Source organism: Nesoenas mayeri, assembly GCF_963082525.1.
Source record: "Nesoenas mayeri genome assembly, chromosome: 1".
Classification (NCBI taxonomy): domain Eukaryota; kingdom Metazoa; phylum Chordata; class Aves; order Columbiformes; family Columbidae; genus Nesoenas; species Nesoenas mayeri.
This window is the reverse complement of record NC_137541.1, coordinates 172,406,796-172,695,153: the sequence shown is the minus strand read 5'-3', so window position 1 is coordinate 172,695,153 and position 288,358 is coordinate 172,406,796. Positions and strand designations below refer to the sequence as shown.

Here is a 288,358-nt window from a genome sequence, read left to right as displayed (position 1 = left end):
TTGAACAACCTAGTCTAGTGGAAGGTGTCCTTGTCCATGGCAAGGCAGTTGGAACTAGATTTTTTTTTTTTTTTTTTTTGGTTTGTCTTTCTTTATTCAGATGGATACTTAGGGACTGACCCTAACAATAAAAACTGAGTTGTAGAAGACACTGGATACCTCAGCCTTTTCTGTGCTATTTGAAACTATCCTGCCAGCCCTGTTGAGCAGAGGACCTACGTCTTCCAAGTACCTCCATTTAATTTCTGAGTGGATTTAAAATAGGATAGGATAGGATAGGATAGGATAGGATAGGATAGGATAGGATAGGATAGGATAGGATAGGAAGAACAGAGTAGAGTAGAGTAGAGTAGAATAGAATAGAATAGAATAGAATAGAATAGAATAGAATATTAGGTTACAGTTGGAAGGGACATAAAATGATCATCTAGTCCAACTGCCTGACCACTTCAGGCTGACCAAAAGTCAAAACATGTTCTTAAGAACATTGTCCAAATGATACTGACAGTCTTGGTTCATTGACCACCTCTCTAGTAAGCCTGTTCCAGTGTTTGACCACCCTCTTGCTAAATTAATGCTTCCTAATGTCCAGCCTAAACCTTTCCTGATGCAGCTTTGAACTATTTCCACATATCCTATCAGCACCTCTCTTCCCATGCACCCTCTTTAAGAAGCTGTAGAGAGCAATGTGGTCACCCCTCAGCCTCCTTTTCTCCAAACTAGACAAACCCAAAGTCCTTAGTCACCCCTCATATGACATGTATTCCAGACCTTTCACCAGCTTTGTTGCTCTCCTCTGGATGTAGTTAAGGACCTTCACATTCTTCTCAAATTGTGGAGCTCAGAACTGTACACAGTATGCAAGGTGAGACTGAACTAATGCTGAATACAGTGGTGTAACAATCTCTTTCAACCAGCTGGTTATACTGTCTTTGATGCACCCCAGGATGCAGTTTGACCTCTTAGTTGCCAGGACAAACTTCTGACTCATATTGAGCTGTCAACCACCACACCCATTTATTCTTGAACAGCATCTGTTCCATGATCAGGTACTGCTTAAACACAGTCTCATGGACTAGCAGGCAGCAAATGCTATAACATGGGGCTTTTTTGAACTAGAGATGTGCTAAGCTATGTAATATACTTCCAGCCAGACCTACATGAATATAGTCATGTCTCCAAATGGTCTTACTTGCTGTTGTATATGTTTTAAAAGGTACATTTGTCCACAGAGAAAAACAGAAAATAATTGGACTTTGTTTGGAAATCTGTTCTTCCCAAATGGCATGACAGAAACAGAAATCTTGTCAATGAAATCCTTACTCAGGATTTATTTTCTCCAATACATGTTAGAAAGAAAACTCAGAACTTATGCTATGAAAACACTGCAAGTACTTTATTTGAATGAACAGGACACTAGCATGTATTAATAGTAGTATGGCTTTCTTTGAGTGTTTGGTTCATCCACCAGATGTCAGCACATACTTGCAAAATCGTCTAAACTGTGCCACAGAGATGTGTCTAATACAATTCTGATCCTTCTGATATATAATGCAGAAGTGCAAAGTTGCATGTCACTGATGGTGCTGCCAAAAAATGTAAAATAGTGCCAAAAAAAATCCTTATACTTCACAAATGACAGACAAAAATAAGATACAATTTTGATTTTGCATTGTTCTATATCTAGCACGTATTTGTCTACTACAATAACTAGTTAAAATACTCTTTTTATTTGTGAAAACAGAAAACAAGAAGCAGAGAACTACATCATAGACTGTGACCATTCAGATTCTTAAATATGAGAGATGATGGAAAATTGAGAGATCTAGACTTCTTCAGTCTTAATAAAATAAGGCTAAGGAATAATTTTATTGCTGTCTTCAAATATATCGTAAGTTGGTATAGTGTAGAAGGAGCCAGACTATCCTCAGACAAGCACAGCTATAGGAGGTAGGACAATGAGTACAAGTTGCAATAAGGAAAATTTTGATTTGACATCAGGAAAAAAAAATCAAACCCAAACCACCATGACCCACAGAAGAAAGTAATCCAACACTGAAATGGGTCACTCAAAAGCTTGAAGAATCTGTCTTCAGAGATATTAAAAAAATCAACTGAACAATATCATAAACAACCTCATCAAAATTCAAAGTCAGATCCACCTTTGAAGTGGGTTTAATAGCGTTTGGACCACATAATCTCCGGATGTTCTCTCTAACTTAAATTGTTCTCTGGTTTTTTCAGTAACATTTCAGAAATAGGATACATTAAGACATATAAGATGTCATGAGGCTCCAGTCTACTGGCAGGTGTTGTTGTTTGTTCTGGTATGGTTTGGTTTGGTTTGGTTTAGTTTGGTTTGGTTTGGTTTGGTTTGGTTTGGTTTGGTTTGGTTTTGGTTTTGGTTCGTGGTTTTTGGTTTGTTGTTGTTATTTGTTTGTTTTAAAGATAGGTTATAAAAATAAGCAAATGAGCCTCCTGCCTATCACACTCAGATATTTCTTTCCTCTCAGGCAAGTTGGCAGCTTTACTGAGATGCCTCAGTGATTTTCTGCATTTCTTTGTATGAGGTGTCTCCATATACAAAAATCAGTATCAGGTAAACTCTTCTTAGTGACAGTGTAGCTTTTGAAATGTAATCATTTGGTTATGTTTCATTATAAAATTGACAGTTTTATTTCACTGTACAGCATTAAATAGCCACAGAAATCCAGTAATTTTTACCTATGACTTCAGTTAGGAAGTTGTTTAAATACATAGTTTCCTTGTTTTGAGTATAAACTGAAACTTCACAAAAACACAAACAAACAAACAGAAGCCTAAAGTTGCTATCTGTCTTAAATAAACAGATATTTTCACTGAATGTAATGAGAACAATTAAAAAACTGTAATAAGACTTTAATAGGAATGTTTCTATGGATATTTAATGATGATCAATACATTTTGTACTGAAAATCTTTGAAAGTCTTACAGAATATTTTTTTCAAGTTACTCTTAAAATTCTTCAGATAAAAATTAAAATTCTGAGTATGTAACTGATTTCCCATAATTTCCCTAATTTTGTGAATGATGAATTCCTGACATTTTCAATATTTCTTACAATACATCATGTACAAATTAATTATTTATGATGGCTTTGAAAACTTTTGTTATGTGGCCCAAGAAGTTTGGCAAGAACATTACTATTGGTTTTGATTTGCCTTTTATTTCTTTTCCTGCATGATTGTTCTATGTCATTTTTACAAGAAAGCACTATTTTACCCATAGGATTTATCAGTGCTTTATATGACCTGAAACCAGATAAAGGCTATCAGATACACAATCCTTAACTGAAATGTGAGAGAGACCTTAATTATTTTCTTTTAGAAATAAATGGAAACTGCATTTTTTTTTTCTAAAACAATAATGATTTTTTTATTATTATTATTTTTATTCATAGAAGACATATACTCTTTTCTGATGGTGATCCCTGGAGGCACAAAACAATCTCCATAGAGGCAGTTGCAGTATTGCCCACTACTGATTTTCTCCACAGAGGAAAAGAACTGCTCAGCGTAGCAGTCAAAATGTTTAATAGTGGCATAGAACAGAGTGTGTTGTACTCTGGGGATATATTGATTCAAAGTCTAACAGCTTTTGTTTGCAAGCCTTAGGCAAAAATTAGAGGTATTAGGATAGTGTCCTGACAAAACTGGAGCCTGCTTCCCCACAGGGATGGGTCCCCACTGGTTCAGTATGAGATGACAACCATTCTATCTCATTTATCACATTGTTCTGATTCTCTGGATTCCAGCTAAAGTCAGTTGGCTGATTTTTGGCAGTCAGAAGCAGCAGACTTGAGTGTTCATGTATTCTGTTTGAGGGGGGAATTTTTTTTTTACTACTCCACAGTTCTCATCGCTTTCAGCATCAGGATAATTGAAATCCCATATGATTAGTTCTCCAGCCATTTCACCGTCTCTGCTTATCTGCATACACAATTCATAGTCTATTTCCTTGTTTTGCCCTGGAGATATAATAGGTTTTGTTTGAAGCGCCTCTAAAAATCTGCCTGTCTTTTACTTCAGTCCAGTTTGCTGTTAGAGTTTCCAAGAATGTTCTGCTACATAATGAGGCTTTCATTTACTTTTTATTATTTTATAAATATAATCACATCTACAATACTTTTATTTGCTACCAGAAAATACATTAATTAAAGAATTTTACAGCAATTGTGAAGACAAACATATGAACTGTGAAGTACAGTTTAAGACCCAGGAACACTTCTTGGTTTTTAGATACACCTTGTACCACAAAGGTACAACCTATGTGTGTTTACCAGTAATTAAAAACAAATATATGCATTTCTTAGCACTTATGTGAAAAGAATTAGACTCAATAAAATAGGCAGTCTAATCAAAGCATTAAAATTTTATTAATTCATTGTGAGAGTGTAGCAGTTGCACATCCCCTTGAGATCCAAAGCCTTCAATGGGGCAGTTGATGACTCTTTTAGCACCTTTTGTGCCCCACTGTGCCTGTGCCCACATACACACCTAGGGTGGTGCTGAAAGTCACATTGTCCCCACCTAGGAACAGGGTAACTTCACCTCCCCCCAGCTGGGTGGCAAAAAGGGTGGAATTCTCAGCTGATTGACAATGTCCTCAACAAAAGAGGTGCTGAGAGGAATGGAGAAGCTTCTGGACCATGTCGTACACCCACAGCCAGGTGCCCTTTGAGTGGTCATCTCCGAGCAGCTGCTCTGTGAACTGGAGGCCTCCCCTTAGACTGGGACACGGTCTAAGGAGACTTCCTGCGACTGGTTGTGCCTAATCTGATTGTGGTTATTTTTCTCTACAGGATATATCCTTGAATGAGTCCTTGCCTAACCCTTGAATGAGTCCTTGCCTAACCCAGGCAAGTGATTATTTCTTCTGGGTACCCTTGAGGAGTCAGTCCCATCTCTTTCTCTCTCATTCTCCCGAATTCTTACTGAAGTTATTCTGTGTGACTCATGACAAAGTATTTTCTTCCAGGAAAAAAAAAAACAAAAAAACAAAAAAAAGAAAAATATTGACATTTTGAGTTCAGTTATGAAAATACATAAACATATTATAGAATTCTTTTATAAGCTCTAGATGCACTATGCATTTACCTTATGCAGATTAGATTAATCAAAGTGTTTCACATATGTATAATGCAGAAAATGCTTCTTCCATTCAGAATTCCCTTTTGTCCACATTTTTGTAGAGTTTAATAGCTTTTTCATGAAGAAATCCCATCAATTGTATTGTGTGACTCAGAATTAAGACTACCTTCTCTGTACTGTAAAACTACTTGTTTTAATATAAACTAAATTAAACTCAGTTCCAGGCAAACTTAAATCTTTGCATATTTATGAGGGCTCAAACTGTATAGAAAAAAGTTTCAACCTGGTTGTTTCCTATATTTTAAGTACCTCAAGACAGCAGATAAGGCATATGTTGGCAGTACATAGTGAGCATGCTGCAGGACAAAAGCATGGCAGTTTCCTGGCACCGCTTGTGGCTCTTTCTGTGATTTTTTTTTTTTTCAACAACTTTTGCAAAATCAGTTTTCAAATCTCAATTCAGGGTTAGCTAAGAATTGAGCTTGGGTTTCTCCTAAGTCTATCAGTGAAAAAGACATTTGAAAGCTGAGAAACCATTTCTTGAAAAACTCTGCAGAATTAATTAGATGGACTTGTGTAATGGGAGGGATTGAGGGTTGGTGTGAGAGATTATGCTTAGTCTTAGGACAGTATTGGGGGAAAAATGATGCTGTTTTACAATACAACATGCTCATTGACATTCTAGCTGTATAACAGCATAATAACTGGAGCATTTGCTTACAAAACAAAATACCTGCTTTCAGGTCTTCCAAGCAGGCAAATTGATCATAATTACAACCAAAGTTAAGGTCTTCCCAAACACCAGTGTGTCCTCCAAAGCGTCACTGAGTTGTTTCATTTATTTGCTCTGATTTCCTTCAGGCTATGTTATATCAAGTATTAATCAAAAACCTGGAATCACTAAACAGAGAGGAAAAAAAGTGTGAGGTCACTATTACTGATGCTAGCAACAGCTTGTCAAAAGGACATTTAAAAGTTCACTGGTTTCATTTTCATTTTTAGATCCATGAAAACAGCTCCAAGACTGTCCTTGTTTACTGTTTCTCATTGAAATGATTTTATAACTATTGTTCTATTTCACATCTTGTTTCAGGAGAATTGCAAAGAATGGAGAGGGTTAAATGGAAACATTCAAGTAACATTCATACTACACAGAAAATGGAGAAAGAAAAGATAGATAGATAGATAGATAGATAGATAGATAGATAGATAGAAAGAAAGAAAGAAAGAACGGACCAAAACACATATATGATGAAGGACAGGAGATAAATAATGCTCATTCTGGAAAAAATACAGCAAAGACTTAGATTTGACAATGATATATATGCATGTAGATCTCTAAGTTCACATGTGGGTCTATTGATTTAATTGACACATTACACAAATGCAGGAATACCTGTTCGGGTATATCTGGGACCATTGCAACCTATTAATGCAAAATAATATTCAAAACCTAAAGTGATAAAACTAAAATAGAGCTACTTATATGTTTAGCTAACTCCACCTATCAGTGCTTCGATTGATCATGAATCCTAATAACAATACCCACACACAACTATTTGCTGTGTATCTTGTCTACTAACACTTCTTTTTCATTCTTCTTCTTCACTGAAGCATCAGAACTGGTTTTCACCTAACAGATTTTCTTTCAATAAAGTGTCCACTGTTTCAGACCTGTAAAAATATTCCTTTGATGCTGTGTAATAAGTAAAATGAAAAGTGAAACTAAAAGAAATAGCTATCAATTTCCAATGAATCACACAAAAAGCTTATAAACACTGTTTTAGTTTATTTAAATACGATTCTTTCCTGAGCAATTCTGTTCAGACGGGTCTAAAGATATGGAGTTCCAATCATTTCATTATCAGGTAAGTATAGACAGTTTGGAAGATAAGTGCATAAGGTTGGAGAGATCACTTACAGAGGAATTATTTCAAAGTTATATATCTGGGATAAATAAGAAACAACATTTTAGCATCTTGAGTGAGAAGATAGTGGCAATTAAGATAATAATAATAATAAAAAAACCTCTCAGTGATTTATAGAAACAACAAATATCAGGCTAAACTTAATAAAAACTTCCTTGCAATAAGCTCTCACAGCCACTACAGTCTCCTGTGAGAAATAAAGAGAGTTATTTCTCTAGAACATTTAAAACTAAATCAGGCAAAACTCTGTTGAAAACACGACAAGGAGCAATTATGAATCACCAGACTGATGAACCATATGACATAATACATCTTTTCCCCTAGATAAATTATATGATTCTGGTACTTAAATTATGTTCTTCCTCACCTCTAAGCAGAAATCTTCCTTGCAATGAGTGCTTTGTTCACAATGAAGATGTCAATCATTTTTGTCTGAAATGGCAGCTTTTCTCATGAAACCACATTCTTTCATTTATGTGTTTGGACTTCACTGCAAATGTTTTTTATCAATCTATTAATTTTGCAAGGCTCAGCAGAGAAGAATTCACAATGCTGCATCATACACGTATTCAATAGCCCTCCATGTCAAGTATATTGTTTGACAATCATACCTGTAAAAAAAGCAAAATATTAAAGCTTAGTCCATTTAAATGACAATTACATTTATTTTTGTTTGTCTCTTTGAACATTCTACTAAATCGTGAAACAGATACTAGTAATTTATATAATTTTGTGATGATTTGAAATCATATAAGCAAAACTTTCATAACAGCAATCTTATTTCTTTTGTTCTCACAAAATCTTTATAATATGCTGCTAATTATTAATTTCAAGTAAGTTTCAGTTTTTAGTAAAACAGCAAAAGTCCTTCAGAAACTGAACTTTAGATAGATTGAGAACAACAGATCAGTGTTTGTTCGCTCCAACCAAAAACTGAGTCCATTTTTCTGACCTTTCATTTCATAGATAACTTCTAAACATTAAGACAGCTGACCAAATTATATCTTTCTGGATATAAATTAATATTTCATGACCTTAAATATATTCAGTGAATATTCTACATTTAAATCAGTTGTTCTTTGCTTCCTTTAGAGTTACTAAGTAGGAAGGAGCTATTTTTGTATGTGATTCATTTAATCTACTTTAGGATCAAAATAATAATATTTAATAATAATATTTAGATCTTTTGGCTATTAAATCTCAAAAACATGCATTAGGAGTCTATACTATAGGAGTCTATAGAATCACAGACAGGAAAGGACCTCAGGATGTCTGTTGTCCAACCTCCTGCTCACTACAGGTCAGCTGTGAGATCTGACAGTGTTTCTCAGGACTTTATCCAGTTAAATTTAGAAAACCTCCAAGGCTGGGTATTGTACAGTGTCTCTGTGCAACTTATTCCACTGCCTGACTATCCTCATGATTAAAGAAAAAAAAAAACTCCTCATATCTAGTGTGAGACTTTCATCTAAATTTATGCCCTTTGTGACTCATCATCTTGCTGTACACTGCTGTGAAGGTCCTAGATCTGTCTTCTCAGTAGCTTCCCTATAGGTAATGGGAAGCTGCTGTTAGGTCCCCATACAGTGGTGTCTTCTGCAAGCTGAACCAGTCCCCCTCCCTCAGATTCTTCTCACAGCTTCAGCCTTGACCTTCCTGGTCTCCCTCTGATGAACTTGCTCCATCCACTTCAGCAATGTCTTTTCTGTAGTGGGGGGCCCAAAACTAGTTGCAGTGTTCTAGATGTGGTTCAATGAGTGCTGAGCAGGGGGATAATCCCTTCCTTTGATCTGCTGCTTGTGGTCTTGTTAATACAGCCCTGCATGCTGTTGGCCATCTCAGCTGCCAGGCCATGCTAATGGCCAACATTTGTCTCACTCTCACACAAGGGTTCCAAAAGCCTTTTCCACAGAGTAGCTGCCCAGATGATCTTTCCATGGATTGTATCGTGGCCAGGGAATCTTCTTTCCCTAGTTCAGGACTTTGCTTTTGTCCTTGTTGAATTTCATTGCGTAACTAGATAGAAAAATATTGTGGAAGATTGTGTTGAAAATCTTGCTTTTCAAATGATATCTTCTTCTGTCCTGTAATGCACAAATCCAGTCTTTTTGCCTTAGAAGGCAATCAGTTTGGTCAGACTTATGCTTGACAAATCCATACAAATTGTTCTCAGCCATTATCTTCTTCATGTGCTCCAAAGTGTGTTTGAAGAGGATTTGCTCCATGATTTTTCCATGAAACAAAATGAAACTACAAACAACGGAGTAAGAATATGCAGGGAAGTAGAAATACCTCCTGTATAGATCATATTGACTGAAGGTCACCTCTGCACAGAGCATATATATTTATCTAACCTGGCTTTAGGTATGTCTGACTAAGATATCTCACATCTAATTCTGATTTAGTAATCTTTACAGCCAAGGCCTAGAAATAGAAACTCCAGACAGTTATTTTCTCTACGATGCCTCCAGAGGTTTCTATTGCTCTCCATTGAATATAAAAGGACCTTATGTTTCCTTTGTAAGGCATCTGGAGTGGGATTTATCTCATAAATTGTCAAATGTATGGTCAATGAAAATTTTAGAAATTGGTATGACTGTCCTGATGTAGGGTTATATAGACATTTAAGATGCCCTAGGGTATCTGAGATATCCATAACCACCTGTAACACAGGACTTAGTGAAGTTATTTTTGTATTCATGTCCTTCTCAACTGGTAGTTGAAGGCCAGACAGGATACCCCAAGGCATCTCAACTAACACTAGATAACTGTGTGGAAACTGAAATGAGCCACTAGTCAACAGTTAAGGGGTCCAGAGAGTCAGTAACTTAATCTAAAATGTAGAAATGTATATGCAGACACTGACATTTAAGTTTCTAAAATCTGAAGCTGCATCTAACCCTTAAGTTTCTCATGCCAAAGTTGATGCAGATGTATCTCAACTACAGATTTCCCCAGGGCCATTTACATCCTACATCAACCTTCTGCATTTCTGACTACAACGTAGCATTGAAGAAACACCATAAAATGTTCATCTTGAGATAAAGCTCTTCCCCTTACTTAGCTCTCATGCAAAGGACCAAATTGGGATGTACCTGGAGCCACCTCATGAGGAAAACCATCATAATTTGAAATTCAAAAAAGGAAGGTGTCATATGTCTAATGGCATGCTCATTTTGTAACAATGCATAAAATTTTATAGGTATTTTTTGCAAAATACTATTTTTATTTGTACTTACTTGACTTCAGTGATGAGTGTAAATGTGCCCACATTTATAATACTAATATAAACTGCAGTGCTCTATGGAAACTTAAATAGAAAAAGTGCACTCATTCTATATGAACAACTTGTAACTCAGTGTGATGCATAATTGTTTTGAAAAATAAATAGTTTATCTGCTAAAATACAAGAAAGAAAATAAATGTTTTAGCAGAAGTTAAGTTTCAATTAGAAATGATTTGTTATTAAAATAATTTTTAAAATAAACAACATTAGTGATATTACAGGCATAAAAGCACTTTAAACAGAGTATGTTAAAATCTGTAACATTTTTTAATGTACATTGGAAATTAGATTGTTACCATCATAGAAGAAATAATAGTAATGGGGCAAAAAAGGTGAAGCATGAGGGAGGGAATCACATGAGGTCCTTGATTTTACAAAGTCATGATATATTAAGAACCCTACACTTTCCTGAATACCTGGATTTGTAAGCTACATCTTTTCAATAAATAAAATGTTCCAGGGTCTAATCTCCAAGTTGTAGGTCAAATGGCACAGAGTGGCTCAAATCTATACATTTAAACTCACTTCTACGTATATCTTTTATTACATCCTGCTAATAGTTCCAGGTCTTTGTAGCCACCTAAACTGAGTTGAATCATCATCTGAGTGCCAGCTGTCAAGGAAGAGCCACACAGTGCTAGAGAAATGCAGCATGGATGACTTTAGGTCTGGTCTCAGTTATGTTCCCTGACACTGTTTAGTCTATTAGTATAAATATAATTCCTCAGCTCTCTGAGATTCCAGTATATTGATTTGGAGAAAAGAATATCAGTAGAACAAAATCAAGAATAGTTACAATTCATAGGAAATTTTTTACATCTGGGAGGTTTATTCTGATTCAGAATGAAAAATATTTTTTTTTGTAACACGGTACAATCCTCCACACAAGAGGAAAACTGTTGTCTGTATTGCTTTCAGAAACATTCCAGGTACATTCACTACAAGAAAGCTCGTCTGGATCAAGGTTCAGCATTGGAGTTTAAAGGCATTCTTCAGTACTAATTCTAGCAGAAAAAAAAAAAACCAAAAACCAAAAACCAAAAACATTATAAATTTACACTTTACAGAGTACTGAATTTCAGGTCAATTAATAGAACTACTCTCTGAACTTTAGAGGGAATCCAATCTATTTGAAATTTCAGATTTCAGATTTTCATGTCATTTTAAAATCACTGGATGATGGCAAGTATTAGTAGATACTCAGTCAAGGATGGTGGACTGATACAGAAAATGTATATTTCATACACAAAAATGTATATCTGTTGATGGATAGTTTCATATTGCAGCAATCTAACTCATCATACTTGCAGGATGTCATCTTATGGGATACCAGAGGTAATGGTTCAAGATGCAACTGTGAACCTTGTCAAGTCAACACAAGAAATAGTCACCACTGGAGCCCAAATTTAATGCTTAAATGGTGCATGTATTTTGTATTAGCAAGTAATTGTTCAATTTCTAAAGTCTCTCAGTTTATGGTTTTTTTTGTCCTTGTTCTCTGACTCACGCATTGCAGTCAGAAATGCTGTTCTCATTGCCCTTCATGAATGTCAGGTTACCTCTGTAGCAGAACTGTTTGGTCTTTCCTCTTAAAAGATGCCAGGAAGTTGGAGACTAGATTGTAACAGGAACTAATCCAATAGGAGTATGTGTAGAACTGGAAAAATAGCAAGCATTCCTCCAGTTGTCTTCTTAATCGCAGTACCACTAAAATTCTCATCTGTCCTTCCAGAACATTTTTCTGCATGTAGCACACATCTTTGATGGATGAAAACAGAAATGCTTTTATTTGGAAACAATCTTTTGCTATCTTGAGTGCGTTATAAAAAAAAAGAAGAACTCTCCATGAAACAAGTCTTAGGCCTGAGAAACATCCTGGCAGGTCCAGCAAAGACCCAGAATTTCATAGCAGTTTCAATTTGGTTACCAGAGAACTGGACAGGAATTTGACAATCATGTAGAGCTGCTTTCCGCTAATGCATTCAAGTGTAGACCCAACCAATGCTGCTCAAAATCTAATCAAAGAAAACAGAAACAACATCTTTTTTTTTCTTTTTTTTTTTTTTTCTTATATAGATAATGTAAATTGTGGAGTAGTGAAGAACTCTTTGTGACACACAAAATGTATTCCAGAAAGTAGTGGGATTTAAAAAGTTATACAATGCAGATACAGCCAATATATTCCCAAGATGTTATAGAGGATGTGAGCACTTTTTTCTTTCCCCCTTGACTTAAAAAAAAAAAAGGCAAAAAAATATTTGGCAACATATTTTCAAGTTTATTGAAGACAGCAGAATCAATAAATCATAGGACATACTGAACAGAGGAGATTTATGAATCAGCATTACTTAGGCCATGGTGGTTTAGAAAGTGTGTTGATATGACTAATATGGAAGGAAACTTATTCTCAGAACAGTATCAATCTTTATGAATTTACCTCAATGTCATGCAAGATATCAATTTATTCTGAATCTTACCTTCAGCGAGCCTGAGTCATATCTATGACAAACAGTATAGAAGGCAGTTCTCCTATAGTCCAGATCTCTCTGAAGGAGTTAGTGAGCTTGTTGAAGAAAATAAGGCATGATAGAGTGAAATGGAAAACTGTTCTCAAATTACTAGTAAAAAGACTAGACATAAATTTACAGGAGTAGATGGCAAGCTTCACAGTGGAAGACATTCACCAGTGGAATCCTGTGAGGATGTCTGTGTGCATCCTTGCTAAAAATGGATACATTTGGCAAAATATGTGAATGTTGTCATTTATGACCTGGAAAGGGGCCATAAATGACAAAATTTATATATTTTGCCAAATAGTAAAGAGATATTGAAGGACCTTATACTCTCAATTCATCAGAAAATAAAATGGAGGCAATTTTTTTTAAGATAATTCTGAAACTGTTCACATGGAAAAATACAATCCTGTTTTCCTAAACACACAGTGAGGAGTTCTGAATAGGCTTTTACCACTGAAAAATAACTTTTTCAATTTAAAAATATCTGATTTTATGAATATGCTATCTCTATATTCAAGGCTGACAAAAAAAAAAAACAAACAAAGGACACAGAATGTTTGGAAAAGAATAACAAACGCAGTAGAATAAATATTGTTGGCCTACTGTGTGAAACATATGTCTATGTTAGTGTATACTATAGTGCATGCAGTTCTGATCCCCCATCTCAAATAGGATCCAGAGATACGAAAAAGAGTATAAAGAGTAGCAAAGATGAAAACAGATTGGAAATGGGTTCTGTGAAAGCAACAATTAAATAGAATAGAACTCTTAACCCTGAGCAGAGACAACAAATGTGAAATCCATAAAAGCCTAAAGAAGATGTTGTCATTCATTTTCAGGTTATAAAAAGTTAGTTTTTATTCTCACTGAAATACATTACCATTTGTGGTGCATAATAACAATATCCTCATCTTTTTAACTAAGAAGAACAAAAAATTCTTATTATATATACTACTTTTCCTGACATTTGTTTGGGATTTATTTTTGTAATATAGTACAGCATAGTCCCACTAAACATTTTTTGGTTTTTTTTGTAAACTTGGTTTGCTAAGAAAAAAAAATGCACTGCACTGTCTGGTATAATTATGTGCTTATATTCTACATAAATCTGATAAGAATTAGTTTGATATAATTCCTTTATTAAGCAGTCATGGTCCTATCACCTTCAAAAAAGCTTTCTGCTTTTCTTACACTACAAAAAATTAGGCTTGCTTTGTCTGTTCACTGACTATTCAGCCCTAAAAAAAGGTTTTACTAATAACTTGCTTGAACCAAGAAGTCAAAGATCCTTTTTTTTCTGCTTTGCATAAGATATGCTTCAAATGACAATTTATATGACTGTGCCATGGGTCTGGGTTTTTTCGTCTGTGTACATTTTTTAAAAAACATGACACCAAACATTTAAAATATTTACTAAATTAAAGTTTAATTTGACTTAGTGTACCAATTTGTAAAACTATAAAGAATTGACCCTGAGATTCAGACTCAGCGTGTGAAGAGCCAAGCACTATTCTGGGGGGCTGGAGGGAGTATGTGGGTGTGCTAGCAAAATCAGATACAGTAGAATTAGTCACTAGTGGCATGAACTACCAAAGAAATCAAAAGAGAAAACATAAAAATCTTAGGGCAAGAGATACAACACATGAAAAATATTTTGAGAGAGCTTTTGTACTCACTTCAAACTGAATAAAAAGTTCTATAAATACATGTTTCAGATTACTTTTTAGAGATGTATATAACTAATTTGAAATAAAAGAGAGATAAAGCCTTTTGCCTTGAAATATCCTCTAATCTGGTGAATTTGTGTGCACTTTTGAGCTTCTATGCTTGGGAACAGCTGCATCTTGATACAATCCCAGTTTGAGACATAGCAACTACCTCCTTATGCACAACTTAATTTATATTGAGAAGAAAAAGGCCCAAAAGTGAAGACTGTAAAGAGATACATACATTAATAAAGTCAGATGCTTTATCTGGACAACTGAAAGACTGCAACCTCAAAGTAGTTTATGAAATATATATCCATTCTCAAGCTTATTTAAAATACAAATTTTCTAAGGGAAAGTGGATTTGCTGCATCAGTAAATATTTTTTTCTTCTGTTTACTTCCTAATCACTTGGACTGTTCTTTTGAAGATAATTGTACTGCTTAAGGATTTTCTTTCCTGAAGAGTTACTGTGTATAAACACTTTGAGCTAGCTATGTGTCAGACAGTCTTGCTGTGGCAAGCAACGCAGAATGACTAAATTCTTTACAGAGTATTTCAAAATTTTCCTCCATACAAATTCAAGAATGTTGTATCTTGCACGCACTTAATTTCATATTTCTGTCAGGTGAGATGCACCACGGATATAGGTACTTTAGTGTTCACACAGGAGATTTATGCAGGGCAGAAGAGAGTTTCTATCTGACCCCACACTATGGGGGACATAAGTGTTTCTCATTAAATAGTCCTCCAAAGTGGTTCTCATGCTGAAAACATAAAAAGAATTCTGGTGTATTTTTTGCTATTGAAAGCACATTTGGAAGTTATAATGAGTCATTATCCTCCACTTGGAAAAAAGCTTGGCTTGAGTTCACAAAGCTTTTATCTTATGTGTCTTTACACAGAGCTCATTATTCCAACAAAATACAAAAAAGCACAAAATAATTTTCTTTGTAAAGGTCTTCTCTATTAGAAAATGGAATAGAACTTCAATTAAAAAAAAAAAAAAAAAAGACTGTATTTTTTTTTAGATTGATAACAAATTGACTATTTTATCATGGACATTTTTCTTTTGGTTCCTGTAAAAGACTATTCACAAAAATGGTAGCACAAAGCAAACTTCAGAAGTTACCTAAATAATAACAACATTAAAAAAAATCTAATAGAACTAATTTGTATTTTACTTGTTTGACTAAGAAAAAAAAATATGTAGAAGATTATTTTATAGAGAGAACCATTATAAAACGTTCTGCTGATTTATGATAGGTCTGATCTTTGTGTTCTTGCTATAATTATTTTTGACAATTTAATATCTTTTTCACTTCCTTTTGAAACTGCAGTCTTAAACAACTCACTGAAAAAAGGAACTCTGCTAGATCATGCTATCACAACAGGAAATATTACTGTTACACACCGAAATGCAAAACAAGAAATGCTTATAGCTTGTAGTGTTCTGGGAGGTTACATTAGATAATACCAAGAGTAACAGCATGATCCTTTGGTTATTTGGTTATTAAAAAGCATACCTGCATGTTGGCTAGAAATTTGATATGATTTTAGTTTCCAAGTTCTGATTTTGGTTCTTTCAAAATATATAAAATCATACTGGGAGATGACAAATTCAATTTAATCTGTATAATCCTTTAATTTACATCATCCCAGTTCTATGCCTCTCTCTGTTTTTCTTTTCACTTTCTAATTATGCAAGTTTGGAATTAAAATTGGCTATGTTGACACAATAAAAAAGGCTTAGCCTTTGTCAAAAAATAGCAAAGTTTTCAAGTTGTTACTAGCCAAAAGAGCGAGTAATATCACCAAGCATTCATACATTTCTAAGAAAGCCAAGAAAAGGCTGCAAAAGCAAATGAATCATTTAACAGTAGCACTTAATGTACCACTTTGGCATTCTTTAAAATGAATCCATTCCCCATACACTTTCACATTCTGATGGCTTTACAGATTGTTCAACAGTATATGTACAAAAAAAGCTGTACCTAAAGCAATCATTCACTAACAGCTGCCTTTTGGTAGCCCTTTGATTAATTAATAAAAAATGCATGAACCTTTCTCAAGTGTATTAGAATAGTTAAGGACATAGTCCATGTCTTCATAACTAAAGACATAGTAGATAGACCCCTGGTCTTCTGGTCAGAAAAAAATGTAAAATTTCTTGTGTCTGCATTTGTCAGTTAAGGTCCACCAGGGGGACTGGCCACATTTAACTACAAAGAACTTTCCCAAAGACTCTCTGTACCCTGAGAAACAATCAACATTTATTCAGTATTTTTTCAGCTGGGTACCTGTAAAAATGAGGGGATTATGTCACAACTATTTAGGATATTATTATCATTCCAAAGATGTACATAACACATCCTAAAGTGACTTTTGAGAGCATGTAGTGATTCCTAAGGTTGCCTAGCTTGCTAATCTTTAGGATAAAGAGAATATCTTGAGGCTAATTTATCCATACTGTTTATATGGGGAGTGCTCATGGAGTAATCTTTCTTGAGAACTGCAATGGTGTTGTGTCTTAAAGGTAACATGTTGCTTTAGTCCGAGGGACAGCTTTGGACTAAATAAGTATTCACTGCAGCTGATCAGGACATAAGAACCCAAGATCAGACTGTAGATTCATGCTATCTGATGGTATAGATGCACTCAGATTTATTATATGAAATGCTCAAGTACTAAGAAATAGAGGAATGTTATCAATTTCCGTTAAACAGTATGAAATAATATATAATTTCAGCTAAATTATTTTTAAGACTATTATTTTTACTATGTTATATTTTTCTGTAGTTTTCCAATCTTTAGGTTTCACTGTACAGGAGGATGGTTTCAAAGTATCCTGAGACTAACCAGTGGGTTTCACAATTTAGGTCTGAAAACAGAATTGCTATTCTAATTTCAGCATTGTGTTAAGAAATCTCAGCAAAAAACTACGTGACCTTATATTATGAAATTACAGTTTGCTTTTTAAATGTGCTATGTGAATTTTAAGAAACTTTTACATTGCAAGCTTAGGCATTATTTAGCATTTTAACTATGTCACTATTTCTTCTGACAATACCATATTAAAATTTTAAATAGCCAAGTTTGTTTTGTTTTGTTTTTCCTTCTTTTTGCTTAAATAAACAGCCATAGGGAATTTCAGGAAGACTCATCATTATCACCTTCATCTAGCAAAGTAAAATCATTACTCACCACAGCAGGAGGTGGAGAGCAGGAAAACTTCTGAAGGTTCCCCCTAAAAAGATGACAAACATTCAGCATGCCTTGCAGTCACTTAATCAATTACAGGGCTAGCAACGTTACAAAATGTATTTTGAAAACAGAGAAATAGGTATCTCAGAAATACATGGTGGAAAACATAGTGTTTGAACATGGTCTGATTTTCTCCTCAGCTGAAAAATCATACCTCAAACTCACATATGTGAAAATTATGCCCTTTTTTTGAATTTTAGATCAGCCTGCCTATTATAGATAACATCTGTAAAAGTAGCACAGCACATAAGCAGCACTCAATACAGCCCTCAGAGTGATTGTAAGGTATACATCAATATTTACTTACCTAGTTCTTTTGTGCACATTTTTTGACATGACAAGAACTCCAGATAAGGACTAGGAGTTATCGTGTATACTAAATCATATGAAAATGTTAAGTTGTAGCAGTAAGTTTATACAAACTGTATTGAATAGGGAAGTGTCAAATGCATGACAAATCTGATTCATTCAACCTTTCCAGTGCAACCTTGGGAACTTTCTGGCTTTTCATATTAAATGGTTAGACTATAGCTTCAAGCATGTACTTACATACATAGTGTCAAATGTATTTTATTTTTTCCTGAGCACCGTAGTGAAACGGACAATATGAAATGACTTGCACCGATGGAAGATAGAAAAAGATGTGGAACCTTAAAATGCTATGGAGCTCTTAACTATGCTGTTTGACACCTGCAGCTCCTTGGGATTCTCACATCAGCAGGGAGCCTCTCAGAGATGTAAGGCACTTCTTCAATGCTTCTCATTTTGTCATGACAAAGAAGTCAGGTTGAACAGATACTGCCTCTGTATATCTAATAGACTTGGCAGAAGTACAGCTTACCCAAAACTTGGTGACAGAACATTTTCTCTATATCCCCAAGCTGGGGTAAGAACATCTGAAGGACTGATAACCTACTTCCCTGTCATCTCTCTCTGCACTACTTTTATGTTTAAAAAATGGCAATCTATACATCTCTAAAGGAAGCCTTTCTTCAGTTAATTTGTTGAAATAATATCTTAAAATGTTTTTATATTAATAATTATCCCCATGCAATATTCCCTATAGCAACACCTGTACTGATAAATGCAGTGAACCTGGGGCCACACTCTGTCCTCAAGGTTTCCAAAGAAAAATGGTTTCCAGACACATTTTTCAGGTTTAAGCTCTGAAGTCAGACGATCAAACTACAGAACATTTGGTTCTGAGTCTTCTGAGCCTCCATGCCATTCCTGGCATCTTGAGGCATAACCTCTTCAGTTAAAAATGTCTGAAATAATGTAACATATTTCCTCCATCCCTAACTGCCTTTCTATTTTCCTTCCTCTCAGTCTGCTCATCTGCCTGTCTTTCTTTCCATCCCTTTCCCTCTATCATTCTTGCTCTTTTTGTCTATTTTTCTTTTCATCTTTCTTCTTTCTTTCTTTCTTCCTTTCTTTCTTTTTCCTTTCTCTCTTTTTCCTTCTCTTTCTTTCTTTCTTTCTTTCTTTTTCTTTCTTTCCTTCTTTCCTTCTTTCCTTCTTTCCTTGTTTCTTTCCTTCTTTCCTTGTTTCTTTCCTTCTTTCCTTCTTTCCTTCCTTCTTTCCTTCTTTCTTTCTTTCTTTCTTTCTTTCTTTCTTTCCTTCTTTCCTTCTTTCCTTCTTTCCTTCTTTGTTCATCTGCCTGACTGTCCTTTTGTTCTCTTCTTCCTTTTCTTCTGTTTTCTGTTCTTCCTTCCCTTCTTCCTGCGCAGCACTATTGCCTGAGGTGTAAAGCATGTGTTTAATCTCCTGTGGCAGTTCCTTAATGTAAATCCATTTGTTTCTTAATGACTTTTATTAATGCATCTCTAGGAATTAGTGAATAATATTGTAGAGAGAAAAGAACCCACACCAGCTTGAACTTATTTTTTTACTGATTTTAGAGAATCATTTTTGGTGTGAAACATGCCCTCAAAGTCATCTTCTTGGGATTTGTTTTGCGTGGAATTAGTTAGTTCACAGCATTCTTCTGGAGAAGCTGGCAGTTCTTGGCTTGGACGGGTGTACTCTTTGCTGGGTAAAGAACTGACTGGATGGCCAGGCCTAAACAATTGGGGTGAATGGAGTTTAATCCAGTTGATGACCAGTCATGCAGTATTCCCCAGGGCTCAGTATTGGGACCAGTTCTGTTTAATATCTTTATCAATTATCTAGATGAGGAGATTGAATGCATCCTCAGTAAGTCTGCAGATGACACAAAGTTGGGTGGGAGTGTTGATCTGTTGAAGGGTAGGAAGGCTCTACAGAGGGATCTGGATAGGCTGGATCAATGGTCTGAGGCCAGTTCTATGAGGCTCAATAAGGCCAAGTCTCAGGTCCTGCACTTGGGTCTCAACAACCCCTTGCAACATTACAGGCTCAGGGAAGAGCGGTTGGAAAGCTGCCTGGCAGAAAAGGATCTGGGAGTGTTGATTGACAACCAGATGAACATGAGCCAATAGTGTGCCCAGGTGACCAAAAAGGCCAACGGCATCCTGACTTTTACCAGGAACAGCGTAGCCAGCAGGACTAGAGAAGTGATTGTCCCCCTCTACTTGGCACTGGTGAGGCCACACCTCGAATACTGTGTCCAGTTTTGGGTTCCTCATCATAAGAAGGACACTTTGGTACTAGAGAGAGTTCAGAGAAGGACAATGAATCTGGTTAGGGATCTGGGGCAGAGGTCTTATGAGGAGTAGCTGAGGGAACTGGAGCTGTTTAGCCTGGAAAAAAGGAGGCTGAGGGGAGACCTTATCACTCTCTACAAGTATCTGAAAAGAGATTGTAGCATGGAGGGTTTTGGTCTCTTCTCCCAAGTAGCAAGTGATAGGCCAAGAGGGAACTGCCTAAAGGTGTACCACAGAAGGTTCAGGTTGGATATCAGGAAAAATTTGGTCACAAAAAGAGTTGTGAAGCACTGGAACAGGCTGCCCAGGTGGAGTCACCATTCCTGGAGGTGTTTACAAGATGTATAGATGAGGTTCTTAGGGAAATGGTTTAATGTTAGACTTGTGGTTGGACTCGATGATCTTAAGAGTCCTCTACAACCAAAATGACTCTATGATTCTATGAAAAAAGACACGTGGATGCATTATAAGTTGACATTGACCTGAAAGACATTTGTAACCAAGTAACTTGATGGTATGTGTCAAAAGTCATTCCACTCTAGTTCCCTGTCAGTAGAGTATGATGTTTTCAACTGAGGTGCACTGTTACTCTTCAAAGGTAGTTTTCTTTCACATAGAACCTGGAACATGGGAAAAGAGAACTGGATAATGAAGATGTGAAGTCAGGACACTACCAAAGAGTGACAACACTTAATCACAGACAGTAGGAAACCCTATGTTTGTTTTTCTGTACTTCAGGGTGAGATTAATGCACAAAATAGATTTACAAAAACTAGATAAAATATTTTTCTTCCTTCATACTAATATAATATTTGGTACTGAAAAATCAAGCTGCTGTCTGAGGTAAGTATTTGACATTTCAGCAGCCATTAGGGGACCCAGAAGGAATGGTAAACATAATTTCAACATTGCCAGTTAAGCTACACGATTTTCCTGAATTATTTGATTGGTCTTTTAACATATCTCTCAGGTAAAGAGGGGCTCAAGAAACTCAGCAGGAAAGATAGCATAATGTATTCACCCAGGCTCGTTAAACTTTAGAAAGAGTGTGCTTTTTTTACCCACTCTTGGGCAGGGATTAGAAACCGTATTATCAGTTCTGCAGATGTCAGACACTGAAGCTACTGTTCTATTCATACCTTGAAGCTTTCTATCCCTAAGGATACCTTCTTTACTGAAACTATTGATTTCTGCCATCTAATGTACAGTCACTCACAAAGTATTCTAGTTTTCTGTTTGCCTGCATGACTTTTATGGAGGCAACCATTGATTTTTTGCTTTTTTTTTGTAATAGGTTATTAAAATAGTTCTTTAAAAACTTGCTTTTCTTCCTCTTTGATATCAGTAGAAAGAAGAAAAGTGAAGAACATAGAAGGGAACTATCTTGTCATTTAATCCATGATGCATGTGGGATGCATATATGCAGATTTTATAGGACTATTACACACTGTAACTGTAGTGCTCTGAAAAATTGAGCCTATTTTGTGTGGAAAATGTTCGCTATAAAGGAAATTAAATTGCAAATATTGTTTTTATTTTGTTATCATGTAGATTTCATAGCAACATATTTATTCTTTTATAAAAACTGCTTTGTGTAGCCAAGGCATGCTCATTATGAATTTCTACAAGTGAAGTTTTGCCTCAAGATACTTGTTAGATAAAGCTCAAAACTATAAGCTTGTATTCAGTTTTAAGTTAGGAAGATCTCAACCTTTTTTTTTCTTTGTCTTGCTCTTTAGAATGTCTCTTTAGAACCAGTAACATTTATTCTATTGGCTTGACAGAGATTAGCAAAAAGGTAATAAAAAACTCTTTAATGAAATAAGCTCTATAGGGAATTCTTCAAACCATGAAAACAACAGTAATTTAACACATTTTGGAATATAAAGACCCTACAAATGAAATTATTTCTGTCTAAAGTCAATTTAAGCTGCAGTCTGTATGTACTGTAGCCTTCTTATAGAACTGGAAGAATAACACAATAGGAGTTATTTGGAAAAATGCACATAGAAATATAAGCAGAAATAGTTACATTTAACAAGGAGTTGACAAATTAGAAAAATGTATCAATGAAAAATGAAAGAGAAAAAAGTCAAAACACTGCCTCTCTTTTATGCTTCATAAGGGTACAACTGCAGCTTCTGTCAGGTACCTTTTTAAAAGTGTTGATTCTATGCTGTACGATCATTGATCTCCTCACTAATGAGAAATCTTGAGGTTGTTTGGCCCTAAATGTTCACCGAACTGCAGAAAGACTTTATATTCATAGAATATGTTGAATGTCCATGAAAATGAATGTTATGTGATGAAGAACAATTTATCCAGTGGTTTAAGTTAGATTAAAACCATAATACCATTCACCTGTCATGTAGATAGATGCACAGACAGATAGATAACACAGTAAGTCTTCTTACTTGCAGTGAACCTTGCATAAAAACAGAGTTCCATAATCAATTTTAGGACACAACCATCCAAAGTACTGTGTGATCAGAAAATAATCACACAAAATGCTTAAACATTTGCTCAGCTTTCAGTGTGAGAATATTTACTAATGACTGGAAAAAAGAAGGAGATATGTTAAATTATGAAAGAGCCATAGTTTGACAAAAGTAATGATCGAGTTTTCAAAATACTTATTTTTTCCTTCAAATTAAATCACATTTAATTGTAAAATTTGTAGCTATATTTTACTATGAGAAAATTCCATCCTTTTATTTTGCTTTCTGTTAGATAAGTCAGCTAATGTTTATCATGTCAGCTATTTATCAAGTCAGCTAATGTTTTAGCTGTTTATCAATTTTTGTCTCATTGAATATCAGCTAAAAAGGGAAAAAAACCTAGATATGAGATGTCTGTTTCTCAGTCTTTCCCTTGTGTTTTTATTTTATTTAAACATAGCTTATATCATGTATCTGATTCTTTCTGACTTCTTCTATATGCCTGTGGGCTTAAACTTTGAGTTCTCTTCACACTATACTCTGTATACTTAGTATTTCATTCTCTCAATATTTTGCAGACATTTTCCACTTTGTACAATTTCACCTTCCATTCTTACTTTTCTGACTGCAAAATATGTGTGCACATGGAAAAGTTCCTTCCCAGCAGACATTATTTGTGGAGGTGGATCTGTGACACTCTGAATACAAAAGAGGTTTTCTAGTAATGTTATTATTTGTCTTTACTAAGGAGAAAAACTGAAATTTATTATGTTCTTATCTTAATGCGTTCTTTTCCTTATCTTGTATTCTTCAAGTCCAATATATTGGGGTCTTTAGGGTGAACATGGCAAGAGGATTGCCCTGCAAGATCTTGTAGATTTATCATTATACTCCTATTTCCCCACTCACTAAATTTTCTACTTTTGCCATGACTGGGAAGTCTCTGATGCTCCCTCATGGCACGGATGACCAGTATTTTGTTCAAGGCCTTACTGTACCCAAGGGACAAAAGGTTCTGTTATTAAAACTCCCAGCAAAATGCTCACTTGAGGCAGTTTAAGGAGGAAGAATACCAGATCCTCTCCACAGTTTTCCAGTATGACTTGAAGGGATAGTGCAATAACTTCAGCACAAACTACATATAGGTCTCTTCAGTATTCTCGTTTCATGTTATTCTTCCTCTGGAAAAAATGGATTTTTTTTTTTCCAGTCTTTTCCTTTTCTTTCTGTAATGTTGGGGTAAAACAGGTCTTTGCTCCTGAATGTAGAGAAATGGTAACTGTAACAGAAAGGGAATATAACCTTGACACACCAAGCCTTATATAAATGCCTAGTTTTTTAGTTCAGATTTGGATATGTCAGATGATCTTGCTCTAGACTGCTGATAGATAAGAGTTCTATTCCTTTTTTTTTCTGGACATACAGATGAAAATATAGAATTTTAAATATCTTGGTTATATGAAAACCAGTTTGCACAGGAACATTCCAAGTACTTTTATAGTGGCTATCTCAGTGCTTTCATCACTGGAGGGTTGCATAAGAAAGCTGAAGGGTCTTCAGGAGGTCACTTCAGCCATCACTCTCTTTCCAAGAAAGGTTGCCATACAGTTTGACTCTGACAAATCTTATGTTTAGTCTTGCACATTTGTCTTTGAAGAAGTCCTGTCTTATTACCACAGCTTTGGAAGTTTCCTCCATATCCTTAAAAAGAGCTTAATTTAGAGACTGTTTAAAGGTTAGATATCTAGTTCAAACCTGGAAATGCATGGTCTGTTTAAGCAGTGACAGGAACCTTTAGTATAATAGTTCTTTTTTTTCCCATTCTGTCAAATATCTTCTATATCTAAGTAATTTTTCCTCTTGAATGCTGAAAAAAATCAAAGTTAATATACCCTGAGTTCTCTCCAGGTATATTTGAATTTTCTATTATCTTCTAAAGGTCAAGAATCAAGTGTCTGTGAAGTATTATATGTTTGATATAACATTATTTCTATTTTAATTGATACTTGACACTACCAAGACCTTTCCATTGTGTAGTGAAAACATATGTTTGATTATAATTACCATCTTATTGTGAATAATCATTTCATCCACTCAAAAAGGCAATTAGAATATTCATACTTGATTAGATATTTGATAAGAAGCACTGGACTAATTTCATATTCTTTAGGATAAAATCTTATAAATCAGACAAAAAGAGTAAATTTAAGTAAGTTGTATGCAAAATAGTTTAAGCTTGTACAAATGTTGAAGTTTAAGTATTAAAGAGCATAATCATGACCAAAGATCTTGATATTATTCTTTATCAATTTTTACAGTATCAGTATCAAAAAATTACCCAAAGAAACATTTCTCCCTGAGGAGTGGGAATAAATATAAATAGATCAAGAAACTAAATATTTGCTACCTTTTTGTTCTGTGTAATGTGGTATTTAATAATAAAAGTAAAATATGGAGGCTACATATATATAACTGTAATGATTAGAAGGTATAGTCATAAATTAATCATACTGTCATATTTCAGTAATTATTTGTAACATATGCCTTACCTTTGTGTTTTGGCTTAGCTCAGAACAAAGCGAACACTCATTAACTGCTATGCAATAATTGGGTATGTGTGAAAGAATTTGGATATTTATTGCCACTGTGACAGACTGATTAATAATAATTCAAAGAACACTGCAAAGGTACAGGAAATTGTCTTTCTCTACTTTCCCTTTCCTTGATGACAAAAGCTGTGGATGTGAGAGGCCAGGAAAAGAAAGCAACTGAACATGAGAATATCACAGCTACAGCCATGAAAACTTGGTCCTTGGAATTCTCGGGGGTCATCCACACTCAAGTGTACCCAAAGTCAGAGTCATGATGCTCCCCATCAAGCTGGGCCTGGTGAGTCTTAAGAGGTGGAGAGCATCTTCCAGATAGGTTGACCTCCGCTAGTTGCTGGGCCATTGAGTTGTTGCTAACTGGCTAGTCGCTGCAAATTGCAAGGCATATATTCTTGTATAACTTTGCTTCTTCAGTATCTACCAATTACTTTGCTTTGTTCACTGGTGTACTTGTTCTTGTATTTGTTGGTTGATTGGCTTTTTTTTGTTGGTTTGGTTTGGTTTTGTTGGTTTTGGTTTTGTAGGATTTTTTAATTTGGTTTGGTTTATTTCTATTTTTATTTATTCATATTTCTCTTCCCATAATACCTGACCAATTGTGTTTTTAAAATTCTGATCAAATTAGTCATGCTTTTCATAAATATATCAGCTGCAGCTAAACATTTTCAGGAAAAGTATTACTAAAACTATGGCAATGTTTCTGTTTAAAACCAATCATAAAAACTAGAACAACCAATAATATACAGCTGTGCTACTTATGGTGTTGGAAAGCCACCTTTTAGATCCATAGTTTGCCTCACTCAGAGCCATGATTTGACATGGCTCAAAATTTCAGGTGTATTCCTGTTACATGAAAATGCTTTGAAACACCTTAAGTTTTTCACTGAAAATTCTCTTTTATCAAATTATAAAAAAAAATTCTCAGCATGGAAAGCCATTTTCCATCCAGGTCCACTTATAACTGATTGATCTAAAGGCTATCACACTTCCAAGCTACCAAATATCCAGCCAGCAAAACAGCTGACATGCACCTTTTTTGACAGTATTGTTTAACTAAGAGCTCTTCAAATAAGTTTCAGTGCTGTCCTAGGCAGATCCTCTCTTCTTTTGCAGACACAGCTCACCATTATCTTGAAATAACTTTAGCTTTTCTGTTTAAGAAAGCCAACTGAGGTAACACTTCATGTTACATTTCATATTCACAGCAGTTCTCACAAGAGTGTTGTCTCACTAAGAAGAAAGAGATCTCTGAACTTGTTCCTGCAAAACTGCTGTTGTTTGGGGAAAGATGTGTCAGATAGAATTTAATAAGAGCCAAAACAAAACTTCAGAAGTTTGATATCCTTCTCCACTGCCCTTTTCAGCCATTATGGTTCCAGAACCGAACATCTGAGAACATTCTGTCTTCATATTTTTCTTTAGCCAAGGAAAAATAAAGAATTATCCAAAAGATTACATGGATATATGCCATAAGCACTTTTCTATCTTGATGCTTCTGATTACAGAGAAAGTTTAAATCTCTTGGGACCATAAGTAATTTTCTTTTTAATAGTCATTCTGCAAAAGGAAGAAAAAATGTTGTGTAACTGATTCTTTGATAAATACATACAAGTAAAATAGCACCAGAGAAAGAGACCTATGATATTTATTGCTAATCAAGAGAGGGATCAATTCAAACTGAAGCTGACAATTCAAGTTGCCTAAAAGTATGAGATAGTGTCTGCAGTTAGTAGTTATCTGAGCCCCATTCGAGCTGCATAAACATGGATATTTAATACCATCTAAGATGCTATATGAGATTATCACATAGGGCTGAAGATACGACACATCCTAGAGAAGCTGTGTGTTCTGTGGAGTGGTAGCTACTCCAATAAGACATAAGAAATGGCACTACGGGCCTCTCAGACAACCAAATATATGTGATTACCACAAACTGAATGACATTCCAGATTCCCCTTACTGTATCAAATGGACCTCTATGATTTATAATGGAACCCTGCTCATTTTAAGCTTCATGGAAAGTGCATCTTCATGTCTGAACTTGGAGTTGATTCCTAGTCTTAACCAGAGGGTGAACTCCATAATTAACTTCAAGTATGCAGATTACATGGAAACAAAAAATTTTGCAACTCAGTAGTATGTTTTCATATGAAAACACTTTAAATCCTGGAGTCACATTTGAGATGCCTGGAGGCTGAAGAAAACAGTGTATCATTAAGGGAAAAAAAACAACAACAACAACAACAACAACAACTACAACACAAACAACAAAACAAAACAAACAAACAAAAGAAAACAAAAAAACCCCAAACAATAAATATGAGGAATGTGGATAATGAAAAAGAATAGCAATCAGGTTTAATGTATATATAGAGCCAAGTAGGAAGAATAGGAAATACATTCTGAAAGTCAGGAGACTGCAGTGGTATGAAAACTTTAATGTCCCAAAAAAATTGCACTAACATAAGAATTTTTAAAAATATAGGACCATATTACCTGCTTTGTTTTAGAATGGAAAATAAAGTAATAAATAATTTCTACATAAATGAGAAAGAGAAAATATATTGAAATAAAAAATTACAGGCTATTATCATTTGACTAAAATAAGGACTATTAATTATAAAGAAGACTAAAGCTAGTGAAACTACATTACTTTTAAAAAGTCTCTTTTCGTAAATAGCTAGCAGTAGGAATTTACAAATATTGTTTCACACAAGCTTGATTTATTTTAAATATCTCTGTGTTTGAAAAAATAAATGAGCTAAAATGCAGTTTGTGGATTCTTCCTGAACACAGATTACTTATTTAATTTGTTTTAGAGGCCTTGATAGTAAATTCTGTGTGTAAAGGTGTGGCTTTTTTAATTATATAGCTTGTGAAATGATTTATCAATGTATTTATCCACTGCTCGTCCTTATCACAGTCATACAACTTTTTTTCTTCAAGCTGATCTCTCTTTAGTGGGTTCTTCATCTAAAGCTTGTAATCAATGAACAAAGTCCCAGTAATTTCAATATTGCTTGAAACGGAGCATTAGGAAACAAACAAACAAACAAAAAAAATCCTATAATTTTAACAATATTATTGCAGATATCAGTTATCACTTTAAATAATAATTTCAATTTCTCCCTGACTCTTTGATTTATATATGGAATGTGTTAAAATGAAAAATACAGAATATTACTACCTGATGAGCTTTTTATGACATAGTCTATATCCTACTTTGTGCTTTACATTTTTACCTATTTTGTGAATACTAGGAAAAAAAAGAAATTAACCAATCTCTACTTTTAAGCATTTCTGTTAAACTAGTTCTCCATAAGTATCTTTTAATTTCACTGATGTTAAAGAGTTTCAGGGCGCTACTTACCTCATTATTCTTCACTCTTGATTCCCCCTGGGTGAGCGTAATATAAACTTCGAGCTCCAATTGTTTCCCTATTTATAGATTATAAATTTCTGATGAGCAAATTTATTGTATAGATACAGGCTGGTTGTGAACTAAATATTACAATTATAGATGACCTATACCAGCCTTTCTGACATTTCTGGCTTCTGCATCTTTGACATTCCAGCAAGCTTTTCCCTTCCTTTTCTGCCTACAATCTGCTTATTACTATGCAACTCCTTACTTGATTTTATGGTATTCTTCAGCTGTGTTCATTATATACATCTATAGCAAGGTTATGAGAGAAATATCTAACTTTGAAGACCTCCAGAGGGCGATTTAATCCACCCTAATCAGTACTTCAACTGTCTGTAAGTTAAACATGCTGAGAACTGTTTTCTGCCACTGAGGTGTCCAGCCCTGTATATCCACACTATTAAACAACTGTCTTAACCTCAAAAACGATTTGGCAACATCCAAACTTAGTATGGAAGATGACCTTGGCCCATAGCAGATCCTGACATCGGCCCAAGAATATTCATAGTGTTATTTATTCCAGTGTAAAACCATGCTAAGGTTTGTTCAATTTTTTACCAAAATACAGATGACTGAATTACATTCTGCAGCAATGTTCCCCTGCTCTGTTACTGTACTAAGATAGCAAATCTGAACCTGGAACGACAGTTTTGTATTTGCTTGTTTGTTTGCTAGGGAGGTGTCAATGACTAGAGTCCAGTTACATGGGGAATGGCATGTATGGCAAGATGTAAAAGTTTGTTCAGTGGCACATACATGGAGTGTACAACAGGAGAAAGGTTATTTTTCTTCCAATAAAAGGAAACATTTATTTGGGGTTAGTCCTTTTAAATTAGAATTCATAACTAATTTCTGTTAGTTATATGATTACTGTATCCCGCCCCATAGCACGAGTATAATATCATCACGTAATATTCCAGAGGATCTGAGAACTCAAGAATTCTGTTCTAAAAGCACCAAGTGAAACTAAAGGTCAGTAATTCCTCCCTGTCTCTGAGAACTAACGTTGTTTTTAATGCACAGAGGAGAGTGGCAAATGTCAACTGATGACAACTCATATATTGAGTGGCAGCAGAAACAGATAGCTGAAGTGGTTATTCACACTCTCTGCTTTGGGCTACTTTAAACATGTAATTGAGATATGATTGAGATTTGGAAATTAGTTCTTAATTCCCTGTGTAACTAACAGTGAAAGAGAATTAACAACAAATGTGTCATCAGAACACTAGAACTGGATTATTAAAATCAGATGGTATGAATCTCTAATACAAGTCAGTAAAAATTAATAACTTGGAAACTTAGTGTGAAAGGGAAAAGATTTTCTGTCCACTTTTAAATACATTGATCATGATATATTAGTCATCCTAATCACTAGAAATATCCTTTTACTTGTAAAACAGATTTGATACTGACCACTTGTGCAGAAGGACTGAGTAAGAGAGATGTGAATAATGAGAAGAGGCATTCATTCTGACTGAAAGCATTGATATCTGTTGCATGGGTATATTCAAGGGAGAGACAGAAAATAAATTGCAGTAAGGGTAATGCAGGTGATTTTTCATTTAATAATACTGGACAAAGCCCTACAGCTTTTGTACCTTTTCTTTTGTTGAAGGAGGAAATGAGAGGAGCCAACTTAGGACGAAACACATGACATCTAAGAAAAGACATACAGGATTAAATTAAAATCAAACAATGTATTTTATTTTATTGAAATCTAAGGTGTTTCTGGGTGCTTACCCTCTTCTGGAACAGAATTTTAGGATAAGAAATGGCAACACTTCCCTTCACATTTTCAGTTGGTTGCTCAGAGGTTTTTAGGGAGATACTAACTTTATCCTGGAAAAGACTACAAGACTACAATAAAATATGATCACATCCCTTTCCAGCACTGAGAGCCACCGTGGGAGGAATTATCATCCAACACGTTTTCACTTGTTGAGTGATTTGAATATACATTTCAAAATTAGTCTTGTAATTCAGAAATAAGTTGAAGAAGAGTTCTTGGAGTTCCCTAGGAGATTTTTAAGATTTTGTTCATATGTGAAAAACTTATGATCAGGGGAGGACCATTCTAGGGGGGACAAAAGGCTTCTGATTCATCAGCGACTTAAGAAGAAATGAAATAGGAAACTTTGGGGATTTTTAATTATTTTTTCAGATATCTATAAATGTCTTTATGAAGCACAGCTACTAAAGCAGTTGTGTTGTTGAATTTTTTTTCACTGAGGGTGTCTTTTATATACACACTCAATTCACAGTGAAAACAAGAGGATAAAAAGCACAATTTGATTTTTTTTCTAAGTTTAAACAATTCTCAAAAAAATACTTCTTACAAGCATTACTGAAATATGGCTTCTAAGAATATTACTTCGAATCAAGCCTATCCATGGTCCAGTGATCATATGGAAAAGAGTTTCCAAAATGTTAAATTACCATTTCACAAATCTGAATAATAATTTTTTATACAATCTCATTGGCATTACTGCAGTATAGTACAGCATCTCTAGGGAAGCTCACACAGCCCATTACTAGCAAAAACAGCTGTTAGGTAGAAATGAGGATAAAAAAATAGAGTGTGAATGAAGCACCCAAAACTCTCCGGAGGGTGTCTGCCCAAAGAAAAGCTGTTACATGTAGGAAGGAAAGATGGCCAGTTCACTGGATTAAACAGTAACGAGGAAATTACCAAGAGACTTTACAAACAAAAAGAGGGGCTACTTGAAAATAAGTCAGAGACCTTGCAAAGCAAGAAGAACCAGTCAGGAAGATGGCTTGACATTGCTGGAAGGCACCTTGCAGTGTACCAACCCTTGCCCACACAGGACAGAAGAGCCATGGGGTGACATGAACAGCTGCACTCTGATGGCACTGAGGGGTGCAATATTCAGAGTGACAGTGCAGGCACCACACCTTGTTGTCCAAGCATGAACCCATGGGGTGCTTTCTCAACAGTGTGTGCATCAGCAAGAAGTTGGGCGTGTCAGAGGTGAACTTAAGGACAGAGCACCCTCATGTCCCACAGGAAACTTATGCATGGAGGGGAACTCACCTTCTTATAGTGGCTGAAAATATGTTGCCGAAACAAAAAGTGAAACAAAAGTTCTTCCATTTCTAATTGTCTTTCAATCTATTTGTTATGGGGCTTTTCCACAACAACTGAAGAAAAAATTGATCTTAAAAATTTAATTTTAGAGTCATAAATATTATTATTAAACCACAGAATGATACAATCATAGCATGGTTTGGATTTGAAGACACCCATAGAGATGATCTAGTCCAACCTCCCTTTCATGGACAGAAACATTTTCTAATCAGGTTGCTCAATGCCCCATCTAACCTGACCTTAAACACTTTCATTGATGTGGCATCCACTTCTCTCACCTGGGACACAGCAAACCTGGCTGCACATACACATTGGGGAAGAGGATGCTGGACAGAAGCTCTGGGGAGAGGGATCTGGGAGTTCTGATCAATGGCAAGTTGAACATGAGCCAACAGTGTGCCCTGACAGCCAAGAAAGCCAACTGTGTCCTGGGGTGCATCAAGCACAGCATTGCCAGCCAGGCAAGGGAGGTGATTGTCTCGCTCTGCTCTGCACTGGTGTGGCCTTACCTGAAGCACTGTGTGGAGTTCTGGATGCCACAGCATAAAAAAGATATCAAGCTACTGGAGACTGTCCAGAAGAGGGCTACGAAGTTGGTGAAGGCTTTGGAAAGGAAGTCACATGAGGAGTAGCTAGAGTCACTTAGTCTGCCCAGCCTGGAGAAGAGGAGACTAAGGGGAAACCCCATTGCGGTCTACAGCTTCCTCACAAGGCGAAGAGGAGGGAGAGGCCCTGATCTTTTACCTCTGCAGTCAAATGATACAACCCAGTGGAATGGCAGGAAGATGTACTAGGGGAGATGTAGATTAGACATTAGGAAAAGGTTCTTCACCCAGAAGTGGTGGAGCACTGAAACAGGCTCCCCAGGGAGGTGTCACGGCCATGAGCCTGATAGTGTTCAAGAAGAGACTGGACAAGGCCCTCAGACACATAGTTTGAACTGTGAGGTTGTCATATGCAGACTGTGACTTGGTGATCCTTGTGGGTCCTTTCCAACTCAGGACATTCTATTCTATGACCAGTTTCTCTTTTTCCAGTTACTGAGGATTTTACCTAACTGCCATGACTTTTCACATAGGATGGAAACTGGGTCAGTTCCCTTAGGACCCTGTGATGCATTTTGTCAGGTCTCATGGACTTGTGTATGTTTAAGTTCCTCAGGTGTTTTCAAATCTATTCTTTATTTATGATGGGACTCTTTGCTTTGAGTCTCAGGGTTTTGAGAGATATTGGAAGAGACATTACAATTGAAAACCGAGGTAAAAAAAAAAAAAGCGTTGAGTACCTCAGCCATCTCTATGTTGCTTGTCACTAGTTCTCCTATCTTTCGTGCCAAGGGGGAGTACATTTTCTTTAATCTTCCTTTTCTGGCCAAAGTAACTACAGAAGTAACCTTTCTTATTATTCTGCACATCACTGACTAAATTCAGCTCCAACTGTGCCTTAGCTTTCCTAATCCCATCCCTACACATCCAGGCAGTGTCCTTTTGTTCTGCCCAGGATTCATGTCCCTGTGCATTTCATTCCTACACTTTGATTTTACTGATCCTTGCTGGTCTGCTGCCTTCCTTGCCTGATTTCCTGAACATGGGAATCAAGAGCTCTTGCGTTGCAAGGGTAATGTCCTTAAAGATGTGCCAGTTCTGTTCAGATTGTATTCCTGTGAAGAGATGAAACAAAATTCTCTGTTTAGATAACACACAAACAAGATGACAGGACTGTTTTATTTTCTTTCAAGGTTAAATTTTGTTACACACACATCCTGTTCTTTGTTCAGAATTCTGTGTTTTGGGTTTTTTTTTATTTATTTTTTTTATTTTTTTTAACAGAGAAGTGCATAGGGATTAAGCCTCTGTCTCACCATCAAATCCAGTAATAATACCAATAAATCCCCTTGAATCCCTTTGGAAATGTAGCCTCTAACCTTATGTCATTAAAAACTGAGCTGTGAAGTAGCTGGCACCTGAATTGCAGCCATATACTCATATTTCAAAAGTTTATGGTATCACAAGATACATATCCCAAACCCTCAAATTTCTACAAGGTTTTTCTCCTCTCAAAGTATAAAGGAAGTGAATTTGAATGAAACTGAAATGCAAGATTTTTCTTCATTTACTGAGAAAGCCTGATCTCATGATACCTGTCACACCAAAACATAAAGTGCACTATTAAAGTATGCCATTAGAAGCAAGCAACCTAGAAGGCAAAATAAATATTTTACAAAAGATTCTTTATATAAGTTAGCTCATGCTAGCAATGAAAAAAAAGTGAATTTAGAGAGTATTAGTAGGCACTGCCTAGTAACTAAAGATTCAGTTCATAAGATTTTGAGCATCTGATTTTAAATAAAACTTATTTTATTTAATTTTTCTGATATACTATTTTAATATCAAAACCTATTAATATTTCATGTTTTAAACCTATTATGACTTTTATGGCATTCTATTATCTGGATGTAAAAAACATCTTCTAAAACAAAAACCACAAATTTGCATGTATATATTTGGCATTTGGCTATATGTACTTCATCTGGATCTGCCATTTTACTTCATAATCATTGCTACAGTAAAAAAAAAAATCCAGATGCCACCAGCAGTGACAACACTTTTGTACTTTTGTAAATGGAGTATTGCAATGTTAAAATACACTACTCTCAAATACATTTTTGTACAGATGGGTTTTGTCTGCTAAGACATTTTGTTATCTTCATTTGAGAGACTTCTTGAAATATAGAGAATACTAAATTAAAATGAGCTGAGTGCATTCTGTACGTGACATCTCTACAGAAATGGAAATAACTAATTATTTGTTTGAGAGAATTAATCATGCTTGACAGGAACAATCGATAGTAATACATTTAGTTTCCACATTCATCTAGTAAATGAGGTTAATATTACCTTTCTTAGTAACAAAGCAAAACATTTAATATATTTGGCTTAGAATTTATCACTAGTGAGCCTAGACTAAAATAACTTCTACACTTGAAAACCTGAATTATAGAAAATCTTGACATATGATCCTATTAAAGGGCTGAAAATATAAAAGCTGTGACTGCAATTGAACACACTGTTTTCATAGGAAAATTTGGTTTTCCAGATTATACTTCTGCATAATGTACTTCTATATTTGATTAGCACAAATGAAAAATAAATGGCCAATATAATAACATTTATATTAACTGCACTGTGTATTAATCCAAAGAAAGTGTTTTATCACAACATTTCATTTGTACCACTACAGTTGGGGAAATAAGAGATTGTATCTGCTGCAGGAAATACATTACCTACTCCAAAAACTTTTTTATCTCCAATTTATGCCTCTTTTACTCTATTAAAATACTTTCCAAATGCTATCATACTATTTAAATGTCTTACTTGCTTCTGTGGATTGCAGTAGATGTTGCTGTCTAGCTTGGCATAAATTCTGACTCAATGGCCTAATTATGCAGATGCAGAGAACAACATTTCTGTAAATTCTTAAGGTCTGAACGAATCTAATAGACTGCAGGACCTGAGGGACTTGTCCTTTCTGTTGCACTACCATACAGATACATGCACACACATGCACCTTCTACAGACATGGCCAAATGCCCATAGACTAGCAAACAGCAGCACCGTTAGTGACAGCACATTACACCTGAGCATCGCTAACATAAACATGAACAACAGGAATGGCCTGTTCCTGCTCTTACTTACTGCCTGGTCAAAGTCTGCTAGCAGATCTCGACACCTCCCAAGGCACATACACAAGCATGGGTCTCACTGGACCTCTGTTCTGTCCCTCCAGCATTCAGCCCTCAGAACCCTGGTTTCTGGATCATATAGCCATGGCCTTTCTGGTAACTCAGACACCTCAGCTTCAGGACAATTACTCCTGTCTTGCGTGTCTGTGTCATCAAACGTTGCATAATTTCGTACTTCTGGTGAAGTAAGGAGACAGCTGCTTGTTTATCAATACTAGAGACAGACCAGGTTCAAATATAGGAAGAATAATTTGATATTAGAAAAAATCCTCAAACAGCTCTCAATTCTGCTAATTCTCTTCTGTCACCATCCTATAGATCAACCAGGCCCATACATATAGCCAGGCCTCTCAGCTATTAGAGGAATTTCACTATAGGTACAAGTGCCTTACTAGAAATCTACTTGGCTGCCCTATTGGCTATTCAGACTCTGTTATCACATACTCTTCTGTCAGCACTGCTTCAGATGGTGAACTTTGGGCATATTTTCTCAACCGGCCAGCTATTGCATGGCTTGTATGCAAGGTTACTAAAGGGTCTAGGGCTGTAGGAGTCCTTGTCTATGGTAAAATGCGATTTTATCAGGCTTTCTTTCAAATCTTCTCTCACAGGCCATGCTTTCATTTAATAGCTATGCAGTCATGCTACCTCTAACAGTATTATCTTTGCCTACCATATCCTTTGCTCTCCCTTTTCCATTTCACTTGCTGCCTGTTATAATCAGCTGTTTCACTGGCATGAATGGATAACATAAGAGGTTAAATGTGGAATGTGCACTTGAGCTCCTTCTCCATCTGCCTGCACTGCAAACACGATGGGGAAAATTGTAGTAAGGTTGACTGCACAAATAATCCATGTCCATTTATTATGCATTTCAAATCATGCAACTTTGTTATTTTGTGACTTGCGTTTGACTGGGCTTGTAAAAGAAGTAGGGTGGGTTTTTTGTTGTGATTTTGTTTGGTTGTCTTTGTTTGTTTGCTTGTTTGTTTTCTGAACTGCTCTGTACTTCAGTCAACATAACAGATCCCTGCTAAGGAATTAGCTGGTTCTAACCACTACCAAGCACTTCTGAAGACATTGTCAGTATAAACATGTTTTGACCTCCTCCAGTAGAAGTACGTTAAAGCCAGCTACCCAAAAAGAGCAATAGTTAAATCTTAGTTGTACCCTAGGGGATCAGTATTTCCTAGGAGGCTGTATCATCAAAATACTGTATTCTAAAATTTCCATTCAGGAGGTTTGAATGGACTTGGTGCTTTCCAGAGATAAATCTTCTCATCACAATCATATTACTTTATATATAGTGAGGTCCCATAGGAATAAGATACAATCAAATATTTTTTTTCTATTTTTTATAGTTCTTTTCTGTGGCAAATAAAGAGTGAAAGTAAACGGAACTTTTGGTTTGCCTAAGGCAATCTTATGAACACAGCTTCACTCTTTTTGCAGCTTATATTGTTTTCTGTTTGGATCTGATAACTCTTCAAAACAAGCCTAGGTTCACTTCTCAAGTGTAACTGTCAGGTTCTGTAGTGGTCTCCTCTGAACCGATTCTTTTGAACAAAATGATATGGTATGAATTCACAAAACTGTATGTTCTTGGAAGAAATAATGAGGGTGTGCTTCAAAGAAAATGAGCAAATTCAATCACAGAAATAATTTGTTTTACATTCAATCTCAGTATTTAGACTCTAATGTTTCTACTTAAGTAGCAGGAAAAAAAAAATCATAATTTTCCATATTAATTATCATGTCATTACACAGTCTAAGATTTTTCTCTTTTGTACAGAATAAAAGAAAAGATTGACAGTTTATTTTTCTGCCAGGAGCTTAAGTTTCTTTGCACTAAACTTCACATTAAATATTTTAAGTGTATAGTAAATCCTCACACTTGTATGGAATGAAATATGTCTTTTAAAGGACTTAACTTGGCTATATTTTCAGCTTGATTTCCAAGGCAAGTTGAGCTAGGAATGAAGTTTTAATTAAATGGTTTTGCTCAAGACCTGGAACATTGATCACAATGGGGTTTTTTGCTTTGATTTGGGGGATTTTTTTGCAGGGTGAAGAGACATGGAAGGGTGTTCGATTTTATAAAGAACAAAGAAAGGGAAAATTATTTGAGGAAAAAAAAATACCTCTGAAGGCATGTCCTGTATGAGTTCTTTCTTTGCTTTATTAAAATGCTGCATTTGTAGATATATACACACACATATATATGTTTATATGTATCGTTATAGGTACTTCAATTGCAGTCTCTGTGATTAAATTATTATTTCTCAATACAGTAATATTTGATTTATTATCTAAATAGAAATACTAAAAGAAAAAAATAAATTCACAATATATAATATCTGAATCTGAAGGCAACTTCTTGTCAGGTTTGTATCTATATCAAAAGCAACAAAAATCCACTTGTAGGGATTTAGCAGTTTGCAATTTACTAATATTATACCAAGCAAACATTTCTTATCCTAAAGAAATCTTTCATACTTTGCATTTTTTCTCAAAATTTATTTTAGTATATTTATTCCACGCTGTGCCAAGTAGCATTTTATGTTTTAATTTCTTTGTGAATAAATTTCTATTTTCTGTTCATATACTGTCAAACATTGTGAATTTCTATGGTATCACTCATATATGGGAATTAATGACGACAGCATGTGACAGTGCCTAAGAAGAACTGTAAAGTTCTCCACCTAGGGAGGAACAATTCCAGGCACCAGTATATGCTGAAGGCCACCAGTATATGCTGAAAAGCATCTTGGCAGAAGAAGCCTTGCAGATTCTGGTGAACACCAAGTTGAATATGAGCTAGCAATGCACCTTTGCTGCGAAGAAGGCTAAAGGTGTCCTGGACTGCACTGGACAGAGTATTGCTTGCAGGTTGAGTGAGGAAATTCTTCCCCTCTATTCAACACTGGTGAGGCCATGCCTGAAGAATTGTGTGCAGTTCTGGGCTCCTCAGTACAAGAGAGGCATAGACATACTGGAGAGCGTCTGATGAAGGGTGACAAAAATGATGAAGTAACAGAGCATCTGTCCAATTAGGAAAGGCTAAGAGATCTGGAACTGTTTGACTTTGAGAATACAAGGTTCAGGGGGGGTCTTATCAGTGTGTATAAATATCCAAAGGGAGGATGGAAAGAGGACAGAGCCAGGCTCTTTTCAGTGGTGCCCAGTGAGCACCAGAGACATTGGGCACAAAGTGAAACACAGGAGGTTCCTCCTGAAAATCAGGAAACACTTTTTTACTCGGATGGTGAACAAGCAATTGCCCAGTGGTGTTGTGGAGTCTCCCTCCGTGGAGATACTCAAAAGCTGTCTGGACATGGTCACAGGTATCTGGATCTAGGTGGGCCTGCTTGAGTGGTGGTTTGACCAGATGACCTTCAGAGGGCCCTTCCAACCTCAACTTTTCTGTGATTTTGAGATTCCATTACATTGTTCCTCCATCATAGATATTTATTTTTTTAAATTAAGTACTATTTTTTGATCCAAGACTAAAGATCTTGTGAAGCTGACAGTATTCAAGTTGTTTTCAGAAAACCGAAGGAATTCATATATGTGTTTGAATTTAGCAAAGCTGAGAGTGTGAGAGTGCGGCAAGATAAACTGTGGGTGTGATTTTTTGTTGTTTTTCTTTTTTTTTTCAGAGAACAAAAAATAACTACTAATATGTACTTCAAAGAACGTTCAGGATGTTAGAAGTAATGTCTTTGACTCATCCACTGGTTTTGGAACAGTTTATACCCAAATTGTGAAATACAATGAGACTGAAGTGTAACTCATGTGGATGGGAAGCCCTGGTACAGCTCAATGGCAGCCTCAGTCAGTGAAATGGTTATGCAATATGGTTGTGAAATTTTGTCCCTCATGGGAGGCACTAAGGAGACTTATTCAAATGCAAAAAACCTCAGTTTCATGCAGGACAGGTTCCCCACGTGAACTATAGAAAATATATATTTTTAGTGCCATTTTTAAACAAAATTACTGTAAAAGAAGATGAGTGACTGATTAAAAAAGTAATGTATAGATTAAGAAAAAGCTGCATGACATGACAATATTTATGGAATTTTCAGAAATTCAAGTTATTTTATAATTTTAGTTAACAAGGCTTCATCTGGAAAATTACAAATATGAATCAAATTTTACAAATCTTTTGTGACTGGAGAATTCCAATTACAAATAAAGAAAAAAAAATAGAATAATTCAGGGCTTTGAGGGTGGAGGGATAATAAAATCTACAACAGCATTGTGAGATTTCTGTGGGTTTTTTTATCATTTGCTGCTGGCTGCTCAAGGTTTCGATGGGAGTACTCTTTGCTAGGTAAAGAACTGGCTGGATGGGTGGACCCAAAGAGTTCTGGTGAAGGGAGTTAAATATAGTTGGTGGCCTGTCACATATGATGTTCACCAGGGCTCAGCATTGGGGCCAGATCTGTTTAAAATTTTTATCAATTATATGGATCAGGCGATCAAGTGAACCCTCAGTAAGTTAGCAGATGACACCAAGTTGGGTGGGAGTATTGATCTACTTGAGGGTAGAAAGGCTCAACAGAGGGATCTGGACAGGTTGGATCAATGGTCTGAGGCTAATTCTATGAGGCCAAGTGCCAGGTCCTGAGCTTGGGTCTCAACAATCCCGTGCAACATTACAGGCTCAGGGAAGAGCGACTGGAAAGCTGCCTGGCATAAAGGAATCTGGGGGTATTGATTGAGAACCAGCAGTATGCCCAGGTAGCCAAAAAGGCCAAGAGCATCCTGGCTTATATCAGGAATAGTGTGACCAGCAGGATGAGAGAAGTGATCGTGCCACTGTACTCATCTCTGGTGAGGCCCCACCTTGAATACTGTGTTCAGTTTTCGGCCCCTTACTACAAGACTTGGAGGTGCTGGAGAGAGTCCAGGGAAGGGCAGCAAAGTTGGTGAAGGGTCTAGAGAATAAATCTTATGAGGGGCAGCTGAAGGAACTAGGGTTGTTTATTCTGGAGAGAAGGAGGCTCAGGGGAGACCTTATGGCTCTTTGCAACTGCATGAAAGGAGGTTGTAGCGAGGTGGGTGTTGGTCTCTTCTCCCAAGTAGCAAGGGATAGGCCAAGAGGAAATGGGCTCAAGTTGCACCAGGGGATGTTTAGATTGGACATTAGGAAAAATTTATTCACCAAAAGGCTTATCAGGCATTGGAACAGGAGGTTACTCAGTTTGAGTTACCCAGTGGCTGAGTTACCATCCCTGGAGGTACTAAAAAAATGTGTAGACATGGTGTTTAGGGACATGGTTTAGTGGTGAATTTGGCAGGATATATAGATCCTAAAAGCAGGTGTGTACAGTATAGAATGTAAAATAAGAAATGTTTTCTTTTTCAGATGCTCTGATTTCAACAACAACTCCTGACTTGTGTTTTCTTCATCTCAAAATCTCCTAAGAATTCTCAATGAAAGTATTAAAAATAAAGATTAAATAAATAAATAAATATTAATACAATAATAAACTCTGAAGTAATTTAGAATTAACATCCTCAGAATTAATTGTCAATCACCATAGATTATACAACTGAGTGCAAAAAATAGAGAACTGGAACTTGTGAACCAAGAGCATTTTTCCATTTGATTTTCAGTATTATCTGGAAAGAATACATAAAGCAAAATGATAATTAACTGTTATTTTGTTATTTTTCTGCCTTGTTCCAGTCATAATGGTTCAGTTGATTTCAAGACTTTCGATAAGTGAGGGAAGCTCACTGAATTGGCTTCCTTGCTTTAATTTTATAAATTGTTTGGTGAATTCAGGCAGCATCTATTAGACCTTATGGTCTTACTATATATTACTGATTTATATTCTAATATTGGGGGATAATCAGTACAGATTTGCTGAAAATGTACTTTATATGTTAAGTATGTGTCAAAAAGAAGTTCTAAGTTACAATAGCTCATGGTTTTAAAGATAATAATTCAAAAGAATGAAAGGGAATTTCTTTAAATGATAGGTCTTTACCACTAAAGTATATCAGGTCATAAAAAAGTTTATCCCTATTAGGTGGTTAAATATATGGCTAAAAATAGATGCTGTTCCTGTATTTTGTAAATGTCCTCTATGTCACTGAGTCTCTATTTTAGCAACTGTTTAATTAGTTTTGAAACTGTAACTTTCAAATAATTTTCCCTCATGGAAAGAAAATATTAAAAGATCTCCAGTTGTGACAAGAGTACAGTGGGCCCCAACTGGTAAAAATATTAAGAAAATCCAAATATGAAAAATAAATTTTCCAATTTTATTTTTAAATAATTTTTTTTTTTTCAAACAGTTAACTATCTCCAGTCCTACTAAAGACTGACATTAATAGCAGCTTCTCTTTAAAGATCCAGTCCCTAATATCTACCAAGCAAAGTATTATATTTCAAAATTGTGACATTTATTAATGAAATAAATTATTATTGACCTAAGGAAGCATTTTGCTGGGGTCAATGTCTTCTCATTGCAGGAATTTTTTTTCAGCATGAAAGCCATCAGCTTTTACAATAAACTTCTAAAATAATATTCGGAATTCAGGAAGGGTCAAACAAAATATTTCTGAGGGAAGAAAAAGTCTGTGACTAATAATTGCAAGTTGCTTATTCACCTCACCAGTAGGCTTAGAAATCCATGCATTTCCATGTTGTTTGCAAAATGAACAAGGATGCAGACAACTACTAAGAAACATGGCAGTAATAATTTCTGATGCAGGACAGTGGTTATCATTGTTACTGCCCTAAGAGTAAGACTGGTAGAGTTCTCTAGCTCAGATTCTGAAAAGCAGCATTCTCCTCATTCTGCCAGCCACATCTATGCAATTCATAGTAGTTTGAAACATCTTGGAAACCATACTTGCTCCCAGGTTATTCGAGAACTTTTTCAAGTTTCTCTTCATTCTACTTTATAAAATTCAGAAACAATGTAGTAAGGAAGAATAATTTGCAAAATTAAAGCCTGGGGTCAAAAAACATAACAAGATGCTGAGAGTCTCTCTTTTATAGAAGAACAGGTTAAGAGGAGAGGATATGTACTTTTTCTTGTTTCTTGAGGTGTACAAAAAACAAGGCTTTTTGACTGAAAGATTTTCCAAACTGCACTCTTTAAGGATCATCTCTGAAGATGTATATCTATACTGGAAAGGGAAGTACTGTGAAACATAACTCTAATGCTTCAGCAGGTTTGCAAACAAAAGGTATACGGTCATGTCTAAATGCTCTGCAGTGACTGTGACACAGAGAGGAGTGGGCATAGAGTAGTAATTCTTTTGTCACTTGTGATTGTCTTTGACTGAGTAGATGGAAACTTCAGTCTTCTTGATAGTTCAAAGAATGTAAAGTTCAAATTCATGCCACAGAGTCTAGAATACTGTATGTCCAGCCTATAGATTTTTCCCCATTTGGGACTTCATACAGCATCTTCCTGTTTTCACAGAAGAGAGACAATCTTCTGCATCTCAGCCTGAGCTGCTACAGTGAGTGTATTTGATAGGTGATACTGCTCATCTTGACTGCTCACATTGTGCCTGCTTATCATCCTTTCTCTCCATGTTGTTTGTACCACAACTTCATTTAACACATATCAGAAAATTCTTCAAATCACAGATTTTATGACTCACTATCCTCACCATTCCTTTTGTAGCATCTATTTCTGATCATTACTGTAGGAGGCAGTAATGATTTTCTCAGCACCTTTTCCCTTAATGATATTTATGGCTTGTCAGCCTCACCATAGGTCACTTGCATCAAGTAAGCTGAAACATGTATATACTGAAACAATATAATTCAACTGTTGAATTCAAATTAATATTATAAGCTATACAGGATAGGATGTTAAATTCTGTTTTAGTTATACGTGCTAAGGAGAAAAGATAGTACCTTTGTAAGATAATACCTTGTGAAATATGATATTTAAATAATCTAAAACAATATTGTGAAATCTACATTATTATATTTAGTGGCAATGTTTTACAGAATATTTGCATAGAAATAGTAAGCTTAAGTGATATGTGAAATAAAAGCCTAGCCTTCTGAGACTTGGATTGCAATATATCTTGTTAAGGTTGTTCACCCACTACTTTCATAGGTTAAAAATATGTCAAATTATTTTTTTCAGAATAAACTTATTTTACAGACCCCTAGGGAAAACAAACAAACAAAAACCAAATAAACAACCACAGTGGCAATTCAGAATTTACAGAATTTAAGCCTGCCTATGGTAGCCTTGACTTTCTCAGTAATATTCACAGGCCCTTTAGAAGTCATTGATCAGCTCCTGATAGTTCACAGTCCCAAATCTGTAAGCCACTGTACAGAGGTCCAAAATGAAATAGCATATTATTTTAGAGCACATTTTAATATGGGCTGGTACAGCAGGTGTCTTCTATTCTCAGCCCTTCTTGCTGCAATGTATCACTGGATTTCCCTGAAAAGCTGTTGATTTCCACACAAACAATGAAGGAAAATACATTGGAGCTTTACTGTTTGCTGAGCATTTCTAAAAATGTGTTATATATATATATGTATGATTTATATATGTCTGCATCTTTATACATATATAAAAAAGATATACTACAATTTATGTTGCTACCCTTTGTATTTTAAGAATAGGAACATATATTATTGTTATTATTTTGAAAATATAAGAACCCCCTTATTAAATGGACTAAATATCCTGATTAGAAGTATATCACTATGGAAATTATTTCTAACAATGACAAAAAGAGATTTCTGAATTTAAACACTATGTTTCCAAAGACAGGAAGAAATCTTAAAAGAATTAGTACTCATTTTGCCAGTTATTTGCCAGTTATTTTATAAAATTTGAAATACTTGAGAAAATAAAACCTTTTTTTTTTTTTTTTTTTTTTTAATGTGATGGTCTACTTAAGTGCATTTCCATCTTAGTGCAGATACAAAGAAGATGTATAGATTAGCCAATAACTATCCTGAGATATACACATGAAATATATTTCAGGAAAACCAAATAAACAAGGAAGCAAACAAAGTTTTCTATCCAAACAAATCAGAGAAACAATAGATTAAGCAAAAACTCAGGCTGATATTAAAACAAGGAATAGGAACACTCTGCAAATAGTTTTGAAATGGTTACAAAACACCAGACATAACATAATGAAGTAGGTTTTTTACAGATCGTATAAAAGGTTTTAGAGCACATTAAATAAACATTAGAATACTTTATAGAGTCAAGTACTTAGCAGACAAAAAAAGTCAAAATTAATGTTAAATATGAAAGTCCGTGAAACTTGAATTCACTGTTTCAATGTCCTTGTGTTTTACATGAAAATGAAGACTTTGCTTACTGAATTGACTTTATTGCTTCAGACAGATCACAACATATTCAAAGCAGATGGAAGTGTCACACTCAAAGATTACCAATTCATTATTTTCATTTAGTCATATTGATTAATATTAAACATGATTTCACAGAAACTTTACCAGTTCAAACTTCCCATAGAAATTGCTCAAAAACGAAATTGCAAATTTTATTCTGAGTTTTTCTGTGGCTTTCATCAGTAAGTGATTAGAATCTATTTACATATCTTAACAACACTCATGTATGCTCTTGAAATAACATTGTTCTGCTTTTACAGAGTGGAAACTGAGGTGCAGACAGATTATATTCCTGAGTTTCCACCCACTTTAGTTGAGACTTGATACAAACTGGACAGTATTTTTTCAGTAAATTTGTGATTATTTAGTAGCAAATGCACTGATGTTCCAGTTTTCAACAGTTTTATCAGTGAATAGTCATGATTCAGACCTGAAAGACTCTTCCAGAAAAGAAAGAACACCATACTAAGGACAATGGATTAAGAAAAGTCTGGAGTGACTTGCTTAATATGTGGGAAAAGAGAATATAAATTATTAAGGCATGGATATACACAACCTCTCTGGCCACCTGTTTCAATGTTTGGCCATTTTTGCAGCATCTTTAAGTGAAAGCTCTTACATTTCAATATATGCCCTTTGCATCTTTTCTTGTCGGTGGGTGCCACTGAGAAGAGTTTGGCTCTTCTTCAGTCCCTCTCAGCAATTATTTATACACATGATATACACCCTAAGTCTCTCTTTTCCAGGTTAAACCATCCCAGCTCTCTTAGACTCTCCTCATATGACAAATGGTCCAGTCCCTAATGATCTTATTGTCCCTCTCTTGAACCTGCTTCAGTATGTCCATTTCTCCCTTGTGCTGGGAAAGTGGGGCTTGGACTCACCACTCCAGATGTGTCTCACCAGAGCTGAGAAGAGTAGAAGGATCACCTCCCGCACCCTGCTAGTAATGTTCTTCCTTAGGCAGCTCAGTTTGTTGTTGGTTTTGTGTGGAGGCATTTTGACATAATTATGATCTTAGCACTTCCAGCATCAACAAATAGCATCAGGTTCTCATGGATAATAACCTGCTTTATTCTACAAAGACAACCTTTAGGAAAGAAAAAAAACAAAAACAAAAACCAAAACCCACAAACAAACAAACAAACAATCCCAACTAACCAAAACAAAAATCCCACAAATAAACAAACAAAAACCAACCAAACAAAATAGAAAAACACCCATTTCATCTACTGAGGACTCCTTCTTCCAAAAGTAAAATACAGGGTTTTTTTAAGCATGAGAAGATGTAGCTTGTCACTCCAATTAAAGATTATATCTTTTATATTTGCATGTACAGAACTCAGCTTTGAATTTTCAACAAGTTCTACTAAAAAATGAAATTGTTCTTTCTTACAACTGATGTCACCAGCAACCGAAAAGTTTGAAAGAAATTGATTTTGAAACAAAGTGTAAGTAATATCTGGGTCATAACCATTTGTACTTATGACAGAACAGCTGTATATGATGTGTAAATTTGGGTTCCATGGATCTATAAGGGCTGGTATCTGTCTGGGCTGCTACATTGAGAAGTGACTCATTGATTCTTCAGTATGGGATTGGGACATCACCTGTTCCAAACTCTAATTCTCTGGTGAGTCTCCTCTGTCCTTTGATCCTCTGATTATCTAAATCTTGTACTGCTGGAAGACAGTGTCGATCTTTTTGACTACCCACACATTTCCTAGCAGTGAAAATCAAGGTGAATAATAACCGTAAAGATCTCCTTTGTTGTGTGAGCTGGAAGTGAGTTTTTGAATCCTAGGTGTTAGAAAGTGCTCCACAGCCCTAAGGTTGTACAGTATTGATGTCTTTATATCACCTTAAGAAAATATCTAACTTCTTTTCAATTCAATTGCTCCCTTTGTAGCATGGACAGAACATGGGTATGTTATTCTCAGCCTCATTTATCTCTGCTTCAAAAAAGTTTTAGCATCCTCCTGGCTTTTCAAAAAGGTTTTAGCATCCTTCTGGCTTTCCCACTTCCTTTACTCCCAATGGATAGAAAAAGTTGTTAAAATATTAACGGTCCATAACGTATTGAACTACACCACAATCTTTCAATGTTTTAAGTGGACTTTGAACATGTTAGAAATTGTCTTGAATCTCAATCTGCAGCAAGATTTAAGAAAAATAAGTAATTTATAGGATTGCTAGATAACAATAGGTATCATCCATGTACATAATCACATAATGACATACCTAGATGCTAAGGTGGTCTGGGTGAAGTATATGGTGAATGTTTACTCAGGTACATCTACAATTTAGTCAAATTTTCAGATTAAAAAAAAAAAAAATAAAACAAACCCACAAAACACCAAACAAACAAACAAAAAAAAACAAACAAAAAACAAACAAACAAAAAAAAAAACCAAAAAAAAACCCAACCATAAAATAACCCCCCATGAATACTGCTTTATTCTACTTATTCTAAATAAACGGTTTATTTTTTCAATGTAATATTGGTCTGTATATGGGGGCTGGGGGAAATACCATAACATTGTTGCTTAAAAAAATAAAACTATTCTTTTTAGTTTCATCTGTTAAGATGGAGATAAAGTTGCCCTATTCAATGAGCATTTTCTACCTTTTGGGACTTTGATCTTTGTGGAGATATAATTTGTATTAAAGAAACTTTGAAGTTGTACAGCTGAAAGCTTTGTTTTGTTTTGTTTTTCTCTTTGTGTATGACTCACAAAGTATCTCCTTCAAACAGATCTGAGGTGTGGGTGTGGGTGTACTCCTCTGTGATCTGAGATTTCTTTTCCAGTAGCTGTGTCTGAAAGCTTTGATGCACCATCTACTGGGAAATCCTATGACTAATCAAACTGCAGTCTGGAATGCTGACTTCTTTTTTGTATTTAATAGGAGTTTGAATAACTTTAATAATGACAGAAAAGGGATAATTTCAGAAATGTAATTAATAAAATACCAAATTAACCTGGTAAAAAATGTCAAGATCCTTTAAAAAGGTTTTGTAATACTTATTGTAATATGGAAAAGAGGAAAACAACAAGCATCTGAAACTACAGCAAAATATCTTTTGCTTAATAAATATTAGCTACAAAAGTACAGAAATATAAAATGAGAAAATTGTATGTAAACATCTACCTACAATTCTGTTTGTAAATAAGCATCAATGGTTCATCTGCAGCATGACTCAAAGACAAGCAATCATAGAATCATGGAATCATAGATTCATAGAATGGTTTGGGTTGGAAGGGCATTTTAAGATCATATAGACCAACTTCCCTGCAAAGAGCAGGGACATCTTTCTCTAGATCAGGTTGCTCAAAGCCCCATCCAACCTGGCCTTGAGCACTTCCAGAGATGGAGCATCCATAGCTTCTCAGCAAAAACAGACAAACAAACAAACAAAACAAAAACAACAACAACAACAACAAAACAATCAAACAAAACACATAAAACCACCCCCCCTGTCCAGTCCATTGACGTCTCCAGAAAAATGGTTGAGAAGTCTGGTACCATATTTGGTGTAGAATCATGTGAAAAACATGCTAAACAGTTACACATTATGTGCTCCTTTAAAATAAACTGGACAAGTAGTGTCTATACCAATATTGATATCCATCTAAGCAGCTTATGATTTAATACAGGTTTGTGTAAAGAAATTTTAAAATTTTCACTAGTATTTCTGAATTTATTTGGGTTTTAGTGATCCAAGACTACAGATCAAGTCTACAATATTCAATAAGAGAAGGAAACTAATTGAATATCTTCTGTGTCTCAGTGAAGAATCTAAACTATGCTCAGTATAGATGGGAGTCTCACTAAATGTAAGCCGTCTAAATGTAAATCAAGTTGAAACTAGTCACATAGTCTTTTTTATCAGCAAAGGAAGGAGATAAATACCCTCAAAGAATGATGCAGCTACTGTCCTACAATTCAGCTTCACACTGTAGCAAAACATACCTAATATCAAACTCTGACTCAGCAGTATATTCTCATTACAAAGTCATAGAAAACCTAAGAGGCCAGTACTGGAGTCTTGGCACTTTGCAAAGCTAAGATGCAGTGTAAGGTTTGTAGCTACTTTAGTAACAAGAGTTGGCCATACTGTTTTTTTTCTGAATCACTGTCCAAAAAGATGAATCAAAATTTCTGTTATTACAATTTTCATTTAAGAATTACACACATATGACAGTGTTAGAATTAAAACATCCATGGCAGTTGAGACAAAAATAATTTCTATCCCTCTAATACTGGTGGAAGAGTTGCTATTAAACCTAAATAAGACCGCTTGCTACCGTTGCATAATGTGTTCCAATTCTTTTTGGCTCTCTTTCTCTGCAAATGGTGGTAGGGTGCTGGAGAAGAAAGAATTATGACATTCTTAGAGAAATGCAGAAGCAAACAAAATCGAATCAGATTTTGGTGGGGTTTTTTTGTTTTTTTTTTTTTAACTCAGGCTAAAGCATGTCTTTCCTTTTCCAGCTATACAACCTCCCAAAAAGGGTATTAAACAAAATTATATTCTTCACAATGAAGTGAAAGTTTGTCCATCAGTATTGCAGAAAAAGAATTCTGGAAGATTCTAGAAGAACAAACTTGGGTTCTGTTATTGACTGGATCCATTCGGTGCATGATTTAGTAAGACCACTTCTTTGTATAGGGTTTTAGAGTAGGTAGTAAGTTTTATCCAAGGCTTATTACTAAGAACTGCTGATATAAAGTCAGTGGTTTTCATTAGGAAGTATCAAGTAAGCATTGGTGTTTTAAGAATTTTCCAACTTATGATAGTTTGAAACCTTTCTATTGCTAAAAGCAAAAAATTTGAAGTGACAGTTTAAAATAATGCTGCATAAAAATGCAGAAGTCAAAAATCTTATATTAAGCTGATCAGTGAACACTGTAAGTTGCTTTACTGTCAAATTTGTTATTTGTAAGAGTGCATTTCTAGCAATTTACCAGTGTGTTAGACTTACTAGACAACTGTATTTTTTTTCCTGACACACTCTTGAAACTAAAACAAAGTTAATGAAATGCTGCAGTATTGCCTCTCCAATGAGACATAATTATATGGTTGCACAAGAAATGCATGGGATTAGAGCTGAATAGATAAAGTAAACCTCAAATTCATCCCAATTAAATTAAGTACTTAAGTAATGCAACTGGGCACCTTATATAGCAGTCCCACAAATTCCATTGAAATTCAGAGCAATATAGAAATGAGAAAATCTTCCTTTATGCAAAGTGCAGTACTTAAATTGAAGTTAATTGGAGATAGATGCATCTTTCAAGACCTGCGCTTTGATTGCGATTCATATGACCAGTAGGTACCATTTAATATATGAAAAGATGCAAAATGCTGGTAATATTTTTATTTTTTTTTACTGAGATAAAGTGCACATTAGCTACTTCCAAGAGATTCAAAAGGTATCAACAAGGTTTCTTAGTGCTATTCCTATGTGCACATTTTTTTCACAAACTGGCACTGTTGCAGTATCAATATGACAAATTATTTCTTTATTTGTGTTCCCTTAAGGAAAAAATGAGAGATCAAGTGGACCTCCTGGGTGTCTAAGGAAACCTGATGTGTTTCTATAGACATTTTAGCATGCCTGGGGGAAAGATTTTCCTAGGAAAATCGGGAGATTTTATCATAGGACCAAGAGTTTTCCCATCATCCACAAACTAAGAAAGAAAGCAGACAAAAGGGCTTTGGAGAACCGCTAGCAAACAGAAGATGGCTTCAGAAGAAGCAAGTGGAACGGTGTAGAGTTAGCTTCCATTCAGGAAGCCACTGAGAGACTAATATTAACACCAAAGCTACTCTGAAAACAGTGATTTCCCTTCCCACAATATAGCAAAAATTGTTTATTAGACTACTACTCTGTTGTTTTGTTTGTTTGTTGTTTTTCTTGTTGTTTGTTTGGTTGTTTTTTTGAGGTGGTGGGAGGGGGGCTAGTTTTAAAGCCTTTTTGGTAATTTTGGAGTACTCCTCCAAGAAAAAATCTAGACAAATCTCTTTTTAAAGCTCCAGCTAAATAAGATTCTAATTGAAATTAGTCAGTAGTGCCACTGTTCTGGAAGACATGAATCTGGCCACCTGGAATGTTTCAGAATAAACATGGTTATTTTGCCCAGAAAGACTTTGTTTACCCATAGATTGGCCAACAATCTAAATGGACCCTATCATGGATTTCTCCAACTCAGAATTACATATTTAAAAAAAAAAAAAAAAAAAAAAAAAAAAAAAAAAAAAAAGCAAAAGCAGCTATGTTTCAGTTATCCAAGATTATAGCCAGAAGAGGTCACCTAGGGTAAAAAGTAAGAATCTATGACGTACTGTAAGGTCACCTGAGATGACCAAATTCTGCTGAGCAGTGGAAAATTCTGGATAACCTTTCATAAACTTACAGTATATTTTCCTTGGAAGAGAGATAAATGTTTGTCCAGAGAAGTCCATGAGTCATTTTACTGCTAAAGAAAAAAGACACCCAGAATAAAAGTTCACAAGGAAGTATTGTCAAACATAGTAGTAAAATCCTCTGTAGAAGTATTAATCCATCCCAGAAGTCATATGTTCTTGTCAAAGTACAATTATAATGTTTAATCCTTCTTTTGTCTCTTCAGTGAATGTCACTACTGGGGAAATGTATGTCCAGCAATGTCAAAGTCACCACAGTAGTCTAAGCAGGGAACATTTATCTTTTCTTTTCAGATGTTCAGTGAACTGCAGCAGCATTAAATCTACATTTATATGTAGGGCTATATCCAGGATGATCAGGAACTCACAGGGACTGTATTCGGTTTTTACTCCTTATTAAATGAGAATGTGCTTCTCTACAGAGATAAAGGGTCTGAAGGACAAAAGTAATAAAATGTAAAATTAAGAGAATTTATGTGGCAGCAAATGAAGGGAGGTGAGGACAGAGCTGCAGGGAACTGTTCCACTGCAGTTCCACTGGTTTCACTTGTTTTGACTTTGAAAATCTGATCTATTTGTGAGCTCTTCTCCTATGGAGTGCAGCTGCTTCTGAGAACTTACTAAGCATAATACATACAGAAGGAAAAAGGAAATCCATGTAATAAAAAACAGAATAACTGAAGATCAAGTATTCATGTTAAGACGTGTATTACTGTAGTAGTCGTCTGTCTTGCTTGAATACAAATTTCGATGACATGACTGTTCAGAGTAATTATCACCATTTGGTTTTCTCTGAGTTACAGAGTTGTAGTATTCCTATCTGACACTGTTAAATTTTTCTTTTTGTGTATGTGTGCTGTTCCTGAGTCCGTTAATCTTCAGATATTATGTGATATAGATACAATATCTTACCTCAGGCAGTTAGAGAAGAAAAACAAACACACACCAAAAAAATCAATAAATATTAACAAATATTATATGCTTTTGTAATTATGAGTTTGAAGACTCTAGAATTTGCACGCCTGTTGCCAAGTTATTTGAGCTACTGTATATTCTATATATGTGAACACAGAAGGCTAAATGTGGCATCATAAGATATTGTCAGTTATTAAGTAACTACTGAACATCATATTTTACTTATATATCCTAGTTAAAAAGCTTCCAAGACACATCAAATCAATATAGAACCATAAATCTGTGATTTTTTTCATAGTAGATTATAGTCTGTCAGTTTATTCACCAACCAACAGGCCAAGAAGAAAATATCCATCGTTAGATGAAACCTGATGCCATAGAATTTAAATAAATTATTTTCCCAGATAAGCAAGAGTTGTTGTTTGTGGATAGTTTCAGAATATCTTCCAAAGAATTATCTTCAGTTCTTTTAGGAATTCAAACAATAAAAATGAAGATTTTCCTTAAAAAATTCTTATGATACAAGCATTGGCTTTAACTTGATGGAATTTATGTAAGAAATTCAACTAAGAAACAGATAGTGCATCCATCTATATACACTTAAAACTTTCTGTGCTAGGTCTTATCAGGATGACTATTACGAGTCACTGAAAATTAGTCAGGACAGCTCAAAGCTGACACGGGGAGCCATGTGAGATTACCCTGGAACTACATATGCAGCTACTCATGTTTCAGCCAGCACCCTAGAATGACTATAACCCATATTCTTACATATATATATATACATATATGTATAAAGAGTAGTTGTATACAAAACAATCATACATCTATAAAAATTGTATTTAAATATTCTGTAAATCTATACAAGAAAAGTGAGACACATCATCAAAATTCAACTAGGAAAGATATTTGTGAAATCCAAAATACTTGGCATTGATCTAAAGTATAGGTCAATTTAACCATGTGGGGTTTTTTATCATATGCCCTTGAATCCATCTTAGAAACAAATATTTGCCTGATCTGTATTTGAGTTCTGCAAATAAATTACTTCTTTACTTATATTTATTTTAAAATTTTGCTGTTAGTTTAGGTTTCAGGGATATTAGCAAACCCCAAATAATTCCAGACCAGTGTCTGAATCAACACCAGTTCTGACCTTTTAGCCTTTTTCAGAGGGTGTTCATCCAACCAGTACTTCAAGGTCCTACTGAAGACGTAGCAAGGAGAGACTCCTGTATTTTGCTGCACAAGTTTTTCAGGGTTCTGGTCTTGTGAGACTCCATGGTATTACAGCAGTGGAGAGAATAAGACTATTATAGGAGCAGCACAGAAGTTATAAGTCTGCTTTTCAGACTTCTTTACATAACATCTTTCTCATCTCTGTATTATGGATGAGTAGCCATGCTTTAAATCCTCTACTGCTGGTTGTCATCTTCATTCTTCAAGTGAAAACTTAATATGTGGTAACCATAGTTTAACCTGAAATTCCAGAGAAGGTGAAAGCTTTTAAACTGAAAAAAATTGTTTCCAAATATTCTCTTCTTTCTTGAGTAAAATAATATCCTGATTCTTCAGAACCTATGTGGGTCTTACATGTCTGCATCTTCTAGGTTTTCACTTGCAGGTCCTAAACATTGTAATTTCTTTCCTCTTTCTTCACAATGGGATTTGTGTTTTGTCGCTTGCACAACTGTCTCTACCAATGCAGAGTGTCTCCATAAAGGAGTCTGACTGTTTCTATCTCTCTTACAAGAAAAAAGTGACTGCTTGGATCCCTTTTCAAATGAAGAGATACAACACATTGTTCCTGTTTTGGAAATGTGATAATACTACACTCTAGTTTTATTTTTGAAGTATGTATCTATTTTTTAAATACACCAATTTCATGTAATAAACTTCCTTGCTATGGCAAAATTTTTCATCGGAAGTATTTGTCCTCCGAGTGTGGCAGCTGAGCCATTCGTTGCTTGGAACGAACATCAAGGACAGATCAATACTGGGTACAACTCACAGAAACATGAGTTTACAAATAATTGCACAGAAATTTCCCGTTGCCATTATCTTACTGTAATGAACATTTCTGGAAACTAATTTTATGACTGTCAGCTTTCATTACTGTAAATGATTCTGAAGTCATAAGCTTCTCTGAGTCAAGAGATTTACTATCAAATTTAATGGATTTGATTATTAAAGATAGCCACTATATTGTTTTTAAATTTGAACCTTAGGATAAAAGTTGACATTTCATGCAGTATTGATTTCACTTAGGTTTAGTTGTCTACAGCACAGCTCACATCTGAGCTACTTAATTAGGCTCTCTTTATAACTAGTGAAGAGGATGAATTCTAATATTATTCCTCTTAATTAGTTAAATTATTTAGCCTAATGCAACAAAACACCCTCAGACAGCCTTCATAAAATAGGAAATATTCTTGTTACTATTAAATATTCATATTATTTCTTCCTTTTCAGCTTAAAACAGTAGTTTGCTTAGAAAAATATATTTTCCCTCCACACCTTAACATTAAGGAGTTAAAATACAGCTGAAGAGAGTTAAAGTGAAACACTAGTGAAAGGAACAGGAAAAGAAGGGAGAGTTATTGTGGAATATGGAGTGTTAGACCAGAATATAAGTTGGAGGCATGTGAATATAGGAACTTTAATTTAGTGATAAAGAGGGACTGAAGGAATGGAAGACTGAAGACCTAAGAGAAAGAAAGACAGAGATAATGAACATAAGACTGAGAAGGACTGTGAAAATGGGTCATCTGCTGAAGGCTGTGTAGGGAGTGGAAAGAAAGACAGTCATTGAATAAAATAATTTCAGTTTACTTGTTTGCATGCTCATTTCTCTTTTTCTTCTTCAACAGGACTCTCACCATAGGATTTTTAAAATAGCAAACACACATAGCAATGCAATTTTTCGTTTACATTTTAAAATACTTAATTTATTATATTAATTCCTTAAATAATTTTTGTCTATGGCCAACATGTATAAAAGGTCTAACAAAAAAAAAAAAAAGATTTGTTTAATATATAACTATATATAACTATTTAAAATAACCACACTTCCTAATAATCCACTGTAGCTCCTATAATGCTTTATCTACTGTCTGTACCCAATACAGTGTTTCAGGATGATTCAGAAAGTCTCAAGGAAAAGGCTGTGCAGAAAGAATTTTGTTTTTCTGAGATCTGCTATACATTTCACAAAAGTATCTAAAAACTGTTCCAATGCTAAGACTTCCATTTGATCCATCAGACCCACGCTTAAACTGAAAATACGAGCTGTTTGACTCTTCCTCTACTGGGCTAGTACCAGATGTACCCCTATCTGATAGCTTACTATTCATTTTAAGAAACTAGTCTTGAAGTTCTGAAAATACAAGCTCATTTTTATAGTCTTACAAGTTTTTACGTAAGCCTATTTATTTTTATTGAACATATTCTGATAAAACATCATACTCTGCTCATATTCACGTACAGGATAAGTAGTCCACTTATCTTACTCAAATTACATTTTTCTTTTGTTGGTTCAAGTCAACTGACTGAAATGAGATGAAAATTCTATGTATTGTGCATTTCATGCATCAGAAGTCTTTTCAACATTCATTACTAACTTTGATAGCAAAGGCTATCATAACTATGCTGCAGTATTTGTTTTGTATTAGGGTTTAAAAGCCTTCAGCCATTCATATTACATTGCTGGTAAGTTTTTAATAATTTTTGCTTAAATAAAATTAAATAAAATGCTTTCTTCTTTTTGATCCAACGGTTTATGGAACCATTGTGACTATTACACTGTTCTGCCCCTTGAAATCAACATACACTTGACCTAAAATTAAAAATTCATTTTTTCCTTTGAAACAGTAATTGTCATTGCTAACATTAACATCATTAATCTTAAATAGGTACTTATGTTTTACCACATTCTTGTAAGTAAAGCACAAGTGTAAAAGATAGCATAATTGAAGTGTAAAAAAATTACATAATTGAAGCTATACAAGATTTGAATGCACATCGTACTAATTTGAACCAAGAAATATCTTCTTCATTCTATGGGAGAATTTCACAAAACTGCAAAGAAAAGGAAAAGCACTAACACTGACAGAAAAACTCTATTGTATGACTTCACAAATTACAGCATGCTGAATAAATCTCATGAAATGAATATACAAATCACCTTTTTATCTATTTCTGCTGACATTTTGTAAGTATCTCATAGGTCATATGAAGGAGCATCCACTAGTCTTAGTATTCATCAGCCCTTTGTGGCAGAATGAGGAAAAAAATACTTTCATAAATTATTTTGCAGTGACCTAATACCATATAATTAATGAGAAACAGCTATGCAAGTATGACCAATTTGAACTTAAAGTCAACATCCTGAAAAAGGAAAAAAAATCCTCTACTGAATAAAACCCTAAGCTACATATGAAGGGAAAGAGAAACAAACAAACAAACAAACAAAACAAAACAATCACAAACAGACAAAAAACCCACCACCACCACAAAAAAAACCCAAAGCAGATAAAAGAAAATAAAATGCAAAAGCCAAAAGGATAAAACATTGATGAGTGAAATATATTATTAGAGACAATACACTGGCATCTCACTGGAAATGTTTGCCACTCATATTAACCAACTCAAAAAATCTAAACTGGTGAAACAAAAGAATTAAGTATGTGTGTGAAGTAAAATAAATCTTCATTTGTAAAAGATACAATGGAACAAAGAAAACATCAGAGTCAATTAAATCTAAATCTTTAATGAATGTGATCAGAACAAATTTTGAGAAAGTACTTGCCAAAAATTTAAAACTATTAGTAAAAACAAATTAAAACATCTCAGAGTAATGAAGAATGACAAAAATAATAAAAATAATTTATTGAGTGTACAGATGATCATAGTGTAACACAACATACAAGAAAAGTGAAAGAAAAACAAAAACAAAACATCACCACACAAACCAAAAGCAAACTAATAAAACCACAAACCAAAGGCTAAACTTATAGAAAATTGAACTGTTTCAATGTTTTACATTTGTTGTGCAGGAGTTCTAGAAATTTTTCTCACTTAATTCTTCATTTACTGGGAGGGAACTGTCATTAAACACGTGTCATCAGAATAGAATAAGTGCTAATCAATAGAATAAAACATTCAGATTCCCAGAAGCAAGTGGTATTCATCCAAGAGAATTAAATGAATCCAGATACAAATATATTGAAATATTAAGTCTGGCTTTACTTGACCTTGGGGAATGACGTGTGGAAAATAAAACATGAGCTAATAAAAAGACTTGGGAGCATATGATTATCTGCATATCATTAGGTCTGAGTTTTGAGTGATTGAGTGATTGTTAAAAATTGTGCTAAAGGATAAAATTATTAGATTGGCAAAAAATTGAGAAAAAGTCAAAATAGCATTTTTTAAAGGAAGTCACACCAGACAAATAAATTAGAAACCTTTGACATAAAGTGTACCCAGATTTCCAAAACCTTTTAGGATGATCCTGTATACTTACTAAAGAAACTAAGTCATCATGGGATAAAACCAAGAACCTGACAGGGATAAAAAGAACAATGGGTGAATGATGAAGATGTTGGCAACTGATAAAAAAAAAAAATATTCTGAACAGTAAATCCAAATCCTAACTTTTTAGTAAATCAAAATCCTAACTATTTAGAGTTTTAATAAATTGGTAAATGACAAATAAAATTAAAGGTGAATACATATCATGGATGAGCAAAAAAAGTGCCATTAATTACACATAAACAATGAAAGTTTTCAAATTAACTAGTCTTAGGGAAGAAATCTTATACCATTCATAAAAAACTCTGTAGTAGCATCAGCATAATGTGTGGCCATAGGCAACAAGTAAATATGTTATGGATTCCTACTAAAATAAACAAGAAAATGGCAAACATACTGATGCTGCTGTGAACCTTCAGAACATACTTAAATTTTGAATATCGAATCCAGATCGGGAAGTGTGATATCTAATATGATAGTAAAACATCCTTTGAAAAAGTAGTACAAGGCTGATAAAGATAACTGAAGTTATAGCATAGTTATTGTATAATGTAAAGAAAATATATCTCTTTAGCCAAGGAAAAAAAAGATACCAGGGATGAAAGATAGTGAATTATGGAAAATAATGAGTGCTGTAAAATGAAATGAGACTGAGAGGACAAGGAAAGATTTTTCATTTTTTCTTTATTACAACAGAGGAATTATTCTTTTATGACAACACAAGAATTTGGATTGTTCACTGAAAATATCAGGTAGTGGCAGAGGTTAGGCAGCAGTAGGTGAGAATATAACCCTATAAACTTTTTTTTTTTTTTTATGAAGCTGCTGCTGGTGGTCACTAGTCAAAGATAAAATTTCGAGATCAATGGTCCTTCCAGCAGAACTTGTGCAGCTATTTCTGTATTCTTACAGGCAGGTTTTTTTTTGTTCTTTTTTTAAACATTCAATATCGTTGAAGACCAATGATGGTGCATTTCTAACTATCCACCTAAGTAACTATCCATCCATCTATCTAACTATTCCATCAGATGGCCTACATTTTTATTTCTGAAACAACAGGAAGCCCTCCATTTCATTCTTTCTTATACACTTGAGCCACTGTATAAGGAAATTTTGTTGTATTTTACCAGTAATACAGATGTATCATCAGCAGATGTCTTTTGACATTTATTGTAAACTGTTCAACACAGGACTGTGTTACTCAGTAAAGGTCTAGACACCTTCCTACTATCATACTGAGCAATTCTGACATAATTTAGCAATCACTATTGTGTTTATGTTATACACTCATGGGATTCTTCAAAACCTTCAAAAGTAGTTTGAAGGAGTCTGAACTTTGACTGTGTTCTTAGTTTGTCCCGCAAATGTATTTTAGTGCAATGGTACCAGGCATCAAATGAAGGCATCTGCCAAGGTCTGGAGAACTTCTTTGCCTGTGGTCAGACAACCTCTCTCTCTCGTGCCTGCCTGTTTGATGAAGGTCCTTGACTTGCAATATAATATTAAAAAGGAAAAGTAAGTGTGGCAGTTGCACATCCCCCTGAGATCAGATAAAACTAACACCAGAGGCAATGTAGGCCCACTGATGAATGAGGTGGGTGCCCTGGTGACAGAAGGTACAGATAAGGCAGAGTTACTAAATGCCTTCTTTGTTTCTGTCTACCCTGCCAGAGGCTATCCTGAGGAGCCCCAGACTACTGAGGCCCCAGAGAAAGTCAGGACCGTGCAAGAATTTGCTTTGGTTGATGACGACTGGTTAAGGAACAATTAGGCAATCTGGACATCCACAAATCCATGGGCCCAGAGGTGATGCACCCACGGGTGCTGAGGGAGCTGGCTGACGTTATTGCTGGACCACTCTCCATCATCTTTGCCAAGTCTTGGGAAATGGGAGAGGTGCCTGAGTACTGGAGGAAAGCTAACATCACCCCAGTCTTCAAAAAGGGCAAGAAGGAAAACCCAGGTAATTATAGACCGGTCAGCCTCACCCCCATCCCTGGGAAAGTAATGGAAAAACTTATCCTTGGTGCCATCTCAAGGCATGTCAAGGATAAGAGGGTCACTAGGGGCAGTCAACATGGCTTCACCAAGGGGAAGTCGTGCTTGACCAACCTCATAGTCTTTTATGAAGATATAATGAGGTGGATAGATGATGACAGAGTGGTGCATGTGGTCTACCTTGACTTCAGAAAAGCATTTGACACAGTCTCTCACAGCATTCTCATAGCTAAACTGAGGAAGTGTGGTCTGGACGATTGGGTAGTGAGGTGGACTGCGAATTGGCTGAAGGAAAGAAGCCAGAGAGTCGTGGTCAATGGGGCAGAGTCCGGTTGGAGGCCTGTATCTAGTGGAGTGCCTCAGGGGTCGGTGCTGGGGCCAGTGCTGTTCAATATATTCATCCATGACTTGGATGAGGGACTAGAGTGTACTATCAGCAAGTTTGCTGATGACACCAAGCTGGGAGGAGTGGCTGACATGCCAGAAGGCTGTTCTGCCATCCAGAGTGACCTGGACAAGCTAGAGAGCTGGGCAGGGAAAAATTTAACGAAATATAACAAGGGCAAATGTAGAGTATTGCATCTGGGCAGGAACAACCCCAGGTTCCAGTATAAGTTGGGGAATGATCCTTTAGAGAGCAGTGTAAGGGAGAGGGACCTGGGGATCCTGGTGGACAGCAGAATGACCATGAGGCAGCACTGTGCCCTTGTGGCCAAAAGAGCCAATGGCATGCTGGGGTGTATTACAAGGGGGGCGGTTAGTAGGTTGAGAGAGGTTCTCCTTCCTTTCTACTCTGTCCTGGTGAGACCACACCTGGAATATTGTGTCCAGTTCTGGGCTCCTCAGTTCAAGAAGGACAGGGAACTGCTAGAGACAGTCCAGCGTAGGGCAACCAAGATGATTAAGGGAGTAGAGCACCTCCGTTATGAGGAAAGACTGAGGGAGCTGGGTCTCTTTAGCTTGAAGAAGAGGAGACTGAGGGTTGACCTCATTAATGTTTACACATATACAAAGGGATGTCACGAGGATGGAGCCAGGCTCTTCTCGGTGACAAACAATGGTAGGACAAGGTGTAATGTATTTAAGCTGAAACATAAGAGGTTCCACTTAAACTTGAGAAGAAACTTCTTCTCAGTAAGGGTAACAGAGCACTGGAACAGGCTGCCCAGGGAGGTTGTGGAGTCTCCTACTCTGTGGAGACATTCAAAACCCACCTGGGCACGTTTCTGTGGAGCCTCATCTAAGTGTTCCTGCTCCAGCAGGGGGATTGAACTAGATGATCTTTCGAGGTCCCGCCCAATCCCTAGCATTCTATGATTCTATGATTCTATGATCTGGATGCTTCAATGGGGCAGTTGATGGTTCTTTTAGCACCTTTTGTGCTCCATTGTGCCTGTGGCCACCTACACACTTACGGTGGTACCAAGGTGTTGATAGTCACATCCTCCCCTACCTCAGGGCAGCCTGACTTCACCTCCATCAGCTGATGGGGCAGGAGGGGTGGGACCCTCGGTCAGTTGACAGGGTCGTTAGTAGAGGAGGTGCCCAGAGTAGATGCAAAGCTTCTGGACCATGTTGTAATGCCCACAGCCAGATCTGACCGGACTATAAACGGGGTTCCTACCAAAGGCCCCCTTTGCAGAGGTCTTCTCGGACGGCTCATCTGTGAACTGGAGCCTTCTCCTTAGACTGGGACATCATCTAAGGAGTCTTCTCGGGATTGAGAGCATCTCACCTCCTCGTTTGGGTGAGTGGTTATCTACTGGATATATCCTTGAATGAGTCCTTGCCTAGCCCAGGTGAGTGATTATTTATTGTGGTACCCTGGAGTCAGGGGGCTCTGTTTTGTACATGTGTGCATGTACGCTGTGGATCCTCATTATTCTTATTTTGCTGTACCCCAATAGTCTCAACTGATATCCGAACCTGTATTTTATGTTGTTGGAGTGCTAACTAATAGTATAAACCCTGTTTCTAGTCGATTTATTGGCTGCACTTTTCTGGCTACAATAAAGTCTGTTTTGGAACTTGTTGTCCACCTAAAACTGACTTTGGGGTGCCTCTGTTACAGAAAGAAGAGGAAAGAAGAAGAGGAAAGAAGAAGAGAAAATAAGAGAAAGGAAGAAAAGAAGAGAAAGGAAGAAAAGAAGAGAAAGGAAGAAAAGAAGAGAAAAGAAGAAAATAAGAGAAAAGGAGAGAAAGACACACCAATTTTCTCCCTTTTAATGCGCTGAATTAGAAGAATTGGCTTTGTTTTAAAACTAGCACAAATAACAGCTGCATGAGTGAGGAACATAAGTAGTTAGGCTATATAGAACACAACACAGAACCAAAAGTAACCCCTATACCCATTTAGCCCTCTGGCTCACTGAGGGCCACAGGGCACCATTACAGATGAGAGACCTCATAGCTTTTAATACAAAGAAATTAAGAACTTCCATTTCTGTAACTTTTTTTTTTCAACTGCTATGCAGGTTTTATAGTTCAAACAATCTTTCTTTGCTTTAGAGATTTCCTCGTCATAGTAATGTAGGCTAGAAAATGCATGAAAGCATGATGAGTGCAAAACAGTCTTACCTTCATCTAGTTTGGATAAAGTCAAGGAAATTTACTTCCAACACTTCAAAGCTAGCATATTTATGTTCAGAACTCTACTCACAATTTTCTTAGGCCTTCAAAATTCTTGGAAACTTCTTTACACATGTAAGAGGACTACTTGTTGTTAAACTGCCATTTTTACCCTGTGTTTGTCCATTTATGAATTTGTCAGGCTACTTAATATAACACTATACCAACTTTAAACTTCACATCTACAGTGAAAGACAGATTTTTTGGATGATGGTTGCTAAGAATAGGTTTGTATAATACGTATTGTGTGTACATGAAATTTCTATGATCAAGTGCAGGTCTGTGGTATTGTGTCAGAATGCCATAGAGCTTTTACTAATTAATCTCCTGAAAGTCAAATATTTGTGTTTAGGTTCATCAATTTGCTTTAAGTAATTTGTAGAAAAAGTAGAGGAAGAACATATCTGTCCAGGCAGGGGTAAACATAAGCTCATGAACCTGGAGCTGCCAAGGATCAGGAAACTAGGCTAAAACTGCAGTGTAGAAACCCAATCAGCATGCAGGTGAGAACTATTTGAATTAGTGGAGATGAAATGCTGAAAATGGGAAGATCCAGGACTTTGTTTCATTGATGGCTATTTTGCCTAATAACTTTTTAATGTTAAAGGATCATAAACTACAAAATGTTATCTATAAAACATCTTATGCAGAGCCAAAACCCAGAAATTTTTTATGATGAATGCCCAGATTAATAGATTAGAAAGCCATATTTCTTCTCACACTTGTACTTATCCTCTTTTTCTCTGGCCCAATGAACCTTTCATTCTTTACTGCCTAATGACACATTTGCAGCAGCGTATAGATTCTGTTCTCTGAAATCCCCTAATCATAGTTTGTGAACCAAGTATAAAGTTGATGGGTATAGCAACTCTAAAAGTTAAACATGAGGTTATAGAGAGAATATTACGTCATGAATTCACAAAGTAACACATTTTTCAGTCCTTGGGTCAAAGGAATTTGTGGATCAAATTCCCAATGTAATTTATTTCTTTTTTCTTCGAGCAGAATTAATATGTTGCTGAGAAAAGCGGACAACAGAGAATTTTGTGAAGATTACCAGATTTTATATTTATTTACAAATCTTGATTTAATTTTACAGTCTGTAAAGAATGTCATCAGCTTTGAGTATCTAAAAATTCCTGGGACAGGAATTAGCAGGGCTCATTTGGAGAGCTTTAAACTAGACTCGAAAGGGGATGGGGTTGTAGCTGGGTTTGCATCAGTAGGGCGTCACTCTAGAGTTCATGAAGGCTGGGAGGCCTCCCATACCTCTAGGGTGAAATTGATGTGCTCAGCTCAGTCTCTGAAGTGCCTGTACACCAATGCGTGCAGCATGGGGAATAAGCAGCAGGAGTTAGAAATCTGTGTTAGGGCAGGAGATTATGACCTAGTGGCAATTATGGAGACATGGTGGGACAGCACACATGACTGGAATGTGGTCATGGATGGCTATGTCCTTTTCAGGAAAGACAGGCCAGCCAGGAGTGGTGGTGGAGTTGCTCTTTATGTGAGAGAGCAGCTACAATGTATTGAGTATTGTCCAGGCACGTATGAGGAGAGAGTTGAGAGTCTATGGGTGAAAGTTAAGGGGCAGGCTGTCAAGGGTGATACTATTTTGGGCGTCTATTATAGGCCACCAAATCAGGGTGAGGAAGTTGATGAGGCCTTTTACAGATAGCTGAGAGCAGCCTCACAATCACAGGCCCTGGCTGTGGTGGGGGATTTTAACTTCCCTGATGTTTGTTGGAAGGACTACTCGGCCAGACAGCCACAGTCTAGGATGTTCCTCCAGTGCCTTGACAATAACTTTCTGATGCAAAGGGTGGAGGAGCCAACTAGAAGAGGTGCACTGCCGGACCTCATCCTCACTAACAAGGAGGGTCTGGTTGAAGCGGTAAAGGTTGAGGGCTGCCTTGGTTGCAGCGACCATGAGATGGTGGAGTTCAGGATCTCATGTGGCAGGAACAGGATAGTAAGCAGAATTGCAGCTCTGGATTTCAGCAGGGCAAACTTTGGCCTTTTCAGGCAATTGCTAAGGGAAATCCCATGGGCAAGGCTGCTTGAAGGTAAAGCGGCCCAAGATAGTTGGTTAGTGTTCAGGGACTGTTTCTACCAGGCACAAGGTCAGAGCATCCCAACATGTAGGAAGTCAAGGAAGGGAGCCAGGAGGCCTGCGGGGTTAAACAGGGTGCTGCTGGGTATGCTCAAGTGGAAGAGGAGAGTTTATAAACCATGGAAGGAGGGCTGGCCACTTGGGGAGAATATGAGGCTGTTGTCAGAGGATGTAGGGAGGCAACTAGGAAAGCTAAGGCCTCCTTAGAATTAAACCTGGCGAGAGGGGTCAAGGACAACAGAAAGAACTTTTTCCAATATGTGGCAGATAAAACTAACACCAGAGGCAATGTAGGCCCACAGATGAATGAGGTGGGTGCCCTGGTGACAGAAGATACAGAGAAGACAGAGTTACTGAATGCCTTCTTTGTTTCTGTCTACTCTGCCAGAGGCTGTCCTGGAGAGCCATATACCGCTGAGGCCCCAGAGGAAGGTAAGACAATGGAGGAGTTTGCCTCAGTTGATGGGGACTGGGTTAGGGAGAAGTTAGGCAATCTGAACATCCATAAATCCATGGGTCCAGATGGGATGCACCCACGCGTGCTGAGGAACGTGGCTTAGGTCATTGCTGGAACACTCTCCATCATCTTTGCCAAGTCTTGGGAAATGGGAGAGGTGCCTGAGGACTGGAGGAAAGCTAACATCACCCCAGTCTTCAAAATGGGCAAGAAGGAGGACCCAGGTAACTATAGACCAGTCAGCCTCACCCCCATCCCTGGGAAAGTGATGGAACAACTTATCCTTGGTGCCATCTCAAGGCATGTCAAGGATAAGAGGGTCATTAGGGGCAGTCAACATGGCTTTACCAAGGGGAAGTCATGCTTGACCAACCTCATTGACTTTTATGAAGACATAACAAGATGGATCGATGATGGCAGAGTGGTGGACGTGGTCTACCTTGACTTGAGTAAGACATTTGACACAGTCTCCCACAGCATCCTTACAGCTAAACTGAGGAAGTGTGGTCTGGATGATCGGGTAGTGAGGTGGACTGCTAACTGGCTGAAGGAAAGAAGCCAAAGAGTCGTGGTCAATGGGGTGGAGTCCGGTTGGAGACCTGTATCTAGTGGAGTGCCTCAGGGGTCGGTACTGGGGCCAATATTATTCAATATACTCATCAATGATTTGGATGAGGGAATAGAGTGTACTATCAGCAAGTTTGCTGATGACACGAAGCTGGGAAGAGGGCTGTGCCGCCATCCAGTGAGACCTGGACAGGCTGGAGAGTTGGGCGGGGAAAAATTTAATGAAATATAACAAGAGAAATTGTAAGGTCTTGCATCTGGGTAGGAACAACCCCCGGTTACAGTATAAGTTGGGCAATGACCTATTAGAGAGCAGTGTAGGGAAAAGGGACCTGGGGGTCCTCGTGGACAGCAGGATGATCATGAGCCAGAACTGTGCCCATGTGGCCAGGAAGGCCAATGGCATCCTGAGGTGAATTAGAAGTGGGTGGTTAGTAGATCGAGAGAGGTTCTGCTCCCCCTCTACTCTGCCCTGGTGAGACCACATCTAGAATATCGTGTCCAGTTCTGGGCCCCTCAGTTCAAGAAGGACAGGGAACTGCTGGAGAGAGTCCAGCGCAGGGCAACAAAGTTGATTAAGGGCATGGAGCATCTCCCTTATGAGGAGAGGCTGAGGGAGCTGGGTCTCTGGCTTGGAGAAGAGGAGACTGAGGGGTGACCTCATTAATGTTTACAAATATATATAGGGTGAGTGTCACGAGGATGGCTCTTCTCAGTGACAACAAATGAGAGAACAAGGGGTGATGGGTTCAAACTGGAACACAGGAAGTACAACTTAATTATGATAAGAAGCTCCTTCTCAGTAAGGGTAACAGAGCACTGGAACAGGCTTCCCAGGGAGGCTGTGGAGTCTCCTACTCTGGAGACATTCAAAGCCCACCTGGACATCTTCCTATGTAACCTCATCTAGGTGTTCCTGCTCCAGCAGGGGGATTAGACTAGACAATCTTTCGAGGTCCCTCCTAATCCCTAACATTCTGTGATTCTGTGATACCTCTCATTCTCATAATTTACTTTTCAAAGTTGCAAAGTGATAAGAGTACTCTCAGGACATTTGGGGGCCTGGTCAAAATGTGGTAAGAAATTGGCTTAGTGGTAGCAGGAGTAAGAAGCTCTGAGACATTAAGAGGGTGTGTTATATACCCTATGGAGTTGATGAAGCAATTTTTCAGTTAGCTTCTAAGCATTCTTGTTAGAAGGTAGTTCCATATCTTCAGTCTTCTCCTACTTAAACATCTTATTTTAGTTTTACTCTACAGTTTATTCTTAACCATTCTAAATATATTTCTTCCATGCCAAATATGATCCTGTAAATAATAATTTTCTCTTTTTTCTTTATCCATTTTTCCAAATTTCCCTTTGCAGTCCATGGTCATAGTCTGTCTCAATCTCACTGTACTCAACAATGACCCCTCATACAGTGGATTCTGAATCCTCCTGTCCACCCCATTGCAACTGATCCAGCATGAAATAACAGTTTGTTAAACATGGATGATCAGATGGGGAAATGTACAGATACAGTAATAACTGTTTGTTCTTTACACATATTAAATCTTTCTGACAGGGAAATTATGCAATGTGTTGTGCAATATGGGTCCATGACCTCTGGACAGTAGGAGAAAAAAGAAAAAGCCTCTATGATGGCATATTTAGCAATTATTTTCATTTTCTGTGGGTCAAGACTACAAATAATTCATGTTCATCAAAATAAATATAATTTTCAAATGATTGTAATAGGAGAAGAGGAAAGGCTTTTAAAGGATAAATAGCTGTAACATCAATTTCTGATACAAAGTAAGCAGGACTTCATAATGAAGTATGTATGTGCAAACAAGAGAAAGTTAGAAGAAAAGTACTGAGAGGAAGAAAGCTATGAGCTCCAGTAAGCAGTAAGAAAATTTAGGTTCCTGGAGGCTGGGTAAAACACAACAATAAGAAGAAAATTGGAAAACAGGAGGGAAATAGAAACCAGTACAACTTATTACAAGGAAGAAAATTATGATATGAATGGGAAAGTGGAAGTGAGAGTAGGATGTAACATGGATAAAGAAAAGGAAGAAAAGTTTCCTAAAGGAGTAAATCATAAGACAGCACAAATGTATTTTTTTTCCAGGTCTCACATTTCTATGCAAGGATTCAAAACTTAGTCTTGAACCACAAAGTATTAAATAATGTAATTATTTAAGTCTTGCTTAACAAATAAAAATTTTCTTCCAATAACAGACCCTTGATTGAGATTCTAAGACTCTTGGTATATGATTTTATTTATGATCTGCAATTCAGTGTTCAGGGCTCAAAACCTATCATATTACTTTTAGAAAGTTATTTTAGCATGCCAGACAGGTTTGACCATGTGGTTTATTGATAAATCCAAAATTACATGAAATAACAGGATGTAGAATGTAGCTTATGGCCACTTTTGTTCATCAGTTTGAATTATAAAAAAAATACCGACTGTTTGACTGTATGTTACTCAAGAGAAATGTTGAGATCATGAGAAAAAATATTTATTTGGCAAAAGTTCATCATATCAAAAGTTAAACTCAGCTGATCACAGAGACAATTCCTTGCTTAAATATATTCTAAAATCTTAAAAAAATAAAAGACACTTCAGCCCTTGTCTATTATAAGTAGAGTAAGACAAATGTTAAAGAGAAATATGTTCTCAGCAAAGTTTCTGCATTTAAACTGCTCACCTTAGAAAGTCTGATATCCATTATTTAAATTTCATGCTTATTGATGCAGTCATGTCTAAAGTATTTGTCCCTCCGAGGAGTCTGATATTCCTTAATGCAAATTCTAGTATATGCATTCTTCATGCTTCAAGAGCCTCTATTCAAATTTAACTTCAGCAGAACTTTTAGTCTATCTGTCATGCATATCTCGCATATCTTCGTCAACATATTTTAGAATATCTTCTCATGAATCCTGTGTATGTGAAGTAAATAGTATGGTTCATGTTTCATGGGGTGGGTATTTTAAGAAGAAGGAATACATGATTCTTCCAGGCTACACATGAAAATAGAGAAAATAAATGTATCTAATCTTGGTCAGTCTGAACTGTCCAACCATCAGAACTGTCTACCCATACAGCTGAGAGTGTAGCTGGCTCTCACTGCAGGATGAAGTCAGAATAAATCTGGATAGTACAGGTGGATCAAAGAAATACAAAGTACTCCTACATCCTCTAACACAGATTTGTTTGTTAATATTTTTTATAGTCACACATTCCAACTGTGCATGATTCAAGCTAGTTTTTTTGCCTGAACAGATATATTTTTTGCCACTTAGAATTTATTTTCTTATTGTTCATCATATTAAACAGCAACCAGACTGACTTGTAGTTCATGTCTCTTACTGTAATTAGATCCTGGACCACGTAGTTGTGCACGTAGACTTTTTTTTTTTTCTTTCTTTTTGAGGAGTTCTGAAATTATATTTCCAGTAAAAGGAGATCAAAAAAGTTTGAAGTCTGAATTGTTGATGATATGTATAGGCGAGTTTAAAACATGCAAGCTAAAACTCTAATTGTGTTACCATATCCACGTAAAAAAATCACCTCTGCAACACATAAAAACAGGCATATTTATTTTTGCACAGTGACATTTTCAGGATTCAAATTCCTTATAAACAAGTTGTGTCAAACAAAGCCAGGTTACAAGTTTAACATTGTGCTCTATCTCTTCATTTGCATTCTATACACACATGTCCAAGGTATAAGGGAATCATGGTAAAAGCATAACATTCAGTAAACTGCTCTGCAAATATTGCAAAACTTAAGACAGCTTAATTTAATATATTTACAACCATATTTGTACATTTTCATAATGTATTTATTCTCTCACATTCCAAATCATTGTACACTTATTTTGCTCTGTAGTTCCTTACCATACTAATTATACCCAAGATACTTCTTAAATACTAGTTTTGTTTTCAACTAAAATTTCAAAACTTCTGACTGGACTAGTTTGACATGAAAGTCATATAATACATCTGCAAACAGTTGCACTGTTGTATGACAGCACTGGGAAGTTCATATTTATGACACTGTTAATCACATCATTTCTACTTCAACTGTGTCTAACTTGCAGGGAAGGCTCAGCCCTCTGTTTCCAGCCCCTTACACAGAGCAAGCAGCCACCATCTGATACAAACTCTTTTGGTATGCAAGGTGATGGCAGAAGCTCTTTAGTTAAAGAATAAATATCCATTAGCATAAACCTGCTGACACTGTATGCTGATTTGATCATTCTAGAAAAAAGGATTTTGGTTTGGTCTGGTGTGTGGTGGTTTTTGTTTGGTTGGTTGTTTTGTTTTGTTTTTCCGTTTAATGAATTGCTCCACTCTATGTATAACAGTTACTTCTCTGCCATTTTAGTTACTGCTCTTCCTCTGTCTAATTCTAATTTTTCAATTAATCATAATTTATGACAATATAAATTAGTGAACATTAGTGAAATTAAAAAGGACTTATTATTTGAGGGGTCTTTTTGATTAGTTTTTTTATGGTTGCTTTTTAGGAGGAGGAAGGGAAAGACAGCAGTCAAGCAAGTAAAGACGTTGGTTTCATTTTCTTTATAATTTAATACCTCTAATTCAGTTCCTCAACGTCAGCTGAACATAAATAAAGATATCTTATTTTCTGCCATATCAAATATTTTTAAAAGATTATGTGTTCTTTTGCATGTCATTTGGCAGTTCAAAATTATCCACTCTCTGAAGACCATAGCATTGCTTGATTTCAGAGCAGGGAAATTTTTCAGTATGTAGCTGAGACTTGCAGTCATATTCTAAATGGAATTCCTGTCATAGCTATCTGAAATAAATGTTTGTGTGGCCAGTCACTTCTAGGCATTTATCAGATTTTATAGATTCATATCACCCAAGTCAAATACCTAGCTTAAGAAATGTGGGTGTCCACAGTGTGAATGTCTGCATCAAACTAGTCATTTTAGGCACCTTTCACAGTCAATGGAGAGAAACACACTTTTAAAGTGTGATTTATTTCACCTTTAGAATGATATGAATTGTGTTATAGAAATACTGATTTTGCTACTCTAGCTATTAATAAAAGAAAAATCTTATGATGTATAATTCTTATGTGGACATTTACACAGTACGTATCTATATTTAAGAACACTATTAAAGAAATAAAAACTGAATATTCATTTAGCTTGCTATTGCAAGTCTTCTTTATCTTTTTTGCTTTCATATGGGAAAAATGATCATTTTACATCCATTGATATTCTGGAAAGTATACAGATGTAGAAACAAGAAAAAAAAAAAAAAACTAAACCAAACCAAATCAAACGAACAAAAGCATACACAAAAGCCCCAAACAAACAACAAAAACAACAAACCTAGAACTCAATATACTCTCTTTCCACACTATGCCTACATATGAGATTTTTCACTATGTGACCAAAATAGGCCATCCAAATATTTACAGAATTGCACTCAGAAACATTTTATCATTAAACAGAAAAACAAACCAAAGAACTCTACATTAGGCAATAGTAACTACTATAGTAAATTTTTTTAATAACTGCTGAGTAAGAGTAATTTACCTATTACTTTCTTACAGAATAAATTTCTGACTGAAGTGATGCACAAAAGCTAATTTTCATGATAAGGATAATATCTCCAAGTTAGCATTCCCCATATTTATTATGCCAGTATTAATGAGTATTAGTTGACTGTGCTCTCACAGCTATGTTCACTACATGCGTCGGTCACTGGATCATCAATGTTAATATTTTCACGCTAAAGCAACTGAAGTAAAACATCTTTAAATTCAGCCTTTCTTATCACCCAAGTGGGTTGGAAGTTGACACCTTCAATCTAATGACATTGGATGCATATATAAAAACACATATATATATATGTATATACATATGTATCTGAGGGATCATGGATTCTAATTGCCTACACATAAGCCTACAGTGGATTCTAATTGCCTACAACTTAATATCATCTGGGATACATTAGAGTTTCCCATTTGAACTTCTGTTGACACTCCAAAACTGCATCTGTGTCACACTTGCCAGCCTGGTGTTGATGTCTTAGATAATCTGGGGCATCTCAGATTATATTTAACACTTATGTGGGGGTAACTAAATAGAAAGTTCATATACTTTATTTAAATATCTCCATTTTGGAACAATATTTCTTCCTGGAAGCCTTCAAAGGCAGCCCACTCCAGTGACTTTTCTGAGGGACAGGCATTAGAAATAGTTCACTATGAATATTAGACTTTACACACAATTTAGCCATCCATGGGAAGAAGAGGGAATATGATCGTGGTTCACAAACCTAATTCAGAAGAGTACTAGAATTCTGCAAGAATAGATTTTTTAACTATTATTTATCTAATTTATTTATTAAGCATCATGTCATCATGGAAAATCTGGGAAAATATGGGGTGATGGAAGTCTAAGTTACCTATACCTCATCTTTGATTGCTTTTGAAACCTTTAGATCAGGGGTGTCAAACTCATTTTTGTCATGGGCCACATCAGCCTCACGGTTGCCTTCAAAGGGCTGAGTGTAATTTTAGGACCGTATAAATGCAGGAATAGTTACATTTATACAACCCTAAAATTACATTCAGCCCTTTGAAGGCAACCGTGAGGCTGATGTAGCCCCTGGAGAAAATGAGTTTGACCCCTCTGCCTTAAAGGGTGATGGATTTGGACTCCCCATAGATCTGCAAGGGAAGCTGTGGATAGCCAGTGATTACAGGCTGTATTGATCCCTGTCACTGCATTTCTTACCTTTGTTAGTAATTTTCTTCATGGTTTAATTTCCAACACCTGCAGTCCTGCACATGGAAATCAAAGTTTTTCTGATTTAAGGATTTTGAGCAGTCTCTTTGCCCCTAAGTGTACCTGATCCCCATGTGCTATGAAGCAGAACTATAATGAGGGAATTTGCAATGAAATATAAGTTTATGCCAATTTGAGCAGCTTTACACTGGATTTAGAATAAGGCTGGAGAATAATTATTCTGTTGAATATTTTATACATTCTCATTTAAGTTAGAACAGATATATTGCAAGGATAATCTATTTTTAAACATAAATACTTCTAAAGTTACATTCACATAATGAGATTCTTTTCTGAGCTGGCAGTGAACTTATATTAACTAGTATATGCACATCTGCTTGGAACAGTAGATGCAAAAATGTCTGAGAGCTTGATAATTTCCAAACTTTAACTATGTAACTAGTCACTGAATTCTAAGATACATTTGAGCTACTGTTTTTTGTTACTGACATTTTAAGTTTTACCTTGGCATAAATAACGATTTTTCTTCTTTTATTGTGAATGTACAAAGTCAAGTCCCTGTTTTACAAGAAAGAATATAAGAAATTACTGCTTTCAAATAGCATTTCAATTTATGAGCCAGTAGATTGGTTGTAAAGTTTTTCCCTAAAATCAAATTTCTTCTGTTGGGAATAAAATATAGTACCTTTGGGGAATGTCTTCTTGCAAGTAACAAACATATTTTCCCTATTTTTTTTTAAAGAAAAACATTTCTGAGCTGCTGTTATTCTACTTATTATCCTTCACATAATATTTTCTATTCTGATAGTTTGATAAACATTATACTGATTACACTGGATGCTATATTTGGTAGAAAAACTAACTTTGAAATAAACTCCTGCCAAAGCTGAAAACATGCTCTGTGAGCAATCTGGGATTCTCATTTCTGATTTGTGCATATGATATAGAAGCTTCAAATGTGAGCTGTAAATATTACATTTTATATTTTATTTATTCAACTGGAGATGTGCTTTGGATTAGAAAAAAATTGGAGACGTTGAGACAAATTCACAAACCTGAACGTCTACAAGAGATCTGTATGCCAGCACTGGGATCATAACTATGTATGGCTAAAGACACAGTTTTGTGAAGTTGGAGTGGTATATGAATAGCTAGAAGTGTTCCATCAAAAATGTTTACATTTTTTAGAAAGTTTACATTTCTTTTTTTCAGTGTGCAGACTGAAGATATATCCAAAATGTTTACTTCAGAAAATAAAAATAACCCTTTCCTTTTATGTCACGCACATCCACTCTGTATATAGTGGGATGAGTTGTTTATACAGTGGGATGTACTGTTATACTTGCTGCTTCCATCAGAAACAATTTTGTGGGAAAATGTGCCTAATAGTAGAAAGCCTCTTTTATGTCAACAGAAACTGGAGGTGGGAGGGAAGAAAAGTGAAAAAGTGGTATTGTACAAAGAGCCAATGCCAAGTGGGATTGTGAGAACACTAAAGTCAAATGTATATATGGGAGATGTTAATGGCAACAAAGTGCACCATTCTATATCCAGAATTTGAAATAGGTAAATAGTTTTATACTTAGCTTTGTACCATCAAATTCCATACATGCACATAGTCAAATGTCTGCATTTCCCACAATATTACAAAATTATTTATGTAATTTATTACAGCTGTTTGATTACAGTTACAAGAATATTTTTTTTTAAGCTTTTGCAGAAATGTCTTTTCTATTTATTCCTAATAAAATAATTAATGCAAAGTCATACCTTATGGATACATTTTGTTATTCCCAGTTCATCATGAGCACAGTAGTAAGGAAAGAGTGTGAATTCCATTGGGGGAAACCTATTTTTCATTCATAACCACAATTCAGAGTGTTTCCACTATTTATTCACAAACATAAAGTCTCAGTCATTAAAACCTGCATAACTTTAAAATTATGTGTGAGTTATTTTTATTCGTCATTGAAAAGTGTTTAAGTTATTGACAAATATATTCAAGAGAATTTACTTGTGTCATCTAAACATACAAAAAAATCTGAATAATGTATAGTGCTTTCTAGATACATTATAACATAATCAACTTTTTAAATAATGGCCAATTGATGACAGTTCTCTGCAGAATAGAATGACACTAAAGGAAGTCATCCTTGGTCTATGCCAAAATGCTTCCCTTACAACAGTCAATGTTATCTTAACAGAGTAACATTAGGAGACAGGCAACTCCCTGAAAGAATCCTTAAATTGCTTCAATAATTTGAGAAGTTTCATGTGATTGAAAGTCTGCTCTATGTGCAACAGGATTTTTTTAAATTTACTTTTGCTTTTAAACAATATTGGTATTTTGATTGTAAGGGACACATATACAAATACATGTTGAACAAATATCATTGAAGTCAAAGTAACAATAGTCTTAGCTTCAGATCTTTTTGTTGCCTTATATGTAACTTTGATTTCAGTGCACAACTTTTGAATAAAATTGGACCAAAAAATGTCAGTAACAAAGAGGTCTGTCAATAATGACTATTAAATTAAATTTTTCTTTGTAGATCTTTACTAATACTGGTTATATTTCTAGCATGCCTCACTGTCAATAATAAAAACTGTAAATGTAAAAGTAACTTAAAGGAAAGGTCCTAAACTTCAAGGTCATCAACAGTTCCATAAACAATAGTGGATCAAAAGATTAGTCTTTCTTTTGCAAAGTGGATTTTTTAACACTACTATATTGGTAGGAAAAAAGGCACCCTTAGAGTCATAGGAAAATATTTTGCATGTTTAGTTTATGTATTGAGTTCAGCTTCTATTATATCATGTTTATAAAGCCTCTAGCATTCTCCAGAAAACTATATTCTTGGAGTTTAACTATCTAACATTTTGAGAGGAATTAAATCAGGAAGACTAATTCATTTGAGAAACAGAGACATATGTTATTTTTCTTGATTTTGTTTTCTTAAATAACCAATCAAAACTCTGCAAAAATGTAATTTCTTCTATGATTTCTTTAATAATTGTACTAATAAACACTAACAGAACTACCACAGCCATAAGACTGATTAGTTTATTCCCTCTTGTGGGGAATCCACTTGTTTTATCTTTTAGATATTATTTCTATTAGCAATTAGGAGACTTTTGTCTTTTGTGCTGCCTTTTTTTTGTGTGTGTGTGTGTGTGAGCAGCAAATGTTTAATTCTCATTAGAGAAATAATCAATAAAAAGAAAAATAAAACAAAAATTCTACATCACAACTGGCTGACACTGATCTATAGTGTTCCAGTGTATTTGAAGAGTTGGGGAGGGAAACTTGCATTCATCCAAGCTTTTGAATATAAATCCTTAGGCAAAAGAATGATCACTATTTGCCAGTATTGTTTCCTTTATCATCATATAAAAATATGTATAGACTCATTCATTTAAAAGCAGCTTTTCTAACATTCATATGCTTAACCTTGCTCCTATCTCAAAATCAGTAGCAGCAATAAGAACAATAATAAAATATCTAATAAACAATAAAAACAAACGAAAAGGACTTTAATATATAAGAATGGGTAACAGTAGGAAAAATTGACATAACAGGCCAATGTGAAACAAAGACTTTCCAGTAAAACTGGTTGATGTTTTAGAAGAAAATAAAGTTATGATGAATAAAAAATTGGAAATATAGAGAAAATGCTAAAATTTTAGAACATACTTAGAATATTAAACTACAAAATTTACAAGCAGCATTTTGAGAAATTTAATTGTTGATTTCACTAAAATTAATACTTCTTGCAGATCTGATTCCACTGTTATCTTCATACTGTGAAACAAAAGGAATTGTTGGAGAGAAAAGGTACCATGCTAGATTAACAATGATGAGATAATCTGGTTTTTGAAAAGACAGCTGGTTTTCCTGTAAATGTAACACTGTTTAGCACAACTTAGCCTATCAGAAGTGATTTTAACTCATATACATAAAAAGGATCTCAATAGATCACAGAAACCAAGATCAGATACCATTTCAATTTAAATCCATTCTCTTTGAAGTCAGAGGTAAAAGTATATTTTTTTTATATAACAGCAAACACAATGGTAAGAAAAAAAAAAATTAAAAAAAAGATCCCTAAAGTTTAGAAGAAACTCCAGAACCTATTGATGTAGGTGTATAAAAATAACGTGAATGAAAAATTTAGTTCTTATTGTGGCTAGATTTTACATAATCTAAATAAAACAAGTTAGTAATTTTATTCTTTCAGCATAAGAGGCGTAGTTTGAATTTTTTCACATGACAATATTGTTTCATTTGGGATAAAAAAAAGGCAAATTGAAAATGTGTAAAAGGAAACTGAGAATAAAAATAAAATTGAGGATAAATTGAAGACAAAAATAATCAAGGCACATAAAAAATCTACCATGGATTGCAACTAACAGAAGTAATCTTTTTTTGAAGGTCAGTATATCGGTAAAATAATCATAACTACTCTGTATGAATGTAATCAAGAGGAAGTTCTGGGAACAGAATTAAAATTCAGTTTCTAAGTTCATTAGGTATCTGTCTAGTAGAACTGAAAGCTACTGTCTATATTTAACTGCAATTATATTATAGAATTTTCTGGTTTTTGGTCTCAGAAGCGTATGTTTATGTGAAGCAATATTTGTAGAGAGAAACATCTTTTATTCAAGAAGTTGCAATAGCTGGGCAAAATGGACATGCTTGTCTGTGGAAGAAAGACTAATTGTAACTCAAAAGCGAACTGACTGTGGAAAATTAGTATTGAACATTTTGTGGCTTATTTCTAATTAGGACAGAGAAGCATGTAAAAAGATTTAAACCAGTGAACTGAGGTTCACTTTATGTCAGGAAACAAAGATCTCCATGCATGCTGATGCTGTTAGAAGGAAAGACATCTTCAAATCAAATGTCCCAAGTAAGAGGCTGTATGTATTTCTTCATCTCAAGTGTCTTCAAAGGTTTCCACTAGGAAAGCCCTTTTAATTACAACCAGAATTCGTCCCCAAAATTGCTAGTCATAGAGGACTGTGAGATCTCTACTTTTGGGCCATGAAAAGTTTCCTAGAGGATCAGCAAGACTTCAAAGAAGAGGCATACTTGGTAATCCTGTTCCCAGAGCCTGTGCCTCCCTGAGTAGCAGAATTTCATAATCCATTAGTGTCCTTAGGATGCTAACTGATTCAGCTGGGCAGATAGAAAGCATCAACGTCAAATCTACTGCCAAGGCAAAAGTTCAAAGTATCATTACTGTCAGAAATGATCAGCCCTAAAGGGAAGCACAAATGACACTACTATATTTACCATATGAACTTCAGTAGATCAAATAGTCTAGTTTTCCTTATTCCACTTGCATTTATTCTGAATTTCCTATTGCAGCTATTCTCAGTCATAAGTGGAAAGTCTAATTAAGTGAAGTTGTGTATGTATGAGCAACAGAAGGGAATAAAATGTAGGACTTTTATCGCTCTTGACATGTCAGAAGAGCCTCTATAGACTGTTCTGGTCATGGTTCATCAGTTACGTGATGCAGTGAAGGAACAGTATCAATTTTCCAGCCTTTCATGAGCTTCCAACATGCAGAAGATGCATTATACAATGACATCATAGCCCACATGCTTAAATTGAATATAAGAGTTAGGAAACTTCTTTTGATTCCCACATTTGCAACAAAGCCCCAGTGCAGCCGAAGGATAGTTTGTGTATAGTTAGATTAACACAGTGTTCCCCTTCAATAGACTTATAAGATGTGTTAACACTGTCAAGGAGGTACAATCTGAAGTTACAAAAAAAGTAATCTTAGAGGTTTTGTTTTTCTTCGTGCTGTAGAGCAACAGCTCAGTCATTATGAAAGAAACTTGAACATCCAGACTTTTCTACCTCTTCCCTTCAGGAAGAACGATACTGCCTGATGAAATGAGAAGGCCATAACCTAGTTGAAGACAAGACCTGAACAGAAAAAAAATTATATTATTATCTACTTTTTTTTCTTTTAAAAAACACAGTTTAAAAGTGATTAAATGAACTTCATGTTAAAACGCTTGCAGCCATGAAAACTGTTCTCGTATTCCTTCCCACTCCTTTTGTAGAGCTGTCCCTTGATTATTGAGTTCCCCAGGACACATTCACGAGAACAGTACCTTAACTTACTACTCCACATTCACATATTTATGCCTACAACAGCTTGACTTTTTTTCTTGTTCACTGAATGTGAACAGTTTTTATGACTTTATAGGACATAAATACTTAATCCATCTCACTTCCAAACTTCTTCAAGTTTGTGATCAACAAAGTATTCACTGTGTAAATCCATCTCATGTCATTCTTGTTGTCTGATTAAAAAAAAAGAATTTCACAACCAGTAAAATCCTAAGCAGTGCTGACATTCATGGCTGTTTGATGACTACAACACAAGCACCAGCTCTTCCAATATTTAGAGAAGCCATCTGCAAAAAAAAAAAAAAAAAAGAAGATACAAAATAACTGAACAGTAACAAGCCATGCAAGAGGTTGCCAAAGTGATGTGTCAACATTATTCTAAAATGGTCAAAACTAATGGGAATACAAGCTGCTAAAAATAAATACAACCCACAATCTCCTAGTACTGTATTTTTAAAGTTACTTAATCACATCTGACATTTTTCACTTGAAAGTGTAAGAACAGAAAAAAACCAAAGTGATTTTAGACCTGTCATCAATTTTGTGAACTCTTGATATGCAAGGAGTATGTAAAATATCTAGACTGTAGCTTAGGTTCATACTTCTGCATTGGTCCCTGAGGCAAGGTCAAGGCACCAATATCAAAATTATGTGGTTCCCATGTTCCTGAACAACTTCAAATGTCCTTTAGAATACTTTTGGTAGCTTTAGACACTATTCAAGACAACACAAGGATTATCTTGCTGAAATTAGCACAGTAGAGTAAGCTTATACACTATGTAATAATAGTAACAATAATACACTGTAATTAATGGTACTATACATATCAAAGCAAAGTTGTTACATGTTTCCTAACTATCTGACCAAACAATTATGGTGAGTTTTTTGATTGCTTGGCTGTTTTTTTCATGCAGACTGGTGGACTTGGGAAAAGAGTCTTTCCAAATTGATTTCTTATTTCCTACAGAATGTCATAAAAAATGGTCTCTTGTCATTTAGTTAATATTAGATAAGAAAAGGTGGGCTTCTGCATTAACTTTATACCATGTATGTCTACATTTAAGCTTGGCAACAGAATCACCCATTTACAATCATAAAAAGAAACAGGCATTTTTGAATAATACATCTGGTCTATTTTAAATGCTTATTTTAGGATAAGTTCATGATTTTGAAGTATGTACTTTTCTTCATTAACTTTAAAGGCAACTTAGAGTGACTAATTCAGATGTATTTTTTCAGAAAGTCTTATAACAGAATTAGTAAAAGGAGGTGTTGAAACAATCCTTCATTTAAGTCTTTACTATAAATCCAAATATTTCCAAGCACTACTGTGACATAATAAAATACCTTCCTTCTACAACCAAATCACTAGTCCCCAGCTTCCTGGGAGAGAAAATGGAATTTAAGAATGAAATGAAATGAAAACTTGTTGCTCTACATAAAATAAACAAATTTTCAAATAAAGGCTTTTCAGGATATGCTGTTTACCAAATAAAATTCCCGGTCCGTTTTGATACTTTTAATGACATTTCTTCTGCATGAAGAAAGATGAAAAAACTAATTTGCTATAGAAATTGATCAGAACAAGAATTTTGTCTGAAAGGTAACAAGATAATATTTCTATTGACTGCTTAGTCTATCTTTTTCAAGTCTCTTTGGATCCAATTCTCTCCTGTCTCCAGAGGAAACTCCTGACATAGTACTTGCTAAAATACTAGGACTAGTTTTATAGCTATGGCAACATCAGATACTATACTTTTTTCAGAAAAGTTTTTATGTACAACTGGCAAAATATATTATAGACAAAAAAAAAACCCAACAAAACAAGCTTTATGATTACCTGTGTCCATTCATTTGTTTGAGGGTCATATGCTTCCATAGTGTTGAGGTATGTTTGGCCATCATAGCCACCTACTGCATATAATCTGTCACCAAGAAGACAGACACCAACAGCATCTCGAGGCATACTCAGTGGAGCCACCATTGTCCATGTGTCAGTTTTTGGATCGTACCTGAGGAAAGGGAAAGGAAACTGAATGTCCAGAGAGAAGATAAGTGTAAATTCATGCTCACCTTCACTTGAATATGGTTATTTTTTTCTGGGAGAAAAAAAAAATCCTTTAGCATTGTATCCAAAAATAGTCTTCCTAACAGCAAAAATAAAACATTCAGATTTATTGCGTTACTAGTTCAAATCCTTACATGTTGACTGGGAACTTTTGCTCGGCTAACCTTTTATAATAAACTAGGGTTTCTGTGGGATAAGATGTCACAAAAATAGATTCTAGAAGAACATAAGAGCAATATCCACATGTGCATACATTTTGATGTATGTATTTTAAACAGAATATATTCTTTCTAAAATTAAATTACACTATATTTTAATTTCTAAAATTATGCTATGCAACTTTCACAGCCAGAAAACCACCTAAAGAGTTATGCTTAAATGCATTAGAATTAGATTCCTCTTTTGATATTTCCTCAAATGAAGAGAGTAGTACTGTTTTTAAGGTGTAATCACCAAAGAGTTTTTAAAACTGAGAGTAAAATTCTTATTGAACAAAAACAGTAATTTAAAAATTAAACATTTGGCCTATGCCATTAATTTAGATATTCACTAGTAATGTAAAAATTAGTTAATTTCAGAAGCCATTTAATTTTCTCTCTTTTAGACATTTGTAAAATAGTAATGTATTGCCTTTTGATAGTGCCACTTGGTTTGTTACGAAAGATGGTTGGAGTATAAGGTTAAACTAGCTACCTCATTATTAGATGATGAATATTACTAAAAGAGAATACTGTATCACAGTATGAGAGAATTAATTTCATCTGCCCTTAAGCATCTCTACTATGTAGTAAAATAACTTGACAATCGGTGTAGATAAACAGTTTAAGGATATAAATCCTTTGACTGATTTTTGTCAGTTTCTTAAGTGTAAGGTAGAGAACACTTTGCACATGACAGTTTCTCTAAAATAATTATAAAGGAACCCTACAATGGCTAAAAATCTTATTTATTTAGAAGTCCTTTAACTATATACTCATATAAAATTAAGCATCAAACCACTTTGTTCTGCACCTTTAAGAGACAGTGTTAGCTATAAGCTCATTTTAGGGGGGGGGGGGAGTCAAATTCATTCGAATATTTTCTTGTAGTCTCAACTTTATTTATTTATAAGTTTATTTATTTATCTAGAAGTAGATAATCCTACAGAAAGTTTAATGTACAAATGCTTTACCAAAAGGAAAATTCTACATTTTCACTATGAAGGCTGACTAAATAGCACCTGTAACTATTTCAGTCATTTGTTTTTTCAAAAAACAACTAGTAGGAATGCTATCTGAAGTCCCAAATTATATTTGAACAATGAATTTTTTAAAAATGTTTTAATATAAATATTGCAACAACAGTGTTACAGTGCTTAGCTTGTAACTGACTTTTGGTTCATAAATATGACCTTCAAATTGAGCAATAACAGAATTGGTTTTAGCCTTTATTAAATTGTTCTTGACAGCTAAAACCATTTTGGGAAAAAAATTGTTCTCATCTACCAGCTTCTAATCCTTCTGGCTTTATAGCGACTTCTCAGAAAACAAGATTTTAAAATGTTGTGTTCAACTTTTTATGTTCAAAATCCCATTAAACTGTTTGTATTATTATATTTTTTAAATTTATTTTATTTATTCACATTCTTTCATGTTGCTGTCCTTTCTCAAGAAGATTTGAGTAAATATCTAGATATGTGGAAGGGAAGTGCATAAGTAACAACCAAAAAAAAATTCAAGTGGATTTTTTCAAAGACTGTATGACTTTTTCAACAATAGCATCATAGGCCTCTAACTGAGAGAGTTTCCCAACTAGCAAAATGCACCAGCATGTATTATATATTCACCTGTCTGAAGGTAATAAATTTTAATAGGCTTTCTAATACATTGATCTAGAATTACAAGGGCCAAGGTGAGGAGGTGCAAAAGCAAGGAAACAAAATACAATTGACATCTTTGGCCTTTTTTTTTTTTTTAATAAACAGATACACAAGGCTAAACAGAATTCTTATAACTCTGTGCTGTCAACAAAACAGATCTGCACAAGAACTTGTTTTTTGTAATTGCTAGGAAAATGTCTGAGATAGCTTATATCCTTTTGTCTGCTAAAAACAACTGTATATTTCACCTTTATAATAACCAGGTATGCTCTAGGGTGAGGGGGGTTGTGATGAAAGTTCCTGAATTTTGAAAGAAGTCAATTTGAAATCAAGGTGAGACAGAGGGGAAAAATATACATCACCTGCTGATTTTTTTTTATAGCTGTCAAGCTTTGAGTAACATTTGGAAAAGAAAGCTAGTTTATAAAATCTTCCAAAATATCTCAAAAATTTCATAATTCTTAAAAAGGAAATAGTTATTTTACTTTTAAAAATGCATAAAATGTTGTACTTTCGTAGCTTGTGAAGAGCAAGCAAACATAACATTTTATTTTAGAATGCTTGAAGACATAGGAAATCCACAGGATTTCAGCACTAGCATTTAAAATACACAGATCTGTCCTCATTAGATTTACATGATCTCAAAAATAAATTTTTAAACATTATGTCTGGCTTGACAATATTCCAGAAACAAATTGATATTTGAATAAAGCACATCCTATCAGCATGTATCAGAATGACAAAATTACTGGAGCAGAGACTCATTCCTGAAGAACAAACTTAGTTAAAAAAGATGCCCTAGATATTTACAGAAAGTAAAACTTCCGAGAGATATAAATTAAGTTTCTATAATAGACCTCATTATCACTTACTAGTCTTTAGTTTCCTAAGTTACTGAGATGTTTTTATTCTTTGAAGATGAAGCATTATTTTTGAAAGTAAAAATAGACACACTAAACCACATCCCAGTCACCTTATAGACTTATAAATCACTGGAGGCCCATGAGAGTTTTTTCATATTTTAGTGGAGTCCAGTGGTTAATTCACATCCACTCTATGCTAGCTAATAGCCTTACAAATTCTGATTTGATTTGGTAGTCCCAGCTTTTGGTGTGTAAGCTATCTGCCCATACAGCACATTATGCACCTTTTTTGCTAAAAATGCAAGAATACCTAGAGGAGGAACACTGTATAATGTCATTCAGATACCAGTACATGAAATAGTTTAAGGATATGTAGTATAGTTCATTGTTATAATCCTCCCTGAGAAGAACAAATGTGATGGAATGTGATTTGTCTTCAACACCAGAAGGATTTTCTTCTCAGAGACTGAAAAATAAAAGAGTATCTCCCTTACAAGTACCAATAAGCAGAAGTAGTTGGAAAGATTCCATACTTATTAATATTGTCACCAGTAGTCTTAAAATGCATTTATTTTATTGAAAATTCTGATTATTGTTCCTTATAAATGGAAGTTCATGAGGGTAGGACCTGTAACTACAGACATCATCAGATTTCTCTGATGAATTTTCCATCTGTTGGAGACAAGAAGTAAAGTATTTGGCAATCTATGATCTTCGCTTACATAAGTAGAGATGGGAATGAGTCTAAGACTGAGCAAAATCACGTGGACAACATAAGGAGTAAGTTTTATGTATAATTTTTGGATTGCATATGGGGTAATCAGTAAATGACAAGCCAGATTCAGCAGAAACAACAACTGACATTTAATTACAGTTTAACCCCTTCAGAAAATAATTAAATAGATAAATCTCTCTCAGCACCTGTCTTTACTTGTTAGGCTAAACCAACTACTCAAACATATTTACTTTAACCTTTGGAACATGTACATATTTAGAGAGTATATTTTCCCTATTCTATTTTAAAGCATAGAGAAACATAAAAATGTCAAGCCTTCATAAAGCATTTGAAGAGTACATTCAAATTGAAAGCTATAATCACTCCAACTGTGCCCTACTACCCCTCTAGGTATTCTTGAATTTGTAGAATATCCACTTGCAAAATTCAGGGTACTATAAATACAGTGTTTAACGCTTATATTTACACATCAGGAAGTGGCAGTGTGGCTAAAGGAAGCAATGTCATGTATGGTAAATATCCATCACTTAAGCAGTTCTCTATTTCTTCTTTGTGCAGCTATGTTTTTAGAATTACAAAATACTGGTGTTATAAAATTATTTCAAGACTATATTTCTATCTCTGCAAGGTTAGTGTATGACTGTGCAATGTCTAATATTATGTCTTAAACCCAAAGATGTCTTAAAACCAATGATTTCTTAAATGAGATGTGTAAACAGTGAATTTTTGTATCCACGGTAATATATAATAACACTGTTAAAAAAAAAAAAAAAGAGAGAGAGAAGAAAAAATAACCTTCAAATTAACTGCCTTCTGCAAACCTTTATGAAATTTTTCAAGTACATAATGATTTGGCATTTCATGGGGTAAAACATCTGTTTGATTTTACAATTAATTGTCTAAGAAAATGATGCTACTGTACATAATTCTGTATTCAAAAACATGCATATATAATAGGATACCTTTCTACATAGTCCAGCAGTCGAGAACAATGGTTAGAAGCAGGAGCATCATGGCCTCCAACTGCATAAAGAAAGCCATCACATGTAGCCACTCCTACACCTCCTCTTCTCTTACACATAGGAGCACACATATTCCATTTATTTGTGTGAGGATCATAATATTCCATTGAACTCAAACAGGAACTTCCATCCCGACCTCCAACTGAATATAACCTAGGGAAGTCCACACAAATAAAAATGTTAATAAAACAAGAGCTCAGAACTGTAGAAGTAAAAACAAGTAGCATTTGAGGTTTTTTTATCTGACATCAGTAAATAGGAAAAAGAAAAAAGTATAATTTCTCAAAATCATATGAATTTCATATGGCCAGCAAACATAGATGATTATAGTATTATTACCACATTCACACACTACTTAGTGCTTAGCCCACCGGAATAGAAAAAGCAATATTTTCTTTCTGGTAATAGATATTTTCATTCTTCAATTACAGCATATACTGCCAAGAGTGCCGTAAGTGAAATGCAGATTTGTCTCTATAGATTTATAAATCATGCAAGCAAAGTTGGATCCTAACCCCTCATCATCTCTGAGGTGGAAGTGAAAGTGCTAAGCTGTAATTGGTAAACCAGATAAACAAGAAATATACAATCCATTCATTATAGTTTCTCTGTTTTTTTTATTGTGCATCAAAGTAGTGGGAATTAGTCTGACAGCTGCTGTCCTGTATTTTAATATTCTATCTTGTGTAACTCTTAAATACGGAGCAGATTCACAAGCTTCTGATTCTTCCATATTAAAAACAAACAAAAAACACAAACAAAAACACAAACAAAAAACCCAAACAAACAAACAAAAAGAGATACTGCACAAGCTCCGTATGGTAAAGTGCAAAGTATATGAAAAATTGAAAACTGTAGTCAGTCTTTGCTCTAGTATTCAGCCTATTCCACACAGAAAACTGTCAACGGGACACTCATGTCCAGAATTAATTTTATACTTACTGTAGAGATCAAATATGTAGCATATTGCAGAAAATAATATCCCATTATGTTTTAAATATGGATTTTTAGAAAAGGTACTACCTCAGCTTTAAGGATCTTGGTTATACTGAAGAAAAGTATTCCCACATTGACATTAACATGTCTGCTCAGCAAGTAAGATAATTACACCCCCAGGCACTGTATGTTGGTTTTCTTCATCAGAGTATATTATGAGGATTGAGTTCTGCAGAGAAGTCACTGAAAACTTCTGGAAATATTTTTAATTCCAAATGGCAAAAATGTGGTTTAACAAAAGAAAATGTTATATTTGTAACTACCTGCAGGCAAGAAACTTGTTTCCTTCCTCCCTTTATAATGGTTTCCATGAAGAAATGGTTATGATTGTTTTTTCCCATTATTACCATGTTGCATTCATTTCTTATATGAATTCTTTTGCAGTCTGTTGCCTTTCCTACAGTGCTTGGAGATTAACTAATAGAAACACAGGCTACTTTCACGTCCAGCCACTGAGCAATTTAGGATGCAGAGGCTCACTGTGTGAAACAATAATTTATTTGGAAGCTTTTACTGTTCTAAGCACTCCATGAATTCAGATCTACTTAAATGTGCATTTACCATTATGTTTTGTTGGAATGAATGCTGATGAATAAGGAAGTACTATTACAACAACTGAATATATCACTGAAGCCATAGAACATTTTGGTATTGCCTGACAGATATACTTGTGCTCCAACTAAAGTAGCCAGGAGAATCTATGTACCTCTTTAAGAGATGTCAAAGCAAATGGATTTTTTGCAACTATTTCTGTGGCCCCAGGTGAGATGTAGTTAGAGATTAAGACGCCTACACGTGTGTGTTTGCAGTGTCTAAATTTCTGATATGCTCAGGGTAGTCAGCCTAGCCTAAAGAATGACTGGGTTCACCAGCCACAACTATACTTTTTTCTTAAGCAGGAGTGCAGAACAGCACTAAAAAAATTGAGCATGTGATCCAAATACATCTATTATACATTAATAGTAATGTAAATTTATTTACATGTAGGTGTCTGCAAGGATATTATCTTTATTTTCAAAGATGGAACGTGGTTCAGATGTCCAAAGACAGTGATCAGATGTCAGCTGTGACATCTAGGGTATGGTGACATTCCCTGCAAGCTGACAGATATGACAAAGACTACACAGGAGAAGTAGGAGTGACTGTGGAGGTCAAGCAGGCTATCCTAAGGCCATCCAAATGGCAATAGACAATTACATGTAGATAAGTGAATTGATCTCTGAAAATAAAGATCATGGTTAACAAGCCTGAAGTTTCCACATAGATTTCTAAGTAAATATTTGGACACCTAAACACTTCATACACTATGAAAAAATGCAAAGTGCCAACACTTCTGCAGAGTTCAGTGGGAATAACATGTATTCCCCTAGTCTAAATACTTGCCACTTTGTTGTTTTCTTATGGTATGAAAAGTCCTTAACTATTGAATTATCTTTTAAATGAAATAACTCTATAAGCTGACATTTCCACACTGAAAGTGAAGCACACTTTTTCATTAATTTATTTCAACTAAGACAGCTAGTAAAATACAGCCAGAGGCATTACTGAGTTGCTGGTAAAGAAAAAGCAAATACTACTCGTAAGTAACAGATACAAATTTCATCCAGTGATTGGGACCTATGCTATTCAGAACAACACAAAATTAATTTCCAAAATCAGATTTTTGAATAACTATTTTAGGATTTGATTGTGTTTATATCTCAGCAAGGAATAGCTCATAAGACTAAAAATAAAATTTTATTTCATAAAGGTCTACTTCAGTCAAATAAAAGTTGGAAATTGAGAAATTGTCTTAAGGATACGGTTGTGGCTGAACCTGAACACCTCAGTCAGGAATTGCTTCCACTCTTAAGCTGAGTTTCCCAATACGTAGTCACAAACGCCAAAAATTACTGCAGAACAACTCTGCAACTGGTGCTGAATATTCAGGATACTGTACAGTTGAATGAAACTTTTGCAATACTTGCATCCAAATATCTTTATTAGCCTTACTTTCTTCTTAGGGTTCAAAATCCTATTTTATTATATGACTTCGAATTAATCAATTTTTTCAGCTTTATCTTTCTTGGTAATAGTTTAGAGTAAACTTTTCTAAAGGGAAAATTATAATGTATTTTTCTAGAAAGTCTAAAAACCTTGAATTACTGAAATCAGATATCAGTCCTGCAATTGCAAGTGCTACTCTTAGACATCTTAACTATATTAAATTCTGTAACTTCAGTTACCAGATACTACCACTGCTCTGAATGATTTGTTGAAAATACTTATAAGTAGACTTTCATTTTCATGTGCATGTATTTACAGAATTCAGACATGATAGATAATCCAGTGAGTCTCAATTTAACAAAGTCAGGTTCCTCAAATTTTGCTTTGTTTTTTAATCTGACATTGTTAATTTACAATATTATTTTAGTAATTTTACCCTACCTCACGTACTTCTTCTGTCTGTTCTTTTACTGTACATCTACCATCAGGATAGTACATATATGATCCCCAAAAATCTAACTTAGCATCAAACACATAGCTGATTTTTTTTTCTATTTCTCACTGATTACTGATGTCTGTAGACTTTTTGTAGAGGTCATCTCTCTTAATAGCTTTTCAATACCTATAATATTGTAAGGCTTTTATTTTCAACATTGTGGAATTAAAAAAAAAAAAAAAGCTTGAGAAATAAAAATAATCACGATCACAGGAAAGTCATATCTGCATTTATTTTTGACTTGGGAATATTCTGTTAACTTCATTGCACCTCCTTGTGTATCCCATCAAAATTGTTGAGATTTCTACTATAATTATCACTGTTTAGAGGGGAAGAACTAAATGGAAAAGAAAGCATCCAGTAGTGAGTACTGATCACAACAATTTTTTTGCCTGTGGAGATGTTATAGATTTCTATTCCACAATGGTCTATATTTCACCTTATTCACACACTGTGTATAGATATTAATTTAGACCAAACTCATTCTCCTCTGTGCTGGAAATTTGTCTTTTCGGGGTTTGGTCACTTCTTTTTGTATTAAGATGAATACAGATTCCTAAATATTTCTGTGTATATATATTATAAAATGGTTAGAAAATGCAGGAGATGTTTGAGACACTTGGAGGAATCATCACCAGCTGGATCAAAAGGACTTATCTCACTGCTATCATTACAAAACTTTGATAACTAATCAGAAAAGCCATTTTCAAATTCAATTTGACAAGTCAACCTCAAAAGACCAGACTGTCTTTGATGTGAGGTAGTATGGCTTGTGAAAACAGTTGAATGATGCCTTTGCTGCATTTCTTAATGAGATTTTACCTTTCAAAATTCTTGCACTGTGAATATCAAAGGGCATATCCAGTCTTTTCCTTAGGCTCCTTTGTACCCTTTTCTGCCCTTTCAGCATGCCTGAAAGAGTAACAGAGAATTGCTCTTGCACAAAGGATATCTGCCTGGTAGAAGTGAGGGAAAAGTAATAATTGTAATTGGTGCTGGACTTCTGTATTGCTCAATCAGTCCATACCTGATCTGGGAGTCAGACTGTAGGAGAGGAAAGGTATCTATCCATGCTGCCTTACTTATACCAATAAACAGTAGTTCACTGGCGAAAGTTGAAAAAGACAATATTTTTCTGAATGGAAAGCATTAATGAAGTCTTATTTCTTTGTGTAAATGTGGAATGGTATTTCATGCATTTGGTGCAGTAATGCAGTAGTGGAATAAATAAAAAATATATACAGTTTGGCCCAAGGGAAAAAAAAAAAAGAAGATAAAAAAAAGCCATACATAAATAAATAAATGAATTTAAGATCTTTTATTTGCTCTCTTATTTATTTTAAAAAATAGAGAATCTGTCATTAAATAACAGAATTACTCTGCGTTAGACTGAGGTAATGTCTTTATAATATTCATCTTCTTTGTGGGTATAATAATTTTAGACCACACAGCTGTTCCATTTTGTTCTGTCTCAGTATCAATTTATTGCACAATTTTGACTAAAGTGTTAAAAAATATCTACATATTTTTGTAGTTTCTACAACTAAGGAAGAATATTTTCAGCCTATGTCCCCTCTTCCCTATAGTAGGAGGCAGAATGTCTTTTGAGAAAAGAGTTTGATCAAAAGCAGCAGTTAATAAACAACGTATTTATAAAACAGCAGCAGTGTCAAAACTGTCATAAAATAACCTGAAATAACTTCTATAGAATTTAAATTAATGTATAAATTTTGTGTATAAGTCAAGTTATATTTAGAGTAAAATATAGCAAGAACAGTGACAAGATTTTTAAAAGTTTCTACAAAAACATTCTAAGGCTGATGAGTTAGTCCTTGAAATTTGTCATTCTTCCCATTGCAAAAGGGTTTGGTATAATTAATTAAATTTATAAAATACATGGTAAGTAATTAATATTATTGTAAGTCAAATTTCATGTTATTCTCTAGCTGAGTAGAGAACATAAGATCTTTTATGGAAACACACAGAGATGGGGTAGCTTTATTTTTTTTCGACAAGAGAAAGCACTGATATATTTCAGTATAAGACAAAATGTTCATTCATAAAATATTGATTTTAAAGTTATTCATAGTCAGTAAGAATACTGTGGGCAAAAAGTATGAAGTACAAAACATTTTCTCTCTTTACATGGCTAATTAAGTATGCTAAGTATAATATTTTTCTTAGTTCAAATGGACTAGTAAAAGAATAACTGTATCATCGGTAAGACATAAGAGAAAATAAACCCTCAAGCTAAAAAAACCAAACCAAAACAAAACATAAAAAACCTGTTCTGATGGGAAATACAATTGTTTCGGTCACACTCTTCTATCTTGTTAGCTTGGCATGAAATTTCAAAGTGTTACTTCAGCTTTAAAAATCACTATTGCAGCATATTAATACTTAATTTATTTAATAATATTAAGCCAGATCCCTAGTTTTTACTGAAGTATGAAAATTATTAGTGCATTGCAATTATATGGATGACTTGAAAAAATGTCTTAGCTCATTTAGTTTGTGACCTTCACAATGAATAAATCCTTCTCAATTCAATGAATTCGACCAATAGTGAAAGATCCAGCTGAAGTTGGTCTACTGAGTCAAAGGTGTTTCATCTTACCCCAATATTAGTTATTAAGAAGTTAATCAAGTTTCAAATTAGAAAAACTGAAATATCAGTTAACAGTGGAGATGACAGGATATTTGTTCTGCTGAGTACAACAGATATTTGATAGCTGCTGTAAGGGCTGTTGTCCATAAAGATATTTAGCTGAGTATTAAATTAGATATTTAGCTTTCTTTAATTTCAGTAAGATTTAGATGTTTAAATAACCTTCCAGATTTACATACATGTGGAAATAAGAAAGTAAGTATATGCACATGTGTATACACACACAGATGTATGTGTGTATGTAATTTGAGTAAATGCACACATTTGGTCAGGGGAATATCTCTAGACTTATCCAATTGCACTGAACAAGAGCTTTCTTCAGGTCCCAGTACATAGGCACTAAGTAATATTTGAGACAGGCTGGGATTCTCATACTCCATCTCCCACTAAAGATAATAATTAAAAGTCAGACTTTCAGAAGTCTGCATATATGTCTGCCTCAGGCTATAGGAAAAATATCAGCTTTACTGTAAAGTTTAATGATTTTTTATTGTCCTCTTCTAAGACTCATCTATATTTACCTAACTCTATCTGTTCTAGCCCTTACTAATGCTAGTCTAACCACATAAAAAGAAGTCTCTGTAGAGACTCCTAGTTTGCAGGCTGGATGTAGAAAACAAAGTTGAATCTTGTCTGAAAAAGAGAGAATATGATGCATATTTAACTGAATTGTACATTCACTGAGCTGCATGAGACCCCCACATAGGAAATATTAATTTGTGTGCAAAAGTACAAAAGATCAGACCATGACTGAATAAGTAATAAGCCTTAATGATTCTGCTAAGAGAAAATGCCACAGATAGTTTATTATATGATGCATGAAAGGCAAAGAAGCAGAACTCCTGGAGGAGTATGTAATCAGCCATGCAATCAAGTTTTGTAGGTGGTTATATGAATGTAATACATTGCTAATTCTCTTGTGCCAAACACTGAACTGCTATTAAAGACTTTTTGGAATTATTAACCTATGCCTTTCCGAGGTGAGTACAGATAAAATATATTCCTGTGAGTGACTTGCTGCAAGACAATTTTGAGAACCTTTCTTGTGCATCTATTAATTTAGTTTGAGTTTTGCTATTTTCTTGAAAATAAAGGTTCAGCAAGCTAAATTTTCTGATGTTCACTTTGTAATAATGCATAATAGTCATAAGGGACACATTAAACTAAAGCAATTGCTATTTACCACAGGCACGATATTGATATAAATAACATAAGTTTCATTCCAGCTTTCTTTCATTAAATGACCTGAAAACAAAATGTTCCCTTGCACATTTGCCAACATCTGTATTGGCCAGCCCTCTGTGGTTTCCATTCAACATGAAAAAGAGAATAGCTGGAAAAGTACTGCTAAGACAATAATCAAATTTATGGAAATCCATTACTAAATGAATTCAACTATTGCAAAACTTGTGGAACAACTGGTGGAACTGAATGAATGTAACTGAATTAAATAAAACTTTTTTTTTTTTTTTTTTTTAAAAAAGCTAGATGTTAGAGCATCTCCCCATAACAAGTGAAACTGAAAACATAACAAATGAATTTGCAAAGATGTGAAGGGACAAAATAGCAAATATGTGTATGCTTACATGTTTTTTAAAAAAATCATTTGTATGCTCTATTTCTATGAATGCTTATCTAGAATCCAGAGCATGTGGACACTATGCTATATTTGATCATTTATAATCAAGCAACAGACAAAATCTGACATTGCCAATTGATAAAAAATTATTTCATAAAGGACAAAACACCAAATCACATTTTAATGTTGGATTATCTTTCAATAAAGATATGAAAAGGGAATACATTCAAATATCAGTGACGAAGATAAACAGGAAAAAGGAAGGAAACATAATTGATGGAGAAAGACGAATTTTGACATTTTTTGACATCTTTCTTGAAATTATAAATTATAAATTATTACTCCTCTTCAAGAGTTTTTGAGCATTTGGTTGTTTCCTTTGGTACCAAACTTATGAAACAAGAATCACTGATAGAGCTTTGCTACCAACTTCCTGAAAGCTTCAATGATTTGAAAGTGTTCAACCTAGCTTTTTTCAAAATGGCTATAAAAATAAGGTGAATCCTGGCCAGAGCTGTCCATTTGCCCCAGAGCAGACTTACTGCTTGGGTACTTGAAGCCCATCCCCATTCTTCTTCTTTTACTTTTGCCTAATTTAAATGGCTTCCTTACTCTTTTCTAATAATCCTTTATTTTCCAAGCTCTATCTAGACAACATTTTGCAGGAAACTTGATCTCCTAACTCAACACAAAGATGTCCAGTATGTGGAAACTACTTCATGACTTAGTGTGGAAAAATCAATATTGCAATTTTACTGACTGCAAGAGCCCGGGTGCTGGCAGGGGGCTGCAGGGACCCCTGTGAGAAGAGGCTGAGACTGCCTCATGCTGGTGAGGGGTCTGGAGCACAAGTCTGATGAGGAGTGGTTGAGTGAGCTGGGGCTGTTTAGCCTGGAGAAAAGGAGGCTGAGGGGAGACCTCATTGCTGTCTACAACTACCTGAAAGGAGGTTGTAGCATAGAAGGTGTTGGTCTCTTCTCCCAAGTAGCAAGTCATAGGACAAGAGGAAATAGTCTCAAGTTGCACCAGGGAAGGTTTAGATTGAATATTAGGAAAAAATTCTTCCTGGACTGGGTTGTCAGGCATTGGAACAGGTTGCCTAGGGAAGAAGTGGTGTGATATTTGATATAAACAACAGCAACATGTGGAAATATCAAGTTCACTTAAGCACATCTTTGAGGATTTATAAAGGGCAGAACTCCATTCTCCTTGTTTCCACAAGATATTATCCTGTGAATGAACTGCTTCCCAATGTGTGCCAAAGTCATTATATTTGATGCTTAACTCAGTGTGCTGCTGTGATGTTCTACCGTTTAAAGTCAATCCACAGATCATATTAACAACTAAAGTAATTTTTCCTTCTGTAGCACAGATTTATTGATATCTGTGAGAACAAGACTAAAGGGCCAAACTTTCTGCTGAGAAAACTATAGTTACATGAAAAGAATGTTGATAATTTCCAACATACAAGTAAAAATTCAGGAGTTTATTTTTATAATTTCATTTTTAGGGCCATATAATAGGAAAATCTAAAAAAGATTCAGTTGTGGTTGTGTCACACAATTATTTGTAATAACATACATCTATATGATACAGAAAGCCTCTTTTAGGTATATATTCCAGAGGAAAGTTTGTAAACTTAATTTCATTTTTATTTACAGTTTTCCCATTAAGAACAAAGTTTGTTCTGAAATTAAATTGCATGACAAAGTAGTGTAAAGGTTCAGTGTTCTTAGGGAATGCATGTTTCATATACTAGAGACTTGTTAATAGAAAGCTAGTAAATAGCTACTGCAGTCTTGGAGACAGCTACATTTTAAGTTACTGAAAAGATTAGTATTTATTGGATTGAAACTGCCAACTAGATTTTTTTGTTGTTGTTGTTCTTGGTTTTAAAAATGAAGAAATGAAGACATAATCTTGGAACAGTAAATGGCAATTTTAAAAACTTCTGGAAAGTACAATATTTTTTTTTATACTTCTGGCTCCTTCGTGCTTCTAACTTACACTGCAGAAAAATACTATGGCTTCAGCATTATAACCTGTAAACTGTAGAATATTAGCGTTACATAGTATATACTGCACAATAGTTATATGGTGTTTATGGCAGTCCCCAAAGAACTATTCAAACAAATCATTCCAACTTCTGACTTGTCGTATTATCATATATAAAAAGCACCATCCTTTCCCAATTTGTTTAAACTTCTAAGTTAGTGCAAATCTCCAGTCCACAATTAATGTTTTAACAGCCATATCTGTTGCTGATGTGAGAGTTCGTGCACTCTTTCTCTTCCAATCTATGTAATAGGGTTGTTAATAGTAACAAGGCAGGAGGAGATACTGACCATGATTCCCCCCAGGAAATTCTGCAGTCATGTCAAGTCCTACAGTAGCTACTGAAACATGTTAAAAATTGATATAGGCATCAAGTTTTTGTTTGTTTGTTTGGTTTTTATAAATAAATAAATAAATAAATAAGTAAGTAAACACATACATACATACACACACACACGTAAGCGCGCTAAAGCTAACATCTTTAATATCCTTCACAGTTCCCTTATTGTTTAACTATAAAAAAGGTATGAAGATTAAGGAGACAGAATTTCCAAAATCTCAATACAGATCATTGCTACACAGCACCAATTGCTGATTTGGGAAAACAAAGACATGTTACTAAAAGGGTAAATTATTGGATTCCAATCTTTGGTGTCACATGAAAATAGACAATAAATCCTTTATATGAACCAATAAACATGCATCTAGAACCTGAACAGGGTTTTGTGTACACCCTGTTTACTCCCTATCATTGTTATTCTATCTTTACTTCCCCATCTGAATGTTATCTATTTGTATCCATCTGTTTCTTTGCTAATTGTAATACTTCTCTTGCTTTTCTTAGGTACGACAGGCATACTTTATAATCAACTCTTCAAACTTTGCAATTTCCGTTAAACTTCCTTTAATATGCATGACCAGAATTGAACACAGTAATCCAAGTAACATAAATATTTCCACAATGAAGAAAATTTTATGCATTCTTCAGTTGCATTTCTTTTTTTCACAGATTTATCCTACTGCTTTTTCTATACTAACAAGGTACAGGCTTTTTCCCTCTTCTGCCGCTTTATACTATCAATTTTCTTCAAATACAAGGCTTCTTCATTCACATATAAACTACTAAATATCCCATTTGTACTGCTTCTTAAGGTCATCCAAATACTTCTGTAGAATAGATCAATGTCCTATATAATAATGTTCCCTTTCATATCATTTTGAATGGCCTGATAATTTAACTAGCATGCTCCTGCTGTTACACTCCTTTATTCCAAGGCTGATCTTTAAAAATTCCAGCAGTAACTTTGTGATGTCCTAGTTGTCACATGCAGTTCTTTTCTTCTTAAAATCCCTGTACTATTCACCTTTTTTTCCATCTTAGCTATTTTTTTCCTTTGTAGCAGCAGATCAGCTGCTTGATTGAAATTCTAGTACAATAAATGTGCTGTGTGTCCTACTTTTATCTAGAAAACCACCTATCCCTTTTATTATTTGTTCTAGCTGCACCTTAGGTTTAGAAATCTGTTTAAGAAAAGGAATATTGCACTGCAACCTCAAAATGTAATAATGCAACTAGTTTATATAAAATAATGTTGTCAACGAGACTAAACTTTAAAAAATAACCAACCAAACAAACAATAAAAAAACCTTCAGATATTTCTTTTTTTTTTCTGAATAGATCAAGATTTTGTAACTTCAAGAGTTAAAAGTTTTTTTTCAGATTGGATTATGATGCATGCGTTGACCAATTCTTTTCAGGTTTTTTGAAATATTTTGATAGCATTTTCAGCTTAAATTTAAAAACATATTTCAGTGAAACAACATACGTTTCTATTTGTCAAATTCAGATAGCATCATTTTCCATTTGTTTGAGAAGAAAAATAATTGATGATTTAGTTGCACAGACTATAAGTTAGCTTCAAATACATAAATAAGCATAAAAAAGGTTTAATATATTAAAAACTAATAAGCATTTACTCACAAACCCATCATCCAGAGCCTAAGGAGATGAGAATCTAAAAGTTTTTATTTGTTTTTATTTGTTTATTGGGGGCTTGTTTGTTTTATTTTTTTTGTTGTTGATTTTTTACATATAGAAAAATGTAATTTTCATCCAGTTTTATGTTAAAATGTTTCAATTTTTTCTGCTTAAAATGGTTTTAACTGGAAAACCAATGAAGCAGTCTATAGCAGTATAGATGATCACGAAGGGAATAGTTTTCAGCATTAAAATACAAAAGAGACTACATTATTCAACTATTAAAGAAGTTCACATCTGAGATATTTGGCATATAATATCCCTTTTATGTAAAGTGGCAAAGCAGTGTGGGAGATAAACACATAAAATAATTTCTAGCTCTCTCACTTGAAATATAGTTTAACCCTTCTGCATTTTATTTATCTACTTATTTAACTAACTCAGTGCAGAAGAAAAGAAACATAAGGAATAACCATGAAAAGGCTCCTATGAACTCCCATACTAAAACAGTTTCTCCTTTGTTGAATATTAAAGACAACATCTTTTTTTGCATTGAGGGATCCATTTTTAATATTCATAGAATTTATTTAAAAAAAATCCATAACTCTTTGCCTATTTCAAAGTGAAAAGCTCAGATGAGGAATGCAGCATATGTCAGTTGTGTGGAACAGCAGTGTAGTTAAGAATAGCAACAGAGAGTTTAAAGGTTTGGTCCTTACATATGTTTTCAAGCTTCAGTTCTTGACATATGGGATGTTTTTTAAAGATGGTTATTCAGATAAAAAAAAAATATATATATATAAAAATCAGTAGTGTATTTGCTATATGCTTCAGTGAGACCAGTGCTTTTCAGTTTTCAGTGATGTCCATTTCACCTTTCTGAGACACAGAAAACTGCCTTCATTTAAAAGTCTGCTATGGAAGTAATACAAAATTCAACTGAGCACTTATTAACTGAGAAGCATTAAATGCATGCTAAACTGTGAAAAAGAAACATACCTGGGATATATATACATAATCATATAGAGCTCTTCATAATTTTACATCTCTATTTGCAGGGTTATTTGTCTAGATCTTGTCTCTGCTAGTTTGTTACATGGCCCATACACTATTGAAACCAGATTCTTTCAGACTAACAGGGTTATTAAAACAGCTTTGTCCATTTGATCCACTCTAGAACATTTCAATGCCATGGTGACTTGTAACAGAAAGCAATGACAATTAAGCTTCAGTGGTTTGCAGATGATTTCACAACATAAAACTTACTCCTGACGTCATGGATGAGAAGTAGATCACCTGAGTATATGATATCGTAAATTAAATAATATAATATTAATAACGCATGAATCCAGTAAAGCCTATTTAATTCAGAGCTACTCTGCGAGTAGGGCACAATTGTAATATGATAAACTTATAAAATTAGCCAATACTTTTACAGCCTGTAGTTTTAATTAATTTGAGATTACAGACACACAGAAAAAAAAAAAAAATCTGCTTATTGTCATAATGATAGGACTATGGGTATTCTGTCAGGCATCCTGCTGCTGCTTCAGAAAGGTACACTATCTCCTATAGGTCTTGTAACTGTGGTTTGTGGGCTAAATTAAGCTCCTTGTTTGACTTTCATATTCAGTAACTTGTACAGTCAGAGGAAAGAGTCTGACAAACCCAGAAATCAGTTCAGCCTACTTATTTCAAGCTTGTATCTTAAGCGTGTCAAATATGACCTAATAGAAAAGATTTTTGAGAGTTTATCCAACTGTATAATCAAAACTGAATGATTTGCAACTAGAAGAAATCGAGAGGGAAAAATTTAGTGGGTTTTTGAATTGTGCAATATCATGGTCTACTAAGAAACCCAATAGCCTTAATAAGTCCTTCTTTTTTATGTAGGTATATTTAATTTAACTTTTATTAACTACTTTTTAATGTCATTTACCCTCATTCCATCCCACATCTGCAGCTGTTTCGCATCCTTTCTTCCTTGCTGTTCAGTAGCAATAAAGTATGTAGAAAATATTATTACAGAAATTTGCCTTACTCCATTGCTCCTACCATTCCCAAGGGATCCTTTACAGACTGCCTTTTATTTATGTTTAGTTGTCTACAGGGGTTTCATCTTCACCACTTAAGATATCACAGCCATAGAAGTCAGAATCTGAGACAGAGTCCTCAGGTTTCCTATATAGCTAGTGGAGACAAACAGGCACTTACAGAGCGTATTTCATGTTGTCCTAACATAAATGTCTCAAATAAGACAAATGATATCCTAAAAGTGCATATTTCTGCCATTGGCCATAAGGTAAGTTTAGGACTGTTGGATCAATTGTAGTTGTCTATACAAAAATATCTGAATTTAGGTGTGATGAATTCCTCCCCTACCTCTAAATTATTGTGGATCACATCATATTCCTTTTAGCTACATAGCTAAGAGCAAGTACTTCAAAAGTAATAAGCAGCAAGTAACACAAAATACCACATTATTGTAAAATGAGTTTTAATAAATGCCACATTAAAATTTTAGAAATGGAAAATTAAAAAAGAGAAACTTAGAGTCTGAACACAATTAGAATTACATGTGTAATGCAGTCTGATTGGTTTGATGAGGATAAAATTTCTGTTTAATTCCTGTGTGATTGTGGTTGCCCTCAGACAAAAAAAGGTTTCATGGGTCAATATTTAGCTGAAATAAGGTACAAGCTATACATAAAATAAACGTTATCACTTGGTACATGACTATATGAGATGGATAAACTCAGTTTGGTAACTAGAACTAACATATACAACACATAAAAGTCAGATGAATCAACTGAAAATTTGTCCTGAATTGGTTTATACCATACACAATGAAATTTCAGGTCTATATTTTTAAGCATTTGATATAAATATTAAACAAAAATAATGTGGAAAAAAATCTATAAATTACTTAGTTCAAATAAATGTAAGAGCCATGAGATATAGGAATGTATGCACAACTATTTTAAAAGATAACCTCTATTACAGTACGCTAAAAGTTACTAACTACTGTGTGTCACAGTTATTCATCCCTCTAAGAAATGTGTTTCAACTGTATATAAGAATACCCTACTCACTTGCCATTTAATGCTGCTACTCCGACAGTGCTTCTGGCAATTGACATACTTGCCACAAATGTCCACTGCTGACTTTGAGGGTCCCACCTCTCAACTGTATTCAGGTAACTCCAGCCATCATGTCCTCCAACTGCATAAATAGGCCCTTCAAGCACTGTAACTCCTGAAATGGAAGAGAGAATGAGAGACAGTAAAAGTAAGTTTTCTCTATAAAGAGTTAAATATATATCTATAGATAAATATATATATAAATATATATATATATATGTATATTCAAATTGCAGTGAACAACTTGCATATTCAAAGTTAAAATGGAAACACTGATTTCCGTTTTGATTAATTAAGGATTAACAAACAGGAATAAAATGAATGCCACTCCACAAGGCTTTATGAAAAATAGCTCTTGTCAAACAAAACTAATTTTATTCCTTCAGAAGATTGATTGCTTCACATAATAACCTGTCAATGATGTGATAGTCTTAGATTTCTGTATAGCAGGGGTGTCAAGCTCATTTTCACTGGGGGCCACATCAGCCTCGTGGTTGTCTTCAAAGGGCTGAATGTAATTTCAGGACTGTATAAATCACAGAATCACAGAATGCTAAGGGCTGGAAAGGACCTCGAAAGATCATCCAGTCCAATTGCCCCACTGGAGCAGGAACACCTAGATGAAGTTGCAAATGTAGGAATAGTTACATTTATATAGTCCTAAAATTACATTTGGCCCTTAGAAGGCAACTGCAATGCTGATGTGGCCCCCAGTGAAAATGAGCTTGACACCCCTGCTGTATACTGTTTAACTCAATATCTCCTAACATTTGGATTATGGATTAGCTCTTTAGGATATCAGTAGAGCACATTCTAAATAAATTATGGACTGGATACCTGATAGATCTCAAAGTATTGTCAACCTACAGGGGCATTTCACTGAATGGAATTGCTTCTACCAGAGTTTCACAGGGAAAAGAAAGAAGTCTGATTTTTTCAGCTTTTTTGTCACTTATGTAGAAGAAAAGATATAATTTTTCACCATCGGGAAGTTTAGTGGACTGACACAAAATCAAAATATATATTCAAAGGCTTGATCAAGCAATTTGCAGTGAGCAAGTTAAGCTACTTCATCAATTTCCTTATCAAATAAAGAAATAGCAAGAGAATGGGTACCTTCACAGGAAAAAAATGTTGAATATATAAGGGTTCTTTTGTCTAGTGAAGAAAAGTAAAACTGAATGGAATGGAAATTGAAGTAGGAAACATTTAAATAAGAAACAAATTTTTAACTATGAGAGTTTTTAATCACCCATTCAAAGGAACTGATGAATTCTTTATCTCACAGTATCTTCAGCTTAGAAAGCTCTGGAAAATGTTATAGCTAAGCCTCATTTGTTACAATATAGTGAGCTCAGTAATTCCACTCTATGAATCCAAGATTTCAAATGAGCATTGTTCTGCAAAACTCAGGCTAAATCCAGTCCTATTCTGAAGTCAGTGTCTTTTTTTTTTCTTACTCCATTTCACATGATTCAAAAAGTCAGAAAACAGTAGATCATTAAAGTTTCAGAGAAAGGGTTTATTTTTTTCTCACAGAATAATCTTTCATTTAAAATAATGAAAAGTTTTTACTTTCTGTGGAGAATTGTGTTTTATTCTGTTTCAGAAAAGTCATTTGTTCAAAACTTGATTTGACATTAAAAGCTGTATTTATCAAGGAGTTTGGACAAGTCTGATCTCAGTGTTGACAGAAAGTGTTCTTGCACTTTCAGTGTCAGGTTTTTTTTTGTTTTGTTTCAAACTTGGGAACAAACAAAACTACTAACGCTTACTGAAATTTTCTTTCTTATAAAGACTGACTCTCATCTTTTTTCTGTAGCAGCTTCTGCAAACTCATTCCCCAGTTTCTTCAGGTACAAAAAACTTATAAATGCTTTTTATTCAATCACATGTTTCAGCTATCATTTTTCCAGAATATTAAAGCAGATATTAAATTGAACTCATGATCTATATAGCTCAATATCTTATCTCAGAACACAGTCGGTAGCAAACATGTGGGAAGAGGTATCTGTGTTCACACAGAAAAATGGGAGATAATATGCTGTAGTTGTGGGATGTTGTTTGGGGGTTGTTTGTTTGTTTGTTTGTTTTGGTTTGGTTTGGTTTTTTTCTGTTTGTTTGGTTTAGTTTTGTTTATTTTTTCCCTAATATCTGATTGCTAGAAATATACTTAAATACTGAACAAAGCCATTTACATTGTCAAAAAGGTATTTGCTACAATTTGTTTTAATGACACTGTACTCTTTAGCTTTTCATGTACACACTCTTCACTTAATAAATAATAATAAATAATTAAAAATAGCAATAAATAATTAATAAAAAAGTAATAATATTCAAATTAAGTTTAGGTATGTGAATGTTTCTATACACATACATGCATATATAACCAGTGTCTAGATAAACACACAAACCCTCTCTCATCTTTACTTATAAGCAAAGTTGTACTCTTATGCACTGAATTTCAAAGTGAAACTATGAATGTCAAAACACATCATCAGTCTTGGAATTTTCACTTTTGCTTCCTTGAACAGCTTGTTGTCTCTTTCATTAGAACACAAAACGTTGTCCTCAATTTATTCTTTTTATCTCATTCACTATTTTACACTTTTTGTCATGTCCTTTAATATTTGAGTTTTATTCCCAGCTGTTTTCCTTCTGTAAATTAAACCATCCTAATGTTTCCAGTCATGTATTGTAGAAAATTTGCTTTCTTCTTAATACTGTTTTTCCTGCATTTTCATGGATTTTTAGTCTTATTTTTTAATGACAATGAAAACTGATAAGCTCACTGCATTGATATAATGGGTTTTCTCTCCACATTTCCTGTTGTGCTCTTTAAACAGGCTTCATATAGTCTTTAGTGACCTCTCTATTATGAGAAATTTACTGGGTTTATACAATGCATGTAGAACCCTGTAAGATGCACAATTCTTTTAGAATTTTCCCCTTATGTCTTTTACTTTTCATTTACCACTTGCTGTTTTGTTATGAATTCAACTGGCATTTAAGGTTCACCAGAGTGTTCTCTGAACTTGCCTGAATAACTTCCACATACTTTGCAATGTTGATGTTCAATTCCATTTCCACATAAATTAATGTTACACTGACACAAGGAAATGTTGCAGTTAGAAAACTGTCAAAATAAAAATGTTAGTTTGATGTGAGATTCATGTCATGCTCCTCTGCCAAAAAGTGTGAATATAGTTACAGCTACACCTATGAAGAAATCTGGAAGTTTATTTTGCTTGGAAAATTTTAAAAGATTCAATATAAGATTGCCTGTTTGAGTTTGCCAGTTTGCATTCCTTCTATAAGAGGAAAATTTACTGACAAAGCTATAGGAAAATCATTCTTTCCATGCAGGACCATGACAGAAGGACTTCTGTACAAAACAAATCTATGCTGCTGACTATAGTACATACTAGCTTGCTATGGGTTTACACTTTTTAAGTCTCTTCTCTATAGAATACCTAATACATTGACATCTTTACATTTGTTCCTTAAGAGCTGGTCCAGATCTGGATATCAGATATCTCAGAAGCATAAATGCAAACTGGAACAGATTGAGAAATCTGTAGCCACAGCTGGTAGTGAGTTCCTCTAATGGTACACCCATGAAAACTAGTGGATGCAGATGTTATATATGAAAATAATATAAATAGCATGGAGTAATTTCAGAAATAATTATAAAAAGAACATTAAAAATCTGGAAAACCTGCTGGAAATGCCATAAAAGATATAGGGATTATCAAGATATTTTTTCCAAGAGATAGTCCAATCCTATTGTATAAGTACGTGCATTAAAAAAAAAAAAAAAAGTACGATTAACAGTCTAGATGTAAGATGAACCATAAGATCGAATGACTAGAATTAGTAATCTGTTAAATTAAGCCTTGGAACAATATTCTATATTTTAAATAAACCTGTTAAGGTTTTATTGGAATGATGAATTTAGGAGTGTACTGGTTTCTGGGTTGCTTGAAGTTTTCATATCTACACTGATATACTTTTAGACAGACATGCTCAAACTCCTTGAGGTGGCATGTCCTCTAGGCAGAAAGGATGGGGAGATATTCTGTGTTTCTCTTGCAGAAAGTCAGTCTACATGATCACAGCAGTACCTTCAGGCCATAAATCTATGAGTTTATATAAATTTGCTAAATTTTGGAATGGATATCACAGTCTCTTTAACTTTGGTATAGACTTTCTCTTTCAGTATTTGTTCTGGATGGAATCTGTTTTCTTTTCCCAAGTCAACTACTCTGAAGGCTGGATAGACAAACCCATCAAACTGATAATTGCAGAAGGACTACTGATGACAGGTTGAAATGACAGAAGTGTAAAATTTAGCATATAATTTAATATATTATGACATAGAGAGTGAGATTTGAGGCCTATATTGTGAATCTAATTGCATAATATATTTTTTAATTTCTTTTTATTTAACAGTATATTTTACAGGAAAATTTAGTGACTCATAGAGACAGCTCTAATGTTTCCAGAGCAAAAACATTGTACTTAAATTCTAGACGTCTTTATGAGAGTCAAATAAATAAATAAATTAAGCTGCACCTTGCCATACTGGTGAATCAAGTACTCTTGATTAGACTTTGTAACATTTGGAAGCAGCCAAAAATATATTTTCAATCGAAATTTTCCATTAATTTTGGTTAAGACTTTTTTTTTTTTTTTTTAATTAATAGTTCCTTTTAACAATGGAAAATTGAAACTGAATAATCACTCTCACAATATTGTTGTCTCAGGTCATTGCTACTGCAGAGCTGCTGTAGAGTTTACTGAATGTCTACAGATTTTTGTTATTAATGGGATATGCATATATGGGTGTAATTAAAACTTAGGAATGTAGAGTTGAGTGTTCAAGATACGTGTTTCTTCCCTAGTATATGCTTTCATTCTTTTAAAGAACCAATAATTTGCTTTATGAATCATGTATAAAATACATGGCTTCAACCATAAAATAATAATTTTATGAAATAACTTGATGGTCATTTTAATCAAATAAAATCAATAAAGGCTGTTATGCCTGTGCTGCAATGCCAATAAAAACCTTTCATTACCTCTTCACTATTAAAGTGATATTCAATATTTGTTAATAACAATACATAATGACATATATATAATATTAGAGGTGGAAAAAAATTACTTCATACATATGTGAGACAGCTATGCCTGTGTGACAGAAAAAGCAGCTAAAGAGAAAAAGCCACAAGTAAAATCCCAAGGCAAATATAAGCAGGCAAATTCTCATCAATCGGTAACTTATTTTGGCAGAAATGTTCGGGGGTTTTTTCTCTTCTTTTTCTAGGTACTCATATATTTTTGGGTTTGGTTTGGTTTGTTGTTTTTTTTTTTTTTTTCTTTACAATTATTAAAAACAGTATGAAAACACTAATCACACATCAAAAAGTGGAGACACACAAGGCTAGACTTACAACATTCAAAAATTTGTACTCCTTGTAAGTCATGATATGAGGCACCATTAATTTCTTCAACTACTTTTTTCTCAGAGGATTGCCTATTGTCTCATAGGTCACAACAGTCTCCTTGACTTTCCCCCATTCTTAGAGTGAAGTTGATGATATTGATTCTGTTTTGCTGATGATTTCTCCTAAAAGGAAGAATGCCCAGAAAGAGACATTCACTCTTGCCTGGCATGGTGATGATAGGAAGCAGGAGAAATACTGACTGTGAACCCTTAATATACTCAGCTTTCTGGTTAAGAAAGTAAAACATCTCCAGATTAGGCAGTTACATTTTGAAAGACTGGACTAACTGGACCAATTTCCCTTTCTTCTATATGCAGCAGCAGCTTGTTTACTTTCAACCACTTTCAGCTTACTTTTCAATACAAATATCCCATGGGAATGCTAAGATGATACCAATTTAGTCTTAAAGAGTATGCTGAAAATGAAAATACCATTAAAGGCTGCTGAAACAAGTCTGTATTTCTTCTCTAAATCTCTCTGCTCATTCTGTTACCACCACCATCCTCTCCACTCCTTTTATTTCACTGCTTTTCTATCATCTTTCTCTCATCCATATCAGCTAGGGGGTATTTCTACACATTTCTTGGGTAATGACACATTACCTGACAAGATCCAAAATCCATTCTGAAAGAATGAAAATATAATACTGGAAAAATCAACATCTAAACTTCGTTTCAATTGATGAAACGATTTTGATTTAAAATGAAGAAATGAGGCCAACAAGTCCCTCAAATTTTATGAAGTCAGCTTCACAGATTTAGTGAGACATATGTTTTTGGTTTTGTATTTAATACTAAATATTATAATAATAATAAATAAAATATTATTGTTAGTAATAATGATAATAAAATAAATATATCAAAATGCAAGTTATAAATAAATACATTTTAAAAACTGATAAATGATATGACCCTTTTTAATCTAAGTGTGGAGCTGCTTAAATTAAATCATAACTGTGAAATAAAGCAACGTAAAAATGAAAATCCCAATATTACTGATGATATTCATTTAAGAAAACAAATTGGTTCTTTGAATCATCACCAACTGATTAGATTCAGTGAGGCACTTCAAAATGAAATAGTTATTTAAGAACAGCTGATAAGTGTAAGTTACAATGACTAAAATTTATGAAATATGTTAACTGATTGTCTTCAACAAGCAATATCTCAAGTTATTTAAAAATACTGTTAAAACTGACAAAAATAATAATTTGGCAAAGTCCTGTGTATTACTGTCTTCTGATCTTGCATCAGTCTTAAAAGAAAACGGATTGAGAAACATGAGAAACATGGTGTTCAGCTGGCTTTAGTTCTGTTCCCATTGTCCTCTGGTAGTTGGAGACTCCTAAAGTCACTTACAGTAGATCTGTCACAGAGTGGCTGACATTGGCAAACACCTCTGGAGATCGTCTAACCAACCCCACTGCTCAAAGTCACCTACAGTTACCCAGGACCACATCCAGATGGCTTTTAAATAGCTCTTACGACAGAGACTCAACTACCTCTCTGGGCAATCTATGCCAATGTCTTTTACATTTAGATGGCATTTCCTGTATATCAGTCTGTATTTCACTTGATATCACTGAAGACACCATGGATCCATTTTCTTATCAGGTGTTCATATACATTGATAAGAACTTCCTGAACCTTCTCTACTCCATCCTAAACAGTCCCAGCTCTCTCAGATTTTCCTCATGTGTGAGATCCTCCAGTCCCTTAATCATCTTTGTGGCCCTTTGCTGGACTCACTTGAGTAAGTCAATATCTCTTGTACTGGAGAGCTCAGAACTTGATGCAGCACTCCAGGTGTGTCTCTTCCCTACTGAGTGGCAGGGAAAGTTTGTCTCCCTCATCCTGCTTGCAAGACTCCTCCTAATGCAACACAAGATACTGTTCATTGCCCCTGCTGGAAGCACGCATTATTAGCTCTTGTCCAACTTCTTGTCTACCAGGATCCCTAAGACGTTTTCTGCAGACTGCTTTCCCATCAATTAGCCTCCAGTCTTTACTTGATCCTGCCCCACTGAATGTCTTCCTGCTGCCAAACTTTCCCTCTGGTTTCAGGGACTTGGGATTCCCAAATTCAGTCTTAAAGACTGAGGCAAAGAAGACATTGAGTACCTAAGCCTATTCTGTAGTTTCTCACCAGGTGCCCTGCCCCAGTCAGTAGGAAGACCACATTTTCCCTAGTCTTCGTTTTGCTATTGAAAGACTTAAGGAAGCATCTCTTGTTGGCCTCCCAGCCATACACCAGATGCAATTCAAAATGAGCTTTGGCTGTCCTAACCTGGTCCCTACAAGCTCTGTATTTCTTCTGGGTGACTCGTCCATTTTTCCACCTCTTGTGTGCTTCCTATTCCAGTTTGAGTTTAATCAGAAGCCCTCAACCCATCTATGTAGGCCTCCTGATACCTTTTCTTAATCTCCTGCACATCAAGAGGGAGCTTTCCTGAGCTTAAAGGAGGGGATCCTTGAAAAATCAACCAGCTCTCCTGGGCCACTCTTTTCCCCAGGGCTGTATTCCCTGGAGTTACGATCACAGAGCCCACATATATTGCCCTCAGTAGAGTTTCTGGGCCACTTTTGCGGAAGCTGCTGCGCAAACTGTTGAATCTGTTGGCTGCTTCTATTACCTGTGCTCAGACCCATCTATCAATGAAATCCCACAGCCTGATTCTTGCATAATGTCATCTAAGAAGCCAAGCTGTAGAAGTTCTAAGCAATGTGGCAATATTCAGTCTCACCATTAGGTAGTGCTTACACCGTATGTTTTAAAAAAATACAATGTGTAGTGGTGATCAAGTAATAACTATCCCCAAGCAAATAAATAAATACACCCTTTATGTTACAGCACACTGTGTCATATATGAAGAATTCAAGACCATGTTATGTCTTGTAAGAGGAATTCAATATTCAAGCATTACTGGTACTTATGGTTTGCTCTCAGACTTTAGATGCCAGAACTTCTACGTGATTTTTATGTCACACATATGGATTTATGAGTAGTCCCAAAGGTGTTTCTTTTAGACTTTCCATCACACAGAACTGTGGGCAGTACATCTCACATCTGTATCAAAACCTGTACAGAAGTTACTGAATAGTCCATGATAACCGCAAATGGCAATACCACAATAGAAATCTTGAGGGACACATTCTACAAAGCTCAGAAAGCAAAATATTTTCCAGTAAAATTGATGAAACAAGACTATTCTCTCTTCTGAATGTTCCAGGTCATTTGTTTTACTAGAAAAAAAAAAAAAATCAATTTCATTTTAAGTAGTCTACGTTGAAATGTCAGAGTTCCAATCCTATTAGCATACTGTACATTTCCTCCTTCTTAAAGAGCAAAGGTACTGAACTCTCTATACATTTCATTTTTTCTAAATAGTGCAGTCAATTTCTGCATGTTCTCTTGAGATGAGATTATTCATCTTGTAGTCAAGATACTGACCAGTGTGTTAGACGATCACAATTTATCTTGACTTCAGGAAACAGGCTCCCATGTTCACTGTAAGTGTCCTACACTAAACGGATGTCAGAGTACATAATTTTATTTTCTGTGTTCTACACCCACTAGACAATAAATATCCATCTAGATTTACACTTGAAATGTATATAATGTTTTTATTAAGATATATTTTATAGAACGGGTTTTTCCCTGTTCCTAAATGAGAAAATTTCCATCTGACACTTGAAGAATTATTGTCATTAAGCAAAATATGCACAAGAATAATATTGTCATCTCTTTTACGACTGTTTACTAAGAGAAGAGAAAGGACACAAGGCCCTCACAGCTCTTCTTCCTGCACCACATCTTCAACAGTTTGACAAAAAACACTTTTAAGTAAAAAAAAAAAAAAAAAAAAAATCCTCTTGGATTTAATATTCCACATGATACTCATGCTGTATTGTCGTTTGTGTCGTTTGCTGAGAAAAGCAATCATATATGCAGAAAGGGAGGCTTTTATTGTAAGAGAATTACATTACATTTATCTGAATAAAGAAACTGGAAAATGGTGGAATCAGATCTTACATTTTTTTATTTGTAGAAAATAATAATTCTAGCAATGAGGGACTAATTTATCCTATCCATCTTCTAATGAATTATTTTCATTTTCATTACATTCTGAACAGTTTGGCTTTGCTAGTTTGCATGCAGTGACTGGAATGCTGAGACTGGAAACCCAGCTATGAGGATTTCTTCTAGGAAATGAAATAACATTTTTTTCTTAATAGGAGATTTGTTTTCAGTAATATATTGATCTGTTAGGTGCAATAAGTACAGCAGAAAGAAATCTTAATGTTTCCTTGAAAACAATGAAAGCCTTAGTAGCTCAACGATTGTTATTTATCCAGTCATAAAGAAGTGAGTACCTATTAAACTTTATTTCCAGCAATAAAGATGCTTCTTTTGAGGAATGGGTATAGTCTTAATTTAAAAGGGTCCTCACAAAATTGTGTCTCAACGTATTACTGTTCATTAATACAACCAGAAACTGGCAGATTCCTGAACTAAAATATGTTGAAAATACTAACAAAAAATCAAATTGTACAGACAAAAAAACCCAACAAACCAACCAACCAACCAAACAAAAAACCCCCAAAAATATAAAAACACAAGAAATAAAGATAATAAGTTGCAGCATCATCATGGTAGGTACTACATACTGGGAAGAACAATCTTTTTTTTTACCTGGAAAATTATTCTCCTAAGCATTTAGATATAGGAATTTATGAAAGCAAACAGTGTTATTTTTTAGCTAAATGAGATCTAAAAATGAATACTCTCCAGTATGCAATGTCAGGCATTTTCCTTTCAATTGCCTTCACAAAGCTATGTAGCAAAAAAACTATTATGTCTAATTAGGTGCTAAAATCTGTACAGTTTCAATTATTTATACTTGGAGATTGGAATGGGATTTTTAAATTACTTTGCTATGATGTTACAAAACATTGGAACACTGCCTATAATATTTCTAACTCTGCATTTCCTTATCTGCATTTCACACAGTGAAATTTTTAAAAGTGACAGTTTTTATAAAATAACAGGAAATATAGTTTCATACTGACAATTTTGGATATGAAATGAAAAAGAAAATAAATTCTATGGTGTTAGATTTACTGTAGTCTCTGCATTTTGATATTTGTAGAGACACAGAATTTTAACTGGGGAGGATAAACTTGTATCCATCAACTAATATTTTAAATGAGAAAATTACCTTTTAAGAAAAGGGTAGATACGTGCTGTATCATGGCATTGAAGGTATGGAGACAAATAAATCAGTGAGTATTAAACTTGATTAAGTAACATCCAATTTTTACTTCACCATTTTAAGCTCTGCATTTATTTAGCTTCCAGGTATCTGTAAATGTATAAAAATCTCCTTTCTCACTCACATCCACAGAAGCATACTTTGACAATTCTGTACTAATTATAACTAACATTGATGCTTTTCCTTACTCTGTTCTTGCCCTCTTTAAGTCTTAAACCACTTTTCTTCCATATTAGTGTTGTTAACAAAAATAAAATTTCCACAACCATAATCGTAACTGGTTGTGAAATACAAGTATATTTCTTTGGATGCTGCATATAGGGATGCCATAAGCCAAGCTGAGAATTTAGTATGTGATAAACTGGAGAATTAGACCTGACCTAACCTTCTTGGTGAACATTCAACAACACATTGTTGAAAATACCTACTCCTACGTTTATTCACAGGCAGGTATCAAGGCTGATTAAAAGAATTATAAAAAATACCCCTGCCCTCTTGGGTCAGATGGTTTTATACTGACATGTTAACATAATGCAAAGGTACAGAAATAAAAATCTGCCTGCTGTTGTCTCTTTATTTACATTCAATTTTGTAGATCAGATACCAGATTTTCAACCCTGCCATGCTATTATCCAGAGAACCTGACTCAGAAATTATTATAAGTGTTTCTATTACAATTTGTAGCTCTTTAGTGAATTGGGTCATGATCTACTACTTACTAAGGGTGCACAAGGTACTTAATAATTCAGAAAAAAAAAAATCCCCGTAATACTCCTGATGATTAAGAGAAAAATGCAAAGCAAAAGCCTAATATACATGCAAATCAACATTGCACAGAAAACACTTTAAAAGACACAGGTCTTCTGTCAACAAACAGAAAAAGCTAGAATGACATATTTCCCTGGAGATTTCAACGTTAACAAATAACAATAATTTAACTATGTAGAGGTACACGGTACTAGTCAATATTGCATAATAGAAAGATTTTCAAACTATTCTCTAAACAGCTGCTTCTGAAAGGGTAAACAACACAGCTATGTCACACCATTGCTGTGCTGTCTATGTTGAAGAACTCTACTTAATGCTTAAGTGGTTATAGGTTTGAGTGGTTTTGTTCATTTGGGGGTTTTGGGGTGGGGTTTTTTTGTGTGTTTTTTTGTTTGTTTGGTTGGTTTGGTTTGGGTTGTGTTGTTGTTTTTGTTTATGTTTTGTTTTGTTTTCATATCTGTGGCTATGCACAGGTATCACCACATAGAGAAGGAGACCACACATTTCTAGCATAGTATTGCCTTGGGAGATCTTGATGTACCCAGGAAGATTTAGCACTGCATAAAAGCAAGATATTTCCAACACAATCTTGACTCAAAGAACCTTTTTGCGACAGGATGTGAGCCTGTGCCGTTCTCCATTTCCATCATACTATTAAATTATTGCTAGTGAATAAACTTTTGTACAAGAATGTAAATGAAGAAAGGACAGATTCAGGATAGGAACTGTTTTTTTCACGTTATACAAATAACAAAGTGACAGACATTTTTCTTTGTACTCATGAAGCAGATATACAATATACACGTGTTCTTCATGACTGAAAGTATGACTGTCAATATGTCAAGGTCCAAAAGCATCTCAGGTTTCCTGCATGAGAAGAATATACTGCAAATTTAACATATATAGAACAGAACAAACTCACAGCTCTGTTGATTTAAGCTTGATTTGAACAGATATGCTCATTTGCTCAGAGTATTTATATGTCCAACAACTGAGCTGTACACATCTGAAAATATGGAATGTCATTGCCTAATGCAGTAGAATTTGGTCTGTACTTTACAGCCATGAAAGACTGTATTATTTTCAGGGTGATTATTGAGGTTGGTTGATTCTTTCTTTTAAAACAAACAATGTGGAATGAGCACATCCAGAGCTATTGATCAAAAGCATCTGTGGAATTATCAGTCCAAAATGATGCATATTTTTTGAACTGATCACAAGGAGTTTTTGATCATGGTGCCATCTCTGTTGTCATGGGAAGAGTTTTTTCTCTATCAAGAACTCTCTAATGTTTTATTAATTCTTTCCTGTGTTATGAAGTTTTTTGCACTTTTATCACCCTTGGGAATACCGTTGAAACTAATAATAGATACCTTAAAATTCTGGAACACTGGTAAAAAAGACATTATGTGTGTTTCTGTAGCATTATAATTCAATTTAAACTTAGGGAACAATTTCCAATAAGAGAGCTATTTAGTGTTCTGATGCCATTGGACACAGCTTGCCATCACTACTTTTTGTCGTAAAACATGTTTAATAGCAAAAATGCATTATGCTAGCCACTGTACAAATGCATATTATGATGTAAGTGCCAAATAGTGGGGGGAGAAGTAGGTATGGAAAACACCTTCATTTTGTGAGATACAGATACAGTGGTATATTAAAGTACTTGCTGCTGATTGTAACTCAAGGGAATGGACATGATAATCTACCATGTCTTTTCTGTATCTATTTTTTATGATGTTGTTATCATTCTATCACATCAAGCGATTTTAGCAGAACAGAGAATGAACACTTCCATTTTCTATACCTTATATAAGTTATATTCTGCTGGGTACGTTCTATAGATTCTAAGTTCCTTTCTTTTTAAGTGAGAAACACTCATCACTCCATAGTTAAAATAAAAAAGGGTATTTTTTAAACATCAAAAAAATATTTATGTAATAAATTAGACATTTTTCCTATTGTATATATATGATGTGGATAATAGATTTATTTTTTTTTCAAGGAAACAATATAATTTTATTTTGCTTAGTTTAAAAACAATTAAAAAAAGAAATAACCAAACATATATTTCTTTGAGTAGAGAACAGGGATACAACGTATGTTGATTAACGCTGACAGTGGTATGGATAATACTATTAAAAAAAAAATAAATAACACCAAAACTTATCTGAAAACAGGCTATGGAGAAATACGCTTTCAGTCATAATTAAACTATTGCTACAAATATTTTGTAAAGTTCATCAGTCCATCACTGACATGGTGTTTATAGTCTTTGTTTCCTATCACGCTGGATAAATGAAAAAATCATAATATTTGATTAAAAGCAAATGATATCTAGATTGTTCAATAAATAGAGATGTTCTTTTTCAAAATCAGTGCCCACAAAGTTGAATTTTCTCACTAACTTGTGTAATCTTCATGGTTTCTTTACTGGTTCCTCTGCTTTTACTGCTTATTCATTGGTAGGTGTTTTTTTTTGTTGTTGTTGGGGTTTTTGTGTGTGTGTTTGTGTTAGGTCAAAAGTTCTGAGTTTTCCATTACAAATTACATATCTGGAAAATTTTCTGTCTTTTTAAAATATTTTTTTTCCTTACCTAAGCCATGCCTGTGTGTTGACATTGGTGGTAACACAGTCCAAGCCTTGGTTTTTGGATTGTAACATTCAACAGTGTTTAATGTCTTTAAACCATCTCGGCCTCCAATAACAAACAGCTTGTCATCGATGACAGCAACACCAAACTGAAGCCTCCTGCCATTCATCACTCCAGCCTGGATCCATATATTTGTTCTGAGATCATACTTTTCAATAGTTGTAGCACCTGGTGAGACAAAATAGGATAATGTAAACGAAATGTATAAAAAATTGGCTTTGGCTTACCTTTTTTCTTTATAGAAGAGTCAAAACTTTAATTTTTTTTTTTTTTAATTCCTTCCAACATCTTGACAAATATTTTATGTTTCTTTAGATAAAGTAGTTCCTGGAATATATATGTGTTTGTGTATATATACTAAAATATATATCTATATATATATATTCCCTCCCCAAGAAAAGTGAAAAAAAAAAGGTCAAGGTCAACGCACCACACAGAATGATAAACGAAGCATAATTGACTTAACTAGATTCCAGAAAGTGAAAGAATAATGCACCCCATTAATTGCAATATGAGTGTGGGAAAGGTTAATTTAAAGCAAAAGCACAAATATTTATTATGAGTTTAAACTAATCCTTAAGAGAGATACTTGACAATTAATCTAAATGTAACTTCTAGTTTTACATACACATAACAGTGCTTCATTTCTAACGTTTAAATATCCCTACAGAAAGAATCAATACAATTGTTAAGCTTTTCCAACTAATAATTTGGATTGTCATAAAAGGTTAGAATTCCATGGGAAACAATTCTTTTAAGGTTCATTCATTCTTTGGAACAGAAGAGCAGTGAACCAACAAACCAATAAACATCTCGAAAGCAATACTTTTGTTAATGGAGCTAAAAGAAATATTATTTAAATTCAATTTGTATCTAAGTGAAGCAGAGAGATAATAATGTACAATTCAACTGGATGTATTAAATCCCTTGCTAGTTTTATGAAGCTATAAGATATATGAAGCAATTTTTTGCATTTGTTTGAGAGACATATTTATTTATCTTTCTGCCTGTAATTTAGAATTGAGAACTGTGTAAAAGCATTAATCTTTAGGTTAGAAAGAACAAAAATACAGATTATTTGATACAGTTGTCTAGTGGTGCTGCAGGGCATATTATAATGATGCATATTAATAAAGTTATGACATAATGCTTGAAAAAATTTATATGTGGAATCTATTACTCTTGAAAGCTAGAACTGTAGCGTAAGAGTTCTATATCACTGTCTACTTCCATGGTAAAGAGTACAGTTTAAAAGCTTTGTCATTCCAATTTCAGAAAATCTTAATAACACAACAAATACAGTCTTCGTATTATGCTCAACTATGTATTTTCTAATATTGGTTAAGTCTGAATTTTCCACAATTTTTTATTAAATTACATATTGAGCATCTAATCCAACAGTTCCTGTAGTTCCAGAATTCTGCTTATTCAGCAAGGTGCCTTGCTAATTTATAATAATAAAGAATAAGAATAATACAAAGTGGAATAGGTACTGGTCATATAAAATTGTCTTAGTATCCGGAACGTGAATATAATACATTCCAGACTGAAATGTGGACAAGAACAGAAGACATCTCAAGTTACCATAGTCCCTGGATGAAATCAGCTCATGGATAAAGAAGAGGTAATTGAATCAGCTAAAACATTGTAGAAATTTTGTCAATGAGGCAAAAAGCATACTTTTAATCTTTTTTTGGCTGAATTCTTCTTCATGCACTTCAGTCAGTTCAGTTCCCATCACTGGAATGCCCATAGATTCTTCATGGATGCTAAGATCACATGAAGAAGAATTTGGAAGTGACGTCTTTTAAAGTATTTGATGACAGTCTTCCTACAGGAAGAGCTCTAAGACTAGAATTTCTTATCAGAAATCATTAATCAGTACAGGCGTATATACCACTCTGTATTCAGGCCAGCCACAGCACTTGCATTCTCATTACATTTTTCCAAAAACATTGACCCAAGTTAAAAATCTCATTCTTTGACTTCAGTGACCCTCAGCATTGTTGATCAGCTTGCAAGTTTTAAAGTGAGTAAACCTTGCAGAACAATCCACCAGCTGCAACTGTACACAACAAAGTCTAAACAGAAAATAGCCATGTAGAAAACATCTACAGTGCCTCCCTTGTTCCTGCAGCAAATTATGAAACAACTGTGATTTCTGCTTATAGCCCCAACCACAAACTGCAGTAACATCTATTCTCTAAACACATCAGTCCTGTCATAAAGAAGTCTTAGTACACAGCTGGATATGGCTTGTCTCAACAAACAAACTAATGAATATGGTCAAGAAAATTGAACAGTTCTTCCATTGAGACTGGGCAGTCTTCATCCTTGAAGGCTTTCAAGACCCAAATGGAAATGGTGGAAATGGTCTGCTCTCATAGCTGACCTTGCTTTGAGAAAAAGGTTGGACCTAGAGAATTCCTGAAATCCCTTACAACCTGAATCATCCTGTGACTTTCTGATTGCACAATATGGAATGGAGTCTGTGGCCATGAGTTTCTTTCCCTAGGCATGATTAACTTTCAGTAAGATAAAACATCATCTATGATACAGTTTTATTTAACATTGTGAAAAGAAATATTAAATAAAAGACCGTTGAAATCTTATTCATCTTCCACTATATTTCTTTGAATTTCTTATTATTTATTTATTTACACAAACAACTAAATATGAAAAATATACATAGTCATGAACTAAAACCTTAACAATCCTTTTCAAGCTTTCATTCTCAACAGAACTACATTAAGTCCTTTGCTTAACTTGAAGAGCCCTATATAGCCATTGCTATATTTTCTTATCAAGTGTAGACATGCAGGTAGGTGAGAATTTGAACTTGAATGCAAACATGAGTTCAGATTAATATTCTATATATACACACATATGTTTATATATAAACCACATATTTTATATAGAGATATATGCACATATATTTTAAACACACATGCCAATTTTTCATCTGTAAATAAAAAAGGGAAAGTAGAATAGAGTATTTGTCTACCTTTAAGTCTCTATTTCAGAGATAAATATATTAAGTAATATAACGACAGGGAATATAAGAGTTCCTAAAAGAGAATGTCATAAGAGAAATTCCTGATTGCGATTTTTTTCTTCCAAAATTGATAGTGGGTGTTGATGTCTAGTCCCTGAGATACTAAAGTGACTAGAGCTATCAAAAAAAAAAGATGAAACAGAAAAGGAGTCACTCATCAGTCTAATTGATGGTCAACTTGCAGAATAACACTGAAACAAAAACTCACTGCACAAAGCTTTAGGAAAGTATACCAGTCATAAATACATCCTTAAAGATACAATAAAATTCCAGGTCATAGTCTTTGTCATCATGGATTAAAGTGTAAATTGTTTTCCTAAAAAACTTTAGATAATAATAAACTAACAAATATTTACAAAAGACTAGTTTTTCACTTAAAAGTATAGTGAGACAGTAACCACAGACTGCAAGTGCACTTACTTATACAAGTAAAAGTAATGTAAGAATTTCAGACAAATATGAAATATGGCAGGTCTTACATAATTTTACTATGAGGGACATTCTTCCATATATATTCTCAATAAGGGACACCCAGTGACTTTAGGCAGTCAGTGGCATTATAAGTATTACAGGATTATGCAGGTCAAAATGATTATGATGAACATCTATCTTTACAGAAAGCAATCAGTAAGTAATTAAGAGTAAATTATGAGTCACATTAAACTTAACCTTTGTATGTGCTTCAATTTTTTATTGATTTTCCATCTCCCTACTTGTCAGTAGAAAGTTGATATCATTTTAGTCCCTTGTTCATCTTTAAATATGTTCCTTTTTGTTTTTAGCAGAAAGCATGTCCTTTGCTTGGTTGTCATGTCAACTACCAAATTTGTTCTCTAGAAACTGATAAAATATTTACATAACTGGAAAAAAAAAAAAGAAATAAACAAGTCTCTTACTAAACCAGTAAGATATCAGAAAGTAAGCAGGAAACTGGAAACATTACTGAAACAGAGAGATCATAAATGGTCTAACGTGCTTACAAATCATAAAGGGTCTATAATTGTCTAACCAACTTTATAACTTTTTTTCTCTATAGGCTTTTCACAGTAATATATACACACATACATGATCTCATAGGAGTCTTTTCATAGTATAGTTAAATAACTTAGGCACACATCACAGTGATAGTTCTGTTGGAGGCCTCATGATGTTAGATTAAGCCACAGGTTCAAGAAATTATGATTTTCTAAGATGTCAGAAATCTGTCAGAAGTATATGAAAAAAAAAAAAAAAGCAGGAAGAAGAAGAAACGAAAATAAATAAATTCAACACTAATTGTAAGAGAAAAGAGAGATTCTTAACTGTGTTGAAGATGCAGAAAACCAAAATGATCAATGAAGAGCTTATTGTTGAATTTACTGTAATGCTGAAGTGATTTTCTTGTCTTAATAATGATATGGTGTTGCATTTAGAACTGTCAACAGTTGTAAATTAATTACTTTTGATTTAAGTAAACAAAACAAAATAAATGTAGGATTTAAACAGGCTGTGGATTTCAGGGCTAGAATAATCTACATTAATAATCACCTTTACTGTGGTAGTATGTAAAGAACTACTCACAAATACATCCCGTTGTACTGCAACAATTAATGTAAAATTCAACTCTATATATTACAAAATGAAAACCAGACACAGGCAGAAGAAGAAGTAAGGCATACAAAAAAAAAATGTGATAGCAGAAAATATTGGTTTATTCTATGGTCATATGTTTATTCACAAGATTTAACTAGGCAGAGGTAAATTAATTGGGAAAAAATGAAAAGGATAAAAGCAGATAGACGAAAGTGAGATTGTGCAAAGAAGATGATGGTGGAAACAGACATATTTTTGCAGAGCAGGAATGGTGACACACAGAGATAGGTAGAAGATGAATTTAAAGAATAATAATAGAGTACTGATATTCCACTACAGCCAGAGTGCCATAATATTTTCTAAACAGACACGGTTTCTTCCTTTGTTCAATTTCCTGGCTGTGTTTGGTAACTAGGATGGATTTTGTTCATCCTATTAGGAGTGGGAAAGGATACATCTTCAAACGTGAAATGAAGGTATCTGCAGTTTCAGGTATTTGTAAATGCTCACAAAGTACAAATTGTTAGATAACATTTTTATGCAGTATCACTGCTGTATGTTCCCTAAAGCAACTAACTTAACATTTTATTTCAGTATTCATAACCCATGATAATTCCAACATTAGCACTTCCTGCAGATTTTTATTTTCTTGTTTGAAACAGGTACAACGTGTGAAAATAAAATGTTTCTTTGTCAAGCTTCTTAGCGATCTGCTATTGTAGCATGTTCCCTCTTCCTGTGCTGTTATAGTTGAACGCTGCCTTTGAAAAATTAATAAGATACAAAGATGCATCTTCAAAATACCTAATTTTAAAGGAGGGTTAGTTATTTGGTTTAGAGAACTGAAATGTTCCAGACTATATTTTGTATATATGGCTTGTAGTATCCTCTCCAGTTTAATTCCCCAAGGTACCCAGGGGCCAATGGACTGCTCATTCCCAGTACCTCACAGAGCATTTGGAAGGTGCTTTATAAAGAACTTGAAGATAAACTTTCTGTCCTGAAAAGCTGTTATTCTGGAAAGTTTAACCCTGCCTTCTGAGTGGTGACTATAATAAATCCTGAATTTTAAAGCAAGTATGCAATTTGCAAAGTGTAATTCATAGCAATTTTTAAAACATATTTGTTAATATTTCACAATTCTTCTACTTTCAAATTAATACCACCCTTCATAGTGATGGTCCTACTTGTGCTATAAAGTGAATATGGCTTTGAATTTAACATTGTTTTAAATATTACTTAGAATTATCCCCAAATAAAATTATGATAGTCTGTACATAGATATTTTTCATAAATTACTGACCCACAGTTGTATAATTTTTAAATTAAGCAAATCTATGTGGTTTGATTAATTACTGGCCCCAAAACTATATAGCTGTAAGTTGCATATGGCTGTCTAACCTCTCTTCCCATCTGTTTGTTTACATGCCTTGTCTGTATTTTCCTTCTTACAGCAGCCTTTGCAGTTGCCCCAGACACTTAGTGGATTTTAGTCATCTTTCCAAGTTCAAGTACCTCTACACAAATTTAAACATCCAAAACCTGATTAAAAAAATCCACCATTCCAGTTGTCTATGATAGAGGCTTCACTTTATTTCACTAACTCTGAACAAGTGTATACATAACCATCAATTACATTGTAGGGCCACAAGGCTAGTTTTGTGGTGGGGTATGCACCCTTGAGCTGTGAGCCACTTTTTGCCTGAAGGTACTACACAGCATTCCTTGGACAGACAGCAGATAGAGAGAAGGAATCCTCTCTCCATCCACATTCACCCCTTCTTCACCCCTTCTAAGGTAAGATCAGTACCTAAAGTCAAATAACTTTGTGTTTTTGTTGTTTTTTTTTAAACCACCATGGCATTGCACAGTAGAGAAGCAGTCACTCAGGGAGATGCTGATTCCAGTGACAAGCAAAAGTTAACAGCATCACATCCCAGTTAAGATCAGAAAGTCATCTTCTCTCTGCCATTACTAGTAGATGGCAGTCAGCAGAGCCTACTCCTAAGTAAAGGGTCTTCCAAGCTGTGCAAACTCAAAGAAATGAGCAATGTTCCTTAATATTGCTGACTCAAGTCTATACAGTCTGTGATAGGATGTCTTACCCATGTTAGAAATCTACAGAAAACTACTTTTTTTTTTTTTTTTTCCCTGATCCCCATGGACAAATCAAAATAATTATGATTATATGTTTCAGAAAACCAGAAGATCCAATTTCCTAATAATAGGAGGATGGAAAGAATCAGCTGGGAAGACACTATGATATATTTTCTTCGGGAAGTGGGAGATACAGGTTTAATGTGAAGATATGAATAAACTAAATACAGCAAAAAATCATTATTCATTTTGGCTGCAATGTATGTGCTGATTATGCAGAGCTAGACATATTTTCCTGTAAAACAAACCAGATGGAATACCACAGTATAACGCACAGAATCACAGAATCACAGAATGTTAGGAATTGGAATGGACCTTGAAAGATCATCTAGTTCAATCCCCCTGCCAGAGTTGGAACACCTAGAAGAGGTTACACAGGACAGAGGCCCAAATTAAATAATGCTAACTATATAAAGCATTAGGTGAAATTACACTAAAAAAACTATTCTAGTATAGTTTATTTCACTCATGTATCACTCCAGTGGTTTTTAGTCATCTAAAGATAAAAGGAAAAACATGACTTATTCAACTGCCTTTAAGCTATTGGATATGAAAATGCAACAATAAATGGAATGCAAATACATAGAATATTGAGGTTCTTATTATAAATATACTATGCATTCAGACAATTCCTCTATACACATACATGTACAAACCCCTAGTTTTCAGATTAACAGATCTCTAAAAAAGCCTGAGTTATTTTAGTTAGCAGTACTGAAGACAGAGTATATGAAAAAGACAGAGACATGTGAAACAGAATTCATTTAATAGATATTAGCATGATAAACAGTGATGTACAGTAAATTTAAAAGCTATACCATGACTGTGGCAGCACAAATGATTTCAGATAAAAAGTTAAGTATTTTTCTTGATGTTCTGGATACATTTCAACTTTTTTTTTTTTTTTTTTTAACTTTAATTCTACTTAGGATTCTACTGGGTATTGGGTGAGATTAGTTCTGTGTATTGTGCACACTTTCATGGGCACTATAAACTCTGATTAATCAAGGTTTATGTAGTAATGAGAGATTTACAAAGAAAAACTTTAGAAATGAAAGTACTGTAGATGATCAGTGTAGTTTTGCATGAAGGTTCAACTGCTGCTGACAACTCCCATGCGTGTGCAGCAGGGGTGTATGTGGTTCTCCTATCCACTGTTTATGATGAAACAATAAAGTACCAGATTTCACAGTTCTACCTTCATTTACAAATCAGTACACCATTGCAAAATACACATTTATATTCTTTGTTTTAGTTATCATTTGTAAAGTTGCAAACTGTGAAATTGTTTTGCTGGAACCTTTTCAAGTGATCTTTTAGTTATCTTTTTATAACACTCTTTTTATGAAGCTAAGCATATTACATTTCCCTGTTAATGATTTGTAAATAAAGAATTTTGTATAAAGCTCATTGTTATTCTCATATTTTTGCATAGTTGATTATTGAAGAGTAAACACATAGCAAAGTCATTGCATGAAAAATAATAAATGCATTGCAATATTGTTTGTAATTCAGTGTTTTAAATCAAATGCAGAAATATCTAGAGCCTGTGTTCTGATTATGTTATTAAGTATTTTTGAACAACCTGTTGTAGGCTGCATGAAGTCAGATAAACTCCATGAAGGATGTCTGCAACTACAAGAGCAATGCATTCACTTCAGTTAAGTAAAAATGCAGGAAGTTTTGTATTAAAAAAAAGTGATTTTTTTTTTTTTCAGAAGCATATCTAAATGCTTAAACATTTCCCCCTTGCCCCAGACCCCACCTTTGTATTCAATGTAGACATTTCCACTGTAAAGGTATTATCTTTTTTTTCTCATAGCTAGAATGATTCAGTATTTAAGCCCAGGAAGAAAGGTGGGCATTCTATATTTATCATCACAAAATTTCTACTTGTTTTTTTTCCTGTAAGACTTTCTGCTGATTTTGCTATTACTAAAGCTGTTGCTGACATGTACTTTGACCATTTTGTTCAAGATTTAGAGCTGCTGCTATGAGTAGGTGTGAAACAATGACCTTGATCTAGTGATCTGCAACATTACATTTTGAACTGAAAAAATAGTTACTCAAGAGGAATGAATGTGACCTAAATAGGTTACTGACACAGATATTAAGAAGAATTTCTCGGTAAAAAAAAGAGTTATACAGGAAACAGGGTAGCAGCTAACTATTCTTCTCTTTGGTTAAGCTATAAGAAATTCCTGTAAGCACTTCAGAAATAATTTCTACACAAGAATTTTTACATTGTTTGACTAAAAAAAAAATAAATTAAATAACACAGGGATTTGCCAAAAGTGACATGAACAAATATCAGAAAGCCTTTGAGAGTATTCAATTATTCAATATTATCAGAACTCTCTAAAATTAATACAAGCGTTTTCCACTAATGTTTATACATTAAAGACTACTGGAAATGACAGCTTTTTGACAATTATTTTAGGTAATGCCGTTAGTGTTGGGTGTTTTGTTTTATAATATAGTGTTATGTTTAAAACATAAACATTCATGTTTTATTTTCTGTTTTTATCTAGTTTAAAACTTACAAAAGTCCCTTTTATTAATGATTTATATAATCCAAAATGCTAGTTTACCTTTGCTTATCAACATAAGACATGCCTTTTCTTTAAAAGCAGTTCTGTTCCCATTGGAACTTGTCAAAATAAGTTGGTCTGCCCATTAAAAGGAAAGTTCTACATGTGGACAGCAGCAAATGCTGGGACAACTGCATCTCCTACAGGAGGGGTGTGCACTCTGAGGAGCTCCCACTGCTGGGGAGCGGGTGATGGTAACCTGCACAAACTGTGAGAGACGGGGTGCATATATCTGTGTTTGTGTGGGCGTGTATGTGCACGTGTGCATGTCTGTGACCAGAACTTTTGGAGATTTGCTCAAGAAGGGTGTTCAGAAATTTGAAGAAGTTAATTCATATTTCATAAGTGTTTAGGATTGCAGTTTTTCTACTGCATGACTGTTTTCGATCCTAAGCACATAGTTCATCTGATTGCCTGTTAATTATGTATCATAAATAAATCAATAAGCTGTTTTGATCATGATTTGGTTTAAACGATGTCAACTGAGCAGTCTGGCGCTGCAACAGCATCAATTTCCCATTTCTCCTAGCCTTCTTTGATCATTTATCATTATAGCTGTACAGAAGCTCATGCACACTGCTTAGCTCTTGGCACATTCCTGGGAGATTCTGTTTTGTTGCAACTACTTCCATCTAAGGTAAACATGTTGCAAAAGGTGTCTCCCTAACTTGCCTAAGAGCATAATAGCCAGGCAATGCCCAGTATCCATTTGGCTCTAAATGGTACCTTCTGTAGTCCAAAAAGACGCGATTGTTTATTTCATTTTCCATTTCAGAGTGTTAAAAAGTGAAAGGTGTACTGAAGCTTACTTGGACGTTCTTATGCCTGAAACTACAGCCTTTTTGGAGCATTTTCTAGAATTTAGCATGAAAATTCATGAGGTGGTAGAAGATGGAAGACAGAGCTGGAGGACTTCACAGGGCAGGAGGTGCCAACATTTTTGAAGTCTTACCCATGCTGGCTGTTAGGGGTGGTTACAGCAGTGAACTGCCTCCAGAACAAAATACAGGATTTGTGCTGAAAGAAATGATTTGGTTTACTGCAAAGCCAACCCCAGTAGTAACAGTGATTAAGGAAACTTGAGTGATCAGGGAACATAAATTCTTAGGTGTATGGAAAAAGCTAAGGTTTCTGTCATTGCAGAGGTTCTCTAAATCACCTAGTTGCCAGGCATGTGTCTTCTCTAGATCATATAAAATGTTGGTTTTGTGGTTTTTATTGGGTTTGTTTGTTTGTTTTTCTCTATACTTTATTCAGTGATAAAATCTCTGTACTGGAAATGTCAGAAAATAGAGTTAGTGGGGAAGTAATGAGGAGGGACACAGGGGTGTTCTTGGGAGAATAATCCCCCAAATATTCTCATGAGGGCACCAGCCTTTTGTGCTGTCTCATTGACTCCACAGGTTTTATGAACTAGTGCAAATACAAGACTGACAAGGCAGGAAGTTTGTGGAATGGTGAAATTTATCTTCTGTGTGGTAACTTTGGCTCTTCCCTTATATTTGAAGCTGTGGAGGCTTCAGTATAGATCATTCCAGGTTCTTCTCTTTATTTCTAACTGTAACTGAATCAGCAATTTCAGAAGTCAACTACATCGAAAAAATGACAGAAATGAAGGGATGTAAAATAAGTACTGAAAAACTACCAGATGGTGTTACAATCTGGACTTTTTTCTATACAGAAATGCATGGGTAAATCAAAGTACTGTAACTGCAAATTGCCCTATGAGGCTGAATGTTCTGGAACATATTGAAATTGACAGGAGTAAAAAGAAGCAAACAATAATGTTAATACTTACAAGAACTGGAAGAGAATTTTAGTGTGATGTATACATTTAAGTATCTCATTAGTCATTAGCCAGTGTATTTCATATTCCTCTGGTGAAGTAATTACACAAGCTCCACCTTTACTCTAGAATTACACAATCAAGTTATCATGTTACAGAATCACAAAACAGTTGAGGTTAGAAAAGACCTCTGGAGGTCATCTGGTTCAACTCCCTTGCTCAAACAGGGACACCTACAGCCAGTTATCCAGGATTTTGTCTAGACAGTTTTTTAATATCTCAAGGACAGTGACTCCACCAAATCTCTGGGCAGGGTCATAGGTTCAGTCACCCTTCCAGTACAAAAGTGTTTCCTGATGTTCAGAAGGAAACCCTTGTCTTTCAGTTTTTGCCTGTTGCCTCTGGTCCTGTCACTGGGCACAACTGAGAAGAACCTGTTTCTGTCCTCTATGCACTCTCCCTTCAGCTATTTATATACGTTGATGAGATCCCCGCCTTGAGTCTTCTATGGGTCAAACAGTTCCAGCTCTCTCAGCCTTTTCCTCATAATAGAGATGCTCCAGTCCCTTCAACACCTTTGCAGCCCTTCATTGGACCCTCTAGCGTCTCCTTATGCCTCTTATACTGGAAAGCCCAGAACTGCACACAGCACTTCAGGTGTGGCCTTGCCTGTGCTGAGAAGGGAAGGATCACCTCCCTGAACCTGCTGGCAATACTTTGCCTAAGGCAGCCCAGGTTATCATTTGCCTTTTTGTGGCAACATAACACTGCTGAGTCCTGTTCAACTTGGTGTCTTCCAGGACCCACAGAAATCACAGAATGGTTAAGGTTGAAAGGGACTCCTGGAGGTCATCTTGTCCAACTCCCCTGCTCAAGCACAGTCACCTACTTGTCAGTGCTCAAGCCCATGCCCTTAATTTACCTGTGTGCAGGGATCCTTGGTAAGGTCCTGATTTTTCCACCTCCAGAGGCTGAATCACCCATGTAGTTTCCATTCACTTGAACTATCTGATATGTCGGATGGCTTGTGGTTCTTGGCACATGAACACAATTTAGAGGGGCAAGAAGTTGGCTGGACTTGGTGAATCTTGTTTAGGCTGGGAGTATATGGGATACATGTAAATAGTTCTCCAAAGATGCAGCTAAATACTTCTAAATATCCCATGAGAATTGCATGCCTGCATCAGCACTGATGCCCATCTTAAAGGTATCTAAAGACCCTTTCAAATCTCTCTGTAACAGAAGCTGTAATGAAATGCATGCAAGATAGTTTAAGGCCAACCTTGGAGAGTTTCTTAAAGACTTGAAATTAGGTCAGATCTGTTAAAGGAATGACAAGTATTTCCAGTGAGATCTGACCACACTGGGAAAAAAAATAAGTTTTTTGGTGGCTGAAGAGAGAAGGGATAGAGGGATAATCTCAAGCTCAGTTAGAATCAAGGTGTCAAACTGCACAACAAAAAGCTGATAAAGAATGATTTTAAGAAACTTACACAAAGAATATGCTGTGATCTTATCTCTAATGTCCACAAGTTATGGGTCCCAGGTGTTGTGCTTCAAGCTAGAATGGACAATTTTGATTACTACTTTGACCCTCTGACAGCAGAATTTAAGTCAGTAATTCCCAGAATACATGTCCTCTATACCCCTCACTCAGCAGAACAGGCCAAGCATCACCCAGTGCTTCTGAAAATAGAGGTATTTTGCCCAACATTTTTTCTGATAACTACACAGGAAAAGACTGATTCTTATTCTTCATTTAGTCTCAGCCACCAAAGAGATGCACTGCATTGTGTAAATAGGGAGGTATGTAAAATCACCTCACATGCTGCCACATGCCATTGGGGAAATTGCTGGGAACACCTCTACAGTGAGTATCAGGGCAAATCTTTGTCAGTGCCTTCAAGAGAAACCAATCTCCCCATGTCTCCCTCTCTGAAGGCAGCAGATGCTTTAAAATTCACAAGTTCTGCTATGTCTCAAACAGTGGGTCGGAGAGGGCAGCTGCTCTGTATGGCTTGCTCTGCTCCCTAGGCCTGCTACCAGGGATCACACCTGAATGTGAAATTTTTGGCATTTCCATTTATCTGAACAATCACTATGCAGGTCTTTGCCACAGGGGACAAGAGGACCTCAGGTCCTTTTCTGTCAAACTGCATTTCAGTTGGGTGGCCCTCAACATATACTGGTGCCTGAGATTGATCTTCTCCAGGTACAAGACTTGCACATCCCCATATTGAACTTTATGCGGTTACTTAATATTATTTATTTAATTAATCATGATTTCTCTTTCCAGAATGTTGTGCTAAAAATAACATATATATAGTTCTTAGGATTTGAAATAGTTAATTTCAATTTCAGTTTATTATTGTGTGAATTGAACTAAAAATCATACTCTCTTTGTAGTTTATCAAACATATATCCAGTGATGAACTCTTGGAATATATTATCTGAAATGACTGAAAATATCTGCAATAGATAAACTAAAGCTTCTAAGTTCAGTTATCTTGTCTTCTGTTTTCAAAAGTAGTGGATTTTTTTTTTTACAAACAGCTAATTTTTGTCTGTTCCACTTAAGCAATCTAAAATGAAAAGTAAGTTTTAATGCACAGTTGCAACATAGACAGTGAAAAAATCAGATATTCATACTGATAGCCTGCTTTCCTCTTAACTTGGTGTTCTAATTTTCTCAATAAAATCCACCATGATGACAATCTCATTACTGTTAGGTTGATGACTCTGATGCAAGACACTTTTTGTTGCTGTTTATATATTCCATTATTCTTTTCCAGAGATGGTCATTGGTACACAGTCTTGACCTAAAACTAATGGAATATTATTTGTTTATTAGTGCATTTTACAATTGAGGTAAATTATGCTATAACTATTTCCCATTGCTAGTTAGAGAATGGCTAAGAAAACACTGGATTAGACCAACAATTATTTCTTTTTAAAAACAATGACAAAAAAATCCCCTCAAAAACCTAAATGTGTTCATTTTTTAGAAAAAAATGGACTCTAGAAAGTGTAAGAAAGAATACTAAAATATATTACATGCAACTGAGTAAATGTCACATTGCAATCATCTATCTCAGTAAAATCACTCATTTACGATATTTGAAAACACTGGAATTGTGTGGCTGAGACAGAACTGTTACTTAAATAGAGCAGGCAAGATTTCAGAAGACAGCTGTAGATATCCAAATAAAAGTGTTAGGTAGACAGCTGCTTGGACTGTCAGAGATAAAATTTATTCTGGCTTATCATCCTCCTGAGGTATTTTAAGGCTACGACTACATGATTCTTTAATTTGACATAACAAATGTCCTCATGGAAAACACACAGGTGAAAAACAACTAGCACTAAAGGCAGAAGAGCCTCATACAGCGGACAGATATATGATGTTATCAATAAAAAGAGTGAGATTGCAAAAGGGACAGTTCGTTTCTCACTTGTCAGTTCATCTTCTGTGAACATCTACTTATCTCATGAGTAATAACAGCATGTTTATGCTCCTGCTTCATAGGAGCTGCTCCTAGAGCCAGACAGGGACTGTGGACATTCCTAGTCTGTGGTGTCAGCTACTGGGACCAGTGGGTTCTTTAACCTCCAGCCACTGGGGTTGTATCCCAAAAACCAAATGCGGGGGGGACCAGTGTGAGGAGGGAAGAGGCACTGTGCTGTTGCTCTGGGGATCTGCAAATGTGCATGTGCTTGTAAACCTGGAGAGTGTGGTGTGTGTGCTGCACTAGTGAACTTCTGCCTCTGTCAGCCCAAGAGGAGGAGGGGATGTGGCTGCCTGTGCCTGTGTCTGGTGCAAGTCCTGAATGTGGGGGGCTGCTGGAGGCTGTGCCTTTCTGTGGCCACCTGTGTAACTGGCCATATCCATGTCCTGTGTGTGTCTGTGCCTGTCTCTGGAATACACACTTCACTTCTGGTTGAACCCACTAATTGGAAAATAGCAGATGGATGCACTCCTCAGCCCAAGCAGAGATCCTGGGTACCAAGAGGCACCAGGATGGGCTCCAGCAACTGGGCAGGAGGGTCCTGGGCTGGGGTGGCTGGAGCCAGTGGCTGCTCCAAACTTCCTTAGCAGTTTGTAAGAATGAAACTATTTACTTGCATTGTAGTATCTGAATAGGAATAAGAAAATGTACTGTTTTATTGTTAAAAAAAAAAAAAAAAAAAAAAACTTTACAAAAATATACTATGATGTATCTTTAAATGCAGGAAGCCTAAGCCATTAATTCATTTGCATGATGTGTTAACTACAGTACAATGCTTAAGTACAGCACATAAGGTGGTGTGTTTTACTATGATACAGCCTCAAACTTTTAAGACAACACCTCAATAATACATATTACTTATATATATGAATATATATACACATACATCTATGTATGCTTACAACAATTCATACTTCTATAAAAAACTTTTGAAAAGCACACTGGGAAGAAATGTTCTGTAGTAAACACATTGGACATTTTTTTCCTTTATTTGCTTTAAAAAGAAAATACTATACCTTCTTAAGTAGGTTTTGCTCTTTGTACACTTTACAGTCATCATCAAGCACTTACATTCTGAAAATTAAACTCAGTTACTGTACATTGCATATTGTGAATGAAAATGCAAGTAAGGTGTAGATAATATGTCTTCTCAAGATAAATAGTTATGTACATCAAATTAATAGATAATGAATGCTCTCAAGTGTTTTATGTATGTGAGGACAAAGTGGTTTGTAGTAATTTCCACAACTTGCAAAATGCCACAAAAAATCTTTATCAATTTTACATTTTTCTCAATTCACACTAAACTGAAGATGAAGGAGGTAGATATATTTTCAAGTTATGGACATCTCAGACACATATTTTAAACAGCAAGAAGAATTATCTAAGAGGAAAAACATGACCTTTCCCCATTTCTTGCCTTTATTTACGATATTTACAAAAGGCTGTACAATATTTCTTTCAGTATATAAAAAGTATGTCTATATGGGAATGAAAAATATAAAATTAAAATAAGTTTAGGTGAAATCTACTCTGACAAAATAAAAAAGCCCAGTAAAATAAGGACATCTTTGAATCACCAGAGCAAAAGAGTAGCTTCATGTAGCTATGTTAGATGATATTTTTGTGAAACGATACATAAGTAATAAACCACATTTGCAAGGAGAGTAGATTTAGATTAGATACAGGGAAGAAATTCTTCACCATGGGAGTGGTGAGGTACTAGAACAGGTTGCCCAGAGAAGTTGCCCCATTCCTGGAAGTGTTCAAGGCCAGGTTGGATGGGGCTTTGAGCAACCTGGTCTAGTGGAATGTGTCCCTCCCTGCCCATGGCAGGGGTGGCAGAACTAGGTAATCTTTAAGGTCCCTTCCAACCCAAACATTTATATGATTCTATGATCCTCCTAAAATGCATCTAAATAATAACGAAAGGACTTTTAATACTGCTTGATAAAGACTAATGATGCACCTCACCTATTCACCAACAGAGCAATTTTTGTGATAGGTTTTATATCTAGACACAAGTTTAATGAAAAATACACATTCAATATCAATCTTTCAGTAAATCAACTGTTCCTTCTCTTTGTTAATGACCTGTCACTTTTTTATGGAAGAGTTTCTTGCTCACATAATTTTTCATTTCTTTTTCCCTTGTATTTATGTAAGACTGTAAATAATGAACTATTCTAAGACTTTGATGAACTAATCTAGGACTATTCCAAAAGTAAGATATACCATTGCTTTTGAATCATGGTTAGCCTGACACTTTTGTTTTCTTTTGTTTTCTTTTGTTTTCTTTTGTTTTCTTTTGCTTTCTTTTGTTTTCTTTTGTTTTCTTTTTCTGCAGATCTCCTTGTCCCTTATTGTTCTACCTGCTAGCTAGTTGTGCCAGTTTGAATGAAAATGGGTTAATTTTCTTCATGCAGTTAGAAACCTTTCTTTTTCATAGCTAGCACAGTCATCATTTGAACTTAGTTTGAGAACAAGAGATAACACCCTGGGACAGAGTTAATATTTTTAATTGTTCTGGTCTGAAAGCCAAGGACATTCTGACTACTCTGCCCGCAAGCATAAGGCATCGAGGAATGGGGGGCATGGATGGGGCAAAGCTTGACTGACATCCAGGCTGATCAATAAGAGTATTCCATCCCATTAGCATCACGCTTCATATTTAAGAAGAGTCAGGATCTTCCGGTCTCTCTCTCACATTCTCTTAGCTTTCTTCACTCTTTTTGTCAGAGCCTGGGGAGTTCTTTTTGGGACATTTAGATTGGCCTTTGTCATCCTGCCATTTTGCAGAGGCCTCTAGGCCTTTCTGCTTTTTTTTTTTCCTTTTTATCTCTTTGGGATCAGCCGTTTGGGACCAGGTGCTGCTTTCTGAGACTGGCTGCTTGGTGTGGGCAGAGTTTGTGAGGAATTGCATTGAGTATCTTTAATATTCTGTTATATATAGATATGCTAGTAGTGTATCAGTATTTTGTTATTTTATTAAACTGTGTTTATCTCAATCCAAGTTTTTCCCTTCCCTTTTCATTCTCTCTCCTGTATTGCGGGTGAGGAGTGGGATAAGTGAGTGGCTATCATTGTTATATTGGTAGCTCGGGTTAAACCACACCACTAGTGAGACAGGTTAGAAAAGCTCATGAGAGATCAATCAGTACCCTGCCATCAGTATAACACTTCTGAATTATTTATACCAATCTTCTCTTGCTTTGCAAGTATATTTTCCTCATGTTAATTTTCCAAAGCACTGTCTAACATATAGACCATATATATCATGTTCTGTCACATGGCTTTTGTTCTGCATTTGGGATTCCAAGATGGCTGCAATAAGTCAGTGTTTTACTATTCTTACAAGTTGGTGCGTGTGCAGTTCTTGCATTTCTCATTTATTTCAGTCTAGCATGCTCCTTTATATGTAGACTTAGATTTTGTACACTGCTAGATGATTAAATCCTACTAATTGGAATTACAGAAGTCAGTGTAATGATATGAATGGGTAACATGAATGGAACTTTGTCAGATGCATATACCTCTAATCTACTAATACATCTCATTCTGTGAATGTAAAAATATAGAGAAAATCTGTTTCTTATTTATGTCTTTTAAAATAAATAAATAACAAAGGTGTGTAGAAACAGATATTTAAATGAGGTTTTGTACATTTAGAAAATTTTTTAAAATTACTTAACTTTCTTCCTTTGAATTCTATCCAGTTAGTACTATGCTGCATTAGGTTTTCACGTCAGGCATGATCACTGACTGCTGGAGTTTAATTGTCACCTCTTTTTTTTATGAAAAGGAAAATAACTACAGAACAGATTACAAAACAAACTTGATTTAGCATGCTAGGCTACATTTTATGTGATGGCGCACATAACCTTCAAATAATTTCATAATACTAGCACTTAGCCACTGTTTTATATGCTAGCTAATAAATTGCTAATTTCCTCAGCTCATCTAGTTCTTATATGTAACTGTTTAATATTTGGTAGCAAGCACCAAGAGGCATTAAAAATACATCATTGTGTAACTCAGTCAACCATGTCAGCATTTCAGTGGAGAAAGTTGTGGGGAAAAAAAAATGAGGAGAGATAGTACAGTATCAGCATCATCTCACGGCCCAAATATTGAAGTGTGCTTTATGAACTCAGTGACTTTTAAAACCGTGCAACCAGCACTCAGGTCTCCTGAACTGGCATGTGGAAGCAGGACTCACTGGGCATAAAAGCTAGTCAAGGACACAGCAGCATCACAAGACGGATGAGCTGAGCAGATGCAAGTCGAGGCCACACAACTGCAGATCCAGAATTATGCAGAACGTCACACTGGCTGTAAAAGAGGCTCCTTCTATGCACATGCTGCTATGCCATACCAGTCCCCCTCACAAAGCAGGGGGTTTTTTTCTGCTGTAAATGCATATAAGCCCCGTTACTTTTATTTTCAGTCAGTTTGCATTGACAGAGGGCTGAACCTCTGTCACGCTGCATTCCCTCCTGCTGCTATAGAAATGAACTGGTTCTGCCTGACCTGAATGTGTAAAATGGGCTGTGTGTTGAAGTGCAATGGTGCTGATCTCTGTGCTGTCTCCTTAAATATTTCTATATTTTGATTTGCTATATGAACAAGGAACAGATCTGTATAGAAAGCTAGAAGAAATAAAGCTATAAAGATTAGGTTTATGGTCATTTCTACTACCTGAATACTTAAAATGTTTATCATAAATTGTCCTAAGTAAGAGAAAATTTGTATTTGAGGTATTTTATGGTACAAAGGGAATTTTCTGTACAAATCCATGCCTAACATTTAGCTACAGAAACATTTATAAATGTTAAAAGAACAAAAATGATCCAAAGCTATAATAAGAAAATATACAAACTGGTTCTTTCCTCAACATTTTCCTATTCTTTCAACATTTCTTTTTCACACAAGCACAGATGTCATACATCTTTCTCATCAGTGTAACTTCATGGGAAAAAAACTTGCAATGTCCTTTTGCAGATGATATTGCCACAGCTATTTAGTGAAAAAACCCTGCAATTACTATATCTAGAAACGCAGTTGTGAAATGCTGAAGGTCTAATTTTATATTATACTTTTTTTTAGAGTGCAATCTGTTTTATATTAGAACTATTTTTTCCGAAGGCATATTCTTCAGCCTAAATATGGACATGAAAATGTAAGATACTGTAGGACTATTAGTGAATTTCAAGAAAAAAACAGTCTTTCTGAGTATGTAGGCTTATAACACAACTAGCTTTTAGTTCAAATATTTTATTTCATTCCATTAAAGAAATCAGTGGGTTAGATTTCTTACCAGAGATTAAAGCACATTGTCATAATTCTTATCTCCAAGAAATAACAACAAAATAATAAAATTTCCACTGTTCCCTACTTTTCTTCACAGTAAAATGGTGATAACTTTACCTTCCTTTTGCTGTTGACAAAATAGTAATCTAGTTTAAGATAGTTGGCTAGGTTTTTTTTCCTACAATATTGATAAATTTCTGCATTGGAAGACCATAAATATTGCATAATATTTCAGATGGAATACACTGCATAACAAAGTGCTTATTTTCATTGATTATAAAAGGTTTATATATATTTGACTTACTTATAAATGAAACAGAATTTCTAGAAAGCTAAAACTAAGGTAAATGAATGTCACTGCCTGTATAAATTCTTTCTGGAAATTATAATCATTTTGAACAAAGAATGAACATAAAACTCAGCTTCTTTTCTCTAACAGTATAATACTTTTCCTTAAATATCAGTAGATTTTAATTGGACTAAAGGTCTTGGCAGCATTTCTTGACTGATTTAGACACTCCCCGACAATTATTGGAACGGAAAGTTACTGCAGTATTTTCTAATAAAGAAAATGCAAGATATAACTATTATAAAGTAAGTAATATCCTCTAATACCTTTGTTGTTATCCATTCCTCCAACAGCATAAAGTGTCCCAACTGTAGATTTTCTAGGTTTAGTTCTTGGACTTTGCATCAAAGTTCTTCTCTCTGGTAAAAGATGGTATTTCATGGCTTCCAGAATAAGCTTTTGGCATTCTAGGTCATCCTTAAAAAGCACATGGTTTTCTAGGTCAGCCAATATCTGTGAATGACATGATCATGAATCAAAAATGTTAGGAATGTGTAGAAAAGCAATATCATGCAATGAGAGGTCACAAAATTGGTATCATAAGTATATCACCTCATTGTAGAATACAGATGTTTGCAGGGCTATTTTTCTTAGAGAAGGGACAGGAAGTAAATATTTAGTTGATTTTTAAAATAAAACTTTTAGATCACTGTTTCACCATCCCCTAAGACTACAATCTGACTACTCTCTTACTGAACACATTGAAGAATATTAGGTATTGACCTGTAGGCTACAGACTGACTTATTTTTAATCGTTTCCAACATAACGCTGAAAGGATCCAAAGGCATCTCTTTGCAAGCATCTTGAAAGCTAAGTCATATAATATAGCGTTCTACAGTATTTTACATAACAGTTTCCAGAAACACTCCTTTTTTCTAAAACCAAACCAAACAAAAAAAACCGTACAAGAACTACAAAGATGAAAACAAAGGAACTTGCTTGTACAAAATTCGAATCTACTGTTCTGCTGTATTATTGGGAAAAATTGAGGATTAATAATCCAGATAATATATCTATCTTCACAATTGACATTAAAAAAATCTCCCTATAATCAGTAGTGACCAAATGAGATGTTCAGTGCACACAGCTGAAAGAATATTCTGTTACTTTTCCAAGGAAGAAGGCAGCAAGTTTTAAGTGTTTGATTCACTTTTCTGTATGTACCTGTCTACTAGCTTTTGAGATGCTGTAAATCACCCTGTAGGTTTTCAAGATCCCATTGGACTAAGAAACCTGGTTTAACCTCTTAGCTGACACAGCTTTGAGCAGGAGGTTGGACTAGAGACCTCCAGAGGTCTTCTCCCACTGGAATGATTCTATGATGCTCTGATCCTACTGATGTCAGGCCGGAAGAGTGCAATGCTTATGCAGATTTTGTGCCATACCTGCCAGACCCATGTAGATATTTCAGATATCATAAGGCATCAGAATTCAAGCTCTCAATGTTTATGCTTAGGCAGCAGAGTATTACCTCTAGATGCTGATCTTTATATTCTGCGGACTATCAAATTAGAGCAGTTTTTAACTGCATATGGCAGCATATCTGCACAATCTGGTAGATTTCTAGATCTTACAGAACATCTGTTTGGGAGACCAAATCATTTTCAGCAAAGTGGCTGAAGGTCAGGAAGCAGGATAATTTTAATTTCCAGAGTCTATAAGGAAGTATCTCCCTCATGGACACATATATGCAAACCTATTGCAGTTGCCTAAACACAGGCATCTAGATTCCTTTTAAGGACTCTCAGCTACTTCATCTGGACTTCAACAGTTGCTGAAGAATGCATGAATGTCCCTAGCTAGGGTCAATAGAAGAACAGTAGAACAACCACTTGATTTATTATTATATTTCTTAATCTAAGTTCTGGACCAGGAAAACTGAGTCTATGATTAAAGTCCATTTTATTTTCAATTTTATTTACTTTCCCTAGTGTGTAGAGGAAAATACAATTATCAGGAAAGTATTTAAGCTATTATTTTTAATAACTTCCAAAGAGTGTATGCTTATAACGGTATCACCCATTACATCAATGGAAGAGCTCAGAAATTTCAGATTATCAAGAAATAAAAACCAAGCATTTTTGTATGCTAGATATAATAAGAATTTGTGTGCATGTGTGTCTGTGTTCTGGTGTTGGTTATCATACAACTAATGTTACTAAATAAGAATATTAAAGTATCCTCATAAGAAACAGCTTTAAGTATATTTCATAATACTAGGTTAATTTATATTTTATAATATGATTTTTAATATAACTTTTTGGTGGGTTTTTTGTGAGCATGTTCAGGGTTTAGGGAGGATGATTTCTTCCCTTGCAAAACAATTTAATGTACATTTAGGACTACTGAACCAATCAGTATGTTCTGACAACAATTAATTTAATCTAATACAGGCACAAGAAAGCTGAGAAATAAAATTAGCAGTTTCTCCTGCACAAATTTGAGGTAATATAATAATTTATCTATACTTTCTAATGCTTAATGGAATTGATGACAAGGTTTTTTATGGTAATCTTATTACATTAGTGAGGATCAAGATCCAACAGTCATATTAGGCAACTTCCTATCAGACAGCTACTTCCTTATTCCGATGTTCCAAACTGTGCCTAGGCTCTTAAAGCAAATATTTATCTCTATGAGATCTTCTGACTGAGTTTTCAGGTTCTTCAAATAAAGACGTATTGATCAGTGAACACTGTCTGTTCCAAAATTCTGAGATTTCATGTACCAACCACAAATAAAGGCAGAATCTATTTTTTCCTCTTAGAAATTTATCCTAGAGTTAAAAATAAATAAATAAAGAAACAAAACTTTAAAAACATACAGAAACATGTTTTCATTTCTCTCAAAAAAGAAAAAAAATTCTCAATGGCCAAATCATATATTTAAAAAAAAAACAAAAACAAAAACAAACAAAACCCTAAACCAACTAACTAACCAAAGAAATAACATCAAAAATAAAAATAAAATGAAATGAAAGAAAATTTTATGGATTATTCCAAAGACTTTTCCCAACTATGAAGACATGGGAAAAATAATTTTGGGAAAATTATTCATTATTCATCCCTCCCTCCTGCCTACTTATTTTAACACGTGAGCTCACTTGTGATAAGTACTCTATTTCTAAATGTCCTAATGGCTACACTCTGTGAGGGAAAAAAAAAAAAAAGAAAAAAAAGAAAAAAAAGTTGAAATTAAAGCTGCAGCTTAGAAACAAAGTCATATAGAGCTAACAGTTTCATGTTGTACAAATGTTTTTTCTACTCTGTAGTTACCTTTACTTATTACATCAAAATAATCAATATATTTTTATTAAATCAGGATGGTCTTGATCAGGAAATTCAGTTAATAAGGATGTTTCCTTGGAAACCACATTAAGTTTAGCTTGCTCTTCCATGGCTATGACATACATCATTAAGAATTAATTGTATCTAACACTAAATGAAGATTTCTGGGTTTTGTAACCCACAGAAACTCACAGAGCTGTCCCTTCTCAGAAGATGCATGCCATTGCTACTTTAGCACAGTTACTTCTAGTACTGCTAAAACTTCTCAGACTAGCAGTATCCTGAGAATTTTTCACAACTTTGTGTCATCATGCTTTCCGTTTTCCCCAGTTAAAACCCCCACCAAGGCCTTTCTGAGCTGTATTTCTAAATTACTTTCAACGCCATGCTGCAGAGAGCAAACATGCTTCAACTCTAGGTGAACCTGCTATAGCAGGTGGGTTGGACTAGATGATCTCCAGAGGTCCCTTCCAACCCCAACCATTCTGTGACTCTGTGATTCTGTAACTCAGTGAAGCACATCCAATTTGAGATCCAGAGTGAAAAGAACTCAAGTACTGCCGAAGAGGAAAGTCAACTCCAATGACCACAAGAGGAGTTTGGTACTAGTGCAGTGACTGATGGTGGATGCACCATGGGACTGCACCCTTATTACTGCCTTGTTGTGACCTTCAGCTCCAATCTTTCTTCCTTGGGGACCATTTCTACTTCTGCTGCTTCCTGACAGATGTTTCGCAGTCCCTCTTTTATCCTGTAGATTTGGAGCTACAATGCTGTTTACAGTACTAGTGATTTGATTCCTTGATTTGAATGATATTAAGTGAAATCTCAGATATTCTATGTAAATTATCAACCGACGGATGTGGTAGGTCTCATTTTCCCCTGTTGAAAGTGTGGTATCTAGGATGAAATTCAGCCACTAAGAGAGAAAAAGAGGATACCTCCTGCTCAAAAAGGAAATAATCACTCTCCTCTTTCCTGCACCCCACTCTTAGAAGAGCCTATTATACAATGGCAGAGCCAGAGAACTGCCTCACCAAAACATTCATAGTATCTCCATCCTTCTGAAGAGGCACAGAACACATCCAGGTTACTTAGCTTTCTAATTTTTAAAAAGTGTGAGATGTGACAAAATTTGCTCAGTCAGAGTGAACTAAACCTCAAATTCTACCACCTTGGTATGTGCCTCAGACACAGTAGTTACCCAAAAGGGGAGAGGAGGAAACAGGTGTTTCTTCAGGACAGTGCTCCTCCAGGACAGGTGTCAGGGCTGTATAACTGAACAAAGTGAGAAAGTGTTCCCTGCATGCCAAAGTAAGATACTAAACATCTGCAAAAGTTTTAAATCTTCTTATTTATTCAAAGTGATAGTGCCAAAAATGGCACAGCACCATTCAAAATCATGCTTATGTGTTCTCTAATTGTCCATCTCTATTTATTGTTATTTAGAATCCTGAATAGCCCTTAACAAAACTTAATTATTGTCTACCCTGAATAGTATTAAATTTCAAAACCCTAACACATCAGTTTTATCATAGACAGAAAGCAATTTCCAGTTCTTTACAAATTTTCCCAGTATCTGGATGCATTCTCCCTCTAAAAAACCTTAGAGTCCTGTGTCCTCAGAAACTTACATGCCAATGTTATGTGGTATTCCAGGATTAGCCTTATCTTAATAGTATTAATAATCATAACAGAAGAACAAAAAGCTTAAAATCCCTTAAACGAACTGTGAATAAATGAAATGTGGATTTTCATGGCACATTTTGTTTAACAAAGCCCATGAGTCTCTTTCTTGATCCAAAATGCATCTGAAGTCACTTGACAACCTTGAGTCAGAGAAGCACATTACCATATGAAACAAAAATCTGAAGAAGGAATGACCTAAAGTTTGCATATTGAATGGTTTTCAAGAGAGATATTTGATTAGCCTTCATTGTCCTTTTATGTGTCTTCTCTGTATGGATTTGTTACGGCTGGTTATTGATGATGATCATAGTAATGCAGCTACCAGGAAAGAAGAGAGGCTTCTGAAATGTAAGGTCATGATTGTTCTTTGTACAGATTAAAATGAAAAACAAATAAAAGGTTTGTATGAATTCCTGGTAAGTATTAAAAAAAAAACAAAAAACAAAAAACAAAAAACAAAAAACAAAACCACCTACTTTAAAACTCTGTTTAAAATAATTCTTGGTCCACTTTCAAAGGCTTACCATGCTTATGCTGTTGTAGCTCTTTAGCCAGAACTCTGATTAGAATAATTTTTATCTGTCTAAAGCTGGTAAATGAAGCCATTATTCCTACATCATTTCATTGGTCAATTAGTGGAAGTATTTTACTTACCTGATGTGGTGAAAGGACTAAATTTTTTGACACTTTGTATTTTCTGTCTATAAGACAACTGCAAGAAATGTCTGTAAATACTACTGCAGATTTCAACTTTTTCAACTTACTTCATTGTTATTCTGATTAAAATTCTATATAGCCATTTTTAAAAATATCAGTTAGGCTATTTATGCTCCACTGCAAACATGAAGGAAAAAAAAGTCCCCTATAAAATGCTACTTGTTTTTTACAAAATCAATAATCTCTGAGCTACTTCTGTTGGATACAAACTCTATTTTTATAAATACTTATTGTTTAATAATGTTTAAACTTCATATCATTATTTAAAAGGTTTTGAATCAATGTGATTAAAAAAATAGTGAGTTAACTACTTTTTTTGTTTGTTTTATCTTAAGTGTTTGTTGGAATGCTCCATTGTCAAAAAATTTCTGTAGACTTCCTTGAGAGAGCTGAACGTAGGTTCTGCAACCGGCAGCTGATCTGCAATTGTCATGTACAGTTTTCATAGGTAAATTGATCTTGGAGACAGTATGTTTCTCAGGACAATTCTACAATGATTGTAAATAGTTTTCTTATTTATTTTTCCAAGAACAGCCTGATGTCAGACTTAATTATTGTCACTTAAACTAAAGCTTATAGGTAGAAACAACAGTATACCAAGCTAATATCATTAACAGCATACCAAATGGATCTACTTCTGTATTAATACATTTGGTCATGCATCAATTAATTCAGGATTCTGACTGAATTGAAATATCCATGTCTTCTCTAGGATTAAAATGATGGCTGATATGAACAAGATCTTTGGTTTAGTCCACATGTATTGAATAGATATCAGCCATTATTAAAAACTTAAATGAAATTGAGGGCAGATAATTTAAATGCTAATCTCCCTAAGAAGGTTTAAACCAGGAATAATAGGGTTTCATTTAAATAGTGATCTCATATTATTATGAATCTCGTTCAAAACTAGCTAGAAAAGAATGAATGCTCTCATCATGATCTAGATAATAAAGCACTTTAACTTTCTCTTCTAGAAGTGATGGAAGTTTTTGTTTGTTTGTTTGTTTTTCATTGAAAGCCCAATAAGGTTCAGAAATGAAATGGCATATGAAAGGTGTTGCCTTTTTATCTGGAAGCCATGAGAGGTTCTACTTGAATTAATTTGATTTGTCTGATATAGAGTCCTAACTTTTTATCTAGATTAACACATTCCAGATGATTCCCAAATCTCACTATGTTAAGCTTTATCCTAATAATTTTATCTATTTAGTGTCACAAAATATAGTAGGAAAATCATACTGAAAATTCTGAAAATAAACGTAATATGGAGAGAGAAAACTCAGCACCTCCTGCTAGGAAGTATGATACTATAAGTAATCTTGAGTTAACTAGTTACTGATTAGTCTTCACAAACATTTTTAAGAGGCCATGTAAGTTTTTTACATTTATGGTGATTATGTACCAGACATTACAAGCAGATTCAATTGAATTATTTGACTCCCTGACATATACCCAAGAACAAAAGTGTACATGTAAACACTCTTTGTGGGGCTCAGAAATATGCATGAATAGGCTTCCAATGACAAGAGACACATCATCAAAAATTAACAAACTCTGCCTGCCTAGTATGTCAAAATAAAATATGTTATTTTCTTTTTTTACTATCTCTTTCATAGACAAAGCCTTGAAAACATATACATAATACTCTATATTACAAAAAGAAAGAAAACTAATAGTGATTTTTTATTTTTTTTTTTCTCCAAGACAGAAAGCATTTGCCATGAAAAAACAGAACTTTCATATTAACAGTTTTGTGAGGTTTTGACTGATATCTTCAGAATCAAAACTTTCTACAAAACATGTTTTTTTTTGTTTGGCTGGGCATTCTTTTAGTGGGTGATTTGTTTTTTTGTTTATGTTTTCTGCAGAAAATATATCACAGTTTTTAATAATTTTTCTTACTTCTCCTGTTTCATTTGAAAATTTACAGGCCATTTTCTGACCACCTTCTCCAATACAAAGATCCTTATTGCATAGTTTTTTGCACAAAGGTGCTTATATGCTTTAAAAAGTGGATAAAAGCATCTCAGAATCAATAGTTCTCCAATACTATGGGTTAGTTCTAAAATAATTTTCTTCCTTTATCCGAGATAAAAATGTAAGATAGTTGTAAAATTAATTACAGAAATGTACTGAGGAATGGAGCTAAAGTTTGGCTTGCTTCTTTCAATTTCACTTTAATTTTTGCTCTCACAAAATTGAGTGAATTTGCTGCTTAACATCTGTACTTGAAAATAATAGATTTAAGCAAGCAAGAATTATGACTTTCTTGACAACGCAAGATTAATTTAAATGTGAGCATTAAAACTTAAAATGGTTTCCACTAATATTACTATTAACTATTCTAAAGTAAAACAAGTAAGATATTTCAGTCATCAGTAATATTTTCTAAAAATATTTCTTTTTTTGTCCATAACAAGTTAATTTTTCATTAAAAAATACTAAGCAAGAATGAGAACAGCATGTTTGCACTGTTTATATTAAAAGTATTTAGGGCTATTGATTAAGCACGTATTACTACTATGTGTAAAAATTAAATTCAGATAACAACAATATAATAAAAGAAAACTTTTACATTTCAATTAAAATTTAGAGTAGTGCTTAGAAAAAGACATCAGAAATTATATATTAATTTGAAAATTGTACCAGTTTTGTACAAAACAAATTAATTTTGCATCGCAAAATAAACAGCTTCAGGAATCTTATAATTATAAATTTATTCCAAATACATTTTAACACTTCTTTTAATTTTAAATTAGTATATTATGAAAATAAAATAAAAATGTACTGCAGTCATAAAATTATTTTCCACCATTTTTTGTGTCTTTGAGGCTATGCTATTACCAACAGTGTCATTCTTTGTCCAGCCCTTGATTCTCAAATAGATTTTAACTGAAGTCGATTAAATCACTTAATTATTCCCTCAGTCTCTGCTTTAAGTCTTTTAGAAAATGCAAAGTTTGTTATCTTATCTGGACTCCTAAATGTAGAGATCACAAGGTTGTGAACTGATCATGTATGGAGCTGAAGTTTAAACTCCTTTTCTAAATCCCATTTTATCCAACTGAACCTTACTGATATTACTTAAAGAACTTTTTGTTTTGCTAGAAATTGAATGAATTGAGCTAAATCCAACATAATCATCTGCTTTACTCACTTGACAGTTTTGTAACTAGAAGGCTTAAACTGAAATTTTAAATAATGCTTATACCTAACTTACTGAGTTTTTACTTGTTTTTCAAACAACCATTGTCTTAGGAATAAAATAATGAAATGTCTTTGCAATTAATAAGTTCTCTAGTCTAGAATGTCTCATTTTGCTTTCTTTTTTACCATTTTCTTTCAGCTCATCAGATATTCTGGATCTATTTGGAATTCTTTCTAACTTATTCATGCTTAATTAATGATTTCAGTAAACCTGTTTTAGCTCAGAGATGATTTCTATGCATTTTCCTATAGTAACACAAATATTCAGTAGATGAAAATCAATATTTGTGTTGCTCGTGGAATTAATTATTCATAATGTGTGAGTTAGTCAAGGCAGTTGCTTCAACCAACTCACAAAAAAGAGACTATACTAAATACTTCTTATTTCTGTATTCTCAGAGAAAAGTAATTTTCTCCCCAGCAATGAGATGCAGCAGACTTCAGGATCTTTAAGAAACTCTAGGCTAGTTCTTTATTGAAACATACTGCTAATCATTTCTGTCACAATCTACATTAATATTTACCACTTAGACACAACAGGCTTTCATTAGACTATGTCTGTGATCTGTGTATGCATGCAGGTGATAATGTATTGCAAAGAAATCAGTCACACAGCAATAACAGTGAATGGTTCTGGACTGGAATTTTTGAAAGAAATCTTATTGTGTTTTCTGTCTAACAACTGAACTCTGACACCTACTAAACTGGTATTTTTGGTGATCACAGTCACTGGCAGAGGAAATGTATTCAGGGTTTAATTGATATGTAATTTCAGCTTTTTCTCCACATGGTTAAAATAATTTCATACTCAGAAGAAAGTTTAAACTGGCCTTTTACCCTTCAGTCATAATCCTTAGTCCTCATTATACCTCCCCAACAACAGGGTACAAAAAGCAAAACAAACCAAAAATAAGATAGCATAGTTTAAGCTTATTTTCCTTAACCTATCATTAGGCTACCAAAATGAATACATTAGATAAACAAATAATCACACATTCTCTAAGGTTTTACATTTGATATAAAAATGAAGAAACTTGATTTTTTTCCCAGCTCTCTTGAATAAACTAAGTAATGGGACTGGAATATTCATTGGTAGCATCTGTGGAAAGTAATTAAACTGTGGTGTTGAAATCACTTCCACATCATTAATGCCTCCCCAAACCTTATGATTTAATGAGCTCATTTATTAAATTCTTCAATATCATTTCCTATAAGTGGTCCCTTGTTATTATTTATCATACTGTTTGAATTTTAATTTTAACTCAACTTATAAATATACCCACACTTTTTTGACATACATACTGACCTTTCTTGGACTACTAGTACTACTGGGCCTGTCTTTGAAACTGGTACTTATTTGACCAATTTACTTATCACCCTGATGTGTTACTGATTAAAGTGTGATTTATTTTAGGAAAGCAGTAATTGTTTTATTCTGCTCCCTAGCCAGCCTTTGCCTCTAGTGCGTCTCTTCACAAATGTATCCATCTATGCATTTTACATAGTGGCAGAAAAAAGTGCAAAATCTAAGATACAAGCTTTTTACACAATTATACTGATGCAGAGATCTACATTTAAACTCACCATGGTAGGTTCTCTAGCAAATGAAGAAAAATATCTTTATTTCATGACAAATGCCTTCTTAAAGCAAATACCTATCTCCTATGTTCGATGTTTACTTTCCAGATGTTAGGTGAGATGAATCTCAGAATATTTGTATTTTTTCTTCTCTAATCCTTGACAAAAAAGTAATATAATAATTCTGAGACCCATGCATGTTTTGCAATAGTGTTAAAATACTACATAAGAAATAAGAAAACTTCTAAAGGTCAAATTACACTCATAAGGGAAACGATTAAAAAAAAAACAAAAAAAAAGACACACACACAAAAAAAAAAAAGGTAAAAAAATAACCCAACACTACAGGTAACACCCAACACTACAGGTAACAGAAAGGTTGAGCTATGACAAAATATTCTTATTTTCTGGTCTCCTTTCGTTCAAAGGCAGATATTTTTATTTTAAGCTCCTGTGAATCAAATTACTTTTTTTTTTTTTTATTTCAAAAGTGATAAATTGAGTAGAAGATTAGGTAAAAGCATGAGAGATGTCAGCAAATGGAACACAAGTGTTATTCAGTCAATAATAGGTAATAGCCTACATTTGAAAATTACTGGTTTGTATTTTTAACTGTAGATAACTGAAGTTTACCAAAAGTGATGTCATTTTCATAAAACTCCTGTAAGAGAATAAGTACGAAGAAATGAAATACAAAAGAAGCATCTTTTCCATAAATAATGTTCTCCTTTTTCAAACAGGATCTTCAAGTCTTAGAAACAGGTAAAAAGGATGGATAATAAATCCTCAAATGAGAAACTGTGTGGTGCAACTGACACACTGGATGGAAGGGATGCCATCCATAGACACCTGGACATGTCTGAGAGGTGGGACCACGCAAAGCTCATGAAGTTCTACAGGGCCAAGTGCAAAGTCCAGCACATGCGTCAAGGCAATCTCAAGCACAAATACAGGCTGGTGGAGAATGGATTGAGAGCACTCTGAGGAGAAGAATTTGGGGTTTTTGGTTGAGGAGAAGCTCAACATGACCCAACAATGTGAGCTTGCAGCCCAGAAAGCCAACTGTATATTGGGCTGTATCAAAAGAAGTATGACCAGTGTGTCAAGGGAAGTCATTCTTTCCCTCTGCTCTGTTCTCCTGAGACTCCACTCGGAGTATTGCATGCAGCTATGGATACTCCTATATAAGGAGGACATAGAGTTGTCAGAGTGAGTGCAGAGGAGGGCCATGAAGATGATCAGAGGGCTGAACCACCTGTCCTATGAAGACAGGCTGAGAGACTTGAGCTTATTCAGTCTGGAGAAGGCTCTGGGGAGACCTTATAAGAGGCCTTTCAGTACTTCAAAGGAGCCTACAAGGCAGGTGAAGAGGGACTTTTTACAAGGGCTTGTACTGACAGCTTTAAACTGAAAGACAATAGATTTAGATTAGATAGAAGGAAGAAATTATTCACCATGAGTGTGATGAGGCACTGGAACAGGCTGCCCAGAGACGTTGTGGATTCTCCATCCCTGGAAGTGTTCAAGGCCAGGCTGGATGGGGCTTTGAGCAACCTGGTCTAGTGGAAGGTGTCTCTGCCCATTGCAGGGGTAGCAGAACTAGATCATCTTTAAGGTTGCTTCCAACCCAAACATTTATATGATCCTATGATCCTTCTAAAACACATCTAAATAATAAGCTATACAGAGGAATATTGAGATTATTCTACAAGCTTGCCTGAACTCTCCTATTTTTATGCACTGACAAGTTACTAATTCTCAATGTAATTAATTTGTTTCTATTTACTTGAAGTTAACATAAAAATTACATCAAAAATATTGTCAAACTTTATCATATTCCCAAATTTATATTATTCTGGTATCGGCTGACATTCAAATCGAGTTATTGCTTAATTCACTTGCATAAAGCCAGCATTTAGCACCATCTGAGATACCACATGGTATCTAAAAATCCACACAGGGCCAGTAAATAAGGCACTGGATTTATGTGGGAGCGTTTCCAGAAAATTTGCTGGGAGCCAGACAGCATGATAATTCATGGTACTTTTCAAATCAGCACATGGTTCTGTTCCTGTGTGCTGAGAACTGCACTAGATCTTCATTGCCTACAGTGGAAGGTCAGAAATGTAGCTGGTGCGGGGAAACCTAAACCCACAGGTGAATAAGAAACTGAATCATGCCTTCAGTCCTTTCAGATGCAACTTTTAATCTCTTGCCATCTAATTAATTTAAAAATTATTCAAAGAATTCACAAAATATTGTAGAGAATAACTGAATATATGCACACACTTAGCACTTACCCTAGACCTATAGGTGAGAACCAATATAAAAAACCTAAAACTCTGGACTGGTGTGAATTCATATCAGCTGCACTTCTTCAGTGATTCTACAGATGGTTAGAGAACTGAAAAGGGTTATAACTTCATATAATCAATCACGCTGCTCTGAAGGGGAAAGTTAGAGATTGACTGACATAGATTGGATACTCTCTGGTTTTGCTGACCAAAGGATCCTTCAATTGTTTCATCTAGCCCAATATATATCGAAAAGGTCAGAACTTGATCAACCTCAGTCTGACATCTGCCTGATTGTTTTTTAGCGGTACAGAGAAATACCTCTTTGACAAATGAAAGGTGAGCTGTGGAAGGAATTCACAAGTTTGTCTCACAATGTTGATCATCCAAGCTAGGATTTAAAGGATTGCTGCTTGATTATTATATCCAAATTCATATGCACTTTAAAAATAATGTATATCCAGATGTAATATGTGCTTTCCAAGAGGATTTAGAGGCTTAGCATTTCCTACAGGTTCCCTACAACATCTCTATATAAATAAAACAAGAACCCAGGTGGATCAGTTAACTTTGTCTCCAGTGACTTACAGAGTATTTAAGCACTTTATAGGGCCTGGATTGTTTCTGCCCCTGGGCAAGGGCTCTAATTTAGATGCCTATATTAGTTTCATAGGATCTAAGCCACAGCGTGTTTAATAATCAAAGACTATGCAGGATCCTACTGATGTGATTTGCAAGCCTCAGAAACTGAAATTATTAAAAGTGTTGCAGAGAAAAAGTCAATAATATCAAGGCTTTATCCTATGCTATTTTTTAGCTTTCATAGCTAACCAATGATTTACTATTACAAGCAATTGCAGAAAACATCCATTATAAACACAGCACACTGGTGGAGTACAAGTTATCTTTAACCATTTCTGCAAGTAAATATTTGTTCTCTTTTTATCATGCACATCTTTGCTGAGAAACATTAAAACATAAATATAGTATGCTCATGTTTTACTAGTCATGCTATTCTAGGCACTCAGTATAATGTGTTAACTCCTAACTCTTGCATGTAAATTCCTTTAGCAGCCTAACTGTCATTAGCAACTTCTCACACTCTTAAGAAACACCATAAAAATAATGTTTTGCCCAATGGAAGCTGCACAGATTCTTGGCACATGCTGTAGCCTGAACATTAACAGATACACTATGTACAATCAGCAAAACCAAGATTTTCATCTTTGTAAATGTGATCACAGAGTCACAGAATGTTAGAGATTGGAAGGGACCTCAAAAGATCAGGTAGTCCAGTCCCCCTGCCAGAGTAGGAACACCTAGATGAGGTTATGAGGAAAGGCGGGTTTTGAATGTCTCCAGAGTAGGGCGTTCCACAACCCCCCTGGGCAGCCTGTTCCAGTGGTCTGTTACCCTTACTGAGAAGAAGTTTCTTCTCATATTTAAGTGTCACTTCCTGTCTTCCAGCTTGTACCCATTGCCTCTTGTCCTATCATTGGCTGTCACTGAGAAGAGCCTGGCTCCATCCTCGTGACACTCACTCTTTACATATTTATAAACATTAACGAGGTCACCCCTCAGTCTCCTCTTCTCCAAGCTTAAGAGACTCAGCCTTTCCTCATAAGGGAGATGTTCTACTCCCTTAATCAACTTTATGGCTCTGCACTGGACCCTCTCCAGCAGTTCCCTGTCCTTCTTGAACTGAGGGGATCAGAACTGGCCACAATATTCCAGCTGTGGTCTCACCAGGACAGAGTAGAGGGGGAGGAGAACCTCTCTTGACCTACTAACCACCCCCCTTCTAATACACTCCAGGATGCCATTGGCCTTCCTGGCCACAAGGGCACAGTGCTGGCTCATGGTCATCCTGCTGTCCACCAGGAACCCCAGGTCCCCTTCGCCTACACTGCTCTCCAACAGGTCATTCCTCAACTTATACTGGGACCTGGGGCTGTTCCTCCCCAGATGCAATACTCTACACTTTCCCTTGTTATATTTAATTAATTTTTTCCCTGCCTAGCTCTCCAGCCTGTCCAGGTCTCACTGGATGGCAGCAGACCCTTCTGGCATGTCAGCCACCCCTCCCAGTTTTGTGTCATCAGCAAACTTGCTGACAGTGCACTCTATTCCCTCATTCAAGTAGTTGATGAACATATTGAATAGTACTGGTCCCAGTACCGACCCTTGAGGCACTCCACTAGATACAGGCCTACAACTAGACTCTGCCCCATTGACCACAACTCTCTGGCTTCTTTTCTTCAGCCAGTTCACAGTCCACCCCACTACCCGATCGTCCAGATCACACTTTCTCAGTTTAGATGCAAGGATGCTCTGGGAGACTGTGTCAAATGCTTTACTGAAGTCAAGGTAGACCACATCCACTGCTTTGTCATTATCTATCTACCTGGTTATGTCCTCATAAAAGGCTATGAGGTTGGTTAAGCATGACTTACCCTTGGTGAAGCCATGTTGACTGCCCCTAATGACCCTCTTATCCTTGAAATGCCTTGAGACGGCACCAAGGATAAGTTGTTCCATCAGCTTTTCAAGGATGGAGGTGAGGCTGACCGGTCTATAGTTACCTGGGTCCTCCTTCTTGCCCATTTTGAAGACTGGGTTACCTGAGTCCTCCTTCTTGCCCTTTTTGAAGACTGGAGTGACATTTGCTTTTCTCCAGTCCTCAGGAACCTCTCCCATTTCCCAAGACTTGGCAAAGATGATGGAGAGTGGTCTAGCAATGATCTCAGCCAGCTCCCTCAGCACCTGTGGGTGCATTCCATCAGGACCCATGGATCTATGCATGTCCAGATTGCTTAACTGGTCCCCAACCCAGTCCTCATCAACCAAGGCAAACTCCTCCATTGTCCTGACTCCCTCTGGGGCCTCAGGGGTACTGGGCTCCTCAGGACAGCCTCTGACAGTGTAGACAAAGAAGGCATTCAGTAGCTCTGCCTTCTCTGTATGTTCTGTCACCAGAACATTCACCTGATTCATCAGTGGGCCTACACTGCTTCTAGTGTTGTTTTTATCTGCCATGTATTTGAAGAAGCTCTTTCTGTTGTCCTTGATTACATTAGCAGTAAACAAAATGGCGCTAGGCAGAGGCTCAAACATACTGATTGCATTGAATGTTTCCAGGTACAGCTTGAGTCAGGGAATAGAAAGTACAAGCACAGAAAAAATAAAAAAAATAATTTAAAAAAAATTGTTTTGGGAATTGAGGAGAGAAAGATGCGGAGAATTCAGTGATGTACACTCTTCTATATTGTTTGCTTTGTGGGTCAAAAGTTAATGTGTTAGCTTCAACTGCAGAAAAGGTTAGGCTTTTGCCTATATAGAATTAGTGAGAATTCAGATGAACCATTTTGCTCCCTGAGCTGTGGGGATGGTAATCACTAGATCACACATCATCAGGAAAGTAATGATTAGATGATGGATTAGGACAGTCATCAGGGAACTAGGAGAGAACACCTTTAGCTATTCCAGCCAGACTTTAATGTGTATATCTTTCCACAAATATAGATTTTCAGACCTAAACAGGTTCACAAGAATATTCTACTATAAAAGAATGAAAAAAATATTTTTTATGTTTATGTATATGTCCATGTGCAAGTGCATGCACCAATATATGCTGGAAAAGTGGTTCTGTCTGAACATCAGGGAACATCTTTATACTGTGAGGGTGACTGGGCCCTGACACAGTCCTTGGATGTATTAAAAAACATTTGGACATGGTCCTAGGCAATTGGCTCTAGGTGGCCCTGCCTGAGCAGAGTTGTTGGACAAGATGACCACCAGAGGTCCATTCCAACCTCAGCCACTCTGTGATTCTGTAATTATGTCTGTGTTTATCATATCAAGTCAAAAAAGAGATCCACAAACTGTCTTTAGAGGATTTGATTTTGTTTGAATGTATAATTTTTGTTTGATTTTTTTTAAAAGATTAAAATTATTTTATTCAAATTTCATTTAAAAATACTGCTGAAAATTGAGGGCAACTGTGGTACCTTTTAGCCTTTCAGACATAAAAAGTAACTTCATAGAGCTTTTGGATAACTGAAAAAATGTCAGCTTAACGATATTTTTTTATTTGTTTCTTAACTTGTTTGTTTGTTAACTTAGTGAAGAATGTTATTAAAAATCATGAGAAAAATGTTTATTAGAAGTTTATAACTGAACAATTCGAGTAAAAAACTGAAATACTTGAGTATTTCCAAATGTTTACTCCCTTGAATCCTTTAAGAGTGAAAATGAACACACTAAATTTACGTGTTTTCTATACAAATTAACACAAAATATTTGGAAGACCTATTGAAAGGAAGTCACTAAATCTCACCTCTTCTAGTTTCACTTGAATGAAAGAATATGAACTGGTTCCATTTAGCAGATGGTTTCAGGCAAATCAAAGGAGCAAAAATAAACTAAAGTTCTATGGCCGCGTTGTAAGTTCTATTATTTCATTTTCAGCTCCATGATACTTTTCTTTTAATATGTTAATAATGATTGGCATCCCCTAAATTATTCTATTGAATTCTGAATTACACTGTTTGATATCCTATTAGGGAAGTCTGACTACATTGCCAATATCATTACTGCACCTTGACAGTGAAATGAGGTATCATAAAAACTCATGCTATAAATTTAAGCCTTCATTTTAAGGGGATCTCAGTACAATATTTCCAATCTGTTAGTAATTGTTGCAGTCTATGACTTCATCTTTTTTAGTTAATTTAAAAGTAAGGAATCCAAGTAGTTTTTTGTTGTTTGTTTGTTTGTTTGTTTTTCCTCAAAGGTGAAATGAATAGCTTTTACTTTTGACCTGGTTTCTCTCCGGAGAGCTCTTCAGTTAATTTTCAGTACAATGAAAATGATAGTGTGTTTTATTTTATTTACACTTAAATATAAACTATAGAAGGAAAAAATTCACCTTTTGGTAATAAGCAATAAATTTTTACCTTCAGCTCTCAATAATTTTCTGTTGAAACTTTGTTGTATCTTAATTTGGAAACACTTAGAATACGTTTTTAGCATTATAGAAAACATTTCTATGATGCAGTACTCAATTATAGACAAGCACCAGTGCATAAGGGTTAATTTTCAGATCAAACTGAACAAAAACCACATAGAATTGCCAGGAACATATCACTCTAAAATAACTATTTTTGAAACTCCTTACAAACCATTTTGAAAGTACTATTGATTTGAGTTTTGGTTTGGTGGGTGTTTGTTTTGCTTTGTTGGGTTATTTTGTTTGGTTGGTTTTGGTGGTTTTTTTTTTGGCTTGTTTTGTTTTGTTTTTCATATGCTCTACTCACTGGTTACCTGCATCCTGGTTCTTCAGAAAGAAATGTGTTCTCTCTAAAAGTTGGACTTGAATCTGAATAAATAAATTTTATGAGAAATTTTCTAAAAAAATACACAATGGAATTAAGTTTGAGGTTAACACAACTGTTTTAGCAATTTATAGGTGGATGTCAATGATGTGAAATACCAATGATACATGTTTACATTTGTGATGCTTATCTATGATAGGCAGTAGAAATCTAGGATTTAAATCTGTTGCTAAACATGGGATACAGTGATACTTCATACAACTTAAGGTATCCAGGATGATGTATAACAAAGTGGGTACAGAAATTAGTGACATCAGTGCCATTGGCAGTGTCTCAGAGTATCCTTATGCATTGGGGCCACAGAGGAAAAACAACAGTGTGGAGTGTAGACATAGCTACTCAACTACAAAGGGAATTGCTTTTAACACTGTGGATTAAGAGCTACAACACTCAACTTGGTAATGTGGGGATCACTGGTTTACATGCAATTAGGAGTGCAGAGGCAAGCAAGGTATGTGATGCCTAGATGAAGTAAAATCCCTATTGATTGGAGGAATGCAGATACATTTATAAGCCTATGACCTACTGGCTTTTGGAGGGGTAGCGGGGTAGGGAAGAGAGAAAGACTTGATGCTGTGTAAGCACTGCTCAGCAGTAGCCAAAACATTGGTGTGTTATCAACACTGTTTTAGCCACAAATGCAAAGCACAGCACCATACAGGCTACCTTCAAGAAAGTTAACCTCCACCCCAGCCAGACCCAGTACACCAGCTGAAAACAGAATTATTATCTAGAGGTATTAAACAGAATAAAATTACTATTTACTGAGAAAAAAGGAGGTAACTGAAACCTGAATCACAGAATCACAGAAACATTCACAGGAAGGGAGCTCCAAAGGACCTCCAATGGTCAACTAGTTCAAACTCTCACTCAAATCACAGCTAATGCCAACTCTGGATTTGTTGATCACCTGATCTAGTTAATTCAGAAAAACCTTCAATGAAGAAGATTGCTTAATCTCTGAAAAATTTGCTGCTGTGGTTCAATGCAGTCCAAGTGATTTCCCCTGACAGTCAATGTCGAATCTGAAATGTCCATGCTACAAGCTGGTGCATTTGCCCCTTCTTATATTTTGTGGTGCTCTCAAGAAGAATTTGATTCCATGATCTTCCCTTCAGAAGTCTTAAGTTGCCATTAGTTCATCATTTAGCCTTCTCTTCACCAGATTAAACAAGTCCACTTCCTCAGGCTCATCTCTGCTAACTTACATACCATCTTGGTAGCCCATCACTGGATCTTCTACAGTTTCTTCCTATGCCTTTTCAACTGTGGAGTGCAACATTGGAAACAATATCCCAGCTGCAGCCTTAGCAGAAGCAGTGTAGGACTAATGACTTTATGTGGATTGCTGACAGAATTTTTCCTGATGTAAATCAATACATGGTTTCCTTGCTCACATTGGTGGTTCCTACTCAGCCGGGTATCTGTCGTAATCCCCAGTGATTTTTTTCTGACTATATTTACTATTCTGCCTGTCTTTTTTAGTGTATTATGGTAGCTGTAGTTACTCCTCTTCAGTTTCACAACTCTGCACTTCTGAAGTATCTGTTGGACCAATCCTCAAGTTTATTGAGGTCACTCCGGATGAAGGGCTGTTATTCATTTTTTATAATTCTGAACAGTTTTGCATTTAAACACCCAGAGCATTTAGCAGCTGCAGATTATAAATTCATAAGCATTTTCACAATAATGGTGATATTATTTCTAGGGAAAATCAAAAAAAAAAAAAAAAAAGAAAAAAGAAAAAAAGAATACCTGAGGTGGAAGCAGTGGTAATCTGATATAAGCAAGTAGCATACTTAGGTCATTGCATCGCCTCTGCATATCATACTTCACCCACATCATTAAGGCATGGAAAATGGTCTCTTCATCAGGAACATTCACATCGTCACTAGCAAGAAGTTTATGGAGTTCTTCAGCAGGTAAAAGCAAAAATTCTTGATTTCTTATAACTTCCATTATATTCTCCTGAGAAGAAAAAAGTATGTCAGATTCAGTAATACTGAAAGAAAAGGCAGCTGTTAAAGATAATACACCCATAGGATTAGTCAATATCTTCTATAATCAGCCCTCTTACATCTCATAAGAAAAATAAACCAAAGATGATTAGAATTTAACAGGTGTAGCTGTAATTCATATATTAATATATTCAAAAAATAATATTAAGATTATATGGCATTATTGTAATTAAAAATTGTCAGAATTAACAAAGTCTAGGGCAGATCTGTATATGATTTGTGATTTTAATAAACTCAGTTGTAATTGAGCACATTCAATATACCGTAAATCTTTGCATACCCATACTGCCTTTTCCTGTATTTTTTCACTATTTGATCTATTTCTTAAATAACTTGTCAGTCATATACAGTTATATTATTGATATCCATATGATGACTGTCTATACATATGACAAGCCTGAGACAAATATCAACTCCATGAACTTAGCATTATTTCTCGAACTTATCCACCTAACATGCAAAATGTATACAGCAATTAATCTCACAGTATTTAAATTTACAATGCTTGTAACTATAAAAACTATAAAAAGCTATATAAACTATATAAAACATATAAGCTACATAAACTAAACAAAAATGTTTCCTTTAGTTGGCTGAATCCTAAGGACTGAATTAAGTGCTCTCTGAACTACCTACCCTACATTACCAGGACACAACAGAATCATAGTTTTGCAGGGAATCATTCTCCAAATATTTCTTTTAGGGTACTCGATCTCTGTGGAGAAACAGCAAATGTGTTCTCATATTCTTGATTAGTAGACAAGTGTAAGAAGAAACTAAAGTAAGTATAGACTGGAGACACCTGACCCTCCTCCTGGAAAAATATATCTAATTTTTGACATAAAACAGAAGTGTAAAATGTGTTGGAGGGAGAAGAAAGTTACAATTTCTGATAGACAAAATATGAGAATGAACTTCATAATGATATTTTGGATATATTTTTTGAGATCATGATGAGAAGCAGGGAAGAAATGACAAAAGACGAGTCAAGGACTTAATTGTAAGAACATCAAAATCAAGGGAAGTGGATAATTCCATGGCTACCCTCACTAAATTCAGGTCTTAGCATACCAAAATTCATACTAACGCTGTCTATAATAGCTTATTTGAGTCTGGGCCAGGGGAAATACTGACTGGTCAGTATTACGGGAATGGAAATATAAGTAACACAGTATTACTGAGACAATGTAACTAGTAAAGAAAAAAAAAAATGTTGCAAGACTTAAAACATCAGAATTATACCCTGGCCCTAGTAAATCATATGTTGTTTTCCCTCCTACCCCATGCAATACAATAAAATTATTTGTTTTAATTTTCCAAAGTTATATTTTTAAGTTTTTGTTTAAAAGGATCTATTGAAAATCAGCTTCATAAGATTTTGTATAAGGTAGCAGAGATGAGTAATAGAGACATAGACATGATAAAATCCTGACAGAAACTAATTTAAATGTGTAATGCAATTGCACATTAAAAACATATGTGCAAATAGAATAAACTAGATAAAGTTGAAACTGATGCTTATTATTAGGAATGTGAATACATTTACATGTAAAACTTAACTTTCAATGACTAACTTTTTAGTTCTACATAAACACCCAAAAGAGAATGTTGACGCAACAGGCAATCGAAGATATATGTATGGTCATCATCTGTATTAACCATGCTGCTTAGTTGTCTTTACACGGCTGATAATTAGATAAAAAATTGAGTCAGTTCTATTTTAAAAATTGCATGATTAAATGTCAATAGGTACCTAAAAAGATTTTTATGGCCTAAGGTGATGACTCCCGATAAAGTTTAAATTGTGTGACTAGAACATTTTACAATGGCTTGGAAATGTAAGGGAACTAGTTTGCAGGCACCTAATCGCAAATTGCCTTAATTCGTTTTAATTAAAAAGCTGTAAAACTCAGAAAATTTCACTGCACTTCTCAATAAAATTATTTATAAGCCAAAGCTTAATTAGAACTGGTTAAACTGACAATAAATCCCTTTATGAAAAAAAAAAAAAAAAAACCAAACTCTACTTCTTAATAGGAACCAGCATCAAACTTTGCAATAGTATATTAATCCAAAGACCTAATAATATTGAGAAGCATTGTGATGGTGGAATACATTTTATGAACTCACAGAACTTAATTAATTTTGAATAACACTCAGAGCAGGGGCTCTACATTAAGAATAATATTTTTAAGTTTGATTAAGTTTTTTAATAATTTTTAATTGTTTTTTTTTCATTTGGATATATGCTTAAGGAGAACATATTCCAGTCTCTGTGCTGATTTACAATTGACTGAAAGTAGAATCCAACAAAGTTTGCAGACAAAATGTATGAGCTCAAATCTGTTCTTCTAAACTTCTGGTTTGATGTTACTCAGGGTCAAGTATTGTAGAAAATGCTATTTAATAAAAAATATGTAACTGTAACTTCTGTATATATATATATTTAGATGGTATATTTATATATATATGTTATAAAATAGCCACAAAATCCAGGTTCAGTGCTAAAAACTCTGTCCTTCAAGTATTTAGCATTTCCTAAACTAACTATTGAACGTTTAGAACTTCCTAGATCACATTTTAATTTCTTGAGATTCATTTCATTTGGAGCAGTAAAGCATATTTCAATGGCTTGCTGTTTTATCAGAAATAATTTATTATATGCTTATTGTGGAAAAAATATCTGCCTTTCTTTTAAAATACAATTGGTCTTCATTGCTGCATTTAGGAACAGGTAACAAAATATATCTGTGATCTAGTGGCTAAAATTCTCAGGATAAATGACATTTTAAATTGTCTTGAAATGAATGTGCAAGATAAGAATTGAGCTACTCAGTCCTCCTTTAGTGAAGTGCTTTTAGAAATGTTTAGGTCCTCACAGGCTGAGAAACCTTAGTTTTGAGAATAAGGGTACTCAGCATTTAAGCATGTCCTGGCTTATGTGACAGAGGTGCGTGAGTTTTCAGGACCTGTAACTTTTGACTCTGATATTCAAGAAGCTTTGAAGATCTGCTCTTCACTGTCTCCGAAGTCCCATAAGATCAACTGAGCTGTGAATAATGCCTCTCCTGCATGGGTCATTCACTTAGCCTTTCCCTTCAGCAAGAATTTTAACATTTTAATTAAGTGGAGCAGCGGATTTTTCTTTTAAATTACAAAAGGTAACTTAGGAAGTATGAAAGTCTCTGAACCCACTTGGAGAAAGATATGTCTCACTTGGTTGCCCTTCCACTTTCTGAAAATGGTCATGTAATAACCATTGCTATGGGGTCGTGGTAGAGCTGTTTCACTTTTAAACCTTTTCAGCAGCACACAGGATTAGAATTAAATGACCATAAAATATTAGCACAGTAGAGTCACGTAAACAAAACATATCTGTATTTAAAGGTAGATAAGCAAGTACCTGAGTATCTGATTCTGACAGATTATGCATCACAGAAACATAAATGCTCTAATGAAATTAAAGGTTTCTTAAATGGAATTTAATAAAAATAAATTCTACTACATATATCCTTATAATCATGTTATCAATACAAATCATTTTGATTTTTTTTAATCAAGACTTGTAATGATCATTATTTCACATGGAATCAAATTATCTTGTAAAAGTTAGTTGTCATTGATGTTTACATCACTGATTTCACTAATAAGCATGTATGAATTGTAAGGAAGAACCTATTTTTATTTTTTTTTTGGTGTTAGAAAAAATATGAAATAATTCTATACCTTGAGAAAGAACGTCATCTTTCAAGGGTGCTATCTAGAATGTATTACATCAGACTTGCCATAGCAATGAAATTCTTAGCAGGTGTTTTGGTTTTGGATTTTGGGGTCTGTCACGGAGGCACCCTGAGGTTAGTTTAAGGGACAACAGGGTCCAAAACAACTTTTATTAAACCAGTGAGAAACAGGGTTTTAGCACTCCAAAAGTGACTTAAATACAGGTTCGGATATCAGTTGAGAAAAATTATTAAGGGACAGCAACTAATACAACAGGTGGTCCGCAGAGTGCATGCACATGGCTTCACCCAAAACAATGCTGGAGCCGTCCCTGAGTCCAGGAGGAGTACACACTTGCCTGAACACAGTGTGGGATTATTTTAAAGAGATACACGTACTCGTAGTGAGTACGGAAAGTGTACAGTAGCAATTGTGCGAGGGTAAATTTATAATACACTCACAATCCTGCGAGGGTAATTTACTTACACATGCAAATGTGCACGGAATATTACACGTGCTTATGTGGAAGCATGGGAGGAAAATACACTCGCGATTGTGCGAGGAAATAATTTATACACACTGAGCACGGAAAGTTACATGTGCAAATGTGCACGGAAAGTACACGTGGTTGTATTAAGCATGGAAAGTACGCATGCAAATGTGCACGGAAGGAAAATACACCTGTGATTCTGCAAGGATTAATTTTACATGTGCTCATATTGAGCACGGAAAGTTACATGTGCATATGTGCACGGAAAGTATAAATATACTCGCAATCCTGCGAGAAGTTTTACTCACAGCCGTGGCGGCATGGCAAGCGGAGTCTCCATCCCGGGGAGGGGGGTTCTCGGCGGCAGCATCTTGCTTGTGCTCCGACAGACCCGCGACAATGGGCAGAGTCTCGACGAGAGTACCGGTTTTATATTGGCTGATCAGATCTGACTGTAGGCATTCTAGATGCTACTCTGCACCCCGACCATGTGCCCAGCGGCTCAGTGGCGCCTCAGCACTCCCTTCTCCTAATGGCCCTGGCCAGGGTGCTCTGGGGCCAAACAAAATAAGCTGTTAGCCTCAAGTAGCAGAGAGAGAGGGAGATGTGTCTACTCCTTCCATACTGAAGGAGGGAGGGGCAGAGAGGGGGGTTTGCATTCTGCCACAGGGTCTTCCTTAAGAAATTTTACTCTTTATTGATTTTGATGCTGTGGCCTTTCCAATACAAAAATGAGGAATGCATAAAATAACGCTGAAAGAAGAAAGATATCTATACTCTAGCCTTTCAATTAAATAGTACATGACTAGTGCCAATTAATATTTTAAGCCCACACTGCTTGTACTTTAGAACCTAAGTTTTCATGAGACCATTTAAATGAATGCATAAACAGAACATCTTATTTCCATATTAAATCATATACTATACTTTATAATATGCCAAGGACCCGAAAGTCAATTTTTATTTTGGTCAAGCCACAAACTATTTCAGCTTGGAATTATTGTTGCTGTGCTACATTGAATTCAACCCTCCTGTTCTGTACATACAGTTTCCTTATCAGCTGTTATCATACAGGATTATGTCCCCTTTACAAAAGCTATCCTACTGTGTGTCTTCTTTCCCAAGGAGAATGGGCTTTTCAGATTCATGAACTCCCATTAAACAAAGCACTAGTACTTATCCATATGCTTATGGTCTGGTTCTCCAGCAAAATCCCAGATTTTATCTGAGAGTGAGCTCCATCTGCCCTATGTAATCCAAAAATCTGTATGTTTCTTCCAATATCAGATGCTAACCTGATGTCACCATCATGAAAGGGATATAAAGGCTGGGGTGTTCAAAGTATTGGCAGCTACTGGAAAGAGATCACATAGATGTATGCTCCTTCGCACTTTGTCAGTGGTGAGATCAGTAACTGCTGGTTTTTGGGGAGAGCACACAGGAAGCTCAGGACAGAAGAGACTGTGACTATGGATACTAGCAAAGTTAGACTACGACAATCTAAATATTTTCTTTTTTCACTTGCAACTTCTACTTTTTTTTTTTCCCAAAGTTTTCATATTTTAGGATATTAGTCTGCAGAATTAGCCAGATTATAGTCTAAATCATCTTCAGTATCAGGCGGCATTCTGAGATATCACAGCCTAAATGTAGTTCACAATCAGTTGGTCATAGACGTTTGCTGATATGCAGGTTCATCATAATAAACTGGTTAAAACTTTCAAGCTAGAGAGACTTAATCTTGCAGATTTTCTTAACTATGTCAAAGTGGTTAATATTTGCTTCTTGTTTTGTTGAAGGATCTTGGCTCACACATACTGCATGCATTCTTCTTCACATCTAAGATCCAAAAGTCTAAATCTTTATACAAAACAGACACAACTTGCTAAATGGATGAGGACACCTTGCTTTCCCTGATTGAAAGAGTCTTCCAACACTGTTCTGGAAGGTCCTATATTCTATAAAGCCTGGAACTTCTAATTGCTAAGCCCCAGTGCATACATAACATGCTCATCCCAGCATGGTATCTAGGAAAAGCTGGTAGCCTGTAAACCAGTTATCTAGTTATCTTGTTATTAATTACTCCACCTTCCTTTTTTTTTTTTTTTTTAAATGTTATGTTATCCTCCCGAAATAAAGTTAATAGAACTAGGGAGGACAATTTGGGGACCTAAAATACTGGAATGTTTCTTTTCCATGACTTGAATTGTCAAAGACTGAGGTACTTGTGATTGCAAGGGCTCTCAGCACAGTTCAATAAAATAGCAAAAGAGTCTAGCACTGTGAATATTTTGTGGTATTTTGGACTGAAAAAGCTAAAAGTGGCCAAAAATAGAGACTCACAGTGCAAACTCTAACACTGGTGCAGTATTGTAAATTGTGGATACACACTTGTGCTGACTCTGGTGACTGTCTTGTTTTGTTTTTAATTGTATCAGATGTACCCTTGACACTCTTCAAATCTGGAAGAAATGAGCTGCCCAAACTTTTTAAATTGTGCTGTTTGCACAGCAGAAACGCTTCTCACCTAGATAACAGAACAACAATTTTTCTGGGTTTAAATTACAACACTCCAGGGAAGTGGTCATGATGACACTCCCACTTTCTCCCTCTCCTAGCATGACTTTTCTTTCCTCCTCACCCTGCTCCTATAATTATGTTTTGGTACAAGCTTGCTGCCCCAATCCAGCACTATCATCCAATTTACAGCCTGGCAACAGTAGATTCCCTAACCTTCAGGTCACAGAATCACAGAATCATTTAGATTGGAATGGACCTCTTGAGACCATCTAGTCCAATGCCCCTGTTCAAGCAGGTTCAGATAGAGCAGGTTGTCCAAGACTGTTTAGTTGTGTTTTGAATATCTACACAGAAGGTCACTCCACAGCCTCTCTTTACAGTATATGACAGTGATTGACCACCCTCACAGTAAAAAAGTGTATTATTGTGTTCTGATGGAATTCCATGGTTTTTTTGTGTCCATTTCCTCTTGTCCTGTCAGTGGGTGCTACTGAGAAGAGGCTCCCTCCCTTATCTTTAGTCCATTCCTTCAGGCATTTGTACACACTGACAACATTGCCCCTGAGCTTTGTCTTTGCCAAGCCAAAGAGTCCCAACTCTGTCAACATCTCCTTATACGAAAAATGCCCAAGAAACCATTGGAGCAATCACTGGAGATAAACCACTCCAGAACTGGTGCTGAGAGGAGAAACAGAACCATTTTGTAGGATAGGAGGACATAAGGATCATCACTTACAACATCATGTAGGGAAGGATAATACCAGGGTAAACTAATGAGCTTAGGGAAGAGGGATATCTTCCACTAAGGGCCTCATGAACACTCCCCATAGCTTCTGGCCATTGCTGGAATACTCTGTCCATCGACAGATTAAAACTCATTCAGGATGGGAACATACATGAATACAGTAGCTACAGCAAGTATTAGCCCATATTGATCAAACTGGGTAAGGCAGCGCACCATATCAGATCACTCATGGCTGCAGCCAAGAGTCAGGAATTGTGGTTTATAGCATCTCAAGCAAGATGAGTAAAGACAAAATTACTGTTAGAGAAGTCTAAGAAGCAGCATTGTTAGGCATTGGGTTGTTTAACAAAGGTTACAAATGTCTCTCACGATTTAATGTAATTTGCTGTGCATGACCATGGTGTATGCCAGAGCCAAGTCCTGTGGATTAACAAAACCAGTCAGTAATACCTTCAGACACTGTGCTATAGTTTACTCTGCTCATTATGCAGAATGTACAATCAGGGAGGATGTTGGTGTTCAGTTACAGAGATGTGTCACAACCTGTGTAATCTGGCTTTTGAACCATATCATTAACCAAGTTTGGATACAGAAAGGCACAAGAGTAACCTTTTAACATTTATGTCAAGCTAAGCACATATTTTTATGTCCTAATGGAGGCCCCATCTTGTTTACTCTTATTACAAGCATAGAAAAGGAAAACGAGGAAAATGGAGGGTAATAAGCCTAACAGGAACCTCACCAAAATCAAATCCTATTAAAAGAAAGCTGAAAATCAGAAAATAAAAACAAAAAACAAAAACAAAACCAAAAACCACACACAAAAGGATGTTGTTTACAAAAGGGATTGAATGAGGTGGTTTCCCCAGACAGCAGCAAACTGCCTTGGAATCTCTTTTAGTTTTATTTTAACCCAGTTACCCTTCTGTTGCACCTAATAACATCTGATCCACTGAAGATTGCATCCTATAAAGGCATCATCTCAAAGACATCTGGAGATGGATAATTTGCCACTTTTGCAGTAGCTTTCAGAAGTAATCATCCTCAATACTAAAATGTGTGTCTAATTTCCCATTTGAACTCTTCTGTCTTCCACCTACACATATTGGGTATTTTCATGCATTTCTCACTCTGATTAATGAGTCTATTAGCACCAAAACTTAAAAAACTCAAAATAATCTCTTCGGTTTTTAAAAATTCAAAGTGGTCAAGTTGTTATGGCCTTTCTTTTACAATTAATTCACAGTACTGTGTCCTGTAACACCATGTTGTAATGTTCAGGAGTGAAAATAAGATACTTAATCATTAATACTGTTTCTTGTAGTAGCACCTACAAATTCAGCGGTAATCTCATAATCATTCAGACCTATCGTGACCCCACTTAGCATGTGAAATGTGATGGAATACAGCACAAAGCAAAGGCTGAAGGCATATGCAAGATCATATCTATAAAAAAAAATAAATAAATAAATAAAAAGCTTCTACATTTATAAATGATTAATAAATACTATAATTAAGATAACATTCCAAAAGGCAATTGAAACCTCAGTCAGAGCATTAGAGTGAAATCTTTTCTCATATTCCTGTACTCCAAATTTGAATTAAAAATAAGGAGCCATTAAAATGAAAATGCATCTAACGAACCATGGGGAATTGCATGATCACAGAGGAAAAATGCCTTGTTCTATTACTCTCCTGTCTGCAGTTTGCAGCAAGTGTGTTTCTTCTGTCTTAATCAGCTATCTCAAAGCATATGTGTTCTATGTCAGATGTGGTATGTGCTGTTGCTGAAGAACATTTTAGTTACAGTTTTGTTTGAGGAGTGAAATGCTTAAAAATGGAAGTTTATGTTAATATTAATATTTCAGATTCAGTAGTCATTTTAACTGAAACCAAATATTTAAAAAATCACATCAGAGAAACATGAAAACTTCAGTATTTCTGATTAATTTACAGCAAATCAAAGTATTGAAAAAGTAACTACCTTTCAAGAGCATTCTAGAAAACATATAGCCCACCATAGAGAATATACAAAGTTCAGGAAATGCCTGAATCATTCTCTCACACAGTTTGTTTTTTATTGCCAAACTTTAATCTACCTTTCAACTAATATCCAGCATACCTTGAAGCATTCCTGACAGTCTTAATTACTATGAATAAAGAGAATATATTCCAAATTAGAAAAACATTGGAACACAAAAAGGATTCTGAGAACTGATTCTTTATGTAAAGAGAACTTCCAATGACTTCCACTCCATAAGCAGGTTTGAAGAAATTCAAATGGTAATTACTTTCTGAAGCACTTACGGCCTTCAAGCACATTATTAAATGCAGATTAATTCTAAAGACACAATTTTATGCTACAAAGTTAATTAAAATAGCCACACATCCCCATCCCCTAGAAAACAGAAATGTTTTGTAGTACACAGTATTTCAGAAAATAGAATAATTCACACAAAGATATCTGATAATTAACAATGTTTATTTCCATACTCTTTCCAACAAAATAATGGTATATATTATAATGTAAAATTAACACTGTATTTGGATATTAAGTAATTTGTCAAGATGCAAGGCTGCTGAAAACTTGTCACATTAAGTTGTTGTCTTGGATAGAACACTTAAAAAACCTGTTAAATGAATGCTGAAAATATGTGAACCTACTGTGAGAATCCCAATAGGCGAATTTCAGACTGAAGTGAAATTGTAAAACATTTGTCATCCTGCACATAGTATTGATTAAACTGACAGTTACTCTCATCTTATTGGTGTTTTGGAAATTACAAATTTGGAAGGAACAGACATTATGTTTCACTCTCTCTAAGACTTCATGTTGCCATCAAATAATCTCATGCTGTCAACTAACTATAATATACAGTAATTTCTTAGCATCAGTTCTTTGTCAGGAAGGGTGAGGAGGCAAAGAGAACTTTATAGCTGTGTCTCACTGTTGGTTGTTTTGCATTTTTTCTGTTTTATTTCATTTTCATTAGCTTGTGTTCAAGATCTCAACTCATTATCATTCTTTTCTTTTTAAAATCCACCACTCAAAAAATAATCTGTGTTTTTTAAAAGAATGATCTGAGCAAACTGTGCCCAAACTCAACTTCCCAAGCTATTTACTACAAAAGTGGTGTTTCTTTACATAATTAAACATTCCCTATGTAATAAATATTTTTTTTTAAAAAAAAACAAACAAACTAGAATACTTATCACTCTTCTAAAATCCAGTTTAATTCTTGTCTTTTTTATTAACCAACACAAATAAATAGATAATTTCTTCTGGACATACACAGAACACTACTAAATGAGATTTACATGTGAAATTATGCTACTTCGCATAGTTGACTTTGGAGCAGAATAGAATTATAAATATTCTTGAAGATAAAGATTTTAAAACAACATGGGGATTTGCTAAATTTTTAGGATTGGATTTCCTGATATGTGAGTGCTTTAGAAGGTACTCATTACATTAAAAATATGATATTTATTCAGATAAGCATATTGATAGCTGATACAGTCTTGCACAGAATTTAGGTACCTAGAAGTTACTTAACAGAAAAAGAGCTGTATCAGTTTAGAACAAGCAAAGGTCCAATTGTGACCAATCATGAGACATTGTCACTTGACAATGATTAGAAGGAATTTTAAAATGTGAATGTTATATCTTCTCTAGGTATTCTAGATTTTGGAAATTTTTTATTTTAGGTATTTTCTATATGAGGTGTTTAGAAGGCCTTTGTCGACTTCAGTTTATTTCATAGCACTTCAAATCTATTTAGGTTCAGTCACCATAGAATCCCTTGCAGTAAACTACAGAACTTAAGCGTATACCTGTAAAAAGTATTTCCTTTCGTTTGCTTTTAAATCTTTTACTCAAATACATTTGATGCTCAGCTCGTAAATTGAAGGAAATATCCCATTCTCCCTTTTTATGCCATTTATGTCTTTTGTGTCTATAATAACCTCTCTAGCAGTCATAGCTTCCCATTACAAAACAACAAGAACAACAACAACAACAAAAACCCCACTAATAACTAAAAACTTCGAAAAACTGAAGAACACAAACCAAACCAAACAAACAAATGCTCCCCACCCCAAAAAAAAAAAAAAAAAAAAAAAACAAACAAAAAATCACCAGCAACAAGAAAACCCACCACCATCATGAAAACACTTTTCTTCTTGTAGAGATAGGAGGCTTTCCCACATTTTCAATCATTGCTTTGTTATTATCCTTAACTACAACTAAACAGTGCCACTCCAAGATAACTTTACTCCAGGTGATCCAAGGAGAGAGAACACCAACCAGCCTCACCTCACATGCTTCCCCCATGAAAAGGAAATCTAGGATGCAGGATATTTGATCTGGATGGCAGAGGATTCAGACAGTCATCACTGATCCTATTTTTAGTGCTTTTTAGTTTTCATACTTTATTTGTGAGATTAGATAACTAGATCTACAAGCAGTAATAAAGGTGAAAACAAACCATGGAGTAGGATTTGTTGTTTCCTCTTTTGTCCTGTTTCTTTCCTTATGCTCACCAGCACTCCCCTTCTTTTGTAACCACCCTAAGTGCTCAGCAAACATTCTCATAAATAGACAATTGATCTCAACGAATATAAGGTGTCTGCATTTTTTCCCTCCCTGATAATAAATAGTTAAGATCCCATGATTAAATGTCTGCACATTATCACTTCACCTGTATTACTTTTACCTTATCAATATTTTATTTTATTTGACATTACACACTGAGCATGACAAGATCATTTTGCAACTTCTTAGAGACAGCTTGCGGCTTTTACTATCCTCAGTAATTTTATACTGCCCATAAAACCATTTTATTTCATTATTTACTCTTTTTTCCATACAATTTATGAGAAATTTTAGCCGAGTAATTCACAACACACTTCCCTTGTGACATCTGTACGTTCATTCTGATCCTTCATTTCCTAATTGTTAACCAGATATTATTCCACAGCAGCATCTTTGTTCTCATGCCTTTATGGCTACATTTCTTTAAGAGTTGCCAATAATAGACTTGTCAAAAGACATTTGGAAATGCAAGTACACAATAGGAAATTTCTCCTCAGACTCTCATAGACTTGTGAAATGGGGTTTGCCCTACCAAAATTTCTTTCACTCCTTTACACTTTTTAATCTATCTTTCTGCCTGTTTTCCTTTATTACGTTATAACTGATTTATACAGAAATCAAGCTAACTGGTGTCTGGCTCTTTGTGGGACTTTTCTTTCTTTTTTTCCTCTATGCTCCCTCACTGCTGTCACATTTATCAGCTTCCATCTTTCCCTCACCAAGGGCAATTTAGATGTTGGGTTACATATCATAGCTAACACTTCCTTCAGAATACTCAGGTCAATACCATATGGTCTTAGTGATCTGTCAGCATTCATATCATTTTGAGATAATTATTCTGACTTATCTACTTAGGAAAAAAAAAAAGTTAATTAAAAAAAGTTAATTTATGGTCTAAGACCCTTGGTAGCAAATATGAATGGGAACAACTCATTTAAATTTCTGAATTTTACCTTAGGTGCCTTGAACATTCATATTAAACCTGTTTTATCTCAAGCTTACGGATTCTCTGTCAATATTTTTAGTTTTAATGTTTTTGAAAAGCACAGAATCCAAAAGCCAAACTGGTTGCTCAGTTTCCCTACATAGTGCATGTGCAAATTCAGTCACTAAACAGCAAGCAAAATCCTGTACAGTACAGAGGATGCTATTTTGAATGTGCCAAAAGGAAATATGGTATCTTCTGGCAGAATAAATTCTATTGAAAATTGAAAATTACAGAATGGTACAAAAACTTAATTCTGATTATTTTGATAATATTATATTTTGCCTTGATTGGACAGCAATGAAATATTGTAAATTTTGACTTAATGCATCAGGTTGACTGATGAAACAGAATCATAAAATAATTCAGGTAGAAAGAAACCTATGGAGGTCATCTGCTCCAACTCTTTTTCAAATCAAGGCTAATTTCAAACATAGGTCAGGATGTTCACAGCCTTGTTGAGTCTACTCCACAGCCTCTCTGAGAAAGCTGCTTGGAGTACTGCTATCACTGTAAACAAATGTTTTTCACATGGTAATTGCAACTCAGGACTGTTGCCCAATGTCCTCTCATTGTATACCTTCAAGAAGAAAATGATCTTATCATTTTTACAACCTCTAATAGGTAGCTGCAAATACTCTGTCCCTTTTAGATTTCTTCATGAATGTCCCCTCAGGTTCTCTTCATATATTATATGCTTCCTGCTTCAGCTTCATAGCTGGTTCAATTTGCTCTTGAATTAAAATGCCACCAGCTGGAAAATGCTTTCCAGTTAAGGCACCATCCTGGGTAGAGGGGAATAATTATTTATTTCAATCCACTGGCTAATACAACTGAGTATATAGTCTTCACACAAATGCAGCACAAAATTTCATCAGAAGAAAAATTCTGAATAGTTTCAGTAGTGAGCCTACACAGTTAAAAACTGATAATGTTGACTAGAGCTGCATGTCATTCAGATGGTCTGCAGACTGTGTTGCTCTTCATTTGGCAACATAAAGACCTGTATAATGTATTTTTGTTATATCAAAACTTAGAGCAAAATAGTTTATGTAAGAACAGGCTAAAATAAACCCCCAAAACAACAACAAAAAACAACTAAACAAGCATAAAAATACCTGAGATATAATGAAAGAAAACCATCCTCAACTCAGCTAGAATTTATTCATAGCAAACTACAACATTACTGCAGGGCAATAAACAGCCTGCTGTGTAAATTAAATATATAGGGGGAATGATGCATCAGCACCTTCTAGGCACATACTGTAAGTTTAAGAGATGCCACAATAGGGATATATTTGTCTGAATAACAGGAGAGATTATACACGTCACATATTTATGTAAATACATATATGTGTATGCAGAAAGGAATTAATCCAAAACAAGATTAAGGCTTTGCAATTATTAATTTACTTAATCCATATCCACAGTTCTGTATTATTTTCCCTTCTTTTTGTATTTCAGTAACATGAACCATATCGCTTTATTATCTTTCGGCTTTTCTGCTATCCACATGAAAACTAACATATTTAAAACAAAAAGTAAATTTTCTTTACTTTCACTTTAAAAAAAAAAAGTAAAACAAAAAGCAGCAAAAAATAATAAGAAAAGTTTCTTGTGATTTTTCCTATTTATTTATTTTTTGTTCTATTTTGATTTTTTTCCTAATGTCTTCAGTCTTCACACCTTCATGTAAGGAAACAAACACACAAAATTTTAAAAGGGTAACCTCAACCCTCTTCTTTTCTTTTTTAGTCAATACAATTTTCAGTAGAAATCTTTGAAAGTAAAACACCACCAAAATTATTAATACTGCAAAACAGAGAACAAAATGACTGACCTGTATGGTTGCAAAATGGATATGCACCAAATAAGTTCATTATTTCCAGTGCAGTATAGAGAGAAATTCTGTACTTACATGTTTATTCCAAACAGATCAGTTCACGTTCATCTAAAATACAAATTAACTCTCAATATTACTAAACCAATTAAAAATAAAATCATTGGAAAGGAATTTTAAATCAAACTCATCAGTCTTTTTATTTCCACTAACCTTCTCTTAAAATGAGCAAAGTTAAAGAAACTGTGCCTGGCAGGTCTCAGATGCCAAATTAACACTGGGCCATTAGAGTGATCTCAGAGCTACCCTAACCTAAAGCATGCATCAGGCTGCTTAACAGATTGTCTTGCCATTGAAAATGCCCTTGCAACCTTCTTTCATTTTCTTTTTCATTATTTTCTCATTCATTTTAAGAAAGCTCTGATGCGCTGGGTAAAGAGAGCTTATTCTGTTAAGTCAATATGTTTTCCAATTACTTACTACTATTTGTTGTACATCAGTCAAGTTAGAACACTTTCAGGAAAGTACGCATGTAAAAAAAACCCACAATATCAACAACTAGTACAGGGCTCTTTTAAGACTGTTATATACATTCTGGGAGGCAGTCCCTGATATTTTCTGTACAGAAGGTCATCTAATTTAAACATATACCTGTATTACCTGATGCTATTAAAAATATTAAATATACTTACGTAGACAACTGAATGTGCCCAACTGCAATGGATTCTGTTGTTAAGAACTTGTAACTAAAAGTCTTAAAAAACTAATTCTGTGTAGAAAACAGAAGAAGGAGATTGGACTACACTACCTGTAGGGAAATCTTTAATGAAACAAAATTGAAACTATTAATTCTTTTTAATCTTTATATTTTTGAGAGAAGCAATTTCCTCACCCATCTAGCTGTGATAGCAGCATCATAAAGGCTTCACTCTGCTTTGTTTAACCCTACTGCAAACAGCAGCTACACTGACTGGACATAACTCTGATGAAAGAGGTTGAAAAGTGGGACACTTTTTTATTAATGTTAGCAGTGCACAATACTTCACTTTCTGAACAATTACGTTGCTGTCAAGTGCTAAACATTGTTCTTACAATGATGAAAAAATCTGACAGGTCTAGACCTATTGAAGACTTTGCACTAGGCTGTACTAATCCATCACTGCCACTGGCACAATTAATTTTTGTGAAATGGCAGGTCTAAACAAATACATTCTGCTAATTTACATGACCTCATTTTTTTGTTTGTTTTTTTTTAAGTTATCTAACATAAAGAGAAGTCACACCTCAACTCCTTAATTGCAATAGGAAGTAATGCATAAAATAGCCAGAAATACCAGTTTCACAAATGGAAAAGAGTTTCTGCAATTCTATTAAACTATCTGGTTCTGGAATCACTTTGGAACAGAGCTCTGTCTTGTCACACCCTCACTGAGAGGATAAAAAGAACTCCTTAGCACACTCTAAAATGCAATTTTGCACATCAGCACATAAGAACACCTGTAGTTATGTCGGAAGTTAAGAGTATACACGTGAACCTTCCTGCATTTCCGAAGATTGATTTAAATTATTGAAAGTATAAAATAACATGTCACAATTAACAGAACATCAAATTAACATAATAGATTAAAATCTTGTGATTTTTAATATGTGTCTTCTCAGTAGGATCTATTTTATAAATCATATCAGATTAATTTATTGATCAGCCTTGTCTAGGTAACTCATTGGAAGTAAGGAAGACTACAGAGTTCTATCACAGATGTCAGAAAATAAAATGCAACACACATTGATAGAACCACACTTCTTAGAAGAGGTTTAGAAAGATGAGTTGAACTTGCTTCACATTTTCATTATTATCTTTGCAAATATTTACAGACTTCACTAAGCAAATCATTGATGAACTGAAATAAAAAAAAATAAAAATATTGTGATATGAAAAGAGTGCTTTTATAAAATAATTTAATGATCATGTAGTCACAGAATAAGTTGGTAGAATTTTGAGTCCTTTTTCCCTATTTAATCTAAAGATGATGAAATATTCTAGTGGACAGAAGCTCTGCACCACGACTGTAGATTGGATCCATAACAAAAAGAATTAATGAAATGAAACATTTTGAACAGAATTTCTCTATGTACAAATTAACACTCTTAATCTTGCACAGAATAGTCCACAAATTAAAATTCTACCTGGAGTCAATTCATAAATTAGAATTAAATCAACACTGGGCAATGTAAAAATAAAATATTTTGTTGGTACAATGACACTGAAGAAGCACCACCTAGAACAGATCACAGTTTACAAGAAAGAAAATTATGAAAAAGAACAACTAGGAAATAAGTTCTTGTTTACATTTATCTATTAAATCTACATTAACATGAACTAATGCAGAAGGTTTTGTCTCTTGCATTCATTAGTTAAATAAACCCATAATCTTCCCTCCTAAAGCTTTCTCATCCTAGGCATCTCTGATCTCAGCATTCTAGAAACCTGTTAGATAAAATTTGCATAATTATAAAGCATATACCAGTGTTATACTGAAGAAAAGAAATCTCATTAATAATAATAAAAGAAACCTAAAATAGCTGTACATTTTTCAGGTTTACTGTGTTCTAGGTATTGGCTAACATTTGTGTTTATTTAAGGTATGTTGTGTAGAGATATATATAAAGGAAATAAAAAGGATATTTTTTGTTCTAAGCTAAATCAATGTAAAGTCTTTACACACAGCTGTTGACAATCGAAAATGTAATATACATGACAGTGTTTATACCTCACTTCTCTTAAATCAATCCACAAGAGCTTTTCTATTATAAAAGAAATGAATGAGTGAAGTTATAAGCTGCTCCCTTACAAAACAAATACATGTGCTGAATAAATATTAAAACACAACAGCGAAAAAGAAATCGTTGCTTACTCGACTAATGAAAATGGAGTAACTGTCCTTGTTTATGTAGAACTATATGCAACATGAGAATTTAAAATCTTTGTTTCAAAGAATGCCCTTTTCCACCAAAATCTGAAAACACTGAAAAGAACTCAAATACTTTGGCAACTTCTTAAATACCTGGGACCTTGAGAACAATCCAGAAGCTTGTGTTTGATGCTTAGAATTTCTATGTGTACCTAGCAATCTAAACAGTGAAATCCAAACAGTTGTAATGATTGGGGCTACATCTTGCTGGTGGCTGGTCACCAGTGGTGTTCCTCATGGTTTAATTCTAGGGACAGGCCTCTTCAATATTTTTATAAATTATCTGGATGCAGGCATTTAATGAATCATTACTACCGGGAGCAACTACCAGTGCTCGCTCCTCTCCATAAATCAGGATGTGGAAGCCATCTTTTATATAATATTTAGAGTATCCATTGATGATCTCAGATACTCAATGTTAATTGTGGTTTCACATCCACATCTAACAAATTCTAGGACTGCACTCAAACCAGCTGAAAAAAACTAACGCAAATCTGAACATGCTCTATGTGGCTTGGTATTTGAAGGTTTTACCTAAATGCTTAAATTACGTAAAAAAAATACAGAACATTACACAGCATCACAGAATTACAAAATGGTTAGGGTTGGAAGGGACCTCTGGAGATCATGTAGTCCAAGTCACATGCTAAAGCAAGTACACCTAGAGTGGATTGCACAGTAATGTGTCCAGGCAGGTCTTGAATGCCTCCAGAGAAGGAGACTCCACAAGCCTCTCTGGGCAGCCTGTTCCCGTGCTCTGGAACCCTTAAAGTAAAGATGTTTTTCTTCATATTCAGATGGAACCTCCTGTGCTTCAGTCTACGCCCATTGCCCCTCATCTTGGACACCAATGAAAGGAATCTGATCCCATCCTCTTGGCATCTAACCTTGAGATATTTATAAACATTGATGAGATCCCCCTCAGCCTTCTCTTTTCCAGGCTGAACAAACCCAGCTCTCTCAGTCTCTCCTCATAAGAAAGCTGTCCTAGGCCCCTAATCATCTTTGTAGCCCAACGCTGGACTCCATTCAGTAATTCCTTATCCTCCTTTTACTGTGGAGCCCAGAACTGGATGCAGTACTCCAGATGTGGCCTCATCAGGGCAGAGTAGAGGAGGACGATAACCTCCCTCAACCTGCTGGTCACTCCCTTCTTAATGCACCCCAGGGTACCATTGGCCTTCTTGGCCACAAGGGCACATTGCTGACTCATGTTCAACCTGTTGTCAACCAAAACTCCCAAGTCCTTCTCTGCAGAGCTGCTTTCCAGCAGGTCCACCTCTAACCTATACTGGTGCATGGGGTTATTCCTCCTCAGGTGCGGGACCTTTCACTTGCCCTTGTTGAATTTCACCAAGTTCTTCCCTACACAGTCCCTCAGCTTGTCCAGGTCTCACTGAATGGCAGCACAGCCTTCTGATGTATCAGTCCTTCCACCTGGTTTGTTATTATCAGCAAACTGGCTGAGGGTGCACTCAATCTCTTCATGCAGGTTGTTGATGAACAGGTTGAAGAGGACTGATCCCAGTACTGATCCCTGGGGAACCCCACTAACTACAGGTCTCCAACCAGACTCTGCACCATTGATCACAACCTGCCGAGCTCTGCCATCCAGCCAGTTCACGATCTTTCTCACCGTTCATTTATCCAGCCTGTACTTCCTAAGCTTGCTTATAAGGAGGTTGTGAGAGACAGCATCAAAAGCCTTCTGAAATCAAGACAGACAACATCCACCACTTTTCCCTCATCTACCCAGCCAGTCAGATCATCATAGAACGCTATCAGGTTGGTTCAACATGATTTCCTTTTGGTGAACCCATGCTGACTACTCCTGATAATCTCCTTTTCCTGCACATGCTTGGAAATGATGTTCAGAATGAGCTTTTTCATCACCTTTCCATGGATGGAGGTGAGGCTGACTGACTTGTGCTTTCCTGGGTCATCCTTCTTGCCCTTTTTGAAGACTGGGGTGACATTGTCTTTCCTCCAGTCCTCAGGTACCTCTCCTGTTCTCCAAGACCTTTCAATGGTGATAGAGAGTGGCTTAGCAATAACATCTGCCAACTCTCTAAGCACTCATGGGTGCAGCCCATTGGGATCCATCAGCTTGTGTAAACAATCTCTAACCTCTTCCTCAAACAAGGGAGTCTTCTTTGGCCAGACTTTCTCTCTCTAGGGTCTGGAATACCTGAGGGCCAGTCTTAACAGTAAAGACAGAAGCAAAGAAGGGATTCAGTAACCCTTCCTTCTCTGTGTCATCCATCACCAGGGCAACCTCCTCATTCAGTAGCCGACCTACATTTTCCTTAACCTTCCTTTTGCTACTGATATACTCAAAGAAACCCTGATTATTGCCTTTGACATCCATGGCCAGATTTGCCTCCAAGTGGAGCTTGGCCTTCCTCACCGCATCCCTGCATACTCTAACAGCCTCCTTGTATTCCTCCCAGGTGGCCTGTCCCTTTTTCCACATTATAGAAACATCCTTCTTCTACCTGATTTTTGACTGGAGTTTCTTACTCATCCATGCTGGCCTCCTACTGCCTTTACTTGGTTTCTTCCTCATAGGGATGTATCAGTCTTGAGCTTGGAGGAAGTGATATTTGAATATTAGCCTCTTGGATCCTCCTACCTTCTAGAGCCTTATCACATTGGATTCTTCTAAGCAGTACCTTGAAGAGGCCAAAGTTTGCCCTGCTGAAGTCCATGGTTTTAGTCCTACTTATTTTCCTGCTTCCTCTACACAGGATCCTGAACTATACCATCTCATAGTGGCTGCAGCTGAGGCTGCCCCCAACCATGACATCTCCAACCAATTTTTCTTGGTCTGTTAGGACACAGCCCAGCAGCACACCTTTCCTTGTTGGCTCTTCCACCATCAGTGTCAAAAAGTTGTCATCAATGATCTGTAGGAACTGCCTGGACCGTGGATGCTTGGCTGTGTTGCCCACCCAGCAGATGTCAGGTTGATTGAAGTCTCCCATGAGAACAAGGGCATGTGATCATGAGTTTACTTCCAGCTGTCTGTGGAAAGCCCCAACAACTTCCTTGTCTTGGTCAGTTGGCCTGTAGTAAACACCCACAACAGTGTCCCCCTTGTTAGCTTGTTCCTTAATTTTTACCCATAAGGACTCAACTTGTTCGTCATCTCACCCAAGTCTGAGTTCAAGACATTTGAGTTGCTCTTTCACAAAAAGTGCAACTCCTCCACCTCGCCTTGGTAGCCTATCTTTCCTAAAACATGCATAGCCTTCCATGACAGCATTCCAGTCATGTGAGCTATCCTACTATGTCTCCATAATAGCAATGACACCATGGCCCTGTGAATGTGCATAGATCTCTAATTCTTCCTGTTTATTGCCCATGCTATGCACGTTGGTGTAGAGACACTTCAGGGAAGTACTCAGGCATGCAGGTTTCTCATGAGGAGTGCAGAAAGATCTACCGCAGACGTGTGTATCCTTGAGGTGGTTGGCTTTCTAGTTCTCATCTTCGGAGGCAGCTAAGGAATATTTGCACTGCTCTGACTGGTCTGGCATGTTCCTCAGTTGGACATGATTATGTGAGCATCACCACCACTTTGGTTCATAGTTTTGTGCTTAATATGTTTAGATACTTTCCACTATCCTTTATTCTCTGGAGAGGTAGTAGCCTTATGTGGATTCATATGAATTTACATACATCTGTACCAAAGTTTCTTACCTCATGTATTAAATCATTGTTAAACTGAATAAAATTTTTAGCTTATTTAAGGCTACATAAGAGATGTGTGAGTATCATACCTTCATGGAACTGAAAGCTTGGCAATCAAGGCTTCAAAAGAACGGTCATACACTAAGAAAAGCTAGATAATCAGCAGAGCATTGAGTTAAATTTCTTGCATCTTTCCCTTACTAAGCACACCAAAATAAAATATCCTTCTGTTGACTGAACTGCAACATATGTGCTGCATCAAATTCTACATGTCTCCTGTGAGAAAAAAGGTTTTTATGCATTGCTCCAGGTGACTATCTGCTTCCTACTCAGCTAAAGAATTTTCTGTCCTCTCTGATACTGTGGATTCCTTGTTTTGCAAAATCTCTCTAATGACACGTTGGATTCCAAAATGTTTCCTCTGCTGAGCTACCTGTTAAGGAGAATTTGGCCTTTGTCCCACCCAGTTCCACTTTACTCGGTTTTCAGTACACATGGCTAACAAAAAGGCAGCCTGCTTTTCTGTTACACCTTTTTAACAGGACATAAGATATATCAAGCACTACCAAGAAAACAAATGGATCAGCATGTCACATATTTAGAATTAAAGACAAGAAGACTGGTTGGATCATTAATCTAATTTATTGTGTATCAAATATATTCTGGACATAAAAATTACCAATTACTCTGGGTCTAAGGATAATTTTTACTTTGGCTAGATTTTATTCAGAGGCATTCGGTTTTGAGATGATTATATCTAGATTTGGAGAATTCAACACTTTTCTATGCAGTGATTCCCATTTATTCCAGTGTTTAAATGTTCTTCTTGATGGAAAATTGTACCTTATTTCCAATCTGTCTAAATTGAATTTGCTCTTGCTAAGATTTCTCAACTACATTAAACAGCTCTTTAGTTCTCAGTAGTTTCTCCCTGTGGAGATACACTGAAATCAAGTACATTGTCTTATCTTCTTTTTAATGAGCTGAAATAGGCTGAGCACTCTAAGATGTTCGCTGCAAGACATTTTCTTGTGTCCTGTAATCCTTTGTGTCTCTTTTCTTCACAGTGTCTAAAGGTCAAGCATTATTTAAAATTGGTGACATAAGAACTATACAAAGTATTTCAAAATCCACTGTCACATCCAGACATAAGTCTTTTATTTTGCCACAGCACCACACTTGATCTTCTGCAGCTAAGATATCCAGACAGCACATATTGTGTTTTACTGAAATCCAAATGCATTATTGCTATTTTGTTTTCATTTTTTCAAAGAAATCTCAGAGACAGATGTTGAATATGTTTGGTGTGATCTCACCTTGGAACACCTCGTGTGTTTGTACATTTAATGTGTATATATATATATACACACACATAGATATGTGTACAGTTATACATACACACATCTAAATGTACAAACTGTAAAGATCTTAATCCCCTCAAGATCTTAGTCCTTAATATGCTGAATCCAGTTAACTAGTTTATTATAATAACTTTTTTCCTTTTGCAATCAAAAATGTTAAGTACCACCCACACTTTATTTATCTTTCATTTTAAGTAAAGTTTGCTCATATTCATATGAATCAATCAGCTTGTATTTCAATGATGCTTCTGCATCATGAGGTCATGAATTTATTTGCCTTGTAATTATTTGGTAAAGCAACCTGACAGCTACTACATCTAGAAATGACTGGCTCCTACTTGTATCTGCAATATTTATTTCCTACACTTTGTACATTAGTGTAGTTCAAATCTTCCATAATGAAAACCCCTAGTAACATCTCTCACTTTTACAATTTAAGAGACAACAGCATCCATTTACAAATCTAGTCTGTTAGCCTCTAACAGACACTTTTCTCTACTTTAATATTCTTCCCTTTTAAGTTTACCAGAACCTGTTTTATATGTGCGATCCCTTATTATTTCCCTGCCTGTCACTCCATTTATCAGTTTTATTTCTCACTTCCTTTCTTTAATGAATAAGCCATACCCTCCCACAAGTTTGGAAGATGTGCACAATAAACAAGTTGTTTACATATATCAAATCTAGTTTCACACATGAAGTAATAAAAGCTTTTCTAGTGAAATGCTCTGTCTTAACACTGGTACATAAATTATTATGTATCACTAGAGTTTGAGTTTCTATCCATTAAAATCCCCCATGTTCTAGCTTGCTTCACTTGGCCCTTCTTGTCTACATTTCCATTTCAAATTCAGCAGTGATTTTACTTCTCTTCCAAATTACAGATGATGAAGACGTTGACTAGAACCAAAATCAATACAATACTATAGTAATACCATAGGATAACCAGATGGACTTTGTCTCAAGGAAATTAGTTCTCTATTGACCTTAGAATCATAAAAATGTAATGGATGGAAATCGTCTTTCTGTCAATGCTCTGCTATCTGTCAAATCATGCAGGAATGGAGACAAAATTGTATGATAGGAAAAGGATAGAGAGAATCAGGAATCTGTCATAAAGAGTAGGCATAGCCTTTTTTTTCCTTAATTAGAACAAATCATTAATATCAATGTGAGATCAGCCTTCATCAAGCTTTAAACATAGCCAAGAGTTCCTCAGTTTACTTTCAGGTTACTAGAGTTAGATTATTCTGTTTATTAGAACTGGAGGTTTTTTGTTTGTCTGTTGTTTTTTGGTTTGTTTGTTTGTTTTAAATAAACTCTCCTTTACATGGTAGAGGATACCAACATTATACATATGCAAAAAATCCCAGATGTATTCTGAGAATTACTATAAAGTTAGATCATATGTATAACCACTAACAAGATAAATTTTATATATATATATATATATATACATATATAAAATGCTAACTGAAAACTTCTTAGTACTTAAAGTCATAAAATTAGCCTCTAGAGTCATACTATTTAGAGATAATTTTTGTTATAATAAAAAAAATAAACCAAGTATGTTCATATTTTAAATAATCCACTAGAGGGAGTTCTATTAATAAAATAGGAGTACTGACAACAAACATGAAGCCTTTGAAGAAGATCTTCAATATGTTGCTGCCATAATTTGCACTTTTTATGGAGCACTAAAACTTTTAGCTGAGCTAGTGACAAGAAAGTGAGAGTTGAGTAACTATGGATTCAACTTGAAGTCGAAATTTCTAGTGTTCCAAAACTGGTATGGTGAGAATGAAATGCAGCTGTCTGATACTGACTCTAATCTTTGGCGGCATGAGTATTTTTGAGTAATTACTAAAGCAAACTAAATTTAATCATAAAAGTAAACTGTCAGTCTTTTATCATGGGCATTACAGTGGTATAGAATATCCTCATATGTTCCTATTTTAGCACCATCAGTGCTAAGTGGTAGATTTCCCAAACATTTTCATACCAAAGAAAAGTCATAAGAAATGTCCCCACAATTCTCTACATCTTCCTCTTGGCAGTGTTTTCCTTGTGGAAGACACTCAGATTATACCAATAAATTCAACACTATAAACCACTGGCTTAATAAGTTAACAGTAAGTATCATGTTTATATGGCACCATTTTGAACAAATAATTCCATAGGTTACATACAAAGATAAAATATATGAAGAGCTATGAAGGAATATACAATACACAAAAAAGCTGAAACAATCTTAACAACAGTGTGATTCTAGAAGTACAAATGCCAGCTGGTATAAACCAGCATAGGTCTAATGACTTTAATGAAATCATGTCAGTTTAAACTAAATGGTTTTTGCTACTCTAATTACTTTTTTAGTAGTTGATGTAATAGTGACCTCAATCAAGTAAGGCTATTTCCTTCTAAGAAGCCACTAATGTTCCTTCTTTTGAAAAATGTTTTAATTTCTGAACTAATTCAGAAGCAGTCATCTTCAAACAGGCTTTTGGAAATGCAATTCTGAATGATTAGAAATCATTTAAGGGCATCACTCAAATAAAGAGAGATTCTTTTCTTCTGTCTTGCTTTTCTTCCTTCTTTTCTTTCCTTTTATATTTTTGAGTCACTTCTCTTATGCTATGGAACAGTTTCGCTTTGCTGCTAGGCTGCAAGTTCACTGGGTGTCACAAAAGCGGGGTCACATATAAAGCACATCATAAAGTGATAAAATAAACCTCATCATGAAGAAAGACAACAAATCTCCAGACACAGGAGGAGGGATTAGCTGTAATTATCAGTTGAAAAGTGTCTTCTCTCCCTAAGGGAATGCAAGCTATCTCTAACTGATAGAAGTCATCCATTCTCTGGAAAATGTAAACCCTTGCAAGATAAATAATTACTTCTTTCATTCCATGTTAGCATGGGTCATATTTGCAAAAAAATTGAGGAACATTTTTATGAGTGTTTTAAGTGATGAGGTTAAGCGGTTTCTCACACACATTTAGAAACTAAGAAACTTCTTGGTTGTACTGGGTTTGGTGGGGATAGACTTAAATTTCTTCATAGTAGCTTGGACAGTGCTGTGTTCTGAATTTGTGCTGAAAACAGTGTTGATAACAAAGGGATGTTTTAGTTACTGCTGAGCAGGGCTTACACAGGGTCAAGGAATTTTCTGTTTCTCATACAACCCCCCCAAGCAAGTAGACTGAGGTTGCACAAGAAATTGGGAGGGGACAGAGCTGGGTCAGCTCACTCACCTGACCTAAGGGATATTACATACTATATTACGTCATGCTCAACAAAAAAAAAGCTGGGCAAAAAAGAAAGAAGGAGGATGTTTGGAGTGATGGCATTTGTCTTCCCAGGTAACTGTTACACGTGATGGAGCCCTGCTTTCCTGGAGATGGCTGAACACCGGCCTGCTGGTGGGAAGTGGTAAATTAATTCATTTTTTTCACTTTGCTTGCATGCACAACTTTTGCTTTACCTATCAAACTGTCTTTATCCCAACCCAAAAGTTTTCTTACTTTTACCTTTCTGAATCTGTCCCACATCCCACCAGGAGAGAGTGAACAACTGTATGGGACTGAGCTGCTGGCTGGGGTTAAATCACAACAGGTGAATAAAGTCACAGTAGAATGAGAGGCCATATATCTTTTAAAGTGTGTGGTACTTCAATAGAAAGAACATTTGAATTCTTTAGTATTTGATGGGATTAGGTCGAGTAATTTTAATTACTTGTATCTTGGTTTTGTCTTCACTAAGTTAAAGATAAAAATACTCACTTGTATCTATATTAATTCATTGAGATTTTAACTAAATACTACTAAGGGTGTAAGGTAAGGGTGTAAGGTTCAGTTATAATGGGGAGATGCAGTAATTTAACACCTTTTTATAATTCTATTTGGTTTTAAGTGTACAAGTTGCAAATAGTGATAAAGATCAATATTTGCCCAGAAAATCTCAAAATAAGGCATCATTGTTATTGAGAGATATTTGAAAAATCCCACTGATTTCATTTGGATTCCCAAAGAAACTGATATAGGCAATGAAAACATACCATAAAGAGCAGAAGAAAGGAGAGAAGACAATGAATGAACAGCATACCCAAACCGTGAAGTTAGCAAATGTTGTAATTGCCAGTAATCTTTATTGATTTCTCTGTATTTTCTGCCTTTCCAGCTTAATGTTTAAGGTTTCAGTTACATATTCTTTTTGTAACACACAATTACACACATAATTATCAAAGTGCATTGCTACTTTAAGTGACCAAGAGGTGAAACATCCATACAGGATGTATGAAGGAGAGTAAAGACAGGAAACTAAAAAGAAGGGGAGGAGGGAAGGAAAGAAGGCAGACAACCAGGAAGAAGGAAGGGCAGGAAGACGGGAAAGCAGGAAGAGAAAGGAGAGAAGGAAGGAGGGAGGGACACAGGGAAGGTGAAAGGGAAGGAGAGAGAGAGAAAGGGATAAGGAAGGAAAGAGAGAGTAAGGAGGATATTATGAAAGACAGCGAGAGTTAAAAAATGAAATTATGTAATTCATCAGATATAGCTAGAATTCTCAGTCTACCCTTCTCTCTTACTTTTAATGTTGTTATATAAAAATCACATGTTGATCCTATTGGTGCTGTCTGTATACATTCATTGTTTCCTTTCCAGAACTGGCTGCATGAAGAAAGCAACTCCATCAATGCAGTTGATGAGTTTCTTAATGAAGAGGTAATTGTGCTTTTCTGATTTTTAAATAAAAGTACATGGTTCAGAATATGTCAAAATACATTTTTTTTCCTATGGCCCACTTACTCAAAGGTATCCGCTATTACATCTTTAACACCTTTAAATCTAAATAAGTGCTAAAAATGTAACATTTTTTTCATCATATATTTCCATAAAGGAAAAAAAAAAAAAAAAAAGAAAAACATTATTTCTGATAAGGAACATTTCCAGTCAAAATATGACAATAAGACCTACTGCCAAGGAAAAAAGCATGATGAACAGTTGTCAAGGGGGAGGGGGCAGGGAGAAAGAGCACCAGACAGTGTGATGCTGCGAAGTTCAATTTAATAACTGAACCAAAGCAGTGGATAAGCTGTGTCAGGAAAAACTTCACACTCCCACACATACAACCCACACACAGTTCCAGTTACTGAAGCTGGCCCTAAATGTGAGTTGGCACAGTGGAGCCTGGGGAAATGCAACACTTGCTCCAGCACACTGTTGGATCTCTGTGCAATATTCCCCTTCCCCTGCACTTGTAGTCCCAATCTCTGTTACTGGGGAGGTATCGCAGAGGCTGCCAATAAAATCAGTCCATGATTATGTTACGTATCTTTCCAGCACTTTGAGGTTTTGCTCTCCCCTTGCTTGCTGCCCCACAGCTTGTACTATGGCTTATCACACTCTGTGTTGTATTGTCAGCCATGGCTCATTATATTCAGTCTCACAACTCTTTATTAAGGCAAGGTTGTGATGCTTCCATGACAGAAGTTCAAACTCTCCGAAACTCTGCAATACCACAATAAATGTTCTAAATGGGAATCAAATATTTTATGAACCAGCATTCACAACAATTTTAAGACTCAGGCTGGAGTAACATGCCAATGAGATGGAAGGATACATGTCTTGTCTATTAATAATGAATATATATATTTTTAATATAGATTGTCTAAGTGAGAATATGGACCTTTCTGTTCCCCTGGCTCCAGTTAGGAAGAAATATTTTCAGATTGTATTTTTTCCCCAGTATCTCTGTATTATGATTCTCTAATATCTGTCACTATTGTATTGAAGGGCACTTGTACTTTGACTGAGCTCTGTAAAGCTTCAGTTTCTGATTCTGCTTCAGGGAAGAGCAAGGCTCGCCTTAACTTTGAATTGTTCTCTCTCTCTCTCTCTTTTTTTTTTTTTTTTCCCCAGAACTGAAAGCATCAAAAAAATATCATTCTTTGGAGATTTTATTGTCTTTATTTTTCTCAGCTTAATCAATAGAGAAACAAGCTGTCTGCCCTGCATTGTACTGAAAACATTACTGTCAGACAAGATCAGAATGAATGCTCCATCACTCTGAAGTCTTTGCTGTTATCACCAAAACTTAGCCATTTATATATCTTACCCTTGGAAATGAGGAGCACCATCTCTGAATCAGTAACTCAAGATTCCTTTTCACATTCAAAAGACAAATCACACAGCTCATCCTGGCTGCCAATAAATACTCCTTAGTATACCTCCTAGTGCTTGAGAGATAATCTTGTAAATGGTGAGTCTTGTATATCAAAGCTTAATTACAATAATATTAAAACTAAGCTGTACACTCTCAAGATGCACCATTTTAAAAATGGGAGTCACTGGTGACTGCAGAAAGCAGAGCAATGACTAAAGATGAGAATCTTGGTGATGGAGTTTCTGGAGAGTAAGATTTCTACTGGTCATATGCTCTTTTGTCTACTTCCTCAATCATCACCTAATGCCTAAGATCGACTTTTCTATCATGTCCCACTCCCGTATCTTCCCTTCCTCTGTTTTTCCTACCAGAGCTCCTCATATTTGTTTCAGTTCAATCATTGTGCCCAACATTATTTCTTTGTCCTCACCAAACATCTGTGTGTTCCCATTAGATTATCTCCTCTGTTGTCTGAGAAACCCACAGAAAGCAATAGTGGGTCTCCTTTTTACTCTAAAAGACCTCTTCTCAATCCTAAAGTATAGGGAATAGCAGACAGAAAATGCATTCAAAGGTTATGTCAATGCTTTCTTCGTACCCCTGAATTGGAACTTCAATATATTGTAAAAGTATTTAGCCCTCAACTTCTAATTTTCTGCTGTAATCACAATCTAGGTATTCTAGAGGGTTTTTAAATTTAACCATTCTTTGATACCTTTTGGTGAAAATGAAGAGTGTTTATCCTCAGTAGTGGGATGTATCCTCCAGTCTTACCAAAGACATGTACAAATGTCAGGTATTTGATTTTACCCTAGTTTGTGAATTCAAAGGCTCTTGGATTTACAGCTACAGAGTTCGGCTGTCTACATTCTCATCTTTACAGTTTTCCAGGAATGCCAAGAAAATCCCTTAAAATCCACTGTCTTTGGAGTACTTTTTTAGTGTGATATATGTGCTGACAGAGATTCATGCTAACTGATTTTAGGCACCCACCCAGTGCTTTTTACGTTAAGAGTCTACTTGCCCAGAGCTACCTCTATGGACAGTAATTTATTTATGCCTACAGTTCAGTGAGATGAAGCAGGATTTATAAATTGATATATTCTTCACTTGAGAGAGTAAGATGTAGATCTGCTGACCTGACAGTCAAACCATCACCAGAACCACTGATGAAAGAAGAGACATATCAGAGTAACCCTAATATGAAATTATATTTCTGCCAGCACTCTGAAGCATAGTAAGTATTAGTTTGATGGGATACTAACGTTGCTGCTGAATATTCACGTTTTGGGAAACTGGATAATCTTGAAAAATAAATTAAAACCATAGAGACTGTTGAGTCCTGTGTACAATGTGAAAAGATCATTCAGATGAGAGTGCTACTTTTCATAGCAGCACTCTCTAGGAATAATACAGCATTCTGCCATACTAACCTTTTTAATGTGGCATTTAGGCAATAAAATGGAAGTTCCTGATGATAAAGAAGCCATCAAATTGTGATTAATGCACTATAGACTATTTGCTTAACTATTTTCCTGTAGATTTCACAGCATTTTACTACCAGCAGTTGTCTTCTCTATTTCCTATTAATTATCTTGTTGTCCATATGCTAGTTCTTGAAATGCTCTTACTTTTCTCTTCTCCTACTGTGTCTTGATGGAGTGGTAATGTAACTTGCTATGTCACAGCTGTATTAAGGAGAACTTATAAAAAAGCAGCACACTGTGCTAAGTGCTGATTATTACTTTCAAGCAAGCATCTTTAAAAAGAGCAGAATTGTGAAAAGTTATCTATGAAGTACAATTTTTTCTCAAAGAAGTAAATAAAAAAAAAAGAAATTGGAAGCAAGAGTCATAATAATAGTCATAATAAAAGTTTAATATAATGAATTTAAAAAAAAAAAAAACCAAACAAGACACACAACATCTGATATGCAATATTTTACGAAACTCATACTATCCAGAGAAATAAATGAGTCTAAGCCTAGTTTTGTATCTAAAGATCAATTTTTGTGTTTTGGTTGAAAGCAAGATCACCATAAGCATTTTAGATTTGTTTTTGTTTGCACTTTTCATCTTTTTCACTTGTATATATCGCTAGTATGGCTTTAATGTCTTAAAATGGAGAAGATTCTAAACCTCAAAAATATACTTCCAGGTAAGACCTAAGTGATACAGTGAGGTAAAAATGTTTTTCTTTCTCATCTCTGCATCTCTCATTTTATTATTTATTTCAACTATTCTGTTTTGCCTGTTTGTTTTAATATTTTCAACTTAATTTTACTAGTCCAAAGGATGTTAGAGAGAGAAAGGACCTTAAAAAAAAAAAAAAAAAAAAAAAAAAAGTGTAAAAATGACAACTTTAATAACCAGAATTTAACTAGAAAAGTTAAGGAGTCTGATTTATTCTTTGTAGACCTAAGAAGTAGAGACATAATTAAACTTTTTACTCCAAGCTGGTGTATTTAAAATTAACTCATTTGAAAGGAAAATATAGAAGCAATTTGAAAACAGGAAGCCATACTTTTCTGTGTCCATATGTCAAAACATATAAGATTCATAACATTCATAACATATTTTCCAGGGACACCTTGCCATGTGTTAAAGAAGAAGGAATATTACTAATTTAGAAAGAGTCCCAAGACTTGATGATCAGTGACATTTCAGAAAGGTTTTGACCTAGTGTCTTCTCACTTCTGTTGTCGGTGCTGCAGAAACAAATAGTAAGTCGTGTATGTGTACAAATATGTAGTCTTTAAGAATATGTGTAACTTCTTACAGTACATGATCTTTTTAATACTGAATAGTCAAAATTTGTGATTAGAAGCCAAAGGTAAAAAGCATAAGCCTGAACAATTACAGTTTTATACAGTTTGGTTCCAATACTCTCTCCCCTTGAAAACAGATTTATATGTCCATTTTAGTCATAGGTATTTGGAACAATTTTATTTTCCAATTAAATTACACTGATTTTTTTCTTTTTTTTTTTTTTTTTAACCAGTGTGTCCTAAGATAATTTCTTGCACACACTTAATTTATATTAAACTTGAATTGAAAATCTCAAAAGCTTAAATGGTTCTTAAAACCCCAATTCACTTTTAAAAGTGCTTGCATTGTGCACTAAAACCAGTGTTCTCATTGCACTACAGTAGCTGAAACATTTCCAGTTGAGTAAGCAATAAATTAGTCCAAGTAAAAAACCCAAACAAATACTGCTTTGGATGGAAATGTCCCATTTAACATATTTGGTACTTTTTAATTTTTATTTGTTTTTTTCTCTTTTGTTTTTTTCTTAAATTATTTAATTATTTTCCTCAAAACATTATTTTTTTTTTCCTCCAAGTATTAATAATATAATGTATTACATTAAAAAAAAATGTTCAGCATTATGATTAACAATGTCATGTTCCTGTCTATGACAGGACTCTTTCATAGTCACTCAAGTATAGTAATCTATCACAATATCCTCTCAGATGGCTGGACAAATATTTAAACAAGTATTTTGAAGAAGCAACAATAGAACACAAAAGAAAACAAAAGAAAAAAAGTTCTGTTGCTGTTTGGAGTCATTCTAGTTTTCAATTAATACTATCTATCTTAAGAAAAAACATCTTACAGATCATCCATTAAGAGTAGGGTGCCATAAAGTCTGAACACAGGCTGCACTGGTCTTCTTGCAGATTTATATTTGCTATTTACAGTGCAAGTAAGACATTTTGTACAATAATATATTTCAGAAATGTATGCCTGACAGAGCATAAGAAACAGAAAATCACAGAATGCTTTAAACATTCAGTATGTTACTGCTAACTCATTGTTAGCATGTTACAAATAGCTTGTTGATACTAAAAGTCAATTAAATGTTACCTCTGGTAATCCCATCTGTTGCATATTGCTTAAAAAACAAAATTAAAAAAATAAAAAATATCTGAACTTTTGCTTCATGTTGTCCCTGGATATACAGCTCATATCTAAGACTACTGAAAAAGTTCTGGAGACATATTTAATAGCCTCATAGAATAATTTTTTTCAAAGTGATCTCTGGGCTCATCTCGTCAAACTCCCTGCTCAGTGCAGCAACATTTTCTGTCAAGTCTTGCATATCTCCAAGAACAGGTCCCAAGTACTCCACTGGTTGTATTTGACTATTCCCATGGTTAAAAAAAAAAAAAAAAAAAAAAAAATATCCAGTCGGGATTTTCTATATTCTGATTTATGTCTGTCTGTTGCCTATCACTCTGCAATTCCAACAGTCTGGCACCATCTTATCTGTATCCTCCCATCAGGCATATATAGAGAGCAGTAAGGTCTTCCTCAGCCCTCTCTTACCTAGGTTCATCAGGACCAGCTCCCCCCACTTTCCTCATATGCCACGTACTCCAGCATCCAACAAGCTTGGTGACCTCTGCTTGACTCACTCCAGTATATCCATGTCTCTCTTTTAGTGAAGTACCCAAAAGTAGACACAGCACTTCACATGTGGTGTCATGGGTGCCAAACGGGAAAGGGTCACCTTCTTCAACTTGCTCACTCTCACTAATACATCCCAGGATGTTGTCAGCCTTCTTTGCTGCCAGGCTACATTACCGGCTTCTATTCAACTTGGTGTTCATCAGGATCCCCAGGTCATTTTTTGCAGTGCTGCTTCCTGGACAGTTGCTCTCCAGACTGCACTGGTGCATTCGGGTTATTTGTCCCCAGATTACAGGAGTCTGCATTTCTCTTTGCTGAACTTCATCACATTCCTGTCAGCCCATTTCTCCAGCCTGCCCTTTAAATAGCATCTCTGTCCTCCAATATTGATCATCTCCCCCTGCCAATTTGGAGACATCTGCAAACTTACTGAGAGAGCACTCCACTCTATCATCTAGATAATTAATAAAATTGTTTAACAGTATTGAACCCAGGAATGATCCCCGAGGAACATCACTAGTTACTGGTCACCAGCTGGACTTTTTACTACAGATCATGATTCTTTGAGCCTGTCTGTCCAGTCAGCTTTCCACCCATTTTATAGTCTATTTATCCATATGTCACGAATGTGGTGATAAGGAGGTCAAGGTCGTGAAAACAAAGCATGATATGAAGTTAGCAAAGCTGTTATCTGGTCACTATCTACTGATCAGTATCTGGTCAGTTATTTTAAATAGTAGAAAGCCAACTGATGACCCCATGTATAAATCCTATTAAACAGTATATGTTAAAGAACTCTTAAATTACAGTACTAGAGAGCTTGCTTGCCCCACTTGTTATCTGACCTTAGTTAAAGCCATATTAACACTGAAAGAAACTGCAGATGTCTGAATGTACAATCACAACTCATTAATGATTGTCACCACCATCTATCAATATCTCAATAATATTTTTCTTGATTTCGATATGGAGTTTTGTTACAATATTTCAATATGCTTCAGGATAAGCTGTTATAAATGTAACTGGATAGGAAAGGTTTTCTATATCATTCCCTCCCCACCCTACCCCACCAAGTTTTAACTCTGAAATTCTGTGGTTTAGATAATAAACATAACATGATCACTGAAGCTTTTCACCATAAAAGACCATTTGAAAATTTGCATAAGGCACAAACTTCACATAAATGAAATGGTTGCTCCATCTGCAGTATAATCAGAATTCTCAGTAAGTTAAAGGGTCTATATGGAGTCAGTACATGTCACTGAGATTACTCATGTGCTTATAATTAAGTTTGAATAATATTTTGCTTTGCTGAGACTAATGACCCTTGCAGTGTGAAGCACAGAACTACATCTATGAGAGACTAAACACCTTCTAACACTTCATTCTAAGGTACTTGAAAACATTCTGTATCTCCCAGGCTTGGAACTGTAACATAAGTTAGGGTCCTTCATATTGGTAACATTTTGACAGATACATCATTCACTTTATTCATATATGTTCTTCTGCCCAAGGAAATTTTACTTATGGCCATCCTCTTACTTGGTGCCTCAAAGTAACTCAAAGATTTTCCAAGTTTATGTTTGGCAATTCATCTTGAAATATGATGAAATAAAAATGTGGAACAAGCTCTATAATCTAATTGTCAAACTGCAGTTTCAAGATGCAAAATGATCAGTGAGGTTTGAGTTTCCTGAGAGGTAAAACACTGACAGATTAAATAGATGTATCTATGAGGTATTTCAATTGCCCATTTAAAACAATTTGGCTGCAGTCAAACGGCTTGATATTGAGAAGTAACTGGTAGCATAACTTGGAATGTCACACTGTAAATTTCTAAGCATAATCTATATGTCATAAGACAAGCAGAACCATGTTCTTTATGGTAAGAGAGAAAGAGAACTACAATTGTATTCAAAACCTTACCAGGTATGAATAAAATTTTTAAGTATTTCCCATGCTTTAAAATCAAACTGAAATTATCTCTTTAAGGAAAAATATTACAAACTTTTCATGTCTCAATATTTACTAATGTAGAAAAGTAGTTGATATGAGAAAGGCTAATGGTACATTAAAGTCACAGAGTTCATTAAACTAGCATGGTCTGTTACAAACTTTCAGGAATAAATGCATAATGGTTCAAAGTACATTATAAGAAGTCATATATTCTAAAAAGAATTGCACCTCAATGAGGTTGCCATGACAATTTTGAATTAGACTTCATTCTGTTTTATAAAGAGACAGGTAAGATCATACACTACAACTCTAATTTCTAGCAAATATGACAAGCAGATTAATTGGTGACTTCAGAGGTTATCTCCCCTACAGATGAAACACCTGATAATTAGAAGAATAAAGAACTGTCACTAAAAATGCGTTAAAAGAAAGCATTTGCTTATTGATATTTTCAGTTTTGTTGCTTTTTATTTAAAGACATCACATGGGCATTTCACTGTACTATCATATAACTCTGACAATATATTAGGAGTTTAATGTTATCAGACATATGGTTTTGCAGATTGAAAATTTACAGAAGTTGAGAAGCTAGTAAAAACCCAGATTGTAATTAAGAAGTACAGAAATCTTAAACCAAGTGAGACATATATTTGTGCTGCCATTTAAATTACTGGATTCATTTAAACAAATGGAAGAATAAATACATAGATAAATAAACAAATAAAAACTAAAATTTAAAAAAAATCCCACACCTAAATGTCTAAAAGAATAAACCAATGAAATTTTGTATTTTTTTTCTCTTGTTTTAACTTCTTGCTTCTAAGGCTCTAACTTAAAATGCTGATATCCAAGTTCCATTTGTAAAAACTACAGGGAATGCAAAGATAGAAAGCTCCAACTTTCTCTGTTCACTAACTTTTTATTAAGTTTACATTCCCTTCTTGCCTCACTATCCTCATAACTTCTTATTTCACAAGTGTATTTTTGAAAGATTTTTCAAATGTTCATTGGTTTTCCTTCACTGCTATTCTTATCTTCATTTTTTTATTGTCTCTCTTCCTCCATGCACACATTTTATTTTCCTCACTTAGATTTTGCATTCCAAAAGAACAATATGGTATTTGACACCGAAGACCAAATATCTCAATAAATATCAGGGATATTTTGCCTTTGCTTACAGAAAGGATTATATAACTGTACAGTTAATTAATTTCACTTCCATTAGAAGCTTTCTCCAGGCTCAGCAATGACTCTTGGCATTTTGAAAAAAGTTTCACACATCTGAATTAAATCCAAACATACCTGCGCCAACTATGCAAATAAAAATTTGTATTCATGGCTACCACAGATTTCATGGTTGAGCAGAATTGAACAGTTATCTAATGTGACAAAACACATGCGTTGGAAATGATATATCTCTTGAATTCAACAGGATTCTTAAATTCAGTGGTCTGCTCTCCAGCAGCTCTTTGTTCTTCAATATAAATAAAATTCCAACCTCAAGTCTTGTCCTCATGACATTATGTGAAAGCCCAAACCAAAATGAATATATATATATATATAAATTATTTCTTTAATGAACAACACTGTCATTTAGACTTTACAAAATCACAAATGTCACATTAAGTAAGGAAATTGCTTTGGAAAAATGAAGAACATTTATGGAGATTCAATGAAGCAAACAATTTTCATGAAAATACATTGACATTCACTAAAATGCTATTGTGAAGGCAACTGTGAATGACTTTCTAATTAAAAATAATTGGTGGAGGAAAGGTGTAAAATATTTGCCAGGTACGATTAAGTCAGAAACTTATGCTAAAGTTCCAGCCACTTTAAATGAGTACCTCAGCTGTGGGCTACAGAGAATTAGGAATTAGGAATCAATTAATGTTTAATTTCACCTATGTAATTAACTAAGAAGCAAAATTATTCCAATATGAGATTTAACTTGAGTCATATATCAAAATTATTACATATTCTATAGCATATGCAATGTCTATAAATCTATTTTTGCAAGATGTGTAGAATTATTGTTTCTTCATTATTTTTTTTTTTTTAATCTCAGGAAACTTTATGGTACAGCAGTATTATTTCTGATCAGGCATATCTGTATTTCTCTAGAGCATTACGGTTAGTAGAATTTTTTTTTTTTTGACAATTTTTGGTTACAATATTTCACTGACATATGATGGGATAAAAAATAATTTCTTGTGCTTAATATACAGTAGATATTTTTCTAGATGCAAAGAATAAGATGAAAGATAAATAATTTCAGTCATTTCCTTCATTATTTTTCTATTTTGGGGACAAGTATATCTACTTCATTTAGCTTCATTTTGTACTCTGTTAAAAAAAATGTTTGTTATGATGATTAGCATTATAGAACAGGACATTCAGATATTCAGCTATAATTCCCTATTCACTGAACTGATATATCACTAAAAGACTCTGGAGCTATAGTTCTAAATATCCAGAAACTCAATATTACTGAAGACTGGAAAAAATGTAGAAAGAAATAGTATTATTTCACTCTTCAAAAATCATTAGAGTTCACTCAAATGCTGTCAAAACGTCACTCTCTCCTCCACATTTTTTCCCTAAAAGTGCTTTTCATATATCAGACTGATTGATTTTCTGGTAAGTCCACTATTTATATGAAAACTACTGTAAGTAACTATTTAAGAAAATTAGCAAATTCCCTTTGCTTGTTTTACATTTCAGATTTTCATGGACAGAAATGCTTTTCCTTAGAAAGCAGAAACACCCAAAATTTGAAAGTTGCATTCACCAATCTGTTATTCTGCATTCACAAATCTGTTATTCTGCCTTCATATCAGGAACTTCTTAACTATTTATTTTGCATAGCTTTCAAAGAATGGTGATTTTTCCACAAGCAAATGACCACACAATATGACAGAGTTGAGGGAGTACCATTATTTCCTGTTCACAACAAATGAGCTTTTGCAATTATACCTTGGAAGAAGCTTCACAGAACCAGAATTTCAGATGTATCACTTGCAACTCCTGAAGAAAGCACCTTTAAATCTTTAAAGAAATGACCTTGAAGTTCTCTTGAAACCATAAGGACTTTTCTAAATCAAGGATTTTCCCATCCTTTTTAAAGAGAGCTTCCCCTCAAATCTTTTGCATAAGACAAGGGGAGTTCGTTAACAAACTCTCCCTTGCCCTGTTTTAGGTTTGCCTTCATCACAGTCCATACTATTTCCCTGGAGTCTGAAGGAAAAAATAAAGCTTCTGTCACCTCAGAGACTGCGCATCTGCTCTTGGCTTTGCTCATCACTTTCCTACCCTTTCTTCCCATTACAAGGTCTCTGTTGTTCCTTACCACAGTCTCCAGGGTATATACCTTGGACTCTAGAAGTTTTTCCCAGTTATACATGCATGCAAAAGAAATATTTACTCTTCTCTTATGTAGATTCTTTCTGATCTAGAGTGTTGTAGTCAAGACAGGCGATAAGGCACCCTTCCTCCACTCACAGCTGCTCATCCACAGCGTTTGACACCAAACAGTAGATTAAGTAGATGTGAGCTGCCTCACACTTAAATGCAATAACATGCTGCCTATTAAAATATCATGCACTATGAAGCTTAACTTTTAGGATTATGTTTTGACTGTGTCAGAAGTTTAATCCCTTAAAGAAAAAATATCATAACTGCATAGTTCAATAGATGAGAGCATAAAGAAAGTGTGACTTTTGTTCATGCTTACAAATATAATTGCAGTTATGTCAGAACTTGCTTATTAATTTCTACTGACTTCCTTTCTGATCCACCATCTTTTGTTGGTGATTTATCCATTACACATAATTCAGATTTTAGACATAAACATTAAAAAATTAATAGATTATATAGAACATCTAATGTCTTAGAAATGGGAACAAATCTTTGTGATACATCAAATAACTATGTCACAAGTTTTCAAAGGTATTGTAATTAGTAATTTCATTCACCAAAAATTATTTCAATAAATTGATTTAAAGAATAATGAGAATATTTTAAACTCAAGCTTTTTCTCTATTAGGTGTTTTAATTTCTTTTCCCTTGTTGTTTCATTATCTTGACTATTGTTTCATTATATTGCTTTTCACTCATAAAAAATCAAAGTACTATATAAACATAAAAATATATTGATAAATAAGGCTGAGTTTTTTCAGCATATATGTATTCACTTCAAAAGCAATCTCATCCTAAGGTAGATCACATGAATTCTGCTCTGACACCTTATTTTTCTCCACTGACAGAAGGATGTTAAACTGACTAGATTGGACCTGGGAAACTACACTTTAGAGGGCTAAATACACAAAAAATTAAAACCAGCCACAGAACTAGCTCCATAAGTATAAAATGGATATAACTACCTGTGCTATAGTGACAAGATAAACACAATTAAAACTGTGAATCACAATATGGTATTAATTACTGAAAAGAATAAATAAAATAAGGATATAACTGCTGGACAAGCAAAGCAGATTCATCGAAACTTTCTATATTGCTTCAATAATAACTTCAGTATAGACCTTAAGGGACTATTGTTTCTTAGAAATTATTTGCAATCTAGTCTATATGTAAGCTTAATTTCATGAGCCAGAAGTTTGTATTTTTGTCAAACTATCCAGAATCAAATGGCTACCAATATGATTTAGTTTCTGAATAAGTAGCATATTCTTATTTCATTGATTCTGATTAATTTTCACTATTAATGCCCTACCTGTTCTGTCAGGTGTAACTGGAAAAAAAAATATTCTCAGATAAAATTCTTTATGTCTTCAACTTCCTGTATGAATTTACTTCACAGGTGAATATAAGGAGTGATAGTTCTTGACCAAAACAAAAACAAAACCAAAACACCTTCAAACCAACCAAAACTTCCCTTTATATTGTTCCCATGCACTACAACAGTTAAAAAGCTTCTCTAAAGATAAACAAAAAGGAACAGTGATTAAAATATCCTAAGGATTTACAGACAATTTTCCTATTATAATATCACCTGTATGTGACCATGCATCTAATTAAGGTATATGCTGTCCTGACTCAGCAGATGGTGCATTCAGTGTAGCAAGACAATTCATACAACTTTATTGGAGTTGAGAGGAGTCACCACTCCTATGGTTTCAAGAGGATCATTTATGAAATAAAGTTCCAAGTACAGAATAATTTTAAGCAGAAAAGTAACAAGATACTTTTACTTACAGAAGATATACAGGATTCAAAAGATCATAATTCAGATCTTTTAAAACTGCCTTACCATGGTGTAGTTGTGAGCCACCTTCATAAGCTCTGTGCATCCTTGCGCATCAGCAAACGCACGTATTCCCAAACAGTTGGACGGGTGCAAAAGCTTCATTAGGAAGTGGCAGCAAACCTCTACTACTTGTGGGAGCTGGAGGAGGCAGGCAGCTGCTAGAAGATTTTCAATGGTGTCTTCTTTCAATTCCAGGCAGCCTAAAAAAAAAAGAGATTGATAATACATGCTAACTTATTTACTTGGTATTTACAAAACATGCAGTATCAAAGCACCTTTTATAAATAATCCTATTCTATAAATAATCCTAGAATAAGATAAATAACTCTAGAAAAAAGTAAAGAGATGGAGCATTAGTCTCTCTGCCAGGTTAGAAATCATTTACACAAACTGGACATCCACAAGTCCATGGGTCCCGATGGGATGCAGGCATGAGTGCTTAGAGAGTTGGAAGATGTAATTGCTAAGCCACTCTCCATCATCTTTGAAATGTTTTGGAGAACAGGAGAGGACTGGTAAGAAGAATGACCCAAGAAACTACAGGCCAGTCAGCCTCACCTCCATCTGTTGAAAGGTGATGGAAAAGCTCATTCTGGATATCATCTCCAAGAATGTAGAAGAAAAGAAGCTTATCAGGAGTAGTCAGCATGGGTTCACCAAAGGGAAATCATGTTGAACCAACCTGATAGCCTTCTATGATTATATGACTGGCTGAGTAGATGAGGGAATAGCAGTGGATGTTGTCTACCTTAATTTCAGCAAGACTTTTGACACCATCTCTCACAACCTCCTCATAGGCAAGCTCAGGAATTGCAGGCTGGATGAATGAACAGTAAGATGCATCATGAACTGGCTGGATGGCAGAGCTCAGAGGCTTGAGATCAATGGTGCAAAGTCTGTTTGGAGGCCTGTAGTTAGTGGGGTTCCCCAGGGGTCAGTACTGGGACCAGTCCTCTTCAACCTGTTCATCAACAACCTGCACGAAGAGACTGAGTGCACCCTCAGCCAGTTTGCTGATAATAACAAACCAGGGGGAAGGGCTGATACACCAGAAGGTTGTGCTGCCATTCAATGAGACCTGGACAAGCTGAGGGACTGTGTAGGGAAGAACCTGGTGAAATTCAACAAGGGCAAGTGTAGGGTCCTGCACCTGGGGAGGAATAACCCCATGCACCAGTATAGGTTAGAGGTGGACCTGCTGGAAAGCAGCTTTGCAGAGAAGGACTTGGGAGTTTTGGTTGACAACAGGTTGATCATGAGTCAGCAATGTGCCCTTGTGGCCAAGAAGGCCAATGGGATCCTGGGGTGCATTAGGAAAAGTGTGACCAGCAGGTTGAGGGAGGTTATCGTCCTCCTCTACTCTGCCCTGGTGAGGCCACATCTGGAGTACTGCGTCCAGTTCTGGGCTCCACAGTAAAAGGCAGATAAGAAATTACTGGATGGAGTCCAGCGTTGGGCTACAAAGATGATTAGGGGCCTAGGACACCTTTCTTATGAGGAGAGACTGAGAGAGATGGGTTTATTCAGCCTGGAGAAGAGAAGGCTGAGAGGGGATCTCATCATTGTTTATAAATATCTCAAGGGTGGATGTCAAGAGGATGGGACCAGACCCCTTTCAGTAGTGTCCAACAACAGGCGGGGCAACAGCTACAGATTGAAGAACAGGAGGTTCCACATGAATATGAAGAAAAACATCTTTACTTTTAGAGTGCCAGAGCATGGGAACAGGCTGCTGAGAGAGGCTTGTGGAGTCTCATTCTCTGGAGACACTCAAGACCCACCTGGACACATTCCTGTGCGATCTGCTCTGAGTGAACCTGCTTTAGCAGGTGGGTTGGACTAGATCTCCAGAGGTCACTTCCAATCACAGCCACTCTGTGATTTTGGCATTCTGTGATTTTGGGATTCTGGGATTCTATGTGTCCTGAACATTACAGTATTAGAAACATTACTTTTTAAACTGCTATTAATTCAAGTATGTATCAGGGATATAAATGAAGACTGTAAGGTGTGGAAAAGAGGACAAGCCTCAGGAAAAATGGTTTTGTTTCTACAATGAGACTAAAATCTGGGTATCTGCCTATCAACCTGGCTGTGATTTTTTTTTCCTTGAAATTGGTGACAAAATTTGCATTATCTACATTGGTACAAAGCAAAATACAGCCATTTATCTCCCTGCAAAGAATCAAATAACTGGCTAATGCAGTATGACTAAAACCATGCAACTATCTTTAAATTATGCTTAAGACCTTCAAACTTTGTATTGCTTATTTGTAATATGACTTTGGGATTCATTTTATCTGAGTAATATATGGCAGGGCCCCAATAGCATATAGTTATTCAAAAAGACTTTATATTAGCTAAAAAGCCATATATGGATGCATAATATTTATATTGCATTAGTTAATACTTATATTTAATTTTGTAATTTCACAAATTTTTATCTTTATCTTGCAGGCTGATACACTTTAATAAACTGAAGGTGAAACAGACAAAATAAACTTTAAAATAATTTCTTTTAGTGAGGAATACGTGCCATTCTTGTCATCATGATCGCCCCTTGACCTGTCATTTTTAAACAATGTTTTTTTTACATAATTATCTCTTCAAATTCTCTTACATTAATAACTTCAGAAACTATAAATTAGAGATCACAGAGATCACACTTGGAGAACCATAAAAAAAACATAGGAAATTAAAATGTGCAAGCATAATATAAATTGTAAGAAACTACCACTTCTGTTTTTATTTTGCTGTGCTTGGTAAGATAATTTCAAACTACAAGTATAGTTCAACTGTTATATAAATTCACTCTTTTCCTCACACAAATTTTGTATCTGTTGACACATAAAGATAAATCTACTAATCTTAATAGTTCTATCACATGGTATTGAGCAGTTCTAAAATCCTCTACTTCACAACAGAATGCCATTGAAAAGAAAAGCTGCTTTATATTAATATTGCAATACCAAGCTCAAAATACAATAACCATACCACTGAAGATCTGACCTTTTCTCCTTCTTCCACTGTATCTGGAGCTTTTAATATAAGATGGAAACTGGGAAGTTACACTTTACTATATTTAGTTATAATACACCTTTTTGGAAAGGTTAGAGCATCAGGTCAAAAACATAGCGTAATTTAATGGTTTTCCTCTGGTCATTTTTATACATCTATTAATGAAACGAGTTTCTCTTTATGGTATCTGACATTTTCTCACTATTTCTTTTCACTATGTGTTTACGCAATGTGGGCAGAAAGCACACTTAGCAGCTGATTCTTGGCTGACCTATGTATTTCACAGAATCACGGAATCAGAGAATGTTAGGGATTGGAAGTGACCTCAAAAGATCAGCTAGTCCAATCCCCCTGCCAGAGCAGGAACAGTCAGATGAGGTTACACAGGAAGACATTCAGGCAGGTTTTGAATGTCTCCAGAGTAGGAGACTCCACAACCCCCCTGGGCAGCCTGTTCCTGTGTTCTGATATCCTCACTGAGAAGTTTCTTCTCAAATTTAAGTGGAACCTCTTGTGTTCCAGTTTGAACCCATTACCCCTTGTCCTACTATTGATTGTCACCGAGAAGAGCCTGGGTCCATCCTTGTGATACTCGCCCCTTAGATATTTGTAAACATTAATAAGGTCACCCCTCAGTCTCCTCTTCTCCAAACTAAAGAGACCCAGCTCCCTCAGCCTTTCCTCATAAGGGAGATGCTCCACTCCTTTCATCATCTTTGTGGCTCTGCGCTGGACCCTCTCCAGCAGTTCCCTGTCCTTCTTGAACTGAGGGGCTCAGAATTGGACACAGTATTCCAGGTGTGGTCTCACCAGGGCAGAGTAGAGGGGAAGGAGAACCTCTCTCAACATGTTAACCACTCCCCTTCTAACACACCCCAGGATGCCATTGGCCTTCCTGGCCACAAGGGCACAGTGCTGGCTCATGGTCATCCTGCTGTCCACCAGGACCCCCAGGTCCCCTTCGCCTACACTGCTCTCCAACAGGTCATTCCCCAGTTTGTACTGGAACCTGGGGTTGTTCCTATCCAGATGCAAGACACTACACTTGCCCTTGTTATATTTCATTAAATTTTTTCCCATCCAACTCTCCAGCCTGTCCAGGTCTCGCTGGATGGCAGCACAGCCTTATGGCGTGTCAGCCACTCCTCCCAGCTTGGTGTCATCACCAAACTTGCTTGATACTATTCCCTCATCCAAATCATTGATGAACATATTGATAAATAACGGCCCCAGTACTGACCCCTGAGGCACTCCACTAGATACAGGCCTCCAACTGGACTCTATCCCATTGACCACGACTCTCTGGCTTCTTTCCTTCAGCCAGTTTGCAGTCCACCTCACTACCCATTTATCAATGACACTCCCACATTTGCTGCATGCTTGCAGGTAACCACTGGCTCAACATACTGTTATCTAGAAGGTAGTTCCATTGTGTCATGTGGAAGCTATCAAAACCCAGTTGTTTTCAGGTTTAAACTGATTGTCCCAGTACCAATAGGAAGAAAAATGAAAATATGCAAAAAAGACATGAAAAGCAGATTGGCCGAGAAATGTATTGACAGAAACAAAATTAGAAAACAAACAAACAAACAAACAAACAAAAACCTGCTTTTCTTATATGCTGTTTATTTTTTTCAACAACAAGCTCAGAGAAGTTTCTGGCCATGCAAAGTTATCGAGATAATATTTGCAGAATGACAGAAGTTTTGAAAGAATAACCACCCTTTATGAAGAAAGGTAATAATGTCACAGTTTGGTCTTTTATCACTAAATGTAGCCTTAGGAGAAGAACACAAAGGAAAGAGTTAAAGCCACATCAATCTATTTACTTTCAAATTGAAGATTTTTTCTGTTATCTGTGAGGAAAACCTGGGTACTAGTAGCATTATAATAAGTTTAATTCAATAAAAATTACTATCGGCTTTATAAATTATATGTTTCTTTATGTAACCAACATGACCATTTTGAAGAAGATCCTTCACATTTTTATGGAAGAGAGTGAAGTTTCTGCCTTACATATTAATCAAGGGAGCAAACATACAATGGTTTCTGAGACACCTGGGGATGTGAATACATTATAGCTTGACTTATTCAGAAACACCAATTTACTACTTAATATATCTAGGATAAGAGCTAGAAAATTACACTCAACTTGAGCTATAGAGGAATTTACTGTGAATTTTTCTTTCAGTACTGTCTAATCCTCCTTTTTTTTTTTTTTTTTTCTTTTCTGTACAAACATTATAAGAAATAAGATAGGCTCTCCAGGATCCTGTTTTTACAAAGCATAAGCTTCAATAGTAGATAAGTATCTAATCCACCTCAGTGCTTTCCAAGTCTTAGTTATCTTCATTTTTAAACATCAAGACTCCTTCGTGAGTTTGGTCACAAGGGCTGTATTCACTTTTTCAGAAGAGCACTGTGACATTTTTATGCAAGTTCTCTGGGATATCAAGTGTTTACCATGGTAAAAGTTTCCAAAAAAAGCTGCTAAGAGGCTCAGTTTATACCATGTTAACTCTTCAGCCAGTTTCACATAAACAATTAGAAGACCCATACATCTATTAAAAATGTTTATTAGGGTATTCAAAGGGGAATTTTATTACTGCTTCTTCAATTCACCTCCCCTTCACATTTTTATGCAATAAGGATCTTGCACAAGTACTTCGATGTGAGCAAAATAAATTAACCAAAGCTTAAAATCTCATTTTGTGTTACATTAATTAGGATGGAAAAAACCAACAACAACAACAAGAACTTTAATAGATGCTAATTGTTATTCTAAATTATAGTTCTATTTGTGACAAATTTTATGTGTATTGCTGTGTATTGCTTATGCAGAAATTGAAATGCTTATATTGAGGATGAATTCTTAGAATGAATACATACATTTTATTACCTCATTACCAAAGGTGAAGCAGAGATAATATATAAAAATGCATGATGTTAATAAGGTCAGTGTGTGTCACAGGAATCAGTCTCCCACAGCTGTTAACTAATAGGTATCAATACAAATATGGTGGGACCATTCAGTAGGTAGTGCTCACTTGCTCTGTGCATAAGCAATAAATTTGAACCCAGATCTGTAACACATGGTAATATAATTTTACCTCATGTTCACAGTATTTTTTTCTCTCTTGTAATTACACATTTATGCATCCATAGCAAGCCTCTTCAACATTCTTAAGAGAGCTGTAACATTGCACACGAAGTCATGGGAAGTGTCAAGGAAATAGAAATAACAGCTAGCAGTAATTCCTTTGAATCAAGTATTTATCATTTCAACCTTTATGTTTCATGTATCTTGATCAGCTGTGTTGCAGTTTTGAAGAGTTTTTGAATTATTTCCATAGGCTAACCAGTCATGTGAATGCACTTTGTCTATGAGGTCTCCATTTTTAAAAAGAAAGGCAGTAAATGGTATCAAGATAATATTTATTCAGATTTTGCATAGCAGATAAGTCTCTTACAGTTATGGTTACAAGAAAAAGTTGCCTTTTGGAAAGAGAAGCAAATTCCAGCGAAGACTAGAAAAAGCCTATAAAAAGGGGGTATGCTTCATATCGTTATAACAGACCTTTTTGGCATTGCTTATCATTAATCTTACCAAATCCTAGGTATCTGCCAGGCAGCCACTTGAGCTAATAATCTGAGATATCTTTTTACAGTCTATTGAGAGAAACATGAGGCATTAGAGCAGCTTTCATCTGCCCTGGTTTAGTCGACTAGTTTAGAATGAGATTAATCACTCCCTAAGAGTCGCTATTTCTTGCTTTTAACTCCAAAAAGAGCACCTTCATTTGACTTACTGTGACAATGTTGATATTTATATTTGCTGATATGAATTCAGTTCATCTGCTCCCAAACATACAGCACTGGAATCATCAGAATCATAAGGTATCAGGTGATTAAGTCTCTTGAAACACTTTACACCCTTTAAACACAATTTGGGTCCAATTCCGATGATCACTCTCTCTGTTACCGTCAACTCCTAGTAATGATGTAATGTGTAGTAATCACCTCTTATGTCCATCTATGAATAGCAGACAATGAAAACCACAATATAAGGTTGATGTTTTTTGTGGGGTTTTTTTTGTTCATGTTTGTTGTTGTTGTTGGTTTGTTTTGGTTTTTGTTTTATGTGGGTTTGTTTGTGTTTGTTTTTTGATCTTTTTTTCTGTAGTAGAACATCTTTCAGTCTCCAGCTGACTTCTGAAGTGAATGTTAAGGTTTTGATTTTGACTTGTGCCTTAAAAGGTAAAGTCTATATTGTATCATCTCCAATACTTTTCATAAAGGTGAAGTTGTTTTCAGAAAAGAAAACATGACAGACAGTATATTCACTTTGCAGAGGTTTCTTCTGGTCAAACTCTTCTTTATTTTGTGTTAATTACTTGCTGCAGACCATTGGCTGCAAATGAGGAAGACAGGCACTCTATGGCTGACTGTGTTTATTTCCTCACAGTTTGGCATTTAACATCAGTAAAAATTTAGAAAGGCAGCTAATTTTTTTTCTGTAGAAATTCAAATAAACAAATAAATACTACCACAAAAGGGAGTAAGTAGTCTCCTACACAAACAGATAGTGCGATTTAAATGGGAAAAAAAACTTAGGATCTGCCCACTCCCTCTTATCAGACTATTCAACTTACATACTAGCAGCCAAAAGCTAAATCAAATACAAATTAACACCAAAAGCATATATGACCCGAAGATATGTTTACTTGAGAGTGATGATTAATCACTTAATTACTTTGGCAGCAATTTTGGCATCAGCCACCATAAATAAAAAATTAGTTATACCATATAATTTAACTATGAAAACTATTATTTCCCCAGTGGAAAAAAAAATTCTTAACAGAAAATTTTGCCTGTCCTGAACAACTTCAGTCCCCCTCAATTCCAAACTACACTGGACCATGTTATCTGAACAGATAGATTTTCTGTTCATACAACACCTCTTTTTCTAATCCTTCTGGGTAAAATTCAACTCTTGAAAAGGACAACTTATATTGTCTCCTCTTCACACAGGAGAATTAATGTGATTTTTTTTAAAAAAAAGAAATTTTAATTTACATTTCTATGAAATTATCTCTAAAAAACATTTAAAGTTAATGCCAGGAAAGCATTCTCTTGATTCAGATATATAACTTTTGACTATGATTAGATACTCAATTACATTGTCAGTTATGGTCCAATTTTTTAAACTCTTCACTCACTACAAAACGTGACTTTAAAATTATGAGAATTTGCAATTTCAAATAATTTGTATGTGAATTTTGTATTTTAGTATTATGTGTAAAAATAATTTCATAAATTATTCTGCAGCCATAAAAATACGTAGTTTGCCAAAAATGAAAGAAAATTCCTCAATCACAATAAAATGAGAGTTCCTATAAATTAAATAGCTTCACTTAAAAAAATGTACAATTATTTACACCCTGTTATTCCTACATGTTTTTTTGAGTGAATTGCTTAAACTGACATAATCGCATAGTCATTTTTGAGTACTGCCAAAGTCCACTGTACTTCAATGGCATGGAAAATTATAATATTGTAGAGTGATAAGAAATTCCTATTAACAAATTAAAATACTCCCTGAGCAGGAACCTTCTTGCAAATGTCTGGCTAGAGATCAGAAAAGTATATTAATCAAAATATGGCATGATGTGGTACCTTTTCATCTCTTGGTCTGAAAAAACATGAACCAAACAAGCAAACAAAACACCTCTGTTGTATAATTTAAATGTCATTTTTTAAAGAAAATTCATCTGCTGGCATAAATATCAGCTTTTTAGAGGGAGACATTAAGACACTGCTTTCTCCTTATGAAGTAACTGCCATCCATGTGCCTTAGTTCACCTATTTGAACTTAGTCACATGTAAGATATACATACAAATAACAGGAGTAAAAACATTATGTAATTTTAGCTGTGAGTCTAATCTTCATAAAACCTCTTTAAAAACTGTGAAGAAAGACATGTTAGTGCTCTGAAACACACCTGAAGATACATTTTCCAATGGCTATGGAGAAAATGTTGAAATACGGATTTCGTTGTTGATACTATTTGCTAAACACTGCTAGTTTCCACTTGCATAGATGATCGATATATTAATAATTACATCACCAAAGATTCAACTAGTATAGTCTTATTTGAAAATTTTAAGCTTAGTTTTATATATAAATAGAGGAATACAAACTCATAGGCTAAAACAAAGAAAAAAATCCCACAATAAAGGTTACCTCAAAAATACACAAATATAAAGAGGATTTACTAACTAAATTTCCAACAGTGCAAATCTTACACTCATTCGCCAATTAGGGTGGGAGATGACATGAATCATTCCCAAAGCTCATGTTGGATGTAAGGCCTTAGTTTCCCTTTATTCTTTTTAGTCGATGGACTTCAATACTTGGGTTTGCTTCTAGACCGTACATCCTGCCCACCATGCTGCATGCATTGAAAACCACTATAGAAATTCAACTTGTAAACAAAACCAAACCCCATACTGAGGACCGCAGAGAAATCCCATTCTAAAAGACCTGTACCGAACTGCAAGTACATTTCAGGGAGTTTTTATTCCAATGATAATTTTCTGTTGATTGTGTGAAGGGGAGTGTACCACCTTGAGCTTCCAGCCGCACTACACAGGTTTCCAGAACTATCTCAAATGACCTACCTCACACAAGACCTTTTGCTATGATCAAAATAACACAATACACACTTTCAGTATCTATATCTCAATGAGATGCAGCCGTTCTACACACTGAACACAATCAGGCCCTGATCTCTGGGGAGATAAAAAAAATAAAAAAAAAAGAAAAAATCTCTCAATGACAAAGGAGCTCAGCTTTCAGGTTTGAAGAAGCAGTATTTTATTCTCCACATCTCAAGCTATGTCAGAAGCAGGAATACTCACTCTGCCAAAATAATCCTCTCAACTTTTCAGGCGATGATTTGGCAGCTCAAATCGACACACAAATAACAAAAGTTTACAGAGATGGAGGCATCTGTTGCCAGCAAAAGATTTTTGTTTCTGAGTCCACCTTACAGCATAACGAAATCTTTGCTTTGGGCTGGATTCCACTGCTGGGAGAAGTGAATACTACAATTGCATCCTGTTCTGTGGGTACATTTCAGCACAGTCACTCTGTCATGGGCACAGAACAGAAATGGAATGAAGGTACATTTTACAATGCAGTGACAGGAGCAGAGATATGTGTGAAAGCAGAGGACCTCTTTCACGAATTGTATTGTGATTTTCCTGAAGTTTTTGTTTTCTTTTGGAACTGTGGTTACACAGCTAGGCAGCTGAGCTCAGAAGAGTGCATACAAGCACGTCTCCACTGCAGGAACTCCAGAAATGCACATTAAAGAGGTAGCCCATGTTGTATCGGGACTTAGTGTATCAGTGACAGGACCAGAAAACACCTGCTCCAGCTGGACACAAGATTGTCAGAGCAGGGATTGCTCAAAAATAAAATAAATAAATAAATAAATAAATAAAAAGGCAGTCTCTGCAGTTCTTTAAGCTAAATGGGTCTATGAAAATCTTTCCCACAGACCAGAATTACATGAAAGCTCATCGTTTGTTTCAGTATCAGAAAGTCATTCAGTGTATGAAGGCATTAGACTCCAAGCAAGCTGACATCCACAGGTGGAGGAGGATAACAATCTAGTTCTACAGTTACAGTAAGGAGCTAGTATTGCACATATGGACAGTATAGCTGATAATTCAATCCAGGAACAATCCTTGATGTTGTGCTAAGGCTTTGTGGATGCATAAATAAGAACTTATTGAGGAACACTACATGAAAACATGAATCTTGTCAATGCCTCCAACATTAGTAAGAAAGTTAATTGGAGCAGAGGTATGTTACGATCTTGGAAGTGTCCTTTTATTACCCATTCTGGATTTCCTGGAACAACTGACCTCCTATCTGAAGTGAATTGAAATGCGAAAGTGCAAAGTCAATCATCAAGTACATGGCAGAACAAATATAGTGGGACAGCAGCAGGTAACAGTCTCCTGCATAAAGTGTTAGATAGAGGTGGTCCATGTTCTCTTGAGGTCTCTAACATGATTCCACAGAACGAACAACTCTTGGATTTACTCAACATGTCACAGAGGTAGAGGCAAAGACCTTCACAATACACAAGGTATCAGGGGTCATTCCAGTTCTCAATGTGATTAGTATCTCCTAGAGCGGAGTAACCTGACATACTGTAAACAAGCTACCATCACTTAAAAGCCAAGGACTGTTTGAGAAGATGCCTTTAATAATATACATACAGCCTTACATTATATCTATTAAGTTAAGCTTGTCTGGGACTTCTCTCTATCACTGAAGCTAACTGTAATGAAATTACCTCAGTTGTACACCAAATTGTTGTCCTCTGAATTGCGGTAGTTACATTCAAACTGCATGTTGAAGAATAATCCGGTGGCTATGACAACCCATGGACTACATGAACAGCATAAATTGGCACAGGCAAAAACTGTTAAGTATCATTCTCACTGTTTATTTGTATAGACAACTGAGTTTCAGCAATAAAAGAAAATAAAACACACACACACACAAAAACCACAACAAAAATGCCCAAACCAAAATAAAAGAACAAACCTCCCTGGGATATTTAATTAATAAAGCTTCTGTTCTGAAGGAACCCAAGGGTCCTTGTGCTCAAAGGCAGATTCTTTCTTGTTATATCCCTGCTGTCTGCCCTGTGTGTTATTAGATATAATACTGACAGAGAAGACACTTGACAGTCCTTTAATTAAGGAAACCACCAAAGAAAATCTAATTAAAATCTATGCAGTGGGGCTTGAACCTCTTCCATGTAGGATCCATATTCATTTTTTCAGATGTGCATAAATAAATCAAGGACATTTTGTTTTCTATTAGTTAACTGATTTTTGCATTTTCAGTTTCATTAATGGTATGAAAGCACGATCCTGTTCTTCTGATCGCTGTTGGAAATGCATACTAATTAGACAGACAGATGCAGTCTGAGGAAATCTACAGTAGCTTCACAGCTCTGTTGTAACTTCAAAGGAAGGCTCCCAGAGCCACCAATTGCAGCAAAATGCCAGAAGCTCAATCTCTACTTCCAGTCCTACCTAAAACATTTAAGCATAATTGAAAATAGTGAAATCTCACGTTTTAAGATCAAGAAATAAGCACTACCTAAGAAAGTGAGGTAAAGAAATACTCCTCTGTATTACTGCTTATCTTGAATTCTAAAAGTTCAAAGAATACATATCCATGTATCCCAGGGCACTAGGATCTCAATCCTAGATTTTCTGCCATCAGTAGTCTTGCTGCTTGAAAAATGAAACATACTTCAGCCATTGCATAAAAGTGTTGGCTTCAGATTTTCTCAGCTGGCTCACGTGAAACATTTAACTGACATGCAAAAGAGGAAGATTTGTTTCCTTTTAAGTTATAGTTCTGTTATCTCACAGATGAATCATCCTTTGTTTATTCAAATAACCCAGCCAAATGCAGCAACGTGTGGAGAGATTAAACCCCTACCTTGTGTTGAAATTGTGTATTTTTTACTGGCCAAATATATCTTTCACATAAAAACAGTGGGAAAACCTTTGTGGTTTACCCATGTGAATCTATGCAAACTACAAGAAGCACATGATTTTGATGCTGTATTAACTCATAAATCTACATCATATATATATATCATTTGAATAACACAACTTGTAATTACATTCTAATTTAGCTTATGTAATTACAAAACTTACTTCAGGTAAAACAATATGCGGCCACTATTTTATTAATTGATTCACAAATTTAAGTAATTCAGTTATAACATTTATATACAAAACAAAAGCCACTTCCAAAAGAACCCCAAAGTTCATCTAACATAGAGTTTATAGTACATATTTTTACACATCTCATTTTTTTCAGCTTTAATCAAATTGTGTTTTATGGGTACATCTATCACATCAACTTTATAATTAGTCATGCTGCCTCTTCACAAAACTTTAGCACTTTTTACTATCTTTAAATCAGTATTTCTGGTAGTCTAATTTTCTGTCTTCCTGTTACTGCTCTTTGATGGACATCTGTACAAGAACTGATGCTTTACTGGTCACCTTGTAATTCTACCTTTCCAATTATTTAGAATAATTTACCTTTGCATAAAGCCTTTCATAATATAATTAATTACTGTGACTTTCTTTAACAAAACAAAACAAACAAATAAAAAGAAAAAAGTCCAAAAGCATTTCCTTTTAATCTGTAATCCGGAGCATAGACAGTCTAGACAGAATATCTGGCACTGAAGAAATTCTGTCCAGAAAATGATGTCATTTTGGAAGCATAAGGATATTTCTGGAAGGACAGATAAGAACTATTTTAACTAACAGGAGCTAAAAGGAAAGACTGAAGATACACAAAGCAATGTGCAACTAGTTACCAAACCAATATTATTCCTTTTTTTTTTTTTTGTGGTAACAATGGATATGGGAGATGTTAACAACTCTCCTTTCAGATAAATATACCTATTTTTATTCAGGTCTCTCAGGTACAAAATTTCCCCATGTCTCAACTTCAATACTGATGTTTTGCGACAGTATTTGATCTTATTGCTGCAACAGAAGGGTCTGGTATTCATAAAGGATACATTTATCTATAGTAATACTTTCCATAACTATGCATATTTTACATTTTTGAACTATTACTTAACATGTATGATTCATAGTAAAAAAATTAACAATTTCACTAGATTCCAAAAATTCTAAACCTGACTGAATTAGAGTTAATATAAAGTGGAAATTGTTTCCTTTTTAAAATCACATCTAAAAATATTTGCAGTATAATACTCTTAACTTCTAAGTTTTTGCAAATAAGCCCATGTTCAACTGTATTTTCCTGAAATGTTCACTTGTCTCCAGGGAAAATTTATCTCTAACAGCAGCAACTATATGTGAATTTATGTATTTATTTTAATCTCCTTGAGCTAGAAGGCAGTGGCAGGAGAAAGAAAATGGAAGAGTGAATAACTGTCCATTGTCAGAATGTTTTGCTGTTTCTGGGGTAAAAGAATAAAGAGCTAAACAAGGCACAGACAGGAGTTGCTGAAAACTTTTTCATATATTATGAGGTCAGTAAATGGAATTTGGCACACAGATTCTCCAGATATTCTGCCTAGACTATCTGTGCTTCAGCTTACAGAATAAAAAGCTGAACAGGAATTTCTGCTGGTTGCTACATGGTTCGGTATCAGAATAGTGCCTGTTTCCTTTACTTTTCAGTGTTCTACTGAAGAAAGTGAACTGACTCAAAGGAAAAGGGGGCATGAACTAGACTGGTGGTAAATACAGAATCAGAGGGCAAGAAAGATAAGAAATTAGGAAGATAGATAAATCATGAGAGATGGTTGAAAAGATAGGGAAAGGAAAATTTAAAAAAAAAAAGGTTTAAAGGGACAGGTTTTGATCTGGCAAAGAACATGGGAAAACAGAATGATTAACCAAGGAGTAAAGAATGTTTAATTTCAATAAACTGAACAAGCTTGGGACCATGTTCTAAGAATTCTCTGGTGACCTGTGAGTTACCACTAAATTGTCCATAGCAGCATTGAATGCTCTTGCCCTCTGCACAAGGGTGGAAACAGGAAATTTACTATCATAACTGTAGCTAGGAAATTTAGGAGTTTCATAAGACATCTGATATGAAGAAAAGGAATAGAGAAAGAAACAACGTAACATGAATTTCAAGAGATAAGGACACAAGGTGAGAATAAATCTGGGTAAATCAAAAAAGTCAGGACAAAGACCCTTATGGAACAGAAATACAAGACAAAGTAATCCAAACAGAATGGTTCATCGCATCCAGTATGTGTTCTCTTTGCATGCTAAATGTACTTTTGTTTCCTCTTCTGTTATCAGCAAGTATTTGTGAAATTTCTTTTCCAAGTATAAACTTAATAAGACATTTTTTAAGCTTTATTGGTCTCCAAAATGTGTTAGAACTAAAAGGATAATGATGGATTATCACTGCGGGTAACAGAAATTAGAGCCCTTTGTTGTCATCTTAAGTTTCTAATTCTTCAAGATGACATTATGATGTCACATAATGTTACCATTTTTAAGGTAGTTTGGGCCTCATATGACAGTTTAAAAGAAAGAACATTACAGACTCAAATTCATATGAGGTAAACTAGAAAACATTGGAATTACACTTTTTAACTTTAATTATGTTTATTTGCAGTTTCTGTTTCCTATTAAGACAGTAGAGTTATGATGTCATAAAATAAATAGCAAATATCCTGATTAAATATATCAAAGCAAACAGCAACTTGTGATTAAATTAATATATGTGTATTTAGAGAGGATTAAAACTGCAGGGTATGGCCTATCCATTTAAATTGAAGCTAAATTCAAATATTCACTGGAAACATTATGATAAAATCTTGTTAATTTAAACATATGACTGTGTATTTTAGGAAAGAGAATATAAAACAGCATATATTTTATACTTTTGTGATTTATAGGCAAAGGGAGACAAATTCAGAGTGAAAATCATATTATTGGCATTTATTTTAATTAATTTATTTTGTAACTTTAGTATTGTTTCATATTAATGCACTTCAGATACATCATGCATAACAGCTTGTTTAAGATGGATAAAAGCCAAATCTATTACGCATTAAAATATAATAACTATTCAGAAGGAAGTTCTGAGTTATTAACTCTGCATTATGAGCCATTCATAAATTTACACAACAGAGTAAGAGCCTATAACAGGAAATGAAAGTGATGAAGTCCAGCTCAAATGTTTTATTATTTAAAATTTTAAAATATTTATGTAATTATTTAAACTGAAATTTGACTAAGATAGCAACATAGGGCTATTCTTCAAAAAAATACAGCTGTTCCTTCAATGACCTCATGTAACTTGAATCACATGCATATAGGGAAATCTAATTATTTGAAAACCAAGAAATATATATTGTTTCCTAGACTATCTTCTTGTACCCACCAAGCCTGAAATACTTAACAGTTTTGAAACAAAAGATAACCATCTGAATTCAACCCTAGAAATGGTAAATGACTGTTTTGATTGAGACTAAAAATAAAATGTATTTAGAAAATAAATATAATCCATTGGTATTCAGCAAACAACACTACCAACATATTTCTCTATACAAAGTATAATGTATGCAGTACAATACCTGTGTATGCAAACTGAACAAGATCCCACAGTGCATTGGGGTCTATGCCTTCCATTTTGATCTCTTCTTGCTTGGCTTCACAAACATCACTTGTAAACATGGCAGCAAAGTAGTCAGAGACAGAACTGAGGACAAGTCTGCAAAAAAGTTAGAAACTGGTGTCATTTACATTGATTTATGTATTATAAGTTTTGTATATATATTCAAAGAATTAAAAAAATCTTTTCATAGTAATTATAAATTAACAGGAGCAATATATTATCAATGCAAGTAGGCAACAAAATACATCATGACATTTAATTCTAATTTGGTTTTGCTTTCTGTGATGTGAACCAAGTGGCACGTTTGCATATGACTGTAGAACAGACATAGAAATTAGTGCTCAGTCTTTCTGCTAATATTCAAGTCATGCAGATGTCCCAATTATTAACCAGATAACCCCTCAGTATCAAAGTATTACTGAAACACATTTCATACTCTAGAGGTACTCCTCATTGCTCTTAAAGGCCTATTTTTTGTAAACTTTACACAATCCTTCAACCTTCTATAAAACTATTAATATCTTAACATACTATTCACTAAAAAAAAAAAAAAAAAAAAAAAAAAAAAATCATTGTCTAATGCAATGTTTTTGTTAAGAAACATTTCCAAAAGAAAATAATCTCAAAATTCTTACAAAATATGAATGGCTTCTGTAGGGATCTGATTTAGATAAAGTAAAAACAAACACAAACAAATGGACAAAAAAACAACAACAAAAAACTCCCACCAACAAAACAAACCAAATGAAAACAATAAACAAGTTACTGCTTATCAGCCAGTGAGGTAACTGATTGCTTTCACTCTCTTAGCTCATCCCAATAGCAAAGTGAAATATGACAGTTTGAATTGGCTTCATAATTTCACAGCTACCATATTTTCCTGCAAGTAGGACAGCTCGAGAATAGATATATGAACTTTACTCTGACACGAATGATGGACAATGACTAATTAGGTGCCATAGATTTATCACTTCTCATGTTGTGTTAAACTCTAGCAAAAACAAACTTTAGAAGTAAAGATCCTAATTCACAAACAGTTCAAATTTATGTTCATGTAATTAATAAAAACAAAAGATGTCTACAAAAAGATTAATTTAGAAATATACTTCATTGCTACCTTTAGAGACATCCAAATCATTGTTTATTTATCTATTTTACCACTGAGGAACATTTACTTTTATGTGTGTTCTATTTATTATCTCAACTGAGTTTCATAAGTATATTTTTAGTCAACCAAGATAACTGTAGAATTCCAGAAAACTAAAAATCTCGTGACACTTCCTCAAATACTTGTTCTGATGACTTATTTAAAAGTGACTGGATTCACTATTATTAAATGCTTGATTTGAATTTTAAAAAACCAAAACAAAACAAAACAAAAAAACCCCACAAAACAACAACAAAACACCTATAAAAACAAAAACAAAACAAACAACAAACAAACAAAACCACAACAAAAATATTATTTTATATGAGATACAATCTCTCACAGCTAGCAGAGATGTAATTTAGGTTTCTGATGAAGATTTCCATTTGAGAGCATTTTGCATCATCTATGGCTTCGGATTTATTAACCACCATTTAAAATCAACTGTGAGTCTTCATTTTGGTCACTTGATAAAAACAAAGCCAAAACCTGTTGCAGCATCAATACCAGTGGACAAATGAATGAACAGAAGTTCTAATAGACCAGTCAATGATAAACTGAAATATTTTAAACTGTATTATCTGATGTTTGTAATTTATATTGTTTATGTTCAAACATTTTTTATATAATCTTCTTATCCATGTATTCTCAACTCAAAAAAAAAAAAAAAAGAAAAAGAAAAGAAAAAGAAAAGGGAGGATAGAAAGTAAATAACAGAAGGATTATATCTCTTTCACACATTTCTACAAAAATCTGTGATTTTCTGCATTTTGTCTCATGGATTATTCTGGGTGAGGAAACTCAAAGAAGCCATCTAATGGATTCCAGCTGCAAATGAGTATTCAGTCTACAGGACCAGACAAGACCCATTGTGAAGTGAAAAACCCTGAAAAATATGTAATGCAGATATAAGGTCCTCACTACCCATTTTATTTTAAGGTTTATTCCTACCAGTTTGTATCACCTGTTAAAGAAGAAGGCTTAAGTGAACAGAAAGATTCTGAGAAGTAGCAGCTCACCTAAACAAGCAATACAAGATTTTCAACAGTGATAAAGGAAGGGGAGGGTTTTTTTAAGCCCCTTATGTTAATCAACAGTTACTAGAAATAATGAATCAGCTGCTTCCTCAACTGGATATAACCAAAAAGTTAACCTATTTGATGACACAAACTTTTTCCTTGGCAAGTGCTTCAAAAGCTAAATTGAACTGAAGGGAAATTAATTGTGAAAGGTGACATCTTTTGCAAATCTTAATTGTGTTTGTGTACCAGTGTTCAGATAGAAAATGAAAAGTGAGAAATCAAAGGGATCAATTAATCTGTAATGATCTCCTGCTTTTATAGCTCAGAAGGCTCTAAACAGCTCTAAATCTTGGTTTAAAGGCATGCTGACCTATTCATCAAGAAAGGTCAGGTGTTTCACGATGTCACCTTTTTTCAACGACTGATCTGGCAGTGAGAATACACAATAAACTCTTTCTTCCTTGAAAATCATAGAAGGTAACTCATTGCTAAAATGAGTTCATGGACCCCAAAAGATTTTCTACAGATTGAGGGACTTCTCTACCTTTACTAAAACTAAATTCAGCCCGGTATATTTCTGGTTTCTTTTATAATATAGCATATAACTGATTCCTGTTGTGACCTTTTTTTGTCCTATGATATCAGATTTTGGTTTCTTCTATTACAGAATGTTTCCTTGCAATTTTCACAACCGTTTTCACATGTACCTTTTATTACAGAATTCTCTTAACCCTGTTGGTGCATTTAGAAATTTAAAGAAACAAACAATCAAAAGAAATAAACCTTGATCACTTATATTCTTTAAGTAAGTTCTAATGATATTTTACTGCCAAGTGAATAGAATCTCAGATGTTACTTGGACTGAAAGCTCACAGACATGCCGCAACTTTTTCCACACACATGATGCTACTTCTTATAGGAGCTCAACATTCATTGCTTTTAAATATGATTTGTTGCTCTGTAGAGGACACGAGCTGACATGGAGTGTTTTTACTGGTAGTGGTGCTCCACAGCTCTTCTTATAGCAAGCAAACATTTACTGTACATATAGAGAAGACTTCATGATTTCTTAAATTTTAGGACTTACAGAACTAAGGTATATCCAAGCATGAACTTGAAAAAATATAGGAAAAAAAGTAAGCAAACACTGCCTGTACAATCAAGACTGCCATCTTTTTTGAGTCAAATACAAAAAAGGAGCAAGCTGTGGAAGAGGTCAACTGTTTTGGATTACACCAGGTAGTGAGTGCCCTTCCTGATAACTGTGTTACTCTTCCTCACCAGCTTACCCAATACAGAAAAAGATATAAGAGCTTTGCAAAAATGTAGTTAAGAGTAAAGTTAATCTAGCATACAGACTATTTCCTGCTCAGTACCAAAGATCCTTAGAAAAATTGTCCAGATGCCAATATTTTTTTGAGACCAAATATTGCCTGCCAACTTTAAATTAGCATTTCCAATCTCAGAATTCTAATTTGTAGTTAATTGGGATCACTGACTTTCATGTCGACCACAATTCAGAATCAGATATGCCATGTATTTCCTTTTTTTTTCATTCAATCTTTCCCACACACACTACTACAATTGGCTTTACTACACATGAAATACAAAACGGTGTCATTTTCAATCAACTCAGATTCAGTAATACAGCACAAACCTAAATCTTATTGCTCTATACTTCCTAACAGACTGTGCAAAAGTAAGTACATAGTCTTCACTGTAAAAGCTATTCATACCTTGAGGTATTAATCGATTCGATGTTTTAACAATGGTAATTTATTTGTTTTGCAACATTTTCATTTCTATTTTCTTATCTGTTAACTATGTTCTTTAGACCCTATTACACTTCACTTAAGAACAGCATGAAATGTGTACTATCCATTCTCTGTTGAAGAATTTGCCACTACATATACCTTCTACCTCCACCTGTCATCTAGTCAGCATTTCAAATCTAGAATCCTTTGCCATCTAACTTTCTTTCTTTGCAGCCAGGACACCAACAAGTTAATTGGGTTTATTACTGCTATAGCTGTCTCTGTTTTCTGAATTTGTAAGTACACAAAGAAAGACATGAGATATATCATAAATTATTCTTGTCCATAAAATTCTAAAAAGATCCTCTAGTTATGTTGTGTATCTTGTCTCAGAGAACAAAAATATTCCATTGACCACTTATATATTGCAAGCTTTTGTTTTACTTTGTACCAACATACATTGTTCACAGACTGTTTCCCTCCTTCTCCTGTGGATTAGTATAGCCACTTTTCATTCCATTGACTAATTTGAGGATCAGAGATATTTTCAGGAATTTCCAAAGTGACAACACAAATAAGTTTAAAAAAGAGTGTTTGTGTTCCTTTATGCAGTCTCTCCAGGATTCACATTTGGTTTATCTTCTTTCAAAACAAAAATTGTACTCAATTTCTATGGGACAACAATATAGTCAGGGGAGGAATATTATGTACAATAGTAGGGTGGTACCACCTCTGTTTTGGAAGATGCTGAGACAAAATTCACCAGTGAATGTTGAAGTGTTTATACTCTCTATGTTTCAAGATGTGGAATTCAAAAACTACTTTTGGTGAAAGAACATTGGGAACTAATAAAGCATCTGCTACTCATTTATATTGCCTGTGAAGACTATGTACAGTCATTCATTGTCTATTCTGCCCATTGTCTTTGGTTTGATCATGAACAACTCCTTTCCTTCTTGATTCTGAGTTTTCCCCTAGACTCAGACATGTTTGCCAACAAACTGTCAGGTACATCAATTTTTTACATTGTCATTACTTGTTACTTCAAAGCAGAAATAATTTACTTTTCAGAGTAAACAGGCAAAGGACATAGATGGTATCTCAGGATAAGAAAGAAAACATGGTGTACCTAATATATGCTATCCCATTGCAAGCCATGCGAGTATTGAACTTTGAGCAGTTAGAAAGAAAAGCTGAACTGCCCATTCTAACTTTGTACAATGACATTAATTGATGAAATCATGTATCTGTAGACTCTAAGTGAATAACAGACCCAATTAGTAGTGACAAAAAGCTCAGTTTATGTATCAATCATCTGAAGAGTGTGATCTTCAACCCCTTTTTTGATAGTGGGCTGTCAGTTCTTGCTGACCTGACTGACCCAATCTATTCTTGTACAGCCTCCTTTGTCATCCTGATTTTATTTGTTTCCTTGTTGGTTTTTTGTTGTTGTTGTATTTTAAAAACCCCAAACATTGATTTTGAAAGGGGAACCAATCCCCTAAACATAGATGTCAAGGGCCAGTTTCAGATTCATCAGCATAGGCCTGATCCAGACCAATGAAAACCTTGCACTCTTCTGGACCACATATTGAAAGCCAGGCAGGGTACTCCAAGGTATCTCAGGAGAAAGAAGGCAGCTGAACACTGCTTTTTACTTTCTTCCTAAGACATCTCACGCTTGTTTCTTTCACCCTTCAAGGTTCATTTCAGTTACTTCACCTATGTACACTCCATAAAGTAATAGCATTAGTACTCTGGTTTAATAGAATCATAGAATATCTTGAGTTCAAAGGTACCCATAAGGAGCACTGAGTCCAACTTCTTGCTCCTCATAGGACTACCTAAACTAAATCATATAACTAAAAGCATCATCCAGACACTCCTTGAACTCTGACAAGCTTACTGCTCTGACCACTTCACTGGGGAGCCTGTTTCAGTGACAGACCACCCTCCTGGTGAAGAACTTTTACCTTATGTCCATTCTGAACTTCCCCTGATGCAGCTTCATTCCATTTCCTTGTTTCCTATCTGGAGCAGATATCCACCCTGCAACCTGTAGAGGACTCCACACTGCAGAAGGCTGATGTGCCCGAAGGAAGTTGTAGCCTGTGAAGAGCCAATAGTAGAGCAGGCTTCTGACAGGAGCTGCAACCATGCAGAGGGTCCCATACTGGACCAGGTTTTCTGGCAGGGTTTGTGGCCCACAGGGGAATCAATTCTCCAGGCTGTTCCTGAAGAACTGCACCACATGGAAAGGACCCACACTGGAACAGTTCGTGAAGAACTGCCACCTGTGTGAAAGATCCGTGCTCCAGAATTTAGTGAAGGACTGTCTCATGTAGGAGGTATCCCACAGGGCAAGAGTATGAAGAGGAAGGAGCAGCAGAAACAACATGTGATGAACTGAACCCAACTTCAATCTCCTGTCCCCTTGTGCTTACTGGGGGGAGGAGGTAGAAGAGTTAGGAGAGAAGCTGAGCTTGATAAGAAGAGAGTGTTGGGGGAATGTGTTTTTATTGTTGTTTTTATTTCTAACTATCCTACTCTGTTATTAACTGGTATTACATTAAATTAATTTATCCCAAGTCAAGTTTGGTTTGCCTCTGAGGGTAATTGGTGAGTGATCCCCCTACCTTTATCTTGAACCATGAGTGTTTCCATCTTATTTTCTCCCCTTGTCCTGCTGAGGACGGGGAATGACAGATCAGCTTCATGGACACCTGGTGACCAACCAAAGTCAACACACCACAATCAGACACAGGTGTCTGTGTAACTTAAGCTATAGATCTCCACTGATTACAAGATTAGACATATGGCCACGTCAAAACCAAAACTCATCTGGATAACCAACTTTAAATTATCAGAAATGATCTTCAAAACTCAAGGCTAATGTGCAAAATTTTTAAGTGGTATATACTCAAAAGGTACAAATAAAACCAGAAGAGTTCCTTGTGGAGATAACAGAACTTGCCTTTAAAATATTAATCCCATTCTCAGTATCAGGAAAGATGCTTTATCTATTACTCATTCTTCTTAAAAGGAAAAAAAAAAAAGTCTAGGTTAATATTAAAAGCTTATCTAAATTGCCTTGCTACGTTCCTTCTGACAGCAGGATTTGTTGTTGTGGTTGTTGTTGTTCTGTCCTAACCATATTACTTGAATAATTTGTTTTTAAACTCATGGACAGTAGGTTGTGTTAAATACCACAGTTTAGATGCAATGTTTGACTCAGGAAGTTCCTCAAGCCCTAATTACAGATATCCGGGAGTGAACACAGGGCAGTTGTACTGTTTATACACGAGCATCTGTTACTGACTGATTCAAGAAAATAAGCTGAGTCTTAGGGCCACATATTGTGCACTCTGTTTCTTTTGTCCATGCCTTTACACTATCTTTCCTTCTCTGCCTGGTTCTTTATCCTTTCATCTCTCCTTTTAGCTCTGTTCATTTTTTTCATCTTATTGATACTGGTTTTTTCTTAAACTGCACCTTTTTTACAGTACAAAATACATTGAAAATGGTGGCCTCTGTCACCTAAAAAAGGGAACGTAAATTATACTTTGCTGAAAGATTTTTATCAAATTTACCTGGATGTGTGGTCTTCCAGCTTTTATCAGGATGCTGTATGTCAGGTGCTCACCAAGCTGCTCTATCACTCTCCCTTCTCAGCTGGACAGGGGGAGACTAAAGAATGTATCTGTTTTATACCTACCTGGTCATTTTCTGTTCATTTTGTGCTACCTTTTCCACCACAGAAAGAATCCTCCCTTACTCTTATCTTGAATAACACAATGAACCATAATGTCTGTGTTTCTTTGATGTTAAGTGAAAACAGCAAATAAAGAACTCAGATTTCTCATTATAAACTCAGCTATACTTGACAATATTAAAATAACAACAACAAAAGTAGATTTCTCAGTTTCTTTTCATTCACAATCTTCAGTTCTTAACAAATGCAATGAAAGTCAGAATTGCAAGTTGCAGATGTATCTCTCCTCCTGTATTTTTGCATTTTCTGCTTGTAATGAATTTTCTGGTTTACTGTAATTCAGTCTCTGTTATACAGGAGCTTTTTTTGTATTTCTTGAATAGGGATAGATAAACTCTCTTCTTATATAACTTTTTTTTTTTTTTTTTTAATTCCAACACTGACTTCCTATATTGCTTCAAGCACATTCCTAGTCAAAATCCAACTTATCGTTTAAACCTTACTCTGAATTTAGAGTTGTGTATATTTATACAATCCTGGCTAGAAGTTTTAATGAACTCTCCAGTCCAAATTATTATTTGCATTGACTTTGGCTGTTTTCTTTGCAGCATTTTTTATGTTTATTCAGCAGCTGTAGAATATGGTGTTTTGGTTATTGTACTTAAAAACAGTGCAACTCAGGTGAGTTGTCTTCACTCAGAACAACAAAATTATTTGTGGCAAATAAATATATTTAATTTCATTTTATTGCCTGATTAAGACTTTTCTTCTACCTTGCTTTGATCATGTCACTATAGTTCTGAATAAAATTTACTTCCATGTTTTTGTGCTTCACGTGACATTTACTACCTTCAGATTAGTTAGATTTCTAGGTACAACTGCATGTGGCTGATTGTAAGCTGGATAGAAGAAAGAAGAGTTAATTTTAGTGGGTTGGGTTTATTCAATTGTTTGGTTTGTAACAGCAATGCCTGAGTTCTTTCTGTTCCAGGCATTGTGAAGTTACAGTATGTTTCTTGTCTTAAAGAGGTTATATTCTAGATGAGAGGTACAGAAAATGAGAAAAATATATATAGCATGAATCTCCAGAGTAAGTGGAGAAACTACAAACTCCATGTTCATAACATTTTAAAATTAGGATGATCTGCTAATAATGCAACAGCTGAACTGAAGGGAAGGGAAATTACTATTTTAGCATTTTTCTCTCTTTAAGATATTTTACATTTTTGCATTTGATTGTTATCTATAGATGTTACAGCCTTTAAACAAACAAACAAACAAACAAACAAAAACCTGAAGTTTATTTAATGTTTCAAACTAATTAAAATGTCAGCTGCTTTGCACCTTGGAAATGCCTGCTGCAGATGTCTGTTTTCTCAGTATCCTTTTTGGTTGCTTGTTCATCGTTACAATACTTGGCTGGTTTATACTTCCTTTTGCTATTCTTTCTTTTGAAATATTACACCTGCAACCTATTTAGTGGAAGATTAGGTTACACAAACACAATGTTTGGGAGACAACAAAGGTCTTAAGCACATTATAATTTCAAAGCTGTTTGAGTCACCCAAACAGTGAAAAGCAGCTCTAATAAGATTGAGAGTTTGGCATGGTGCCTCCAAGTGGGGAGCCAGAGCTCAGTGATTATGCTTTATGATTTCCCTTCTAATTTGGGAGATCTACACAACTACCAGGGGTGCATAAAGTGCCAGATGCATAATACATTTAACAGTGGCAAAAACCCTGGAACACAGAAGTTGTGTCAGTTGCCGAGTCAGTGGGTAGAAATTGCTGGGGACTTTGCTGGCACCTGAGAACCCGAGTACATCAAGGCAAGGGAGGAACACCAAAAACAGCAGCTCTTAGAAGACAGGAGAGTAGAAACAAAGTCTTAAGAATGAAAAATGCTGAAATAAGAGAAAGATTTCTATACAGCTACTAATCTGAAACCAAAATGACTCCACTTCACATGTGTTGCAAACTACCTAGATCAATCTAACTGTTACTGCTTCTTAAGTAGAGTTATTTTTTCATTTGTTATAATGATGGGAGCAATTTCAATATTGTAATGAAAGTTTCTGCCTGGTTTTACTTATTAGTATTTGAACAATGGGTTTGGATTTGCAGTCTTGCATATTACACATTTACTATTATTATTGGAATTTGAATTGAAATATAGAATATACAACTTTTCTCTAAAACAGAAAAAAAGAATAGTCTCCATGTCCATCTTCACTTATGGCAGAAAAACTTTGCAATGTCCAAGCTGCCAAGACAACCTTATAGTATTCCTCTACACCAGAAAGTTAATTTAGTAACTCAGAAATACATTTGCTGTGTTTCAGTTTTCTTGTTGGGGAGCCATAGCCCTGTTCTGGATTTAATACCTCAGCAGAGAAACCAGGGCACAAGCAGGTAATAGGGCACCCTTAGTTTGCAGCCTTATATAGAGTTCAAATGCAAAAAGACTTGCTAACCTGGAAACTCAAAAGTATTTGCTGTATTTTAATCTAAACACTAGGACTGGATTTTTTATTTGCATGCACAAAATCAAAGGCTATAATTAAGACCAAAATTTCAATGAAGAATAACTATTTGAAGTTCTAATTAAATCCAAAATCAAGATTAGTTTCCTTTATACTGGGTGCTTTAACACCAGAGAATCTTATAGTGTTCAGTATCATTCCACTATAAGTGTCTGAGAGTCTCTGTATGACAGATTGATCAGAATACCATGAACTTAGGCTAGAAAAGATATTTTGTGAAGTGTAGCTGTACAGCATCACATTTCAAAGTTTCCATTCTCCTTACATATGAACAGAGTCACAACAGAGAGAAATGTTTGGTACACTCACAATAAAATGCCTGCTAGTTGAGTGCTACTTGAACTTTTGAAACATGTACAAAAAAGAAAAAACACATTCAAAGGCCTAGCCTTCAAATATCATCTTTGGCAGCTACTTACATTTGTGATGTTTAAAGCAAGAGGGAAGCAGGCATAAGGACCCACAGAAGAGCATTTCTAGGAAATAAGCATTCCCAAAACATTTACTTTCATAGTTTCAGTATCTTATGTCTATATCGTACCTATGTGCAGGTATCTTGCGATTCCCAGCAATCAGGATAACATCACAGAGCTGCTGTTGCTTCAGGTAGCTCTCCATCTTTCTGAAGGTTTGTTCCGCGTGGTGAACAGCCTGGTAGAATTCCTCAGAGCTACATGAATCCATGTCGCAGTGGGGTGGCAAGGGGTGGCTGGCTCCCGACAGTCTGTAAACCACAAGAGAAACTCCATGTTGATAAGATGTGGCCAGTTGTCTAGACTTAATCACAGGCTGCTAGAAACTGCTGCAAGTAATCAATGCATCCTTCCCAGTTCCCATAACTACATGAACAAGCTGGAAAAATCTTACCGCCTTCAGAGGGATAAGTAGAATTTTAAGTCTTGTAGCACTGAAATGATTTTTTTTGGTTGGTTTTTTTTTGGTACAGACATAGAGTAATCAATTTCTGTATTCTTTGATAAAGTTACTAAAAATATAAATATGAACAACTAACAGAAATCAGTGTATTCACATTATGGTTAATAGTATAGCTATGTTTTCATTATTAAACTATGATTGGGCTCTTTAAATTTTAAGCATTTTAGAGTAAAATTATTTTATAGAATTAAACAAACTATTTATTTTTCTTAAATATTAATATTAGCACACAAAATAAATAATGGAAAAAACAACCCTATATTTCCAGTGATTGTAAGAGTGTCTACTCAAGTTCACTTATTCAAATTCACATTTATTTTCTACCATTTGGGAAATAAAAATAAAGCTCTTATTGGCTTAATTTGTAATGATTTGGAATATTCCGCTATGATAAACTGCATGCTTTTTAACCAAAAGGCTCATTAATACAAAGTGTATTTAGCCTACAAAGATAGTGATGTCTAAAATTTAAAAAAAAAAAAAAAACCAAAAAAAAAAAAAGAGGAAAGAAAAAAGAAACAGGAAAAAAACCACAAATATATTTTTTCAATATATTTGTCTGTATAATCTTAGTTGAGATTTACTCTGTTCAGTATTTCTCGTTCAGACTTTTACTGAAAATAAGAAAATGTGTCAGCAAGTACTAGCCCTTGAGGAAACTAATGCTATTGTTTCAAAATAATTCACGACAAAGACAATACCCTTTTCTTTTACAAAATTGTCATGAGACTCTTTCAAATGAAAGCTATAAGATTTCATTTATCTTCTGCTGCTGAAAGTGAAGGATTTTATAGAGGAAGCTGATTATGTTTTTACTTCAACTAGGTACATTAAAAATGGCTTATATACTCAATACAAGAGCATCAGGGAACATATTTTAGTCCAGCATCTCAGGTGACATTATCAATTCATTCAAACCAATCTTTTTTATACATATTCTATTGAAAGATAAATATTAAAAAGCACATTTTGTTAATTCACAGTAATAATACAACAGTTTCATTATATGAGGTTTAAATTCAGTAGATACTATATTATAAGAATAATATTAATAGATTAATAGATTAATTAATTAATATTAATTAATAGAATATTAATTAAAATCAGCTACTGAAATGAAATGCAATTATCTTTAAACACACAAACAAACAAACAAAAAATAAAACAAACAACTTCAGTATTTTTGTTGACTCTTGGTAAAGTACAATATAGTTCAGAAAAATAGTATTGCCTTTTGACATATACTAGTGATTTACTTTTGAATTCGTTTTTGTCCAAAAGTGTTCCACATACTCTCCTACAGTCATTGTACAAAGGTCCAGAGGGAAAGTGAGAGGATGGTCCATCTTTCTATCACAGTAATTGCCAGGCTTCACAGCATGACTTTAAAGTAGCTGGAAGCCTGAATTATTGAAGGTGGCCTGCGGATAATTTTACAGAAAACCAACTCAGTTACCTTGTATCTCACTCCACCATCTATACTATGCTATATACAGGTACTAACTTACTAGAATGAGTCTTCTTTTAAAATTATTACCCACAGTAACTTCAATTGTGCAGCATTAAATCGGATCCCAAGAAACCATCAGCTGGTTTAAATTAATCAATATTGCCATTTGTATGCTGGTAAGGTTACAATATGTGTGAGCCTATCTATAGGAAATTGAACTGGCAGAATTTTATTAACCATAATTCCTCAACAGAAACAGTTATGAATTGGTGATTTAGAAAGGAAAATTTCCTTAATTCTGTTATCTTCAATCTTGTTATACAGTAAGTAGTTTATGCTAGCTGCCCCTTGCAAACGCCTCCAAAAACATAAAACAAACATGTTAATTCTATGTGACATAATCCGCTTGTGTGGTCCTATCTAACCGGGACTGCCAACCATGTTGATCAGAAATCCAAATTTGTTTTCATGTCTTTGGATGATCAACAAATGTTTTCACATAAAATTATAAAGATGGAGCTGAACTCATTAGTATGGGTAGTGGGTAGATATTTCAGCTTTTATCTTTCATTTCCCCTTCACCCCCTATCTCCCTGCCTTTGATTGTAGCCCTACGCAGACTGCTTTTATTGCTGAAGAAGTAGAATGACACATAATTTACAAGAAATAAATCAGTGCTTAATAAACGAGGTTGCTAAGGTTAAACGGACACATTTCTTCCCTTCCCCTGGGGAATTCAGAAGTGATAACAACAGCAATTCTGAATGGGTTCATATTGTTTGTTAATTGAGAACTTAGGTCCAAGTCAGTCTACATTTGAACAGATAAGGTACTAATTATGCCTCTTCTTGGCTATTCAAAACAGGCTGCACTTTTCAGGTCAGAGAAAGACAAGTACCCTGACAGAATTTATACTAGTCCTATAAAGATAGATTGGGCTGAAATGAGCATAGTCTATTTTTTTCTTGAATGACTAGACAGTGTTTGCCACAAATTTTGCCCTCTTTCATGCTTGCCATTTATAAAAAAACATTTCCACCCTTAAACTCATCAGTATATCTATCACTTAGCAAGTCATTAAATGACTATTCAAATGCAAGCCCTGAAGGCCAAGCACATTTTAAATTATTATCCTGTAAACGGGCAAGTAACAAGCTTAGTGGAATACAATAAGTTAATCTTGTATTTATTTTCTAAGAAAGCCCAGTTAAAAAGTCTTCTACTCATACTATTCAGGAGCTACGTCGTTTTCATCACAAATGCTCTGTCTGCATAATCAACACTTTAAATTCAGTCAGCAGCTTGTTAAAATAGGAATTAGCTAACAGAGCTTCAGCCAGCAAATACCAGCTATTTTCTAGCAGTTCATGAAAGGAACATATGGGTACTTAAGACCTATTAGCAAAATGAAAAATAACACTTTCTGCTTGCATATATTGGGAGGTTTTTTTAAGTGCTGGCAACCTGAACCACACATGCTGTGAGATGCTTGTTGAGCACACGTTGAAGGAGCTCCAGCACAACTTCAACTGAAAATTCCCTGAGTTTTTCAGAATCCTTTTTAGCACTTGTGTACCTCGAAAACCTGCAATCAGTTAATACAACAGACTCCAGAAGGGCTTTTTCCATAATCTTTCTTAGTTGGCAAGTGCAAAACCACAATTTATTGTGAGAATTTCAAACATTCGGGCATTGTTCAGTCTAGAACACTTTTTAGCTTTAAATGCCTTGGTTAGGACAGGAAGAAGGAAACACAAAATCACAACATGATAGGGATTGGAATGAACCTCGAAAGATCATCTAGTCCAATCCCCCTGCCTTTCACAAGATTATAACAACTTTACTGAAGAGTAATACTACAGGATGAGAAAACTAAAAAGCTCACAAAATCTATGAACATCACAAAAAACCAATAATCTCAAATGTTTCTTTATGAAATAGCAAACCAGAGTGCATGTCACATTAAGAAAAGAAAAAAAAAATCCACCTCAGCAACTTTGTACAGGCTAATTTTCAGTGCTAAGAACACCATGCTGTCATCAAAAAATGAATGTTTTAAAAAAAGCCCAAAAGTGCTGATGAAAAAATTCAGCCTTTGAGCCTTTATCTTAAGCCACAAGGTTTAGCTGTTTCTTTTTTTTGTGATTCTTTCTCCCATTCCACTGGGGACGGGGGTGAGCAAATGGCTGTGTGTGATATTTAGCTGCCTGCCATGTTAAACCACAACAGCATCTTGATAATATTACCAGCCACAATAAACAAAATATTATCTACCAGATTATCACGTGACCTCAGACAAATCAAACAGCTCTTCAGAAACAGAAGGACAAAAAGGAGGAACCACTGTGCTATACTAAACTGCTACTATAGAGAATATATTTTTATTATTATTAGCTGATAGAAAAAAAAGTACAAGTAGGGTGAGAGAATGAAGTGTTTGTTCAGACTATGATTTTTCCAGGTTACTAATAAAATATACAAGGCAAGAATTTCGTTTTGATTAAGTTCAAAATACTCTCAGTTAGAATTGTTCTTACTTATTGTTCTTCATCAGTTAATTATCTAACATAAGCTACAAGCTCTTTAATGTCAGTGTTGAAAAACCAACATATGTATGGATTCTGTAGGCTTCTTAAATACTTGGGTTTTATTTATTAAGTACTTTTAAAATCTATTATTTTTGCTTTTTTTTGGTAAAAATAAAAGGTTAAAGAAAATTAATTCAATTATGGACGATTAGTGAAAAATCTCATGATTCTGCAAAAAAATGCTTACTCTATTCAGTTTGACAAATGCTTTATCTTCCCTTCAGTCTTCCTCATTTTTTCCAAAATTTACTACTTTTATTAATAACATGAGTTCATCCTATGTCCTATGCCCTTGGAACCACTTAAACTAACAGGGAGTTTGTGTTTTAAGTATTCTGTTTAACTGATCTTTTCTTCTCACTTTCTCACCTTTCATCCTCTACAGTCCTTTAGACAATTACTTAAGACTTTTTCTATTTCATCTCTTCTTTCTCCACAGTCATTTCTGTCCAGCCTTAAAAATTACTTAATTTTTTGTTTACCTTTCTCTAGTACTTCCACTACCTGCCTACCAATATTGTGCTCTACCTTCAGTCAATTTTACCTTCAGCTTCTCTCTCCAATACTTACAGCTTCCAGCAATTTCGGTACTCTTCCACGGATGAACAACTAAATGGGCTCAGCAGTCCAACAGGGCCCTGACTGAGAGTCAAAAAATGGAATTTCTAAATAAAGATTGAGATTGAGCAGTCACAAATATTAATACACTCTTATTAAACTTTGGGAAAAATACTGAAATAATATAAACTACATAAAATATTATTTGTAGAAATTTAAATATGTGTAAACTTTTCTTTTTTTTTTAATTAAGAAAAAAGTGGGGAGTGGGTTGAGATGGTGGGGGTTTTTCCCTCATAGACAGAAAAATGCAACATTGTCATGCTCTTGTTTGACAAAGTTAGAGAATTTAATTTTTATATCATTGTCTTATATTATACCTATAAGCTGTCTTAAAAGGCATACCAAAATATTTATCTCTTAAGGAAAGCTTTTGTTTCAGTTATATCCACTTACGAGAAACTTTATGTATTCCGTTCTTGTGAAGATGTAATACATAAAAGTATTCTGATATAGAAGTTGCTCACTGAAAAATGCCAGATCTGTGCTACTACTGGTTACATTTACTTTCCTGAATAGCTATTCTAAGAGGTAAACTGAAAGGTAGCTCAGATAGAAACGGTGCCATTACTGACAAAATATCAATTTTATATACCCCTCTGCATCAAAAAAACTGTTAGCAACTGGTTTTGCTCAGGTTACACAAAATTCCCAACAAACCATACTTTTATTTAATAATAGGTTTGCAGAACTGACTTCACTTAGTTTTGTATATGTTAATTAATTTGAATTGCTCTTTTATTATTTTTTTTTTAATTTAGGAATGTCAGATCCCTTTTTAACAGCTCTTGAAACACGTGATTTCATTTGTATGAGATGACTAGTTCATGTTTTTTCAGATTTTAATAACTGACAGTTGTTAATTTAAAAGTTATTTCTTCAAATCCTCACCATTTGCAAATAAGAACTGCATACTTATTTTAACAATTGTAATTATAATTTTATATTTAAGTATTAATTTTAAGTATTTGTAAGTGACGTTGATATTCAAACATTTTCAGTAATGTCCATGTATACAGATAACGTCAGTTGGAAGATGAATGATTTGGTTCAGATAAGACATCATTCAGAAAAAAAAATACAAAAAGAGACAATGTAGTAATAAAACAACTAAAAAGAAACCGTGGTTCCATAACACTGAAAATTTATCAGATGATATACATTAAAAGATGTCAAATCACTCAGTTAAGCCATAGTCATCACTCAGTTAAGCCTTAGTCCATTACAAGAGGCCTGGATGGGATAGGGTAAGAGTAAAGAAAGGTCTGGTGGCCTGAGAGCTTTTGCAATGGCAAAAGGCAGAAAGAGACCACATATCCTGCACCATACAACAGTAAAACATTTTATACTGTTTCTATTTTCCCTAGCAAATCCAAAGCCTCCAAATCATGATTGAAAAATAATAGATAACAGAGAATAAAACTTCTTTTGTTTTTTTCCTAATAGCTGATTTACCTCACTGTGTCTGTGTTCTGTACAACCTCCAACAATCAAAGCAAGATACTACCTTTTTCTTTTTTAAATTTTATAAATCTGTTTTGTTCATCTTCATAGGATAAAAAATAATAATGATTAAAAGTGTACGCATTTCTTTACCAAATCTATATATTGTTTTTAAGGTGTCTTTGAAACATAACTAAAACATCCTCCTGGTTTTTATCATGTCAAAATACAACAATTTGTTGCAGTGTAACACAGTGGAAAACTCTTTCATACCTAAAATCAGTCTCATTATCCTTTCCAAACCTGATTTCAACATACAGATGGTCCTTATATAAAACCTATTTTAAGTTCCCATAATTTCCTCAAATCTAGAGTAAACTTTTGAAGTAGATCTGACTTCTTAAGGTTCATGATCCCAGTCACACGAGGCGCCTGGCAGCTATTGTACTAATTGTACCACTGCAAACCACTGTCATGAGTTAACAGCCTTCTTACTCCCTTGACTAATTACAGGGGGTTTTTTTCCATATCTTTGACTTATTCTGCCTCTTAACAGTCTTGCTATGCAACAACAGAGAAAAAATGCTCACTATCTGTTAAACTGCTCTCTACTACTCACAGCTAACAGCGCACTCAAAGAATTTTCAGCTTTGTATCCCCACATATGGGGAGCAGTTTGCTCCAGCTGTTCTTGGAAAACCAACAATTAACTTAAATGAACTTATAGTTCTCCTAGACACACATAGACATATTGCAATGACTTGGAAACTTACTGGTATATTTTCCACATTCACATATTGCTAACAGAACTTTTTGTCGTATTGGATCTTGCTGTCTGAATTTATTTTTTGTATCTTGGAGGATATAGGAGCTTACAAAACCCTACAAGCAGATATTAGGTGCATATAAATACACACAATGAATCAGTCTCCTGAAAAGAGGAGAGCCATTCTTCTTGAAAACAGAAACCAGGAACAATGTCACAGGAGATCTCAATTTTTAAATACATATGCCTTTGGAGAACAACCAAGAAGAACAATCACCTTCCCTTAAGTTACTGTCAGTAGTTCTTCTCTATTTGTAGCTCAAGACTCTAGAGAACCTTGTTCACTAAAATATGACACAGCTGCTTCACTCTCCCTCCTCTCTTTACTGCTGGAGAAGTAGACCAAATTCTTACTGCAAGGAATCAGCCTAGCTGCATACCAGGATTGAAGGTACTACTTTTTCAGGTAGCCATTCTTTTATCCTTTGTTTTTAACCCAACCAAAATATTTGCCCTCATTCACTGTGTATTTTCAGTTAATGAAGATTTTTACTCCAAGTAGAAATAGTAAATAACTAAATTTGTGCCACTGCACAAATTAAATCCCTCATATTTCTGAGAGGGTTTGCTCCCTAATATTAATAAATAACTAATTAAATTAATTTATTTTTATTTTATTATTTATTTTATTATTGGTTATTTAGAGTCTTCCAAGCCTCTTATTGCGGATAAACACAAAAAAAGAGGAAAGTGTCTTGCATTCATCATAAACATAAAGCAGATGTAATGCACTTACAGTACATTCATACTTTAATTAACCAATCGGTAATGCAATAGGAAAATGCTGCATTATGAAGACAGATTGTCATCACATTTTTAATACTTTGGTTAAATATTTTCTGGCATATATGATTCCATGTTTCTACCAACCGGAAGTTGAATGAAAAATATTATTATGACTCAGAAATTCAAAACTGCAGTTTTAACCTAAGGTCTACTTCCCTGCAAAAGTTGAAGTCCTCCCATTTCTAAAATGTAACACCAAAATTATATCCTTTCTGCATTGTTCATGACATACATGAAATTTTCTGTAGTTTATTTTAATACTTTTTTTTCATAATAATCTACATTAATTCCTTTAGGACAGATTATCCACTTTCTTTGATCTTATCCATTAATGAATGTAGGCAAATAACAAAGGTTCATGAGGCAGATGTTCATAGCAGACAAAGCCACCAATGAGGTTTAAGTTGGATGAGAAAGAACTTTGTGTGTACTGTGACATTTACAGTGGAAGTTATTAGCTGGGGACACTGAGACAAAGGGTAAACACTGTTGGAAAGGAGGCTGATGTTACCAGCCTGAGCAGTTAAACAAGACAGATTGGAGATGTATTTTCCCATCTTCTTGCAGGTGTGAAGTGCTTATGATGACTACTCATTCCTCTGGCTGAGATGCAGCAACAAGCAGACAGGTGCAGGAAGAAAACAAAAAAGCAGATGTCATAGTGGAAATGAGAGAGAGGTGATTCCTTTTATTTTCTTAATAGCTCAAGAAATTTATGATGTTGTATTGTGTATCACTGTGCACTACCAGCTGAGCAGTGCTAGCAAAAAAACAAACTCTGCACTCTTACAAAACATTGACTTTCACAGTTTCCTTGATGTCCAGTTGTTATAATTCCTTATTCCAGATGACAATTTACACTGAGCCTTTTTGAATTACTTAAGTAGCCAAACATAATATAATCAAATAGTTCTCCTACATCATTAAAATAATTCCCTTATACCTCAATGCTACCACTTACAGGGTAGCAAATGCCAAATGTGTTGGCATTTTATAACTCAGCTATAAAGAATGGACTGAGTTAAATGTGTATGGATATTGTTACGTACATCTGTCTTAGTACCCTTTGTAAAGGGGGAATAAATGTGAGTAGCTGGGAAGACCACCCTTCCAGGTACAAAGAGATGCAGGTCATATACCTGATACCAGATGTGCTTCTGATGATGCTAGTTAAAATTGAAAGGTTTTTTTGTTTGTCTGTTTGGTTTGGTTTGGTTTGGTTTATTTGTTTGTTTTGGTTTTTAGGAATTGATAAAAACTTTCTCAAAGAAAAAAGAGCAGTATTAAAATTAATTTGGATAGTCTAACTTTGGTTCATTTAATAAATAAGAATTTCTGCTGAGCATTTCAGAATAATTCTTAAAACATAATTTTTGTTCATGGATTCTGTTTTTTTTCATTAGTCATATTTACTTAATCTTATAGATAAGATTAAGACTTTCACTAAGTGTGACTTTAAGTCAAATGAGTGAATAGAAAGAACACAAAAGACTACTAAAGTGAAAAGCTAGAAATGAAAAGACATTCACCATCTTTGATAATAAGGCCTTAACAATATATATTGACCATACAAAATGACATTCACTGACAGTTTTATTATTTCAGATCATTCAAATATTATGATAAATGCAACTTTATTAAATTGATTTACTTTTCTGATCGTTATCATTAAAATAATAAATATTAAATAGTTTCCTTTCCTGTACTATACAGATATATGATAAACATAAAACAGTATAACTCTGAACTCAATTTTACTGAGGCAGAGCAATTAAAAACAGTGGATTCAGACAAGAATAACAAGGAACTGACATCAGCTAGTATTTTAATTCAGAAGTGATGCACGCAAAATAACTTGTGGTTTTATCATTTCATCATTTATGCACAGAATTCCACACAGAATGATAATTCTACAAATACAGGCACTGAAGACTGTGTATTTGGAAATTGCTGAAGCAAACAGCAGACAAAAGACTCCTGTAAAATTATTATCTATAGAAGCTGAAATCAGGTAATAAGAGTTATGTACTAGACTGCTGTATTAAAAAAGTAGGTATACACACATCCAAGTTAATTACTGCCTTTGATTGGAAAAATCGTAGGTATAGAATCTCCAGCCAAAGCCATAATGTTATGTACATTTACAAAGAGCTACAGCGTAGTCTGTGGGATAATTAGTGCTTACCTTATAGAACAGAAAATACACTAATTTTTCCATATTACTGTTTGTGATTTAAAGATTTTCTACATATTTTATCCAAAGTGTGACACAAACTTAAAATAAAAACCTGGAATTCAGTTGTTTTTGGGTTTTTTTGTTTGTTTGGTTGGTTGGTTTGGTTTGTTTATCTGTCAAAGGAAAATTAATTCTTTGTACTCCTCTGCCTGTGGCTTAACTGTTCTTGAAAGCTGAAGTATCTGAGACACTTTCACTTCACAGACAAGTCTGTAGACCCCAAAGTGGGTAAGACCTTCCCCTCTACAGACAGAGAAAGAATCAAGTTCAGACCATGAGTGCTCTGACCACAGAGCTAACTGCAAAAAGCAGAGAGAAGCCACACCATTTTAGGCAGGCACTTTGCACAAAGTATATGCAAAGCTATAACAACAGACACAAATGTTTTACAAGGATTACACACTCCTGCTTGTGACTCCCACGGAGATGAAGGTGCTTCCAGGAATACATATGAATAAAAGCAAGATTTAAAGAAAGGCATTGCTTTTCCTCACCTGTCCTACATTGGCTAGTTTATGAGGACTCACGCTCAATATGATGGCTTTTATGGATCATCGTTTCATGGTACTTAGCTTTTTGCATTAAGGATTTAAGGAACATAGGTGTATTTTTTTAATTGTAGGTACCCAATATTTAGGCATTCCAGTACTTAACATGGCAGCAACAAAGTCTCCTTTGAAAGCTGAGCTCCAAGAATGACAAAAGGAATTTCTAGATTTCTCATCTATGCTTGTATCAATTTAATGCAGCACTGATGTATATGAAGTGGGGTCTTCAGTAGTATTTTGTAACAATACTAAGATTCCTGCTTATGTTTCCAGTTTTTTTCTTAGTCTATCATAGCAGAGCAGTATTTTTAGGCCATTCTCATTCTTTTTTTTTCCCCTAATTTTATTTAGATAGAAGACAAGAGAAATAGACTGCAAATCATATTTTTGGAGATGAAAACTATTCACACCTTTTGCAATTTTTTGATGACTGTGGACATAAAAGAAATGCATGAATTCCCTTACTGTCTCAGGTCAGTGTTAAAGAATCCCATCAATGACTAGTTGGCTATATTTTACATGTGGAATATTCATGAGCTTGTAAAAAGTTAGAAAAATCCCCTACTTCTATAAAAAAATATAAAATCTCTTAAGTTTTCAGGTCTACAGGATTGTAAGCATGTACTTCCAACTAGTTTCAGTGAATGCCACAACACTTCAAAATTAAGAATTTATAATTAGAAAAAGATTTATTTTAGCCAGTCTTGTTATAAACCAGGATAATCTACAATCACTGTTTGCAACTCAAAATGTGCCTGCCTACTCAAGTGTAAAGCTTACTTGATTTTTTTTAATTAAATGTGCTTGATTTAGCTCTCTGAACATGTGCCTTCAAATGCCAAGCTAATTCCAGTCCATATGTACTAATTTGCAGAGCATTCCTTTGCCTAATTATCTGAATCAAACTCAGTCCATACAGAATAGTGTAGCTGTGAATTATATGATTATTCAAATAGTAGTTAAGACCTGTGATTTGGCAGGTTTTTTCCTCCTTATATATTTCTTTAACTTTGGAGTAAAAGTCTAGTTGAACCATACTTAAAAAGACAAAAATTTAAATTTCATGTCAGCCATTAAAAGATTAATTTAAAATATGACGTCTTCAAGCACACTGCAGCCTTCCTAAAGGTATCAAACAGCATCAAGATAAGATTACCAAGGCCAAATTCTGAATAAGTTCTCAAACTCTTTATATTGTTTAGGAATCAATTACATAGTTTTATCATGGGTTATTCTTTCAACATTATTCACGTGATATCCATCAGAATCAATATCTGTGGAAATATACTTAAAAATAGCCAACTATTGCAGATAATATCTTTAATTACTTCTACAATTTAAGAAAAAGGTCTCAAAATATGCAATATCTTATACAATTGTTAGTCATTAATGTTCTTCTCATGACAAGATATTAAATTATATTACATTAACTATATTATAACTATGTTATAAAAGAAAACAGTGCGTTTGAATATGTTAACTTACATAGTCTTTCTTGATCAATCTAATATTAATTGAAAAGGTGAAGAATTAAAAAAAATAGAAAATAGAAATGTAATTCTAAACAAGCTACTTTAAAAATATCTGCAATGCTGCCTGCATCTGCACCACCAGATTAGAAAGATTTTCATTAATTTATTTGCCATTCTTCGCCTAAAATGCAAATAAAACAGCCAACATCTGACTTCATTAAAAAAATGTATAAAGACAACTTATATTATAAACTAAAAGTTAATCTAAACGTTACCTGAATTAAATGGAAAAATACATTTTAAAGCCTGTTTAGATTAAAGTAATCTTACTTACATAAATGAAGTTCTAGGAATATATTAGTTCTATTGCTTCATGTGAGGAGATATGGAAATCCTTGCCTGCTGTAAAGAGGACATCTTCTGTGTCTCAGACTTTTTGAGGAAGGTACTGCACACTTCCTTGTGGACTTAAACAGACAAAAATCAGGAAGAATGCAAACTAGGTACTACAGTATTTTAGATTTATATTTAGATTATTTTTTTCCTACATTAGTTTAAATAGATGTTAAGCATGTATACTGGCTTCACTTGTGTTTTTAAATAAACCTTCACAGCTCCCAAAATGGTGATGAAAAACAGTTGTTCTACTTATACAAGATACACAGAACTACATAAAAATTGCTTTTTCAACAAATCAAACATGGAAATCCAGAGAACGGGAATACTGAGGCTCAACTAAAATTTTTCTTCAATCACTTTAAATCTAGTCAATCCACAGACATAAGACTGCTTTTATTATTGTATAGAACTGCTTTTATTACGAGTGAGCAACAGAACCAGTTATAATTTCATGCTTGGTATCACCACGTTTCATGTAGAGCCCAAATGAGTGTGCTTGCATAGGTTATTTCTGAGAAATCTTTTAATCTGCAAAGTTATAGGGACTGCTCACTTCTAGACTTACATCTGAATAGCTTTAGGACAATCTTATTTCAGCAGATTTGAAATGGTGGGTTTAGCTTCTTAGGAGTTTTGCTTTGAGGGGTTTTGGTGTTTTTAGCTAGTTTGGTTGGTTTGGTTTTGTCTGTTTAAAAAAAGAGGAAGGGAAGGGAAAGGAAGGAAAGAGGAGGAGAGGGGAGAGGAAGGGAGAAGAGAAGAAGGAAGGGGGAGGGGGAGGGGGAGGGGGAGGGGGAGGGGGAGGGGGAGGGGGAAGGGAAGGGAAGGGAAGGGAAGGGAAGGGAAGGGAAGGGAAGGGAAGGGAAGGGAAGGGAAGGGAAGGGAAGGGAAGGGAAGGGAAGGGAAGGGAAGGGAAGGGAAGGGAAGGGAAGGGAAGGGAAGGGAAGGGAAGGGAAGGGAAGGGAAGGGAAGGTATTATCTGATGCTATATATCCTTATTCGGATTAGATTATTTTGCTGAAAACCCATTTCCATTCATGATCAAACATTTCCACATTTTTGGCAGGTGTAAGACATAGAGAAGGCATTAATGCCATAATTACTAGCCTACCTTTACAAGCAATATAGATGTGACAATTTTTCACTAGTGAAATTGCTGCCTGAGATGAGTAGTTTACACAAGGTATAGTTAGAGAGAACTTAATTGTGGAATTAATTTCATTTAGCTGTCACTTAAAAATCCAATTTGTATAAAAAGGCTGTATAACTGGAATACATCAAACTATCCTACACATGCTTCAGGGCAGAATGTGACAATTAGGTAATGTTATAGCTTAGTCTCTTAGCCAAAAATGTCTGCAGGCTAATAGTGTTTTACTGTTGGCTTTCTTCCTACACCTGAGCAACTTTTATAAATGAACTTAGAAGGCAAATCAATACCTATGAGCATGCCTTGGGTTTCATCAAGAGTACTGTAAAACAAACACAAAGGTTTCCTCCAGTCTACTTGTTCCAAAGTTAAGGTAAATTGTCTACCACATTGTACTATGCATTTTTTTTTTTTTTTTTAATCAGGAAACCATGTTAATGATAATTACTTGATTTTGCATTTCTTTCATGGTGTCTTAATAAAAGACTGACACTTTCAGCAAAAATTCAAGAATCTTTACCCCCACATTAGTAAATTCCAAACTAGACCCTTTTTTTCTCACTTCATGAAGATCTTTAACTCCTCATTAATGAAAGATTAAGGTAGCGCACCTATACTTTTTAATTTATGCTACAGTGGACTACAATGTCTTTATTTCCAAATTATTTTGATGAACTTAATATTAATTATCATTACATTTTAGTAGCCACTAACTAAAATAAGAGCTACTAATAAACAGGGCAGTGAACCTGTATGTCTTCTCTGTAGACTGTGTGTGACTTTAATAATGCAGTTATTAATAAATGTGTGTTGGATAATCACAATTGTTACTTAATGTATATCAGTTTTGTGTGAGACTGATTCTTATTAATGAACTACACCTGCTAATGACTTTGATTTCTGCCAAGCTTTGCTATGATGGAGTGTTCAATTTAAAATGTTAATATGTGCATGCACACTAATTTCTGGGATTCTCAGCTGTCATATTTGGACATCTGTTAAGTATGCATTATGCTATTGATGGGCCACAGATTTCATGGAAATCAGATTTCATTGAATCTTTTCCATTGTGCTTGACATAATCTTTTTCTCACTGTCAAAAAGAGGGATCCATTTATCTTACAACAATATGAAATCTCTCAATTGTAACATGTAATTGCAGCACATCACAAAATATTATTCATTCCTCTTGGACAGACCTTTCCTATTTAAACACCACCATTGACAGCACATCAACAGAGGTTATTTCAAAGGTATGTGTTGTGCTGGGAAAAAAAATAAAAAGGTCCAGTCTATGAGTCTGAGCTCCTTCCAAACTTGTGCTTATTGGATCTTATTCTATTTGTGGTTCTCTGGAAGAATCTAATCCTTGAAACACCATCAGTACACCTAAACTGCCAAAAAACCCTGAGTTCCAATGGTTATGCTTTGCCATTGTATGCTGTCTCTTTATCAACTTCAATTTTCTTAAAATTATATTTCATTAGCACTTTCCTTACTTTTAAAATAGGATGGTACCTTCCTTAAGAAATTAGTGATATCTTTACCATTATGTGTTCAATCTAATGATAATTTATTATTATGTCCTACATGTGTATGGCTATGCACAAGTACATTATTTAAAAAAATATCATGCACAATATCATCCTGTTTACAATAAAAAGGACTAAAAGGGTATCTGGGGTTTTTTACTTGTTTGTTAGTTTCCCTGAGAATACCTTCTTTTGATATATAAAACAGTTGAAATAGAAATTAAGAAAAATCTATTTAGTGCATAATTTCACAAGCATTTCAGACTATAAAAATATTCAGTAAATAATTTAATCCACTGATGTATTTAGCAAGAAGTCACCCTTATACATGACAGAACACGTAAGTCTCTGTTAGACATACTTTGGTGTTCCTGAAAAGCAGATTAAGTTTAAACTAAACAATGAACTCAAAAGTGTAACTATTCCATGTACTTGTGTTGTAAATCACACCCCACAAATTTACCTTGATACTTAAATGCTTTCAGTCAAGCTTTTTTCAATTCTAATGCTGCACTGTTACATTTAAGATACAACCGCAACATTTGAAAATACTTTGGTTCTAATACTAAAGTATGTTTCAAAATTTAGATTAAAAGAAGAAAGTAATTCCTACCACATAGAATGCAAAAATAGAAATCAAATGGGCATATTTATCTTTGAAGTAAGGCAAACATAATTTTTAAACCATAAGATTAACATGAGATAGAGCACAGGACACTAGTGTATTATTTCATAACTTTAACTGTGAAACTTGAGAAATAACCAAGTTGTAAACAAACAAATAATCTTAGGAGAAATCCCAGGGCTTAAAAACTTTAAATGAAAAATTTAGCTTTCGGAGCAACAGAATCTTGACAGTAATTAAAATCAGCAAAAGCTTTTTTGCCCACAAGAGGCAGCTAATTAAAGATAAGACAATGGTAATCACACTCAAAACTCTTTGGAAGATCAAATTGTTGTTCACAAATTTGGAAAAATGTTTTGATTATGTTGTAATGCAGTCTTAGTAAAGGGATAAAACCAAAATTCTAACAGAAAGCTTTTAATATACACAGAATTTATCAAGATTTCAAACCTGTCCACTACTCTATTTTGTACTTACGATTTTTTAAAAAAAACTATTATTATTATTAATATTGCTGCTAAAAGTGCTAATTATTATTACAACAAATAATAGTAAAACAAACTAAACAAGAAATACATAGTATTTTATTATTAAGAAAACAATAAAATATTTTATGGTTTTCTTAGAAGTACAGCATTCTTCTGGAGAAACCAGCTGCTCATGGCTTGGACAGGCGTACTCTTCACTGAGTAAAGAACTGGCTGGATGGCTAGACCCAAAGAGTTGTGATAAATGAAGTTAAATCCACTTGGTGGCCGATCACAAGTGGTGGTCTCCAGGGCTCAGTACTAGGGCCAGTTCTGTTTAATCTCTTTATCAATGACCTGGATAAGGGGATTGTGTCCACTCTCAGTAAGTTTGCAAATAACATCAATTTGCGGGGCGGGGGGGAGGCTGGGGGGTGAAACGGGGCAGGTAGGAAGGTTCTACAGAGGGATCAGGACAGACTGGATCAATGGGCTGGGGCCAATTCTATGAGGTTTCACAAGGCCAAGTGCTGGGTCCTGGGTATGTTGATTAACAGCAGTGTGTCCAGGTGGCCAAAAAGGCCAACAGCATCCTGGCTTGTATCAAGAATAGTGTGGACAGCAGGACCAGGGAAGTGATTGTGCCACTGTACCAAATACTGTGTTCAGTTTTGGGCCCCTCACTACAAGGAAGACATTGATGTGCTGGAGTGTGTCCAAAGGAGGTCAACAAAGCTGGTGCTGTGCCTAGAGATCAAGTGTTATGAGGACTGGCTGAGGATACTAAGGTTGTTTAGTCTGGAGAAAAGGAGACTGAGACTTTATTGCTAGCTAGTGAGGTGGATGTCAATCTCTTCTCCCAAGTGATAGAACAGGAGGAAATGGCCTCAAGTTGCACCAGGGGAGGTTTAGATTGGATGTCAGGAAAAATTTCTTCACTGAAAGGGTTGTCAAGCATTGGAAGAGGCTGCCAAGGGAAGTGGTTGAGTCACCATCCATGGAGGTATTTAAAAGACATGTTTATGTGGTGTTTAGGGACATAGTTTAGTGGTGGACTTGGCAGTGTTAGGTTAATAGTTGGACTTAATGATCTTAAAGGTCTTTTCCAAACTTATTCTATGATTCTATGATCTGTTGAAAAGAAAAAGGGAATACAGTGTTCAATCAATGCTTTTAAAAAAGCATCTTCTTAGATATCCTAGATCTGAATGCCAAAACTTGTTTTTTATGAAATAACTTCACAAAATTTTATTCTATTTTCCTTCTTCTATCTCAAATATAGTTGAAGTATACTTAAACATGTAAATACATAAAAACCCATGAAGATGGATCTTCTTTTAATCTAAGATTGATTTTAATGATAGTAATAGTTCATATTATACTACCTAAATGCCTTGACCACAACCCGGAAGTCTATTGTGATAGTCACTTTATAAGCACTTCATAAGAAGATTTTTGCACCCATACACATCTTAAAGGCCTCAAGTTGCATGTCTGAATAACAGAGACAGAGTTGTACTATTTTCTCCACTGAGTCCATTTATTGAGAGTTGTATCCGGCCAGCTCAGGGATTTTAGGGACATGTAAAATATGCCAAGGTTTACAAGAGTAAATACAAAATATTGGGTTATGTGGTCACTAATTTAGGCCAAAAGCTCTAATGTTGGAGGTGTTCATCAGCTATTCATTTTGCTGAAGGCTTGGCTAGCTAGCTTTATTTTAACAGACATCCAAACATATAGTACATGATGAGATTATGAAACTGTTAGGCCTCTAACTTCTTTTGCATTTATTTTTTTTTAATGTACTTGTTTCACACACCAGATTTCCTCATATTGTACTTAATGGAGTTCCTCATGCAAGAGAGGAAAAGGTTTACTAATATAGCATTAACATCATTCTTATGGTCTTTCAGTGGTGTCTTGATATGTGGAAGCTACCCGCTGCATTTTCTTCAAAGAAAGGTAGAAACCTAGCCTTGCACCTTTGATTTTTCGCGCTTGTGACAAACTATTGAATGGAGAGAGAGCAGCCTGAACACTTTCTCTTCTGGTGTTTTCTATTGACTCTAATCCATTAGGCATTTGTTATTAATTTTATATATTTTATTAACATGTATGTTCATATATTTATGTGTGTGTAATAATTATACTTTTTGCATGTGTGTGTTTTCATATTTATATATACATGCACATGTACGTATACATGGTTACACATATGTACACACACATACAAATACATATATACTCTTAACTTGGCAAAAGTTTTTGCATTTCAGATTTTTGTTTCCTAATTGTAACTGTTATTGCACATCATTCTGTTAAATTTAAATTTAAGCCAAAAGATGATCAGTGCAATTACAAAGAAAGAATCACAGTAAAATTGTATCAAATACTGTGCTAGCAGTATTGCTGAGTTACACATGCAGGAGGAATTCAATAAGGTCAGTGGTCATCTGTGAAGTTTCAAGTGATTCACAGCTAAGTTCACCTATTTCACATGCATTTTGTGCAATAATCATGATCACAGCTGTCAGATTAGAGCTTGGCTTTGTGACCTCCTCTAGACTGGATAGCCGTAATTAGTTATTCTTAACAATGCTTTGAAACGCAAGCAAAAACTTCCAAGGATACACAGTACAATGTGACCCAACTGCTTTGTGAACTGCATCATCTGCCTATTGACTTCCTGGTACAGTTAAAGATGCTATTATGGATTGCAATGATTGTATGTTTAGGACATAGTTCTCAGAAGATACCAGCAAGTCGCTGTACATCAGTTCAGTCAAGTTCAGCTAATGAACTCATGGCAGCATTATTTAGATCAGATATTAAGTCGAGCTATTCTCAACCAGAGATTTTTGCTTACCTATTACTGAAAAAAAAAAAAAAATGCACATAATTTCATATAATACATTTTCATATGTGATACATTTAGGAAGGACATAAATATGTAAACAACTGTCTGTTTTAATTTTCTTATTCATGAAACTAAAACAGGTTAACACTATTGTAGCACATCGAGACTTCATATGACATTTCTTAGCACTCTACTCTTACCATTCTAATATTTCCACTAAGTTTAAATATTAGATATATTTTGGACATTCAGCATCACTGCTCTTAAAAGGATGTTGTCATTATTAACTGCATTTTATTAATGAAGAAACTGTCTCATCAACATATGAAGTGGTATTTCCAAAACTCCACTGCCTGGACAATAAAAGATGAAGTAATAAAAGCCATAATGAACCAACTGGTATTTGGAGTTTAGCATAATGCTGTCTTTTGTGTAAATAATTTAATTTAGGTAACCACACGTAATAAATTACAATGGCTTAATCTGAACTAGCAAGCAAAACATATCAGAACCCACCCTTGGCATAGCTGATACCCACCCCCAAAGCATGGTCATTTTGCCTATCAATAACCATCCCTGGGCTCTTTTCTTTAGATCATGCTGAGACACTGGGCCATCCTTATATCACAAAATTTGCTAGCAACTAAATGGCATAGGTGATATAAAGCTTCTTGAGTTTGTGTCTTGATCTTTGTTGTTTATAGTACAGATGTAGCCAAATGCTATTTTTCCCCACTAAATCCTAAATTAGTCACAAATCACACAGAAAGTAAAAATGTATCTACTAAATTTGCCTTTATATTTTAATGTGATTTTCAAATAATATGCTAAATGAAAGATCCCACAAGTAATTAATTTATTAGCATGTGATGCTTTTTTAAAAGATTTAAATAAGACAAATGAGAGGTATTTCTTTTAATGGCACCCTCCTTTTCTTACCATAATTTTGATGAACAATTTGAATAATTATAGTATTAAACCTCTATATATGCTATTTATATTTGGAACAATACACTTGTCTTGTCTTGCAAAGCCTTGTAATAGTTAAAACACTGACTCTTCATGTTTCAGCACGGCTTGAGGTGAGAAGCAATAGGGTTTGGTTTTTTTTGACAGCAGGATGGATTGCATTTTGAAAGTTCTTTGAGGGTGTTTTACTGTAAGAAAAAGGATTTGTCTGAACTGTCATATTGTGTGCTCTTGAAAGCCCATTTGTTCAAACACCCTGGTAGATTATTTTGAGTTACAAACAAACTAGCTTCAAAGCCTACAAGCAAACTTTTAACAGCTTAAGCACATTAAGCTGAGAAGCTAATTTAAAGAACAATAATACAAACAATATATGGAAAATAACATTTTAAAAAATCAAAGCATTTAAATAACATTGAAAGACTTAGAACAGTTTGTTTACTCTGTCCCATTTAAAAATAGCCTGATACTTGAGTGTTCACACTTCTTTAGAGGCACTCTGTCATTCTTCATGCAGGGAGCCTCTCCAAGAAAGGAAGGGAAAAAGAGAACGCTATAGTTATTAGCAAGGGGGAAGGAAAGACTCCCATCTTCTCAGAACCCATAACGTTAATCCATTTAGCAAGGTTTTCCTTTACAATCCAATATGCACTTTTCACTGTCATCCTTACTCATTAGCACAGGTATATCTGACATGTAGATTCATGGAATAATTCGAAAACAGCATACTCAGAATAGATTTTTGCATAATTCTAAGACCAACACACAAACAAAATTCCAATATGTCAGAGCTGCAAATCCAACAGGATAATGTGTAGGGTACATACAGTTTTGTACTACTGTGAAGTACACTCTACTTTTAAAACTAATTCACTTAGTATCCTTGGAAAAGGATTTGACTTCATTTTCAAAGGATGATAGAGTTACTTAATCTATTTAAAGGTTTTGGCATGAAAAAACAATTATACACAAAACATTTCTACTCTCAGACAAAATGGATGTGTATTCAATTGCTAGTGGCTTTTATAATATACATATATATATATGTATGTATGCTTGGAAAGATAAGGTATTGCTTTTTAAGAAAAAAAAAATACTAAAAAGCTCAACCAAAATGAAATACCTATCTTTTCCAATTAAAAAAAGACCCCAAAGCTGCTTACTGTGAAAAGGTGCTTATTGTCATAACAGTGTTTTGAATACATACACACATTAATCATGGCATAGTACTTACACTTACATATCAAATCATCAGCTATTGTACTGTTCGAACCAAATGCAACAGAAGAGTACATTTATGTTATATTTTAAGATTAGCTTTGCATCTTAATTCAATTCCAGTTTACACTGATAAATTCCTAACTCCAAATTTCAGTGGTCTCTAGATTAGAGCTTTAAACTCTTTAAACATAAGGCACACAGAAACAGAGCCAATACAGCCTTCTCATCAAGCTCTGTTATACTGTCCAAATGGATAGTCATTCACAGACAAAACCTGGTATATGAAATGACCCCTAATGATCTTAACAGCTGTTTGTTGCCATGCCCTAGCAACTGCCAAAACAAACACAAATTTACCCTTTCTCTTTATTCCTGGAAATACTGTCTCAGCAGTGACTTACTCTTTATTTAAATTTTGCAAATGTGTGCAACAAGGCAACCCGATTCATCTGTAAAACAACACATGTAGCAGATTTTAAGGATCAAGAGTAGTGACAAAATATTGTAACCTTTTATCAGTTCATACTTGATTGGTTGAACAGGGCTATAGCTGGGAAGAAAATAATACCAGGTAAAATCTGCCTCAAGATGAATCAAATCCAAGGGATATAAGCCAACTCAGAGTTCAGTACAATCACAGATATTACTAGATTCCTAACAGAATGGCTGTTTCATTCTAGAAATGAAATTAATGCAGTGCACGTAATTTTCCTGTAGGTGGAGTGGTAAAAAGCAAAAAAGCTTTGCTTGTTTCGTAACAGCTAAGGTACCAGAGGCTGAGACACCTAATTAAGCCAGCAGAGAATACCAGCGCAAGGAATGAGATTGAATTTCCTTATACTGTATGACTGGAAAAAGCCTCGCTCGCAACTGCAGACTAGCATAAATATAGAGATGAAGGGATACATACCCATTCTGGAGTTATTAATCTACTTACTTGCGTTTGGGAAGAGTAACAGTCCTTAATACCCTAGAGGGAACCAGTTCAGACAATGGGAGATCTAGGTCCTGTACCTGGTACCTATAGCTGCCTGACCCAGGAAAGCTTTTTTATTTATTTGATAACACGCATTCTGGACTGGAAGCCCTCCCTACACATCACTATGTCTTATCAAGGAATGGAAATGTGTCAGTCATGGCTTTAGAGAAGATTAGGAAGGAGGAAGAATTCCAGTTAATGGCTTGATACAGTCTTAAACTAAAAATTTAGTATTATTGATATGTGATATTATAGCTATCTGAATAAAAGCGTAACAGCACCTGTTCTGTGGAACGATCTTATACTGCTATCTATTCATAATTTTCCTACTTTATAAATGGACAAAGCACATAAAGCCTGTTTCAGTGTATTTCAATCCACATTTACTCACTATAAATTTCCAAACCATAACCATTTGAAAGACAGTCTTGAGTCAACATAAATTCTCCTTCCTAAACACATTGTTGAAGATTTCAAAATTAAACTATTATTACAGTGCATTTTTACCAACTATACTGTTACATATTGTCTTGAGATTTTAATCTATACAATGCCAAATTATTGTCAGCAGAAAACTCAAAATAATGACAACAACATGGTTTTTGGGATACTGCATTTCAAGCCTAAGAACCTGAAAGAGTGTGCATTCCCCTCATCCAGCCCCACTCCAGCCCATACATTACTTTCAAGCTGTGTAGAAATAAAGCCTTAGCCATCAGTTGACTGGTTTAATTTACCCCAAGCATTTTATGTGTTTTTAATAGATGTTTGTTTGAGGCATTTATTTTATGTATATTGATGAGCTGCATATTCTAAAGGATTCAAGCTTGTATTCACAATTAATCTCTCAAAGCTCTTTAAGTGGTTCCATGCCATCTTGTCAATAGCAAACATATCTTTGATGGAAACAATTAATCCAAATCTTTTTACAATGCTGGAAAGGCACATTTGTTGTTTAATATACTGTGCATATTTAAATATATTTTAATCCCTTTAACCAAAGACACTTTTTTCCCAATTACTTTTTTTCAAAGCTATCTACCCTTCAGCAGATATGGCTTTAGTAATTACTTTTCAACACAGCTGCCACATTACACATACATGTTTTTTTTCTTTTCTTTCTTTTTTTTAAACTACCTCACATTACTTGCTTATTACTGTATCATTAAATATTTAAAAATCCTAAGATTCTTCGGCAGAATGCAAATAACTCAAAGTTCTGTTTTAATACATTAGTGGATACTCTAGAAAAACAAAATAGAAAATTATGTTTTTGCATAAATGTTGAATGACATGGCTTAGTGGTAAAGATCTTCATGACCTCTTTGGGTGCACCCCTCAGGGTATATGACTTCACACCTTTATGAAGTGCTCTTGTTCAACAGACCAGATTGAGCAAGGCACTGCTCTGTGGAGGAGGTGAGGTTTGAGCAGTGTTCCCCATTGATTGAAATGTGCCTTTTAAAATTTAAAAAAAAAAAAAAAATGCAAATCAAAACAATAAAGCAAACAAACAAAAACCCCCTATTTTTTAAAACAAAGAAACAAACAAAACAAGTTAACAAAGGAGACAAAAATTTAGATGGAGAAATGAATTTATAAACACTTGCAAGCAGATTACTTTATTCCTCCCAAATATTTCCTCCCCTCCAATATCCTTCTAGTGTATTTTGGTGGACCCTGAAATGCTCTGTCTTGTTTCTCCAGTACAAGCAAGGATGCAGCTCATGTTACACTAGTTTTTCCTTTTCTAGTTTATTTTTATTTATGACAAATATCAACTAGAGAAATTCATACAATACATGGACAAAAAGCAGGCAAGCATACTGCACTTAAAAATGATGACAGTGTCCTCTGGTTATGTTTAATCACTGTCCCCAGTTTCACTGATACCAGACTTTCATTCTCTGTCACATTTGAAAATTACTATATTTTGCTAATTTGTTTGTAAGTTATAAAGAGTAGTGACAAATAAGTAAAAGATGACCAAATGCAGTTTAAACCAAAAACTTCCTGGAGACAAACTGGTTTGGGCTGCATAATGACTTAATAATGTTTCTCAGTGTTAAGTCATATACTGGAATAATTAACACTTTCACCAGTAATTCATAGAAATCATGATGTCACCATCCTATGGATTCTCTCTCTTTAAAATAAACTTCAACAGATCAGCTGGAGTAGAAACAAGATGCCTAACTGCATCTACACATCAGTATTCGTAGCTGTATCCTAAAGAAATCCTCTGATATGACAAGAAGGATTTACCGGTTTGCAACTGTTTCTTACACAACTACTATTTTCTAGTAATTTTTTACTTTTTTTTTTTTTTTAATAGTACAAAAGGTTATCAAAATGTAAAGAGTTTACAAAGATGTAGAATTTTTTTTTTTTCCATAATTGGTACATCAAAACCAGTTCTCAAAGAGCCAAGAATCACTTACTAATAGAATAGCAACTTCCTTGAAGCATAATACAAAGAAAATGAGAGTATCTTTATATTAAAGATCATGTGGAAGCTTGGAGATTAAGTGACTTGTCCACAAAACTATACTGAAAGCTTGAGGTAAAGCCAAAAACTGAACTTTAATCTCCTGTGTATTAAAACAATGTTTCACTGACAGAACCATCTTTTCCCTTCTTTTCTTCTAAATCTTGTATTTCACAAAGCTAACTAAAACCAAATAAGAAAGAATAAGCGTAGCTAAATATTTTTCTAGAGTAACAGAAGTAAAACTCTTTAAAGTACAGTGGTGTGAGACCCATGTTATTCATCAGAATTATGGTCTCCCAGTAAATGAATGACAAGAATTAGAGATAAGTAAGAATTGTTCTCTCTCTATTTTTTCTTCCCCCGCTTTGCATTATCACATTACTAGCAGTGATGTCGACTTAGCTGTATCACTAAGATTCCATAATTTCTGAATTATTTGCAGATTACATCAATAAATTATTTATATCTTTTCGGTAAGACTAATTATATATTTAATAATGGTGACAGCATAAAGTCCAGAGCAGCTAAAATTAATGAAATAAATGTAACTTATGTTTCATTTATCTAGGAAAAAATACTTTGTGTTTAATTTAATCTTATGAAAGACTAATCTAAAATCTTAACAGGTGTCAAAATGTGTTACTGTGTTATCAGATTGTGCCCATCTCCTGCTTTTAGCAAAGATAATTAATTGATGCAATAAGGCTTTTCTTCCATGAAGTTCTATTGTTTTTCATTAATCCATTTATATCAACTTTTCTATTATTATTTTAGGATTAATGTGAGACTAGCTAGCCTGTAGCCTCCTTTTTAAATATTAGAAGAAATAAACTTTTCCTTAGACCACTGGATCTTCCCCAACATTCTGATTTTTTTTTGTTAGACTAACTCAAACATTTCTTCAAGGAATTTCTAATTCAGCTATCAGTATTAATAAAGGTGCATATTGCTAACATGTCTTCTTTCTAAATACTTACTTTTAACAGTTCATGAGTAACATCCTCACAAACCAAAATCAGATCAGAAAACATTTCAATAATAAAAACTCGCAAGTGTGCCACATCATGCATAAGATTGTTTTTGTTTTCAATATGCAAAATCAAGTTTTAATGTTTGCAAAATACATTTCTTCCTAGTTTTTAGAATAATATCTCCTTTTTTTCTTAATCCTCCTTAAAATTGTTCATAGATATCTTTAAGTTTCTCCTGACTACAGTTTTCTAGTGTCTCTGACTGTATGTAAATTGAAGGACCCACAAGCATCTTTCAAGAACATTTGAATGAAGGCAGCATTCTTCCCTATAATGTCTATGGAGACGGGTGGTCATATAAGCTTGACTTGAAATTCCTGAGTTATTGCTGACTTTTCAGGCATGCGGGAATATAGTACATATTTAAAAAATAGTTAAAGATGAAATTTTATTGTTTTAGAAGGAAAACACCACTGAGGTCCATATTGTAGCCTTGTCTCCAGTCCTGTCTCTAACTTCATCTCCTTTTGCTTCTGATCACCTGGAAGGATCCTGGCCCTGGCTCATTGTTTTCCAGGTTGGGAATGTCAATAGTCCCTGCTCCCAGCCCTGGGCTCTGCCTGCTGTGCTCAGGTACTGCAGGGCTGTGTCCCATCACTGAATTCACTGTCTGTGCTGTGGTCACCTTTGGGTCCCTCTACACCTTTCCTGATCTTGTTTCTCCCCAAAAAATGAGATATACCTTCACAATAAGACCCTTTGTGAAGACCCATTCATGAAGTTAGGTGAGAATTAGGTAAGATAACCCATTGGTCATTTTATGTTTGAGCTAAAACACAGTTCTCTAAAAGTGTTCTGTAAAGGTTATTTTTATTCTTCCCATTCTACTGTCCCTTGTTCTCTGTTGCTACTCCACAGGGAACTTCATACACTTAAACTGCGTTTTAACCATGAGAAAGTAACTACTCTGAGAGAAATGGCAACTCAGAGCTGGAGGTTGTTCTCCGGTGCATGTTCTTATTACATTCTGTGAGTTTGTTCTCATTATGTTTCTACAGAAAAATTTTAGTGTGGGGGTTGGGAAGGGAGTAGATATGAAGAGCAATTTTTCGTGAGAATTTTTCATATTTCTGGCTAGACAGAGGGATGAAAGACTTTGCAAGTAATGAGTTTGATGAGAACAAGCAGTATCATGAATTACTTATGACCATCTACAGTTGTTAATATGATCTAGTTAGAAAATGATAGCCTATTAAAAAAAAAAAAAAGCATTTATGCTACAAGAAACTAAATTTCTAGTTGAGATCTGCATTCTTAACTGGTGACCAACATTCAACATAGATATAACAGCAGCAACTGCAAAAGTATGGGTTTGCTCATTGATTTTTTTCAGAAAAAAGATTTTAAGCTTCTGTGAAGTTCATTGCTTGCTACATACATCCATACAGACTTTTTTTTCTTCTGATAGATTTGGCCACAGTTAAGCTTTAGTTGGAACAGCCTACTTACCAGTGGCCAAAACAACAATAAATAGAAGGACTTTGAAGTACTCGTTCATTAACTACAGTTATGGCAGGAATCATGCTGATTCCTGAGAAAATATGCTGAACTGAGAAAACAGTTGATCCAGAGGTTGATTGTTTACTTAGAGATCTAACTGTATCTTAAAAAGGAGAAACCTATATGTTTGTTAAAGGGTTGCTTCTTGCAAAGATTTTAGAGATGAGCTTAAAAAAAAAAACAATAAAAAATAAACAAAAACAAACAAGCAAACAAAAAAGAAAACAAAAAAAAAACCCTCTCTGACCTTAACAAAACTGAAAAATGTCAATAAATAAGAAAAGCTAGCTACAAAAATTCAGTATAGTCTTGATAAATATGTTCCATCATCACTTGCTTTATGGAATGAGAGAGCAGATGAGCAGATGAATATACTCTCAAAGTTGCAGCAGAAGTTTTTCACTTTATGGCAAATAGTTTGGTTACACAGACTGCTCTGAACTTTTAAAGAAAAAAAAAATATATAATTTCAGGGTTTTTTTCCTTCTTTAAAAATAACCCACAACAGTACAGACCACATGGAGATGGAGAGAGCAATTTTTGCCAAGATGGTTTGTAACTAGTTACAGTTACACTGCAAGGCTGTCTCTGTATCACATTTGTGTGTACATATGTACATATGCATAGATACATATGTGCTGAACTGCACATTAAACCGGGAGAGGTAGTAGACTTTTAAGGATGATCCTAGGACTGTACAAATTTTCAAGAAGAATCCATTTTTCATTTTTGAGATTTTATGTGGAAATATCTTAGCCTGATAATAAAAACACTAATTATTTTTATATCACTGTTTTGATTCCATCTGGTTCCAGTGTCTGGGTCCTGCTCAGTAAGGTGAGCTCTTCTTCTTTTTCATGTATTTAATGGCAAGTGCATATAGAAACCCAGTATTATGGAAGAGGACAACTGAGTAGCAGCTTGCAATCCTGAGAAGTAGACAGGCAGGAAGCAAGTTGAGCCTGCAGGACACATGCTGAGATTTCAGAATGGAAGATGGCTAATAAAAATAATGATAGCTGTGAGTTTGTCACCTGTGGGTCAGTTCTTGTGAAATGTGCACAGCACAAACTAACCAAACTAGAATGTAATGCTAGTTGGGATGTGGAGATGAGAAAAGACACAGAGCAGAGGGAGGCTGCTATTGTGATCTCAAAACAAGCTCTAGGAAGATACTAATTTGTTTTGCCAGTCACATTTCCTTATTTTCTCACACATGCTATTGCTGCAGCTCATTTCTTTGCATAATGATACCATCAGTAAACAGAGCAATTCTAAATTGACCTGAGATTACTAAGGAGACATACACGCACATTAGCTGTGCACCAGGAGGTACCACTTTAGAAGTACACCACTCGCAGTGTCCTTGGATAGCAGGTTGTGAAGGCTAATGGAAGGCACGAGCAGAATAAACGAGTCATAGCAGGTTGCTTAGGAGATCTGGCATCAGCTTGCTGGGGGGAGCAGAGGGTTAATATTTTTAAAATAACATTGATAACAAGTCAGTATTTGTACACAGATGTCATTCACGAACACATGGCAGATTAGTGTAACTGCACACTAAGTAGTCTGACAAATTCAGAACAGGGGTGACACTACTGTTCCTGGTGGACTCTGCGACTGTAAACTACAGGAGGGTTGGAGGAAACATTCCTTGGGAGTAACTCGAAAGGGATTCTGGTGAACAGGCTCAGTGCTAGTTTTCACGATGCATTTGGCCAAGCAAGGGACATGAGATATGCTCATTATCTTAACTGTAGTGAGAAGATATATGATTCCAATATAGGGGACAAGCAGCTAAACTGTAGTGTAAAGAATTCTTCTATTTGCTATTGCTCATACAAGATTTTATTAAGATACATTAGCTTTTTTCTTCCTGCTTATTTCCCCAAAACCCCATGCTAACAGCAGAAAGGTCTAGACAACCTAGCTATAACTGTTTCTAATTGCAACTCAGAAGGGACAAACTATAGGCTTATTAAAGTATTGCTTGAATATTCCCTCCTATTAGTTTTTCAAAGATGTGAATACATAATATACAAACGTTAATAAAGCTGAAAAGCACCTTGAGCCAAAAAAGCCAACTACTACCATTCTGTGTCATCTTACTGATAACAAAACAAAGAGCTGTTCTAATTCATACTGCCACGTCCATTCAGCCTGTCACTTAATTATTCCGACACTAGTTACCAAAAGTGGTATAAAAGGGAAAATGCAGAAACAGATGCAGCCATAATTTTGAGCAGTGCACAGCCTGGTGACTTGCTACTCTCCTGAGATAGACTAAGTGCCAAAACCATAGCAAAACTCAGAAGTCACCATCATCAATTTTCCAGATTTTTTTTCCCCCATGCACTTTACCAATGTTCAAATGTTCTCTAACTAAAATCTGAACTGGAAGACTGGATTATTCTGAGGGACTTTAGGTTTCCATGAGGAGAAACAAAAAGGTAATAGTTTTAACTGATCAGATTGTATTCTGTAGTAAAGACATACAAAACCACAGAGTTAAGCACTTAAAAGTAGAAAATGCAATACATACTTAAATGTTTAATGTGAACCTATTGTGAAAGTGCTATAGTATAATTTTGTCTTAAACTAAGTTCCATTTCTCACTGCAAAAAATCTGACTTGACAGTTGACAGAAACTTGACAGCACAGTTGCATGCTAAGGGTTTCAAACATAATCTCAAGGATGAAAAACTAAACAAAGAAATCGCTAAAAATAATTTACAATAAAGCCCATGATGAGAAATATCATGGTGGTATACAAGTGATATACAAGGAAAGATGTGTAATGACTGGGCTGTATTTAATACTATCTCTGAAGATACCTGTGGGTCACTGAGTCCACACTAAGGTTTATGGGATGAACACTGATAAATTGAGGATTTTTACAGTGTGAATTTAGCTGTTTTCTTCCAGAGGAGCCAGCCATACACCTGATGGGAGGATACAGACTACAGACCCATGCCCAGTGTCAGGACCAGAAGGCAGAGGGCACAAACTGAAACACAGGAAGTTCCTCCTGAACAGCAAGAAATGCTCTTCTACTGTGATGGTGACTAAACACTGGCACACATTGCCCAGGCAGGTTGTGGAGTCTGCATCCTTGCATAAATTCAAAAGCCCTCTGGGCAGCCTGCTCTAGATGTCCATGTTTGAGCAGAGAGATTGGGCCAGATGTCCTCCAGAGGTCTCTTCCAAGCTAAATATTCTGTGATACTGTGAAGCCAGTGCACACAAGGTGTTCCAGAAACAGATTGTTCCCTGGGGGAAAGCTCAAGAGTACCTGAGCAGCTATAGCTATAGGTGATGAACTGCGTGGAGGCACAAAGGGAAATCTCTGAATAATAAGGGAGAGACTTCAATCTTCTGGGTCTCTTTGTGCTTCCTTTTCCTCTGGAATTTCACAAAGGAAACTCAAAGAGAACTGGAAGAAGAACTAACCAGAGAATGATGTAAATATTAAAATAGAATAAATTTCCAAAAAATTATTTAACCACCTGCCTGGTTAGAATTAAGCACATGTAGATAGTTACTGAAAGAAGTCTGCCTAATTCTCAAAACTCAAAACTTAGTGAATGAGATTCACAGATATCTATGGTAATCTTTTTCAGTGTTTAACTATGTCTCTCTAGGTAAACATGTTCCCGAAAGGCAGTGCACATCAGCTGGTCAAAATTCCTACTGTTAGCCACAGATACTGCAAATCTGAAATAGCTTATTCTTTACTGCAAGAGAGATAAGTTAATTCAAATTACTTTGCATTTGCTGTGGGATATACACATCTGTGATTATTAAAGCAGTACCCATGAATAATTTGCTTGTGTGACTGAGTCTTGTGTTTCAACACATAGATTTCATTTTTTTTTCTTCCCAAATTATCTAAGATCTATGTGTGCTCAGACTTAGGTTTGCAAACATTTTTGAAGACTTCTGTCTTTTACCTGCAGATTGTATGCATATGTTTTTTTTTTTATTCTAGTATTTAAGCAATTAAAACCGTGACTAAAACAGGCTTTAGGACATAACTGCATTAAAAGTTCTTCCAGCTTAACAACAAGCCTTTAATAACTATTCTATGAGTGATTTTTAAGCAGTTGAGCACTCACCAGAGGCTGATTATACCTCCATCATATGTCATTAGTTAATTTACAAGTATACTTAAGTACCAAAATCTTTCCTAATTTTTAATTCATTGGAACAGTCAATCTAACAAAGAGATTGATTAGACATGATTTATTCTTTACCTATTGATGATCGGAGGATAGTTTTTATCTCTTGATCTCAATCTTATAAGACTGGTGTTTATTTATTCTGCATAGAGGTATCTCAGTGAAACTCGGTGTAGGTGCTGTATATGACTTAAGTCAATGTAATGGTCCCTTCTGGATTTAATTCTTATAAATCCTTCACTGCTTTCAAACTCCTGATGTAAGGGACAAGAGTCTTTTGAAGCAACAAATTCAATCAATATCCTGTTAAATAAGTTCTTCTAGTCCAGTGCCTCTCAAAAGTGAAACGGTCCCACCCAAATCGTGTTCCTTAGATTTGCAGTCTCAAAGCATCTTAAGTGACTATATAGCATCAAAAATGTTCAATATAATCTCCCTCAAACAAATAAAAGACAATTCTTTCAGGTTGGAGTAATCAATTTAGGATTAACAACTTAGAACATTTAAATAATTGTATAGCAAAAATTAATTAATGTCTTTGCTCTCTGGCCACAAAACTTCAGAAGAGATTTCAGAATATAGGAAAAAACATAAGAAATAGAAATAGGTATGATACTTGAATCTTAAATATTTTCAGGAATATCTTTTTTCTTCTCCCCAATACCAATAACAACTTGTCTTTCTCTACTGAAATACTGTACCCAATTCTGGTAATTAGCATAGATTCTTGTCACTATAGTTGTGCTATTTGGGCATAAATCAAAATATAATGTGGTCCGTAGCTTTTTTCCCCCAAATAAATTACAATAGTCAAAAATAAATCATAGTACAGTCCATCTTCCCTCTGATATGCTTCTTTTTAATTATTATTAGCAACAGAGGCTGTTGTATGTGAGTATTAACTAAGGAATGAGGATTTTGTGTAACTGGCAATTATGTTGTTACCTTATTATAATGTTATTTTAATAAAGAGAAATTAGTAAAACATGTCTTGTTACACTCAGCATTATGAAAGGATCTTTTCTGCAGTGCATCTGTGAACTCTCTGTTCACTAAGTAAATGTAAGATAAAACTGTACAGTCAAAACTAGTCCTCACTGACAAAAGTCTTTATGCCTTGAATGTAAAGATGTCACGTTATGGCATTCTTTATGCTTTAAGATATCAGTTCAGCTGCCCACATACAGGCATCTTGAAACAATTTGAGGTGTTCTCATGCATCTTGTCTAGTCTTCAGACAGCAACACATAAAGCATGGTCTCCTCTAGATCCAGTGTAGCATCTCTTAACCCCATGGACGTATCTTAGACATCTTAGTGCATGTCAAATGACACTAACTGTCCATGCATGGGGAACTGAATAAGCTATTACAGGAGACTAAAGAACTATTCATTCAGACATTTACAGGGACTTACTTTAGCAATGAGATGACTAGCTCTCTAAATGCCTTAACTGTTCTTCTGACAATAATGTGTACTTCAATTGCTACACCACTTTCAAATATCTACATTACAGGCACTGAAATCAGGCAAAATGAATCCCAGTTTAAAGTCTACTCCTGAAAAGCCCGTAGAAAGATTTAAAAATACATGAAGATAGGATTGGAGTACATATTGTTTTGACCATGAAATGCAAAATAAATGTTTGGTTTTATTCCCCTCCAGCTTCATAGTTAGATTGCTACAGCTCACTCTTTATTATATATTTAATGAAATTAACAAACAAGGACAACATTGAAGAGGATTGGTACATGCATCCAGCTATGCAATAGGAATTATAAATAATGAAATACATGCTCAGAGCTTTGGATTTGTGTAAAGCCTGCAAAAAATGTGAAGCCTGCAAAAATGTGTAACGCCACATTTCATCTTTTCAACTACGGAAACTGCTGAGTATAGGGTTTATACTAGCTACATATAGGGTAATCAATGGATGAATGTTCTCTTAACAGCTCATATCTCATGAATGTTCTTTAACATATGAGATGCCTTTTCTGCTGAAGCTGAAAGGGTCCCACCAAATCTCCTAGGTGGGAGTAACACAAGTGTATTCCTCAACAGTTATTTGCATGTAGTTGGTAGACAGTGGCACACAAACCATGAGCTGTCTTATATAACAAGCACATGGCAATATTATGATTTACCATGCATCACTTTGTGGGAGTGATAAATAAATGAATATTTTTAAAGTATAACCTCTCTGTCAGAATCACAAAGCTGCTTTTCTTGCTTGAAAAAAAAAAATCACACCGTGAAGTAAAATAATGAAGTATAACAAATGTTTTAGTGTTTAATTCTGCTGAATGAAATATTAGTGATGTTATTTTTAAAGCCTCCTAGCAGAGATGTTTGAAGAGACTTAGATGTATCAATGTCTGCTTACCAAATCATGTTGTTGTGTAGCTGGCTAAGTACAACACTGTGCAGTTCTCACAATGCTCAAGTATAAGCAGCTTAGTTACAAATGGTATTGTAATGAGGTATTGGCAATACTTGTTAATTGACTAATCAACAGTCTTCAAGGCAAACAAAATAGTAGGAGGAAAGGTAGAACTCATGTGCCTCAATCAATTAATAGAAAATGTTAAGAAATTAATTAACAGCCCTTATTCAAGGATTTCCAATCTTTATCTAGAATTACTAACTCAGTAATATTTAAGTCTACATAAACCTGTTTTCTGATTTTAAAATACTTAATTGTGGGTGCCAGCCTGTGTTTACATAAGCAAAAACCATTGCAACATTTCAGGAAATCTCCAAAGAGTGCCTTTTTAGAGTCCTTCTTTGTAATGCTTTGTGTATGCTCATGTGTGAGGACATCAGTTTGCTTTTAAATACCTTTTCATTTGACATTCGGCACACTGACTCAGTTTATTCTCGTATTATGCTAAGAATAAACGTCACAACAGATGACAGCTTTGCAGCATTGAACTCATATGCATGCAGAACACTCTCACTTAAATGTGGCTGACCGAATTGTTCCATTGAATTAAAAAAAATAGAAGATTGTTTCTAAATATCTAAAACCTCACATATTTATCAAAAAGGTATGAGTAACATGAGTAACATTCTCATTGAAGGTCAGCAGATTTATGCTTCTGAATGAGTAAGGCAAAAATCTAGAACTATTCGGATTCTTGTCTGTAATAAAGCTGTTTCCAAATGCCACTTAATCTTCCTGATACTGAACTCTACTTGCACCTTCCGTTAATGTTCAAGTCATACGTTTTTCTGGAGGTAGAACAGAGGCAAGAGGAGAAGAGAAGTCTACAAGATATTTATTGCCCCAGCAAATAAAATTTTCTGGAATAATCTTGGACTTATGGAAGTATGCAAATATGCTTCCTTTAAGTAGGATTCTACATGGTGTCCCATCTTATGGCCTAAAAGTGATCTGAGAGTAATGGCCTACAGTGGGACAGACTTGCAAATGTCTGCTGGGAGTGACATCCCAGATCTCCATAGATGAAGGCCAATTGCACACTTTTCACAACACAACCATATATTCCCCTATTTTTCTTTTGGCTCCCTTTGAAGGAGTCAGAATAGTGAAGGTGCTAATGACGAAAGGCTAAACTCATCGCACTGAATTAGTGGCATCTAATGCACCTAAAATGAGTTAGATTATCTAGACACACTTTTCCATACTATCACTATGGGAAGTTCTCATGTTACTCACCTTTATGTCTCAACTAGAAGCTCAAACTAAAATAGCTGGGTGTGCTTAGTCGAGGCTGAAAACCAAGTACGGGCTCCTTTGTGAACGTAGTGGGGAGGGACATCACAGAGAAACATCTTTTGCCCTTGCTTCACTATTTCGCAGAATGAAGATTGTCAGCATTCCTTTTGGTCTTCAAACTTAAACACACATTTTATCTTACTTATTGACAACACTGAAAACTACTGGCAACTTTTAACAGCTCCTAGACCTTTTTTAGGATAAGGACTTCCAGATCTATATTAATGAGCTCTCTCTGGTAAAGCCTTACTTTAGTTTTGTTTACAGAGTACTCTGAATGTTAGTATCTATTTAAAACATTAAGCAATCAATTATTTGTTCACTTTTTCACACTACTGTTCCATAGAGCTTTCATGAAGGAAGAGGACTGGCTTCTTCAGTTCTGTTTGGTTCAGTGGTTAGAAGTCATAAGTAAAATTTTACTTGGTATTTTTGTGGCAAAAATAAAAACATTATTGCTGTTTTATAAGAATCTGATTTAGAAAGAATGATAGGTGTTGGTTTTTTTTCCTGTGTATTAGTGCAAAGCAACCAAAATTAAGATATTATTAATGTAAGATCCTATTAAGGAAAGCAAATACTTACTTATTTAAATTGTTGGGACTTAAACATTAAGTTTGCAGGAAGACATTTCCTGAATGAAGCCTCAGACTTCAGAAAGAGGGTAAACACAGTACTTTTCTGCTTTTTGATTTATTTTCAGTGATGGATTTGAAAGGTATATGTAGCTAATATTAATACCAAACAAATATTGTTTCAGAGAGAAGAAAAGTGGGTTTTACTTATTGGAATTCACAACTTTTGAGTCTGTCCAAAACACAAGAACATGTACACACAATCACAAAAATTACTTTCCTTTTTTAAAATAATTTCAAGTTCAGAAACAAAATCAGGTTGTGCAGAACAGTGTGGTATAGACTTATCCAAGTTAATATTGTTCAAGTTGCTATTAACAATTCATGTGCTTTTAAACCAAGAAACAGTGTGTAGACTGAAAAATCATTGAATATTTGGGTGGGAATAAATATATCCTTGAAACCTGAGATTTACATCAGTCAAACCACAGTTTCCCATAGATCAACGGTCACTGCTCTCCTGGGTACACCTGCATGTGTCTGTTCTCCCATAATTTTCTTTAAAGTTATAGTAGACTTCTCCAGTTAATATAATATAAAAATATTATTAAAATTTTATAGTTAAAAAAAAAATAGAACTATTGTAGAGGTAACAATGTTTATCAGAATGAGGTCAAACTGATACTTCAATAGTACTGCTTGGCTGGCATAAATTCATAAAATAATATCTTTCTGAGAATCAAAGCAATTGGTGTGTTATTTCCAAATATTCTACTTCATTATCTAATATAAACTAGAATTTTTCAAAATGTAATAGAAGTTATATGATTTTCACCGTTTAAGGCTGGTCTGGTAATTAAAAAGATGACAGATGCTCTCTATTAACCCTTTCCTCCCCCAGAAGTGAAAGGGAAAAGAGAAAAAGGAGGGAGACTTATGCATTGAAAAATGTAAAAAAAGCTTTAATAAAACAATAACGAGAAAGGCTATAATAATATTGATACTATTACTAGTAATACTGCCACTAATAACAATGGAAATAATGAAAACATACAAAACCAATATTGAGCTTTCCTGATGGTGATCAGGGAGTTGCACACCATGGTGCTGGGCACTGCCGATGCTGAAGGGCAGGCACCCGGAAATCCTGGACAGGATTTAGCAGCAGTTGGGACCCAGATTCAGGAATGCATGGACTGGGATCAGAGGCAGGAGAATGGGCAGAGTCCTCCACAGATGCTGGCCATGAAAGAAGAGAACACAACCCCCACAATCCCTCAGCTTTAAACAGAGTATGACATGTATGGGATTAAATACTCCACTGGTCGATTTTTGGTCACCTGTTCTGTCGATTCCTCCCAACATGTGCGACCACTCTATGTCCTTTCATTTGTGGAACATGAGAATTATCAGTGACCTGGGTTCCTATAGGAATAAGTATAAGCGTGGGCCTTTCTGCATACCTTTCCTGCTGTTACCTTAGTAACCACTGTAAACATCAAGTGTTATCAATTCTAAGAGCAGACACTGACTGGAAAAAAAATGTAGTCAACTTCAGAATGTTCAGTTACTTAGAAGAAATTTAACTGAAAGGAAAAATTACTGAAAGGAGAATTGGTTGTGTCCTCATTGAAAATAGGACAATAATGAATGATATAAATATTTTAAAGTATTTTCATATGTTCAATAAAACATGTTGATATTACATACCGCACAAAAACAAATTTCCAATATTTTATGTATATATTTCAGTCTTTTAGAACACCACTATTTTAAAATATTAAATTGATTTTGAAATGACAGTGCTTATGTTCTATTTTGAAATATGTGAGGCTTTGTAGAGATTAATTCTTAATTCAAAACTTTACAAGGCTGTGAGACTTTTTGCATTGAATGTAATTGTCTTTTTACCAGATATAGAAATAGTTTACAGTATTATTGCATTGCATAGTTTTCAGAAATAGTTTTAACTATAATTGATTAATTTCTCAAGTTATGGATTATGGGTTGTACTTGAACTTTCAGGTATTCTTCATAGAGCCACATAGGGCTATTCAGTCTCCTGTTCACTAGCCTTCCAGCCCTTCATTCCCTTTCAGTGGAGGAAAGACAACTACTGGACAGAAGTGAACATTTACTGCATCCAAACCTATTTCCCATCCAAAGTTTCCACACATAAAGTGAAAAGGTATGATCTGATCATATGTACACCTATGGCTTCACATACATATACATGCATGTAAGTATATAACTAACCTAGAAAAAAATGTATATTAATGAGATTGCCTTTGCCTGAATACTTGCTTCATGTAAGCTGTATGCTACAAGTTAGTCTGATTTTTCCCTAGTAGGTGCATTTAAAAGTGAGCTAGAAATGAGGTATGATTATATAAACGCCTAACTATGCATTTAATCTGGTCTGTTACATTTATTAAGATCTTTACTATCTCTTACTCAGCACAAATAATATTAAAAAACCCTATAAAGAATAAATGAAAGCTTTCACAAATAATTCAGATATTCCTTAAATCTTTCCTAAAACAAGAAATTAAATTAAAATGTAGGGTCTTGATTTTTATTTAAGTGGGGTTTTTTTAAGTTCAACTTAGCTAAAATTAACATAGCAAAATCTTGATCACATAATTCATTAGCAGCTTAACTCACCATCATATTACAAGTTCTTATAATTCTTCAGTTATCACTGTGTTATACAAACATAGGCACCAAATATTAATAATCAAAGCAGTTGAATTGATCTCTTCAAAAGGGAGAATCTATTTCTCATACTAACTTCCTGCATTTGTAAGAAAAAATAGAAGCTTCCAGAAGACTCAGGAAACAATATTGTTAAATAGTAGTATCTATCAGAATTCTGGCATAAAAGCAGATTTATTTCTGTTAAGTAACTTAAAAGCCAAACAAACAAATAAAGCAAAGATTAAAACAACAACAAAAAAAAATTAGATACCCAACCAAGTCAGTAATACGCACACGTATGTTCTGATTGGATGTCCTGAGCTTGGACTGTCTCCTGGACTTTGACATTTATCTTAGGAGACAGTATACTTCAGTAGATCTTTCATGTGAAGAACAACCAAATGCTGAAAACATTTAAATGGCATTTAAATTACTCCTATTTTCCTCCCTTCTGTTCTTCCTTTCCAAAAGATGCTTTGTTATGTATAAGTAATGTAAAATCATGAGGAAGCTAATACTTTCCTTTTGTAAATAAATGGTAAAAGTTCATTAGCTCAAATGAGCTTCACTGAGCATCAAATGATCTATATGTGAGATGTCACAATATCTCTTTGTACTAATGAAGGCAGAAGGCTATTTGCTAAGCTTTTAACAGTCATTACTAAACATTTGATAAGAGAAATGAAATATAACTAATTTCATAATTATGCATTTCTACAAAAAATGAATCTTTAGATTTACTTACTAAAAGACTATTTTTAACATGTCTCTCACTTTGCCTTGTATGCTGACTATGATAGAAAAAAAGCCAACCTTCCTGTTCTATTTATTTTTTTTTTTCTTATTACGAACTGGTATTTTTTGATGCATTTAAAAAGGCTCAACAGAATCAATGTACAAAGTGAACAGCCTTTCAGTTTTATGTGCTTGGATGCCTGTTACTTTTTTTTTTTGAGAGAGAGACTCATTTGAAATAAAGATGATAACTCTAGCAAAGAACAAGAAATTGATAGCAGAAATATTGTAATAACCTACACTGAAAGAATGGATCATACCTGAAAAGAAACTGCACAAAATCATGTATTTATCAAGGTTTTAAAAATATGGAAAGTCTCATGCTTCACTCAGTTTTGGTTTGTTGGGTTTTTTTTTCATGTATTCTATCTCATTTTCTATTTACGACAGAGTTCAGCCACAGAGGAACACATGTAGGTTCTCTGACCAGATGTCTTCTTTTTACTGGAAACAAAATCTGACAAGTAGTTACAAAATGAAATTGCTAAAACAAAATGTTCTGGAATAACATATGAAATAGAAAATAATAACTTGTCTGGCTAATTTGGTATTCAACCACTAATTTTCTATGAAATACATAGCAAACTTCTAAATTGCTAGTTCTATAGTTTAAGCTATTACTTAAATCTGCTGGGGATTAGAATAAGGGACAGAAGGTATCGGTGTGACATTAGCGTTAAAAAGAGCTCTAGCCATTGTCTGAATTCTATTCCAGTGTAAATGACATAAAAATAAAATAGAGGATATCCCTCATATACAGTTGAATTCATAAGATACATCTGGAAGTCTCAAACTGGCTTCCATGGAAGAAATCCTGCCCTTACAAGTTGTAGTTGAGTCATGTGAAGGAATCAGTAAGTATGTGAATATGATATTAGCAATTTATACTCTGTTATCCAATAAAACTTTAAATTCTCCCACCAAAGCCTCTGAAGGAACATATCCATTTTTAAAGGAAGAGGAAGACCTTTAATGAATTAATAACTAGTTAAAGGACAGAAAAAGAATTGGAATGAATGGTCATTTTTCATAATGAAGAGACCTCTACAGAGGCATTCCTGAATAATCTGCATTGCTGGTTTTGTTGTTAATTATATACCCTAGAAAAATGAGAATGTAAAATCTTTTATTTAAATTATTAACAATAATCAAATCTAACCTAATCAAAGAGGTATAAGAAAGATCTCACATTTCTGCAAGACTGACTAACATATTTGAATGTTAACAAAAGTAGATTAAATTCAGTGTTCATAACTGCAGACTCAAGTAGATTGGAAAAGAATCACCATGCATGAAAAACAGTAGGCTCTAAATTGGCTGTTACCACTTAGAAGAAAACTCTGGATTCATTGTGGATAATTTTATTTTTCTTAAGAAGTTCAGTAAAACATTTGATACTCTTTCCTTATGTTAATATATGTTAGCAGCCACTTCTTAAATTAGGTGCTGAGATCTTTATTTGTCATCAAGTTTTTGTCTTTAACTTCTCAAAAAAAAAGGTGATGTAATAGTCATTTAATTTTGATCCTACTTGTTTCAGAATTCACATTTTACTTTATTAATAAAGGTCACTATCTTCTTAGAAACTTAAAATACAGGTACAATTTCTTCCTGAGAGTTTTTCAGTACCTTTATTTTGTGATAATGGAAAATTAATCTCTTTGTGTATGTGTCTATGTGTGCTCTATAATACATAATATACAAACACACTTGATTGTACTTTCAGAAACATTTCTTACAATCTTCTCTTGAATCACATGGCATAGACTTAAGATGATGCAGAGCAGATGCCTTGGTGAACATCATATCCCTTGCCCTGTTCTCCCTGCATTGTGTATTCCTTTAGTAAGTCAGTTATTGCTAATAATTTTCAACTCTGCTCCTTACAGATGTGAAATCCAAAGTCAATTTTTAATAATTTTATTTAATCAAATCTTCTGAAAGCACCCATGAAAACTTGTATGCAATGAAATTAGAACCAGACCTTTATAAAATAAAAGCTAGTATGCAGAAGCTGTGCAGGGTGCCAGAAATCTGGATGACTTGCCTCCATAGAAAGCTCACAGTAAAGACTTCATGAATACCCTTAAAGATTAAGACAGTTTGTGGTTGTCTGTTTTACCTGTGGGAAAACTTGGTCGTATAGTTCTTGTAGAGGCTATACTCTTTTATTTTCCAGTATAGCACAGTACATACTACAGCCATTATGTGGACTTAACAGGAGAGACTAACTTGGGTCATTTGGCATGAATAGCGATTTTATTATGTTTGCAGTTTATAAAGCAGTATTTTCATGAGGCAATGACAGCAGTACAGCCCAATGCTGTAGAATGTGAAGAAAAAGGAGAGAAAGGGTGAGAGGAAGAAAGTGGGAAAGATCATTTGGGAAGCTGTTTCATTTGTTCTTCAAATTAATGCTTGCCACAACTTGCACAGTCAGAGGAAAGGTGACCTGTATTTCACACCGCTGTAAACCACAGAGCAACTGAGGCATGAAGAGGAAGCAAAGAGAAGACAAATCAAAACAGAACATCTCTCATTTCAGTCCTTGAAGCTATTTCTGAGCTGAGGATTGGACATGAAAACATTGGATAGCCATCAATCATACATGCCAGCTAGGAAAGATTTTATTAATATAGAACCACCAAACAGCTTTAAGCAGCCTACTTGCAGCTGGCAGAATTTGGCAAAACTGGACTACTTCATCCAACTGTGACCAAATCCTTTTGGTCTCACGGATGATTCTTCAGGTAGACTTCCTTAGAATTTTTTTTTGTTGCTGTTGTCATCATTTGTGGTTTTGGTTTTAATTTTACTGGGACCACTGCAACCAAGTAAAATCATATAGACAGTTGGAATTAACTGAAAACTCATTCAATTGATATCCTTTAACCCCCATGTCAAAATGGGATTTGCAAAGACTTCAATCGGAGATATATATAAATCATTTCACCCTGATCTTTTTCCTTAAGAATTCTTTCTTGAAGGTAAAGCATTTATTATACCAGTGTTTATTCCAAAATGTATTTCTCCTTGAGTGATGATGTTTTTAATTGACATCAGTTAACACGCAAAATGAAAAAAAAAACCAAAAAAACAAACAAAAAAACAAACAACAACAACAACCAAAAAACCACAAACAAACAAACAAACAAAAAAAAAACAACAAAAAAACCCCAAACAATAACCAAAGACTTGCAAACATTTAATATGTTCTGTGCTTGGTATTATTAAAGTAACCTTTTCTAAAGGTTATAACTAACCTTTTGATGGTCTTTTTTTGTCAAAAAAACTGAAGGTTGACATTGAAGCTGGTTCTTGTAGCATGAAATATTCACAAATGACTCCACTACTTTCTTCTTTGTGCTAAAGGACCCCTTTCAAATCATTCTTATTCAGCAACTATCTTCTGCTGATGTATTAAACTTTTATATCACAGTTAAAGTTTTATAAGGCTTAAGGTTATAAAATATTAAGACAAGAGTTGAGCTTGTGATAAGTTCTTTTTTAAAGAGAGCAAGTGTATCTACCAAAAATGAAAAAAATGTACATTTTATTACATTGCTGCTTTAAAAAGATGCTTTTCTGATTATTTTTTCCCCTTGCTGTATTTATTATTGTTAAATGCATAACATTAAAAACAAACAAACAAATAACAACAACAAAACACCTTTGAGTTCCAATAAAATGAAATTGTTACAAACTTTCTTTCAAACATTCAATTAGTTGGTCTTGATCAAACCCAAAACTTAATGAGGCACTACTGGTCGCTAGATCTCAAATGTATTTTAGTCAAAATTAGTAGGGTAATTGTCAGTAGCTTCTCTTACCAAATGTATATTCTGCATCAGATCTGAGAATATTCTAAGAAAAAAAAAATAATAATAAGCTTCTGTAGACAATCCTGGTTTAATTCCAGACCAATAGTGTGGAGCAGAGCTCTTCACAATAATTTTTGGAGCAAAGTAAATAATCCACTCTTTCCAAGCCCAACTCCTTTCACATAACTTTTCAGACCTAGATGTAAATCAAGAATATTGGATAATAAAGGACAACTAATATCTTTCATTCTTCTCTTTTATTGAATAAAGTGAAACTCTTAACATTTAAAATTTTTGGTCTTAGGATATGGGCAGATGGTAGCAAGTGAATAAGTTGACCTATCTTAAGATATTAATACTACTGTTTCTCAGCTGACATACAATAACTGTCCCTGCAAATGCTCCTAAATTGATGCAGCTATAAAGTAAAAAGAATTAAACTGCCATGACATTAGCAGTTCACATTCTCCGTACAACTATTTTTCAGCTGTTTTGTCTTATGCTTCCTCAGATTTTTTTTTTTTTTTTTTTTTTTTAGTTAAAAAAATCATTACATTGATTTACAGTCACAAATTAAAACATTAGGATTCTAACAAACACCTGTGGCAGGTTAGTTTTTAACCAAGACTTGCTTGTTAATATTTAAAGTCAAAACTCTTCTATATACAGGAAAAAAATCACACTGTAATAAAATTAAACAAATATGTGAGCATCAGAACTAATGAGTCTTGATTTTTTATATGCTTTTGTTCTTTGAGTTGAATTAGAACAAGATTTTCTGTTATCTCTTCAGAGATATATTCTATCCTTTCACAAATCATTTTGGTGATGGTGTGTAGGCTGCCATGTTCAAATGACAGTGTTTTACAGAATTTGTATAACCATAATTATTTTGGGGACTTATCATAATTATTTTTTTCTTTTTATTTTTTTTTCCTGAGGTAAAAATGAGAAAAGGTTGGGATGCAAGAGGTACAACGCAGATTATACTGAGATGGTATAAAATGTGATTTGAAGGGAAATCACACTTAAAACATCCATACACACACAAATGTTCAGTGGTTAACGTATTATGTTCATACACTTATATTTCATAAACTTATCTGGCCACCTTCAATTCCGTGGTGAATCTATGGCAGGTTACCAGTAGTATTGTTTGAGTACCAGTAACCAAATCTCATCCAAATAGCTGAATGTCAAACACTGGCTCTTGCATAACCATTTGAAACTCTTTGGAGTGTATAATGAATTTCTGTTTTCACTTTCTAAACTAATGCACATACTTTCATCACACAGATAGAAGACTCATTTTTTGCAGCACATGCCACATCTTTGTTCATCTAAGCTATATTACACTGTTGATTCCATTAGGTTAGCTAGGTAACTACTGGACTAGATGTCTTTCCTTAAATGAGTAAAATTAAATTGGACAAAATCTTACTTATAAACTAATACATCACTCTAAAAACAAGGGTAAAATAGCTTCATCAATGCTAACTGCCTGCATTTTTAGGAAAGAAAATTTGGCAAAATTATTAAATTCTTTTGGACCTGATAACACAATACACAAAAACAATACTAAGAAAAGTTATGGTAGTCTGAAGAGGATTACTAAAAATTTAGTAATCTTCCTCTTGCTTGCATGCCATTTCTCTTAAGTTGCCTAGTTATAATATCTAAGAATTGTTCTTTTATTTTCAGAAATTAATTTCTAATACAATGCAGACATTTTAAAAGATATCCCATTTTAAAAGGTCCTGCAGCAGGGACAATACTCAGAATGTGACAAAAGGCTTAGTAGAAGAATAATCTTGTTTTTTTTCTTTTTCTTTATTAAGCTTTTAACAAAAATGGTATTTCTGATGTAAGACTGTTATGGTTCGCTCCCCTTTGACACTACATCTTACTGAGTACTTAGCAGTAATGGAAGATAAGGTTGAAATATTACATTGATAGTAAAGTACAAACTTTAATATTAGACTAATTGACTATATTTGTTAAAAATGCAAGGCATACCATAAAATTTATCCATTTAAGCTGATTATTGCTATTTAAGTCCTTGGCTGTTTTCAATGGTACATCAAGTACCATGAAAAGACATACACTTTTAATAACATATAGCTGACCCAAATAAAATAGATCCCGAATGTTTAAAACAGTTGTCAAGAATACAATTAGTGGAAGCTGTCAGAGATTTATTTTTGAAGCTCTTGCTTGGGATTTCTGGTATGTTGTATTTTGGTTTTCCAATTACATACATGTTTCCAATGTTCTGAAACTTCCACAGTTCAGTGTGAAAATTTTCCAGACTTAAACTCTGTTTATGAATTTAAAAAAGAAACTTAATATTACAGAGAAAGAAGTTACAGAAAAACTCACAAAAAAGCACCTAACCTTAGAAGATTTTCTGAAAATCAGCACAGTAAAGGTATGAAATATAATTTACAGAAATAGTCATTAGTAACACCTGGTTTTGAGATGTCATTTATTTTTACATTAGATTAGCTTTAGACTGAGTTTTTACTCTGAAACTTGTCTACTGTACATGACACAAGACGTGTGTGTTTGATTAATCTTTTAACTTACATTTATAGACAGTTTCTGTCCCTTAAGAGAAAAAAAAATATCTACAAAAGTGTAAAAGGAGTCATTAAAGCTGCTGCTTACTCTGAAAGGATGCTGGAATTCAGTCTCTGACAGAAAGATTGCCTGTTATGGTAATGGTAAGGAATCTTAAATAAAGTCAGTTTCACCTGCCTGTGAAGAGGAAATGTATTTTTCTGAGCTCCACCAAAGTCTCCTCTAAGTTAGTGTTTGTATGAGAAGATAAAAAGGCAATATCATTATCTGTATTTCTTCCAGTAAAAAAATGGGATAAATAATGAAGAAATATTAAAAAATGAAAATAAATACAAATTAGTGAGGCAGCTGGGGTCCATGGAGTCCAGCTGGGGTCTACATGGCATGTGAATATGCTCAAGGGTGCGCTGAGATACAAGTTTCATTACAATGCTGCGGCCCCAAGAGAAAAGTTTGGGACATCTGAATAGAGGCAGCACTACTTCTGAAATGAGAATAGTTCGTGTTTTCCCAGCTTGTCTATCTATATTCATATGCACAGAAACATACAAATGTGCATATGTTGAAATACATAGATTCTCCACCTTTTAACAAAAAAAAAGACATATTGATATTTTTCTGCTTAATTCAGGACACAATCATACTTCCTTCAAAACTTCTAGCAAACAATGTTATCTCCATAATACTAGTCAGAGCACCTATCATCTGCTTGTAACAGAATGCACAAACCATCTGTTGGGTGGGTTTTCTTTTCAACTGCTGTTTTCATATGCTAACATAAAAAGCAAAACAAAATAAAAATCCTGACGTATATTTGAGCTTCTCCTATAGCACAGTAACCATGGGTGGCTCTGTTTAGACTACACAAGCAGGCAAGAGAGAAAAACAAGTCCCTGAAGAGTGAAGTTATTTGACTTCACCTTGCAAAATAACATATGCCTAGATACGCCTCTGTTGTAATGTAACAATTAGTCTGCAGGGGAAAAAAAAAAAAAAAAAAAAAAAAAAAAAAAAAAAAAAAAAGAGTTCTTCCCATGATTCATTCGTGATATTAATTAATCTGACTGGTTTTCAGTCTTCTATATCTTGAACTTTTTCACTAATCTTTTCAAAATGTTCTTGTGTCACGCACAGAGGAATTAATACCAGACAAAAGATTTAAGAAACATCTATATCAATTCTTAGTCACTGAAATTTGGAAAGAAACCTTCTGATGATATTTACCCTTCAGAAGGAAGCATCTTAGAAGGGGATTCATAAGACATGGCAAATTCCTTCATTTCTTAATTACTCACTGCCTTTTTTGCTACGTAATTCCCAATCACCACTACAAAGGAAACAGGACACTTCAGACAGTAATCTCCTTGAGTAGAAAAGCATGTTTGATTCTCTGAGTTACACTCTGAATGCTGTGCACTCTCTCATTATGAAAGTATCAAGAAGCCAGCACATAAAAAGACCTTATTTCAACTCTGAGCTTTAGTAATACTTGAAGCCTGTCATGAAAAGAGTGTCACCTGAAAAGAAATTGACCTAACAACTTAGATGATGGTGAGACAGATGGTACTAAAGAATACTTAGTACTATTAGGAAACTATACAAAAACTGTACAAAACTATTTTTAAGTCTTTATTTTAAGTCTTCATTTTTTATCTAATATACTATTTGTTTCTGGAAGCAAAAAACTTAGTGATATTTTCTGCACTCTTTTTAAAATGATACAAGGAGAAATACGATATTAAATGGGCTCATTGGAGGAATATCAATGAAGATGACACACAAAAACAAAAAGGAACACACTAAATTTCATATATATTTCATATAATTTAAAATTTTATAGTTTGAGGACCTAAACACACAAGCTTTGATTACACACTTTAATATCATTTTTATGAGTACTATGGATTAATTTTATTTTACTATAACATTTATTTGAGGAAGGGACAGGGTTTTACCTTTAAGGACTCAGACTCAAACCAGCTAGTGTATTTTCTTTAAACTCTAAGATTGTTATGAATACGTTTGCATGTTAAATGCCTAATATGATGGGGATTGATTTTGGTTATGCATGATTAAGAGATTAAAAGAATGATGTAAAAATGGGATGGTAACAAAAAAACTTTTAATCTTCACACAAAAGGTTAGGGTTTTTTAAAAACTCCTTGTCAGCATCTGTAGCCAATCTTTTCATAGAAAGATACTGACTGATAGTTTGTGAGAGATTATTTAATGCACTTTTCCTTCTTCAAGGCAAAAGGGCTGTCATGCTTAAACATGTCATGCTTGACAGACGTATGTCTAAGCTGTTCTTCTAATCCTGGATATCAAATAGTCCACATCACTCCCAGGAAATTTGTTCCTATGCATAAGTATCCATAGAATCAATTTTTTAATGATCATTTCATGTGTAATTTAAATTCTTTAGATATTTTCCAAATTTCCTTTCATAGGAAGAGTAGATTAATATTGTTATCAAATCTTTTTTTAAAAAAACAAAACAAAACAAAAACAAACTCTTTCCTATTTTTTTTTTTTTTTATTGGTAAAAAATTCCGGTGATTTTTTTACCTAGAAGTTCTCCAAACAATCCATACCTTTCTTGACTGTCATAGACAGTACAGTAGAGCTGAGGCTCTACCAAAACTAGTCAGAGAAGATGAATTATTAAGTTGTTTTGCAGGCTATGTATCTGTTTATATATTCCTATGACTGAATTTTAGCAGCAGTGTGGCTTGCTACTTAGTAGCTTCAAAACTTCTACAGAACTGCTACATAGGCATTTGATCTCAATGGAGATCTCTGCTGATTATTCTTGTGACAGGATAGCAAGTTGGATTAGTCCATATTTATTTTTTTCAGAGAATGTCTCTGGTTTTTCAGATTTATTATTGGCGATGTTGGTTGATGAGAAGCTTAACATGAGCAGCCAATGTGTGCTTGCAGCCCGGAAAGCCAACTATATCCTGCTCTTGTGAGACTCCACCTGGAGTACTGCATTCAAATCTGTGACCTCCAACATAAGAAGGACATGGACCTGTTGGAGTGAGTCCAAATGAGGAACACAAAGATGATCAGAGGACTGGAACACCTCTCCTATGAAGACAGGTTGAGACAGTTGGGGTTGTTCAGCCTGGAGAAGAGAAGGCTCTAGGGAGACCTTAAAGCAGCCTTCCAGTACCCAAAGCAGGGCTAAAAGAAAGCTGGAGAGGGACTTTTTACAAGAGCATGTAGTGGTAGGACAAGGGGCAATGGCTTTGAGCTGAAAGAGGATAGATTTAGATTAGATAGAAGGAAGAAATTCTTCACCATGAGGGTGGCGAGGCACTTTGAACAGGCTGCCCAGAGAAGTTGTAGATGCCCCATCCCTGGAAGTGTTCAAGGTCAGGCTGGATGTGGCTTTGAGCAACCTGGTCTAATGGAAGGTGTCCCTGCCCATGGCAGGGGGGTTAGAATTAGATGATCTTTAAAGTTCCTTCCAACCCAAACCATTCTATGAATCTGTGATTTTGTATTCTAATTCTCTCCTGTAACGTATTGATGAATCCTCTAAGAATCTTCATATTTAAGAAGCATATGCTTTACTTCATTATTTAGTCATTAGTGACTAAAATGAAAGTAATGGGCCCCAAAAAAACATATATAGAATGCCAACTGACACAACTATGGTTTCTAATTTTGCATGTGAACAAGTCTTTCCTCTTGCATCCCTTTTATACCAGTTTTCATAAATTCCATCCCAGATGAATGATGAACAGAAGCATTCACTTTCATCTAAATTTCAGTCCTCTCAAAACCAAATATTTTCAAATAAAAGTAATTAATGTTCTAAATTAAAATAATAAGATTCAAGATATGCAAAACTCAATTCAAGAACATTAATTATAATGAAATACGTTGGTGAAGGTATTATTGATTAACAAACAATTATTGAAGCTTTTTCTATTAAAAATCTTCTGATATGTGATATCCTCACATCTGTCATAGGTGCCTAAAAAGATTTTTAAAATTGTTTCCACTAATTGAAAATATTAAGAATTGTTTATTGCATATTCTTTACTTCTCTCTCCCCTTCTTTCTCCGTTCTCCTTCCTTGTTTAGATTCTTGTATATTTTGAAATTGTGTTTAGTATTGCTACTTTAGGGGTTTTTTTTTTCATTTCTTTCAGAGTTTTTTTTTGTTCTGAGCTTCAGATAATTGATATAAAAACTAGGTTGCAATTGTGGATAAATTAATAATAAAAATTAGACAAAACAACTGACAAGAAAAAATTCAACTTGCATAAAAAAAGCCAGCAGACCTTACACATGGAAGGTGCATATTTAGCATGATGACTAGTACTATAAAATTCTGTGATAAATTATGTCATAAAAAATAATCTTTCAGACATTCACAAATTATCGTATTTCAGTTGAGAGCATAAAAATATAACAGTGTGTGTGGAGATTATTAATGAATGGATGTATGCTAATATTATTATAGATTTCAATTTATAAGTAGAGGAATCACAAGGAATTTAAGAAAAAGTGGTAAACCAGGTTGGCCTGAAGGATTAGTGACACACCTAATCAGTCTAAAACATAAAAAGAACCTGCAGCTCCATAGGCAGCCAGAAATCTATCTAAAGAGTATCTGAAGTTAAAGTGCCACATATTCTTGCAAATACAGATGCAGTGGTCTTTTTTGCATGTTTTATCCATACTTGAAGAAGAAATATAACACAATTTCTATGCCTTTAAAGATCTTCTTCATCACTAAACTATAAGACATTCTGAGAGGAGATAGTTTCAACAAAACCACTCAGTACAACAAACCTACGCATTAGGTATGCATCCTTTATCTTCTCTCTTCACGTATTTCTACACGCTATATGTAAGTATGAATCATTTACACACTTGAAGAATCACTACAAAGAATTAGGAGTAAAAATAGGATTCAGTCCTAGGACTATATTCAGCAAAGAGAGCATGAGTATGAGATTATACCTATTCAGATCAAAGGATTTTTGATTTAATTTGGTTTTGGGTTCCTCTTTGGGCTCCTCTTTTTCATGTGAAAAACATAATTAGCATGAACTCCTGTAAATTTATACCCTTAGTCTGGAGTAAAAGCAGCTTCTATATAGACACAAGCCTAGGATATGTGCCTTCTGACTTCTGTAAGTTACCCCTAGGATTTGCCATAAATCTTTTACTTTAAAGCCTCCAGACACATCTATCCAGGAGGGTCAAGTAAAATAGACCAAATTCCACATGAAATAGTGAAAACAGAAATATAGAGATGAGATGTGCCTAAGTGGGTGAACAGATGGGATCCTAACTGCTAGAAAAGGTATATGTGACACAACCAAAACATGGCAGGGAGATATGCAGTAAAGGACTGAGAAGTGAAGAAATAGGAGGTGTTATTAGCAATGCAGCATGGAAAACCAGGCTCCACATGACAATGACCTATATTGCTCTGAATATATATCTTTATGGCTATATAACTCTAACACTGTTTAAACTCACAGTAATCCTCAGCATTGCTAGTACAAATACACAAAACTTAAGGTGGAAATAGGACATCTGGAATTATATACGTTACAGATAACATGGTATTTCTTGTAGTAATAAAATAAATGAAAACCACAGGCAAAACCAACCTGATTACATTGACAATATGTATTGAAATTTTCAGATAAATCTTAACATGAATTTTGGAGAAACTTACATTGTTTATTATGGAGTAAAATGCTTTCTTTTCTTACTTACTAATAAATCAGTGTTGTAAAAGTGTACATGATTATAATGTTCTAATCTGTTATTACAGTTAAAATTAACATTTTAAAAATATTTTTAAAAGATCAAAAATATTATTAGAAAAATATCTAAACAAAATTTTAATCTTAAGTAAAAGTTACAAAAAATCGTAACATTTTAATATTTTGGATCTGTACTTGTCTTAAATTATTGGTAAGCTATGATTCTTTAAAATAAAAATCAGAAAATGTAGGCACTACTGTAATTATATTTTGGGCAAAGTTTAGGTTTGGGGATTTTGGTGTTTTTTTCAGTATTATTTGGGATGACTACATTGTTACTTACCTTTCTGTGAAAGCTCCAGCAGTTCTCAACTTTTTAAATGATAGATTTCCTCACAGAAACTTTCAATGGCATACATCAAGCTACATCCCTAGTGCAAATAGCTTATTTTAAGTCATCAATAGTGTATTCTTAAAAAAAAAATTTCAAACAATACTGGGAAATTTGTATATGAGGAAATTCTACAAAAACACCACAGCATAATATTTAAAGAACAGTTTTCACCTAAAAAAATGCAACTTTGAGATATAAAAGGAAAGAGCAATCTCTTAAGCTGCTTGCAATAAGGCATAAAAAAATGTGTCACAAGGATAAGAAGTAGCTTTTAGAAAGCAATGATCACGTGCTAAGAATATGTTAACCTATATGTAGTAGCACTGTCCTTATGAATTTAGCACAGATTTCAAATATGCCCTAATTTTTTCCCATGTATACTATTTAAGTGAACTTCACTGCTCACAAAAATAGCATGAGGGAAACAACTATAATTAATTTATTCATAACTGTTCAAGAATTCAAAGATTAAAAGTATATGTGTATGCATAAATATATAATGCATGCATATGTATATGTATTCTACATATGTATGTATTATATTGTTTATACAAAGAGAGAAATGCAGTTAATACAGATTTAGATGTCTGTGTGCAAATATAGACCTATATATGTCCATACTATTATTATTACAAAGTTGTTTTAATCAGAGAGGGGAAAAAAAAAAAAAGAAAAAAAAGAAAAAAAAAAAGAAAAAAAAAAGATGCTAAGGTCATCAGTATTTCTGGAGACTTACCTATAAAGATTCAGCATCAATTAGACTTTACAGAGATAGCTGCTCTTCTCTGTACATGCTTTCTCTCTTACTATGGAAAGGTTGAGCAGCATTTCTTTTTTAGAACGCTGTTTGATGTTACCCTTAAGACAACCACAGTTTCAGACGTATTTTAGTGATTTAGCTACTCTCTGTGCAGCAGATATTTCCATTGCCAATTCTTTCCTTCATGTTGAATCTTTTGGAAATATTCTGGCAAAACAGTGCAAGCATTTCTGAAAATAAGTCTGGAGGAAAAAAAATGTTGGTTTACCCAATGTTTAAAGTACATGGATAACAGCAAGAAAAATAACTGTCAAGTCTTGCTTTCTAGAGGGTTTAGTGGACCCATGCTTCAGAAAAGCACCGTTACCTTTATTGGGATTGGAGATATGCTCTTTACTAATGCTATGAAAACCTACCAAGATTTAATTAATTCTGTCTGTCCTTTTAGAATAGTTTGAATTTGCAATGTAGCCTTCAAATTATGTTCATTTCGTCAAATTTAATTGAACATTAAACAATTAAACTGGACATTTACATCTGAACTAGCCACTTTAGACTCCTGTTACACTCAATGAAGAGAAATAGGTGTGTCTGGAAGACAATTCACCTTATTCTAAAATGTGCACCTAAGAAAGAGATAAGATAAATCTCCATCACTGACAGAGTGAATTACTCAAACTTAGGTGTCTTACTGACCCATTAAACATAGCAAATGGTACCATTAACTTGGCAGCAGTGAGGAAACAGGTCAGAGGAACACAGTAAAACTGGGAGCTGGGGAGAAAACATATGAACGGGAATGCTATTAGGATTCCATTAAAACTGACAAAGGAGCTGGAGGAAGGTGTAAAGGACACTGAAATTCGACCATTGGGAAATAATGGCAGAGAAACAGAAGAATGAGAAGTTTGATAAGATGTTAAGAACTGGGGGATAATTGGACTTGATTTGTGAAACTACCTAGGAAAAGATACAGGAAAGAATGGACAGTTCTGCATTAAAGTAAGTAACCTGGTGAGTAAACCAAGGAGGCAGATTGCAAGAGAAGCCAGTAAAATCAAGTAACACTGTCTGAATAAGGAGCCTAGAATTTGAATAAGGCAGCCAGAAATAGTTTGAGACTGTGGAAAGGAGAACAAAGCTAGGATAAGATCCAGGAGGAGAATACAAAATTAAGTAAAAAATAGTTTAAAGAGTATGAAACAAAATGAAGTTTGGGAGCATCAAGAATTAAAATGTGTGAGTCTGTGCTTGCCACTGGGACCTCAAACTTAGCAGAAGACTGAAGACTTGGTATCCCTTTAGCTGTCACACTTCCCAAACTTTCTGCAGAGAGAGTATACAATCACTGTTGTAATTATCCACACAGGAAATATCAACTTCCTTTTGCTCTCAGTTTTTTTTATCAGTGCAAGTGGCAGCGATTTATACAGTGAATCCTCGTTTCAGTCCTGCATCCTAGTGGTGGACAAAAGAAATGACAGCACATGAAGTGACGTGTGTTCTGCTTCCTTTGTTAAGAAACAAAACTGCTAAACAATCAACATTAGAAATGCTGTTCAGAAAGTAGTAAAGCCAAAGCCTGCACAATTAGGAAATTCAGGAATTAGATTTTCTTTGTAAATTTAATTGAATTCCATCTATGTATACATACAGTCTTTAGCTATATGATCATGTACTATTTTTATCACCAGATTCTTTTGCATTTCATGCACAGAGCATACATCCTCTGAGAGTGAATTAGAACTTTGGAGGAGAAAGGTCTGTGGTCTGTGTTGTGTAATAGCTCTGCCTCTTATCTTGTGAAAGGCAAAAGTATAAGTAAAAAAGCATAAAAATTATATAACCATTTTTAAATGTTTCATAATCAACTTGAAAAGGCAGCTCACGGTAAAGACAAATGAATTATTCTCTTCGGATTCCATAACATAGAAATGCAGAGTTGTGTGATCTGTATTCCACCCCTAGCATTAAATTACATTCTTAACACAGCAGTCTATATGAGATAGCCAGGTCAATGGAAAATGTAAGCAGACATAAATTTGCCATCTATAGTATCGAATTCTAGGATCTGGCTATCATAGTAGTACCCACAGTTCATGTTTTGATATCTAAACAGTACCAAGAGCATAGCACCTTAGAAAGGCCATAGCCATGTTCAGTTGAGAAAATACTTCAAGGTGTGAGAGTTCACAAGGTAGACTAGGGAAGGTGTCTTGATTCCCCTGTTTGCAACCTCCGGTATTGAGGTCAAAGATGTAAGCGGGAAACTCCATTTACTTAGAAACCAGAATCCTCTCCAGACTAGACACATATGCAGCCATAAATCAAGCACTTAAACTGTAGATTTTGATATAAATTTTATCTACATTTTCTAAAATGCTCAAAATATTTTCTCATTAAATTAGAAAGCTACACTGAAATTCTTGTTCTTCCTGATGGATTTCAAACTCTTAACTTTCTACACCTTTCTTACCATTGGTAAGAGAAAAGGAGGAAGACTGGTAAGTGAGAAAGACTGAAGGGCAAAAGCATCAAAATACAAGATTTGACGGGTCAAAATGGAAAAACACAATAGAAATGTTTATCCAACAGCTTTGATTCTATAGCTAAAAATATACATTTTTATGTTCCTGATCCAACTCTGATCATTACTATTATTTCTTGTCAAATAATGATTTGATGTAAGTTAAATAAACATTTTTGAGCGTAAAGTCTTGTAAACCAAATTGCTCAGTTAATGTTGGGATTACAAAATCATGATTACAAAATCACTTTTTAGCCTTTTGGACTCACATTAATTCTGTTTTGGGTTTGTTTGTTTGTTTGTTTGTTTGTTTGTTTCCCAGTGACAAATTCAACAGAAACAGAAGAAAATGCTTTTTCCTCATTAATTTTTCCAGTGAAACAAGATATGATTATGAAACTCCGCTATGTGAGGAAGGGACAGAACTCAGCCCTTTCACTTCTTGCTTTACAGTACACTATTATACAGTATCTAACAGAGGGAGGACTTGCCACCTTCTTTCAGAAGCTGTATTTTCAAAAACTTGTGTTCTGCCAGTGCTTGTTTTATATGGGTTAGGCATATCTACCATATCCTTCCTGGAGATGTCTCTTAAACAAAACATTAATTAAATCTTGTGTTCATCATTCCTCTTGAACACAGGCAGAGGAGTCTGGGACTGGTTTGAGGAATGGCTCATCATTTACGGGTGTACCTGAGAACACAGAAAGTAGTAGGAGCAAAATGCTACAGGCTCTGAAACCAGCAATTCAACTCTCTTTTGCTTTATCACACTCTGTTTTGCTCCTCCATTGTAAAACAGGGTGGTTATAAGGCTAAACACATTAACAGTTTGTGAGGTATGTACAGAGTGTAGTGGTGAATCATGCTGAGGGCTCCTGAGTAATCATATCTTCATAGGATTTGGACAGTGTAAAGCAAGCAAAGCATGCTACCATTCACTGAGGAAGGAGGAAAGAAAATACTGACTCTGCTTATTAAGTAAATATCATTCGTGTTGAGGGTTGATTAATGTCATACAAAGAAAGCTATAATGATTATGCAAAAACAACATTATGAACTCATAGGAGCTGTTGGCTATACAGGAAATCTTAGCACTGGTATTTTCCAACTGTTTTGTGGTCAATTTCTAAATCTTAATTGCAAATTCATTATATATAAACGTTTTTCTAACAACTTTTTCTTATATAATTAAGATCAAAATAGAACCTATGTTTAAAACTCTACTGCAGTTACTGCCAAATTTGACACACAAACCCTAAAACAATTTGTTACGCAAGTTGTCAAGCAAAAAATTTCAAGCAATTGGATAGTATTTTAACACTAGTTGTTCACTGCAAAACACTTTTTTGTTTTTACAAATATGCAATGTAGAAGAATTATGTCAGTACTTTATATCACACCTATAGTCTATCTCTTCAGTCTTAATGCTAATGGGACTATACATGTAATCTTATTTACATTTATGTACACCTGTACAATAAATATGAAAGGGTGTTCTTTAGAGGTATACAAAACTAAATTAACAAAGTAGAATCCACTTGTTATTACCCAACCATCCTCTCTCAATAAATAAATTCCATAATATCTAACAGAATATGAAAAGTTAAATTATGAATTCAAGTTCATTCAGCTAAATGTTTAACTTAGATGTGAAAACAGAGTAACTACAAATCCACAAATAGCCAAAACCAGGAATTAAGCACAGGTGATAGGCTGAAAAAGGAATCTAGTACAGGATGAATGTATCAAGCAGATAGGAGCAACCAGAAAACAAACAAACAAACCCCACGTCTTTTGGGGATAAAAGGATCCCAAGCAGAAGTCAAGGGAACAAAAAAAAAGTGTAATTTCCACTTGTACATACATATTAATAGTAGAAATAACAAATTTATTAATGCCAAGTATAAAAACAAAGCTGCCTTGTTGACTTGCTTCTCATATTATGTCCTACTGCTGGGTTACTATCTAATACTGCCCAGAGGTCTCCTGTTCACAGCATCTGAAATATTGTGAAAGTGGTCTGTATTGGGACATATCCAAATCTTGGATTCTCTTCATTTTCACAAAACAAAAGATTAGTTTTCTGAATAACCCTAAACTATTAAAGTAGTTGCTAAATACGTACAGGATAAAATATTAAGGAGATCCAGGAGTTAAAAATTTTACACTCCCTGTACCAAATATCCAGATGTATGCATAAAGGCTTGGTAGAAGTTCCATGTATTTGTCTGTTTATGTATTTGGTAGTATCTATCATTCCAGACTGAATGGTAGTTTACATATCCCATAGCAATAATAAAGAAGTAGGCATCGTTCACAAAAAGATTAGTTTCTACAGAAGTAGTGAGACTTAACTTGTCAGGGCATTCATAAGAAGATTGTTGGACCACAGAGCTTTCAAGTACAGCACTGTCATTTTTGAAGCACTTGACCATCTCTTGCCACAGCATTCAAAATTCATACATGTGAATGAAAGATGGAAAAAAGAGAAAGTATCAGACTCTAAAACTATCTTAAGCATTTTCATATCCCAAAAGGTGGCTTTTTCATTAATAATAAAATGCTATCTCCCTGCCTTCTGAACAAATTTCAGCATATGGCTTCAACTAGACTATGAGCTGCTGATGACTATATGTGTTGTTCCAGTAGCAATGAATAAAGAACATGGAATAAATGGATTATAAAAATCCAAAATCAGTAAGGAGAAATCAGATCTCTATTGTCACAGAGTACATATGTGATGAGGAAGTTAATTTTAGCAAGTCAGGTCTTATGGACAAATTAAATGGTGCCATTAAAATTCAGTAAGCTTCTGTCAGTATGGAGATCTCTGAAGATTCTTAGATTAGTGACACACCTAATATAAAATCTATATGAGATTATATATATACTGGTTCAGAAACCTTGAAGAGATTATTTATTTTCTTATTTTACCTGCTCTTATAGTGTATCTCAATAAAATTTTGTATTGAATCCTATGTTAAGCATCTTCTTTTTGAAACTAATAACTTCTAATGTTCATTGAAACTTCAGAATCGCTGACATTTCTTTAAAAACATATGCTGTCATTCATCAGTTATTCCACATTTGTGTAAATGGTGTAGCTCCTATGAAATGAATTGTACTAATTGACAAAACAATGTAGAATTTTAAGAAGATAATATATGCTCTAGACCTCTATGGAAAGGCTTAACATACTCAAGAGTTATATGTACCTGTATGTATAGATAATATACTATTGCAAACAAATGCACAGGGCTATCTTTTTACCTAACAAAATATTTAATACCATATGCTTTACTTTCACTATGAAGAACACAAGGTATTATTTTCTGTTTAGAAATAGAATTATACATTTCCTCCCATAGAAAAAGTAATACATGACAAGGGAAATGAATTTTTTTTAAACCATAGGGAGGCAGGGGTAAGCAGAGTTAAAGCAATGAAATATCCTCAGGATTATCTGCATCACTGTATTTCTGGAAGCTCTGTGTTAGCTACATTTCCCTCTTCTAATGATTTCAATTTATGTTTGGGCTGCAGGGGAGCAGGGGTGGGGGGCAGGGATTGAGAAAGAAAAGCGATTCAATATGAAATGAAGTTTCATATGAATCACAAGCACCTGGATGTGTCTTACTTTTTCTTAGATCTTCTCAGGTGTCACTCAGTTCATGACTCATAAATTCTTGTTTTTCTTTGAGATAAACTGTGACAAGATTTAGTAGCCGAGTTCCAGGAAAGCAGGCGTTTTTACTTTTGAGCTTTCTCCTGGCATCCCAACACTCCGAACAACACCACATCCCACTAGCATTTTAATGAACTTCTGAGAAAGTTATGTGGCGACGATCCCCAGCGCGGAGCGCCAGCTTTGAGAGGTGCTCCGTGGGCAGAGCAGGGCAGGGCAGGGCAGGACAGGGGTAGGGGCAAGCCAAGGGCAAGGCAGGACGAGGCATAACAGGGGTAGGGGCGGGGCAGGGACAGGGCAGGACACGACACGACACGACACGACACCGCTGCACCCCGACCCTGAGGCTTGCCGATCTCACCCGGGACCCCCGTGCAGCGCTCCCCGGCCGCCCTACCCTCATAGCGGGGCGCCCCTCCGCCCCCCAAACTCTGCCATTTCAAACGGAGGAGCTCTCCTGTTCCCAGGCCCCACTATCCTCCCGCACACTTGCCCATCTGCGTTCCCACTCCCGTCACTGCCCCCGGTGGCCGTGGGGGAAGGACCTCCCAGCGCTTCCCCCGGCCCGCGGACGCCGCGGAGGTTGCGCCGGGGCCGGCGCGCTTCCCTACCTGTGCCCGTTTCCGTCACCTGTTGCCCGGCTGCCTCCATCCGCGCAGCCCCCCGGCGCCTCCTCCCGCTCCGGCGGCGCCAGGGGCTTCTCGGGCTCCCGTGCCACCTCCATCCCGCCGGGCACCGCCTCCTCCTCCTCCTCCAGAGACTCCACGTAGAAAACGGTGCGGGGCGGCGGCGGCCCCGGCCCGTGCCCGTGCCCCAGCCCGTGCCCACCGCCCGGCCGGCCGCCGGTAGGCAGCAGCGTCCCGTTGGGCAGGCTGGCCGTGGTGGCGGCCGAGGAGGAGGCAGAGGAGGCGGATTTCTTCCAGAAGACGCTGTTGCCTCTCTCCTGGCTCTTCAGCAGCCGGCTCTGGCTGGGCCCCCAGTGCTCGAAGCTGCTGTCGGGCGGCAGGCAGCCGCCCCCCGCCGGGCCGCCCGCCGGCGAGGGGTGGCTGAACAGTTTCCAGCGGAGGCGCAGGATGTGCTTCACGTCGAAGTCTTTCCTGCCGGAGCCGGACATGGTGCCGCGGCGGGCGGGGAACGGGCGCGGGCTGAGGCGGGACTCACGGCGACCAGGCAGGGCCGGGCGGCGGCGGCGGCGGCAGCGGCAGCGGCAGCGGCAGCGCGGGGCGGCCCCGCTCTTGGCAGCGGCGGCGGCGGCTCCTCCGGGCAGCGCTGCGCCTGCAGGACGAGGGCTGGTAGCCGCCAGGAGGAGGGAGATGCACGCACACACCAGTGCAGGATAGAGGGAGGATGGATGGATGGAGTGATGCTCAGCGCCGAGAGGAGCTAGAGACACCCGGCAGGAAAGAGAAAGAGGGAGAGATGTCCAGAGCTGACGAGAATTGCACGGTGATCAGTGGAAAGGGGAGGAGAGAGAGGCAGAAATGAGAGACACCTCTCAGGGGAGACAGGCACTTGCGAGGGAAGAGCGGGTGAGGGATGCTGCGAAGACGCGCTAATCTGATTAACGGGGGAGCTAGCGGAGCTACAGCCTAGAGAGGACCGGCGGCGGCAGCAGCCACATTGCGAGGCAGGTGGCTCTTCTTCAGTCTCTCAGAGCTCCGTGACCGAGTGCAGCCGGAGAGGGAAAAGTCACCTGGAAGCCTATCTCCACCTCCCTCCTTCCCATCCCATTTCTCAGGGGAGTCCCATGCCTGCAGTTACCTGGGATGGCAAAGCCTGAGAGCTGGCACGGATAGAAATAGGGGCTCCTTTATATACACTGTACGTAAGAGAAAAAAAAAAAAAAAAAAAATCACGCCCGTGAGGCTGTCAAGGTCCTCACTGTACAATTTTCTATCTATCTCAGTGCCTCTCACCAAGCCGCCCCCTCCCCTGCATGTGACGCAGATGTTCTCTGGGGCTGTCAGTGTGAAGAGACAGAAAAAAACGATGCTTCAGTCTTCTTCATGCAAGTAAGTCGACAGGTCACTAACTGTTCCTCATAGCCTCCCACTCCCCTTTCTCCAGTGCCAGTCTTCTCACCCTGGTATTTTGGTTCTGAGACTAGGTAATGCTGGGAGTAAAATAAAGAGACACAGGAAATGCAGCAGCAGCAGTAAATACAAGAGCGCGAATTATAAGGGTACAAACTTAATAGACTGCATGCAGACTGGATAAGGTTACAGGTTAACGATTTATTCTGCAGGCTCCATTCATTAGCCTGTTGACTCAGTGTTGCTGTACCAGTAGAAAACATTGGATAGAGGGACAGTGTGTCAAACAGAAATAGCAACACACATCTGCTTCTTACCTTTTATATCTGCTCTTAATGCAGTCTGACAGTGCTAAACCCAAGGGAAGTTCCTTCACAACAGAGAGATATGCTTAGGAACATCTGCCCACTTGGGAGGGGTGTCATGAAGTACAGTGTGCACCTGGGACATAATTACAGAATTAAAAGATTCATGGTGAAATGTAGGAGAGAGATAGAGGGGAAAAAATGCACTGCATATGATCACCTGCTAGCTCATAAATCCCCGTGCATGAGAAGTTGCTGGCAATAAGATGATATACAGAATGCCTGCAATCCACCTGTACCTTAGAAAAAAGTGGTTTAGAATATTTATCCTTAGGAAAATGATGAAAAAGATTGTATTTTCCCCTAGGTTCTCTTTGCATTGACCAGCTTTACCCATACACTTGTGAGCTATTAAAAGTTTGTTATACTGACTCTCTGTGAATTCAGGAAGTAAAGCTGGAGGAATTCTTTCCTGCAAGCTGGAATGTTTTAACTCCTCATCATAAAACACTATGGCTTGGAAATTCCTCCAGAGAAACACAAAAGTCAAAGATTAATTCACAATTTTATTACTTTTTTATTTAGTTGATCACTGAAGTATATTACTGTTTTATTTAGTTTATCACAGAAGTAGTGCTTCTGGGTACAAACCCATGTTAGGTTTTGTGGCTTAATGTTGATAAAGTTCTGGATTTAACAGAACAAGAATTTCAGACACAAAAGTTCTGCTTTCAAGGGAAGAAAAATTGCCACCATGCATTTTAAATATTGATTTATGCCACAACAGTTGGACTGAAACTCTCTAGTGTCTTGACTTTGCTCTCAGTATTCAGTGATAAAAAAAAAGACAAAAAACATTCTAAAGCAAATAGAAGAGACAGTTCATTTTTATCCAGGATCTGCTCTGAGCAAATATGTGCTGCTCGGGAGAGTGGTGGGAAAAGAAGCCTAAAAGTCATCTTCTGGAAAAGGAAAGAGTAACTTTCATCATTTCAGAGACTTTAGAAATGCATTTCTTAGGAGATGTGAAACCATCTATAGTGAATCCTGGTTACTTAGTGTCTAGTTACAAGCTCTAAAAGGTGTGGATATATACATATGAAATAGCTTTAATCAATAAATACATAGATAGAGAGTGTGCTACCTGTTCTGTATTTGCTGATAAGGAAAATTCAGAAATATGTGGATTTGGGGAGAATTACGTCATTTCCGCGCCATGTTATAAATCTTAAATATCTTACAATCTGCATTAATATTTTAGTTGATCATTTGATGTCAACAGCTGATAGGTTAGATTTTCTAACTTTACTTCAGTTACATAGATAAGTATAAATGATAATACATTCCAACAAAATAGATTTTCTAAATGTAATTCAGAGGCCATTCAGTGAACATATTACAATATCACCCAAGAAAATGATTCAGGTTTTTTTATCAGCTTTCCAGTACAAACTAGCAAGCAATTAAAAAAAAAAAAAAAAAAAAAAGGAATTTACTTTAGTTCTTATTCATACTTCCTTACATCAGTTATGTCGGTAACTGAACCAAATAGTCTTGGATATTTTTTGATAATTAAAATAGCAACTCTTCAATATATTGTTTATAAGCATTCATATTTTTTTTAATGTTACTTGATTCTTTCATATTTTAGCACATAAACTGTAATAATCTTGAGATTACTTCTTTATCCAGAAGTAAAAAAAAAAATAATTATTCTCTGCTGGAGTTCTAGAGACCTTGCTCATAGGAATTACAAGAAAATAATTAGCTTACCAGTCAAACATGTCTTGTCTACTCATATGAGGTTGACATAAATATATGAATAGAAGTGAAAATACACATCTCTAAGTTGTTGAAGGGAAACATCTTGATGCCTAACAGACTTCCATCTGCACCTTACACGTCCCATGAAGTGTAGCCAAGATAATAATAAACATGGGTAATCTGTCCCGTGTCTGCTGATTGCACTCTGGAACATAGCATTGTGTTTTGTTTATTAAACAGCATGTTTTTGAACTTCCTCACTTATTGTAGTTTCCCCAGATTATTCATAATCACTCAAATCTTGAGTAACTTTATGAAATTTGCTTGAAAGTGCTCATGACTCTTTTTTATTTGTCTGCTGGTTAGGCAAAGGGATGAAAGTGGTTAATCTTTATGTCCCTGTTATGAGTCAGGTTCTTGACACTTTCTCTTTGTGTTTTTATCTTTCTAATGCTCTTCAAATGAATTAAATTCACATAGTCATGTCCCTAAAGAAGTCTTATACTCATGTTTTGGAGGAAAAATTGCCTAGGGATATATATAATTTTAATAAATCCTCCAAGTAATAAAAAGCTCTTTCAAAAAGAAGAACCTTGAAGTAGATAACCAAACTAGTCAGATTTTATTCATTTTCTTTTTTCCTTCTTTCCTTTGTAAAGCTTTGGAGTATTGTTTATTTTTAGGTTTCAGATGTTGACATTAAGGTGTTTACATGTTGTACCATGTACCCCAGGGTGAGCTACTGGATCAGGAATAAAGTTAAGTTGTTCCCTGACATAGGTGCAGTTATCAATAGGTAAAACAAGCAACAGAGGAACCAACACGCAAAGTAATTTGGTAACTGTACCCTTCAGGTTATGAACAGTCCTTGTCTATGTGAGTCTCCACCTTACATTTACATAAAGTCAAAAGATATAAAGCAAGACTGAAAGTGATAAGCGTATGTGTTACTGTGGAATGATAGCTATTAATAAGAGAAGGGATATACTTCTTAGCAAGTTAAAAGTATAAGGGGTAATTTTGTTACTGAATTTTAATCTGATGTATTTTTAATCCAGAATGCACAACATTTTGATGAAGAAGAAAAAAAGAGATATCATTGTGCCTTGGATAAAGATGATACTAGAATGAATGGTTTTGAAACAATTCTCACTTGAATGTGGGAATTCACACATGAGTGAATGAACATGTATTTCAACGATAAGATGCTGATTTTGTGAGTGGTTAATTATACATTCAGAAGCAAGAATCTGAGGGTGTTAAAAAGATGCTGTTAAACAGATCCACAGAATACTCACGCCAAAGAGAGCAGAGAAATAAATTGATGGGACTGGACATCCACTGAGAGATCAAAAGTTACTGAAGAAAGTGTCAGTATGCTAAGTGATAAACAAATAAATAATGTATTAGACTTTTTCTTTAAACTTTTGTTGTGTATAAAGCCTTTCAAGAAGCTTTATGAAATGTAGATATATTCTGAATTGGTTTTGATAAGTGAACTAGGAAACACTGGGAAAATATTGTACTAGTAGGAAACTAAAGTGTCATTTTGTATATAATGTATACAAAGTTTCAAGTTGTTGAGCTGATTTTCCTCCCATAACAGTATAGACAAATAGGCAGACAAATTTGAAATACTGTAGCTACATCTACAATTATTAAATATGATTGTTTTCTAATGCAAGAAAGGAATTATGAAACCAGACAAACAATAAACCACTTGCCAGCTCGTGTTGTTTTTTTTTTTCTTTGTAGCGAGTTTTCAGCTGAAATTGAACTTTTGAGAATGATTTTGCCTTCTGATAAGATAAAAGATCAAATTATGTTATTTCTCAAAATTAATCATGAGTTAGAAAAACACAGGATAGATTTCTGTAAGTATGGTGACATGACCAGCTGCATTTATTTCAGGGAGTTACAGAAATTACTTCTACATAGTTATTGTTTACTGCCTCCTTAGCAATGCCAGAGAAAATAATGATACACGAATTGCCCGCAGTAGTGATTTGAACATATAAGTTTCATTCTTCATTGCAGGAGCCTAGAAGAGCACAGTCTGTTATCTTATATGTGCTTGAGGGACAGTCACTTCTTAAACCATTTCATTATGGTAACAATCAGTTGTATAAACTGACCCTAAAGTAGTTTTTAAATGGTCAGAGAATTTCACTTAAGAAGTGTGAACGCTGCATGATTTGTCATGGATAACAATTCACAACTAAACTAAGGCTAGATAACATAAAATTATGAAAACAGAGAAATAAATATTAAATTTAGAATAGTAGGAAAATTATAGAATATTAAGGTTCTTCAATTACAAAATCAATCCCCACAGGTTTTCTGTTTGCAATGGTTGTCAGTTCTCTTAAGAAATACATAATTTTGATCTGCAGTTCCCAAGCTGGCTATGGACTACCCTTATTTGAAAAATGTCATGCTTTCTTTCCCAAATTACGGTCAAGAGAAACAGCTGAACTCCATCTGGTACAGGTTTGACAGAGCACACACCTTTGTGCTCCTATGCTTTATTCCACATTTTATCCTTAGACTTCACCATTTGGAAGCTGCTCATCTGTCCCATTTGCTGATTCACATAGAAGCTGTTCCTATCTATC

At 35.0% G+C, this 288,358-nt stretch overlaps 1 protein-coding gene across 2 annotated transcripts; it reads right to left on the bottom strand.

Annotated features, from left to right (window-relative positions):
* Positions 1-78,716: 78,716 nt before the first annotated feature.
* KLHL1 (kelch like family member 1) lies at positions 78,717-282,755 on the bottom strand (the record flags this gene model as incomplete). 2 transcript variants are annotated; one of them, XM_080356114.1, is made up of 11 exons in its annotated part: positions 78,717-79,002; positions 80,556-80,727; positions 85,203-85,415; positions 100,113-100,275; positions 114,311-114,535; positions 134,960-135,146; positions 154,618-154,830; positions 195,594-195,790; positions 211,805-211,941; positions 222,565-222,747; positions 282,253-282,755. In XM_080356114.1, the coding sequence occupies 11 exons, from the start codon at positions 282,753-282,755 to the stop codon at positions 78,943-78,945; spliced, it is 2,253 nt and encodes a 750-aa protein (XP_080212240.1). In that variant the 3' UTR covers positions 78,717-78,942. The 2 variants fall into 2 exon arrangements, with proteins under 2 accessions (XP_080212240.1, XP_080212241.1); XM_080356115.1 differs by lacking the exon at positions 222,565-222,747.
* Between the last annotated feature and the right edge of the window lie 5,603 nt (positions 282,756-288,358).